At 34.2% G+C, this 233021-nt stretch overlaps 35 protein-coding genes, 1 long non-coding RNA gene, 5 other non-coding genes and 1 pseudogene across 57 annotated transcripts; 17 read left to right on the top strand and 25 right to left on the bottom strand.

Annotated features, from left to right (window-relative positions):
- Positions 1 to 1368: 1368 nt before the first annotated feature.
- On the bottom strand, positions 1369 to 2376 carry LOC18605291 (ethylene-responsive transcription factor ERF107). The gene has a single exon (XM_007038215.3). The coding sequence runs from the start codon at positions 2142 to 2144 to the stop codon at positions 1470 to 1472; it is 675 nt and encodes a 224-aa protein (XP_007038277.3). The 5' UTR covers positions 2145 to 2376; the 3' UTR covers positions 1369 to 1469.
- An 8810-nt stretch (positions 2377 to 11186) lies between these two features.
- On the bottom strand, positions 11187 to 12461 carry LOC18605289 (Integrase-type DNA-binding superfamily protein). Its single transcript, XM_018118377.2, has one exon. It carries the CDS (start codon positions 12265 to 12267, stop codon positions 11458 to 11460), a length of 810 nt encoding a protein of 269 aa, XP_017973866.1. The 5' UTR covers positions 12268 to 12461; the 3' UTR covers positions 11187 to 11457.
- Positions 12462 to 25463: 13002 nt separating this feature from the next.
- LOC18605287 (ethylene-responsive transcription factor 2-like) lies at positions 25464 to 26698 on the top strand. The gene has a single exon (XM_007038210.3). The coding sequence runs from the start codon at positions 25550 to 25552 to the stop codon at positions 26366 to 26368; it is 819 nt and encodes a 272-aa protein (XP_007038272.3). The 5' UTR covers positions 25464 to 25549; the 3' UTR covers positions 26369 to 26698.
- Positions 26699 to 33784: 7086 nt separating this feature from the next.
- On the top strand, positions 33785 to 34658 carry LOC18605286 (oleosin Cor a 13-like). Its single transcript, XM_007038209.3, has 2 exons — positions 33785 to 34147; positions 34262 to 34658. The coding sequence occupies exons 1-2, from the start codon at positions 33855 to 33857 to the stop codon at positions 34383 to 34385; spliced, it is 417 nt and encodes a 138-aa protein (XP_007038271.3). The 5' UTR covers positions 33785 to 33854; the 3' UTR covers positions 34386 to 34658.
- Positions 34659 to 39528: 4870 nt separating this feature from the next.
- Positions 39529 to 42690, top strand: LOC18605285 (receptor-like protein EIX2). The gene has a single exon (XM_018117222.2). It carries the CDS (start codon positions 39529 to 39531, stop codon positions 42586 to 42588), a length of 3060 nt encoding a protein of 1019 aa, XP_017972711.2. The 3' UTR covers positions 42589 to 42690.
- A 1418-nt stretch (positions 42691 to 44108) lies between these two features.
- On the top strand, positions 44109 to 47605 carry LOC18605284 (receptor-like protein EIX2). The gene has a single exon (XM_018116927.2). It carries the CDS (start codon positions 44141 to 44143, stop codon positions 47216 to 47218), a length of 3078 nt encoding a protein of 1025 aa, XP_017972416.2. The 5' UTR covers positions 44109 to 44140; the 3' UTR covers positions 47219 to 47605.
- A 2900-nt stretch (positions 47606 to 50505) lies between these two features.
- On the bottom strand, positions 50506 to 51315 carry PEI1 (Zinc finger C-x8-C-x5-C-x3-H type family protein). Its single transcript, XM_007038206.3, has one exon. The coding sequence runs from the start codon at positions 51253 to 51255 to the stop codon at positions 50512 to 50514; it is 744 nt and encodes a 247-aa protein (XP_007038268.1). The 5' UTR covers positions 51256 to 51315; the 3' UTR covers positions 50506 to 50511.
- Positions 51316 to 56831: 5516 nt separating this feature from the next.
- Positions 56832 to 67582, bottom strand: EMF2 (VEFS-Box of polycomb protein). 6 transcript variants are annotated; one of them, XM_088804781.1, is made up of 22 exons: positions 67417 to 67582; positions 66942 to 67067; positions 66445 to 66592; positions 66169 to 66224; positions 65421 to 65535; positions 65136 to 65295; positions 64866 to 65005; positions 63944 to 64006; positions 63715 to 63836; positions 62052 to 62116; positions 61616 to 61668; positions 61455 to 61508; positions 61312 to 61371; positions 60739 to 60785; positions 60527 to 60642; positions 59735 to 59951; positions 59122 to 59170; positions 58844 to 58918; positions 58625 to 58708; positions 58039 to 58118; positions 57406 to 57495; positions 56832 to 57117 (listed from the first exon to the last, which is right to left on the bottom strand). In XM_088804781.1, the coding sequence occupies exons 2-22, from the start codon at positions 66977 to 66979 to the stop codon at positions 56994 to 56996; spliced, it is 1956 nt and encodes a 651-aa protein (XP_088660907.1). In that variant the 5' UTR covers positions 66980 to 67067; positions 67417 to 67582; the 3' UTR covers positions 56832 to 56993. The 6 variants fall into 6 exon arrangements, with proteins under 6 accessions (XP_088660907.1, XP_088660908.1, XP_088660909.1 ...); XM_088804782.1 differs by having other exon boundaries at positions 63715 to 63821; XM_088804783.1 differs by having other exon boundaries at positions 63715 to 63815.
- A 1340-nt stretch (positions 67583 to 68922) lies between these two features.
- Positions 68923 to 70537, top strand: LOC18605280 (myb-like transcription factor family protein). 2 transcript variants are annotated; one of them, XM_007038199.3, is made up of 4 exons: positions 68923 to 69227; positions 69567 to 69784; positions 69876 to 70052; positions 70131 to 70537. In XM_007038199.3, exons 1-4 carry the CDS (start codon positions 68954 to 68956, stop codon positions 70431 to 70433), a joined length of 972 nt encoding a protein of 323 aa, XP_007038261.3. In that variant the 5' UTR covers positions 68923 to 68953; the 3' UTR covers positions 70434 to 70537. The 2 variants fall into 2 exon arrangements, with proteins under 2 accessions (XP_007038261.3, XP_007038262.3); XM_007038200.3 differs by having other exon boundaries at positions 70128 to 70537.
- Positions 70538 to 71307: 770 nt separating this feature from the next.
- On the bottom strand, positions 71308 to 74513 carry LOC18605279 (GTP-binding protein YPTM2-like). Of its 2 annotated transcripts, none has more exons than XM_007038197.3 (8): positions 74288 to 74513; positions 73339 to 73411; positions 73009 to 73056; positions 72878 to 72925; positions 72365 to 72436; positions 72084 to 72239; positions 71896 to 71999; positions 71308 to 71642 (listed from the first exon to the last, which is right to left on the bottom strand). In XM_007038197.3, exons 1-8 carry the CDS (start codon positions 74299 to 74301, stop codon positions 71546 to 71548), a joined length of 612 nt encoding a protein of 203 aa, XP_007038259.1. In that variant the 5' UTR covers positions 74302 to 74513; the 3' UTR covers positions 71308 to 71545. The 2 variants fall into 2 exon arrangements, with proteins under 2 accessions (XP_007038259.1, XP_088660465.1); XM_088804339.1 differs by having other exon boundaries at positions 71896 to 71989; positions 74288 to 74510.
- Positions 74514 to 76130: 1617 nt separating this feature from the next.
- LOC18605278 (uncharacterized) lies at positions 76131 to 77093 on the bottom strand. The gene is made up of 2 exons (XM_007038196.3): positions 76853 to 77093; positions 76131 to 76327 (listed from the first exon to the last, which is right to left on the bottom strand). The coding sequence occupies exons 1-2, from the start codon at positions 77091 to 77093 to the stop codon at positions 76131 to 76133; spliced, it is 438 nt and encodes a 145-aa protein (XP_007038258.2).
- A 1728-nt stretch (positions 77094 to 78821) lies between these two features.
- On the bottom strand, positions 78822 to 80618 carry KUOX1 (KAR-UP oxidoreductase 1). The gene is given in 5 exon segments (XM_088804617.1): positions 78822 to 78937; positions 79219 to 79535; positions 79537 to 79827; positions 80160 to 80289; positions 80292 to 80618. Coding segments are annotated over 4 exon segments (876 nt in total). The 5' UTR covers positions 80476 to 80618; the 3' UTR covers positions 78822 to 78937; positions 79219 to 79264.
- A 342-nt stretch (positions 80619 to 80960) lies between these two features.
- On the top strand, positions 80961 to 81851 carry LOC108661177 (uncharacterized). Its single transcript, XM_018117099.1, has 2 exons — positions 80961 to 81128; positions 81219 to 81851. The coding sequence occupies exons 1-2, from the start codon at positions 80961 to 80963 to the stop codon at positions 81849 to 81851; spliced, it is 801 nt and encodes a 266-aa protein (XP_017972588.1).
- A 6659-nt stretch (positions 81852 to 88510) lies between these two features.
- Positions 88511 to 89385, top strand: LOC18605275 (Cupredoxin superfamily protein). Its single transcript, XM_018116633.2, has 2 exons — positions 88511 to 88701; positions 88826 to 89385. Exons 1-2 carry the CDS (start codon positions 88542 to 88544, stop codon positions 89215 to 89217), a joined length of 552 nt encoding a protein of 183 aa, XP_017972122.2. The 5' UTR covers positions 88511 to 88541; the 3' UTR covers positions 89218 to 89385.
- A 152-nt stretch (positions 89386 to 89537) lies between these two features.
- LOC18605271 (uncharacterized) lies at positions 89538 to 96806 on the bottom strand. 3 transcript variants are annotated; one of them, XM_088804656.1, is made up of 7 exons: positions 94802 to 96806; positions 93831 to 93902; positions 93672 to 93743; positions 92968 to 93039; positions 91066 to 92895; positions 90034 to 90948; positions 89538 to 89935 (listed from the first exon to the last, which is right to left on the bottom strand). In XM_088804656.1, the coding sequence occupies exons 1-7, from the start codon at positions 95625 to 95627 to the stop codon at positions 89589 to 89591; spliced, it is 4134 nt and encodes a 1377-aa protein (XP_088660782.1). In that variant the 5' UTR covers positions 95628 to 96806; the 3' UTR covers positions 89538 to 89588. The 3 variants fall into 3 exon arrangements, with proteins under 3 accessions (XP_088660782.1, XP_017972119.2, XP_017972121.2); XM_018116630.2 differs by having other exon boundaries at positions 91066 to 93039; XM_018116632.2 differs by having other exon boundaries at positions 89681 to 89856; positions 91066 to 93039.
- Positions 96807 to 96864: 58 nt separating this feature from the next.
- Positions 96865 to 100413, top strand: LOC18605270 (putative disease resistance protein At1g50180). Its single transcript, XM_018116708.2, has one exon. It carries the CDS (start codon positions 97484 to 97486, stop codon positions 100154 to 100156), a length of 2673 nt encoding a protein of 890 aa, XP_017972197.2. The 5' UTR covers positions 96865 to 97483; the 3' UTR covers positions 100157 to 100413.
- Positions 100414 to 111096: 10683 nt separating this feature from the next.
- On the bottom strand, positions 111097 to 115851 carry LOC18605268 (uncharacterized). The gene is given in 6 exon segments (XM_018116945.2): positions 111097 to 111669; positions 111817 to 112247; positions 112249 to 112720; positions 112832 to 114577; positions 115013 to 115375; positions 115481 to 115851. Coding segments are annotated over 6 exon segments (3615 nt in total). The 5' UTR covers positions 115752 to 115851; the 3' UTR covers positions 111097 to 111337.
- A 6482-nt stretch (positions 115852 to 122333) lies between these two features.
- Positions 122334 to 126140, top strand: LOC18605267 (putative disease resistance RPP13-like protein 3). Of its 6 annotated transcripts, none has more exons than XM_007038184.3 (3): positions 122334 to 125081; positions 125312 to 125366; positions 125769 to 126140. In XM_007038184.3, the coding sequence occupies exons 1-3, from the start codon at positions 122442 to 122444 to the stop codon at positions 125804 to 125806; spliced, it is 2733 nt and encodes a 910-aa protein (XP_007038246.1). In that variant the 5' UTR covers positions 122334 to 122441; the 3' UTR covers positions 125807 to 126140. The 6 variants fall into 6 exon arrangements, with proteins under 6 accessions (XP_007038246.1, XP_017973978.1, XP_017973980.1 ...); XM_018118489.2 differs by having other exon boundaries at positions 125754 to 126140; XM_018118491.2 differs by having other exon boundaries at positions 125293 to 125366.
- Positions 126141 to 126729: 589 nt separating this feature from the next.
- LOC18605266 (peptide methionine sulfoxide reductase A1-like) lies at positions 126730 to 128995 on the top strand. Its single transcript, XM_007038183.3, has 2 exons — positions 126730 to 127320; positions 128474 to 128995. Exons 1-2 carry the CDS (start codon positions 126808 to 126810, stop codon positions 128723 to 128725), a joined length of 765 nt encoding a protein of 254 aa, XP_007038245.1. The 5' UTR covers positions 126730 to 126807; the 3' UTR covers positions 128726 to 128995.
- A 26-nt stretch (positions 128996 to 129021) lies between these two features.
- On the top strand, positions 129022 to 129432 carry LOC148763782 (uncharacterized). Its single transcript, XR_016025254.1, has 2 exons — positions 129022 to 129161; positions 129254 to 129432. It is a non-coding gene; the product is annotated as an uncharacterized LOC148763782 (long non-coding RNA).
- A 582-nt stretch (positions 129433 to 130014) lies between these two features.
- On the bottom strand, positions 130015 to 131992 carry LOC18605265 (nucleoside diphosphate kinase 1-like). The gene is made up of 4 exons (XM_007038182.3): positions 131853 to 131992; positions 130784 to 130832; positions 130444 to 130675; positions 130015 to 130340 (listed from the first exon to the last, which is right to left on the bottom strand). Exons 1-4 carry the CDS (start codon positions 131901 to 131903, stop codon positions 130226 to 130228), a joined length of 447 nt encoding a protein of 148 aa, XP_007038244.1. The 5' UTR covers positions 131904 to 131992; the 3' UTR covers positions 130015 to 130225.
- A 5153-nt stretch (positions 131993 to 137145) lies between these two features.
- LOC18605264 (histone-lysine N-methyltransferase, H3 lysine-9 specific SUVH5-like) lies at positions 137146 to 140000 on the top strand. Its single transcript, XM_088804303.1, has 2 exons — positions 137146 to 137260; positions 137907 to 140000. The coding sequence occupies exon 2, from the start codon at positions 138226 to 138228 to the stop codon at positions 139456 to 139458; it is 1233 nt and encodes a 410-aa protein (XP_088660429.1). The 5' UTR covers positions 137146 to 137260; positions 137907 to 138225; the 3' UTR covers positions 139459 to 140000.
- A 5008-nt stretch (positions 140001 to 145008) lies between these two features.
- Positions 145009 to 147158, top strand: LOC18605263 (cyclin-U4-1). The gene is made up of 2 exons (XM_007038180.3): positions 145009 to 145516; positions 146542 to 147158. Exons 1-2 carry the CDS (start codon positions 145167 to 145169, stop codon positions 146813 to 146815), a joined length of 624 nt encoding a protein of 207 aa, XP_007038242.3. The 5' UTR covers positions 145009 to 145166; the 3' UTR covers positions 146816 to 147158.
- Positions 147159 to 149470: 2312 nt separating this feature from the next.
- On the top strand, positions 149471 to 150499 carry LOC18605262 (acetylglutamate kinase, chloroplastic pseudogene; annotated as a pseudogene).
- A 302-nt stretch (positions 150500 to 150801) lies between these two features.
- LOC18605261 (histone-lysine N-methyltransferase, H3 lysine-9 specific SUVH5-like) lies at positions 150802 to 154057 on the top strand. Its single transcript, XM_018116885.2, has 2 exons — positions 150802 to 150940; positions 151382 to 154057. The coding sequence occupies exon 2, from the start codon at positions 151390 to 151392 to the stop codon at positions 153811 to 153813; it is 2424 nt and encodes an 807-aa protein (XP_017972374.2). The 5' UTR covers positions 150802 to 150940; positions 151382 to 151389; the 3' UTR covers positions 153814 to 154057.
- Positions 154058 to 157274: 3217 nt separating this feature from the next.
- LOC18605260 (uncharacterized) lies at positions 157275 to 158013 on the bottom strand. Its single transcript, XM_007038177.3, has one exon. It carries the CDS (start codon positions 157967 to 157969, stop codon positions 157484 to 157486), a length of 486 nt encoding a protein of 161 aa, XP_007038239.2. The 5' UTR covers positions 157970 to 158013; the 3' UTR covers positions 157275 to 157483.
- A 3110-nt stretch (positions 158014 to 161123) lies between these two features.
- Positions 161124 to 161196, bottom strand: TRNAE-CUC (transfer RNA glutamic acid (anticodon CUC)). The gene has a single exon. It is a non-coding gene; the product is annotated as a tRNA-Glu (tRNA).
- A 490-nt stretch (positions 161197 to 161686) lies between these two features.
- Positions 161687 to 161786, bottom strand: LOC148763781 (small nucleolar RNA snoR31/Z110/Z27). Its single transcript, XR_016025616.1, has one exon. It is a non-coding gene; the product is annotated as a small nucleolar RNA snoR31/Z110/Z27 (small nucleolar RNA).
- Positions 161787 to 161857: 71 nt separating this feature from the next.
- LOC148763780 (small nucleolar RNA snoR31) lies at positions 161858 to 161953 on the bottom strand. Its single transcript, XR_016025636.1, has one exon. It is a non-coding gene; the product is annotated as a small nucleolar RNA snoR31 (small nucleolar RNA).
- A 73-nt stretch (positions 161954 to 162026) lies between these two features.
- On the bottom strand, positions 162027 to 162128 carry LOC148763779 (small nucleolar RNA R30/Z108). The gene has a single exon (XR_016025622.1). It is a non-coding gene; the product is annotated as a small nucleolar RNA R30/Z108 (small nucleolar RNA).
- A 77-nt stretch (positions 162129 to 162205) lies between these two features.
- On the bottom strand, positions 162206 to 162309 carry LOC148763778 (small nucleolar RNA Z107/R87). Its single transcript, XR_016025637.1, has one exon. It is a non-coding gene; the product is annotated as a small nucleolar RNA Z107/R87 (small nucleolar RNA).
- A 917-nt stretch (positions 162310 to 163226) lies between these two features.
- LOC18605259 (orange protein) lies at positions 163227 to 165787 on the top strand. The gene is made up of 8 exons (XM_007038173.3): positions 163227 to 163678; positions 163885 to 163999; positions 164089 to 164205; positions 164297 to 164383; positions 164684 to 164760; positions 165024 to 165151; positions 165232 to 165368; positions 165581 to 165787. The coding sequence occupies exons 1-8, from the start codon at positions 163491 to 163493 to the stop codon at positions 165656 to 165658; spliced, it is 927 nt and encodes a 308-aa protein (XP_007038235.3). The 5' UTR covers positions 163227 to 163490; the 3' UTR covers positions 165659 to 165787.
- Positions 165788 to 166122: 335 nt separating this feature from the next.
- Positions 166123 to 178039, bottom strand: SRS2 (P-loop containing nucleoside triphosphate hydrolases superfamily protein). Its single transcript, XM_088804660.1, has 29 exons — positions 177719 to 178039; positions 176625 to 177267; positions 176461 to 176502; positions 176028 to 176191; positions 175355 to 175559; positions 174787 to 174843; positions 174597 to 174702; positions 174374 to 174507; positions 174161 to 174235; positions 173918 to 174043; positions 173684 to 173815; positions 173506 to 173589; positions 173297 to 173410; positions 173070 to 173170; positions 172208 to 172274; positions 171817 to 171867; positions 171256 to 171333; positions 170580 to 170786; positions 170418 to 170456; positions 170183 to 170254; positions 170002 to 170088; positions 169870 to 169926; positions 168491 to 168696; positions 168321 to 168414; positions 167886 to 167936; positions 167442 to 167504; positions 167191 to 167250; positions 166979 to 167041; positions 166123 to 166587 (listed from the first exon to the last, which is right to left on the bottom strand). Exons 1-29 carry the CDS (start codon positions 177877 to 177879, stop codon positions 166498 to 166500), a joined length of 3429 nt encoding a protein of 1142 aa, XP_088660786.1. The 5' UTR covers positions 177880 to 178039; the 3' UTR covers positions 166123 to 166497.
- Positions 178040 to 179300: 1261 nt separating this feature from the next.
- On the top strand, positions 179301 to 181894 carry LOC18605257 (U6 snRNA phosphodiesterase-like protein). 2 transcript variants are annotated; one of them, XM_018116868.2, is made up of 6 exons: positions 179301 to 179705; positions 179804 to 179896; positions 179997 to 180246; positions 180405 to 180501; positions 181356 to 181421; positions 181511 to 181894. In XM_018116868.2, exons 1-6 carry the CDS (start codon positions 179540 to 179542, stop codon positions 181709 to 181711), a joined length of 873 nt encoding a protein of 290 aa, XP_017972357.2. In that variant the 5' UTR covers positions 179301 to 179539; the 3' UTR covers positions 181712 to 181894. The 2 variants fall into 2 exon arrangements, with proteins under 2 accessions (XP_017972357.2, XP_088660378.1); XM_088804252.1 differs by having other exon boundaries at positions 179562 to 179715.
- A 797-nt stretch (positions 181895 to 182691) lies between these two features.
- On the bottom strand, positions 182692 to 184679 carry LOC18605256 (ankyrin repeat-containing protein BDA1-like). Its single transcript, XM_018117098.2, has 2 exons — positions 184049 to 184679; positions 182692 to 183618 (listed from the first exon to the last, which is right to left on the bottom strand). The coding sequence occupies exons 1-2, from the start codon at positions 184619 to 184621 to the stop codon at positions 182830 to 182832; spliced, it is 1362 nt and encodes a 453-aa protein (XP_017972587.2). The 5' UTR covers positions 184622 to 184679; the 3' UTR covers positions 182692 to 182829.
- Positions 184680 to 185693: 1014 nt separating this feature from the next.
- LOC18605255 (ankyrin repeat-containing protein BDA1-like) lies at positions 185694 to 187627 on the bottom strand. The gene is made up of 2 exons (XM_007038167.3): positions 186822 to 187627; positions 185694 to 186628 (listed from the first exon to the last, which is right to left on the bottom strand). The coding sequence occupies exons 1-2, from the start codon at positions 187395 to 187397 to the stop codon at positions 185858 to 185860; spliced, it is 1347 nt and encodes a 448-aa protein (XP_007038229.2). The 5' UTR covers positions 187398 to 187627; the 3' UTR covers positions 185694 to 185857.
- Positions 187628 to 188155: 528 nt separating this feature from the next.
- Positions 188156 to 192785, bottom strand: LOC18605254 (Mitochondrial import inner membrane translocase subunit Tim17/Tim22/Tim23 family protein). Its single transcript, XM_007038164.3, has 9 exons — positions 192578 to 192785; positions 191932 to 192295; positions 191374 to 191513; positions 191112 to 191211; positions 190914 to 191012; positions 190089 to 190436; positions 189447 to 189539; positions 189151 to 189357; positions 188156 to 188732 (listed from the first exon to the last, which is right to left on the bottom strand). The coding sequence occupies exons 2-9, from the start codon at positions 192244 to 192246 to the stop codon at positions 188469 to 188471; spliced, it is 1566 nt and encodes a 521-aa protein (XP_007038226.3). The 5' UTR covers positions 192247 to 192295; positions 192578 to 192785; the 3' UTR covers positions 188156 to 188468.
- Positions 192786 to 198157: 5372 nt separating this feature from the next.
- On the bottom strand, positions 198158 to 202081 carry LOC18605252 (glutamate dehydrogenase 2). Its single transcript, XM_007038162.3, has 9 exons — positions 201673 to 202081; positions 201448 to 201561; positions 200538 to 200759; positions 200330 to 200404; positions 200105 to 200221; positions 199755 to 200005; positions 198990 to 199065; positions 198835 to 198921; positions 198158 to 198569 (listed from the first exon to the last, which is right to left on the bottom strand). The coding sequence occupies exons 1-9, from the start codon at positions 201778 to 201780 to the stop codon at positions 198384 to 198386; spliced, it is 1236 nt and encodes a 411-aa protein (XP_007038224.3). The 5' UTR covers positions 201781 to 202081; the 3' UTR covers positions 198158 to 198383.
- A 9236-nt stretch (positions 202082 to 211317) lies between these two features.
- MED31 (SOH1 family protein) lies at positions 211318 to 213746 on the bottom strand. Of its 2 annotated transcripts, none has more exons than XM_018118026.2 (6): positions 213338 to 213746; positions 213135 to 213232; positions 212744 to 212840; positions 212493 to 212571; positions 211746 to 212038; positions 211318 to 211610 (listed from the first exon to the last, which is right to left on the bottom strand). In XM_018118026.2, the coding sequence occupies exons 1-6, from the start codon at positions 213382 to 213384 to the stop codon at positions 211598 to 211600; spliced, it is 627 nt and encodes a 208-aa protein (XP_017973515.1). In that variant the 5' UTR covers positions 213385 to 213746; the 3' UTR covers positions 211318 to 211597. The 2 variants fall into 2 exon arrangements, with proteins under 2 accessions (XP_017973515.1, XP_007038222.2); XM_007038160.3 differs by having other exon boundaries at positions 211449 to 211610; positions 211742 to 212038.
- Positions 213747 to 214242: 496 nt separating this feature from the next.
- Positions 214243 to 217082, bottom strand: PABN1 (polyadenylate-binding protein 1). Its single transcript, XM_007038158.3, has 6 exons — positions 216723 to 217082; positions 216526 to 216628; positions 216191 to 216261; positions 215445 to 215636; positions 215237 to 215361; positions 214243 to 214678 (listed from the first exon to the last, which is right to left on the bottom strand). The coding sequence occupies exons 1-6, from the start codon at positions 216876 to 216878 to the stop codon at positions 214633 to 214635; spliced, it is 693 nt and encodes a 230-aa protein (XP_007038220.2). The 5' UTR covers positions 216879 to 217082; the 3' UTR covers positions 214243 to 214632.
- A 7548-nt stretch (positions 217083 to 224630) lies between these two features.
- Positions 224631 to 225400, bottom strand: LOC18605249 (uncharacterized). Its single transcript, XM_007038157.3, has 2 exons — positions 225036 to 225400; positions 224631 to 224825 (listed from the first exon to the last, which is right to left on the bottom strand). Exons 1-2 carry the CDS (start codon positions 225352 to 225354, stop codon positions 224809 to 224811), a joined length of 336 nt encoding a protein of 111 aa, XP_007038219.3. The 5' UTR covers positions 225355 to 225400; the 3' UTR covers positions 224631 to 224808.
- Positions 225401 to 227054: 1654 nt separating this feature from the next.
- Positions 227055 to 227829, bottom strand: LOC18605248 (uncharacterized). Its single transcript, XM_007038156.3, has 2 exons — positions 227435 to 227829; positions 227055 to 227271 (listed from the first exon to the last, which is right to left on the bottom strand). The coding sequence occupies exons 1-2, from the start codon at positions 227751 to 227753 to the stop codon at positions 227255 to 227257; spliced, it is 336 nt and encodes a 111-aa protein (XP_007038218.3). The 5' UTR covers positions 227754 to 227829; the 3' UTR covers positions 227055 to 227254.
- Between the last annotated feature and the right edge of the window lie 5192 nt (positions 227830 to 233021).

Below are 233021 nucleotides of genomic sequence, written 5' to 3'. Positions count from 1 at the left end.
TTTATGACATCATCTGAATAATAGCTGGATGACGATGATGATGTGTGACAGACAGTAATATCCGTGGTGTCTTTGGCATAAGGTCATTTGCAACTTGCCTGCCCGTGTCTATCATTTACAACTGGTTAATGCGCTGTTGTCTGTAGCTTGGATTGGGAATTGAGGCGTACGGAATATGGGGACAAAACTCTGGCGACTAGATTCATTAGGGGTCCCCCTTTTGCTTGCAACTTGGTGGCTGGGTTCTATCGCTTTCTGATTCGAATCGCAAGGCTGGCTGTATATACCCCACAAAATTATAGAATGCACCAACATGAAGAAGATGGGGGCCAAGCTCTCTCTCCACATCAACGCTGGCTTTTCATTTCAGCTAAATGCTTTGGCTTGACTTGGTTTTGTCTTCACCCTCGTTTGTCAAAACGAGCTTTGGGGTTGAGGTAAGTTTTGCATTGTGATTGAAAAGATATAGCAATTAGGCAATCTATTTTATATATTTTACCATTTTTTCTGCAGTTAAGTCAACTTTTTTTTTTATATATATATATATAAAACTTAGGTGAAAACGGTCATAATCTTCTGTTTGGACACTAGTACAGGGAACCTACTATCACGGGATGGTCTAGCTTCTAACTTCAACGCATGATCACAGCCACTAGATCAAACTTGAACTGCTATAAACTCTTTGAAAACTTGTTTTTGCTTTCTAAACTTTGTAAAGAGTATTGGCCTTTTACCACTAGTATCTTTGGAGTATTATTATATTAGAATACTGTTAATTTCGTTTTCAAACATATGAACATCCATGTGTGAAATTAGACATGTTCATGCAGATATTTGATAGGGTAAAAATTTGAAACTTTGGTTCAGGTCAAAACCATTTATGAGCTTGATTAAGTCTTTGTAAAAGCAAACTTCAGCCCATAAAATATCTAGAATTTTAGAAATGAATTTGCATTGAAGTTCCTGCATATCATGACATCATTTTGTAGGACTAGCATTTGTTCATTTCATTATCACGGCATTGGACAATATTCCCATCCTCCCTAAAGCAAAAACACATTAAGCACAGCAGATAAGTGATCAAGAACAGCATTGTGCCACATTCCTCTCCACAAAATTTTAACTGTTTTTTTTTTTTAGATTTGAGAGAAAGAGATTCATAGAAAAATTATGCATCAATAATAAATTAAATGTTCGAGTGATTTGATTATTTTATTCTTACATTAACATTTTCATCCTAAAAACATTATAAATTGTTCTTTTTTTTTTTCTAACAATAAAGAGAGAATACAACTCTAATTTAAGATTTTTCACTCTTGGTAATCGCTCCTAATCAAACTCAAAATGAACTTTCAAAGGAACCAAATATGATACAACTTTTTGTCATAGTGCATTTATATACGATGTGATTTGGACATTAATCATAGGCCTTACATTACAACTTATCCTTATTCGCATTAGTCGGGTCATTATCCAACTTGTCTTCTAGTTAACGGTGAAAGTTGGTTCAGATAATGAGGCTCACCCTCTTCTTCCTTCACCTCCCAAGCCAGCTCAATACTTTCCGGTGACATGACGTCACATTCCGGCAGCTTAATTCCGTTCACTCTTCTCCTTTTCCTGCCCGTACTGGCCGGTGGGCCAGCCTCTCCGGCTTCCAGTGGAAAGTTCAATATTGCTTTGTGACCCCTCATTTTAAATGCTGCACAATCATAAGCCTTGGCAGCATCCACGTCACTTTCAAAAGTACCTAACCAGACCCGACTCCCCTTCCTGCTCGGATCTCGGATCTCCGCAGCAAACTTGCCCCATGGCCTTCTCCGGACCCCTCTGTAATGCCTCCTTTCTTCACACAGTGACAGCTTAGGTTCCGGATTATACACTGAAATAATTGATCTTGGAGACTCCAAATCCACGACTTCAGGTTTTACGTCACAGCTGAAGATATCAGGGATTTGGTTATTTGGGTCGGATATGGGAGAGTCATGTTCTAGTTCTGGAATTGGGTTTTCTGGTTTGATAATGGGTTGTAGTTGAGAGAGACCAAAATCAAGGCTAGTAATAAAAGCATCAGCGGAGGCAAAGTCTCCCAGAAGGTGCTGGCGAATGAACTCAAGTGTTGTTGATTCTTCAATGGTGGCCATCTTTTTAGAGTGCAAGGGATTTATGAAAGCAGATGAAGTTGGAATTGGGAGTGAGAATATTTATACAGGGAAGAAAACGTTCAAGTTTTCCCCACATTGACAAGGGCCCCGGAAATTGACACCCTTTGCTTTCTAGTGTGGGACTCGCCTGAAATTTATTGTTGGTTTTGGGTTTTGTCCACAGTGCTGGGAGAGAGAGCATGATTTTGCACACGGTTTTCACCCAAAGTTTCTGTGCTGGAAATGGATGATCTTATCCTTTGACATTAATAAGGCAAAACTGGGGACCCTTCAAAGGGAAGTTCCAAGTTGGTACTGGGCACTTATGAAAAAGATTGTCTATGTTTTATCTTATGTCCTGGGACCTTCCAACTTGTGCAAATGCATCCATAGGTAGCAGCTGTGGAGTAAAGGGGGGGTGCATAAAGGTGTGGACATGCAAGATATTTGGAGACAGAACTGTTTGCAACTGGATAACTTGAAGGGCTCCACAGGCAACTAACTTCTATAAAGGTTCTTGTCATTTTATTTGGGAGCTTCATAATGAATTTAGGTTTAAAATGACCAGATGCAAAGCTATGTGAAGCTGTTATCCGCTTCGGGCCAAGGGAAAGTTGCTCTGCTACTTGAAAGGACCCTGCCCCAATCACCGTACAACGTTCATGCATCTTCTTGCGAGGTTAAGATTTGATCTTGGACATTGATGTAATTGGTATTTGTTGGCATGTTTATCCATAGTAATCTATTATTCCATTACTAGACAAGACAAGTATGAGCTTCACTGTTCAAATTAAGACCATTAATGAAGTATAAAAAAACCAACTGCACTTCATACGCTAAATGGCTACAAGAAAACTGTGATATGTTGTTATTAGGCTAGGTGGTTTTTATCTATTCATTCCAGAATCAATAGATCCATTCATCCCTTGTTTCTCATGGTGTTGTTCACTTGAGCAAGAATAACAATACTAAATTGGTATTTCTACGATCTTACCGACTCTCTTAACTTTATTAAAGGGATTAGGTGTTCATATCTGGTAAAAATATCTTTCATTAATCCACTTGATCCCAACTTGAAATATAATGATTTTAAATTATTATTATTATTATTATTTTCATTTGATTCCAGTTTCCGGATGACATACAATAAGCAGTGGATATCCAAAGGTAAGATTCATTGTAATTCTGTCATTAAACTCTTCCAATTTACCTAGTTTTTATTTACGTGGCTCCATCTGCCTTGTACTTTTATGCAAAAATTGGCCTCATTTTATCATATGATTGGTGTACTTTTTGTCCACTTGTAACTCTTCAGGAATTTTTTTTATTGAAAGATTCCGGAAGAAGCCCAAAATTAGGATTGAGATTATCTCTAATTTATCCTGCAAATGATTTTTACTAGCACAGCTTGATGTTCTACTTTAAATGACACCCTTCTTTTAGAGACTTATAAGAGTAATTTCAAAGCTAATTTTGAAAGTGTAATTGGATATGGACATGTGCCTTTGACATATAGATACCATCTTAAAATGTTGTGGACTTGAACCCCTGCCCAGACTGAAGCTCTTTGTATTAAGTGAGAGAGCAAGCCACTTATATGCCATCAGGTTTTGGATTTTCAAGTTTCCCGTGCACGTGATTGACCTTAATCGAATATATTGAAGCCCCTAAAAGAAGTAGCATTTGTTACTAGCATTGTGTTTTCATATTTTTTATAATGTCTGCAATTAATATATATTATAATATTTCTTTTAAATATATATTATATCATTTGTTTTAAAATAAATCAATTCAATTTAAGATTGTAATAGAATCATATTACAATAAATGAATGTAATTTGATTACATTGAAAAATGAATACAATCTTGTATTTCAACTTATTTTGTAATGTTATTAATATTGATTTGACATTTTTTCTCTTTTTTAATTAAAAATATATAAAAAATCTCTTTTATTATAATTTATCTATCTTGATTTGACATTTTTAAATATTATCAAATAATAAAAGATGTATTGTATGGTGGATCAATATAATAATTCTTTTATGAATTTAAATATATTAGTAATATATATAACCAAGTATAACATTTATAATTCATACAAGAAAATAGACAAATCTATCAATAAAATTCCAAAACTTAATTTCTATCACTTTAAAAATTAAAAAATTAGAAACAATTTTAAAATTTAGAAAAACAAAATCTATAAAATTTCAAAAACATAGAAATATTTTTTTTATTTTTAGAATTTCTAAAAATTTTTAAAAAGCCATAAATAATTTTTAATTGTTTAAAAATTCTAGAACAATAAAAAATAGAAATAATTTTTTTAAAAAAATTATAAAAGATTAGAAAATCCAAAAAATAAAAATTATATTTAGAATTTTTGACAAAATAGAAGATTTTCTTTTTTATACTCATAATTTTTAAAATTATAAAAATTATTTCCTCTCTATAATTTTTAATAAACTTTTAAAAATAAAAATTCTTTCTTTCTAGCACTCAGTTTTTTTTCAAAAACTCTCTTTTTGGTTTTTTATTTTCATGTTTGTTTTCAAAAAATAATTATTTCTATTTTTAATTTTTTAGAAATTTTTTAAAATAACAATAACAATATATTTTAAAATTTTTAAAATTGTGAACAAATATTAATTTTAACAAGGATTTGCCATGCTTGGTTATTTGTTGAATTTTTTTTTTTGAGGAGAATAAAAATCTATATTCGAATCATCTATGAAAAGCAGATCCTTAACATGTCATACATCAAAATTTCCCTAACTCCAATAGTGGAGAATGAAAAATTGAAAAGACTTCCTCTAACTTAAAGCCCCTGTTAGCCATGAAATATGCTAACCTATTACCTTATCTATAAATAGGGCAAATCTTAACTTCCCAATGACGAGTAAGTAAACTATGTATTGCATTAATCAAATTGGAGTTAGGGCAAGGATGAGAACTATACGAAGTTATGGCCCCGAGTCACAAACTGAACTTTACGAAAGCCTAACTCCCATGCCAAATTTAGTCCCCTCTAAACTCCCCATAGCTCAGCTCGATATGTTGTATAGACACCTAAACGAGCTGCATAACCACCATGCCATTGATTGTATATGTGAGACCTTTATCTTTATAGACTCGTAATTGAAAGTAGACGCGACATCACAAACTAGGGTAATTTCGTCATTTCCTTAGTGAACCCCTAGAAGTATGCTTCCAAACATTATTAAGGTCTAAGTAAGCCTAAGACATAAATGAATGATGAAAATAAGGATAAAATAACAAAGGAAATAGAAATAATGATGATTTCCAAGGTAAGGGCAAAATGGTCATTTTTCATCTCGAGTCAAAATTTTTAAGTTTTCGTGAACCCGAGTATCTCTAGACTATTATGGACTTGTCCCAGTATCAAAAAAGTAAAAAGATTGCACAAAGGATTGGAGGAAGCAAAGCCAACTTGTTAAAGGCATTTTCATAATTTAAGTGGAGTTTGGATAAGCTTTAGCTATAAGTATCATTTTCCAGCAGCTTCTTCTTCTTCTTCCTTCCATCTCACATTTCTTTCATCCTCCATGGAAGCTTGTTTTGAAACCTCCATAACTTTTCTCAAGTTAACTCCAATTTCCATGCTTTTGTGCACTTTTTCATAGAACTTTTTGTGTTCTTTCACTCTCTCAATTTAAAACCCTTAAAAGTCTTACTTCCATACTTTCTCTTACTAGCTCGGTGTTTTAGAGAGACAAAGAGGGAGCTTCTATAATAGCTTGAAATTTTTTTTTTAAAGGAATTCAATTACAAAGTTATCAAGGTGAGTAGTGAATTAGAGTGATTTGTAAGTTGTTGAAAATGGCTAGTGGATAGATTTGTGAATGTTTTGTAGTTGAGGTTATTTATTCATCTTTAGTGTGATTAGAATAGTGAAAGTAAATAGCCGCTTAATGCCAATTGGAAGCTAGTTAGAAATAACTAGTAGAACATGATTTAGGAGATAGCTTTTAGAATTATGGGTATGTGAATTGAGTTGATTTATGATCCTATTGTGTGTGATAGGTTCCAACGAGACCCCATATCTCCATTCGGAGCATTAGTGGAAGTTGGAGTCGATCTAAGATTCAACAAATACCGGTGAGTGAATTTGCATTAAAATGTTTTGGGGTAAATGTGTAAATGTTTGAGTGAATTACTTAAAAGGTTTTAATTGTGTTTTTATTTAAAATGTATACTGGAACAAGCTTTTAATGAAATGTTTTGCATTATGAAATGTGACTGTGATGAGTCCACGTACTCCTTTATTTCGTTGGTATACATATATATGTGTTGTGCCTTGATAGATAGATAATGTCGTGTAATAAATATGATTGTGCGTGTGTGGTGTGGGAGAGCACATGCCGATAATGATGTGGGCTGGAGTGCGTGTGATGATATTGAAATGCGCGAGTAGGGAGTGCACATGATGATGATATTGAAATGTGCGAGTAGGGAGTGCACATGATAATGATATTGCCTTGTGCGTGTAGGGAGTGCATATGAGTTGAGTGTGGCGGAATGGTATGCATGATGATGTATGTATATACATATATATATATATATATATATATATATATATATATGTTATAGAAAGTTTATGAAACTAATTGTGATTGTGTTGTATGTTGGCATTGTTAATTGCTCTCAAATTGCTTTTCATTTCAATAAGAAAATGGCTTTTGATATAACAAGACCCTTTTTAACTAAATTGCTCTGTTTCTCGCTGCAGCGAGAAACTCTCGGGTTGGGGGGGGTTACACTGGCTTGGTTCTCACTGCAGCGAGAAACTCTCGGGTGGTTCAAAAATTCTGGTATAGTGCTTTCATTTTGACAAGGATCTTGACCATCTTCCGGTCAGAACTGGGAAAAGTGGTAAACATCAAAGTTGTAGCCCAACCTCTTAGCTTTCTAATGACCTAAAAATCATGTCAATTGGACTTCTTTAGTAGAAGATATTCTTGAAAAATCGAAACATGAGCAAACTAAGACTGTTTTTTCATTGTAACGGGAAAACCCTCGGTTTACTTGTCTTGCTTGGTCATTGCTGAAATTTTCATTCTATTCAACTTCACGGTTTATCATGGATCTTGTAACATTAAAGGATTAAACATTCAAAATTTGAAATGAGGGGTTTTAACCAAAAATTTGACTAAATTGCATGGTTTTATAGTAAGTGCATCATGTTTTCTAAAACATTCCTTATCGTTGCTTGTTCACTTCTTATGTTCTCTCACTGAGTTTATACTCACTCTTTTAAATTGCATGTTTTTAGATCTGTAGATAGTTGGAACCGAGACTAAGGCATCCACTTGCATTCACTCTTGGTAGGTATCATGGCATTTGATAGTAGTACCCTCACCAAAGTCACTCCGCTGATCGTCAAAAGTCTTTTATATGAATACATGTACATTAAATGTAAATTGCTAGGATTCATTTTGCCAACGATGCATGTATAGTTTGGAATGATGGTGTCATTATGAGATGGCTATGAATAACCTTATTTTAAGATTATACAAATGTAAACTTTTAGTATCCATGTTGTATTATGAAAATACGTCTAGTTGCAAGTTACAAATGGTGGTCTAGTAATGGTGATGAAAAATTGATGGGATAGTGAACGGGAATTACGTAAAGAGGCTTGTTTGGGCTTAGTGGGCTACATCCATTGGGCCCATGCATCGGTCATGACTTGAAAATTGGGTCGTGACAGTATAAGTCCTTTAATACACCACCAATGGTAACTTGACCAATAGAACGTTTGTATGCACCATCAAAATTTAGTGTAATCTAACATTCTGAAGGGAAAAACAATCCAATAAGCACTTCTTCCCATCTAAAGAGAGTTGAACCAGTACCACCCTAGGATATTAATGATGAATGCTGTATATTCACAAAGAAGCTATTTATCAAGTTCATGCATCCCTTTATAGATAAAACTTTATCTTTAAAAACAAAAGCATTCTTCCATTTCCATAAAAACCAACAGACAACTCCAAAAAAAAAAAAATTGTCCCAAGGAATATTATTAATTCGCAACTTCCTGCTACTCTATTGAAAATTATCCAATCACTTTAAGGCAATACTTTAAGCCAAATTGATTTTGCCACATGGGCAATCACGCAAAACATGCAATATAGATTCTTCTTCAACTTGACATTGAGGGCAAGTCATCACATTCACCATATGTCTTCGAGCTCTTTCCTTGTTAGTCAATGGACATTCTTCTAAACATTGAAAGAGGAATGTTCTTATTCTCTGAGGGTCGTACTACTGCCATGCTAGTTTCCATACCCCACTATTTAACCCCCCATCAAACGGTAAAACTCCTCTTAATGCCTCATTGGCAGATGCTACTGTGAATTTTACAAAAAGTGAAATAGCCCAATACGGTTCATTTGGCCTTGTCAAAGAAATAGGTGGAAAAGAGTTCAATAATAAATCCAATTCCACTATAGGCAATAACCTTGTTAATAAACTCAAATCCCTCTTTCTATTCGACAGTTCAAATTCCCTTACACAATTATTGTCCATCAAGTCTATTCCTATCAAATTGGCCATCTCCTTCAAGAGACGTTCTCTGAGCCAAACATCATGCCAGAACTTTACCACGCATCTGTCACCAACTAACCAATGTATGTGGGTTTAAAAGTCTCCCAAAGTCTACTAACAAATGACCAAAAAGAAAAAGCCCCAACTCGACTTACACAATTCGAAATGAAACTCAAGTACATGTTATGCTTAGCTCTCAACACTTTCACCCATAAAGCCTTTAATTTGGTGACCAAATACCAACACATTTTAAGTATGAATGCATCATTCATTGTTTGCGGACACCTAATGCCTAAAATTCTTTCATTCTTAAGCTTGCATACATCTTTCCAACTCATTAAATGCACCTTCATATTATTAGAATCCTCTTTTCGTAAAAATCTCCAACATAAGGCTTCAATTCTCTTACATGTTTCCATAAGAATGGACACTGTCTGCATTGTATAATAAGGGATGGTGGACAAAATAGTTTAACAAGCATGAGTCTTCCTGCAAAGGACAAAGTTGAAGCTTTTTAAGAACTCAAGCAACTTTGGACTTTCTCTTCCACATAACAAAAAGAACTACCCCCTGTATCCATGCAATAAGGGAACTCTCAGATATTTTCCAAGATCTGTTGAATAAGAAAATCCCGAGATTTCCACTAATTCATTGACAAGGTTGCCAGATACATTATTCAAACAACAAAATGAAGAGTTTGCAATACTTACCCTATCACTAGAACAAACACAAAAGTCATCCAAGATTCTTTTAATCACCTCTGTTTGAGCACTAAAAGCCTCCGCAAATAGAATTAAGTCATCTGTAAAAAAAAGATGTGTGAAATGAGGTCCACATCTACCTAATTTAATAGGCTTCCATTTCCCATTCTCCACTACTATACGAATACTACGTGCTAGTCTTTCCATAAATAACATCGAAAATATAAGGTGACAATAGGTCACCCTGTCGCACACTTTTAGATGGAGAAAAGCTATCTAAAAAAGTCCCATTCTATAGAATTTGAGAATTACAGCAATTCCAACTACGTATAATTTTGCCAATCAAAGGTTCAAGAATATGTGCTTTTATCAAGGTATCATGTATAAACTCCCAATGAAAATGGTCATAAGCCTTCTCGAGATCAATCTTTACCACCATCGAACCTAAGTTCCCTTGCTTCTTTCAGAATGAATGAACCACCTCATGCACAATAATTATATTATTAGTAAAGTGTCTTCCAAGGATGAAGCTAGATTGTGTTTCTGCCACCAAGTGACTCATGTAGGGTTTTAACCGATTTGCAATTACTTGCATCGGAATTTTAAAGACCAACAGGAGTAAGCTAATCGGCCAAAAATGAGAGAAAGTTTTGGGAGCATTATTCTTTGGTATCAAAGTAATTACTGATTTGCATAACTCGACACCAATATCTACCCCTTCAAAGACTTTGCGTACATAATTAACAATAGACTTTCCAACTATGTTCCACTGAGATTGAAAGAACAAAGTAAGAAAACCGTCTATCCCTAAAGCCTTGAGGGAAGCCTCATGAACCTCTTTATCCTCTATTAACTTAATTAAACTATCCATTGCCATCTAATCAAGGGTAAGAAAAGAATCTCAGATGGGAAATCTCAGGCGTACATTCTATTCTGAACAATATATTTCTCTAAAAAAGCTTATGATTAGTGATTTTAAAACCTCTTGATCATCACACCACCCACCATCATTAGATCGAAGACGAAGAATTTATTTAAGAGTTGATATCATAAAAAAAATTTACAATAAAAAAACATACAAGTATATTAAATGTGTATTTTAATACATAAGGGTAATTCTGAAAATTAATATTATATTTTTAGTAAAGTACTTGTAAACCAAATACTATAGTATCATCTTTCTAGTGTTTAAATCAACACTTTTCTTATTATACCAAACACTACAATATTATTTTCCTTACAATCAAATTCCCTACAATATGATAACATAGTAAGATACCAATTGCAACCTAAAGAACTTCATTAACTTGTTGATAAGCACTTAATTACATTTCATGATCAATTCTTCTGGTTTTTTGTTTTACAAATGCCCAACTAACTTGATCATCTAGGCCACTTCTTGATTAAGTATGAACAAAATTCATTTTGCTGAAAATGGGATGAAACAGCGTAAAACTCTAAGTGCTAAAAAAGAATTAAATGTAGCAAATGAAATTGAGTTTAAACTCTTTGGTGGAAAAGTAAAAGAAAAAAACAAATACTAATCTTTCAATTTGAAAAGGGAAGCCTATACAATAATTCCAATGACCAGGCCACCACATGGTTCTGTTTTCCGCAGCTTAATAATTATTTAATTTGTGAATTTTTAAATTTCAGGTATCAAATAGATAATTTCATTATACTAGATAATCACATGTGTAGGTAATTCATTATTAATTTTACATATTTATATTTACGTATTTTGTAATAAAGAAAACGTATATTGATATAACTCCAAACACACAATGATGGGAAATTTCATTAAACAAATAAAAGAACAAATACAATTAATTCAATAATAAAAGCTTAAGCATTCTTTTTTTAATGCTCTAATCTACTTTATGCACACTAATAATTGATCCGCGCCCCTTGAATAATTTCTCTTTGTTGACAGTTGAGTGTCCTTTTGCGGTGTCTTTCTTGGACATTTCAACTGCCCACGTCGGCAAACTATTCCTCCTTCGGTAACCGGCGGCTGAAACCGGTCAAAGCCTTATCCCTTACATAACCTCAAGCCTCGAATACCCAAAATGTGGAGATAACGGAGATAACGGAGGAATACTGAATATTCCCTTCATATCTTCACTATCCCAAAACCCAGTCCAATTTGACGGCGTTAAACATACCCCCGGCGTTACAGTTTCCGTCACCGTTACGGTCTCCTTCGCCACCGGCATCACCACCTTTTCCTCCGTCACCTCCTCCCTTTTCACCCCTTTACTCGCCACGCTTTCTTCTTCCTCGTCCTCTTTCTCTCTTCTCCTTTTCCTTGAAGATGAGTCCTCTATTAATTCAGGCTCTGCGGAATTTGATTGACCCGCTTCAAGAGGGAAGTTCAATATGGCTTTGCTTCCACGTAGCTTAAACGCAGCTCTATCATAAGCTTTTGCAGCTTCTATGGCGGTGTCAAAGGTTCCAAGCCAAACCCTTGCGCCTTTTCTGTTAGGGTCTCTAATTTCAGCTGCGAACTTGCCCCAAGGTCGTCTCCTGACACCCCTGTAGTGCCTTTTCTCGTTAGAGTCAGATTCAACCGGAGCTGGGTTTGAGCTTATGTTAACTTTTGCTGGTGGAATTTCCACGTTTATAGAAGGACGACGCTGGCTTAGAGTGGATTGTTTTAATTGCTTTGGGCTATTGTTCTGTGGCGCCTTGGGTACTTTCGTATCAACGAATTGTGGAATTTGATTGGTGGCGGAGACCCTGGAAGTACAGTTATCGAGATTGGAAAGAAAGTTTTCCATGGAGGCAAAGTCAGTCAGGAGGTGTTGCCTGATGAGTTTCAAGGCTGATGTCTCTTCAGGAGATGCCATTTGGGAGAGGCGGTTTATGTATTCTAGAGAGAAATGGAAGTGACAATTGGAAACTTGGGAATAGAGGTTGGAGACTAGAGAAGACTGATTTGAGTAGAAAGGAGGGAGTGTGGCCGTTGGTATATAAAGCGAAGAAGAAATAGTTGATCAGAAAAAGAAGAGGGGATTTCACACGAGCTTCCAGGATAGACACTGGAAGCATCCTCTCTCCAAAGTTGATCTCTTTCGTCAGCCCTGGTGGAATTTTATTTTCGTTGGAGGGTCCCATAATTTTTACGGACTCTGCTTCCAGGCTGCTTCTACCCCTAATTAAAGAAGGAATAAAGATTTAACACGTAAGATTCTGTGGGTTATGATTGCAAATCTAAACACCCCTGTTCTTGTCTTTAGCTTGAGAGATTAGTTTAACTGGACAACGGCAGAGGCTGTGATGACTGTTAGCACGTGTCGTGGACTGCAAGATTTAGAGTTTTTCAACTTTTGGGCTTTATGCCTACCTTTAGCTTACTGATAAGAAATATTATAAGTTCAAGTCAGATGTACCCTTTGACTGTGATCATTCAAAACTATTACCGTTTTCAATGTATGTCGACTTTGAATTACCACGTTTTTCAAATGCAATTATTTAATAAACCAGTCAACAATCAAACTAAGAGTTGAGGACTCCAAGAGGAGATTTCAGCTTAGCCAGTTTGTTTGTTCTACTATTATAATAATTGCTCCTCTTTCCTCAGTTTGTTTTGTGTCCTGCCGTAGGGTGTTTCTAGTATTACTAGGGTTTTTCATCTTAAATTTGAGATATATCTATATATAGTAATTGACATAAATGTTAAAAAATAATATAAAAGAAAAAAGAAAAAAATTTGGTACGTGCTGTAACACACTGTTTTTTAAAAGTTGTTGCTTACTATGAGAATTTACAAACAATGTTATTGTCTGCCAAGATAGAACAAGTTTATTGCAGAATTTTTTGAATGAATGAAGTTTGGTTTGAAAGTATATTTCTTTTATAAACACTGAAAGGTTGTATCTAATTTGTTTCAACATATGTGTCTTGTTAATTTTTAAAAGATGTGTTTGTTGAAATATTGAATAACTAATAAACATATTCCAACAAATGTGTTTGAAAACACTTCTCTTTATTTAAGAGTTATGTCTTAATCAAAATAGTCACTTAATTTGAATAATCACATCTGAATAAGACTACTTATATTACAAACTATCTAACAATCTCTCACTAGTTTGTAATATTAATAATACTATGTATAGTAGAAAGTATCTTGAAGATTTGAACTCTCTATTAGTGTAAAAATTTTAAAGTTAATACGAAGTTATTGGTATTATAGGGATTGAACCACAACTCCTTATGTCATAACTAAAAATATCACACACATAATATTATTTAATTGCTTCAAGATTCTACCAATCACTTATATGGCCCTATGCTAATCTTGGTTTGGGGGGTCTTCGTGGCTATGGCGAGCTTGTGGAATGGTGCTGTCTTAATGTTTGGAGGGATGGAGTTAGATTCAGGAGGGGATGTTTTATTTGGTGGAAGAATGTTATGTGCCTTAGGTTCTTTCTCTTTGCTGTTTATGTTGTTTGAATTTGGTTTTGCTTTTGGTTGTGGGTATTTGTTTTGTGGGGCTAGATTAGTTGTATCTTAAGTAGCTTTTTCTTTTGTAATTCACGCCTATGTTTGTCTTGAGGCAGTTCATTGGTTTTTTCTTTTCTGAACCTTCATGGCCGAACAACTACTTATCTTTTTTCTTAAAGGTTTGTCTTGAAACTTTCAATGCAGATGACTTGAATTTCATAGAATTTTTTCCAAAATTATTAAAATTCTGAGTCACAAGATTCATATTCAAATCAGAGGGCTAAATAGTGTGTTACGAGCACGTGTTTCATATTCTATTTGCATCTGAGTTATGAATTATTCTACTAATAGAGACTCTGTAAAATGTAGAGCCTTTTTTTGTAATTATTTCAAGATTGAGGCAGTTCTACTTGTAGTGCATATAAAACCTTAACCTCAAGATCTTTTAGTTTTGAAATTAAAACTTGTAATTCATGTACTTAATCTATGATAGGCAAATTGTCACTTATCTTAAACTCGAAATATTGTAAGCACAAAAAATTGTCAGTACTCGTTCTTGTAGGTAGTCTTCAAAACTGTCCAAATTTTCTTTGGAATCTTTAAATTGGAGTGGAGATCATATAGACGATCTGTCAAAGTATTTAAGATATGTCCACGGCATATCAATTCATCTTCTTCATGTTTTATTCTCTTTGCTTTTTGTGCACCAGTGTCTTCATTGGTCGGTTCTGGAAGTGAAGGAAGACTTGGATCCAAAACATAATAAACCTTCAAGGCTGTAAGTAGAAACACCATCTTATCCGTCAAACGGATGAAATTGGTTCTATCAAATTGATTAAGTTTGATGAATTCTTGATTCATGAATTGAAATCTTGAATTTGGATTAGACTCCATTAGAAACAACTCTTAAAAATTGTTAGAAAATAGTACAAAAGAAAAGGAAAAAGGCTTGAGGCATGTTGTAACACACTGTCTTATACAGCACTGTTGCCTACTATGGGAATTTGTAGATAAGGACTCTTCAGGATACAACAAGTCTATTACAGAATGCTTTGAATGAATGAAGTCTAGTTTGAAAGTACATTACTTTTATAGATAGATGTGTTGGTTGAAATATTAAATAACTAATAAACATATTTCAACAGATGTGTTTGAAAACACTTCTCTTTATTTAAGAGTCATGTCTTAATCTAAATAATCACATCTAAATAAGACTTTTTATATTACAAATTATCTAAAAAATAAAAGATAAAGTGCTAAAAGATGAATTAATCTGGAAATATGAGGTCAATGGTGTGTATACTGTCAAATCGTTTTGTAAACAAATCATGGCTCCCAAATATAAAATTGAGAAGATATGGAAGTATGTCTGGACAGAACTAGCGCCTTTTAAAGTGGAAGCTTTTATCTGGTTATTGATGCATAGTAAGATTGCTGTCAAAGATGAGCTGAAAAAAAAAAGTATGTTACAAAATAACCTACTACTTTGTGTTCTGTGTAATCTCTATAGAGAAACTTGTTGTCACTTGTTTATTGAATGCAAAGAAACGTGGAAAGTTTAGGCTGGTTGGTGGAAGCTGTGCTGTTGTGAATGAGTTGTTTCCATTGACATCAGAACCTTCTTTGAAGTGTGGAATAATTGTAGTTGGGCATATATTGATGTTATAATTTAAAAAAATGGAGTTTTTTGCTATTGTTTGGTCTATTTGGAAATGCAGAAATGAAGTTATCTTCAGTGGCAAGGAATGGAATGTTGATCAATGTCTTGACTTAGTTAAAGTGAGAGTTGCTTCTTGGTCTAATGCCGAATGGCCAACTGATCACTTTTCAATTATGGACACTAATAGGGAACCGTTAGCTCGGTGTCAACCTAGGAAGAATAGGAAGAACATTAAAAACACGTTGTGGACTGCCCCTGATGAGAGAACACTGAAGTTTAATATTGACGGAGCAGCTCAAGAATGCCCCAGACTTGTTGGTATAGGTGGCTTGTTGCCAAACTATAAAGGGGAGGTCAAAATTATTTTTTGCAAACACATTGGCGAAGCCGACTCCAACCTTGCCAAATATAGAACTATCATGGAAGCTTTTGCCATCTTTGCTGTTTCTAAATGGAAAGAGGATTATAGCCTGTTAATTGAAAGTGACTCATGTAATGCGATTAAATGGATAAAAGCCCCTGCTTCAGCACCTTGGAGACTCAAGAAGTGGACTTTACAGATTGAGAGATTTAAAGAGATTATTGGCAACTGGAGTATTAAGCATACTAAGAGAGATGTCAATCAAAGAGCAAACAGGCTTGCAAAGGATGGGGTGCATCTTTCACATGATATCCTTCGTGTTTTTGAGTAAGGAACTGCTTTCCCTTTTACTTCAGGTGCCTATTTTCACCCCTTGGATGTTGGTTCTGCTAGCTTTTACGACTTCTTCCTAGAGTGCTGATTTTTCTGAATGGTTGTGTATTACTGGCTCTTGTCCCTGCAACAAGTGGACTACGGCCCCTTTATGCCCATTGTGTACCTTTAGGCTAGTGGATAATTAGAGGTGCTTTGGACTAGTGGCTCTCACAAGGCTGGAAGAGTGGAGCTCTGTGTTGACAACCAATGACCAAAAGAGATTATTAAAGTGTAAAAGGGAGTTTCTATACTTTTGCTTTTACCTTTGTGTAACGATCCAAGTCCAACTACAAGCCCAGCAGCTTTTTTGGGCTTAAACCACGTGGCCCTCAAAAGCTTAAACTCAAGTTGCTAGTAGTGGTGGACTTGGATTGTTATATAAGTCTTAACAATCATATTCACATCAGATGTGGGATGTTGGGTATTACAATCCCACCTACTCAAATCCTTGATATCCTCATCAAGGCCACACATTATATCCACGGGACCAAGATCTCACCAAAGCAATGTGAAAGTTCACATCGGACTAGTGCAGGCTCTGATACCATTTGTAACGTCCAAGTCCAACCACTGGCCCAGCAGCTTTTTTTAGAGCTAAACCACGTGGTCCTCAAAAGCTTAAGCTCAAGTTGCTAGTGGTGGTGGGCTTGGATTGTTATATAGGTCTTAACAATCATATTCACATCAAATGTGAGATGTTGGGTATTACACTTTGCAGATTTTGTTTATGAACAGCTTGATTGTTTAGATGTTTTGTTATGAGATATGTCTGTTTATTTGAGGTTGTGTTAACCTCCTCTTGTTTGATGGGGGATGTTTATGCTACCTTTGTGGGGATGGCAAGGGTGGTGTTGATGCTACAGATTAGTTTTTTGTTCCTTTGCAGCTTTTCCTGTTGGATTGGAGGTTGGGCTTCCTCTATGATGGTTTGTAGCTACGTTTTTTTTATTGAATGAACTATCAGCTTTTCAAAAAAAAAAATTAGTAGATTGGTGAATAAATGGCAACCACTTGTTTTGGACTTTTCCAACCTTATCAAGTTAGCCAATCGGTTTGTCTGCAAACCAAAACCAAGTTGCTAGTAATTCTTTTTCTTGTTTTGGTTAAACCCTAATCTCAACTCATAAATTATGATACAGTGACACTTGATATATAGAATTAAGTTCTACTTTTAAACAAAGTTGAAGAGTCAAAACTCGCTTCTTTTTTTTGTTCACGACAATGTAGTCTTTGTCTGCATGCAAGAAATATTGCTCAAAGCCACTTGTCTACATGCCGACAAGAAGTGGAATGCGACTGCCCGCTCTTTAGCCAAATATTACTCAAGTTTGTTAAGGGGATATACATTGAAAAAAAAAATTAATATATTAAAAAAAATTAATATATATTGTTATTTTTTTTATAATTAGGAAAAGAGAATTCGAACTTTACTCTATAAACAGAGAAATCATACACCAACTAATGAATTAAATATTCAGGTGTAAATTAATTATTATAATATAGTGCTATTTTGTGGGTTAAGTTTGAACAAAATAGAAAAGGACTTGCGGCTTAGATTTGTCAGTAGTTTAAGTTTTCCTTGCCTTGCAGAGATGTTATACAGATGATACATATATTGCGGCTTAAGTTTAAGTTTTCTTTTGAAAGATAAAAGAGCTACCTGATTCTCTTTTTTTTTTTTTTTTTTCTCATTCAACTCAAACCGGAGGTCTCCTTGTTTATCTAAAACTTCTAATATTGTCTTTGACTCTGATGACTGAATTCAAAATCCATGTGGTTTGAATTGTTGACTACATGTAGATCCAATTTGGCGATTTTCAAACACAATCTTGATCTACAGGAGAAACGAAGCTGCTAAGCATGCAGCTTGCAAAATGCAAACGCCCACTTGCGCAAAGGTCACTGTATCAACTTGCTTAAAAATCCTGACTGCAGTGGGCGCCATTTTCTGCCCAGCAAATGAATGTGTGTGGCTGTATAGCTGTTTTCGGTTTGGACCGCTGCATATCCCTTTTATATAATTCTGGATAATGACTTTATTATTACTTTATATTAATTTAAAGATGATTGATTACTTAAATAAAAGAAAAGGAAAGATACAAAGATTGATTGGCTTGACAGCGACGGAACCGGTCGACATTATTTGCAAAGATTAATTTCTCTTCAACTTGATATACCTATCCCAGTTGTATCCTGACAGAGTATTCTTCTATAGAAAAAATAAATTCGATTGCTTAACGATATGCAATAGATGATACAGCTGATACATCAAGCTCAAGGTAATATGTGGTCTGGTTCAAATTCTTAACATACATGAATTTCGTCGTAATCTCAAGAATCAGGACTTGTACATGGTGACCTCCAATACTATGGAAATTGGGCAAGACCACATGGGATAGCCTCAGGACCCAACAAACATGAACGTCGACCCCAAGTGTTCGGTTTCTTAAGGACAAGAAACTGCTACTTTATCCCATGTTGAAATGAATTATTGCATAAAAAGGGGTGTTTATAGACGTGGGACGTCCTTTCAATTAAAGTTGTACAAAATGATTGAAAAAGGTTTTTGAGAAAAATTTTGGAGGAAGTTGAAAATATGATATACATTAATTATGTTAGATGGTATTAATTAAATAACGGTTTGTGTTTTACCAATAGTGCTTTTGATGTAAGTTTATAGGTTTTGAGAGATGTTGTCAATAGTTTTTGGACCCGTACTGTATTTTGTAATTGTACAGTTCTTTATGTCCAGACTAAGTACTATGTTATAGAAAATCTTCTGATAATAATCAACAGACTTGTAGTGGCATACCGATGGTTGAGCTTAATAAAATCGTTTTTTAAAAAAAATATTCATTTAATTTTAATTTTACTTTATTTTAAATTAGTGGTTTTTTTATAATTGTGTTATTGAAACATTAAATTGTACTTCCTCTGAGAGAAAGTCGACAATTCTCATATCTTCTAAATAAATAGATTCTTTGCATGTGGGCTTTTATTTTTGTAGAAAATTTAATTTGTATAAATTACTTGAGATTTTAATGTCTAGCAATTAGTGTTGGATGCTTAGGTTTCGCTAATGTAATGTGCAATCAATCCAATATTGTGCTTCATTGTAGCTTGAATGTTTTTTACTATCTGCCACACTAAAAGGTAAACTAAACTTAAAAAGAAAAGGTATATTATACATATATTTACTATTAAATTAAATATTTAAACGTATAAAGATGCTAATTGCATGTTCATTTGTTTCCTTTTTATTTTCATTATTTTGTCTTTTTTAAATATTTCTAACCGTAAGGAGGATTAAAGTCAGAGGCGAAGGGAGGGGGCTAGTAGGGGCCCGCCTACTATATATTTTGTTGTTTTATTTTAAATATTTTTAATTTTTTTAAATTTTTTAAAAAAAATTATAATTTTATTCTCTCAAATATTAAATTTTTTATTTTTTACCTCTCAAAATCGAATTTGAAATCTTGATTCCATGCTGATTAAATTATTTCCAAGAATGATGGTCATATCTTGAATTGCAATGTCGATAGTCAATAGGAAAGTAAAGAACTCCAAATGAGGCATTAATTTTCTGTAAAGACTAATAAATGTACTAAATTTCGTACCATCTACCTCGCTGTCTTAATCATCCCCTGGATAATAATTATAGTCTCGTCATCTACAAGAAGTCAGCTTTGTGACATAAATATAGTTGTTCACGGCAGCAATGCCAATCTTTTATATAAATGTAAAATACATTCAAGTCCTCAAAAATTTGGTATAATTGAGCTAAGGTTCATTAACTTTTAAAGTTGACAAACACCAAATGATGTTCACGAATGTTTGAAATTTACTAAATTGCCCATGATCCCAAACATCAAAACCCTTCTTTGTAGTCAAATTACACAGTTGGCCTCTAATCTTTGTCGCCTGTCTTCATCTTCCGTAATCCAAAAAACCAAGCAAAGTCCATTTGGGTTGGGCCTATTTCTTATTTCCAGATTCCTTGATCATTGTAAGGATTATACCTGATTGCTAAGTCGCAGAAACAATATCTTGGAAAGTAGACAAAAGTTATTTCCAATTTTTCCCATTGCATCTCCTCCTAATTATTAGATTGTTTAGATTCTATCTAAATCATTATTTTTTTTTATAAAAAGTATAATGAGTATAATGTGAAACGTACGTGACTTCATTAATAGAAAAAAGAAACAATTTTTTAATGGTAAAACTTATAAAAGCTATCAAATTGTTTATTTTAAAACGGAAGGTTCACTTTCAAATCTCATAGATCTAAATCGAATTATGACAAAACTTTAAGAACTTGACTGTATTTTACTCTTTATATAAATGTATACTATAAGTAATTAATCATATTAATGTTAGTGTGTCTTTAAATTATTATATATTTTAGATTTTGTTTTCAAGAGGACACTTGAATGATTAGAATTAAAACCTCCATTTGAAAAGTCTTGAATACCAATCTTGAAAAGAATGGAGTATAATTCATTGAAAAAACAAGGATGATCACCCATCCTGTGATCTAATACCATATCCCACATGCACAAAAAAAATATTTTTAAAATACTCTTTCTTTTTTTAACCAAAAAATATTGAGGTAAAAAGAATGGACAACAGTTGGGAAATTTTTCTATTGTTAAAATTCAAAATGTCTTCCATTGCTTTAAATTTTAAGCTTTTTTAATTTGAGTTGTTTTCGTTACATTGTTCGTATATTTTATTATTGCTGCTAAAGTTGAAAATCTGGCATCAAAGTGATCATTTATAAATCACAACTATATCTATGACCTTTCCTCACTTTTTTAATCATCAAATGTACATTTATATATATATAGTATTTGAAAAGAGCACAAGTCATGGATTGAACAGTCATGCTACCTGTCCTTTTTAAATTAAAAAATAGTGTCGTTTTCTTTATTAAATGCATCAACTTTAATTTAGTTGTCCTGTAGTGGGCTTGACTTGAGAAAATATTTGCGGAGGCAACATTCAACCCATGAGGGTCGTGGAAGGTACGTATGGCAAAGGCATGGCCGCGACCGCACGCCACCTAACCAATTCAAAAAACAGAGCAAGAGAAAAAACTTATCGGCGAGTCAATCCTAGACCAAACTGCTCTGTTTCAACGGTTGAATATTGACGACGACGACATTTCTATCCAGGATTTACTTTCATTTCATGCCTTAAGTCTTCCCATTGTGTCTCTCTGAACCTCATCTATTACATTTTTTGAATCTCTCTCTTCCCCTTCCTTAATATCTTTTTCAACATAATAAATAGGCAGGCTTAGGCAAATGAATGGAGAAATGGAGAAGAGGGAAAGGGAAAAGCTTTTGCCCTTTTTCTTTAGATTAATTAAGAAAACCAAAATATAAGGAAGGATATACTACATAGTAACTGATTGGTTCAGCAAAGGGTTAATTATATGAAAATGAAGAAAAATGTGGTTATTTAATTATCAGAATATTCAATTAAGGATATATTCTCCCTTCCATATCCTTCAATTGAGAAAGATTAAAAAGAAACCATAAGTTAAACTTGGACTTATTTGATGGTTTTGGAATATATATTTATATAGTAAAATATCTTCGTATCTGTAAGTTTTAGTTAAAATTTTAAGTAAATTTATTAATTTTTAAAATAAACACTTCACAGTAAACACATAATATAAAAAAATTAAAATATTATCTTTTTATTAATTTAAAAAATTATTATTATATAATTTTTTTGAAAAAAATGAAAGAGCACCAATCAGTGCTCCCTTCTCTTTGGAGCACTAGATTTGGTGCTTCTCTCTGTTAGGAAGCACCGATGGATGCTTTCTTACTTTTAAAAAAAAATTATTAAAAATTATATAATACTAATTTTTTAAATTAATAAAAAATAAAATTATCTTTTCATTATTATTAGGTTAGCAAATTAATGAAAATATTAACGGTTGACCTATATGTCTAATAAAAAATATTTTTTTAATATAAAGTATTTATTTCAAAAACTAATAAATTTATTTAAAATTTTAATTAAAACTTAAAGAATAAAATATTTTACCATATATATATATATATATTATATAAATACACTTCTACATTCTTTTAAAAAGATTTGAGGACCGATTGAGGCCCAATTGTTTCTCCTTTGCCATATCAAAGTCTTATTAATTACTTAAATATTTGATCCAAATCTGAACTCTATCTTCCTACTGTTGCAATTTTAACATTCCACTTTTAATACTATAATCTTAAAAGTCAGTTTAAAGATAATTAATTGATAATTTGTTTACATTTTTACAATTAAATTTTGTTATGTAATTTTTTATTAATGATGTGACATGCTAAATTAATTTTTTTTAAAAATATTTAACACATATTAATACAAAAAGCCTTTATTTTGAATAAGAATATTTAAATTAAATATGATATTTTTTAAAACTGATATGTGTCACGTAACTAAAGAATTAATGTATCTCAACATGTCATCGAAGATAAAAGATACAATCTTAATACTATTATTAATTGTTTTAAATTATTTTTTTAATAGAAAAATAAAAAACTTGAATATAGCTATTCAAAAAAAATATAAGAATTAAATTCATTAAAAATAGGTAAAAAAAATTTATACTGCGTGAGTTGAAATAATAGAAAAATCTAATTCAAAATTCAACCAAATATTTTCAACTAGCTCGACCATAGCTTTCAACTTCCCTCCAACCCACAACAATAATAAGCCAACCCCATTTTTCCACAAGGCTTGAGAAGGATGATATTGGAGGAAGAAATTCATCCCATCAGCACAAGTTTTATTTCATACTCAGCTGGGATTCGGCTTCCACAGGCATGGTTTGGTGACGAAGAATTGGAAATTCTACAGCAATTTCCCTCCCAGTGGAATTAATGATTGTGGAAATTGAAGGTAATACTGCCACAATGACGTGCTTCATTTTCCAAAACGAAAATTCCTACAAAAGTAAACGTCTTAACCTGAATTTCCATTTCTACTATTACGAAGTCATGATAGGAGAAGATGCCACTTCACCCCAAACTTCTTACTGATCGAATCTAAACGAATGATATATTGAAGGACGTTACCAAAAAACAAAAGGATGATATCTGCTAATACCATTAATGAAGTTATATTAGTTGTGATTGCCTAAACTTGACTATATCAAGTCTCACATTCTCCATATGTTATGGATGTTTAAACGTTTGTTGATGGGTACTACTATTTGCAATCACATATATTTGACTGTCTTGTAAGGTTCATGATAATTTGGATGGAGGTGGAGAGGAAAATTGTGACTAACTAATGTCTTAATTAGCAATTGAAAAGAATCTTTGGAGACGTGTAAGAATGAAAATTTTCTATTAATACTATAAAAGGCATGGAAATTGCTTTATATTACAAAAACAAGTTGGCAACAACGCAGCGAACCCTTTTGTTCAGAATGGCACGCCCGTCTTAGGAGCTCAAAGCCATGGTCGATAAATTCCAATTGAGTTTTGATGTAGAAAAACAACAGAGAAAATTAAAAGGCAAAGGGGAAAAGGGTCCCCATATTGAACAGTAAGTCCGTATGTGTGGATTTAATCAGATGAACCGACCTTAATTAGTCGGCATATATGAACTGATTAATGGAAGCAAAGAGTCAAAGGACAATGGGGCAGGGCTGATGAATCTCGAAGCCGTCCTTATTGCAATTGCCTCCTCAGCCCTCGACCCTATCCTAAAAGCAGACGTACATTCCCTTTGACAAGTTGCGTTTTAACGTACAAGGAAAAGCATGAAAAAGACTTTGCATATGATGCAAAGGCCTACCTGTCACAATTCTCTGCATTAGTCTGCACTTTATGATTTTTTATTGTTTTTTTGCTTCCATGTTTCATACATATCTTTTCCTGCTTTTTCACCTAGGCTGATAAACTTGTACTCCACCCATAAAGGAACTCATTAGTCTTGAAAGCTTTGTTGGATTCAGGAAAAAATTCAAGGCCATATGCATGCCTTTGCAGGGGAGCAGAATTGTTCCAATCAGGATTAATCTTTGTGTTTGGAAAAGGCTTGCAATTTTTTTTTTTCGTATACCGAGCATAGGGACAGCAGCTTCTAGCCAAACTTTGTCTTTTACAACCAAACTTACTAAGGCATAGACTATTAAAACAAAGGGGGAAAATCACTTGTGTACAAGTTAAGTACAAATGAACAATTACACAATAGGCCTTAATGAGTAGCAGAATTACACTTCTTTCTTTTTGGAACATATGGCCAGCATATTTTATGGCCAAAGTCCCTCCTGTTCAATTGGCAGATGATTACTGCAAAATGAGACAAAAGCTTTATATATGTTATATATAAAAGAAAATACTCGCTATTTTGGCTTCCTTATGGTGGAGTTCCTAACTCGCAACATGATTGTATATGTTTACAAGGGCTACATCACTTGCGAGCAGCGGATACCTTATTCTATTGGACAATTCTTTTTAAAAAGACAAGTGGTATTTGGCTCAACGCATTTTGTCCTCTCCAAATTTGTGTTTCAAATTAAAATGTCTTAAATTTTATTTTTTAATGCAAAAAAAAAGTACAGAAAAATCAAACAATTCATTGATTAATCTGCGATCTTTAAATATATATTTATTATTGAGTTAAATACGAAGATGTAAATCTATATGACGCACTTGATTGATTTTATTAAATTAGAAATGAAATAATATCTCTATGAACCAACAAAGCTTATCCACATTGCTTCCTAGGCCTCTAGGCTCCAATTGTGCGCTTTGATTAATGCTACTATTATTCCCTTAGTGGGCCAACTCATACCAACATCACCCGCAGGTAACCTAGAACTTGTCCTGTCCTTAATGCGTCCTGATGCACGTAAGCTGATGTAAGAGTAGGACATCATTCTCTGCCCCTTAATGAAATGTCCTCAAGCCCTCATCCATGTCCCCTTCACGTGTCACACAAACTCATGGTAATGCCCTTTCCCTCTCCTTCCAATTTGGCCACTTGCGTTTTGAAAATTTCATGGAAACTCCCCAAAAAATAAAAAGACCCAATTAATCTGACTCATTAAATAATTCCCAAAATTTTAATTATAATTAATCTCTTGTACCCACTTGCCGATGCACTTTACCTTTTTTTCTACCTTCTATAAATAGCCTCTATGTCTTACTAAATTGTGTCCATTAATAATATCTATCTATCTTTCTTTCTTTCTTTCTTTCTTTTGGTTTCATTGCTTTAACATCGATCAAAGCTAAACCATTAAAAGTTGCTAAGAATGAACGAGGTTACTATGTGTGAGCTTAGCTTTCCTCATCAGTACCCTCGAAGTTCGAGCTTTAGTTGCCTTAACTCTTGCTTGACGGAACACTGGGGTGATTTACCGTTGAAAGTTGATGACTCCGAGGACATGATCATCTACAACTCCCTTCATGAAGCTCTTAACTTTGGTTGGTCTCCAACGTCGGATTCCACGGTAGCAGCTTCCGTCAAAGCCGAGCCTGGAGATGAGCCTGAGATGATGACAGGACCCGTTATGGAAGTGAGCCCAATGGGGTTGACTCAACCGGCAGCTGCAACTGCAACTCAAATGTTATTTGGAAGTGCCTTCATGGGAATAAGCAGCCAAAATAGAAGCTCTTTTTTGATGGGAAAACAAGAAAAGTGCTTTCGAAATGGGAATCAAAAAGTAGTCAAGGGGAGACATTACAGGGGAGTTAGGCAAAGGCCGTGGGGGAAGTTCGCGGCGGAGATTCGAGATCCGGCTAAGAATGGGGCAAGAGTTTGGCTAGGTACTTACGAGACAGCTGAGGAAGCTGCTCTGGCTTACGATCGAGCGGCTTATAGAATGCGTGGTTCAAGGGCTTTGCTTAATTTCCCACATAGGATTGGCAACAATGAGCCTGAGCCTGTCAGAGTCACGGCTAAGCGTCGAGAGCATGACCCGGCTTTGTACAATAGTTCCTCTCCTAAGAGAAAGAAAAGCTTGGCGGCTAACGAAGCCGAGTTGGAAAGAGCCAGCCGGGGGTTGACTGTGTTTCAATTGGGACATCAAATGGGGCTAATGCCAGTTGGCGAACAGTTATTGGTGAATTAAGTCTTTCTTTTTTGTCTGCTTTGTTTGTTTTACGATGAAGGGTGTGAATGGAAAGAAAACTACTTGGAAAAGTAAACTGAGCTTAAGCGTACCTTTACCCTTCTTCTTCTTCTTCTTCTTCTTCTTCTGTTTTTTTTGGTTGCTTTTAGTGTGAGAGGATAAACAAACCTTTGGAGAGTAGGATTTTTGGGCGGCTTGAACCCAAGGCGACACTCATCCCCCAATGTGGGGTTACTCGACCCCGGACCACTTGGGCTTAGAGCCTGTGGTCAAGTGTAATCTTTATGAGAAAAAGGAATGGATATTTTGAAAGGGTTACATTCTTTGGTAGATGAAGTGGAGCATTACCATAATTTACCAATTAATGGCAATGAGGAGTAAACTATTTGAGCCACTTCAAACTAGCTTTCTCCTTTATCAACATGTGTAAGTTACCGAAACCAAAAGGTAATAGTTAAATACTACATGAATCACAAATGAATCTTATGAACAATTATAACAATAAATTATGTTTTTTATTTTTATTGTTTGTTTAGGATCGAGCCGGATATACTTTTATAAAAAGTATTATTTTTTTTATCTAGAATTGAGTTGGATATAAAAAGTAAGATTCAATTTGAATTTTAAAAAAATTCTCTCAATAATTGATACATGATTTTTGGTCTTAAGAGTATAATTCAAATTCTTATTTTCTAAAAAAAATTCTCTTTTGGTGTAGATTGCTATTAAGTTTAAAAAATAAAAAAAAAACTCATCATCATTATGTAATTCAATTTGTTATAAAATGATTTAGTGGCATAATGACCCATCATGTTACTAGACAAACGCGACATCATAGGCCGATATTAAACTGATAATTCGTTGTGGTTTGGGGAGGGTGCAATGAAGGAACTTACTCTAAGGTTCTAATATAGGCATGTTAATTGGTGGTTGAAATAATGAAATGCACTGCTAATGAACAAATTCTCCTAAGATGCCATTGGATCTGACTGTGTTGTCATCACTTAATAAGCAGGGTTTAAGTTCAATTTTGAAATTGGGGTAGGGAAAGGGATGGAAAAAAAATTCTCTGTAGGCAATGATGAATTAATTTTTTGATAATATGGTCAAGTTTCAAGGTTTATTACAATTTGAATTATTTCCAAACGAGTCAAATTAACTTAAAGTATGTTTAGTTCACATAAAGAAATAAGATGGGAATAGAATAGTAATTCTATAAGAATAGAATAAAAGATGAATTTAATGAGATAAGGTGAGAGGTAGTTGATAGTGAGAGGAAGAAATTGTAATAATTGAATAAATTGTATTTTATATAATAAGATAATTCTTAAAGTTAATAAAGAATATTTTTACCCGTTAATGTTTTTACTTTATTCTTGTCTCATGGAATAGCCAATACCAAGGACCTTGGTATTAGCTATTCCCTCATCTTCCTAAATGGCCATTCTAAGGAATATTCATTTTTTTCAATCAAATAAAGTGTTAAAAAAAGATTAAGAATAGAAAAGAATGACTATTTGAATCTTTTCAACCAAACATGTTGTTATACTAACGCCTATCCACCAGCAGATAGGTAGCAATTTAAAAAAAAAAAAGAAAAAAAAAACATGTTGTTATACTTTTTAAAATTTTATTTTCGAAATACTCTTTATAAGAATAAAACTCCACTGACAAGAAAGTGAATTTCTTTCCATACCAATTAAACTAATTTGTGTGGATACATAAAGAATCATAGTTTTTTTTTTCAACGATGAATTTAATTATTATTTTTTGTTTGGAACTTAGAGTATTGAGAAATTAGTCAAGGGGCGAAATAATTTTTTGCCTTAATAATGCATCGATATTCTACCTCAGCCAGTTCAGAAAGGACAGACAAAATTATCTGGGGAAAAACGTATCTATAATCAAGATAAGGACAATCGTTAAGGGAGCTTGCACTAGAATCATTGAAACAATTGAAAAGGTTCGTAAAGTAATTTATGAAGAGAAAGACCTTGGTGAAAATGTCAAGAACACATACAGAGTTTAGACTTTATCAAAATTCTATCGAAAATGAAGTAGAATTTCTACTTGTTCTAAAATGGACAAAAACAACTGTTGAGATTACATGAAGATCTCGTATTTGCAGGCATGCTTTCTTTACTTTTAGACTTGATACTTTGAGATACGGTGAAATACACAAGACTTAATTGTTCTCAATGAAGCCTGAGTGCCTAACTAACTCCTTCGAACGGAAGAGATGTTACGTCTTTTTCATCCTGACTTAAGACAATGCTATGTTTTTCTTACAATAAGAAGGAAGCATTTTGTGCTGTGTTGGGATGTCAAAACTTTATTTCAAAAAGTAATGTTTCCTAACAGAAGTCATTTCGAGTTTTGTTTTTGTCTTTGAAGAGACTTTTGGTATGTGTGGACCATTTTAAAATTTAAGGTGATTTGCACTCCATAATTAACTTACTGTGTTTGCTAAAAACTTGATAACTTTACATTAATTGATCATAAATCATCAAGAGTGATTAAATCACTGCTCTAAAAGATGATCTAAGTTCTAATAAAAAAGATAAAAGACTTTTTTCGCCCAAATGGAACAATATGTAAAATCAATTACGAACGATTTTACTTTTTTAACATGTAAATTGAAAAAATTGCTTCCTTCCAAAAATTAAAAAAAAAAATTATACATAATAAGTTTTTCCTCTTTCAAAAAATTTTGTAACCAACTTAAAGGATATTACATAATTCTCTCCACGTTTTTTTTGGTTATGTATGTAATTATTGTTTTGGTAGCAAATTCATTATTATTTCGATAAATTAAATTTATTTTTCTATATAAAGATTTTTCATTTAATTTATAAGGTTAAGAGTTGGTTTATCAAAAATAAATATATTTTTTATTAGTTTGATTAACTATAACTTATTTAAAAAATAAATGTTAATATTTGACATATTCTTATGTCAGTAAATAATAAAATTATTCATTTATAAACTTTTAAAACTATTTTGGTACTTATACATATTAATGTTTAATTTTTATATGATATCAAACATCTTAATTTTTTAAATTCAATGATTAAGGATTACCCAGTAAAATTATACCAAGTATGATAATTTTAAAGAAGATGATCATCTTGAAAAGAATACCACTGTTACCCAAACAAAAAGGTCATTGTTACTGATTCAATGTACATTGTACCGGTAGAAAGTTGCCCAAAACACCTCCCCCACTTGTGGAAAATGGGGTTGTAATGGGAGAGCAAGACTTTGCAAAAGCCAGGATTAAATTGCGGTCAGCCGTGACATTAGGCAAAGGAATCAAAATCGGAAAAAACAAAGAGAAACATAATTCAGTTTCGAAAAATCAATTAGCAGTCACTTGTCACTTAAAGGTTCCTGTCTCTGGATATTCAACAAAATAAGTTTCACATTTTCTAAACATTGGACAATAACTCCGATTAAAATTATCCAAGCATTTTTAATTATGTACTTTTTCCTTTTCTCTTTTTCCTAGTCTACCCAACACGGTAAAGATGGACAAGCATAAAAACATTTAAAACATTTTCCTCTTTTTTTCAGATATAAAACCAAAAATATTTTGACCTGAATAGTGATGCCAAGCAAACTTTGGAATCTTTCCTCTCATAATTTCTTTGCCTGGTACGACAAGACAACTAATCAAAGGACTAGGTAAGACCGAGCAACCGGCCTAGCTGTACCCCCCATCATTGATTAGCCGAGAAAGGAGAGGCCTTAAATCTGTAAGGATGCTTGAACAACACATTTAAAACAACTTAAGACTTGCAAAAATTATTGACTTGCTAAACAATCCGAGAGCTTCTTAGGCAATATGATTCAATGAACACTCTCATCATCTTTTTGACAGAAACAAAAATGTAGAAAAAGCTCAAAAGGGAAGAAGACCCATCAGTTCTTATTTCCGCCGCCTAACGTCAAGGCTAATCTAGTGGGATTATGATTTCTTATGTCTGGGCATATTAATTGATAGTACTGCTAATATATCCCCCCCCCCCCCGCCCCCCCCTTGAGAAAACTTTCTATCCTAATTATTTCGTTCTGCTAGTAATTTAGGTGACACATTGAGCTATCATTGATCGTCCAATCAAATAATCCCAGCAATAATTTGTCTCTGCTCGGTTTAGAGTTTGCGAGCACAGCAATATTTTTACTCTTTGCCTAACCGAGGGGGCAGGACAAGACCGCATCAAACCTAATTGCGCCAGCCCAGAAGGGTTATTTTACAATGGTTCTTGACCTAACGATTTTGTAAAATTTTCCTTGACATTTCTTTTATGAGTTGAAATTATTTAACACTAAGCAATATTCTTCCATCTTGTAAAGCACTTTTTCTAAAGGTTTCATAAAGTACTTGAAATAAAGTTTTGAATCCCTTTCGTTTGCTATCCATCAATTACATCAGTGATTATGTTTTATCAATCATGTTTATATTCTATTTTATTAATTTATAGAATGGGGAAAAAAGGGCATAATGAAATTACATACACAAAATTGAATTAATGGTTTAACTCAAGAGAAAATATGGAGGCAAAGAAATATGCGTTTAGAACCCATTTTTGTTGCTACTTTTTCACAGTGATTTTCCTAATTTCTAGAACCCTTGAAAGGGACTTATAACTCGACTGTGAGGCATGGAGTTGCTCCATCCTTAACATAAAATCAGATACAAGCATAATTTTGATTTGCATAGAGGCAAGTGAAACATACGCATCAATCTATAAAGATGAAAAGTCTCGAACTAGTAAGTAAATATGAAAGGAATAAACGACATAAATTATGGTTTCACACAGCTCAAACAAACAACTTTAAATTCTCGAGGAATTGTCCTCTTTCACATTTGAGAATTGAACCCATCACCCCAAAAAAAGTGATTGACTTGGAAAGCTTCCGTTAAGATTTAAAATGCCAAATATAGAAAAGTTGAAGGCAATTTTCCATGAAGACTCCCCAATCCATCTGCCACATACCGATGTTGAAAGTCTCCTGTTTATTATACATCAACAAATGTTATTTAATTTATTTGTTGGTATATAATTTTTTTGTTTAAAAAATAAAATTCAAATTTTTTTCTTTCTATTTCAAAAACAAATGCTATATAATACTAATAGTACAGGACTATTGTTTTTATCTTTTACTAAGAAATTGCTAATAGATATACCTGAGTTCCAAGAAGCTAGTCTTAATTTAAGGATTGCAGTCGAACCTGAAAGCTTTGTTGTAAGGTACGAAGGTCCGTAGTTGACTGTAAGCCAAAAGTCAGCCACGTGGGCATTCAAAAATTTCACAAGACAACCAATTGTTCCTACTTTCATTAAAAGGGTTTCTATCTGAAAAGAAAAAAAATGTGATGAAAAAAAAATATTACCGTCAGGTTAAGCAATTATTGAGGTAATTCTACACTGCAAAAGTAAAGGAAAATGGCCTTAATTGTAGTTCACGTGCTTCTCATGCATCATCCAGGCAGCTTCATGCCTGAAAGTTTGAAGGACGCCAGGGGGAGGTGATCATAATTTGTTCTTAGCAGATGGAAGATGACATCAGCATCAGGGAAGGCTTGTTTCCATCTAGCTAAGCGTAGGAACCTGTCCAGTCTCCCCAAGACTTTGCTCAGACCCTGAAGAGAGCTGGTTCAATTTGTATTTTGGTCCCACAAATCCAACATCAATTAATTCACAATCTTATTCAAAACAATTAAGTAAACCTAAAATTAAAAAAAAATCAAACTGAGAAAATTGAAAGGTCTTCTTCTTTATAGATTAAGTGTATCAAATTTGAATAAATTTAAATACTTCAATTAAATAGATATTTTTATCTAAAATTATGACAAAATTTTTGCTGTTCAATAAGTGGTGATCAAATTTTGTGTGTGTGGGACAATACTTTTTATTATTTTCTTACATATTATTAATCTTTTCTTTCTCATTAAACTGTATCAATTTATCGATTTTGATTTTCAAATTTTATTTTTATTTGATTATCTATAAGGAAGAAATTTTATTTAAGAATTTTAACTAAATTTAATCATCACATTAATTTATCAAGAATACTCCTTTTTTTTCTTGGTATATCCGCTGCTTTCTTTTTACTTGCGAAGGTCAAAACTCCAAAGTAAAAGTAGTATTAGTATTTCGAATATAGCAAAAAAAAAAAAAAAATTATATATATATATATATATATATAAGTTTAGAAATTTGACTTTAATATATAAAACAAAAGCTACAGTAGTTTATATATATATAACTATGGCTGTACCTTTTTTTTTGTGTATGTATATAACTATTAACTTTGAATTAGTGATTACTTTCTAGTCGCGTTGGAATTATAGGAAATTTATAAGGTAAAAGGAAACTAACAATACAGCAACTATATAAATAAGAACAAATATTAAGTTTAACTAATAGACAGCTTAATTTAATAAACAGTTGATTAAGCCGGGCTCAATTGCACTTTTGGGAAAATTTAAACGGCTTAACATAACTGCACTGAATTGGGTCAGGCCCGAGCCATGCTGGATTCGAAGCCCAATTCCGACTTAGACTACTCAGCTTTAAACCACCAAACCTGGTTTCAGGTTATGGCAAGAAAATTAGAAAAGGAAGTGGTAGGAGCTTAGTGAGATAATAACTTTTATCAAATGTTGAAGTTTCTCTATTAACTTTATCTGTAACTCAATGAATTATTGTCCTTCATCAACTTCAATATTCAGTCACTTTCATGAAAGGTATTGGTCTATACTTCCTTGATATGCAGGGTTGCAGAGTTAATGTACTTAATCAACAATTCAATGTTGAATCAATTTATCCGTGAATGAGCTGTCCTGTGTGTAACATGTTAAATGCAAGAATTATAGGAATATCGACCAGTTGGAGTAGCATGTGATTGAAGCTTTAAAATATGTAAAACTAGTAATCAGTTCTGCAATTGTTACACTTAAAATCAACTACCTAGCTAGAGCGTATGAGGTGGTTAAGATGATTAAGTCAATGCATAAGAATTAAGAGTGGAAGTTGGATTTGAAACAAATTGCTAGCTAGTATTATTGACGGAAGGAGCATCTGTCTTCTACAAAATAGTTTTAAAAATTTGTAAATAGGAAGAGTTAAACATACAGAGAAGCAACAACCAGTTCACTAAGCATGGAGAGGAAATACCCGCAGGCACACGATGACACTGATCATCCTCGAATTCTCATAATAAACTTTCGTCTCTGCACTCTTTTCGACAAACCTCAAATCCGACAACAATCTACGTGTCCAAAAACCAAGCCAGTTTCTTAGCATGCAGCCCCTGCATGTAAGCTGCCTAAACACGTGCCTTTCCCTCTTCTAACACGTGCCCCGTCTTTTCCCTCCATATAACCAGCTCACAGCTGCATCACAAATCCACCCATCAGTTAATTAAGCATACAAATTCTTAATTCTTCGATTTCTTGACGTTTGAACTTTTTGCAACCATGGCTGAGCACCTCCAGCTGCAGCAGCAATACCATCACCCGTACTCTCAACCAAGGTCCCACCAGATGGTGAAGGCGGCTACTGCTGCCACTGCTGGAGGATCCCTTCTAATCCTCTCCGGTTTGATCCTTGCTGGTACGGTTATTGCACTCACCATTGCTACTCCACTCTTTGTCATATTCAGTCCGGTTCTTGTCCCCGCTCTCATTGCCGCAGCTCTCCTGGTGACAGGTTTCATGGCTTCTGGCGGTTTCGGTGTCGCAGCTATTACTGTGCTGTCATGGATTTATAGGTACATTTACAAATGAGAACAAGTTATTTATTTTTCGTCCTATAATCATTTATCAGAAGGAAATGTGACATTTTGTTTTTCAAGTATATATATCTGTGTGGTATAATTATATAGGTATGTTACCGGGGGGCACCCACCAGGAGCGGATCAGTTGGACCAGGCGCGTATGACGCTGGCTAGAAAGGCTCGGGAGATGAACGAAGGGCCTGAGCAGCTCACCAGTGCAGCGGCGTCTTAGTTTGTGCTGCTTAATTAGCAATTGATCTTTACCTAGCTAGGATCAAATGGCTATCATACAAGTCCTTCTCTTAAGTCTTAAGTCATTAGAATGTTCCTGTTATTTCTATGACAATGTTCTGAATTTGGAAGGCACCACAAAAGGTCTGAACTTGGATCTGGGTCTGTTGAAGACTGAAGTAATTTACTGTCATAAGCAGTTGTTACTTGTTATTGCTGCTATCCGGTGATGTGGTTTTAATTTTAATATTTTTCTGAGTGGTTCGGGCTTTAATTTAGATTGGTAAAGATTCTTATCTATATATTAGTTATGGCATACTGGCATCAAGTTTACTTGCATGTCATAACTCAAAATGGGTTTTCTGGCAGTGGTAGGCAGGCTGATAGCTACAAAAGCCGAATGCCAACGGGCTCCACTATTTGTGACAAAGGCTGCAGGGTCCATTCCGAATGGACCGGCGGCTACGTGGCTTGTGCATCTCGCAGTATATCATGTACCGCGACACCTGTCCTGTAATTTTAACTCTTTTTTGACCTTTCTTTATACTTCTTTGAAGATACGAGGGAATAGACCATCAGTTTTGGAATTTGGCCCTTAAAATTTTTCAGGAATTTCTATGCTCTGATTAAAAATAAAAATATTGATTTTGAAAAGGACACATTTGTTCTGATAAATAAAAACTTGCCCATGTTCACATTTTATAATGTGAGGTAATTTCAATTCTGATTAGCTATAAATGGAATTTCCTTTTGCATTTTTACACATATTTATAAAAGGAATTTACTCTTTTAGTTTTTTTTTGGCTTAGAAAGCAATAATACTAAGTGAAAAAATATCTATTGTTTTATTAACTTCAAAAAAGTTGACTTCATCTCTGATTTTGTAAGATACATACAAGTATTTTTGATTTGTTAATAAAATTATTTAATGAAAAATTAATAGTCGTGATCGGTTATTTTCGCTCTTCATATAATTATTTTTTATTTATTAATATATCTTTTTAATAGAAAATTAATTGTCGTTAATCTTTAAATAATATAAAACAAAAGATTTACATGTACGTAGTGAAGCCTTAAATCCAGAGTGACACTAGAATTAGAAGATGTCAAAAGTGTATAAAACATCATTTTTAAGTGAAAAAAATTGGGATATAATTCTATTACCAGGGTACCATATGCTCAGGAATATCGCTGTAAATTTCAATGCAGGGTCTCAGCTCTAAGGCCGTTGAGGCTAGGAATAGTGCCCAAATTGAACCGGAACGTAACAATTGCAAGATAATATTTGAATTTCGTGGTTGATGGTTGTAGACGTTTAATTTTAATTAATTATTATTGCTTTAAGTGTTGTCTTACAGAATAAATATGTACAAAATTAATATAAACATGGAATAACTATGTCTTTCAAGGAATTGAAGGTAATCCAGAATGAGTTGCAAATGGAATAATTATGTCATACAAGGAAATGAAGGTAATTCAGAATAACTTGCAAAGATCACCAGTTATTTTCATATTTGGATGTTTTAGAGTGTTTGATTTGCTGGTTCATATATGAAGCTAGTTAAGAGAATTTTCTTTTAACTTTTTTGCTTGTCACGTGGTACATTGTTAAATCCATTAATCCACCATCCAAAACTAATTACGCGTATTATCCTATTATATGCTTTTCTTCCAACATGTTTTCCTTTTACCAATTGCTCTTAAAAAAGCGCTACCACTTAGTATAAATGTAGAGTTTGGTAATTTAAGAGAGGTAAAAAATTCAACAAAAAATTACTCTCAAAACTCTCTCAAAGGTGTTTCAAATATTTTCTCTACTCAACTCTTCCATTCATCGTGTCACTTTCTCTACCTATTTCTTGATTTTTTATTCTCACCGTTTGCTATAAAAGCACTTACGCTTTAAAAATTACTTCGATCTTTTTTTTTGTCGTGCATTTCGTTTTATTTATTGCAACACATCTTTCTCTTCCTACCAGAACAATCCTCTACAATGGCAATTAAAGAAAAATTTGTTAGAATCAAAGGGAAAGAATAAGGAAAGTAATCTCATCTACCATAAATTTTGATATGCGGATTGTGTTTTCAATGCTAATTCAAGTAACATGAGAAAAATGTTCCAAGGCTTTCCAAAAGAAGATCACGCGTTTAAGGCAATTTGCAAGCGTTTGGTAGCCTTAAAATGCTATAAATACCAGCAGATGGCAGACCCATTTTTCATCTTTTTCTTGCTTGTGCGAAACAACATAAAGGGCTCGTGTTCATGGCATTTCATCAACAAGCCTTTTCTCTTATTGTTGATTTGTTGATGATATGCCATTAACAACGATCTCTTTGTATAGTTGTTTTACGCCACAAAAAGAAAAAACTCTATTTTAATTTTTTTGTCGAATGATCATTGCAGTTTCAGCATTTTGATATATATCTTATATTTCTAGTAAATGGATTGTGTTCATGGTGATTTATAAATTAAAAAGATTGTTATGATCTTTTTATTTTGTGGATTGTCATGAACATGATCCCTTTTCAGGTTATTCATGTTAGTACAAGTTTAATACATGGATGTGATTAAAGCGACGGTGTTGAGCAGTGATTCATTAAGGGTTTTAAATTTCTAGTAAATGGATTGTGTTCATGACAACTCATAAATTAAGGAGATTGTTATGATCTCTTTATTTTGTGAATTGCCATGAACAACAATCTTTTTGCAAGTTATTCATGTTAGTACAAGTTTAATACTTGGATGTGATCAAAGCAATGGTGTTGAGGAGTGATTCATCAATGGTTTTAGATTTTCAGTTAATGGATTGTGTTCATGGTGATTCATAAATTAAGGAGATTGTTATGATCTTTTTATTTTGTGAATTGTCGTGAATAACAATCTCTGTGCAAGTTATTCATATCAATACGAGTTTAATACTTAGATGTGATGAAAGTGATGATGTTGAGGAGTGATTCATCAATGGTTTAAATTTCAGAAAATGGATTGTATTCATGGAGATTTATAAACTAAGAAAACTGTTATGATCTCTTTTTTTCCATTTTTTTGCAAATTACCATGAATAGCAATTCATTTACAGATTATTTATGTCAATACAAGTTTAATACTTAAATATAATAAAAACGATGGTGTTGAGGAGTGATTTATCAATGATTTTATATAGTATATATGTCGATGAATCACCCTCAACAAGTATCCTTTTCTGGATATTCTTGGAAACTGATGCAAATGACCAAGGCTTCAGGGTTACCAACTTGTTAGTTTTAGATTGTTGCCCCCGTTCTCTATCCTCGTCTCTTTAGCAGTTGTAGTCTTGTAGACATTTTCACTTGACACCTTGTATATGGAATGGAATTCCATAGTTTAGTCCAATAATATTACTTGCAGAGTATTATTGGACTAAAAATTGCTGAATTGCTTTGAAACGCAGGCAAGAGTTTTTGGTAAAGTGTCAATCGCTTGTGTTGTGCCACACTAAAAACGAGATTAGTTTTTAAACTCTTAAATAAGCACAAGAAAGAAGGCATAAATCATTTTATTTACTTTGAATACGTAATTTGAGTCTGGTCTGTGATTTTCTAAGACGGAAAATACTTGGGAAGCATCATCATTTCATGGAATTTGGAATTCCTTCCATTGACTCAACTTCGCTGAAGTCAAAAATTTTCTCATTATCCAAATATTCTTGCAAGAGTGAAGAACCTGCTAAAAATATATAATTCGCCGTTTCGTTCGGGTAGGGGTGGAGTGTCCCATACCCATAGTGACGGGGTCGTGGTCTTTTCAAAAATTTTAAAATTTTTTATATTATATATATTTAATGATAATTTAAAATAATTTTTTATTAAATAATTAATATAAATAAATAATAATAATATAACTCCACAAATTTCTTTTAATTTTACCCTATTTCTTAAATTTTTCTCTAACTCTTTTAAGATTCTCCACACATCTTTCCTTTTTTTCTTTTTCTCTTTTTTTTTCTTTTTTGTCTTTCATTGTGAAATTACAAAGAAGTAAAATTTTTTTATTTTCTTTTTTCTATTCATATTATTATTATTTATATTTGTTTATTTTTTCAATTTTATTCTATTGACTCATATGTTTTAAGTTTCTTTAAATTTTTTTTTCCAAATTTGTACAAACCATCAAGCATATTCTTCTACTTGCCATGTTCTTTTTTTTTCTCTTTATGTGAATTTTATTTTTAATGATTTTAGTTTTTAAAATAAAAAAAATAATTATGTAATTTTCAAATATGAGTTGTATTGGTTGTTGCTTAAAATTTCACCAATATATCATTTATTTTATTAATTCTTATTATATAAGAAGAAATTATCTTGAATATATTTTTTATGTACTTTACGTTTTATATTTAATTTAAAAAAATTATCTTTAATTATTTAGTATTTAAACAATCCTGATTATATAAAAAAAATTATTAATCTTGTATATGATATTTAACTATTTATATTTTATACACTATTTCTCTTCGTCTTTGGCTCCCAACAACAATTAGCAAACTCCGTCCCTTGAGTAAGACTTTTACGTGGCATTTTATAGCTCATGTTTCGACTTTCGACATAACAAGTCTTATAAAAACATTGATTATAAATTGAACTGAGAGCGACAAATCTTTCTTTGTTTCCATCATAATATTGAATATTATGCCATGAAAATCAAAACCATCAATAAATTAAATTTTGGACCTCAATTGGTTTTGAATTGTGAACTTTTTTTAAAAAAGTTTTTGGTCGGAGGTCTGCAACATTTGATATTTTAAGTTTCAAATGTGGACACCTTAACTTGTTTTACTGAGGCCGATATGCCTAAATTAATAATGTTCGAGGAAACACTTGATTATAGTCTTATCAAGCATTGACCAAAAAATAATTCTAGGAAGAGAAATTTAGGCTGAGTAGAAAAAAATTGACAAACCACATCTTCCAATGACGCACTTTTGATTGAAGAGATGAAAAATGTTGAAAGGAAAATCAGAGTTGCTGTCGTGACGTAAACTGTAGTTTGGATTATACAATTTGGACCCAGCATCAGTTGTTATATAACAGCACCTATCACTGCCATGTTCCATGGTTCATCAACAACTGATCCTCTCAGTTTATACATTCTGAGCCCTTGTTGCATGATCATGGTTGGTTCCTTGAGAGTTGTCGCATCCGTTTTCTTCGTTCTGCTCATCCTTGCATCTACTGTTCAAAACTTTTGCGCTGCAAACACGAATGTGACCTGCCACGAGATCGAGAGACAAGCTCTTCTGGAATTCAAGCAAGACCTTTCAGATCCTTCAGGTCGACTTGCATCTTGGGGCAATAATTTGAACTGTTGCGATTGGACTGGAGTTGTATGTGATAACTCAAATGGCCATGTGCTTGAGCTTCGCCTGAGAAATCCTTTAGATCCTTATAAAGGATTTTACATTCCAAGTGAGGCCTATGCAAAGGTATGGTTTGGTGGCAAGGTTAATCCTTCTTTGCTGGATTTAAAGCATTTGAGGTACTTGGACCTCAGTGGCAGTAATTTTGGAGGAATAATTCCCAAGTTCCTCAGTTCCATGCAGTCACTAAGATATCTCAATCTCTCTGCTGCTGGATTTGGGGGACTGATTCCACCTCAACTTGGAAATCTCACCAATCTCCGCTTTCTTGATCTCCATGATTTGTCATCTCTTCTCTATGTTGAAAATCTTCAATGGCTTTCCAATCTTGTGAAGCTGCAACACCTCGATCTGAGCCGTGTAGATCTCAGCAGAGCCTCAGATTGGTTTCAGGTGACAAATGCACTCCCTTCTTTGGTAGAACTTCACTTATCAGGTTGTCAACTTGATCATCTTCCTCCACAAACTAATTTTAATTTCTCATCTCTCTTCATACTTGATCTTTCTTCCAATTCATTTAGCAACCCTTTGATTCCTTCTTGGATTTTTAGGCTTAAGTCTCTGGTATCCCTTGATCTCAGTCATAATAATTTTGAAGGCCCACTGCCCGATGGTCTCCGAAACTTCAGCTCTCTTAGATATCTCAATCTATATTGGAACAAATTCAATTCTTCAATACCCACTTGGTTGTATGGTTTCAGGAGTCTCGAATTCCTAAACCTTGGCTCCAATAATTTGCATGGTCCCATCTCTAATGACTTTGGAAACTTGACCTCTGTCGCTACACTTTACCTGTCAGACAATGAACTTGAAGGAGTCGTACCACGATCCATGGGAAGTCTTTGCAGTTTGAAGAAGATCGATCTCTCAGGTCTCAAATTGAGTCATGACTTATCAGAAGTCTTAGAAGCTTTATCATCAGGATGCCTTTCAGATAGACTAGAGTCTCTATATTTAGATAGATGTGAACTTTCTGGCCATTTGACTGATCAACTACTAGAATTCAAAATTTTGGCAGACCTGTCTCTGTCCAGGAATTCAATTTCTGGTCCAATACCAGTATCACTAGGATTTCTTGCATCATTAAGGACATTGGACCTGTCTCGAAATCGAGTGAATGGAACTTTTCCTGAATCAATAGGACAGCTTTGGAAAATGGAAAAATTATGGTTGAGTCGCAATCTGTTAGAGGGTGCGGTTACTGAAATTCACTTCGCTAATCTCACCAGATTGCGCTTATTTCACGCGTCTGGAAACCCTTTAGTTTTGAAGGTAAGTCCTCAATGGGTTCCCCCTTTCCATCTTGGGCTTATGGGTTTCTCGTCATGGTATTTAGGTCCAAAATTTCCTTCCTGGCTTAGATACCAAAAGGACTTTGTTTATTTGGACATCTCTGTTACAGGAATTATAGACACCATTCCCAACTGGTTTTGGAATTTGTCTACCATGTTTTTTTCTTTGAATCTCTCTCACAACCAAATCTATGGGAAAGTTCCTGAATTCATTGCCTCTTCTCCTCTTCTTGGTGTTCCTGTATATATTGATCTTAATTCTAATTACTTTGATGGTCCATTACCCTGTTTGTCCTCCAAGGTAAATACACTTGATCTTTCGAACAATTCATTTTCAGGACCTGTTTCTCCCTTGTTGTGTTGCAAAATGGACGAACCAAAGTGGTTGGAAATTCTTCACATGGCGGACAACCATCTATCAGGAAAAATTCCTGATTGCTGGATGAATTGGCCAAACTTGGTTTCGATAGATTTAAAAAACAATAATCTATCTGGTAATATTCCAAGCTCCATAGGGTCATTGAGCCTTCTTCAGTCATTGCACCTTGGCAAGAATAACCTTTCCGGAGTTTTGCCCTCATCCCTGCAAAATTGCACTAAGTTGTTGGCTATTGACCTTGGTGAAAATAATTTTGTGGGAAATATTCCTGCTTGGATGGGTGAGCGGCTCTCCGATATCATTATTGTCAGCCTCCGTTCAAATAGTTTTGAAGGTCAGATTCCTGATAAATTGTGTGCTCTGAGTTACTTGGCAATCCTGGACCTCGCACACAACAATCTCTCAGGAAGCATACCGAAATGTTTCAAGAACTTCAGCGCCATGGCTGCAACACAGAATTCAAGTGACCCTATTTCTTATGCTTTTGGTCACTTTGGCACCTCCTTGGAGACCATGCTATTGATGATCAAAGGGATATTGCTTGAATATGGCAGCATTCTCCAACTGGTAACAAGCATAGACCTTTCAGACAACAACTTATCTGGTGAGATCCCAGCAGAAATAGCAAATCTTTTGGGCTTGCGGTTCATGAACTTGTCCAACAACCATTTGACAGGAATGATTCCCAAGGATATAGGCAATATGAGGTTACTAGAATCTATTGACTTATCATGGAACCAAATTAGCGGTGAAATCCCTCCAGGCATGTCAGCTTTAACATTCTTGAGTTACTTGAACTTGTCACACAACAACCTGACTGGAAAAATCCCATCAAGCACTCAACTCCAGAGCTTCAACATTTCCAGCTATGAGGGAAATAATCTCTGCGGGCCTCCACTGTTGGATATTTGCAGCCCAGATGCCACAACACCTGCTAACAAAACTAGAGGGAGAAAAGCTGATGGATTTGAAGTGGAATGGTTTTGGTTTTATGTAAGTATGCCTCTCGGTTTTGTTGTGGGCTTCTGGATTGTCATGGGTCCTTTGCTGTTCAATAAGTCATGGCGATTTGCTTATTTTCGCATACTGGACAGAATGGAGCACAAAATCAGGGCAGTTGCTACTAATGGTCGCTAGATTCATACATTCACTAGATATTTGTCGAGCATCTTGGCTTATTTTATAGTAAACAGTACTAAAATATCGTTACATGTAATAAATGTTCAGATAGAAGGTAGTAAATGCATTTTCCCTTTTTTTTTTGTTTTTGTTTTTGTACAAGCATTATTTAAGCTTGTACCTAGGACTTCCACTCGCATTTCTCATCAACCCAAGTGAGGACGAATTATATAAGAAATTAATAACCGATTTCCACGTACACTTATAAACTTTTGATTAAAAATAATGGAATTATTAGACAAAAAAAAAATGGAGGGAATAGGATAAGGATTCATTAGAGGGTGTCTCGTTGACTGGCTCTCAAAAAAACAAGCACTGATCACCAAATCTCTTAGTGACGGACAAATTGGACCACAATGACAAAGACCAAAAAGAAGTCTTTCCATGATATATTTATATATATATATATATATATATATATATGATAAAGAATAGAATAGTATTTAGACTATAGTGAACAGCGTCGGTCTACGGCATTTAGTCAACTTTAGGCCTCACCTTTATTAAATATATAATAATCGAATCTTCTATATGTGCCAGATTATAAAACGAAGATATTCTTCACAAATATATTATTTTTATATATATTTTTCCAAGTCATATGTATTAGCATTTCCAGGCTTAGGTTTGGCTTATTCTATGTTTATTTAAACATTAATTAGTGACCTTGCAGCTAGGGAAAATTTTGATTAAGGGACTAGGTAAACACCAATTGAAATATGTATATATATTTGCATATTTGGAAAAGACATTTTAATTGGAAATTTTTACAGTTTTATGTTTAAATTTTTGGATAATTTAAATGTACTTAATTTACCTGACTATCTCTTTCCATCGAGGTATCTCAAGTTTTTGCCTATCAATACTGCAGGAAAACTCTGATTGAACGCTAGAGACGCCAGGAAAATTGGAGCTATGACTGTGACTTGTTCCCCCTCTATAATTAAGAACATTTTCATACAAAGTAATGATGATAAAAAAGAAGTCTTTCAAAAAAAATTATGGTAACAATGGAGAAAATATGTGATGGTGCATCCATTAAAGACAAAAGTCAAAAAGAAAATTACATTCTATTAAATGTCTCTCGTCAATGTGGAAAATTGGACACAAGAGTTGACCGAGGAAAATTTCAAAGAAAAAATAGTAATATATACTATTTTTTTTCTTTCTGGATGCAAAACTATACTTTTTTTAACAGAGGCTTTTACCATTAAAGAAATGAAAGGCAGTATTGTCAATCACTGAAATAGTTACTTCTACTAAAAGTAACACAAAGAAAATCAGCTGTGGAATGTTAGCGAATGCATTTTCCACTTTTCACAAGAGTATTGACCAAGTAAGATTTTATATATAGGCATAACAATAAAAATAAAGTAGAAGATGAAAGTGTCCTATCACTCTTCCTTACTGAACCCTTCATGCGGGCCGGATCCAGCACCTGGTACTACATAAATAGCTTTAAGAAGCCAAATCCACCAACTCCACTTTCTTCGTTTTGTACGAGTGTTGCATGATCATGGACAGTTCTAAGAAAGTTGGAACTATTGGTTTATCAGAGTTGCTCAGTCTCGTTGTTCTCGTTATTTCTTGCTTTTGCGATGCAATCTCGGAAGCTGCTTGCCTTGAAAGTGAGAGACAAGCTCTTCTGAGGTTCACACAAGACCTGACGGATAATTCATCCCGGCTTGCCTCTTGGAGCAATGGGGGGGATTGTTGTGACTGGACGGGAGTGGTATGTGACAACTTAACTGGTCACGTCCTTGAGCTTCATCTCGGAAATATCCATGATCCTAATGATGATGTTCTCGTTCCAGGCAAGGCTTTCGAGCGTTCAAGATTGAGTGGTAAGATAAATACCTCTTTGCTCGACTTGAAGCATTTGCAGTACTTGGACCTGAGTGGCAACAATTTTGGAGGACAAATTCCTGGATTCCTTGGCTCCTTGCAGAATCTAAGATATCTCAACCTCTCTACAGCTGGATTTGAGGGACTGATCCCTCCTCAACTTGGAAACCTCACAAAGCTGCAGTATCTTGATCTCCATGATCTTTTATCTGTATTTCTGTATGCAGAGAATCTTCAATGGCTTACCAGTCTTGCGCAGCTGCAACACCTTGATTTGAGTGGCATAAGTCTCAGCAAAGCCTCTGACTGGTTACAGGTGACAAATGCGCTCCCTTCCTTGATTGTCTTACGCCTATCACATTGCCAACTTGATCCTGTTCCTCCACTGAAAAATGTTAATTTTTCATCTCTGGGCACTCTTGATCTTTCCTACAATGAATTTAGCAACTCCTTCATTTATAGCTGGATTTTTGAACTTAATTCCTTGGTTTCACTTGATCTCAGTCTTAATAGTTTTCAAGGTCATTTCCCAGATGGTCTAAGAAACATGAGCTCTCTTAGATATCTCAGCTTAGCAAGTAACCAGTTCAATTCATCAATACCCAATTGGATGTACGGTTTCAACCATCTTCAGGACCTCGATCTTGGATCCAATAACTTGCAAGGCAGAATCTCAGAGGATGTTGGAAACTTGACTTCGGCCATAAGCCTCGATTTTGGATACAGTAATCTTGAAGGAGCAGCGTTAAGATCCTTGGGAAGCCTTTGCAGCTTGAGAAGTCTCGTTCTGTCTGGTATCAAATTGAGTCAAGACGTATCAGAAGTCTTACAATCTCTGTCAGGATGCCTCTCCGATGGACTTGAGTCCTTGTTTCTGGCTAAATGTGAACTTTCCGGTCATCTTACCAATCAACTTGGTCGATTCAAAAATCTACATGACCTTTACATGGCAAGAAATTCTATTTCTGGTCCGATGCCAGACTCATTAAGATTACTTACATCCTTGAGAGCAGTGGATCTATCTGAAAATCAATTGAACGGGACTTTTCCTGAATGGCTTGGACAGCTTAGAGAATTGGAAGTTTTATGGATTGGTCAAAATTCGTTACACGGTGTCGTTTCTGAGGTTCACTTTTCGAATGTCACCAGATTGAGGTTACTTCAGGCTTCCGGAAATCGATTGAGTTTGAAAGCAAGTCCTGGTTGGATTCCCCCTTTCCAACTTGGGGTTATAGCTTTGTCATCGTGGAATTTAGGGCCAAGCTTTCCCCGCTGGCTTCGCTTCCAAAAGGATTTTGTGTTTCTGGACATATCTGTTGCAGGGATTGTTGATACTCTTCCCGACTGGTTTTGGAATTTGTCTTCTCAGTTCTTTTATATGAATCTTTCTCACAATCAAATCCAAGGGAGAGTTCCAGGGATACTCAGCACAATTCCTCCTCTTGGTTATCCTTCATCTATTGATCTGAATTCTAATTTCTTTGAGGGTTCCTTACCCTGTTTGCCCTCGAATGTAGGCACCCTAGATCTTTCAAACAATTCTTTTTCAGGGCCCATTTCTCCCTTCTTGTGTTGCAACATGGAGGAACCAAAGAACTTGGGAAATCTTCGTTTGGCGGACAATCATTTATCAGGACCAATTCCAGACTGTTGGATGAATTCGCCAAACTTGATTTCCATAGACTTTAAAAACAATAATCTAAGTGGTAGCCTCCCAAGGTCCATGGGTTCTTTAAGCCTTCTTCAGTCTTTGCACCTACGCAAGAACAACATTTCTGGAGTTTTGCCACTGTCGCTGCAAAATTGTTCGTCGTTGTTGGCTCTTGACCTCAGTGAAAATAAATTTGAGGGGAGCATACCCAGTTGGATTGGCGAAAAGCTGTCAAAGATCATGATTGTTGGCCTTCGTGCAAATAATTTTCAAGGTGACATTCCTCATACGCTCTGTGCTCTTAGTTATCTTACAATTTTAGACCTGGCACATAACAATCTATCTGGAAACATACCAAAATGTTTCACTAATTTCAGTGCCATGGCCAGTAAACGGAACTCAAGTGACCCCATTTCTTATGCTTTTGGTCATTTTAAAAACTCCATAGAGACAACTTTAGTGGTGATCAAGGGAATATTGCTTGAATATAGTAGCACCCTTCGACTTGTCACAAGCATGGACCTTTCAGACAACAATTTATCTGGTGAAATTCCTGTGGAAATTACTGGTCTTTTGGGTTTGAGGTCTCTTAACCTGTCTACAAATCTTTTGACCGGACGGATTCCCGAGACAATTGGCAAAATGGGGACATTGGAATCCGTTGACTTTTCTTTCAACCAACTGTCGGGTGCAATTCCTTCAAGCATATCAAATTTGACTTTCCTGAGTTATTTGAACGTGGCTTACAACAAATTGACTGGTAAAATCCCATTGAGCACTCAACTCCAAAGTTTTGATGCATCAAATTTTGCTGGAAACGATCTTTGTGGACCTCCACTCACAGATAACTGCAGCATAAATGCTGTTATACCTGGTGCTGAAAACAGAGAGAAAACAGGAGATGGGTTTGAAGTGGATTGGTTTTGGTTCTCTGCCAGTATGGCACTGGGATTTATTATTGCATTTTGGAGTGTTGCCGGTCCTTTGCTGTTTAAGAGATCATGGAGATCCGCCTACTTCCGCATGCTGGATAACATGGGTGAGAAGATTCAGGGTGTTTTCGCCAATAATTGCTTGACTCAGAGAAGCTAATGATCATTATGTCCCTGTATATGGTACTATTTGTTGCAATGTTTTCTCCTCTTTGGATGCGTCACTTCTTCTTGCTAAAAAAAAAACGTACGAACTATTGGTTCAGGGATGTTACTTCAAATGTGAAAGTAACAGACCTGAATCTTGTTTTGTTTCCTAGCCTAAAAGGTGAACTATTGGTTCCCTCTGTTTTGAATATATACTGAATTTTCAAAAAAAAAAAAAAAGAACAACGTTTATGTTTTTTTTTTTAATTGAACAACGTTTGTGTTAATCATCTGTTTCTTCTTTTCCCCTTTTTATAAACGTGTAGCCAATGGGAGGGGAGGGGATGTGGACTATATATATGGTTTGTTCAACTTTCATAAAAAGAATATAGTTTGTTCATACTTCTTTTGCATTCACTAACAAAAATATCACTAACTAATTAAATTTGGATGATAAGAACAAATACTAGTGAAGTGCTACATATGATTATTGGGGATTAATTAGTTATAATATGATTTTAATTATTTGTTGATCGTTGAGAAATCAGCATATGATTACTCGATTAATTAAATCCTGAAGAGAGAAAACATTAGAAATCATTTTTTTATTAAATTTGCTATATATATATATATAGCAAAAAGTTGCATAAAATTTGAAAACTTTGCCTACATTTCAACTTCACACTAAATGGTCCGTCCCACATATTAATCAAGTCTTGGATTGAACAAGCACAAATTCCCATTGCCCTATTTGCTGAAATCTGCTGAAAGGATTCCGCAAAGTTGGACTTGATGAATGTCAGCATGTGATTAAAATGTGAAAGGAACTTGTTTTCTTCCTTAAATGGTTGAGATTGGTCGCTCAAATCACAATATGAAGTAAAACTAAAATGACTTCCATCTTGACATCTAATGATCACATATATATTTTCAATTGACTCTATTCCCAGGGAAAGCAACAGGTGAGTGGCAGACAATTGTAGTGCATGCCCTCACTCCAGGGATGTAACCCTGAATCTTTTCCCTGGATTTCTTCTCTTTACAGAACATGGAGTGAGACAGAAACTTACAAATTATATAACTGGAAAAGAAATGGTCTTAATAGAAAACTTCACAGAGGCGGAATCAGCATGCATTGGCGTTTGCCGTTGTACCTCTAATTATTTCCTATGTTCAGAACTAATTAATTACCCAAATCCATTTTAAATGAAAAAAAAAGAAAATAAATGACATTAATATAGAAAACATTAATATCGCAAAGAGTTTTCGTTTTTCACAAGATTGATGAAGAAAGAGTACCCAAAGTCCTTCTTTTTTTTAAAAAAAAAAAATGGTATTTTATTAATCCAGTCATTGAACCTGTCATTTCGAGTCTAAAGTTTTTCGTTGACTGAAGACTCTTAGTGGCATCTGGTTTGCCTTGACTGGTTGACAACTGCACAGTAACATCCAGCAAGCTACCCACTTAAAAAAAGGCAGCAGCATTAACTCTTTGAGAATTTCGGAACCTAAAAAAAAGTCGTCCTAGTTTTAACTTACAACAATAAAATTTCTGTGTGGCTCGCCAGAACACGAAGTTGAGCCAATATATCTGTCCCAAGTCCTGGTTGTTGGAGGAAGATAAATGGCCAGATTTGGTAAACAATTAACCTGACTTGAAACATTACAGTGCAAGCCCCATGGAACCTTTAAGCCCTTGTGTGGTCAAATGTTCCCCATACACATTAAATACGTGACAGCAATTGCCTTTTTGGACATGAAATCTTTAAAGCCTTGTTAATTAATTTGGTCAATACTATAATATTTGGCCCTATAACATAACAGCATTTGGATAGTATTACAAACTCCCAGTTGTTGTGTAGCAAAATTTCTTCTAGATACACTCCGACTGATCAACCCATTGATACTATACAGACTACTTAAAATCACATCAAACTAGTATAATGAAATATACTATATTTAGATACTTCAATTTTATAAGAAATTAAATTTGGTATGGTCAGTGCATGAAATTAAGGTCATTCTGTGTGTATATATATATATATATTAATACCTAAATCAATCCACCTATATATGCAATCATCTCAATCTTTATTCAAAGAATAATTCGTAAAATATTTGTTATAGTTAAATTTTCTCTTGCTGAATATTTATATTAATTAAATTATGTAATCCACAAATATATTGCATTTGGTAACTTGAATTTGAAAGAAAAAGATTTTAATTTCAAATTTATTATAAATTGTGTGATAAAACACATGTAAAAATATGATTTTCATGATTATTTTAAAGTTATAAATTTGTTGAATCCCTACTTAGTGGTAAATTCAAAATACCTACAGAAATTAATGAATTTGAAATCCATCTTTTTATCCCCTTTGAAATACATAAATATATTAAATCTTAACTAATTTTCATATAATGTGTACATTTCATTCTCACAATTTATATACCAAATCCCAAAAATCCAAATCCGCTCTCTTATATACGTGTTCTCAAACATAAAAATAAATTCACAATCATCTTTAGAAAACAATTTTTAGCGTTGTGATTAAATTTCATTGTTATCATTAAACCTACATTTTTCATTCACCTTCAACACTAAACTTTCAAAAGTAAAATCTCAAGTAATTATTATTGGAGGGTCCCCTTAAGGGAAAATTTTAATTATGAGATTTCATTGGATTTAGTTTCCTTTTTAAGAGGAAATTATTAAGACTCAATTTTAAAAGCTTTGGACTAAACATTGGCTTATTTTACTTATATTGTTGCTTCTTTGTAACTAAATTATTCAAATATCAAAGATCATAATGTAATCTTCATATTGAATAGTCTCTTTTTGTTGTTTTATTGTACTTTTTTGTATTTTTGTGTTTTATTTTTGTATCATTATTGCTTAATTCTTATTTGTGTTGATATTAAATTGAATGTTAGATATATATTTGCTAGATTGCGAGATAAATTGAATGTTGGCAGGTATTATTTTAAATAATTAGGTTGCATATAGTTTTAGTACTAATAATTAACTTCAATCAATGGATAATGAGTCATTTAGGCCAGGAGCACACATGATACATGAACATATATAACAACGGTATTAATTAATTACTTAACTCTTTGATTCAAGAGTACAAAAGGAAAAGCAAAATAGAAAAAGGAAAATCATTCAAACTTAAAGGAACTCAAGACAAACACACACATTGAACAATCTTTACGTACATAAAACGGCAGTGCATTAATTAGTTAAATAAAACTCTATTCACTCCCAAAAGCATCTTCGATCTTTTTCAGCTTTCTCCCTCGCATTTATTTCACCAACTCTGAAATCCAGTCAAGATGTGGCAAATCCGAATCCGACACCTCAAACCCACCACCATTCCTCATCGCCCTTTCCTCTTCTTCCCTGATCTTGAATGCCCTCAACCTCCTCAAGAAATCCGAAAACCCTTCGAAGCTGCAGCAATCCCTGTTCACCGTTGATGCGAAAGGCACTGAAAAATCATGTGCCTGTATTGAGGTGGAGCCCTCTCCTCCACCTGATCCAATCCCCATCAGCAGCTCATCTCCACCGTTCATCCTTCCCTTGTATGCAAAAGGGCACTTGCATTTGCTCTCGGCCCTGAGCTGGTCAGGTGTATGGGCAAAGAAACAAACCTTGCGTTGGCAAAACGTCCCGGCATTGCATGCACGCGTACGATACCTGGCAGGGTGTAGCCAGTACTCGAACACCCCGTGAGCGAACTCGCAGGCGTCGCCTTTCTGGCATCTTCCGTTGCGGAAGGCAGGGCAGGCAATGGCGGTGTAGGGCACCTTGCGAGGGTCTCGGCGCTGAGCCTTCTCGCCACGGTGGGCGTAGGGGCACTCGGTCCAGTCGTGGCTACGCATTCTCGTGCAGCGCTTGATCTTGTAAGCGTACATGCGGAATTCATCAGAGCCGTAGATTGCCTCATCGATGGCATTGTTATATTGAGCCCGCTGAGTAAGATTAAGCCCTGAGATGAGTTGCTGCTCTGCGAAATTGATGAAATTGGGATTGACACCTTTCAACATTGTTTGAGATTAATGTGAAATTGCTTTTAATGGGAAAATGAACGGATAATCCAAACCAAATGCAGCTACAAAAAAGCAATACGATTTTTGGATGAAATTATGCCTGAAGATATTTTGTATAACCAAAGGGGTAGGTGCAGTTAAGAATGCAAACCCAAATGAGATATTCGTATACAGAGATGAAAATTCAAGACAAAAATTTTAGAAGACGGAGCAATGTCTCAGCTCGAATCTTTTCATAATATTTGTAAGTATGTAACAGTAACGTAATTATAATTACAGGAGAAATGATTTGAGGAAAGAAAATATCAAGAGAAAATAAACGAAGGGAAAACCCATTACTGCTTTTAAAGAAACCTAAGAGACCAAAACTTGTAGGTGAAGAAGCACTTGGGAAAGGCTTGCATTTATAGAGGTGTATGAGTATGAAGGAAGAGTTAAAAACTAGCCCCATGAGTTACTTTAGAGCTTCACAATCTGACCTTTCACCTAACGGTAACGGCCGTCTTCTTGGCTGCTGCTTAATTCGCCTCTGGGGAGGACATTGGTCGCTCCTGTCAGCCAAATGTTTTGCTCGTAGCAGCAGCGAAGAATTATGTGCCTATCTGTGGTTGGCCATTCTAACAAGTGTAGTGTTGCTCCCATGTTATTCTTTCAATTTCCTCTATCCATTATTACGGACCTAGCTATTATTTCTTTACATATCTAATCTAATTGAACTCTTTAGGATCCATGTTTCATTTATTATATTATATTAACAGAGGTTTATTCAGTTTTTCATCTTTTCTTTTACCATTTCTCTGCCTTCTTTATAAATATATATATATATATATATATATATATATATATATATATATTTCTTTTATCATAAGATAGAGAAACAGAAATCAAGATGTAAAAAGAAAGAGCAGAGGCCAAACAAATATGAAAGGAAAAATTAGAAAGAAGGTGCAGACTGTTATCTTCTTTGCCTATAGGCTGCTGAGCTAAGATAGGCTAGTGTCAAATTGGTTTTAGATCCCTACTACCTATAGTTAAAGACCTTTAGTTAAGAGTTTGATTTATGTACCAAAATGATAAGAATTTGTTTTCCCTTAAATGGTTCAAGTTAATTAGCTTATACTATAAACGTTTGGGTCACTAAATTCATGAGTATGTATGTACTAATAAAAGGAAAAAAAATGAAACGGATTAATCTTCACAAACATATATATGAAACCATTGAAAGAAGAAGATTGCATTGCAATAGCAAGTATTTCTTCCAAAATTTTTAGTTGGCTAAGCACTCAGAACTCAGAAGCCAGAAGGATGTTAAGAATCCAAAGTCCGTCAAGTAGGATATGAAATGACAGTGTAAAAAAATTGACCCAATTTTAAACGTGATTAAAAACAGCAAACTATACATGGACAGGGCACACGTGTTGGTGATAAGTTTGTGCACTTATGTAAGGACAAAAGCAAAGTGAGATTCTGCAGTTGAGGAGGACATACACATGGCTGCTCAGGGATTATATTATGTTGGCAACCGCTTCTTTCATGGTTTGGTGACTACGTGACAAAATAAAGAAACTAACTTTTATTTCACAGGGGGAAAAATATTGATACTTGTAAAACAGAACAAATGGGAAGGAAAAGAAAAACAAAAGCTTTTTGCATCAATAATGTTCAAGCTGATGCAGCCATTGAAGAACAGTGAGTTTTCTTTGGAAGATTAATTACAAGGTATAAGTAAGTTTTCTGAAAATGGACATTACATTATACTACTTAAGGAGAAGAAGAGGCCTGAAAAGATGAGGAAAACAAGAGCAAAATGGTGTATCCAGAGAAAATGTCAGTTTATTGGATGAATTAATGCCCTTTTTCCATTTCTAAATAGATTGTTATTGTTTCTATTTACTTGCTACCAAACAAAAAAAAGGAAGGAAAAAAATAAGAATGTCAACAAGTAGGGTACTCGTTAATTTCGAGATACCCGAACTCTAACCCTATTAAAAATCAAATACTCTAATCTTATTAACTACTCGAATAATTTAAAAATTACTACCCTAATCCTAACCCTAATACATTCTCACTACCTTATAATTACCCTAACCTGTTTAAATACCCAATTAAATTAAAAATTATTAAAATCTTCTTCATGGATACCCAATTATCCAATTAACTTTTCTAATCTCATAACTTCCCTTTAGATTTATATGTTTTAAGTTTATATAAACAAAGCTATATATACTGTAATTGATAATTTTATGAGTTATAATTTTTGCAATGTTAATACAAAATAAAAAGAAATATATTTATATTTAAAGTACATATATATATATATATACACACACATATATAAAAAATATTTTAATATATAAAATAGTAATTATATTCCTTATAAATGAACACAATATATAAACTATATATATTAAAAGACATTACAAGTTAATTAATAATAATAGCTTCATGATTTGATTTAATTAATTATAAGAATTTGTTCTTAATTTCATGAAATTAAAAAAAAACATTTAGGTTCCAAAACTATTATAATCTCAAAAACTTTCTTTAAGTATATATATTATAAGATTATATAAATAATGGTATATATATTATAATTAATAATTTTATAAGTCACAATTTTTGTAATGTTAACACAAAATAGAAAGTAAATATATTTATATTAAAAGTACATATATATAATAGTAATTATATTCCTTTATAATATGATATAATATTTAAATTATTTAAACATAATTAACAATCTAATAATTTTTTAATTTAAATATATTATTGTCATTATATTAATAATTAGTGTAACTATACTTTTCATATATTTGTTAGTTTTTAACAAAAAAAATTACTTGTAAAGTTGGTAAAAATTATAAATTTTTAATTTAATTATTAAAATAATACTAAAATATTTATAAATAGTAATCGGGTTTTGATAATGCGTACCCAATGGGTGGTACCCGAACCCTATCCTAACCCGTTTATGGAGTACCCTAACTTGGTGTAACCGAGTAAGGTACCCCGTTGACATCTCTAGAAAAACATGTGCATTGATTGTTCAAGTACTCCAATGTGAACATTGTTGCTTGGTTATAATTAAAAGTACTTACTCTAAGATTAATTGATTTTGTAAAGAAGGGACTGGGAATATTAATAATTAGCTAATTATATGAAGGTGGGTCAATAATAAGAGAAGGAAAAAGTACTATACGCTTATGTGAAGCATATCTTTATGCATAGCAACTTTTGGAAATGTTAAAATTTCAAACAAGCATTTATTATATATATTATTTCTTATGACTATATAATAAGTTTTAATAGTAAAACATTTATATACAAATCAATTTCATTTTAAAGCAATGTAAGAACCAAATCACGAAAATTATATACATACCATTTATGTTAATTAACATTATTTTTGCAACTCCATGAGTATTAGATGTTTTCCTCTCCTAAGTATGCATCTTGATAAACATTTTATTGTATTCTCAGTTAGCTTTCAATTTTGCATGATGAATGCGATTATTCATATGTTAAAATCATCTTGAAATTAAGAGTTTGCAACTATTCCACATTTCAACTAATTGTACTAAAAAAACATTTCAAGTAGTAAAAACGAGGAAGAAGAAGATGCATTTGGGCAAAACCTAAACATACCTAAATTCAATGACGGACTCAAGATTTTGTATGAATGGTTAAAAGGTAAGTATACAAAGTTATGGATCAGATCAATAATTCAATTTATAATAAAAATTAATCACTTTTGAATAAAATTAAATTATAAAGTAAAACTAAGAGATGACGGCCGCCACCTCTACCGCCACCTTCAATCCACCCTTGCCTAAATTTGAAAACATTTTTTAAGTAAACGAATCCACCATACCTTTGATATTGATATGCAAAGTTATCACTTTGCTTCCATGAATGTTCTTGCCAACAAGCATCTCGTTGTACTTGACATTGCAAAACTGTAAACATCGACATTGACGGTTATTACTTTTGCCGTCAATTGCTTGCTCATCGGAATAAACTAATTCGTCGAAGTGCACCTTGAATAGCTTAGTTTCCGACATAAGTTTTGTGCGACAATAATAAAGCATTCGAAGGGCCTTTGAAGTAAGAACCGATTCCATTGAATCATAATTCATTTGATGCTAAGATGAATATGATTGTCGATTAAAAACTATTCAAAACGAAATCTTGATAATATAAAATCAATAGTCGGCGAAATAGTTTAGAGTATTTTTAAATAAGACTTTTTTGCTACGTGGCAATTGATATACGTAAATCGACGTAAAAAATTTATATATAGATATATTTATTTTTATTTTTGATTTTTTTTCTTGTAAAAAATGTAACATTTTCTATTTGAATTAATGTCCTTGATACTGATGTTATTTTTAATATCTTCAAATCCTTGTCAAAAAAAGGACCTTCAAATCAAAATCTTACCATATCAATTTGCTACCCTAAATTATCCCCTCTACTTGAATTAATAGTTTTTCTACCTTTCTTTGTTGACTCCTTTTCATCATTACATATTTAGACCCTTTTCCCCGTACTTAATTGAACCACGTACTCAATTCCCTTTAAAAGAAAGTTAAATTTGCGTAAATGTAGCTTTCTGACCTTGTCCTAATTAATATTCTTAGGAATTTACAAGTAATAATCTCTTATCCAATAAATTGATGTATATACTATTTAGGTACAAAACATACTTGTCAAAAGTAACTATAGTCACGAATTCAAGGAAGAAAAGGGATTACACGTAGTAAATCCAAACTAGTTATTGAGTAAGGTTTAATTAATCGCAGGTAAAATTTCTTCCCACTTGTGAGAGCATAAAATTTCTTGTTTTCGCGAAACGAATCAAATAGAAAAATTAAACTCTAAAAGCAATAAACCCTAAAAACAAAGAAAGAAAGAAAAAGTGGATGTAATAGTGAATAACATGCAGGCAAACACGTGATGGGGTTGATAAGGGAGGGAGCTTATACCATGACAAAAGCCTTTTGTAGGCTACTGAAACTGATGTTCTGTAGGCTTTGTCGGTGAAAAAGTAAAGACACAATTACCTTATTTTCCGCGAGCGTTACATGATGCTTTCGGTAACAAAATGACAAAGGAATCGAAACTAATGTCTCCTCAACGCTGAGTGCTGACCTTATCTTCATTTAGCTTTTGCTCGCCATCAATGTAGCCCTCCCTCTTTTTCTTTTTCATCTTGTTTTTCTCTTTATTTTAACTATACTTTGACAGAAAATAGAATAAAATAAAATAATCTAATTTCACTACAGAAGAATATTTTTTATAGATGCAAGCGATCATTCATATTTCCATTGAAGCTCATACAAATTACTATCATGATAACCAGCAGTCTAAAATTTTTAATATTTTATTGCCTAATAGTATGTGTGCCACTTTGAATAGAAAAGTACTGGTAATGAGGGTTTTGGATCAATGTTAAGCATTATGACAGTTGCTATTGCTCTAGAGTGTCTCAATAACACTAACAACTGTTAAGATACTATTTATAATAATATTCTTGAAAAACTACAAAGGAAAAAGAAATTTCTATGGAGCAGTTGAAAAAAACAAAGAAATATATGGAATTATACCAGTCTATTGTACACAACTACAGCGAAACAGTTGGCTGAAATGGGCATGTAAGACTTAGGGTGTGACCGGTGAGCAACATTTTTGCATCATCATTGTTTACCAAAAAAATAAGCATAAATTACATATCTTTAGCCTTTTATAGGATCCGAACCCTGCTTTTGGTATTGTTCAAGAATAATATTACAATTATTCATGGTTCGCGCATCAAGCAGGCCGTGATTCCACAGCTTGATCATGAATAATCTCCAACACCTGCCAATACAGCAGATGGTAAATTATGACTAACATGAAATCATACATGCAACGTACACAATGAAAGGGGACAGCAAAACTCCAATCACATGCAGAAGACATGATTATTATGAACATGATGATATAATACATCAACCAATCAGAAACACTCAGAAGAGAAGTTAGCATCTGCATACAAAACGAAAGAGGATGAAGCGACCAGTGGTGGAGTATAGAAAAGCAGAGGCGCAAGGCCTGCGCATGTTCATAGCAATAATTTTAATCATAAACAGAAAAGGGGCAATCTACCAGATGAGAGCTGGGGCTTTGACAAGGTCACGCCCATGTAATTTTGAAAATGCTTCACATGCCCATGAAATGTGACCGTCTGCCAACACCCTGCCATGATGAAATCAAATTATTAAAAATGAAACAGCAAATTGATAACCACAACACTAATTTTCTTTTGGAAGACACCACAATACTAATTCAAAACTAATCAACCAAATACGAGAAACAAATAAAGAACTAATAAATCACTCAGTGCAACTCTGTGTGAAATAAGTAACCGCCAAAGAAACACAACAACAAAACTAATTCTGGGTATCATATAGGCCGGACTGAAATGTGTTAAAAGAAACTTTTTTGTATAATAGTTAGAGAGAGAGAGAAAGAAAGAAAGAAAACCATGTATCTCACAGATTCAGATCAAATGCAATTGTTACACAAAAACATCTTAGAGGAAGGTCCAAGCAAGGAGGATATGGCTTATATTAGAATGGCAAATCCTATGTCCCTACATCCATGATCCCCCCTCCCCTTTCGCCACAGAACTTATAATGGGATCGATTACATGATTTTGGCAACCGGTTTCAAGTGAGAAAGGTAAAAGAAAGAGAGAAACAAAGCAAAAACCATAAGAAAAATGAAAGACAAGATTACCTTTGCTTCCTCACAAAAGAGTTCCACAAATGCATTATTTGCTTCTCATCTTTGGTTACATCTACGAAATCATCAAGCATCTGCAACATGCTAGAGTATATTAATGCAAACTTGTAAATGCATTAAGCTGAGATGCAAATGATTCAAGGGCCCTAACTACCCAAACCAGGCATTGCAGACATTCATAGCACCATTCATTTTTGTAATCATTTATAAACAATAGTAATTATTGATTTGCACGTCATCATTATTTATATATTCACTGATTTCATTTCCCAGCTTGTCCACATTGCAGGTAATCCTCCTATGTCCCTAAATCATTTTCATGAGAATAAATTCTAAACAAATCTTTTCATAAATTACACTTTAACAATTTCTTTGGGGACAATCCACTAATATCAAAGTAGTTACTATGCTTCTGATTGCTCTATATTAGTCTAAAGACTATGCCTCTCAACCAGTGTTTGTGATACCTGCATCACCCTTCGATTCTTAGCTAGCCACTGACCAAAATCCAAAATGGTTATGTCCTTCCAAACAAACATTATGAAAGAATAAACAAATAAACAAAGAAACATAAACATACCCTTCGATCTTCAAAATCTGCAACATCATCATCAACCTCATCCTCGCTGTCTCTGTCAGACATTACTTGATCTATTGCCATTGGCTTCAAGCAGAGATGTACACAGTTTCAGAAATTTTTATGCATAAAATGCAAGTGACATTAGTCACGAATTTCATGATTGACTCAGTTTCTTAATATCTCTTGACAAAAACTAATGCAAAGGCATATTAAGTATACCACGCAACATATCTCAAAGGGAAAACCAGAACCACAGTCCCCACTCCATTTCATATGCCCTCCACAGACAGCTAGCTAGGCCACAAATCAAAAATTAGATCCACACTCTTAATAGTGTTAATGTGTGTGTGAGATAAGTGTAAGCAACAGCAGGCAATCTTTTTCTCTTTCCTCTCTTTTTGTCTCTCTCCTCGTTCTTTTACAATGTACAAATTATAGATATCCCTGCATTTTCCCACAATCAAATAAGAAACACAAATTACAAAGTAGTCAGTCACCTGTGCTCTATGTGAGTGGAAAAACTGTCGCTTCTGAAGGAGTGTACGGCTGAAAAGACAAAGAAAGGACAACATCAAACCCATTTTCATTGTTAAAAAATGAACCCTTTATTCTAGGGTGAAAAAGTTAGGGTTGAGAAGCAAGCAAATGACATAAACAACTGACAAGTCCAAATGATCACATCAATTTATAAGAACAAAGTTCCATCTTCGAACTAGTTAATTGCAGCTGTTCTTGTCAGTTCTATTTCTAAACTGGGAGGGAGACGGTGGTTATCAGGTTTACAACATATAATCCTGAATCAGGAATGGCAGTGGCTGCTTGACACATAGGGAAGTGGAGAGAGTAGCTCCCCACCCCTACAGCTTTGAGACCAACATTCTCTAGCAAAATAATCATCCAACAGTAGCTTTTACCATTTGCACCAGTTAATACCTATGCAGCAAGGCATTAAAAAACAAATAAAAAAGGACAAAGCAATGCTTTCAAATTCACAGAACAAGCTCCACCAGCAATGCTCATATGAAATAAGTTATGCATTTTTACCATGGTACAGCTTTGGAATGAATTAAGAGCATGCTGAATGAACAGAGAAAGCAAACCAAGACATACTTTCTTGGATCAGAACGTTCCATTGATAATTTTCTTGTCTTTGCAAATTGCAACAAGGCAGGGGGCCCAAGATTGTTTCCAGACACTGATTGAACACGTTCAGAATCAGAATAAGATTGTCCTGCAGCACCTGAAACCCCTGCAACATTGAAACTGGATGGAACATGTTGCACACACTCCACCTCACCAATTCTAGCATTTTGTAAAATGTTTCCACCTGAGACAAGAACCCTTCTGTCAGTATTTAAACGAGATGAATTGACAAAGATAATTCCTCCAGCTGATCTGTTCAATCTATAGAGTTCCTATTAGGCTTATGCACATAGTTATGACAGGTAAGTCAACAACAATATGCTCATAACAAGTTTTTGATCATATGATTCATTGGTAGTTGTTGGGCATCTATTGCATTTCCATCAACTTGAGTCAAGCACCATTGCATTCCATCCTACATGCATTTGATTCTTGGCCCCAGAGCATGTACTAAAAAATCTTGCTTTAAGCTTGGAATATTTGGAAACATAATTGGAGTTACCAGAAATCAGTATCTCAACTTCAAACACCAATGCTCAACCTATTTAGAGGGATTACTAGGAAGAGACTTATTTTTAGCCAAAGCAGGGGGCTTGTTCTGTTTCTTTTTTAAGTCCATAATCTTTGTTTCAGTTTCCCTCATCTGTGAGTACCTAGACAGCTTTCCATTTCTTAAAGAATATATTAAATTTGGTTAAACAAAATAATTATCTTATTAAAAAAATAATTAGTATGCAATCATAAATATAGATGGCATACCATGAACCTTGTCAAGAAGCTCACAGTCTCCAGCTGGCAGATTTGGTTCTAAGAAAACGGGATTCACATGCCTTGCAACTAGGCTCTTTGGTCGTCTACGCCTTAATTGCTTTGAGCTGTACAAACACATGAGCTACCAACTTCATTTCATGGGAATAACCTGAGGGCAAAGAAACACACTAGTACATAAAATGGCAAATTAAACAACTTACCAAAAGAAGAAAGTTTGTTGTTTAGGATCAACACCATCTGCAACAATCTGAATAAAATACATACACATGGAAATTAGAAGAGCAAAACAAAGGGCAATTCATATGGAAACTAGAGATATTGCACGGTTCCAATTTTCTTGTCTATCTGAAGATGGAAGCTAGCATCTTTATTCACCATATAGCTATCTGAAAAACAAAAGGGGGGGGGGGGGGGGGGGGGGTGGGGTTGTGGGACTAAATCTAAATGGATACTCAACCTTTGCAAGATTTAGAAACACAAACTCCTAATGACAACAGAGGGACATTGATGCAAGGGAACATGTAAATAGCATTCATACGAGAAGCAGAATACAAGAGAAAGGTAAGTAAAATAAAACTCAAATTTTGAAGTATTAAGTATCCTTTAACCCTATATATTTGTAAGAAACTGTATCAATATAAAAAAGGGTCTGACCCATTAACATTGGTTCAAATCAGTTCACTTAACAGCTGGTTTTAATTCAGTTATGAAAAGAAAAATAAAACTAGTTAACAAATAGAGTACTGCAAGGCTTGGTAAGAAAATGTTCTGACCTCAGATCTCCAAATGTCAGTTTTGACTGACACATTGACAGCTTGATACTCTTCAGTTACCTACAACATACCCATGTATTAAAATTTTGGTATGCCAGCATCAATTATCAAAATACCACCACAGATTCCTGAAGTTTACCAACCCAAAATTCAAAGTGAAAGAGATCATGGGATGCTGGCAAGTGATGCCTCAGACCCTATATAAAAAGTTAAGCATCAACCATTAAAGTCTAAGTACTATGAATTAAAATCATTTGAATCAAAATGATATGGAATAATAAAAAAATGGAAGAAAAGGAACAACCTTAAAGCTTGCACATTTTACCAAGCAGAAAGGGCATGAGAAGTCTTCAGTTACTGCAAATAAATGGAATTTACGACGTTATATCAATAAGATGAGATTATATAATATTCCAAAACCAAATGCTAACGATTAAATAGTTGACAAAAGTGTCTACCACACCAGAACCAAAAAGATTGAAGAAAAATAATCCTTTGCTTGAGGGTCCAAGCAGTCTAATAAATACCAATAGCATTACAGACCAAAAATAGTATCTTTAATTTCAGACTGCAATTTCTGAGTCACAACCTCTACCACTCTTCAAATAGTTACAAGTAAAGCACAAAAACATGTATATGATTCAAACCCCAACCAAAACACCTCCCCACCCCCCCCGGCCCCACCCCCCCAAAAAAAAATGAAAATAAACATAGGAGATGTATGAACTAAGAAACAATACCTTCAGTCCTCTGTAACTTGTTGTTGTAATATCTGTAATTAAAGATGACATTCCCCGCTCTCAACCTAGAACCAAAATAGCAAATTTTTTTTGTCTTACAAAGAGAATTAAGAGGAAATCACATCATGCAAACTCACAATCCTTTTTTCTTCCAACTGTATATTTTCTTTTGGAGGAGGGGGACTAGGTTTGAAAGACAAAAGATTATATAGTCTATAAGCCCTTCAACACAAATAAGTTTAAATGGTCAGTAAATCAAATTAAACATCAAAGTCAGCTCATTCAAGGAATTTCAGAGCAGGACATTTTCCCTTATGCTATATTCTTTGCTCTTGTCCCATATATTAGAATCCCAAGGCTTTTCAATTATCTCAGAGCTTGAATCTCATAAGTTTCCAAGAGAAGAAATACATAAAGCAAAGACTTGAACAGATTCTACAATAAAGATTAAGCAAATCACACTCTTCCAATACAAGCTTTGTCATGAATCCCACATCAGAGAAAATAAATGATCCTAGTCCCAAAACGAAGAGAAGCTCGTAAAGGGAACATAAGGGAGGATGTCATGGTCCTAAAGAGGAGTCATGAATCTCACATCGGCAGTGTACTAGAGTGATACTAGGCATTTAAAGGTTCACACCACCTTCAACCTATGAGACATCTTTTGTGAGACAAAATCGTAAAGCCAATAGGCCAAAGCAAACAATACATCACAAGAGTTGGTGTGGACCGTGACAGTTGGTATCAGAGCAAACTCTGGGGTACTAGTGATGTGTCACTGAGGACAGTGGGCACTTGCTGAAGTGGGGGAGGATGTTACTGTCCTAACGTGGAACCATGTGAATTCCACATTGAAGAGATATGCATCTAGCGAGTAACACCATAAATCCCACATCGAAGAGAAGCACCTAAAGGGGAACCAAGAGGGGATGTCGTGGTCCTAGAAGAGACTATGAATCTCACATTGGCTATGTACTAGGGTAACACTAGGCATTTAATGGTTTACACCACCTTCAACCTGTGAAGCACCTTTTATAAGACAACCGTGAAGTTAGTGGGTTAAAGCAGACAAGGCTTCACAAGACTTGGTGTGGACCATGACACATTGACAGGCAACACACGTGATGCAACTTGTACATAAATAGTATATCTGTAAATGGCATTGCCCTACATCCGAATCCCAGAATCGTAAACCTAATGTTTAACAAAAGAATTCATGCTGCCTGAAATAAAGCAAATGACTTTGCTGTACAATCTATGGCTATTAGAATTTTAATGATAAATTTAGGCAGTCTCAGCAGAAATAATTGCCATACCATCATCACAAACAAACAATCCCTCATGTTAGACTTAGGTTCAGACTATCTAGTTCCTTCCGGTCACCACATGCTTGTAAAATAACTTTCATTGGAATACCAAAAATTAGTACAAGAAAAAATAAATCTAAATATTATAATTTAGCTGAATTAAGAGAGTACATGAGACTGAAAGATAGAGAGTTCTGACAAACTAGTTAAAGAAAGGACAAGATTATTTGCATACATAGAGGACAATAGGCAAAATTGGGTAACATGAATAATTTTTCAGAACATAGAAAAGGTCATAAGTTTGATTAGAACAACCAAACTACATTTAATAATAATTATTTACTATTGAGGATTACCGAATAATATGAGACAGTGATGAAGAAGAAATGCCACTGCATGTGTATGAGTTATAGGGAGATTTTTCCTTTGCCCCAGCCTCCTCAGCAGAAATGATGACCTGCAGCTGCAGTGATTGGTTCTTTTGGAGCACAAATAGTAAAAATAAATACAATAAGTAAACTATATCGAGAAAATCGGAAATGTCTAATCTAAATGAAACGAGAAAATATGAAAGCAGGGACATACCATGGATAAAGAATTGCTGGAATTTTGGATTAAGATGCATTTGTCCTCATTCAAACAATTCAACTGCAGCAAGAACAAAAAGAATAACAGTGATTCAGACATTTATACAAGTTTGAATCATCACTGCTTGAACATTCATTGCCATTTTCTACACTGATTATATTGAGGAATCTAAGGCAAGTTGAACACATGGCTAGAGTGTCATTTGACTAGCAGCCAGCAACAATAGAAGCAGCAAGCCAGCTCATGACAAAGTGCCCTGGCCAGTTTAGTTCTTTATTTAATCAAATATGAAAGAAACACGTAAGCACAGGGGAACCTGATTGAATTAGCAAATGCTTTAGCAACACAATCAACAACCCAAAAACATAGAGCCCATGCTACTTATATATACCAATTGTGTCAACCACTATACTACACTATAATCCTTTGATACCATTGTACAAATATTTCTCTGTTTCTACTAGCTTCTCAAACTGCAGTCAAACTTTTCTTTGAAGCACTCGTACATGTACATGGTGGAAGTTCACAATATCCCTTCAACTCAAGCTGAGCTTAGGATGTATTCTCAAGCTCAGAATGAGAGATGGCATAGTTGAACAATATCACGGGCATATTCACAATGAAAGCACCAAAGAAAAAAAACAAAGGCCCAAGATTCAACTCCAGAATCATTCCTTAAAAATGTTTTTATGTTTGAAAAGATAATCAAACAAAATTGTCCCAGAAGCAGAATTTAAGCAATGTCCTAGGAGTGGTACATTAATGACTCAGCCATACACACAAAAACAACCAAGCAAAGACTTTTACCGAGTCTTAGACAACACTTTGGCAATAATATTGACTGAAATAGTAGCTAAGCAATAAGTAGCACAGCACTCCAGAATAAAACAATTATAACCAATAAGCTTTGATGCCAAACCTTCAATGAGCAAGAATGCATCTCAACGGGCAATGTCATCTCAGCTCTTTGTCCCAAACTCAAGTTAGGGGATTTCTCCAATGACATATATAGTGATTCCAACGGTATCCTACCCCATAGGCAGCATCCTCCACCATTTGCTGATGTGAATTAAAGAAAAAGAAAACCAAAGTGACATTCAAGAAATTTTTTACAATTCACTCTAAAATTAAGCAGTTATAAGGATCTAATGAATGCACCTGCATATAAAGGACCTATGGAAATACATACCAAAGCTGACAAGCAAAATGGCAAGTGAGCCAGATTTGGCCTCTATAGCTAGCTTATTAATCTCAGGGAGAATAAAATTAGCTTGAGCTTGATTACTGCCCTCAATGCCAGTGAAGCTAGTCAAGATACATGCCCGACGGAAACGATAAACTGCAGAATACTTCATTGTGGGATTGAAAAAGTAAATATATCATAAATGAATTACAAAAAGAGTACAACAACACACACAAAAAAGATACACAGACTAAAGAATTTAGCCTGAATGTACACAATGACACACCATACCTCTGCAACCGCAACATCAGAAACTAGTCTCGCCAACAGGATGTATAGAGGAAAAAGACTTTGAGTCAGTACACCTCCATTCACAATCCCTGACACGGACACTGTCATTTGTATTCTACATATCAATCAAAGCAAATGCAGTTAATAACTCAAATTTAACTGCATATAAAAATATTTGATCAAAGAAAACAAGACAACACATCAACAAGCAAATACTAAGAAATAACCATCATGCAAAATTCAATTAAAAAGGTCATCAACAAAAACACAAAAAAAATGTAGTTAATACCTCAAAGTTACCTATATATATATATATATATATATATCTCAAATTTAACCAAAGTAAATAAGCCAATGCACCACCAGCAAGCAACATTAAGTAACAAATGATCATCAAAATTTTACTTAATAAATTCATTCAAAATCACACAAAAAATAGAATATAATTCTATAGTAATAAAAAAAAAAAAAACTTATTGTCACTCCCGAACTGCTACTAATTCTAACAATTTCTGTTTTATGAATACGTATTGTCAAACATAAGAAAACATATAACAGATTTGCCTATCTTAAATGCCACCAAATATTCTCTCCAAAATCACCAAAAGGCACCAATGAAGGTCCATATGCCTTTCAAGTTTTCCCATTGATACACTATAATAGGAAACAAACGGACATGCTACAGCAAGCACTCGCAACCATAACCTTCAGAAATATATCATTTACAATTAGCAAATCAAACTATTACCTCATTTTGTGTTTTGCCTGAATTTTGTAACGCAGACATCTTTGAAGAAATGATGGCTGCATAAAAAAACAAAAACAAGAATCCACTGAAAAATGGTCACATATAAATAGGCAGAATAAATTCTGCAAATATAAATGTTAAAAATAAAGGAAAATCTCTTCCAATGAAAAGAAGGGTGGTTCAAAGCAGCAGGCCAAATTTGAACTGCCTGCAATGCCACAGTCAATCTACATAAAAACATAAAATGGCTGATGCAACAAGAAGCAGAAGTATTACATTTCTCACAGCACGTCTTTGAAGAATGTTATAGAGTTCTACAGGCTTGCAATAAATAGATAGACTCTCTTCAGCAGCAAGTTCCTCTTCTGCAGATAAATGCAGGCGGGAATCTTCTCGGCACATCTGATCTGTGCTTCTTGAATAGCTAGAAAAAAGAAATGCAAATTAGAACCCCTACTTGTGAACTTAACCAAATAGGCATAGTCCAAACCATACTTCATTATAATATGAAAACAAACTAAAATTCGATAACAGACCAACAATCATCAAGCATTAGTCTCGGAACAAGAAATTATAACAATGCCCTTGAAATGAACATCGTTTGCATTATCATATATCCACGAAAAATTTACCATGACATGATTAGAACCAGGGCCAAAATGCGTAAGCTGATAATTACGTGAAACTTGAATACCAAACATAAGTACTACTACAACATATTGGCATGATAAATAGGAAAACATTAAAGATATGTTTAATCGGAGAGAACATACGAGGCGGTTTCACGAGCCACTAAAGGAATGCCCGGCATTCTTATTAGCTAATGCTTAAGTATAGTATCATAGCTTTCTCTCAACTTTTTTCCACCACAAAGTATCTTAAAATTAACCACCTCAAACCTGCAAAGCAGAAACCAACCTCGTAAAACTCTAATTAATTTTAAAATGAATTTTATATCAAGAAATGCATATATTAACAAAAAACAAAACCACTCAAAAATTTCATAGAATATAAACCAGTTTAAATTATTTCTGTTACAGATTAAAGCTCGAATGATTTTTCTCCTTTAGACATTCCTCAATCTCTCCAAAACAAAAATTAAGAAATAGAAAATATGAGGAGAAGTGGTGAAGAGTACATGACAAGAGAGTTAAGGCTTGAAAAAGATAAACAAAAAAAAAAGCATACAATAGAGCAAATAAAAACAATCGAAAATGAAAAGGAATTAAGAGAAGAAGATGAACTAACCTTTGAGAAAGTAAGAACCCTAATTGGGAGCTTGAAAATAGGAAGAGAACCTTTTAATTTTCGAATCGGAATTGAGCATTCAACCCTTTTCAAAGGAGAAATCGAGAAAAAGGGAGAGAAGCGTCGAGTGTGTGAGTTTTTGTGCGTTTTGATAATGGCTTACTCGCGCACCACTCTCGAAGCTCTTTTTTATTTTTTAACTTTTTATTTTATCTACATAGCGGTTTCGGTTCTCTGTGGTTAGGTGTAGCCTTTTACGTTGTTGCTACTGAAATTTCACCTGCAGCTTGCCAAGTGTGCATACACAATAATCCTTTTTACTTTTTAGATTTTTTTACCTATCTAAAAAAATTTATATTGTATTTTAATTAAATAATAATTAATATTTTTTAAATTAAAAAAATATTTTTTGATGTTTTTTATTCAAAATAATTTTTTAATATTATTATATAATATGATTTAAAAAAACTCAAATTAACATATCATGTCATCAATTAAAAAATTATACCATCAAAGTTTAATTATAAAAATTTAATATCGTTATTAATTATTTTAAATTGATATTTAATTATAATAACAAAAATTAAAATTTACTAAATTAAGGTAAAAGAACTAACACGATAAAATTAAGATATATAGTAAAATAAATCAGACTTCAAACTTTGACTTAAAACCAAATAACAAATGCTAATAAACAAATATATAGCTAGAAATCTAATTCAATCTATTCCTCACTTACACACCTAAAACAGAATCGGATTGATAAAATAATAAAACAACGGAATTTTAGTAAAAGATTTTATTTTATTACATGGATTTAATCTTATTTTTGGCACAGCTTATTTAAAGAAGTAAGTATTAGGTAAAAATTTTATTTACATTAAACAATAAGCTCTGTATTGTAAATTATGGGGTTAATTAAATATTAGAATATCCTTTTTTATTATAATAAATTTATCAGATGCCCCCAAAGTGATACAATTATTGTAATATACTGCTGCAGTTGTATAGGAGAATTAGCAGTGTCCAAGTGATATAAGTAAATCCAGATTGTTAAAGAAAGCTAGGTTGAGCTGTCAACATACTGTAATGGAAGATTATCTGTTAATTAATTTTACTCTAAATAAACAGAAAAAGTCGGATTTTTTTTACTAGGGAAGAACAATACATGATTACTGTTAATTATAGCATGAAGGGACGCGTACCGGAGTTTCGGCAAAGGGTTGATTTGATAACATAAAACAATTTTCACGATAAGCTAATTTTAATCCAAAAGGCCTAAAAATCGAGGTTGCCACAGTATTAGCTAATTAAATCTCAACCGTATCTTTGACTGTTTTTACATAGAAATAAAATTAAAAAAAAAAATCTTGCCATGTTCAGGAATTGACAAAAATAAAGCGGCTATAAATGCCTGTAGGAGAGCTTGGTTTATCAGAGAGATAAACAAGGGTTTGAATTCAATATATATATGTGTGTGTGTTATAAACCAAATAAAGTGCCTGCCCCTAAGAGAGGAATTGAAGGTGTAGAGCGAATGGTGAAAGAAACAGGGAGAAAGTGTTCTCATTGTGGACATAATGGCCATAATTCCAGAACTTGTCACGGGAAGGGTTGTGTCAAGCTTTTCGGTGTGAATATATCTGCCGTGGAAAAGCAAGAAAGTTTCATGAAAAAGAGTTTTAGCATGGAGAGTCTGCGGTCTCATCATGCAGAATATAATAACAATGCTCCTTCTGTCGACGACGGGTACTTGTCTGATGGGCAGATTCACTCTAGGAAAAGCAACGCTGCCCGTGAAAGAAAAAGAGGTATTCCTATTTGTTTTTCATTTTGTTCTTCTTGTTCTCAGCCTTTTCTTTTTGGGGGGGCATTCATCGGCTTTTCTGGTGGTGTAATCCGAGTTTCTTGATCATCACGTATTTGAATTTGTTAGCATTAATTGGTTATCAAGAAGCGGCTGGCATTGATTAACCATTGAATTTATGTGGATCCTCGTTATTATTTTTAGATCGGAACAGATTGAATGAAGCCTATATAAACAAAGTATTGACATGAACAAGCTAATCTGGGATAGCATTATTGAGTTATTTTTACCATGTTTCTGATATATTGTAAATTATTGTAACATCTGTTTTGCTCTTGCTCAGGGAAGCCTTGGACGGAAGAGGAGCATAGAATCTTCTTGGCAGGTTTGAGGAAGTTGGGGAAGGGTGATTGGAGAGGGATTTCAAAGAAATTTGTAACCACTAGGACCCCAACGCAAGTTGCTAGCCACGCGCAGAAGTATTTCCTGAGGCAGGCTGGGAATGATAAGAAGAAACGCAGGGCAAGCTTATTTGATATGGCTTTTCAAGAACTCGAATCCGTAATATCTCTTAATCCCTCTCTCACTTATCAACAACAATTTATAGTTAATGTTTTCATGTACATGACTAGAGAGTTCGTGGTTTTAACAGAATGCAAGTCCTCCGGGTTCCCCCGCAGAACAAACTACTAGAGATTCTTCTGACCAGGTTAAAGCACCATCTCCGATTGCGAACCGATTTCCACATCTTTGCTTGGATGATCGTCCAGTCACGTCCCTGACTGCATCTAATAGTTTTCCAACTTATTATCACAGGATTCAACCCCTGGTAAGGAGCTATTAGCAATTCATAATTTCCCCTTGGAAATGCCATAACCTCATATAGAAAACTTCATCAATTTAGCAGGCAGGAGGAGCTCCCAATGGACAAGTCTTTCCAGAAGCTAAAATGATGCCTTCACTGCCATTTCTCCATGCAATGAATTATGCAGGGCTGCATTATGGTTACATGGCTAAAGCTCTAGGGTGCGCACCTGCTGCTCACCCCTCTGGTATACCTTCGCCATGGTCAGTTCAGCACAGCATGTTTCGAGCAGGCCCTGGTGCTTCACCAGCAGAAAAAGATCTTTTGGAGCTTAAGATTGGGCCTCCTCAATCATCAAAAAATACAAGTATGCTATCTCAGGCATCATCGATTAGTGTGATTTGAAATAAAAAAGTTGTCTAGTAATGTTGATTTATTCATTTTTGGTGCCAAGCTGAGTAGAATTAGAACGAAAGGGAGTTAATTATTTAATCAATAATCTTTTTAAAGATACAGTTCCAGTGCCACTTATAAAACCAGAAGTTTGATCATCGGTGATTAAAAAGTCCAAGCATTCAATAACTAAGATCTCTTCTTTATTGAAAAAGCCTACGCCTAAACAGCCCATATGCAAAGCACAGCAAGACTGAGATTCGAGCAGACTATCATCTTAACTTCATTTAGCACTAAACTATAAAATAAAATTGAAAAGACTGTCATCTTAGCTTGTTCTAGAATGGGAAATTCGGAAAATTACAGGAGCTTACGTCTAAATATCTTACATGCATGTACTCGTAGACAACCTTGGAGTTCTAGTTCGCAAGAAGCTAACCAGCTTCCTTAAATTTCACAAGCAGAAAATGTTGATTGACAAATGCTAACTATTAAGTAAATAAGTTGCATTTGGAACACTTGATTGCACGATCCATATCAATTCAATAGTTCATGTTGTCATTAGGGTGTCCTTTTTCATCACCAACAGTTCATCAACCTATCCCACACTCTCCTCTTTGTTTGATATACTCTAGGAAGGTAAGGTAGGCCAGCAAAATAATCACCCAAAGAACAGGTGAATGACCTTCGGCAATTGGCATCCATCAGAAGTTGCTATGATTTAAGTTTTATGTGTTTTCTTTCATGCTGAAAAACCATTAACTTGAATGCAGGAACATAAAAATCTTAGCAAGCATCCATCCGAACAATGGTTCAAATCCATACAGGAATATGTGATTGCAATTGAAGAAAGCTTTTCTATGGCTTCCATGTAAAAACTCAAAAGTTGGGGAAATATGGTAAACAAATAATAAAATTAACATTACTACTATCAAGCAACCCAATTTGTACAGGCCATTAACAATAAACTGTAAAAGAATATAATTTCAGAACAGCTTACAAACAACTGAAAAGGCAAATAAATATACCATTCTACATTGTAGCACAGATTTCCTCTCTTGAGAGCAGAATTTAGAAAGCTATTTTCACATGCATCCATGCTGCTGGGCAATATGTAAAATCAACTAAGAAGAGCAGCAACCACTCTTCTGGTTAACAGGTTGTCCTCGTATCTGCACCATTTGTGGCCTTGCATTATTGGATGCTGGCTGACTTGCCATCCTGTAGTGGAAAAAGGAAAAAGATAAATGGGGATGGCAATCAGAAGCAGTATATGTTTCTGCAGATGTGATGAAAGTAGTGCTAATTGAATCTGTTTCTTTAGCAGTCCCTTTTAACAAGTCCAATAATGAAATACTACTTAATGCCATATTCCTGAATGCTAATCACACTTTGCAAGAACATTAGGATATCTATAGCATTTAATATTAAATTTTTTTATAATGAAACACAATGTTACAGGCAAAGGAAGTACCTGTTCTTAATATCAGCTGCCATTGCCATAAAAGCCTGCTCAACATTAGTAGCAGTTTTTGCACTAGTCTCCATAAATGGAATGCCAAGTTCATCTGCAAATGCCTATTAACAGAACATTATCAATGTGACTGTTTTACTATTCAATAGTTCATAAAAACAATCAGCAGATAGAAGAACCACTTTTACCTTGGCTGTTTCATACGAAACAACTTTGCTAGCAGTAAGGTCACACTTATTTCCAACCAGAAGCTTGTTCACATTCTCACTTGCATAACGATCAATTTCGTTCAACCATTGTTTAACATTGTTGAAGCTCTCTTGGTCGGTTACATCATAAACTATCTGCCAGATGTGGAACAAATGTTACAAAACTTGTCCATAACATGCAAAAATCATACCAAAAAGAGGACAATGATGAAGAAATAAGGGAATGCACACACATGGAAAGAGAGAGAGAGAGAGCTTACTATAATGCCATGTGCTCCACGGTAGTAGCTGCTAGTGATTGTCCTGAACCGTTCTTGTCCTGCAGTATCCCACTGCATGTTTCAGAGGAAAAGAAAGCAGAGGTTGATGTACTTCAGTAGCGGAGATTAGCACAGGAAAACAAAAGATACCACCCCAAAAAACCAAAATGAATGAAAGATGTTATGGTAAAGAACAAAATGAATACGCATTAAGACCAAGCCAAATCTATCCATGATATTAAAAGAATAAAGCCATAATCACAATGACAAATTCTGCATAAAAGCTTACAGGCAAAAACAAACACATGTCAAAAAAAAAATGCCAACCACATAAAAATATTCAACAAATAAGATAAATAAAAAGTATACATCACAACTGATAAAAAAAATAATAAATCCAGGAAAGGAATCAAACTAGAACCAGGCCTGAGACTCAAAAGCAAAGAAATGCCATCTACAAGTTTAATTCAATGAACTGAAAGAAAAGCAAATAACTAAGGGAAAGATTCTCACAATTTGAAGTTTTATAGTTTTCCCATCTTGCTCCACAGTGCGAATTTTCTGTAGAACAGAACAAAAATACAAGACATAAAATTCAAATAAGAATAAACACCTGTTTTAACCTACAGGTCGGAAATTCTCACAAAGTCCACGCCAATTGTGCTTATGTAACTGTCCAGATACGAATCATCCTGCATTTGAGTCAAAAAAGATGTAGTCAGATGGCAGAGACAATTTCAGAGTCGAGCTTCAAAAACTCTACTCTAGCATTTAAGTTTCCGTAATTAACACTAAATTCTTCTGCATCCTTCAAAACTTGTAAAATAGATGAAGTGGAGATAGTAGAATTTATGCTAAATTCATATAAGCAATTTGATTAGGGACTACCATTGCCAATTTTCAAACAATGGTTAAGCATCATAAATTAGAAGGAAAACAGAGCAACAAAAGTAATTGTTACAGAGGAGGCTTACAGCAAATCTCAGAAGAAGACATGATTTGCCAACTCCAGAGTCTCCAATTAGCAAAAGCTTGAACAAATAGTCACTGCTCAAAAATTAAAACCTTTAACATGTCAGCGAAACATCTCAAAATAATATCTATAAGAAAACCTAAAAAATCTTTGTTTGTCTAACAAAATTAATCAATCTGTTCTACAGTAAAAATCCGAACATAGTTACACTAACTTTCCCTCCAACATTCAAAGATCACATTAGGCACAAACTAAGCCTTAACCGCATTTCTACATTGTATGACAAAAAGCAGAAGCATGTTACCATGACGCATAGGATTATAACACAATGAAATCTAGTTTAGATTCTAACACAATAAAATCTAGTTTAGATTATCCGTCTGAAATAAGGTTATCATTTCATAGTAACAAGACAAAAACATATAAAAAGCAAACATAGAAAAATCCGAAACCTGAGCTCAACATTTCTTCGCCTCAAATTCTTGATCAGAATTCAACACCCACAATTCAGCTTAATATTTTTTTAAATAAAATAGATTATATTACGATGAAGCAATAGTATTTTTATCACAAAGACAAAGCTGTAGAATTTGCCGAAAGTCACAGACACCCACTTCCTTTAATAGCATAAATGTTACAGATCTAAACAAATGACTAAACCATAATTCAGCTTCGCTACCCAAAAGGACATCAGAAATAGAAATTAAACTGAAATTAACCAATAAAACCCATAATTAAATAGCTAAAAAAAAGAGAACTGATCCATATAGAAAGAAGCTTTTGTAACAGAACCCATCATGGCAAACAACAAAAGCATCACGGATCTTGAGCAAATAGCAAAAAGTAATTGGAGGGAAACAACCATAATCGAAAACAAATACAAACGAAAGAAAGAAAAAAAGAAAAAAAAAAAGGGGGGGGGGGGGGAAGGGGGTGATCGGGGAGCTCACTATTCAGGAGTCATCACTGTTGGTTCGACCAAGCAGCGGGCCGGTCCGTTGGTGGAGAGATGGTACCGGGTTCTGACAGAAAGGCAGATAAAGTTTAGAGCCCTGTTTCTGTTGTTGTTGTAGAGTGAAGGAGAGAGAAAGAGACAAAAGGAAGAGGACGACAAAAAGGAAAGATAGAATTTTTATTTAGTTTGGAACTAAAGACAAGACAGAGAAAAAGAATGTTAACGACACCACCGAAAAGTTTGCATTTTATAGTGGCATCCTGAAACTCCCAAGTCAAATCCCGACCCTAACTCCTTTTTGTTTTCCTTTTATACAATTTCTCCTCTAAATACTTCCAATATTCTTTTCTTCCTTTTATAGAAAAGAATTATTTTTTTCTGTTTTTAATACCTTAATCTATTTATTTATTTGTTAATACTAGGTTTGATTTCTACCGTTATATGTAGAGATGTCAATGAGTACTGATTATCAGATATCATGCATTATCCAATGAGTAATGGTTATCAGATATCAAGCATTATCCAATCTCTTAGATTAAAATAATTTATAATCGAATTTAAATAATCATCTTAAAATATTCCTTATTTGACCACGGTTATAAGTAATGATTTTTAATAATAAATTTTAATTTTATACATATTATTTTAATTTATAAATTTTTATTATTTATTAAAATTTATTAATTGTTCTAATTATGATTTTAAATTTAAATATTTATAAATTAGTTTTAATTATTAATTTACATGTATTTAATGAGTATTGTCTAGGATATCCGATTACAATTTTGAATAATAATTAAAAAACCTAATCAAATATTTATAAAATTTGAGAATCCTATCAAATAATAAGATTCGAATTCGGATACCTCACAAATAACGAATATCCTACCCTATGACATCGCTAATCATATGTTAATTTTTAAGTAGCAATCTTGTTGTTATTGTTATTAAGTTATTTTGAAGAGGCTTTTAATTATAAATAAAAAATGTGGCATAAACAAAAATAATTCAAAATATGACATTTTCTTATAGTATTTTTAAGCTTAAATTTAACCAAAACGATTAGTTAATGGGTAATAAGTTTGATATAATCCATAATTTAACTTGTTCCCAAATCTTAGCCTAGGCAATAAAAATAATTAAAGTTTTTCTTTTGTAATTTATATGTTTATTTTCCTTTAGTATTTTTAATAAGATGGTTGGGTAACCAATTATTTTAAAGAGTTTAAACTATTAGAACATCATCCATCTTTTATATTTAAATTAAAATTTTAAAAATATAATTTTTATCTTTTTTTATATTTTTTTTCAAATATGAATGTGAATGTAAAGAAATTAAGACGGATGAAACTTTCAATCATAAAGAATAGTACTTGAAATTTAAAGTGTTTTTCGTTTTCAAATATGAATGTGAGTAAAAAAAAAATTAAGATTGACAAAACTTTATTTTAGTGATAAAGAATAGAGTTTGAAATTTTTAAATTTCGAATTCGACTCTCACAATATGTAATAGTGAGAGCTAGAATTAAGCTTAAGTGGACATGATACATACAACAACTATGAATTTCTTATCTCACTAAACTATAAGAAAGTAGAACTTGCACTTTCATAGGGATCATAGATAAAAATGGGAACTGAAAATATTAAATTCTGGAATAGGTAATCCTGAAACCATGTATTTCAATTACCATGAACATGAATTTTCTCTAGGGATGAAGGCGAGTTGGATAATTTTCCTTTCTCTCCCATGTTCCTCAAGGAAAGTAGGCGTAGGGGAGTTGATGCTGCCTTTGTCTTCATATCATTGATCTTTTGAGGACAACAAGGAAGGGAAATCATCATTTGAGATTGTAATTCTGCAGCTTCCTTGAAGCTTTTTTATCTTTAGGTTGTTTTGATGTGTCGGCGTCCACCGAATCCCCAACTGGCAAAAACCCTGCCTGAGTACCATCACTATCATGATCAATGTCCCCATCGATAGTCAATCCTTCGATTCTTGCTGCTACTGAATCCGCTTTCGTTACCACTTCCACATCTGCATTTCAGGACTCCCCGAAAAGAAAAAAAAAGAAAAGGGTTTAACAATCATCTAACAAATCTCTTCAATGGCTAACTGTTATGTATATATTCGTATCTCTTATCAATTCTGAGATGTTAAGAATTTTCGGAACTTTGTAGATATGCAAAACAGAAATGCTGTCCCCTGTTACACCAAGATAACAATTCTGGGAAACTTTTCGTACAAGATGAAGGCTCCACTAAGGAAATCGGCTGTGTTGATGATTTGTTTTTGATAAAAGGATAGTCGAAAACAACCAAATTATGGCATTTTTTAGTGAATCATTCTGTACTATTTGTCTTAGTCACATAATTCAACAGGGAGCAATGGAATGGGCAAACAGAATACAACGAACAGGAAAGATTCATCCAGCAATCCAACACTCCTGGAAAGGTCATGAATATATATATATATATATATATATATATATATATATATGTATGTATATATATATATGTATGCAAAGAATCAAAGGATGTTGGTGCGAAATACCAACTTTACCTGCATTGGAAAAGAACCAAAGAATGAGGGCACAAACAAGGAGCACCAAAGGAATTATATGGACGGCATTCTCAGCAAACCTAGCCCGTGACTTTTCTTTCTTCGCCATCTCTATGATGGGGTCATACATTGGCACCTCATTATTGCCTTCCACCGATGATGACATTCGCAGCCCTGTCCCCGCCTTGGGCGACGAGTAATAGTCATCTGAAACTCGGCTCCAGCTTGCTGATCTATACATCTTTTTCTGCTTCGTACCAAAAAGCATGAAATTTAAGAATGGGTTAGAGAAAAAAAAAAGGAAAAAGAAAAGAAACAAGAATGTCTATGTCACTTTAAGAGTGTTTATTTAATTTTCCGAAAAAAGTTGGCCCTTTTTTTCCTATGGAAAATCAGATTAATTCTTAGATTGGGTGAAATTGGCAAGTGTTATTAATTCTAGAGAGGATCTCCCTCTCTGTCCTGAATGTGAACTTTGTCATTATGATCGGATTTAAGACCGAGTATTTTGGCTTCTGCCTCGTTTAGACTTTGTCAGATTCTTTACTCTTTTCACTTTAATTTCTCTTAATCTTTTGCAATATACATATAAATTTTATATTTAATGCTTATTTCTCAACTGTAATATACTGCATTTGTTTAATTGAATGAACATCAGCTAAAATCAATGTCAAATTTTTACTAAATAATCCTCTCAATCATAAAATATAATTCAAAATTAAAATTATTTATAAAAATATTAAATTTGATTCATTTATTAATATATAATTTCGTTGTTTCAAAAACACAAATTCAAATCTTCCTTTCTTAAAAAAACTATTGAAACTTATCTAATTCTTCATCTTAAATTTCAGTTTCTCTTCGCTTGCTAAGTCAGTGCTCCATCCAATATTGATTGAGAAGACCCTAGTATTGAAAGATTGCATAAGTAATGAGACATACGCATATGTGTTGGCTTGTATTGCAGTAATTTTGGTCATCACCAATTTGTTTGATGACAGCATCAACTGTTATGTTCATTAGTAGCAGCTTGTCTCAACCTAGAGTAATCAATAACAGGCACAGTGGCCGTTTTAATTGGAGTGTAACGTTTTTTTCATATAGGAAAATTTGGAGCCACTTAGGTCATATCATCAAAATAAAGATAAAAAACAATGATATTGGCATGGTTGGCTTATTTTCCTTAAGTCATATTAAAACATACTTATGGGTTTGCTGAATTTAAAATAATTGTTTAATACATTCTTTCCTATTTATTCTATTTCCGAGAATTCATTGGGAACAATAGTTAATGATTTTCTACAAAACACTTTATGAAATTCATTTGTATTACATTTGGAAATTTCAAATAAGTTTTTTCAATTCTATTTCCATTATTAGTGTTTCAATTTTCATCAGAATTAATAGAACTTGAATGAATTTCATGAAATTACTGGCTATGTGAAAATTCAACGAGTGATTTTTCAAATATGAAAATCTATTTGATATTATACTGTATTAAAATCTCTTCTTTGGGGGACATTCTTTCTGTCAAGATTGATTCACATGTTCATAGTGAAAACTTTTGAAATTGCTTGCTTTTTTTTTAAAAAAAAAAGAGGGAAAAAGAAAAAGCAAAGAAAATTTTGACGGCATGTAGGGAACGTCGGGTCGTGTGCACAATGCATAATGGAAGCGCTGAAATTTGTAGCTATTGAACTATGCTCTTGGAAATGGATCCAGGTAGTAGTGTTACTAAATCCTATATGTTTCTGATGGCCACTTTCATCGATACAACTGTCAAATCAACATTAGTTGAACTTCGACTGTCCAAAGTTTGTGTTTTGCTCGGATTGTACTGTAATTCCTACTAATTTAGTACTAGATAAATCATAAATATATAGTACTGTTCATCATCATTACAGTATCCAAGCAAATTGATTATCCCACTTGTTTTATATTAAGTAGTCGTAAGCAGAAACAAAGTGGAGGTGAAGTATGCAGATAAGACTGATTATTCAGCGCAGATGTTTGCGAAAGAAGAAAGAGTCGAATCCGCCCAACTTCTAGAATTTCTTTGAGTTTCCTCCACAGCTCCTATTTCATCTGATGGAGAAACAGGGGATCAGAAAACAAGGAGGAACAAAAGGAAAGAGAGTACTAGGGAAAAGAAAGAAGTGGGCGTAAAGCAAGGAAGCCTGATTAGCACATCCAAATGTAAGTGCGTGGAAATTAATAGTTTTGAAACTCTCAACTAAAGTTAAAATAGGAAAGCGCATCTGCTACTTTTGTTCTCTTCTCTGGATATTAATATTATCAGAATTCAGATACTAAAATTTTCCAATGTCCATGAGAACCACATAACTTAAACCTGAGGCCATACTAACCTTTTCGTTAAGAACATGCTACTTTTTAGATTCAGAAGCAAACCCCTTAGTTTTCAAGCTTAAGTGTGCCAATGAAGCTCTTCCCATCTCCAATATCAGTTGTTGCAATGAAATCTAGGAAATCCCTGAAGCTACTTTCTTTGTATCCCTTAGGACGCTTCTCATCCACAAGCTCTTTGGCAGTTCCCATTTTGTCATCCATGCCCAAACTATGCAGGCTAGCAGTGGAGATTCTAGTCCTTTCACAGTTCAGGATAGCCCTGTGCATAACACTCTTGTATAAGCAGTTGCTCAGCACTTCAAAATGGTCACCTACAAGGATGAAGCACTGGGACAATCTTCCACTTGCCATCCTCAGTGTCCAAGATTTCAAGGCCTGATGAGTTCTGGAGGACAATGGTTAAGAAAGTGTAATCCGAATGTGGTGGCAATCCTAGTGCCATTTCTGGTTCAGGGCACGGTGGGTAACAATTTACCGCCATGACCTGCACGCCATCCTCCATTTTTTTGCCTAGCTGGTTTGGAACTATACCAAGGCTCTCTCTGATTGTTCCCATTATTTCCAAGGCCAGTTTCCTAACTTCTGCATAATATTTGCCCATCTTTGCTCTGAAACATGACCATTCAAGCAAACATGTGTCAGAGGGATATCTTGTCTCTCAGAAAGAAAAAAGAAAGTAGCTGAAAAATGTTCTGAGCATGCTGATAATATAAAACAACTGCAAAATATATAGACACGAAAGTGGCTATTTCCGCTGTGGACTCTACCTCAATCCTTTCTCTTATTTGTTTTCTGTGCTCCCCAAACCAAATATCAGGAGGAGGGCATTTTTTGCCCCCAGAATATAGTGATAATTTCCAACATGACAGTTAGGATTTTCAAAATGGACTTACATTTCAATAATTTATTGGACTTTAAAAACTACTAAAGGGCACCTGACTTTCTAGTGGCTATAAAAGGGTTTTCTTTAGTTTCTAAAGGGGATGCTTGAAGGAAGCCCCCACGGAGACAAGCATCACCAAGCTCTTTGATGGCGGCTGAGCGTTCACTGTCATTCTGTCTCAACCGATATCAATGGTCGGCACTTGAGCTTTCTCAGGAACCAAGTCCAAGCTCGAACGATTTGAAGGTGAAACTACATAGCATTTCGGAACGTATGGCAAACCCTTCTCTTGTGCAAAGTTACCAATTGTAAATGAGCTCGAATTTTCGTCAGCAGACATTCTTGTTGAGATAAAAACTAGCTTGAATGTCATTTTGTCTAACTATGTACAGGACAAGTGTCCACTTTGTTTTGTTGTGCTGGTTTGGTAATTCACAGTGCATGTTGCTGCACATTTGTCCTAGGACGTGTAAGCACTGCATGTTTGCTCTAATGATGTGTCAAACACTTGGATATTTTTTGTACAAGTGTTAGTTAAACAGCTCTTGTATATATTAATGCATTTCTCGTCAGTTAATGCAAGGGATCGATATTAACCAAGTTCTGCTCTCTGTTTTGTCTATTTGTTTTTACTTTCTTCTTTGCATGCCTGCTGCCTCTTTTCTGCATTAACAAGAACATGGTATCAGAGCTGTGAATTGATCCTTTGAGTCAGTTTAAACACTTACAAATTACCTTAAAAGTCTCATCTACAATAACCAAACTTCTTTATCAAACATGTCAACTTCAACTTCAACCATTACACAGCAGTCACCTCTTTTTTTTTATGGTTCCAATTATGCAGTTTGGGCCATAAAAATGAAGGCATTTCTAAGAGGTGTTAACCTCTGGAATGCTATTGAGTTTGAAACTGAATTGCCAGTGCTGAAGGAGAATGCTTCACAGGCTCAGGTGAAGCAATATGAAGAAGATATTGCAAAGAGATATAGAGCCTTGTCATTCATACATTCAGCAGTGTCTGAATCGGTTTTCAACAGGATTATGGGACGTGAGACTGCAAACGAGGCTTAAAGTAAACTTGAGAAGGAGTTTTTGGGGTCTGCAAGGAGCAAACAGGTGCGTTTGCAAAATCTCAGAAGGAAATATGAGCTTCTGAGAATGAAAGAGAATCAGCCAGTAGGTGAGTTTGTTGAAGATCTGATGAAACTTGTAAATCAGAGCAAACTCATGGGAGACTCCCTCATTGATTTGAAAGTGGTAGAAAAGATTATGTTGAGCCTACCAGAAAGGTTTGAGCCTACAATCACCTATCTAGAGCAAGTTAAGGATATTATAGAGCTCTCAATATCAGACTTGGTTAGCGCTTTGGAAGCTGATGAACAAAGGAAGGCAGCAAGAAGAGATGAAAGAGTTGATCATGCATTGGCAGCTCGTGCAAAAGATAAGGCTCCTGTTGATCCTTCATTTAAAAAGAATTCAAATGAAAATAGAGAGAAAGATAAAGCTGGTACAGCTGCTGGAAGATCCCAAAACAAAAAGGGCAAGTTTCCAGTCTGCCCCTATTGCAAGAAGAGGAACCATTCTGAAGCTTACTGCTGGTTCAGACCTGGAGTCAAATGCAATGCTTGTAAGCAGCTAGGGCATGTAGAAAAAGTCTGCAAGAACAAAGTTGAGGCTGCAGACAAAAAACCACAGGTTACAAAGCAAGTCGAGAAAGCTGAAGCTGCAGGTGTTGTTCATGACTATTGAAAACTCTAACTCAGCAGACAACAACCACTGGCTTCTCGACAGTGCATGCTCCAATCATATGACCTCAAAGGCTGAGTTATTCTCTGAGCTTGATACTGATCACTGCTCTTCAGTTAAGATTGAAAATGGCCTTATACTGGATGCAGTAGGGAAAGGAATAGTTGCAATTCAAACTACTTCAAGCACCAGGTATGTTTTGAATGTGCTTCTAGTTCCTGAAATAAATCAAAATTTATTAAGTGTTGGTCAGTTAGTTGATGAAGATTACATGTTGGTATTCAAAAACAATGCATGCACAGTTTATGAACCCTTTGGTGTCTATATAATGTCTGTTCCTATGGTGAGAAATTGCTTCCCTGTTAAATGGGGAAATTTGTGCTTGTCTACAACAGAATCTTTTTCAGAACAAACTTACTTGTGGCACAAAAGGCTAGGCCATTGCAATTATAAGTCCTTGTTGCAAGTAAGTGCCTTTGGTTTGTTGTTGAATCTTCCTAAACTGCATGGAGATGGTCCTATATGCAGCTCCTGTCAATATGGTAAGCTGACTAGAAGGTCTTTTCCTAAAGCAAGTTTGAATAGGGCAAAGCACAGATTGGAGTTAGTTCATTCAGATGTTGCTAGACCTATGAGTGAGCCCTCTTTAAATGGAAGCAAATATTTTGTTATCTTTATTGATGATATGTCCATAATGACTTGGATTTACTTCATACAGCATAAGTCAGAAGTGTTCTCAATATTTCAAAAATTCAAAGCAAAAGTTGAGAATGAATCTGGCTGCAGAATTAAGAAACTAAGGACAGACAATGGAGGTGAGTACACTTCTTCAGAATTCACAAGCTATCTGGAGAATGAGGGCATTCATCACCAACTGACAGCTCCATATTGTCCTGAGCAGAATGGTGTTAGTGAGAGGAAGAACAGAACAATTATTGAGATGTCCAGGTGTCTCCTGTTTGAGAATAAGCTTCCTAAAAGCTTCTGGGCTAAAGCAGCTAACACTGCAGTTTACCTGCGAAATATTCTGATCACTCAAGCTGTTAATAATGAAACTCCTTATGAAGCTTGGTACAACACCAGACCATCTGTGGATCACTTGAGGATCTTTGGATCCATTTGTTATCTCCATGTTCCTGAAGAACTAAGAGACAAGCTGCAACCCAAGGCAAAGTTGGGAGTTTTTATAGGGTACAGTCAGCAGTCAAAAGCTTACAGGATTTATCAAATTGAATCTGGCAAAGTCTTTGGTAGCAGACATGTAACATTTAATGAAGGTGCATACTGGAACTGGGAAAATAATCAAGTGCAGCATACTAAATTTCTAGATGAAGATGTTAATCTTCAACCTGCCAGCAGTGATGAGATACTTGATGTAGAACAGATTGTAGATGAACCTCCTGTGAGAGGTACTTGACCATTATAAGAGATTTATGAAAGCTGCAATGTAGTTGTATTTGAACCTGCTACACCTGAAGAAGCTGTTTTGTCACTAGAATGGAAAGAAGCTATGAAGAAAGAGATGAAGATGATAAATCTCAACAAGACATGGAGCTTGGTAGATAGACCTAAGCATCATCATGTTCTTGGAGTGAAATGGGTGTTTAGAATGAAGCTGAACTCAGATGGCTCTCTGAATAAGCATAAAGCATGGCTTGTTGTTAAAGGCTTTGCTCAATTGCTTAGAGTAGACTATCATAAAACATTTGCACCAGTTGCAAGAATGGATACCATTCGACTGCTGCTAGCATTGTCAGCTAAGTTTAAATGGAAAATATTCCATTTGGATATCAAATCTGCTTTCTTAAATGGTGATTTGCAGGAAGAAATTTTCATTGAGCAGCCTTATGGTTTTGAAAGTGAGCCTAACCGAGACAAAGTGTATAAACTTCATAAGGCACTCTATGGCTTGAAGTAGGCACCACGTGCCTGGTACTGCAAATTTGATGACTATTTGAAGGGTCAAGGTTTTCAAAAGAGCAGTAATGAAGCTACTTTATATATACAGAAAGCTGATGATCAAAATCCTTTGATTATTTCATTGTATGTTGATGACATGTTAGTTACAAGAGGAGATGATCAAAGAATTTCAAAACTCAAGCTTGAAATGCAAAGCAGATTTAGAATGACAAATCTTGGACAGATGAGTTATTTTCTGGGGTTACAAATCCTTCAAGGCAATTCTGGAATTTTCATATGCCAATCAAATTACATTGGTGAGGTTCTGGACAAGTTTAAAATGACAGATTGCAAGACAGTAGCCACTCCACTTATTCCTCATGAGAAGCTGTCAGTTGATAAAGGATCTGCACTCGAAAATCCTTCAGCCTTTAGAAGCTTGATAGGATCATTGCTTTATATTTGTGCATCAAGACCTGACTTGATGTTTGCTGCAAGTTATTTGTCTAGGTTCATGCAGGTTCCAACAACTGAGCATTTTTCAGCAGCAAAAAGAGTGCTTAGATATTTAAAAGGCACTGCAAATATTGGTCTTCAATTCACTTATGCAGATGAAAGTTCAGTTGAGTTTGTTGGATTCTCGGATAGTGACTGGGCAGGCTGTGTGGATGATTGTAAAAGCACTTCTGGATATGTATTTACATTAGGAAATGGTGTTTTTTGTTGGAATTCAAAGAAGCAAGAAACCACTGCTCAATCATCTGCAGAAGCAAAGTACATAGCAGCAGCTACAGTTGCAAATCAAGCCATTTGGGTGAAGAAGATCTTAACTGATCTTGGATTTCTTCATGTGCCTCCAACCAAGCTGTATGTGGACAACAAATCTGCCATTGCCATGGTGAAAAATCCTGTTTTTCATAGCAGAACAAAACATATCAAGATCAAATACCATGCCTTGAGAGAAGCTGAAAAGGATGAAGATATATCTGTTCAGCATTGTAGCTCCAGTGATCAGCTTGCAGATATTCGAACCAAACCTCTTCACTTGTCCAGGTTTGAAGAGCTAAGAAGCAAATTAAATATTCAGCAAGCTAGGAGGAGTGTTGAGATAAAAACTAGCTTGAATGTCATTTTGTCTAACTATGTACAGGACAAGTGTCCACTTTGTTTTGTTGTGCTGGTTTGGTAATTCACAGTGCATGCTGCTGCACATTTGTCCTAGGACGTTTAAGCACTGCATGTTTGCTCTAATGCTGTGTCAAACACTTGGATATTTTTTGTACAAGTGTTAGTTAAATAGCTCTTGTATATATTTATGCATTTCTCGTCAGTTAATGCAAGGGATCGATATTAACCAAGTTCTGCTCTCTGTTTTGTCTATTTGCTTTTACTTTCTTCTTTGCATGCCTGCTGCCTCTTTTCTGCATTAACAAGAACAATTCTGGCGGTCAAAGAAAAACTCCCTGAAAAACAAAAGACAAGAAAATGAAGAAAGATTAAGTTTGTATATATGCTACAGAATCTTGCAAATCTTTTATATAGGAGAAATGGAAGGTCACATGTGAGGGCATACACTTACTGTGGAAGTATAATGCTTTGAATGCAGACCATGACAAGCGAATGTAAGCAGAAGATTCAAGGACTACATCCCTAAAGATAACTTTATGAGGAAGTGTGTAAAATATTTCGGTAAGCTCTCTGGATTTGAACAGTGGACAGGGAGCAAGTTGTTGCAGGGGGCACATTCTTGATGTTTACCAACCTCGGGATTCCATATCTATGTATCTGTTCTCAACGTTTATCCCGGTTAATGAAGCTAGAAAATACATCAGCACTTTACTGCACAAACGACGCTAGCTTGCATATACAGACTTTTGGCGGCTTTCGCTTGAATATTGCGCGTAAGGCCGCGTATGTTGCAATGAATCGGTTCTATTTTTTACTCCTTCAAGCAGAGCTCAGTGATGCTTCTCATTTTGCAGCAGGGAGTCAGGGCCATTAACATTGTAATTGAGCCAATGGGTTCCGGCCAGTGACTTTAGACAGGACTAGGACCCCTTGCTTGGAGAGTTATTACAAGGACCCATATCAAAATTCTGGCTTTGCAATTCTAGATGTTTATTAATACTATGACCCATTTTCTAAAGAAACACCATTTAAATTCAATTATTGTTATCTTTTATGTTCAAGGTAGATGAGATTCAAATGAAACTCGCATATATATATAAGGATATACTCACTTGAATAAGATTGAGTTTGGATATCATTGCACTAAAGCCTCAATTCGTCCCAACAGGAGATTATGGTCACATAACAAACCACCCCTTTCAATGTGTGTACACTGGACACACTCAAAAGGTCATAGGATCACATACTTATATCTGGAAACTTCTACTATAGTTATTAAGTACATTCACAACATATTTGGTTCACCGAAAGAAACAGAATGAGAATAGAATAGTCATTTTAAAAGAATAGAATAGAGAAAGAATACTTATTATATAGATTAGTTCATGAAAATGGAATATGATAGAAATTTATAATATTATTTATTATATTGTTTGGTTGGAATGAATAATTTTAAAAATAATTAAAGAATAATATGTAAATGATAAAAATACTCTTTATTAAAATTTAAAGATTTTTTAATTAAAAAACAAAAATACTATGATGAGAAAAAATATTCTTTATTAAAATTAAAGAATTTATTTTGTTAAAAGATAAAAATATTCTAAGTAATAAAATCAAAATACCTTTTACTATAATTAAATAATATTTTCACCAAAATACAAACATAATTTTATTATAATTTAATAATATTTTGTATTAAAAGATAATTAAACCTTTTATTATAATTAGATAATATTTAATATTAAAAGATAAAATATATTCTTCATTAAATTTAAATAATACTAAATAATATTCTTTATTACATTTATTATATTCAAATAATAATGTTGAATAATATTCTTTATCATATTTATTATAGTTAAATAATATTAATACATTAAATAATATTTAAATATTTTCATTTCCTTCTTTTTAAAAATGAAGTAAAATATTTTGTATCTTCTATCCTTTAGAGAGAGAAGGAGTGAGGAAGAGAGAAAAAAATAAGTTTAGTATTATTTTATTACGTAAATTTTTAAATGTAAAATGGTATATTTGTTTAATCAATTTTCTTTCTTATTCTCAATTATTTGGAATAACCATTACCAAGAGGGCTTTAGTAATAGTTTTTCAAGTCTCTCTTGGAATGGTTATTACAAAAAATAACTATTCCATTGAACTAAATATAATTTTATTTTAAGAATAAAAATAAAGAAGAAATAATTATTTCATTCCTTCTAACTAAGCACGTTCTTAATTTTAATGTTACACATAAGAAAAAAAAATTTAGCCTTTGTACCTAAAGTTTGAACTTTTGTGTTTTTTTTTTATGTCCAGCTGAGGTCATTATCAAAATTGATGGGATAAATCATTGTTTTGGTTTTTATAAAGTTTTAATTTTTTTTTCTATAATGTTTCATTTAATTATTACCAAGAGTTTCTACGTATAATTTTTAATTGTGTCACCAGGCTGAGCCCATTAAGGACCCAAGCTTTGCATGTTGGATTCAAGCCCGACTTCCCTTATCAAAGCCGCTACACCATCTCACAGTCTCATGATTTCTCCAATCAGGCCACCTATTGCACCAAGGCTGGAAGTCCAAGATTCCCTCACGTTTCCAAACTATTCCAGCTAAAGGGCGACAGCTGCTGTCCAGGCTCGGGCCAGGAAGAGAAGGGCATATATTTAAAGGAGCTTTCGATCTCGTTTCTTTTACGTGAAGAAATCTCCTTTTAAAGCCATTGGAGAAAACGGCATCTATATCAAGGTTAATTAGTTTTTGACTTGTCAAAAGCTTAGAGCTGACCAAAGCTAAGTAAAAAATATGCCCTCCTCTATCCAATCCTCATGGTCGTGGAGGGGGCAAAAGGAAAAAAACAGGATCGTTTATGCTACATGGAAAAAGACTTTGATGATGGGCTTTAGCCCACAATGTTGGTGAGGAGTGGGTGAGGGTGAAGTTTACTGGTGAGGCAGATAAACCTCTCCCAGCTCCAAAGCCCTTCCCATTGACTTGAGCAAAGACCATGTCCAGTCTTACAAGAAAGATAAGGCAATTGCTTGTATGACCTTAAAATTCTTTTGAGCAACCAAATCAGGAGTAAGATTCCATGCTCCCAACAAAACCAACAGATGGCAACAGAGAAATGTTATTGTTAACCAATGAAGCGAAAGGAATCAGCCAGAGTCATAAAATCCTGAGCTACAAGCCATTTTGAGGTGCAGGGAACAATTTAAACGTGCTTAAATCGAGTAACAGTTTTTTTTTATTTGTGGAAGACTACTCTTAAGCTTAAGCAATTCAATTACTTGAGAGCTAGTGGTCTAATTAGACTAACAGCAGAGCAGCCATACCAGGCATCAGATTTAATAGAATTCAAGAGAAAAAATGTTCAGTTGATGGAAATTCACCCTTTATGACCTCCATTTTAATGTAACCCAACAAATTAACGCCTTTGTTTCCAATTACAACAAAAACCAATAGAAAGAACCAAAAGTGTAGGGTTATTTTAGATATCTTACCCCTTCACTCAATGCCATAAATAATAATAACAAATACTACAGTTCAACAAACAAATGTCATTTGCATTTCTGAAGTTAGGTCATCTAATTATAAGCAAACCTCAGGTATATATATATATATATACTTCATCCCCTCAAATATATCAGTTAATCTCTCATTCATGGCCAAGCTAATTCTGCTCTATTTTCTTGCTATTTTCTGCTTTGCATTAACAAGTGACGCTGCGACATACGTAATTGGGGACACTTCGGGCTGGGACATAAGCACTGATCTTGATTCATGGGCTAGTGACAAGAGTTTCAAAGTTGGTGATGTTCTATGTAAGTGTCCTCTTGCCAAATTGAGATTTACAATTTTTGTTTTCCTTCTCTGCCTCCACATAAAGATTTGAGATTTGCTGGTTGAGTTCAGTGACAAATCGCCTTTTGTTTTTGTTTCTTGTAGCTTTCCAATACTCATCATATCACAGTGTATGCGAGGTTAGGAAAGGAAGTTTTGAACGTTGCAACACAACAGATACTCTGAAAACATTTTCAAATGGGAACACAACAGTAACGTTGTCAAAAGCTGGTGCTAGATATTTCGTTTGTGGTAACCAGTTGCATTGTCTAGGAGGGATGAAGCTTCAAGTAAATGTAGAGGATGATCAAGCATCTACGACTGCTGGTGCTCCTGAAGCACAGCCTGGAGCTACTTTTCGGCAGCCTTCTTCCAAGAGCAACAACCCTTCAACAGTTATTCCCACGTCAAGTGGCTTTGTCGTTGGTGGAATTGGATCCCTTGTAATAGCCTTGCTACATTTGATGGCTACAATGCTAATTCTGGCGCAGATTTGAGAATAATCTTCATAGCTAAGAATGATTACTCTATATGATGTCAAGGTTGTTTTGCGTTGTATACTTAGGAGTTTAATATTTTTTTTCCTTTAATTTCAGGCAAATTCATTTTATGTGGATTTTCAATATTGTGATTTTCTATAAACATCGTATTTCCACTTGCACTGATGAATAAAGTTGCTAAAGTCCTCAAGAGGATGCAACATAACAAGGTGATCATTATCCACGGCTAAGATCTAATGACTTAAATGTTGCTATGCTTGAATGATAACTATTTGCTGGCATGCCTGAACTCATAATTCTATTCAAAATTTAAAATATAATGAAGCAAAATCATTCAAGAAAATCAGGTTTCACAATGCAACTAATCCCTAGCTTCTTAGAAATTGTTTTTTGATCCTAATGAGCTTGGTTTCAACATTTGTCATAGTCATTCTCTCATCAGACGACTCTGCAGTACAACAAGAAGCCACTTCCATGATTGATAATATGCATCTCGTCTTATCAGAAGCTGAGTGTTCATTATCAGACCGCAGCAAAGTGGCATCTACAATTCTGTCTAGTGCATGAGGTAATGAAGAGCATATCCAACCCCTAAGGTTCATTTCTCCATTAAACATTTCATCTGTTGGCTTCTTTCTGGTGAATGTTTCCATCAGTAGAATGCCAAAGCTATAAACATCAGTTTTTTCGGAAACAGTTCCAGTTGATTCATACTCTATAGATAAAACAGTAATAATGAATTAGGTATAATATATCCAGCATAATACATGATTTTAAGATTATGTTGTACTTGAACATGATGAGAAACATTACCTGGAGCCATATAGCCAACAGTCGCCATGGTCCTGGTTTTTGTTGCAGCAATCCTTTCGCCTAAGCGTTTGGCAATGCTAAAATCACTAACATGTGCAACCATATCATCATCTAGCAGGACGGTGCTAGGTTTTAAATTGCAGTGAATGACACGCATTAAATGGAGATAGCACAATGCTGATGCCACATCTATCATTGTATTAAGCATTGTCAATACATTCTTAAAATAGATGTTATAACTGTGATGAAGCCACCGTTCCAGAGATCCATTGGGCATGTATTGTAGCACCAAGGCTTTAAAATCAGCGTCATTGCACATCATCCAGATTTGGACAACATTCCGATGGCGAATAAAGGAGAGCACTTCAGATTCAACTGCAAAACTCTCCCGCCCACTTTTTAGTCGATTGAAAACCTTAGTTGCTACAATCACTCCATTTGGCAGTATTCCTCTGTGCATGACACTAGATTCCATAACCTGAACTATTGTAAGTGAATCAAACCCATTTGTTGCTAATCGAAGTTCTTGGCGTGAAATACTTTTATATATTTCCCTTTGGTCTAACCATTCAGTGTCCCTTAAAAATTTTTGTTTGATCATCTCAAGCTCTAATTCAACTTCTGTCATAGTCTTCCTCTTAACAGACAACTCTGCAGTGCACAGCCAAGCCACTTTCATGATTGATAGTATACATCTTGTTTTAGCAGGTAAGGCTTCCTGATCAGTCTCAAGCAAAGTTAGATCTGTTATTCTATCTACCGCATCAGGTAATGACTCATATATCCAGCGCCTCAAGTTCATTTCTCCATCAAACATTTCATCTGTGGGCTTCTTTCTGGTAAATGTTTCCATCAGTAGAATACCGAAGCTATACACATCTGTTTTTTCAGATATAATTCCACTTGATCCATATTCTACATGTAAGATAGCAAAGCATTTTAAAGGATAGCCTTTCAAATTAGATTCGACAGAGAAATTACTTGCATACATGAAATATATAATGCAAATAGAAATCAAAGTAGAAACATTACCTGGTGCCATATACCCAACAGTGGCCATGGTTTCAGTTTGTACTACATTCACTCTACCCAAGAGTTTGGCAATGCTGAAATCACTCACATGAGCAACCATACCTTCATCTAGCAGGACATTGCTAGGTTTCAAATCACAGTGAACGACATGTTTTCCATGTAAGTAACTCAAAGCTGATGCAACTTCGATCATTATGTCAAGTCTTTGCAAGAGATTCAGAAAATAATTATGAGTGTGAAGCCACTTGTCCAAGGTCCCGTTAGGCATGTATTCTAGCACCAAGGCTTTGAAATCATCATCACAGAAACTGTTCATGAGTTTGACAATATTTGGATGACAATTAATGGACAGTAACTTAGATTCAACCTGAAAACTCCTTAACGCTCTTTCCAGATGCACATTGAAAATCTTTATTGCGACATTCTTCTCCTCTTTCATTGTTCCCTTGTAAACAGAACCAAAACCCCCAGTGCCAAGTAGGTTACTTTCACTAAATCCATCCGTTGCTAGCGCAATTTCTAGGTATGAAATTGTTCGTTTTTTTGTTGAAAAAGGACTTATCAGCCTTTTCTGGAAGTGTTTCACCGACGCACGGATCAGTAGCAGCATATATATTGACGCAATCATTGGCACAAAAATCTTGACTAGAAGATAAATAGTTCTTCTCCACATTCCTTTGGAGGTACCAGTTTTGCATTGAGGAACTTGCAGTCGTGCTGCACCACAAAGTGCTTTGTTCATCGCGTATGATTGGGCTGTGAAATTAGCAAAGGGTCCTCCACTGGGAATTTCTCCCTGGAGTTCATTAGAAGACACACTAAAATATTTAAGATAAAAGAGCTTTGCCAAGGACTTAGGAATTACTCCAGAAAGGTTGTTACGAGAAAGATCCAAGAACTCCAAGCTTATAGAACCACCAAAGGATTCTGGAATAGAGCCTTGTAAGTTATTTTCTGCTAAAGAAAGATACACGAGATTTTTGAGCTCTCCAATGCTGTTAGGAATGTAACCTGATAACTGATTCTTTGCCAAATCAATTTCAGTCACAACCTTCAAATTCTTTATTTCTAATGGAAGAGACCCCTGTAGACAATTTGATGACATGTTTATGGCCAAAATATCCTTAAGGCTCCACAAGCTTGACGGTATCATCGAAGTTAATCTGTTAGAGCCTAGGCTGATATTTCTTAAAGCTGTGAGATTACCTAAGCATTCTGGTACTAATCCAGAAAGTTCATTACCACCTAAGAACAACTCCATCAAGCTGCTCAAGTTACAAACATCATGCAAAATGGTTCCTTGTAATCTATTGCTTTGAAGGTGCAAACCTTGCAGCTTTTGTAGTCTTCCAATTGAATTTGGAATAATACCAGTCAATACATTTTCTCCCAGTTTTAAAGCTATCAAGCTGCTTAAATTGCCAACTTCAGCAGGAATGCTGCCCTTAAGTTTGCAATCAGTAACCAAAAAGTATTCAAGAAAAACGGAGAGATTGCCAATAGACCTGGGGAGGATGGTACCTAGAGGATTGCCTGATAGCACCATCCTTCTCAAATGCCTGTTACCAGTCAATGAAGAAATAAAATTTGATTCTGGACTGGATGCTTCACTTGTTAATTGATTATGGGCTAATTCAAGTTTCTGGAGATTTCTCATATTGCCAATTGTATTAGGAATGAAGCCAGTAAAGGAGTTATCAGCCAAGTTCAAGAAAGTGAGCTTCGATGCATTTGAGATGGAACTAGGAATTGTTCCCTGAAGTTCATTTCCCTGAAGGTGAAGCTCAACAAGATTTGGAAGGAAGAAGCCTTTAAGTGGTGGAAGATTTCCTGAAAGGTAGTTTTCATACAGCAAGACAACTTGTAATGTTGAGATATTGAAGACAGAGGATGGAATAAAACCTCTTAAGACGTTATCATTAACTCTCAACACCTCTAGGCCGGAAAGATTTCCTATCTCTGGTGGTAGTGCACCTGCCACAAAGGGAACCCTTACTTTAACATTTGAATTCTGCAGTTTCTACTCATATTTTTTTAACATTGTTGTATTAACAAGTATGAAGAAGAAGAAATGTAACTATCCGATCAAGCTGTTGCCAGATCAAGCCTACCTAAAAAGACAATCTGAAGGAAATAAATTAATGTGACCTAATAATATTGCCCAACATAGAGAAACCTCATTAAAAGAGGCAATGATTCATTCTGGCCCCATAAAAGATGTCAGCATTTGTTGATCTCATAGGATGAACGTGACATACTAAGTTGTCCTGCTTGATTCCAACCTGTATTTCTATCTCCTAAAGGTATGAGGTATTGAGCCTCGCAAGTTAAATTTAGCATTGATGACCACCTAGTAATGCAGGGGATTTCTTTGTTATGCAATAATATTCAGTCATGACACTTGAGAGTAAGCAAATTACCAAATCCCCCTCTCACCTTGCCCATATTTTATCCCCATGGTCCGCTTTATGCCAGACCTTTGTAATCAACCAGCACAAATACAGATCCAGCGGTAAATTCAAACCTTTTTCAAGATGAAGCCTGTTTTGGAAGGTGGGACCTAAGCACACAGGCTAGTAATGCTGAACTAGAAAAGTATGATATACCTGTCAAGTTGTTTACACTGAAGTTTATTTCCTTGAGTGATGTACAGTTCCCAATACTGCTTGGTATGTGACCTGGATAAATCCAAGCAGTTCAATCAAACACTAACAAGTATGATGACATATCTAGGCAAATATTAAAAACTGAAAATAAAGTTGCACCTGCAAGGTGGTTATTTGAGATGCTCAGATTCTTTACAATGGTTAGGTGGCCAATTTCCCAAGGAATTGTACCTACAAATCATTATCACCAAGATAAATCACCTTATGAACCCTTTGCTTAGTGACCTATAAGCCATTAGAAAAAAAAAATTACAACAAAATGTACTATATATAATCCATTTACTCATTCCATTCAATGTAAACTGCACGTCAATCCTCACATATATGCAAGTGAAACCTTCTTCAATTAGGCCTAGATTGCAGATGCTATGTCAAAATGAAGGTTATTAACATGAAAAATCAGAGAGATCATATTCATGTACAATTGTTATCATTTTGCTGTTGTAATTTTCCAATCCAAATCAAAATGTTGAAAGCCTATATCTTTTTTGCGCCCTACTCAATCTACCCTTCAAATATTGGTCTATATATTCGAAAAATGTAAGATGATTATCATGGTAACCAAAATCAATCATCTAGCAACCAAATATATAATAAGAATTTAAATTAAAGCTCTTGAGTAGTTTTCATGTGATGGCATAGTTAGAGCTTGCTACATTCAAAGGCCCACCTCAATGGGTTTTAGTGAGGACCACAGTTTCAAATTTAATTCTACCTACTCATGGAAATATCTAGCTAAGAGTCCTAGTAGAAGAATTACTGATGTTCAATCCTTACCGGCATACCAGACACGTGTAAGAAATTAAGATGGTGAATGAAACAAATTCTACTTCCCAAGTATCAAATTCTTGATACCAATCGACGAATAAATGGAAATAAAATAGTAAAAAATGAAGTAGCCATCTAGCTTTTACCCTTCATACTGAATTTAAGTCTAAGCATTTTGCAAATGTTCTTGATATGGTTTCTCTCATTCTCTAACAAAGTTATATAGACATGCATTAATTGGAAAGCTGAGACTGATAAAAATCCCTCTACAAAGTTGGGAGTTATAGTAAAATGGTGTATACCTTCCAAGTTGTTATGGCTAAGATGCAACTCCTTGAGCATGGTTAAGTTCCCAAGTTCCATTGGTATGGCTCCAGTGAAATTGTTAGAACACAAAAATAGTACTTCTAGCTGTCTACATTTGAATAAACTTCTGGAGATCTGTCCATAGAGTTGGTTCCCAGACAAATAGAGTTCCTGTAACTCTGGAAGGACCATATCTACTGAAAGTCTACCAGATAGTCTATTAAAGCTGAGATCAATTATTTGCAGGGAAGACACATTAAAAAGGTTGGAGGAAATGGAACCTGAGAGCTGATTGTAACTCAGGTCGATGTTCTTCAATGTAGTTGTGTTGCTTAAAGATGATGGAACTGTACCCAGAAAATGGTTACCTTTTAGTACCAAGTTTTCAAGTTCAGGTAGGGACCAGAACCATGGTGGTATCTCTCCAGTTAAGAAGTTGATTCCAAAGTCCACAGTTTTCAAACTACGCAAGTGAGCCACCTCGTCCGGTAAAGAACCATAAAAGCTGTTGTTTTTTATTGATAGCAAAGCGAGGGAAGATAAGTTTCCAATGTATGGAGGGATGGTGCCACTTAGACCCATGGAAGAAAGATTCAATGCTATGACCCTCTGGGGATGGCCACCGCAAGTAATACCAATCCAATTGCAGACAGAAGTAGCTGCAGTCCAATTGTTTGCCAAGATATTTAGAGTTTCGGGATTAATATGGGCTTTCAAGGCCAGAAGCGCAGACTGATCAGTAGTTAATGAGTGAAGACGGGCTACGCACAAAATGAAGAAGTGAACCAACAACACCAAACTATGAAAGCAAGAAATCTCCATGACTCTGGCACTATGAAGATTGAGAAATGGACGCTTACGGGAATGGAAGAGGAGTTTTGAGATAAAACTGAAAAATAACGGCCCTAAAAATAGCAGGATCTTTAGAATTAGAAAGGAAAATGGACGGTTCACTATAACTAGGCTGGCCCTCACGGCTTTACCCTTCTAGTGGAGGGTTAAGGTGTAGATTCTACTCCTTTTCTTCTTGTTGGACCTTGTCTCTAACCGATACCAAAAACAGCAAAGACGTCTATCCATGAAAACTGGGGCTCATTCCTTGTCCTATGGAATTGTGAAAATGTAGAAAGTGTTAATCTTTTGAAACGAAGTAAAAAGGAAAAAAAAACATTTCTACGTCTCCATCAAGGACTCAGCTTTTGTGTGACGATAGTAAAACATGACCACACAGAATTCCCAGCAGACCTCAAAACTCATCAGACGATACTTAGGAAGATGAAAGAAAGAAGTTAGAGATCTGGGGAGTTAGAGATGAAAGGTTGGCTGGTGAGAATGAGAAAGAAAGGCGCAAAGAAAATAGAAATTGTGAAACAAATCACTGTTTCTAATCCTTCAATCAACCACAGACTTCATACGACATTTCAATACCTTTAGGCTAGTAAGAGATATAATAATATATTGAGCAAAAGAGTAAAGTAGAAAAAGAAAAAGCCAGCAAAGGTCTGCTTTGGGCATTAATATTTAATGTTCATTTCAATTCACATCTTGAAACAGAGAAGAAATCCACTTGATACGCAAAGGCACCCTTTTCTTCTTGGAGATTAGCACGAAGATGTCGATCATTGTCTCTTTTGTTTTTTCTATTGTTCCAGGATCCATTATTGGAGGTAAAGCCAGTCGTCAACCAAAGTGATTACATTCTTTTACTGTAAGTAGAGCTGATTTTCCAGATGCTAATACTAATCAAACCGTTTTCTCTTTTTCCACATGTAAAACAAAGCAAACCTACTTTTGAAGAGAGCGCTTTAATTCCAGCTCACAGCTTGCTAAAGCATCAGCAGATTGATTGGCCTCCAAATAATAAAAAGTTGCACTACCTCGAAATTATTAATTAAAACTTACATCAGAACTTTAATCCAAAAAGAAACTTAGATCTAAGTTTACAAGCGGCCAAGCTAAAAAGACAAGTTCATAATAGCTCTGGAGGGAGATTACAGCAACATTCACAAGCTGCAGCAACTAAGGTTGGATTACGAAACCTTCCTCATATTTAGACTGAAAGGAGAGCTACAAAGCCTGGACTGGAACACCTTCCACTGCCACTCCAAAAGATGAGATCTAAACTTCTTTGATAAGCTAACAGACGAAGTTATTATGATTTGTTTTCTTTTTCTTCTCTATTAAGCGAGATCTGCAAGAAATCAACCTTCATAGATAGTGTACTAGATCTGAGAGTATACAAGCGGATCTAGTGGGATAGAGTCAGGGGAAAGTGCGGGTTTGAGGTAAAAGACGGTGGATAATCTCTACTGCTGAAAGAAAGTGAAGGAGAGATGCTATAAGAGGAAACTTTGGCAAAGTAATCTTAAACGAGTCATATTCCTTTCGTTTATTTGGTTTCACATGTACAAGGAATCAACTTCTTTCCACTTTCTCATTGAACTTTGAGGAAACTTTGGAGAAGGACTAAGGATACAACTGACTGATTCCTTCTGCGCGTGGACCCGAATAAAAGGAGATGACGACGTCGATGCATTTCCGTTGATGCTGACTCCCTGCATCTTCAATAAATACCGGAGCTTTTTCTCGGTTTTAAACCAAGTGAAAACTGAATTGAATCGTATAGTTCCTCTTCACCAGACATACATTTACACCAAGAAGAGATTAAAGCGTTTAGCATGGCTGAAGCTGCTGTTTCCTTTGTGGTAGAAAGGCTAGCTGACATACTCGAAGAAATTGATTTTCAAACAAACGTTCGAAATGAAGTTGAGCGTTTAAAAGATGAATTGATGCGGATGCGATGTTTCTTGAGGGATGCAGATGCAAAGCAAGATGATGATGCGAGAGTGAGCAACTGGGTGTCCGATATCAGATATGTTGCTTATGATGCTGAGGATCTCATTGACACGTTTATCCTCAGAATCGATTCCCTCAAGAAAAAGAACTCCATCAAAAGGTTTGCTTCCCTTTTCAAAGATTGGAAACATCGCTCCAAGATTGCAAAAGAGCTCGTGGCCATCCAGGGAAGAATCCTTGATATATCTCAGAGTCGTGAGACGTATGGTATCAAAAACATTGGAGAGGGGATTAGCACTGCAAGGGAGAAGCTCCGCAAGCAGAGAAGATCATCTCCTCGCGGTGAAGAAAAGGATATTGTTGGCCTGGACGATGATATAGCTAAGCTGGTGACACAACTTGTCCAAACTGAGGACCATTGGCATGCGATTTCAATAGTCGGAATGGGAGGCATTGGCAAGACCACTCTTGCCAAAAAGGTTTACAAACATGGTGATATCCAGGCTCGTTTTCCTACCCGAGCATGGGTCTATGTATCGCAGGAATTCAGTACTAGAGACATACTTCAGGCAATTATAAAGCAAGTGGCGACAACAGGACGAAATTTGGAAAAGTTGCGGGAAGAAGAATTGGAAGAAATTCTCTATGAACATCTTCGAAAAAAACGGTATTTGGTGGTCTTGGATGATGTTTGGAGCATAGAAGCATGGAATTCTCTATCTGAGGCCTTTCCAGACGGAAGTAATGGAAGCAGAGTGGTGCTTACAACTCGCAACAGGAGTATTGCCCTGAAAGCAGATGCTAGAAGTGTTCCATATGATTTGCATTTTCTGAGCGAAGAAAATGGTTGGTTGTTGTTCTGCAAGAAAGCTTTCATTCATAGCGCTGATTCACATCGTTCCCCACAGTTGGAGGAAATTGGGAAGGAGATCGTCGAAAAATGTGCTGGTTTACCACTAGCCATCATTGTGATGGGAGGATTGCTTTCAAGAAAAAGAAATTTGGGAGAATGGAAAAGGGTTCTTTCCAATATGAGCTCGTTCTTTGCTGAAGACCCAAATGGAGTATCTGCTATACTGGCTTTGAGTTATAACGATTTGCCATATTACCTCAAATCTTGTTTCCTCCATCTTGGACAGTTCCCAGAAGACCACCCGATTCCCACGCATAAATTGTTTCGGCTATGGATTGCAGAGAGTTTGATACCACAGCAAGGTGAAAGGATGGAGGACATAGCAGAGGATTACTTGAACGAGTTAATTGAGAGAAACATGGTTCAAGTAGCCAAATTGAGTATGAACGAGAGAGTTAAACAATGTCGTCTTCATGATCTACTACGAGACCTCTCCATCTCAAAGGCCAAAGCAGAGGGCTTTCATGAGATTCAAGGAAGTCAAAATATCCATCCTTCAGCTAGATCTCGACGTCATTCCATGTATTCTACCTTCAATTGGCGACAATACAAGCATCCAAATCCCCACCTCCGCTCACTCCTCTTCTTTAGAGTTGATCATCACCAAAGTCAGGTTAATTGTTATAGAGATGATCCTTATAAGATGAAAGGCAGCGATCTAGATTATATTTGCAAAAATTTCAAACTGCTCAGAGTCCTGGAGTTGGAGGGTTTACCATGTACTACCATTCCGAGCATAATTGGGTCTCTAATTCATTTAAAGTACTTGGGGCTAAAGGAGACCAACCTACAGGAACTTTCATCAGCCATAGGTTCTTTGCAGAACCTGCAGACTCTTGATGTAGCTGCAAATCTTCATCTCCAAACAATTCCCAATGTCATATGGAAGATAGCAAAATTACGGTATCTTTATATGTGCGGGCATAAATATGGGGGGCCTCTGCGAATCGACACACTAAAGCATCTCCAGGCTCTGTCAGAGATAAATGTCCAAAAATGGATGCAAAACAACCATGCAAATTTAATCAGCCTGCGAAAATTGGGAATCAGAGGAAACTTCAGCTTGAAAGCAACTGAAATATTTAACTCCATTGTGGCACTTGTACAACTTCAGTCCCTGTACCTGCGTACTGAAGATGCTGAATTTCCATCGCTCACTCAACTTTCTGCTCTTCAAAATCTCGTCAAGTTGCATATGAGAGGAACTATAAGACAGTTACCTAGCTCGCAGGAATTCCCACCAAATCTCTCCCAGTTGACATTAGAACATACTCATCTCAAGCAAGATTCGGTAGGGATACTTGAGAACTTGCCAAGATTATTGATTCTGAGACTGAAAGCACGCTCCTACGATGGAGCAAAAATGGCAATAGCCGTCAGTGGCTTTCCTCAACTTGAGTTCCTCGAGTTTCACTCCTTGGAATCCTTGGAAGAGTTAAATCTTGAAGAAGGTGCAGCGCTAAGGCTTAGGAGTTTCCGGATAATCAATTGCGGGAACTTGAAGATGCTCCCTGAAGGAATGAGATCCCTTACTGCTCTCCGGGAGTTGGACATTGAAGAGATGCCAAAATCATTCGTGGATAGGATTCGAGGTGAAGATTTTTATAAAGTGCAGCATGTTTCCTCTATCTTATTTGTTTAATAATTTGCCGTTTCAGCAGATATTCTGGCAAATGGCGATACTTTAAACATAAACTATTCATGGCTTCATTTGTTGAGGAACAGACACTCTCCTTGAATATTTTTAAACTAGCACTGTTTCATTTACTTTTGAATCTTTATCTTTAGGTTTTATTTTAGTCTGCGTTGATGCTAAGCAGAAAAGTCTCTATCTTATAGTTAATCAAGCAATCAGACCGCTCCTCCTAGTCAGATGTTGAAAGATTTAACACAGGTAAATGCTGCTCTTGCAAAACTTTCAAAAAAAAAAAAAATGCTGCTCTTGCAAACAAATTACAATGCATTTGTTTAATGAGGAAGAAAATGTCTGCATGTGGCTTATACATGGAACAAGAAAGATTAAAAGAAGAAAGAAAAAAAGCTAGTAGAAACAAAGAAAATATTCTTTTGACTCATAATTTTTAATCGCTCTTTCGAGTGGAATTTTGGTAACTAGGTTCATATAATGGGGATTTTGAAATTTAACTTGCTTCTTGCTTTTGTTGCTAGCTATAAATAAATAGTGCTAATTATATTGTTCTTTGCATATTTTTAAATTGAATTACTTCATTATATAAAGGTGACTTGCAGGAAAGAAAATACTATTACCTAATTATAAAGGATTACATAGTTTGCATACTGAACTCTTTCGGTAATCTCCAACAAAATCAATATCAATATCCAAGGCATGTTAGACATGCAGTTTCTACTTCGCATATCTACCTTATGGTATTTTTTCTGTTCTAATCTTTTTTAAATTCACACACAGACTATGAAACCTTAGGCAGTATCTCCATGCATGAATTAATGCTTTTATGACGAAATGGACGCACTCTACTCCAACAGTGTATCTAAAACAAAACTTGTTGGCTAGAGAAGCAGTATTCATTTTAGACCAAAAGGTCGGACAAAAGATCTATTGAACCTATAGAAAGATTGTTTTGTACTCTTTAGCAATTGTTGTTCTTATGAATCTATTGATATAAGGATTTTGCTATATATATAACAACACAATCTTGTTAAATGGGGACGGAGGAGATGCTACGAATAAAGCATTAATTTGGTAAATGCTACTCAAATCATTTAACTAATTGAATGGGAAGAGAGAGAAAGGAGGTACTAGTAGAGGAGAGAGAGTCCGGCACGACAGGGGAGGAAACAGAAGCTGGTTGGCAGCCAAAAGAGAGGCTAATGACAATTGGGAGGCTGATCGTCAAAAGCAAAGATAACAAAACAACAAAATGAGAAAAAAAATGGAGAGGGAAATCAACGATAAGAGAACAATTGACTAACCAGTCAAAAAAAAAAAAACCATTAATTGACAATCAGGGATGTAAAAGGCCTAATATCAAAACGATGTCATTTTGAATACAAAAAGCCCAAAAAAAATATATAATGGGGGGACTCTAATTGAATAACACTTGTCATTCAATTAGAGACTCAATCAAAAGAAATTGAACAATAATCAAATCATCTTGCTTTTATATATAGTATAGATATCATTATAATTATCTTACTTCATATTTAAAATTTTTAACTAATTTTAAAGTTATATATCTTAAGCAAATATTACAACAGGGGAGCTTAGGAAGGTCCAAAGTCATGAATGCATAGTTGGGCTTGCGTCCATTTGGATTTGGAGGGTCAAAATATCTAGAAAGTTCCTGTATTAGGATATTTTGTTCAATTTAGTTCATCTACTTAAAATCGTAATAATTTAATCTTTCGATTTAAAAATTACTTCAATTTAGTCCCTTTCCCTAGTGGCATCCAATTACGTGATAGTGCCACGTGGCACTGACATGATGACGTGTCATGCCACATGACACTAATATGATGAGGTGAGTCAATCTAATCTTAATTAATTATATGCTTAAATTGGTGTTAATATGATTAAGATAAGTTGTTACTGATTTTTTTGTGTTTTTGTAGGTGTTTGATGAAAGAAGAATTTTAGTGGAAGAAAGAAGAGCAATTTTAAGGTACAGACTTTCATTGCACATATTTCAGTAGTTTAGCCATAACTCTCTCTACAGAGCTTCAAATGAAGTGATTCTTAGACCATTGGAAAGCTAAGAGAAAAATATCCAACTTTCATGTTTATCACTTCGCTTAGTTCAGCTTGGAAGGTGGTCAAAAATCTTGTTGAATTTGACACACTGTAATAGTCCTAGAATAATTACGATTTCTAATTGGGCAAGACTGCGGCCCACATAGTCTAATAAGGACATCCTAGCTGAAATGGACTTCTTTCTTTACCCAACTTGGCCTAACTTTAAAACCCTATAAAAACAATCTTTCGAAAGACTTTCGAAAAAAAAGAATGAAACACCAGATTAATAGTTGAAAGTCAAGCCACAAAGTTATTGAAGGTAAGAAGAATTTGAAGGATTCAAGAAGATTTGGACATCAAGAATACGATTCTTGAGTTTTTCTATCTTTTTGTTATTTTTTTATTTTTCTTAGTTCGATTTGAATATTTAAATTTTATTTGATGATGGTGTGTGATTTAATGAGGAACTAAATTGTTAGTATAAAATTACGATTGAACTCAATATGTAGTTTGAATTATTTATATTTCTTTTGCTTATATTTGATAGATTTAAGTTATTTATTTTATTCTATTCTTAATGTTTATGATTGACTAGCCACCAATTAGATTGAATTGGAAATCTAGGTTAAACTTTAACGAAGAAAATTTAGATAGACCTTGAATGGAATAGAATATGATCGAATGCACTTAATTGATTAGGTGATTTGATTTGCATATAGGGTAGACATACACCTATAAGCTATTCGTAGCCAAAATTAGAACACAAACTTAATTAATCTTTCTTCAATTTAATTTGCATAGACATATAGTAAATTAATTGGGAAAGGTTATGAGAAACTCGATAGAGACTTATAAATAATTTAAGAATCTAGGTTAGCAACTTAATCCATCAAACTGAATCAAGAAAGAGAGACAATCTTCAAATAAAGTATTAAGGGATATCATAATCTTAGGTCTGGTAATCACAAGAAGTAATTTTACTAATATATTAGTTTTAATTATTAGTTTATTAGTTTCAATCTTTATTATTAATTTTAATTGTTTAGATAAAATTAGAGTGTGTTAATTTTAATAGTTAATAGTAACGATTAATTCAATTCTCTGTGGGATTGACACTCTACTCATCTCTATATTATCTTTGTGATACGTATACTTGCATGTATAGAAAATTGAACAACAAAATCCCATCATCAAAATTCTCTTACCATTAACAAAATAAATGTGTCGTATTGTCACAGCTCAATTCCCGGACCATGATCGGCGCAAGGACCCAATAAGCGTAGCCCATCGGGCCCAAGCAAGCCTTTATATGAAAACTCGTTTATTAGACCACCTGTCCTTCTTTTCCTTCTAAGGTTCTTAATTCATTGTTTTCAAAAAAATTTCCTTTCAAAAATAAATCATGGCAATTGAACAATATCATTCACAAAATAATATTACCATTTGCCAACCTGTAGCGACATTATCATGCACACCACACATACAGTGTTTACAACAAATCTTATGAATTACATTGAAATAACCATATACACATTCAAAAGACCTTAACTATCAGCGGAGTGACTCTAGTGTGTATACTATCATAGAGTGTTCTGGTAAACCTATCGTAAAATGAACAGGAGGAAACGCCTCTACCTAAGATCTAACTATCTTCGAACCTAAAAACTAAAACATAAAGTTGAAAAGGATAAGTATAAACCCAGTGAGCGAACATAGGAAGGGAATAAGCAAACGATATGGAGAGCTTTTCGAAAACATGATGCACTTGTTTAAAAACAATGCAATTTTGTATATTATGAGCAAAACTCGATTCCGTGCTGCTTTTCAACTCATTTTAAAACATTTAGGAAGTTCAAGCAAGGCAAGCATAGCAGAGCGAATCTCCCTGTAGCGGAAAGGCATTCTCGCTGCAAGAAAAATCTGGGTAGGCATTTTACCCAACCACCCGAGAGTTCCTCGCTGTAGTGAGAATGCATTTTTGCTGCAGCAAAAATCTAGGCTAGTCAAGCCCCCAACACTCGATAGTTTCTTGTTGCAGCGAGAATGAATTTCGTTGCAACGAAAACCAAGGCTATCAAGTTAAAGAATTCTTGTCACAATGAAAATCCATTTCTGCTGCAATGAAAACTCAATTGGAAAGCATTTTTCAAATTTCAACATTCAATATTCAATACAATCACATTTTATTTCCTTAACCTTTATATGGTATGTGTATACATGTATACAACTCCCATCTCACCAGCTCATGTGCACTTCCACACCGCACATAGCTAGAATCATCCTGTGCACTTCCTCATCGCACAAGACAATATCATCATGTGCACTCTCATATCGCACATGGCATATATCATCAGTGTGTGCACTTACACAACACGCCACTATCACGCACATGGCATATATTATCAGTGTGTGTACTCACACAACACACCACTATCGTGCCCATGGCATATATCACCAATGTGTGCACTCACACAGTACACTACTATCACAGTCATGTGTACTCCCACACCGCACACGCATGGTTACAATTGTCAACCAATAGTGTCATTCAATGCATAACATACACATTAACATAATATGGAAACGCATGAGTTCATCACATTCATATTTTATAACATAAAAACGTTTCATCAAAAGCTTGTTCTCATGCATTTTTTTATAAAAGTTCAGTAAAATATTTCAAGTGATTCAACAAAAAATAAATGCATTTATCCCAAAACATTTTAATGCAAGTTCATTCACCTTAATGCCACCATACAAAACTAGTGCTCACCAAGTCTTAATCCAAGTAGTCTCGAAATACCGTTAAAACCTATATTTACCAATAAGCCATAACAACCCCCATTAAGTCATGATTTGAATTTAATAATTCTAATAAATATACACTATACAATCTACACTCTAACCCAACTTTTAACCTAAAATTTTAGTCTAATTCACAAACCCATTAACCTAATTGTTCAAGTTTGAAGTTTCTTTACATTGGTGCTTGAATGTATAAAGATCAACCAAACCTAGCAATTTTTAAGGAAAGGAAATTTGAAGAAACTTAGAAAATAAAGTCTAAAATTACAAACCCATAAATTTAAAAATTCAATGGTTGAAAATATATAACTTTTAGCCTTAAAAATGAAGATTTGAAGCCAAAATCTAAGTGTTGTTGAAAGTGGAGTAGAAATTGAAAATAAAAGAAAGAAAGAGAGATTTTTGTTTCTCTCTCCTAGGGTTTAGATGTGCTAAAAATTGGGGTTAGAAGCTGCAGGTTTGATGTCTAGGAAGTTAGGAGAAGGAAGGAGTAAGAAAAGAAAAGAAAATAAGGAAAAAAAATGAAAATCTTGATTTTGATGGTGGAGGAACAAAAATGGCGTTGGGAGAAGATGAAGAAGGAAGGTGATGCCTTGGACACAATGGCCGGCCATGGGATAAGGATGGAGAGTTAAAGCTTGCTTTGGAAGCTTTGACCAAGCTTTATGAGAAATTACTGTTTTGCCATCTTAGGTTTTCACCTTTTTTAATTGTATCCTCCCACAATTTTCTAATTCCAATTTCTTTCCAATTTTCTTCCTTAACACTTGTACCAATAAAATATCAAATTTATGATTCAACATGGTAACACTGTAATATTTAAATATTTACTTACCCGCGCTAGCTTTATTTAATAAAGACATGCGAGCCTCATTAATGTCATTTTTCTCCAAAATTTTCTTATTCTTCTTCTCCCCCACTTATATTGACCATATACTCCTTCATGGAAAATTTTGACATTGAATAAAATATTAATATTTTAATATTATTTTATTTCAAAATTTTTCACTAGCATTTTGGGGCTTCAAAACATCTTACTTTGCCTTGATTCACATCCAAATCACCTTTTATCTCGTAAATTTTTCTCTTATAAAAATATTATTATTTTATTATTACTTCTTCATGTGCGAAATTTTTTATCTTAAAATACTCTTTTCACCCGTCTCCATCATTTGGCACTTAAATCAGCATCCATTGAACTTTTGTCTCGTTGATAAGGTCATATTGACTTCTATACGAGGGTATTGAGTGTCACACGTATGTTACGCTAAAATAAAATTATGAATGATGTCACATGAGCGCATTTATGAATATAATTTTGTTCATTACAGTTTATATATATATATATATATATATATATATATATATAAAATAGTTTAACACAACTAAATACCTCATTTATTCTTACTATTTTAAAGAAACATTTTATTTAAATTGATAATTTTTAATTAATATTATGAGTTAATATTATTTTATTTTATTGAACTATTTTTTATTAATAAACAACAAATGGTTTATAGATGATCATTGTTTAAATTAATTAACAATCATGTCAATTTTATTTTTAGATGAAATATTATATGAATTTATTTCTTTATGAATTTAAGGTAATTGTTTAAATTATCGAAATTTCGAAATATAAAATTAAGATTTACCTAGACACTTTGGAGAAAAACCTAATTATATTTTGTTCTTGAGAAAGTCATCTCAAGAATAGTAACTCTTTGCCTTTCTGGGTAAATTTCGTAATCGGAATTAATCCAAAGCAATCATTCTATTTTATACTTATAATTTTATATTATATCATGTTTTTCATTTTTTATATATACCTATATAAATAAATTTGTATTCAATATTTCATTTTTATTATCTGCCTAATTTATTTTATTTATGAATAAGTATATTTTATTTTCTTATATTTCCTTTCATCTATATATATAAATCTATTTCTTTATAGCTAGATATTTTCCATTTCTCCCATTTAAATTTCTTTTCATTTTTGTATTTTTTTTTACTTTAACTAAATCTATCACCATAAATATATTTTCTATTTAGACATTTACTTTCATCCTATATATTTATTCTACTTATCTAAACCTATTTTTTATAACTAAACATTCTTCTACATTTATATTTTTTTAGTTAAACATATTTAAAACATTTTTATTATTTTTGTTATCATTACTATTTTTATATTTTTCTATTTGTTTTAATTTCCTTACCCTAAGATATCATTTGAAATTTTTTATAACATTTTCTTAAAATAATTTAAATTAAACCTACATCACCAAAAATACATCTACAACTAAATGAAATAGTCCAGATCCAAAACAAACCCAAACCAATAGTAGATCCATAAAAAATGAAGGACTTTACCTTAATGGGCTAGGAGTGGCCCAAGTTACTAGGCTTGTGGAAGAGGCCCACCTGTTGTAGCTCGCCAAGTCTCCAAAATGCATTGTTTGGTACGTGTGTATCAGCTTTCTCTTCTCTCTCAAAGTACGCGGTTTTGGGTCCCAAACCTTATGTATAAAAGCTCTTTTTCTATTCTCCTTCCCCATTTCTCTTCTTCACTTTCTCTCTTTACTTGGCGACCTCTCTTCCTTCTCTTTACCCCAAAATCTCTTTTTTCTCTGCCAAATGAAAACCTAACATTAAACCTTCCCCCTACTCTTTCTTCTTTTAACCAAAGATCAAAAAACCAAAACAAAGCCACAGAAACCCTAAACTCCCCAAGCTGCTTCCTTTTTTACTTCAATCGGAAAAATAAACAAGAAATGTCGCGAAAGTCCCAAAATCCCTAACCTTCCGAAAACCAGAAAACCCATCCCCAACTATTTCTCATGGCTCTATGATTTTTGGTTTTTTTTATTGTGGTTGTGGTATGATACTGGTAAGAATTTGGGGTTTTTCTTTTTGTTGTTTTTTTTTAGCAAAGATTTCTAGGGTTTTCGATTTGGGTTTCTAGGGCTTTTTGGCTGCTAAGGTTTTTGTATAAATTGCTCTAGGGATTTCTTTGAATTTTTTTTTAGGGTTTTTTTAGATTTGCTGTTTAGGGTTTCACTTTCAAAATCCACCTCATTTTCCTTATGAATTTCGAGTTTTTATAGAACTTAATTGTCTAAGTGTTTGGACAATCAAGAAGTGAAAGCATGATTTCATAGGTGAAAAGCTCCAAGCAAAAATGGGGTAGAGCTGCCTGGTAGGCTACCATAGTAATCTGTTAACCGAATTCTTTTTTATATTTGATTTTTTTATTTTTGTCAAAATATTTATTTTTTGGTTTGTGGGCCTTTAAGACTTTAAAAGTAAAAAAGGTCCAATTTAAAATCAAAACCAAATTGGTTTTAAGCTTAAAAAGCTTAAAATGGGTTAATTTTAATTGGACTTAGAACTAATTCGACCCAACAGTATAATAAAATTAAATATAGAACTGAATAAAAACTAAAATTATCTAGATTAAGTGAGGTATCTACAATAACTGTAGCATCTATCACCCAAGAAGCGGAATGGTTGAAAGACTTATTCCATGAAATTTTGTCGTGGTTTAAACCATTGGCACTAATCTTGATACATTGTGACAATAAAGCAACGATATCAAAGGCATATAATGAAGCATACAATGGAAAAAATTGATATATTGAATTTTGACATAGCATTGTATGATAAAGAATTAGTGATGGTATAGTCACTATAAGTTATATGAGGTATTGTGAAGATTTAGCAAATCCATTTACCAAAAGTCTGAAAAAAGATTTGGTAATAAAGACCTCAAGCGGAATGGGTATCAAGCCTATCAACTAAATCTCTAATGGTGGAAGCTCACTTTGACGCTTGTGGTCGACTTGCAAGTCTTGGGTAATGACCATTCTACCATATGGATGATTGCAAGCACTAATTTATATTTTTCATCCTGAGGTGTATAGTGCTTGGTTCCTGTAATATATAAACTAATGTTGAACAAAAGTTCTTAATAGATCCATAACATGTATATGTTGAAGTATTATAATTACAAGTACTTCCGATAAGGATTACTTTTTTAGTAAAAGTATTGCCACTTCTAGGAATTAAAGGCTTGACTTTGATAGCACTTGTAAATGGATGCAAAACACAAAACCATAAAAACGTGTTAGCAAAACTAGATATAAAGTGAGCGAAAAAGCTTATGTGTGTTTAGTGGCATAATTAGTCAAATGAAGAATCGATGGTTCAATACTTGGTCAATTTCTCAATTCAGATTAAAACCAATCACACTCATTAAGTGAAAGTTCAAATATGCATGATATATTCATTTATGCATATTTCCAAAGCTGTTGGTATTTGAAAATTTCGAAAATGATGGAAGATTATTGGTGCATTTCCAAAATAAAGGATTATCTCTTTATATGAAAAGTTATTTTAACTGAAAGGTTATGTTAAATAGTGTAACTATTGAATTGTATATGTGTCTTTTATGTGAATAGTTATGTTTCCTAATAAAGCGACATGTTGAAAAATACCTTTAATTCAAAGGTTATGAGACAACAAAAAAAATACTACAACTCAAAAGTTTAGATATGAAAAGTTATCTTTTCATATTGTAGCTCAAAGATTATGTCTTATAAAATGAATAGTTATTTTTTTATAAAGTGATTATTGAAACAATACATTTATCCATAGATTGTGTCTTGCAAAATGCAAAGATGTCTTTAATATAAAGAGTGCCTTGATGAAAGGGTTAAGTCTTTAAGAAGAGACACTTACAAGACTACATAAATGACTTACTGCCAATCATTTTGAAACACCAAAAACAAATAAAACAAGAGTTAAAAATCAAGAGCAATAGAAATGTTGTGTTCTAAAAATAAATAAAAACACTTGAGTTCCTATCATCTATCAAAGGTATCTAAACTTTTTATAATTTACTTACTGCAAAAAGTAGGTACTAAGATCGAACAACTTTGCAAACCCTCTTGTGTATTTAGTAGTTTACTCTTGTAAAGTGCAAAAACGAAATTAGACATTGGCTTCATTGTATCTTAAGATTATTTGCATAATTTCTCCTTTACATACTGAGTGATGAGACAAAATAAATCTTAAAAATAGTATCTATTAAAAAACTTATCTTAAAGTTAATTTTACCAGTTTCTTGAATTTCATTTAAACTCTGTTTACACTAATAGAGAAAAAGTTTGCTTTCCTTCTGTGAGCTAGCGAATGACATTCCCTTTATGACTTTACAATTGTCATGACATTCTTTAACTCATTGCAAATCAAACATCCAAACATCATAAAGACGTTACAATAAATTAAATTGCAGGGAAAGTAAGAAACTTTGGTTGAACCAAACGCTATTATGTTTCCTATGGCTTGCAATCCTCGATTCTATACCAATATGGGCATTTTTGCAACTGTGTCATGGTCATTGCGTGGATGTAAATCTCACATCATGGTAGAGTTACAAAGTCTCACATCGAAAAGAAACTCCCAACGATGAGTAAAGATAGATATCATGATCTTAGAGAAGGGAGTTATGAATCTCACATTAACTATGTACTAGAATGATGTTGAGAATAAAAGAGTTCACAGCACTTTTAACCTGTGAGGGTCCTTTTGTGGGATAAAACCGTAAGTTTAATAGACCAAAGCAGATAATAACTCACTAGAGTTGGTGTGAACCGTGACACACTGCGTGGGTCCCCTTCAATGATAAACAGTAATTATGTGGACAGTGCCAAGTAGAGACAGAAACATGCCCCCACATCCCTCTGAGCCGTAGATTCAGTTGGACAGTATGGACTAAGTTTTTTAAATGGTGGCAGATGACTTGGGTACCTCCTACCTCCATAGCCGAATTCCTTTTGTGCTGATTTGCAATGTTGTGATCTGACCTGAAAATCAGATTTCGTGGCCCTGGAGGATGCGACGTAGCAAGGTGATTGTTGTCCACTGCTGAGAGTGATTTGACTGACTTCAAGGTAATCTGATGATTATTGTCCATTGCCCTTGAATGGTAACTATTGCTTGCTGGCATGCCTAAACTTAGAATTCTATTCATAATTAAAATATGATAATATTTGCAATGCTTAATTTAATTCGAGACATACATTCGTTCTGAATTATTGAAGGAAAATCAAACTGGCAAAACATTTTTAACCATGCCGCTAAAACATTCTTTCCATACCCTGTTTCACACATGAAACACCTGCTACCCTGTCATTTAGAAAAGCAGGATCAAGAAATGAAAAGGCAAAAAGAAAAATCTCAGTGGTGGTATTTTTTTTGTTTTTTGAGGGGACAGTGGTGGGATATTAGAACCATTTCTTGTCAGTTATCACTTAAGAACCATTTTTTGATCCTCACAAGCTCCGATTCAATTTCTCTCATAGTCTTTCTCTCATCAGATAACTCTGCAGTGCAACAATAAGCCAATTCCAGGATCAAACGTAAACATCTTCTTGTAGCAGCTGCTAAGTGTTCTTCACCAGCGTGCACGAAATTGAGATCTACAACTGTGTCAACTACTTGTAATGAATGGCATATCCAGCTCCTTCTGTTCATTTCTTCCGTTGGCCTTGTTGCGGTAAATGTTTCCGTCAAAAGAATACCAAAGCTGTACACGTCGGTTTTCTCAGAAACAATTCCCATTGATTCATACTCTGCATAGAAGATGGTAATAATGCAGAATGCATTGAATATAAGACATCTAACAGGATGCGTGGTATTAAGGAATAGGCTTTCAAAGAAAAATGACATGCATACAGAGAATATGATAATTATGAACTACACCCTGGAACTACGATCACCTGGTGCCATATAGCCAGCGGTGGCCATGGTGGTGGTATTTGTTGCACCAATCCCTTTTTCTAAGCATTTGGCAACGCTGAAGCCACTTACACGAGCTACCATATCATTATCTAGCAGGACATTGCTTGGGTTTAAATTGCAGTGAATGACACGCATAGTATGAAGATAACACAAAGCTGATGCCACGTTTATCATTATATCAAGCCTTTTCAAAAAGTTCAAAATATTCGAGCCAGGGTAAATTCGATAAAGCCACTTTTGAAGAGACAAGTTGGGGATGTACTCCAGCACCAAGGCTTTGAAATCCACGTCGCTGCAGCATTTCAAAATTTTGACAACATTCCGATGACGAATAAAGGGCAGCACTTGAGATTGAACTTCAAAACTCTCAAACCCTCTTCTTTGTGTATTAAAAATCTTTATTGCTGCAATCCTCGTCTTTCAGTATTCCTTTGTACACGACACAGAATTCACCCAAGTCAAGCAGGTTCCTTTCACTAAATCCATCTGTTGCTAACTTAAGCTCTTGGTACGAAATCCTAGGATATTCTATCAATTCAGTGTCAATTAAAAAACGTGATTTGATCCTATGGAGCTCAAACTGAACTTCAGCCATGGTCTTCCTCTCAAGACTTGACTCTGCAGTACAAAACCAAGCAACTTTCATGATTGATCTCACACATTTTGTTTTAGCTGCTATGTCTTCCTGATCACTTTGCAGCAAACTGACATCAATAAATCTGTCTACTGCATGAGGTAATGACTCATATATCCAGAGCCTCAAGTTCATTTCTCCATCAAACATATCATCTGTGGGCTTCTTTCCGGTAAATGTTGCCATGAGTAGAATACCGAAGCTGTACACATCTGTTTTTTCAGATATAATTCCACTCGATCCATACTCTACAGTTAAGTACAATGCATTAATAAGAATAGGCTTTCAAAATAGACACCACCGAGGAATTACATATACATAAATCAAAATGCAAATACGAAGCAAAATACAAACATTACCTGGTGCCATGTACCCCAAAGTGGCCATGGTCCTTGTTTGCATTGTAGCATTTTCACCTAAGCGTTTGGCAATACTGAAATCACTTACACGAGCAATCATGTCTTCATCTAGCAGGATATTGCTAGGTTTTAAATCACAGTGAATTACGTGTATCGAGTGAAGGTAGCTCATGGCTGATGCAACTTCTATCATAATGTCGAGTCTTTGCAAGAGATTCAAAAAATAATTGTGAGTGTAAAGCCACTTGTCCAGGGTCCCATTGGGCATATATTCTAGCACCAAGGCTCTGAAATCATCATCACAGCAACTGTTCATGAGTTTGACAAGATTAGGATGACGAGCATTGGAAAGCAATTCAGATTCAACCTGAAAACTCCTCAATCCTCTTTCTGGATGCAAATTGAAAACCTTTATTGCAACATTCTTCTCCTCCTTCATTGCTCCCTTGTAAACAGAACCAAAACTCCCAGTGCCAATTATGTTACTTTCGCTAAATCCATCTGTTGCTAGCACAATTTCTTGGTATAGAATTGTTCTATTTGTTGTTAAAAGTGGATCCTTTCTCTTTTTCAAGCAGTGTTTTATTGCCCTGTACATCTGTGGCAGGATACACATTGATGCAATTATTGGCAACAGAATCTTTGCAAGAGTCAAAATAGGTCTCCGTGATCTTTTGGAAGTACCAGTCCTGCATGTTGGAACTTGCAATCGTGCTGCACCACAAAGTGCTTTGTTCATCACATATGAGCGGGCTGTGAAGTTATCAAAGGTTCCTCCACTAGGTATTTCTCCTTCGAGTTCATTAAAAGATACATTAAAATACATAAGGTGGAGCTGTACCAAGGACTTAGGAATTACTCCAGACAGTTTGTTATGAGAGAGATCCAAGAATTCCAAGCTTAGAGAACTAACAAGGGATTCTGGAATGAGACCTTGCAATCTATTTACTGCCAAAGAGAGATATTCTAGACTCTGGAGGTTCCAGCTGTCTGGAATGTAGCCTGAAAACTGATTCTTTGACAAATCAATTTCTATCACAACCTCCAAATTTTCAATATCAAACGGAAGAGACCCTTGCAAAGAATTTGATGACATGTTTATGGCCAGGATATCCCTAAGGCTCCACAAGCTGGAAGGTATTGTGGAAGTTAATCTATTAGAGCTTAAGCTGAGATTTCTTAGAGTTGTTAGATTACTTAAGCATTCTGGTATTAATCCAGAAAGCTCATTACCACTTAAAAACAATTCAAACAAGCTGCTCAACTTACAAAAATCATAGAGGATGGTTCCTTGCAATTTATTCCCTTGAAGGTGCAAACCTTGCAACTTTTGTAGTCTTCCAATCGTGTTTGGAATAACACCCGTCAGTTCATTGTTTCCCAGTCTTAAGGCAACCAAGCTGCTTAAGTTGCCAACTTCAGATGGAATTCTGCCATGAAGTTTGCAATCAGTTAACCAAAGGTATTCAAGAGAAGTGGAGAGATTTCCAATGGACATAGGGAGCATGGTATCTAGAGGATTGCCTGATAACACTATCCTTCTCAAATGCATGTTATTTGTCAATGAATTGATAAAGCTAGATTCTAGAGTGGAGGATTCAATGGTTAAGGCATTATGGGCCAAATTGAGTTTTTGGAGATTTTTCAAATTGACAATTGTGTTAGGAATAAGACCATCAAATGAGTTATCAGCCAGGTCCAAGAGAGTGAGTGATGTACAGTTCCCAATACTGCTTGGTATACGACCTGCATATGTCGAATAAGTTAAAACATTGAAAAAGTATGAAAAGATATCGAAGTAAATATTAAAAATGGAAACTAAAATGGCATATGCTGTAATCTCTTCTTGCGAGATCTCTTGTGATTAATAAATACTGCCTTTCAAAAAAAAAAAATGGCATATGCTCAGATTTTTCATATTGTTGTGATAGCCTATTTCCTAAGGGTTTGGATGTGCAAAGGGTTTCCCCTTTCTGACTTAATGAACTATTCATATAATTTTTCAAAAAAAAAATTGTTATTATCAAGATAAATCACCAGGTGGACAAGTATAACTAATTAAGACAAACCAAATCCTATATTCCAAGTGGCATATTCTTGATATTTTCTGTTCAATATAAGAGAAAACATCTTTAAAAGGTTGGGAGTTTTACTAAAATGGTCTGAGTGATAGTGTCATACCTTCCAAGATGTTATTGCTGAGATACAATTCCTTGAGCATGGTTAAATTCCCAAGCTTTGTTGGTATGGTTCCTGTGAAATTATTAGAAGGCAAATATAGTACTTCTAGCTGCCAGCAGTTGACTAAACTGCTTGGGATCTGTCCATAAAGTTGATTCCCAGATAGATATAGCTCCTTTAAGTCTGGAAGACGATTAAACATATCTACTGGAAGTCTTCCACCTAGCCTATTGAAGCTGAGATCAATTATTTGCAGTGAAGAAACATTAAAAATGCTAGAGGTAATGAAACCTGAGAGCTGATTTTTACTCAGATAGATCTTCTTCAGTGAATTTATGTTGCCTAAAGCTGATGGAACTTTACCTACAAATTAAATTGTTACGTTTTAGTATCAAGTACTCAAGTTTACGACCAGAACCATAAAAGCTGTTGTTTGTATTGTTAGCGGAGCAAAAGAAGATAGGTTACCAATTTGCGGAGGGAGGGTGCCATCTAGACCCATGGATGAAAGGTTCAAGGCCATGACCCTCTGGGGTTGGCCACCGCAAGTGACACCAATCCAGTTGCAAACTGAAGATTTCGTTGTCCAGCTTGCCAAGATATTTGGCGTTTCAGGATCGATGTAGGCTTTCAAGGCGAGAAGCGCAGACTCATCATCAGTCAATGAACAAACATGCGCTACAAACAACATGAAGATGTGGACTAAAAACACCAGACAGGGGGAGGAAGAAATCTCCATGACCGTGGCGCGGACGCTAGTTATGCAGTAACAAAATCCAAAGAGAAATACAAACAAATCACAAATGGCGACCGTGTTTCTTTATGGAAACGCCGACTCGATAGTACATATCTTCATCCAGTAGCAGGGTCAAGATTTCGTGTTAGGTGAAGAGTCAAAACAATATAAAGTAATTTAAAAAAATTTATTAAAAAATTATATGAATAAATTTTAAAAATCATTCAAAGAATCAATCTTAATAATTTATTTAAAAAAATTATCTAGTATAATCATAAATATTATAATAATAACAATAATCTCAATTTCTAAATAAACTTAATAACAAATAAAAATTAACAAACATAATAACAAAAATCTCAATGAAAAGCAATCCATTAAAAAATATTAAAGGTTATTAATAAATAATGCAATAAAAAGTAATTTTTTAAAATTAATAACACCAATTAAATATAATATCAATAAAAAATTCAATAAAAAAATAATTCTAAATAAAAAACTTAATTGTTCAGAGTAAATAAAAAAAAACACAAATAATTTGTAAGAAAGCAAACAAGCAATTCCTAAATAAATAAGTAATAACTAGCATTAGGTGATTCATCAAATTCTTAGTTTGTTGCTTTCAACAAACAATGACTAAGGCAATAAATCTTAAATCAAAATCATCAAATTAAAAATATTAAATAAAAAATTTTTAAATTGAAAATATTAAAAATAAAATAAGTAAATAAACCAAACTTACTAGTTATCATGACATAAAAATTGACTTACCAACTAGAAGTTTTCTGCACAGAGAATGTTAGCAAGCAAAAAAGTGAAAAAGAAAAAAAAAATTTGTTTCTATAGTATTTGGTAAAAAGATAAAGAAAACAAGAAGGGGAGGTTGTGAGGTTTTAGGTTGGGAATAATTCTATTGCAATAGGTTTTATTTTAATCTTATTAAAACTAATTGTTAACTAATTGTTGTGGGACATCTTACCAAATAAAAAATTATTGTAGGGACAAAATTATAAAATTCTAAAAAAATCAAATATGTTAAAAAAATTTTAAAATTTTTATAAGAGTGAAATTATTAAATTTTTAAAAAATAAAGATAAATTATAAAATTTTTGAAATCGTTGACAAGGCGAGGGCCCCACTAGCCCCCTCCCCTACGCTCTGTCTTCATTGCATATATATATATATATGAAGAAATCTCCATGACCGTGGCGCGGACGCTAGTTATGCAGTAACAAAATCCAAAGAGAAATACAAACAAATCACAAAAGGCGACCGTGTTTCTTTATGGAAACGCCGACTCGATAGTACATATCTTCATCCAGTAGCAGGGTCAAGATTTCGTGTTAGGTGAAGAGTCAAAACAATATAAAGTAATTTAAAAAAATTTATTAAAAAATTATATGAATAAATTTTAAAAATCATTCAAAGAATCAATCTTAATAATTTATTTTAAAAAATATCTAGTATAATCATAAATATTATAATAATAACAATAATCTCAATTTCTAAATAAACTTAATAACAAATAAAAATTAACAAACATAATAACAAAAATCTCAATGAAAAGCAATCCATTAAAAATATTAAAAGTTATTAATAAATAATTCAATAAAAAGTAATTTTTTAAAATTAATCACACAAATTAAATATAATATCAATAAACAATTCAATAAAAAAAGTAATTCTGAATAAAAAACTTAATTGTTCAGAAGAATCTAAATGAATAAAAAAAAACACAAATAATTTATAGGAAAGCAAACAAGTAATACCTAAATAAATAAGTAATAACTAACATTAGGTGATTAATCAAATTCTTATTTTGTCGCTTTCAACAAACAATGACTAAGACAATAAATCTTAAATCAAAATCATCAAATTAAAAATATTAAATAAAAAAATTTAAAATTTAAAATATTAAAAATAAAATAAGAAAATAAACCAAACTTACTAGTTATCATGACATAAAAATTGACTTACCAACTAGAAGTTTTCTGCACAGAGAATGTTAGTAAGCAAAAAAGTTAAAAAGAAAAAAAAAATTGTTTCTATAGTATTTGGTAAAAAGATAAAGAAAACAAGAAGGGGAGGTTGTGAGGTTTTGGGTTGGGAATAATTCTATTGCAATAGGTTTTATTTTAATCTTATTAAAATTAATTGTTAACTAATTGTTGTGGGACATCTTACCAAACAAAAAATTATTGTAAGGATAAAATTCTAAAATTCTAAAAAAATCAAATATGTTAAAAAAATTTAAAATTTTTATAAAAGTGAAATTATTAAATTTTTAAAAAATAAAGATAAATTATAAAATTTTTGAAATTGTTGGTAGGGCGAGGGCCCCCACTAGCCCCCTCCCCTACGCCTCTGTCTTCATTGCATATATATATATATAAAAGAAAATGTACAAATTTAAAAAATTATATGATATATTTTAATAAAATCTAAACATAATAATTAAAAAAATCATTAAATTATATAAGAAAAAATCAAATATAGCTCTTATGTTTATTCAATTAAATTTTTATATTTTTATTTTAAATCAAATATATCACTAATCGTTGATTAATTATTGTTGGTTAAAGTTATCTTACCAATTTAATGACATGTGTTGATGACCTAATATATTGACTTATCATTTAGAAGAAGAGCACTGCTAGAAATGATGAGGCTAAAGATGTTATTGATTGGGTTTTTTTTTTTTCTTTGAAAGCCAAATTTATTGACATAACAAGATGTAATGCCTAAAAAATCTTATTCTACTTAATTAAATTATGTTATAAAAAAATTAGTAATTACTAAGTTATAGTCTATATTAAATAAATATAACATAAGTCTAACTTTTGATAACTGCAGTTATGACTTTGGGCTTATTAATAAAAAGGGAATAGATTAAGGGTTTTTAAGTAAATAGAGTAGTTTTATTAGTGTTAGTTTTTATCACACGTTTAAGGTAAAGCAATTTATCACGTTTAAAGGAAAACTGTCGGAGGAAGTTAAAAAAAAATATAATTTTACAATATCACGTTTAGAATAGGAAAAGAAGTCAGAGAAGTTAACTTTGTTTGATGTCATCTTAAGAGAAAGGCAGTCGAAAGAAGAAAATCATTTAGGAGAAACTAACCCTAAAGAAGAAGGAGAAAGACAAAAAAATGAAAAATCTATTCAAGAAAGCAGTGGTTAAGGTATGATAGGCTTTAACTTATGAAAATTGTATTTTTGCATAGTTCGAAATAAAAGATCCTAAATTTTTTTTATGTTTCTTTAACTTACATTCAAATCCGGTACTATTCTAGTGACTTTCAGGTAACATGATGGGTACCAATGAAAAAATCTTGAAAATATCTTTCCAATAGTTTTTATAGCATCTTGTTTGGCTTTATGGTTAGAGAGATGTGAATTTTTAAAGTTAACTGGAAACCCATTTTCAACTGTTTTAATGACCCAACTTCAGGTAGAACTCTATATTCCTATAATGTTTTGAGTCTTTTCTTCGAGGGCTTTTGTTGTATGAAATGTGCGATTTAATTTGGTGTCAATGGCTCAGTTAGGAGCTTTTTGTATTAAGAGAACTGAAGGTTCAAATTTGGCTACTTGAATTTGAAAACTCATAAATCTAGGTAAATTTGTAATGATTTTTAAACTTTTGGCTTCTGTAACTTGGGAATTTTGCAATCTTTTTCATCAAGACTAATTTTAATGTTATAGTGTGATATGAATATTTCAATTTGGTTTTGATTTTATCACTGAAAACAATTTGGGATAAGAGTTATAAATGCGCGAAGTAAGCCAGATAGTCATGAAAATATAAAATTTAAGGATTTATAAAAATTCATTTTTAATTATTTCAAAATTATTCTTGGCCTATATTCAACCTAGTTTGATAGAAACTTCAGAAATTTGAGCTATTTGAATTTTAGTTTTTTTTATGAATAAATATTTATTTGAAAAATTATTTTGGAATTAACATATTTCGAAAAATTTGTTAACAATATTCAAGAGTCAAGGTTTAATTAGCATTGATGTATATCCATCAAACTTTATATTTGTTACTGATTTTGTATTTTAATCTCTGAGTTTCTAAGTTTAGAACATTTTATGTATTTATAAATTATTAAAAAAAATCAATTTTTATTTTTAATCAAAATTAGCTTTAGTTAGCGAAAAAAATACCACACCTTAAATGCTTTAGAATGATCAACAAAGAGTTATGGTTCGTTTTGATAAGTAGTAGTGTTGGTTTCTAATTCTGAGTATTTTAAATTAATAGGCTTCAAGAAGATTCTGATTCTTTATCCCTTAGTTTTGGTTTATCGAATCAAGTAAGTGATTAGTATCCTTTCGGTGTTTTCACACCCTAAAATTAGCCTCAATGTGATTTTTGTGCTTGTATATGATATTTTGTCCTATGATTTATTAAATCGGGGTGAGCATGCTAATATATGTAAGTAAATATGATCTCCCTACTGATTTTTGGAATACGATTTCGATTTTGTTCTGGAATATGATTTTTATCAATGTATGTATATATGACTATCTTTGTGAATATTTAGTTTGAAACAATTATGTTTTTTATATGCACGAGATATGTTTTGAGAAAATGAATACATTATTTTATGAAATATAGGTAATTTAAAAATATATGTTTATGTTTTATCTCATAATATGGTGTGCTCTGACCTTGACAATAGGAGTTAAATGTTGGCTATGTCAACATATATTTTGTGATTAGAAATTGATCTCTCAACCGCATCATCGGTTACAAAATAGTGGTATTTGTGATATCTGTTCAGTGTAGCCAATAATTGCTTCTAATATATTTCTAACCCATTCCACTAGGGTTAATTATGGTTTCGACTCTGACCCGTGCCACTGGGGTTAATTATGATTTTATTTTTGACGTGTGCCATAAGAGTTAAATGTGGTCGTAACATGTTACAAGAGACTAATAAAACCTGAAATTAGTATGAAATTATATTCTGTTCTGTTATCTGAAAATTTTGAAATTGTATTAATTATGTTATTTGAAACGAAATTATGTTTACTTTTTTAATTTAAAAATGAAATTTTGAAATATATAATTTGAATGAAATTACTCAAAATTCTGTTTTGATACTTATAGGTCTATTAATAATTTCAGCCTAAATGTTTTAAGCATGTTTAATTCGACTGAAGAGATGTTAGTTACTTGTTGAGCAGTTGTACTCATTCCATTAATTCTCATCATTTTACAGATTTCAACATCTTTGCATGTTTGGGAGTTAGACTTGCTTGGCTAGGGTTTTGGTTAGCAAGATTAATGTATGCCTTGGATAATTATAAACTTTGATGTGAGTATTCAGTTTCTAGTTTGTTAAGTAGATGTTAGCTAGACGAGAAATTTGTATGTTTTGGAGAATTGTAGTTTAATATTACATTTGGAGACTCGAGGTTTTATAAAATATAAATTTTGAAAAGATTGTAGAGGTATTATATTTGATTAAGTATGATATTGTTGCCTTACATACTTAAGGGATTCATCTCATAAATATGTGGCGTCTGTTATATTTCAAAACTTTGGATTTAAATGTGACACAAGCTGTACAACTTTGAAAAGAACCAAGATTGGATTCTTTTTAACGGTTTACTTAATTTTTTTATCTATCACATGTTTTAAAATTATTAATTCATATATTTAAATTAAAATAATAAAATAACCTAAATCTAATTGTAATTTACTGCTTTTCTAAGCAAAATTCATAAACAAACATTTAGGGTTTATCAAGCCTCACATCAACATTTAGTTTCAAATGCTTTTATAATATATTAATTAGATATATATTTTAATAAATTTCAAAATCAACCAAAGCTTGAAAAGTTTAGTTAGAGTCTATTTTACACTTTAACCCACTTTAATCTAAATATTATGAACTTATTCTCCTCTTTGTTTAATAATTCCTTTTTTTTTTCCTACCGCTGGGTACACTTGAATTTGCTGAAGCTTCCTTCATTCGTTGGGATGGAACATCTGTAGAGTGCGGTAGGCATGTTAAAGCTTTTATTGCTCTGACTATCATTAGTCTTTTACTCTTTGTAACTTTAGGTTTAATGCAACTGTTCAAGCTTTTATAATGTTTATATTTTTGTTGATCACATTTTAATATTTTATTCTCAATTTACTTGTTTTTATAACATAAGTATTGCTATTTTGCGGAAATGATGTTTCTCTTGTGCGAACAAATGTGGAAATATTGTTTTCCTTGCAAAGCAATTACCTGATGTCTAGTCAAGTTACAAGTTTAAATTGAAATCAATAATTCATATTTATAATTATGTAAGACATTAATTTATTGACTTACCTTAATTTTGTGGTTAATTCGTACCATTTCCACCGTAACTGACTGGAAGGTTTGGCAAAGCAACCACTTCCACCGTAACTGACTGGTAGGTTTGGCAAAGCGACGATACAGAAAGGAATCAATGGAAAAGTCAATACAATTTATTGGGCACTTGTGCGTGTGGACCCAAATAGAAGGAGATGACGGTAATGATGATGATTCCTCTTTGACTTCAAATCTTCAAGAAATATCATTGGGCCTTCTCAGTTTCAAGGAAATTACATACTTAATTGACTTGTATCTCTCTTCCAAAGAACAGAAGATGAATCCTTTCAGCTGACAAGTACATTTGATACCGCCATTCCAGGGAGCGTTAAGCATGGCTGAAGCTGCCGTTTCCTTTGTTGTAGAAAGGCTAGCCGGCATACTGGAAGAAATTGATTTTCAAACAGGTGTTCGACAGGAAGTAGAGCGTCTACAAGAGGAATTACTTCGGATGAGATGTTTCTTAAAGGATGCAGATGCAAAGCAAGATGATGATGAGAGAGTGAGCAACTGGGTGTCTGAAATCAGAAATGTTGCTTATGATGCTGAAGATCTCATCGACACTTTCGTCCTCAGAATTGATTCCCTCAAGAAAAAAAGCTCCATCAAAAGGTATGCTTCCATTTTCAAAGAATGGAAACATCGCTCTAAGGTTGCAAAAGAGCTTCTGTCCATCCAGAGAAGAATCCTTAATATATCTGCCAGTCGTGAAACCTATGGTATCAGAAACATTGGAGAGGGGATTAGCACTGCAAGGGAGAGGCTTCGGAAGCTGAGAAGATCATCTCCTCGCGGGGAAGAAAAGGATATCGTTGGCCTGGACGATGATATAGCTAAGCTGGTGACGCAACTTGTCCGAACCGAGGACCAATGGCATGCGATTTCAATAGCCGGAATGGGAGGCATTGGTAAGACAACTCTAGCAAAAAAAGTTTATAATCATGGTGATATCCAGGCTCGTTTTCCTTCTCGAGCATGGGTTTACGTATCCCAGGATTTCAGTACTAAAGACATACTTCAGGCAATTATAAAGCAAGTGGCATCAACGCGAAGAAAATTGGAAAAGTTGGAGGAAGAAGAATTGGAAGCAATTCTCTATGAACACCTAAGAAAGAAACGGTATTTGGTAGTCTTGGATGACGTATGGAGTATCGGAGCATGGATCTCTCTTGCAAAGGCCTTTCCAGACAGAAGTAATGGAAGCAGAGTCATGATTACAACTCGCAACAAGGGTATTGCTTTGAAAGCAGATGCTCAAAGTGTTCCCTATCATTTGCATTTTCTGAGCGAAGAAGATGGATGGATGTTGTTCTGCAAGAAAGCTTTCATTCATGGCGTTGATTCATATCGTTCCCCACAGTTGGAGGAAATAGGGAAAGAGATCGTGGCAAAATGTGCTGGTTTACCACTGGCCATCATTGTGGTGGGAGGATTGCTTTCAAGTAAAAGAAATTTGGGAGAATGGAAAAGGGTTCTTTCCAACATGAACTCGCTCTTTGCTCGAGACCCAGATGGAGTGTCATCTATTCTAGCTTTGAGTTATAACGATTTGCCTTATTACCTCAAATCTTGCTTCCTCTATCTAGGACAATTCCCAGAAGACCGTCTGATTCCCACACATAAAATGTTTAGGCTATGGATTGCGGAGGGTTTGATTCCGCTGCAAGAGGAAAGGATGGAGCACGTAGCAGAGGATTACTTGAATGAGCTAATTGAGAGAAACATGGTTCAAGCAGCCAAATGGAGTGTCAACCAGAGAGTTAAACAATGTCGTCTTCATGATCTACTACGAGACCTCTCCATCTCAAAGGCCAAAGCAGAGAGCTTTCACGAGATTCAAGGGAGTCAAAGTCTCCACCCTTCAGCTAGATCACGTCGTCATGCCATCTACTCTACATTTCATTGGCCCCAGTGCAAGTATATCAATCCCCACCTCCGGTCGCTTCTCTTCTTTAGAGTTGATCGTAACCAAAGCCAGGTTAATTATTATATAAATGATCCTTATAAAATGGAAGGCAGCGATCTAGATTATGTTAGCAGAAACTTCAAATTACTCAGAGTCCTGGAGTTGGAGGGTATACCATGTACTACCATTCCAAGCATAATTGGGGCATTAATTCATCTGAAATACTTGGGGCTGAAGGAGACCAACCTACAGGCGCTTTCACCAGCCATAGGTTCTTTGCGGAACCTACAGACTCTTGATGTAGCTGCAAATCTTCATCTCGAAACAATTCCCAACGTAATATGGAAGATAACAAAATTACGGTATCTTTATATGTGCGGACATAAATATGGGGGGCCTCTGCGAATCGACACATTACAGCATCTCCAGGCTCTATCAGAGATAAATGTCCAAAAATGGATGCAAAACAACCCTGCAAATTTAACGAGCCTGCAAAAATTGGGAATCAGAGGAAACTTCAGCTTGAGAGCAACTGAAATATTTAACTCTATTGTGGCACTTGTACAACTTCAGTCCCTGTACCTTCGTACTGAAGATGCTGAATTTCCATCGCTCACTCAACTTTCTGCTCTTCAAAATCTCGTCAAGTTGCATATGAGAGGAACTATAAGACAGTTACCTAGCTCGCAGGAATTCCCACCAAATCTCTCCCAGTTGACATTAGAACATGCTCATCTCAAGCAAGATTCGGTGGGGATACTTGAGAACTTGCCAAGATTGTTGATTCTGAGACTAAAAGCACGCTCCTACGATGGAGTGAAAATGGCAATATCCGTCAGTGGCTTTCCTCAACTTGAGTTCCTGGAGTTTCACTCCTTGGAATCCTTGGAAGAGTTAAATCTTGAAGAAGGTGCAGCGCTAAGGCTTAGGAGTTTCCGGATAATCAATTGCGGGAACTTGAAGATGCTCCCTGAAGGAATGAGATCCCTTGCTGCTCTCTGTGAGTTGGACATTGAAGAGATGCCAAAATCATTCGTGAATAGGATTCGAGGTGAAGATTTTTACAAGGTGCAGCATGTTTCCTCCATCTTATTTGTTTAACAATTTGCAGTTTCAGCAGATATTCTGCCAAATGGCGATACTTTAAACATAAACTATTCATGGCTTCATTTGTTGAGGAACAGATTCTCTCCTTCAATATTTTCAAACTGGCACTGTTTCATTTACTTTTGAATCTTTATTTTTTGTTTTTATTTAAGTCTGTGTTGATGCTAAGCAGAAAAGCCTCTGTCTTATAGTTAATCAAGCAATCAGACCGCTCCTCCTCGTCAGATGTTGAAAGATTTAACACAGGTAAATGCTGCTCTTGCAAACAAAGTACAATGCATTTGTTTAATGAGGAAGAAAATGTCTGCATGTGGCTCATACGTGGAACAAGAAAGATTAAAAGAAGAAAAAAAAACTAGTAGAAACAAATAAAACATTCTTTTGACTCAAATCCTTTGAGTGGAATTTTGGTAACTAGGTTCATATAATAGGGATTTTGATATTCTGCTTGCTTCTTGCTTTTGTTGCTAGCTATAAATAAATAGCGCTAATTATATTGTTCTTTGCATATTTTTTAAATTGAATTACTTCATTATTCATAAAATTATTAATACTTTTATTTTAAAATATCATTGGAATTATATTAGTTCATATGTAAAAATTTTAATTAATTTTAAAATTGTATATCTGAAGCAAATATTACAACAGGGGAGCTACGAAAGGTCCAAAGTGTCATGAATGCATAGTTGGGCTTGGGTCCATTTAGATTTGGATGAGATGAAAAGGCCCAAAACCACACTTAGATTGGAAGGTGTGGTGGCGACGGTCGACACGTTGCTCACGTCTGCTTTCAGACGGGAACTCCTGTTCTAGATTCCTCCAAAGGCAACAACTACCCCATATTCAATGCCAAAAAAGAATTTTTTTTTTTTTAAAAAGGGTTGAAATTAGACAAATATTCAAACCTTCCTCCTTTTGTGATTAGATGCTTTTATGTACAAATATAGACCTTGAAAGCACATTGCTTATAGGAGATAATAAGATTTGACCGGTGAATGCAAACCATTCACTGTAAATTAAGGTTCTTACGTCTTTAATTTTACTTGGAACCGGTCACCTCACATAAACTTGTAGCCACTTTCATTGAAATTATTTTACATGTTAATTTTTTTTTATTTAGAGAAAAAGCATATCTATAACTTAATATAAAAAGACTCACAAACAATGTCTTGTCTTGTGAGCACATCAAGAGTGTGTGTAGAATCATTAAAAAAAATTGAGATTTGAATTTGAACAAATCACATCAGTAATGATCTGTATGAATGATGGATCTTAATTGATAAGATTTATTAAATTAAATTTTAATTAGTTGTAAAAAAATTTTTTGGAAGAATATCAAAATCACTGCGGTCTTGCAAAAATTTTATTTTTTTATTTTTTTAATCAAAAGAATTATATTATGCATATTTGTTCTAAACTTTTTTTTCCTCAAAATTGCATAACTCAAGAATATCATTACACCCATTTTCCTTGAGACAAATTAATTTGGTTATTGAAATTGTACCAAAAAGCTGAAAGAATATCTTGAAAAACAAAATAAAAGTCTTAATAAAATGATTTATTCTTTTTTTATGAAAAAAAAAGACATGAAAAAGAAGGAAAATCCCAAAAATAGTAAAATTATCGTCACCGTTGTTGTTCTCCCATACCCCCAACCGCTACTCCGAGTCTCCGACTCATAATAACAATGCTTCGAAGTCTTACGCTTGCAACCTCTTCTTCTTCATCTCTCCTCATTTCTAAACCTTTCTTGTCTCTCTCTCCAAAGCTCCCTCTCTCTTTCTCTCCCCTTTCTATCCCTTTCCCTCAAACCAAACGATCCGTTTCTCTCCACAGGGCCCCCATGAACATCCTCAAAAACCTCGGCTTCGGAGCCAAGCCCGCCCCGTCAATGGAAAACTCGGCCATCGCTCAGGGTCCAGACGACGACGTCCCGGCTCCCGGTCAGCAGTTTGCTCAGTTCGGTGCGGGGTGCTTTTGGGGCGTTGAATTGGCGTTCCAGAGAGTTCCCGGGGTGACCAAAACGGAGGTTGGGTATAGCCAAGGGTTCATGCATAATCCGAGTTATGAAGACGTGTGTTCGGGAACCACGAACCATAATGAAGTTGTGAGGGTTCAGTACGACCCTAAGGAGTGTAGCTATGATGCTTTGCTTGATGCCTTCTGGGCTCGCCATGATCCTACTACCCTCAATCGCCAGGTGGGTTTTATGATGTGGGAAATATTGGATATTAGAGATGAAACATCTTTACACACACACACACCTTAAATTTGTGAATTTTGTCTTTTTCCATTTTGGGGTGTTTTATGTGGATGGATCGATGTGTAATCTTGGGGTTTTGGTGGTTGTTTTGAGGTGGATTTTGTGCTTGACTATTGCAATTTTTGAATTATCTTACTGTAGTGATAATTTTGAGGTAACGTTTGGGGGTTCTATGTCTACTTGGTCATTTTTTTAGGTATTTTTCACTTGTTTGATTGAATTGATTTGTAGATGATATAAGAGTCTTTTCTTTTGTTAATTAAAGCTGATATATTTGCGGTATCTTCTCCAGAGTTTGCATATCAAACTTGTGAACCTAAGGAAATGTCAGCAGTTCAGACCTTTCCTTGGATTGAAGTTTGTGTTTTACATTTTGACTGATTTCCTTATTTTAGTCATGCTTTTAGGGAGTTGGCACTTTTACTTGTTTGTGATTCAGTGTTATGCGATTTTGAGGAGTTGTCCTCGGTGCTTCAATCTTTCCTGTCGTGTATGTGCCTTTGTTTTGCTCATTCTTCACTTCAAAGGGGAATAAAAATAATAGAATAAGTCACCGTGCAAAAAGTTCATGTTTTTCATATAAATCAATTCATTTCCATAATTGATGGTTGGAATTTGATATGCTGCTTGCTAGGTGATTTGTGGTCATTACCTGGAAGTTAAAAGTATTTTCTTTCTCCTAAAGTTTGTGTTTTTCCGAGTTCTTGAAATTTGTCAGGCATAACTAGAAATAGCAGATGTTATGGAATTGCTCCCGTGCTGCACTTTATTTGATGATATATTGTCTATTTTGCCTGCAACGTTGGTGAAAGGGGGCTTGTTTCATTGCGACTCTCAAATATGATTACTGGTTTCATTGTCTCATATATTTTCCTGTAATTTCAACTCCTCTCCTCTGGGGGAAAATTGGTCTCTAAATTTCTTATTTACCACATACATAATGCTAAAGATATTGCTAATATATCATGACTAAAGCATGTCAGTATTCCCAGAGCAATAAATCTGATGCAGGATAATCTTTATACATTTTGGTAGAATTGTGTGTGCACCATAGTCTTGCCACTCTAATAGGTTATGAATGCTTTTGCAGGGGAATGATGTGGGAACGCAGTATAGATCTGGTATATACTATTACAACCCTGAGCAGGAGAAGGCAGCACGGGAGTCCATGGAAAAACAGATGAAACTCTTGAACAGAAATATTGTTACAGAAATTCTGCCTGCCACGAAGTTCTATAGAGCAGAGGAATATCACCAGCAGTACCTTGCAAAAGGAGGTCGTTTTGGTTTTAAACAATCTGCTGAGAAAGGGTGCAATGATCCAATCCGATGCTACGGCTAAGTTGCCACTATTCTATGTGCGGTTCTGAGCTTATGATTGTTTATAATTGTCTGCTTTTGTCTGTCACTGGCATCTTATAGGTTTAACAACCTTTTTTCTTTTTTGATGGAATGAGTCACGGATTTGTAATTATATACTGTCAGCAGGCCAGCATCTACATTTTGTATATCTACTGATAGGAGATCATGCTAAACGTCAATGTGGTAATTATGTTTTAATACTGAAATAAAGCCTCTGTCATGGACGAGGTTATCTTTCATCTATTTTAAACCCAATGTAGTCACCTAAAGCCTTGAGACAATAGGATGATTTACTTGATTTGCTTTAGCATTTCAATGAAAACAGGTCTTTGCTTTGATGGTCAACAATTCAGCCCTTAAGAAGGTTGCCACTTGAATCAGTCGGAAGCAGATTTGGAATTGAGCAAATTTAGATGGTATGGGAAGTTATTATTCTGAGTTTCTTTTTCGGCCCATTGTGTGACTATTTTGTGTTTTTAAATTTTTTTATTGCTCAATTCAAAAACAGGAAAACTGATGCTGAATCAGGAATGTTCTTAGGGAACTGTGTAGTCATTAGGCAGCGATGTGGAAGATTCTGTCACGCCTTTCTTGTTACCATCACAATTATGGGTCATTCTTTCATCATCCCAAAAATCTATTAAGCAGTTATATATAAGTGACTATATCACTTTCTGAGAATGATTATCAACATTATAGCACCTCTTGTTGCCAAGACTGGAAGCCACGAGTCAGCATCTTCCAGCAGACCAGGCTACACTGCATTTCAACATGTTTCAACTGAATGAGAGGGATGCTGGTGAGATGTAACTCTCCAGTCCCACTAAGGCCTACAGTTCTTTTCTTTCCCTGGAGAAAGATGTAATAAAATGGAACGTGGTTGCCATTTGCAGCCCTCACCTGTGTAGATATTAAAAATCGTTCAGTGTTGGTGCTAATCTTGATAAGTGAACCATGCTGAACACTAAAGAAGAAACCATCACAAGAGAGCAGAAGGTGGCCAGATATTTGGGATGGCGAGCATTAAATATTATAACAAACTTTTAGCTGTCAAACTCGACAAGATAAATGTCAGCACAAACAGATCTGACTGTAAACTAGCAAATTTGATGCATCCACAAATTTATCCGAGCAGTCCTCAGATATTCTGAATAAGGCTGTTTGGTTTGAACTCCAATTGTGTATTGCCTACAGATTGGATCAATGCAAACTTCATAAGGATGCCTTACTACGAGCAAGACAACCAAGCACTCAATAAAGGATAATGAATTAAAGAAAATGCCACTACAAAAGGCATAGCCAGAACTTTGGTAGTATAAAACTAAGTTTCATAAGAGTATGTGTTATGTTCCTTCACATTGGCATTATCATCAATAGGCGAGATAAGTGAGATCTACACCAGGAGGAATTCTAACAAAGCAAGCACTTATTGTTTATTTGATATAGCTGTCGGGCTATGCTATCCAACTATGGGACTCTTTCACTCGTATATCCATGACTGAATGCTACTCCCCCAGTTTTCAGCACCATCGGGGAACCACAATGCTATCTCTTTCCTAGCACTCTCAACTGAATCACTCCCATGAATGATGTTCCTGCAAAATGGAAAGATTATGAAAGGGTTTTCACACAAATGAGTACTCAGATGCAAAATGAAAAATGAATAACATAGGGATGCACCATGTGAAAACAATGTACCTCCCAATTTCAACTGCAAAATCCCCACGAATGGTTCCAGGGGCTGACTCCGATGGATTAGTGGCTCCAATAATCTTGCGTCCAGTGAGCACAACATTCTTTCCTTCCCATATCATTGCAACTACTGGACCAGAGATTATATACTCAACTAGGCCATCGAAAAAAGGCTTAGCAGACAAATCCGCATAATGCCTCTCAGCAAAAGTACGATCAACATTCACAAGTTTCATCCCTAACTCAAACAAAAATATGCAAATTGCATTAAAAGTGAAAGTTTCCCCATGGATACAGAAAGAAAGAAATGAACAACCTAAACCAAAAATTAGATTTCAATCATTACCCTTCAAGTAAAAGCCTTTTTTCTCAAACCTGCTAATGATCTCACCAACCTTAATGAAGAAATAAAATAATTAGATACAACAAGTTGAATACAAAGCCAACTTTGCAGTTGTTGCTGACAGTAATACCGTTCAGCTTCAATGAAAGGAATAATGCCAATAAACCTAACTTCATCGAAGAATGAAATTTGGCAAAGCAACAAATACAATAATTCCTAACACCAACCTAGTTTTCTTTTCCTAATGTAGATGGTCTTCATTTATTCTATACATGCATACAAAAGCATTAGTTTCCGGTTTAGTAGAAGCCTTTTTTTCCCACAGAAGAAACGGGTTCTTAATTAATTTGTGCTTAGCACATATTGATTTCTAATAATACTCATGACCTTGATATTGATTTTTAAACATTCATTGCAAATAGTGAAAGTGATTAGAAAAGGAAGAATAAACACTGAATCCAAGGAATACTTAAATAGCATTTCATTTAATAAACAAGCTCACAAGGTTTTCATGTTTGACACTTAAGAAAATTTTAATGGTTCCCAGTTCCACTATCGGTTTTTTCTAAGAAGGTCGAATGCAATGACCGATGAAGATTTACATTGGGACTCTGAAAAATTTCAGTTTCCATAATTAGCCTCTTCGGTTATCATATCAACAAGTCTTAGAACAACAGATTCAACCCCCACTCTGTAACAAGATTCCAAAATTTTCCACAATTATAGATAAGGTCCAAGAAACAAATTTTCAACTTATTATCGTCTTACGCATTCCAATATCATAAACCAGAAAAGGAAAACAATACAAAAAAAAAGTTTATATCTTATCTTATTCATCCGTCTTTTAAGTACTACGTATCAACTACAGTATCAGAGACTAACTCTAAAAGCAACTCAACGACAGTTTAGATAAGAATATTGGATTTAAGAGCATCAAGTAAAGGGAGTTAACTTCTATGCTTCAATTTCTTTTTCTTTTCTACTTCTTCTTTTATAGTAATATCTTATCAAGATGTCTCCGAAAAGCCATAAGAAACGAATCTAAACACAAAAGAAACAGAGAGGAACAAACCAGGCCTCTCTGAACGCCATCAGGTTTGATCATAATGAAAGTCTGCTCCATTTTTCAGTGACGGAGAGCGCAAGACTGCTTGGCTTGATTTTGCAGCAGCTGAAAAAAGTACACCAGCTTGGCAGCTTGTTTCTCACTCAGTCACGACCTTTTGGAAGTACGTATGTAGGACATGATTTACGGGCTTTGATATTGTTGTTGTTGAACCCTGATGAGGCCCATCAGTTGTCTATAGTGTGGAGTACACTCATCATTGGGCTTTGGCTCTACTGGGTACTTCAAGACTTGGTTTGATAGCTCTAGCTGTCACTTTGTGTCACTTCATTGTCCACAAGTATTGCGGTCTGATCATTGTTCCATCACGTAACTACTATAGATATTCTTGCGATTGTCAGTTTTTTATTTCTCTTTAATTATTTCAATACATATGCAAATTTCACCCAACTTTCCGTCGAGTTGCAGAATCGAGGTCGAGAAGTGTCCATTCTTCTTGCATGTGCAGCTATTGCTTTCCGCAGAGGGCAAGGGAGTTCCATGTTTCATGTTTGAGCTGCTTTTTGAAGTCGCATCCAGACTTGTACCAAATTTACCATGACTTGTTAGTAGTTCGTTATCAGTGGTTCAGATTGTTGTTCAATTGCTAAGTTGATAGTTTTCCTCATGACTATGAAGAAATTCTCCATTCAACTCCCGGATTGATTTGTGGAGGCCAAATGAATGCATGAGGAAAAGAGACTACATAGTTTTAAGCATGATAGATACTGATGGATTCATGGAACTTACCTTTCTTTTAAAATGAAAAGAAGTAGAAAATCAATGGTTGACAAATTCTTTCAAGTTTTAGTTATGATAATACAAGTCATTATTCATCAGCAATTTAGTATTAAAAAAGAACAAAATACACAATAAATCTTACATTAAAGTGGCATTTAATACTTTATTATGTTATGTGATTACAAGTAATTTGATTGCAAGTAATGTGATTGCAAGTAATGTGATTGCAAACAATATGATTGCAGGAAATATAATATTACTGTGTTTGGTATACAAGCAAAATAATAATTAAAATGCAGGAAAGATAACATTGCAGCGTTTGGTTTATATATACTTTGTTGAGAATGTAATGTTAATTTTCAGAATTACTTTGTTTATTAAAATACAAGTTTAATATACTTGTATTTTTTATTGTTAATTTTTATATAATATCATCTCTTAAATATATTTTTAATATCATATATTTTATTTTTTATTTTTTATTATAATTTTATATATTTTATTTTTATTTCTTTAATATAATTTTTTATACTATATATTTTATTTCAATTTCTTTTACCTATATTATATAAATTTTAATTTCTTATATTATATTATATTTTAATTTCTAATTCTTATATTGTATATTTTATTTTAATATATTTTATTTTAATTATAACATTACAAAATATTTTTAATAAAATAATAAAGTTGAAGAGTAAAAATATCTTTAACAACATTACAGAGTGTAATGTAATGTAATTACATATTGATTTTGAACTGGAATCACATTATATCTTTTGACTGTAATGGGATTATATTGTAATCTTTATTGCAGTGGTCTGTTACAAAACAAATAATGTAACGTAATTTAATTAAACATATTATAAGAAATGTGCTTTTATTTTCTTTATGCCAAACGTTATCTAATATTTAATAGAGGTGGGGAAACAAGAGGAAACTATTAAAATAAAAAGAAAAAAAAGGGTAAGAAAGAGAGAAGATTGAAGTGAACATGCACGACATAACACACTAACGTGTGTGGCATGAGGCCATGAACCAAGATGCTGTTGCCGTGTGACTGACTCCACGACCACCGGAGCCACTGTCGTGTCCTAATTCTACTGGATCAATATTGTCTTTTAAAAAATTCTTTTTTTTTTTATTTTGCTGGACGAGTGAATTAATTAAATTTTGTTCTACATGTTACTACATTAATTGATTAAGGTCTTAGTTTATTATACGTGAATCACGATACATAAATTGCAGCAGGACCACTACCGCTTGACCCCTTGTTTCTTCCTACTCAACAGTAGTTTGTTCGGAGATTATGCTTCAATCATGCTTGTTCATTTATTCTCTTTAAATCCTGCTATATAAAACATGATACATGGATTTTTCTTTCTTTCTTTTTTTTTTTTTGTTTTTCCCTTTTTTCTTTTGGAAGGATAACACGAATTAATTATCATGTGCAGTGTGACGGGGAAAGCTGTGTATATATGTACGCAGTGCTAATAAGGTTTTCTAGAAAAAGAATCATGATTTTTTCTTTCCTTCAGACAATTTCATTTCATTTAATTGTCGAGCAGAATATAGAGAATATATTAATAAAAAAAATTTTAGGGTAAATCTAAAATTATTTATATTTTTGTGATATTATAATTACAAGTAGAAATTTTAATTATAAACAAATAATGTTCGTACATTAATGGAAGAAAGTAATAAATAAATCAACTAACTAAACAAATAAAAAAAATTAACTAAAATCAAGTACAATGAGACTTGAACTTGAAATATAAAAGCCTCCTCCTTGCCAATGAAGCAAGACTTGTTTAATATAAGATTTTTCTTTTTGGCTGCTGGCAATAATCACCGTCTATGGGGATATTTTGGCCCCTTTATTACGGACAGATCTAAGATTATACTATTGGTAAACATTCATCAATATTCGAGTTTGTGTCAAACTTTTTAGCAATCTCTCTTTCAAGATAAATAACCAAACAGTCAACAAAAAAATCATTTTTAATTTTATTCTTAAACTTATTTTTTATGATATTCATAGTTGAAAATGACTTATCACTTGTTCCAGTTGAAGCTTGTTGTTTTTTTAAACTTTTATCACATAAATGTAATTTCATTTTAGTAGTTTTTATTATATATTTTATCTTATCAAGAGTCATGCCGTTATGGTCTTGGCTTTATGGATTTATAAGTCATATTTCTATACGCTGCTTAATTAGTGCTTATTAGTCATTGGTAGATCTGTTCTTGAAGTATTGGTCTATTCCCATAAATGATAAATATAAGTATGTGACATCGGTTTCATTTTGGTGAGCGGTTGGGAGAAAAACATGGAGGTCACTTGTTTTTGAAAACAATATATATATATATATAATTGGAAAATTTTCAAAAATGGAGGCCAAGTACCTCCATCTATGTCTCAATATGTATTCATCCTTACCTTTCATATATCATAAATCACCTCTGACTTAATTAATATTTACAGAAATATTATACTTTTGAAATAAAATCACAATATGAATATATTTAAATGAGTTATGAGGACTCAAATTTAAGCCAATTAAACAAAATTTTGTAATTCTCCTAAGAGCCAAAATAATCATTTGAATTAAATAATAGTAAGTTAAATAATCTCCACCATTGATTGAGGATAGAGTTTCATCCATTACAGTGCCATAAGATGAAATGCTGGAGATATCATATCTCCATTGGCTTAATTTTGGAGAGAAAAAATTTATATAATATCATTAAATGTAGAATCCACTTAGTACTATCTTAACTATAATGAATCCTAGCTACAGACCCTTTTTACATTTAACATCTGTCTTTGGTCTTTTGGAAATTTCATGAGAACAGTTTGGGTTTTGCAGGTAAACGTGTTTGATTTGGTAATTTTATGATGTTAGGAGTTATTTTAGGTATTTGCTTGAGATGAACAGCTTTATTCGAGTTTTTAAGTTTTAAAAGGAGGGCTTATTCAGGTTTTAGTCTAGATGGGAGGGTTATCTTCGATTGTGTCACCTAGTTTCTTAGTTCTCTTCTTTTCTGGTTAGTTCATTAGGTTGTGCCACTTAGGGTTTTTAGTTCTCTTTTCTTCTTCTGGTTATTTTAGTGCTAATGGTCAGTGGGCAAGTGAGGTTTCCCGTTCTTCTTCTCTCTCTGTCTCTTTGTTTTTCTCCTTCTTTCTTTTTTCTGTTTCTCTCTTTGTTCTTTTTTCCTTTCTCTCTCTCTCATTCTTCTCCAGTTGTGGTGGCTTATGGGTTTTCAGTTCTCCATCTGTTTGAATGCTTCCAAAATTGTCCATACCCTCAAATCATGGAATTTTTTTGAAAGACGCTTGAAATCATGGAATTGAAAGGATATCCTAAGTTTCTTTGTCAACTTCCTGCAATTTTTCAATAAACAAACAAGGCATTAATAGTATTAGTATTTGTTTATTCTTGAAATCCTCACTTTGTTCTCATAGCCCTTTATTTTTTTATTAAGAATTGAAGTCAAACTTGGAAAACCGCACCCTTATCACTTTGACAATGTGCGGGGAAAGCTTCACATTACTTACATTTTCCTGGTTTAGAAATTGGAAGTTAAAAAAAAAAAATTGATTTGATTTTTTGAATTTTGGTTTATGTTGGAATTTTAATTTTTTTAAAAAAATAATAATTAACATAGCAGTAATATTGATTGTTGTTTAAATGCTTTTATGAGTTGCTTTGAGGTTGTGACACTTCTTTAATGGAGTGATTGTCTGTATGGAATGGAATGAGTTGAACCATTTACTTAGTATATCTTGGTCTATGGTTTGTTAGAGTTTAGGCTTAGTTTTCTGAATTGCATGGTTGCTGAGATTGCATGTGTGTTTTGTTGGTTCTACATTTTTTTTCTGGGGTTAGGTATTTTGTTTATAGTTTGTTGGTTGTTTTTTCTGCTCATTTTGTGCTTTAATTTCTTCTTTTTTTTGGTGGATACAACTTTTTATATTTATTTATGTTTCTAAATTGTAAACTATTGGGGTTGGCATTGGTATACCTATTTCTATTTGAATTTTTAGATGATTTGTCAACAAGTTTATTATATGCTTTAACACAATATTGTATATTTACTGTTTTTTTTCATAAAATATTGTTAATATCACTGCCAATATTTACCTATATATTATTATTAAATATTATTTTATTACTCAATTCAAAGATAAAATATATTATCAAATTATCTAATTATTTAAATTAATTTTTAAACTATACATGTCAAACAATAACTTTCGCAGCATAGCACGGGTTAGTGACTAGTTTTACGTTATTACCATTAACTCAAGAAGATTACAAAGACAAAAAGTCGACCTAGCCATCCACGTTGTCAATTTTAGGGTAAGTGGAAAAGTGTTTTTCTCTGTCCGAAACTTCTAAAGAAATTCAGTTTGACTCTTCTGCTAGGTAATCTTTTAATTATTGCCTACTTCCAAAGAAATTGAATTTGTTCAGAACTCTCCTTCCGTTTCAATTTCACTCTCCAATTAGGAAACCTTTTAATTATTGCGTATAAAAAGTCGTGGAAACTCTAGGGTTCTCCATCTTTTTTTCTTTGGAATATATATATTGTTTTTGTCTTCTAGACCAGAAGCAGAAGCATCTTGCATGGTACGTTTTTTTTGTTATTCATCTTTTTTTGTTTACTTTTTAATTAATTTTTTTGAATGTTATTCTCTTCTGGTCTAAGAACACAGATTAGTTTTTGAGGTTTTTGCGACTCGATTGGTTGCTTTGACGGTCTGCCGTATGTTTGGTTTGTGATGTCCTGGAATCGTTTATTTTGTGATTCTGGTGCCTTTTGCCTGTTGAGTGTTGTTATATTCTGCCGGTTATGTTGTGGTTGATTGTGATAAGTTGATGTGTTGATGGTTTCGTGGTTGTCTCCAAGTGGTTGACAAATTCTTTTGTGCTGAAATTTTGGATGTCGGGTTTTGTTTGTACAGTAATTGTATAATTTTTTATTTTATTCCCCAGGTCGTTCAATCTTCTATTGTATTCTCTTGTTTTTATTGCCTTTTATGTGACAATCCTCGTTGCGTTGCTTTGAGTAAATTATGGAGTTTGCTTGTTTATGGCTTTGATAATCGTCACTTCTAAAGATAAAAAAGAACAACATTGTGGAAGTTTATTGAATTCAAATTAACAATGGTGCTAACTAGGTTCTTGCAATTTGTTTTCTTAAAATTTGTAGTTTTGTTTTCAGAATTGAGTTTCCTAAGACTTTGATAACTAATACATGCGCAATTAATTTCAGAATTTATCATGGTTGGTGTAATTTTAAGTCGAAGGCATTGTGGATTTCCATCAAAATTCAAGCGACCAGGAGTCTCTCCCGTTCGTAAGTATCCTTTGGAATTTACCACTGCTGGCTGCCCTGTTTTAAGAAAGTATCCTCCTCCAAAAATTCGGAAAGGGCTTCTTGTCATACGGAATTTCCTGTCAAGCCGAATGCTCTGGCTGCGTTGAGAAACCAAACGCCTTCTGATTCTGATCCTCCAAAACTTCAGAAAGGGCGTCTTGTCCTACGGAATTTTCCTGTCAAGCCGAATGCTCCTGCTGTGTTGAGAAACCAAATGCCTTTTGATTCCGAGGACCGTCATTCAGCTTATGGGATCCCTATGGCAGATTGCGAGCAATTGGATGCTTCTAATGCAACTAATGTTCATGCATGCAGGGATACTAAACAGTACGACTTCTCATTAGTTAGGAACTCCAAGCCATTGTATGTTCCTAATTCAACTAATGTTCGTGATATTCATGCGTGCATAGAACCTAAACAAGGTCATGTGTCAATGGTTGATAAAGATTGCAAACCAATGGATGTTTCCATTGCAACTAATGTTTTTGCATGCAGTGATGTTAAAGAATCCAGCCCATCAATGGTGGTTGCGGATGAGCAATACGGGGTGGATAACTATCAAGGAGTTTTAAAGGATGATGAGGGAGATGAAGTCCCATCTAGTGCTAAACAAGCGAGTTTATCAAAGGTTGTTTGGAATGAGCAATGTCTGAATGTTGACTTTAGTGATGAGGAGTGCGAGGAAGACTTAATGGAGGCATATAATTCCCAAGTAATTGTTAGCGAGGACTTGGCGGTCACTGACAACAAGGAGTTGAGAATTGCTTCGGAGAAGGTTAAGGAGGTTATACATCTTTTTAGAGAGATTTACCTTAAGCTCTCACAAGAAAGTGATGGAAAACAAAAACAAATTCTTCCTCTACTAGCAGCTTCGCATCTTCTAAAGCAGCAAAAGTGGATCAACATGCATAAGCGGTTAGGTCCTATACCAGGAGTTAAAGTAGGTGACTATTTTTCTTGGAGGGCTGAATTGAATATAATTGGCCTCCACCGTCAACATATGTGTGGCATAGATTATATGGAGTTGGATGGGAGAATACTAGCTACAAGCATTGTGGACTCTGGTCGATACGACAATGTTGTGGAGTCAAATGATGAACAAGAATTTCCAAATGTCCTAATTTATTCAGGGCAAGGAGAAAATCTGAAGTTTCGAAGTAGGAAACTTGTAAATGACCAAAAACTTGAAGGAGGAAACCTTGCATTGAAGAATAGTGCGGAAACAAAAACCCCGATAAGGGTTATTCGTAAGTTTTGCTTTAAAGGTGCTAGTAGTAAGATTGTTGACTGTAAGTATGTTTATGATGGGTTGTACTTTGTGGATGGTTATCGAGAAGAAAAAGCATCATCAGGTAAGCTTGTTTTTAAGTTTGTTCTAAAGAGATTTCCAGGGCAACCAAAACTTTGGGCAAAAATTGGTTCGGAAAGAACATGTTTGTATGAATGATATTTCTTAAGGTGCAGAGGGGATACCCATTCGTGCAATGAATGCGTTGGATGATGAGAAGCCCCCACTTTTTAACTATGTCACCAATGTAACATATCCCATATCCTACCATCCTTCCATGTCGAGTGGTGGTTGTGATTGGAGTGATGGATGCTTTGATTCTGAGGATTGCCCTTGCGTTGTAAAAAATGATAGAGAAATTCCATGCAATTATGAAGATTGCATTATGATGGAGAAGCCTTTTATCATCGATTGTGGACTTTCTTGTAAGTGCTTCACTTCTTGCATTAATAGAGTAAGTCAACGGGGAATTCGTTTTTCTTTAGAAGTTTTTAAGACTAAAACAAAAGGATGGGGTGTTAGATCATGATCTTTTATCCCATGTGGAAGTTTTATTTGTGAGTATATAGGTGAAATCCTTCCTGATAAGGAAGTTGAACAAAGGATAGGTAAGGATGAGTATTTGTTGATATAAGAAATAACTATGGTGCCTTATCACACTCATATGAGGTAAATGAATGTTTCACGATTGATGCTGCTCAGTTTAGGAATGTGGAACGATTTATTAATCATAGTTGCTCTCTTAATCTTTTTGCTCAAAATGTATTCTTTGATCACAATAGTAGCAGTTTGCCCCATAATATGTTGTTTGCTATGGAAGACATATCTCCTTTAAAGGAGTTAACCTATGATTATGATTATAGGATAGATGGAGTTTGTGATGTAAATGGTGATATCTAGATGAAGACTTGTTATTGTGGTTTTGAGGAATGCGCGGTATTAATGAAGATGTATTCTTATAAATTTATAAGCTGTTCGATTGAGTTTTAATGTTTAGTTTGGTTTTTTTTCAATTTATTTATTTTTTAAAAGCAAAAATCAGATTGAAGGTGGTGTGAACTTTTATATTTTCAGTATCACTCTAATACATAATCAATGTGGGATTCATAGCTTCCCTATTGAGGATCATGATACCTTTCCTTACTGTTCGTTGAGAGTTTCTCTTTAATATGAGACTTTGTGGCTCTATTGCTGGGAGCATGGGATTCACATTCATGCAAGAATCGTGACATCTTCTACTACTTTAATAAGGGTCCACTATCTTCAGTGGCATATTGTTAGTACTCAGAGTCTGTTCTAATATCAATTGCCATGGTCCATATCAATTTTTGTAAGGTATTATCCACTTTGACCCATTAGCCTCACTGTTGTTTCACAAAAAGCGCCTCATAAGTTAAAAGTGGTATGAACTCTTAGGTTCCTAGTATCATTCTAGTATATAACCGATGTAGTATTTATGATTCCCCTCTCTAGGACCATGATATGCTCCTTTACTCCTTTTTGAGAGTTTCTCTCCTCCCTTACTCCTTGTTAGGAGTTTCTCTTCAATGTGAAACTAAGTGACTTTACCTGCCTCTTAAAAAAAAAGTCAAGAAATATCTCTGCATTTAGATATTAATTAAAGGTTTTCTCTTTTTTTTATTAAAAAATAATTTTAATGTCAAATACATCGTTTTTTCTTTTTTTCTTAAAGAATTGAAGCATTATGGTCCAATTGTTATTGAAGCATTATGGTCCAATTGTTATTGAAGTATTATGATCCGATTACTTGTTAGATCAACAAAAGTCTAATATTATTATTAAAGAAAATTGAGAGAAATGACCTTTCTTGATAAAAATATTTTAAAAATAACTATTAAAATAAATTTAACTATTTTTAGTCATATTTAGTCAGAACTTGACGAAAATACCCTTTAAACTATATCAAGTAAATTAAACTATTCATCACAATTTTTTCCTATTTCTTTCCATTGTGTTTTGAATTTCTCTCTCACCATCCCAATCTCTCAAATTTTATCGATTTTTCTGTTTGGCATTCGTTTGCTATGCTTTCGATTTCTCTCTCTCGCTTTTTCATATTTATCTTTCTTACGCTTTTAAGACACCAAGTAATGACTTTGACGTGCTTTAGTGGGTGACTGTTTGAAAAATTCGATTTTTAGGTATTTTAGATAAAACTAAAACGATAGAAATAATCACAAATGTATGAAATAGTTTTTAATTGAATCAATTCAGGACCTAGATACCAATAAACTTAAAATTTTGAAATTTATAAATTTAGGTTTTTAAAGAATTTTTTTTTCATTTTTAGTCAAAAGTAGGTGTTTTAGATAAAAAAATATTTGTATTTTGATTTATGAAAACATGTTAAAAACACTTTAATCTGTGTCAAATTGTCAAAAAAAAATAAAAAAAAGAAAAAAGTTGAGACTATTTGAAGTTTTGATTCGTAAGTAATAACAACATTTTAAGTATTAAAGTATAACAAAATGTTTTTAAATATGTCGTGTAACAACAATATTTTTTCAACATGGCGTGTAACAACAATATTTTTTTTTTCAACATGGCGTGTAACAACCTTTTTTAACCATGACGTGTAATATGTTTTTGTACATGACGTGTAACAACAATATTTTTTTTCAACATGGCGTGTAACAACCTAACTATGACTTGTCACAGGTTTTTGTACATGACGTGTCACAGGTGTTTATACATGGGGTGTAACACGCTAACCATGGCTTATCACAGGTTTTTGTATATGGCGTGTAATATCATAGCGTGTAACTTTATTAAGGGTAATTTTGTTCAACTTGACTAAAAATAGTTAAAATTATAAAGAGAACTATTTTTAAAAATATCTTATATTTAAGGACTATTTTTTAAAATGGCCTTTATTATTACCATACAAAGTTTGAGAGCGATTCTGTTTCTATATGGATTTTTTTTATTTTAACATTTAAAATCGTATATAGATTCGAAGTAGATTTATTCTGCTTTTGTTTATTAGGAAATTAAAGATGTCATAAATGCTTTTTATAATAATTTTAATCAAGATTAGAACTTATATAATTTATTTTGTCAAACAACTTATCAATAGTTTTAACTTAATTTTAAAAATTATTATTTTTCATAAAAATTTCATAATAACTTTTAAACTAAACATGCAAAAAAGTTACGCGAAATAGACACTTAGTCAAATATATATTCAGTGGCATAGTATTGTTGCAAGCCTTGTGCAATGAATAGTGTTAAATTATAAATGATCTCATCATATATCATAATTTGTCTCTGACTTAATTAGTATTTGCATAAATATTATACTTTCAAAATAGAATCACAATTTGAATATATTTAGATGAGTTATTAAGATTCAAATTCAAGCTAATGAAACAGAATTTCGTAATTCTCGTAAAAACCAAAGTGATTGTTCGAATTAAATAATGACAAGTCGATCAATCTCCACCGTTGAATGAGAACAAAGTTTCATTCATTACAATGCCATTAGATGAAACTTTGAAGATCTCATATCTCTGTTGACTTAATTTTAGAGAGAAAAAAAATTATATAAAAACTTTAAATGTGGAATCAACTTATTATCACATGTTATAAGATTACAAATTTAACAGAAATTAATTACTTTTTAATTATAATTAATTTGATGGTGCCGGTAGGCAGGGAGAGTACGCCCGCAGCAAAACGGAGCATTGCCAGCAAAGTTGAGGAGCATGAATAATTTGACTTATCGCAGTGGAGTTGCGTGTTTATTATGTTAATAAAGCTTGTCTTATTTGATTTGCTTGCATTGTACTTTTTCCCTTTAGGTTTCTCACCCCCAGTTGATGATCAAATTTTGGTATACGTACATTGGGGTAGTCTACAAGGAAGAAAGAAAAATATGGTGCAATAATTAGTTTGGTGGTTAACCAATTTGATCCTAACAAAACCAAACTCTATATTCCAACTAAAATATATTTCATGATCCACCATAATCGAGCTTGAATTTCTCAATGAAAGAAGGTGAGCATTCCCTTTGATTCTGGGTTTTGCTATTATCTTTTCAGTTTACCAAGCAACTAGCTTAAATTTTTTGATGTGGGCAATGACATTTGTTTGTAAATATTAAATTATATAAGTATTTAAGGGAACGTGCCATTGATATGATGATCACATTCCTAATTTTCTAAAGGCTGAAAGATCTGTGTAAATATTGGAAATCGTCATGTATTTCTATGCATAGAGACAATTAATTTCTATATTAAGGAGGGGGAATTAATAAGGTAGAATTATATACTTAAAATGCTTTGCCAAAATAAGAAGAAAATATTAAGAAAATTTGGGAAAAAAAAAGGTGGAAAGCAACCATTAATGAAACAAAGGGACTGTACCAGACAGATACTTTTGGAGAAATAAAAAAAAAAAATAGGCTGGATTGTTTGAGAATTCAATGAGATTGCAATTCTTGCAAGGAAAAGCTGTCTTTCCTTAAAGTAATTAATTAGCAAATATAGCCAAAAAGTCTGCCACACGAGTGTGTGTAGTAATGGGATCACACAAAAGGAAGAAAGCTGGCAAGTCTGGATATTTTTATTGTGATGAGAAGTCTCCATTTCACTAAGAGAACAGATCAAAAATTTTAAAGAGAATTTTACTAGAAATCACAGCATGTCCTCATTTTCCTCTTCTTTAAATGGAAGTCAAATAATTACACCATAAACTGGAGTCGATCTTAGATCAGATCTGGAAGCGGTGCTATTAGGGACACATGTCCATTTTTTAAATGTTAGATCACCGCTTAGATAATTCCAGCTAAGATCTCCAGAGTATAAACCAGATTCATGCCAAAATTCATGTGAGTTTGTTCTTAGCTTTTGGCTCCTGCTTTAACCAGTTACGAGCCTAAATTCAGAATCATGTATAATGTTCGTTAGTTTTATGGAAACAGTGAAGTACTAAGAAAGGGATCACAAAAAGATGGTCAATGCATGCCCTACCAAAAGGCACCATCTCTTTTCTTTTACCTTTTTTTTAGTTGTTGGAAAGAAACATTGCAGCGGAAGGCACTTAAAATCATGCTACTATCATCGACATAAAAATTTACCTTCCCCAAAAGTTGCTTGATGAGAAAACTCAACATCTCATTGCCCATGGAGTACAGACTATCACATCTTTTCTTCTTTTAGAAGTCAAGTTATTGCCTCTAATTGCCCACCTGTACTTTGGTCGTGACTACTCATGAGGATTAGGAGTGCTAAATTCATTCATAAGAAAAGAAACCTCTCATTATGGGTTATAGCAAGCCCCAAAATACACTCCATGGGGAATGAAGGAATCCAGTTAAAAAGACAAAAATTATACAATTTCAATCCAATCCAGATGGAGAATGCTAACTTTTGGGAACAGTTTATTTATATACACACGTTTTATATTGCAGAAGAACACTATTCCCATTTTCTTAATGATGATATTACAGCTTTTAGCATTTTGATTCAAGAGTGGTTAGACAGATCAGTAGATGTTATAAGTCATATGACTTCATTTCGGGTTCGGACAATGATATTAGGAAAACAAAAAAGCTGAAAAAATCCCAGCTGGAAGGACATGCCAGACATTATTTGCGAAGGCAAAAGACATACATGTCAATTTGGTTCCAACTCATTAACGACTAAAGTTTTCCTACTAACATGTATGTTCTCCCCTATTTAAGCCCACGAGGGAATGAAACAGCAAGAAAAAAACACAAAACCTTTGAAATTATGTAACTCCTCTCCGCACAAGCAAAAGCAAACTACAAAAGCTGTGTCTTACAAGACACAGCTAGCTAACACAAAGAAAAACAAACTCAACAAAGAAACCAACCCACCAAACAAATGGCAGAAGCAGAGACCACCAACAACGTCGAGAGAGAAACTGTTCCTAAGGTCATAACTTTCCTCTCCTCTCTGCTGCAAAGAGTAGCTGAGTCTAATGATCATATCCGCCGGCTTCAGTCCCAGAATATCTCGGTTTTCCATGGCCTTACCAGGCCTACCATATCCATTAGAAGCTACCTTGAGAGGATCTTTAAGTACGCAAACTGCAGCCCGTCCTGTTTCGTGGTGGCCTATGTTTATCTTGATCGGTTTGTGCAGATGCAGCCGTCTTTGCCTATCAATTCTTTCAATGTGCATAGGCTGCTTATAACCAGTGTTTTGGTTTCTGCCAAGTTCATGGATGACATGTAAGTTCTTCTTTGCTTAAAACTTATGATTCTTGGATATTTGTATCTGGGGATTTCTGAGCTCCATTGAATTTTATCTGGGTTTCAAAGCTGCCATCTTCATGAACAAATGGTCTTTCTTTTTAACTCCTTGTTTGTTCATGAGTTGAATTTAGTGTCTTTCTCTTTCATAATTAGGCTTCGACATATATATATATAAAATCTCTTCAACCAATTGAGTTCTCTTAGGTTCTTGATTGAGAGTTCAATACTTTCTGGAATAAAACCTTTTCTATATGTCTATGATCTTCAATTTTCAACTTCAAAATTCATCTGAATCTCAATGTTTGCTGAAAAAGTCTAACTTTGATTCATCTGTACTGATATTTCCCCCACTTTCCTTCCTGGAAGATTTTAGAAAATAATCTCCTTACAACCGAAATCGACCAAGCACATTAAAGCGACACAGTTTTTAAAACCAAGTACAGCCATGTGAAAAACCATCGTCTCTGACCAGACAGCCCTACCTTAAATGTGCTGGTGTTGTCCCTGTCTATCAAGGCACGCCTGTAAATTCCCATAAAAATACAATATAATTGTAAGAATGGCAGAGGATGTCATTATTAGAGCTAATGGCCGCTCAATCAGGATCATGCATTCTGTTAAAAAAGCAAACTATCCACTTGGCTGGTGTTCAGTGTTTAATTATTGGCTCAAGCCCCTCCTGACTTCACAAGCAATCATAGCAGTTGTTTGACTGTCATTTTTTACAATTGCAGTAACTGTCTTTTTAACTTTACTCATAAGTAATAAGCTAACACTGGAAATTTCCCTTTTGTATGGGCAACTAGATCTAAAATTGACATAAGTTCTCGTCTTTTCTGTTCTTTCCTTTCTTTTTCTCCAAAGAAAATAAAACCAATACTAATCATTTTTAAGACTGGCCAACTATTGTACCTAAATGCTTTGACTTGATGAAACGCCTTTATATTTTTACCATTCCGATTAATCATTAACTATTTTTCATCTTTGATTGGGTTTTTCAGTTATTACAACAATGCCTACTATGCCAAAGTGGGAGGAATCAGCACAGTAGAGTTGAACCTTCTTGAATTGGACTTCTTATTTGGTTTGGGCTTCCAATTGAATGTGACACCTTCCGACTTCCATACCTACTGTTCTTTTCTCCAAAGAGAAATGTGGATGCAATCCCCTCTACAACATTTGGCAGAACCTTCTCTAAACATTGGGAGACCCCTAAAGATCCACTGCTGTTTCAACGAAGATGAATCCACCCATCAGCAACAATTAGCCGTTTAAGCATTGTTTTCTGGTGGATTATTAGGAACACTGGACCAGTGATTTTGTCTATTTAAACCCCAAAGGAAGATGTTGGCTCAACCTCTAATGGGCTTTGACATTGTGTAAAGCACATTGATTTCAGAACTGCAAGTCAAAAATCTCATTTGGCTTTCGTTCCTATGTGTCGATGAGCTGTAAGGACATGCCCAAGCTCATTGTTCTTGGGTTTATCATAGTTACTCATCCAACAATTTTCCTCCTTTCTTTTTTTTAACTTTAGTGCTACCTGTTTTTGTTTTTTCTTTGTACCCAACTTTGATAGTGGAATGGTATGCATGTACAGATGAGGGTTTTCTCTTTACAGTCTGGCTAACATGATCTTGCCATAGATTGTTTTATTGGGTCACTCAGTTTTACTCCCTGGTGCCAACCATGCAAAGAACAAACCATAAATTATTACTCTAAAAAGCATCATTATCGGTTGAAAGAAAGCAGATTAATGTCTTCTTTGGGTTCAATGTTGCATTGCAAAAATATCTACTTCGAAAATGTAAAATAGTAGACTTGTAATGTGGCCAGCGCATCAGCTGGATTCATGCTCTGTAGGGAACTGTAGGGGGTGATTCTTGTAATAAAGAGAAGAAGCGTTGTAAATAAGTAAAAAAATACATTAGAGACAGCGAAGAGGAAAATTAAAGTAGTTTTTAAAGTATTAAGTGTAGTGATAGGTAAAAGAGAACAAGAAGAGAATAAATGTTCTGAGTGAGAATAGAGAGACGCTTTGAGTGAGAGTCAGGTAGTTCTGAAAGTCCCCTACTTGAATTGTGAAGTCTTTATATATAGTACCAAAAGTGACAGTTATAAAAAAAAGCTTTAATACACGTAATGAATGATATTATTGAGGAGAGTTTTAACGTTAGGTAATCGTTATTAAGAGTTAATGTCGAGTAAAGATCAGAAACTCATTATGTGACTATTGAAGTAATTATATGTAATAAGACTTGTTCTCAAGTAGGAGCTAATAAAAAAGAGTTGTATGTAAACAGGTATAAGAGAAGAAGTTGTACGTGAATAGATACAAAAAAAAAAGCCGTATACGAACAAGTATAAGAAAATAAGGTAAAAGTAGAAAACACTTGTACTTCAGAAAAAGATTAAGAGATAAACCTCTTAACTACCTCCATATCTCAATCATCAAACCAACATATCTCAATCATCAAACCAAACTCTCTGAAGTATCTCAATAGTAACCCATGAACCCTACCATTTATTCCGAATTACTTTTACTGTCATTTGTGTTATTATTTTGCGTGAAATAGTTGTTTACTTGTATTAATTGTTTCATATGGAGTAATACTTTACTTATTTTAATTGTTTCATGTGAAACAGTAATTCACTTCTTTTTATTATTTTGCGTGATGTAATATTTTAATTGTAATTATTATTCTCATTATTTTTAATATAATATTACGTGATAAAATTTATTTTTTAAAAATAACTATTACTCAAAATCGATTATCTTTAGGAACAGGTTGAAAGTTAATCTTCAACGTTTGGTGTTGAAATCTGAATCATACTATTTCAGGGAATGCGGGAGCTTGTCGTGGTTAAGTAAAACATTGCACCCCACCCCACCCCCCCCGCCCCCCCCGAAACCCTGGGCCGAGGCTTCTAATCAATTCGGCAGACTGCTGTGTTTGGGTGGGCTGCAAAAGAGCAAGATCAGATAAATTCAACCTATAACCTTTTACTTTTGGGTCCAGGCCCTTCAGGTATAGGTCAGGCCGGATTTCTCACACATGTTTTTTTTTGGGCCAATTAACAAGCACTTTCGTTTACAGTTTTCCAAATGTGGATTTCTTTTTTGGATTAAGTTGTTAATTTGTTTTTAAGGGAAATTGAAACATATATAGTTAGTATTATAAATATATTTTTCAATAAATTAAACTCATAATATATAGTTAGTATTATAAATATATTTTACAATAAATTAAATTCTTAAATGACTCAAATCAAGAAATAATAAAAATAAATATTTAACTCAAACTAATTAACAAATTGAATTCAAATAGTTAACAAGCCAATTTTGAATAGCTTAGAAATAGTTAAACTTTCACTAAATACTCAATCACATTTATCAAATTACTCGAATTTTATGGTAAAACATGTAATTGACTTGAATTGATTGAAAATTTGTGAATGTGGTAATATTATTTGTTCATGTAATTTAAGCATAATATTCAAAAAAGTTCAAAAATTATTCAAGAAAATTTAAATAAATTTTTACTTTTTGTGTTAAATCAAGCTCTATAATTTTATTTTGAGTCAAATAAATTTTTATAATTAATATTAACTAATTATCATTAATCAATATATCCATATCATAATGTCATATTAATATATGACATCATTATCTATTATAATTGAAAATATATTTTAACTAAATCAATCATTTATCATAAGAGTTTATTTGATTTAATATAAATATATAAAAACTTATTTAACTAAAAATAAAATTATAAAGATATATTAAACATAATAAAAAATTAAAAAATTTTAAATTTTTTAAAATATTATGTCTATTAGTTATTTTACTAAAAATTTTGTTTTCTTACTATAAGAAATTATGTAGATTAACACCTGAGAGCTAAAGCAAAGTAGAGGAGAAAGAAAATGGCCGCAACAGCCACAAGCATATCCCTCCATTGTTGCCCTTCATAAGAATCCCTCTCATTCAGTTCCATAACGAAAACCCACAACTTGAAATTCACCAAAACCTCATTCAGCCCCCATTCTCATCGTCTTCGCGTTGCCATAAGAGCTTCTTCTTCTGCAGCCCTCAATGACCCTCCTCTTCCAACACTAAACAATCTCGATCATCAACTTCGGGTCCGGATCCTCTCTGAATCTCTCCACTACATCCAGATATTCACGGGCAAGACCATCGCGGTCAAATACAGCGCCGCCGCCATCGGCCTCCTCCCCATCCTCGTCCACAGCTGCGGTCCTTCTCAATCAGCTTAACATCCCGCCTCAGTTCCGTGAAGGCCTTCGTGTAACCGACGCCGGGACCATGGAAGTTTCCATTGTCCTCGTCTGCAAGGTTAACAAGGACCTCGTCTCTCGTATCAACTTCGCCGGAGCCACCGCTGTGGGCCTTTCCGGTAATGACGGCCGTCTTTTGACTGCCCTGCCCAGCCCAAACGCCGCCCAGTTAGGATTTGTCGGAGAAGTTGCTAGAGTCGACCCAACAGTCCTGCAACCGCTTGGGGACATCGGACACATCCTGGTGATTGCTTCAGTGGCGGCGGATGAGTTTGGGCAGCCTTCCAACATTGCGGACACGGTAGCTGGAGACGTGGCGCGGCGTTGGGGGAGGAGAAGCTGATTCTGTTGACTGACGTGGCGGGGATTTTGAGAAACCGAGAGGATCCTGGAAGCTTGGTGAAAGAGATTGATATAAAGGGAGTGAAGAAGATGACTGAGGAACGGAAGGTTGGTGGTGGGATGATTCCAAAGGTGAATTGTTGTATTCGATCGCTTGCTCAAGAGGTCACCACTGCTAGCATTGTCGATAGTCGTGTTGAGCACTCGTTACTTCATGAGGTTTATGACCGATGAAGGCGCTGGCACCATGATCGCTGGTTAACTTATAACTCTACTCCTTTTGTAACTCTTTCTATTTATTGCAGTGAAATTGCAATTCCGAGTTACTCATTGATTTTCCCATTCAAAAAAAAAAAAGTATAATTTAATGAATGAAAGAAAATATAATTTAATATTAATACCGTCAAACTCCTTCTGTTTTAACAAGGTATCATAGCCGTTGATCACTCATCATCGCTTATTTCCAAAGTTGTACAATTTATCAAGCGGCTAATATTCATTAGGAATGATTCGATTTTAGTACGTCAACAACACGTGATAATCAACGTAGCAAGACACGTTGTTAATGTTATAGTAAGTGCAAAAGTGTTTGTCTCCGCCTAAATCCGAGGCCTTCAGAAATTGAATTCTTTCAGAACTTTCCTTCCATATTAGCTTTATTGCCTATAAAAAGTCGTGGAAAATCTAGGGTTTTCCATCTTTTTTCTTTGGAATGTATTATTGTTTTCTAGAGCGGCAGCAGAAGCGTCTTGCGCGGTACGTTTTTTTACTTCGTCTTTTTTGTTTTCTTTTAAACAAATTTTATTGTATGCTATTCTCTTCTGGTCTAAGAACTCAGATTAGTTGGGGGAAAGTTAGTGTTTCCTTTGCAATATCAAGGTTCATAGTGATGATAGTTTTAAGGGGGCTTTCACTCTTCTATTGTATGCTCTTGTTTGTATTTACTATTATATCTTTGCCCTCTTATGTGACAATCCTCGTTGAGTTGCTTTGAGTTAATTCCGGAGTTTGATTGTTTATGGCTTTGTTGATTGTCACTTTTAAAGGTAAAAAGGAGTAAAATTGTGGAAGTTTATTGAATTCAAATTAACAATGGCAGTTTGGTTCTTGCAATTTGTTTTCTTAAAAATTGTGGTTTTGTTTTCGGAATTGAGTTTCCTAAGGCTTTGATAACTAATATATATGCAATTATATCAGAATTTATCATGTTTGATGTAATTTCAAGTCGAAGGCATAATGGATATTCGTCAAAATTTAAGCGACCAGGAGTCTCTGCCGTTCGTCACTATCCTAGAGACTGTGGATTGTTGTTGCCCGAACTGGACCCAAGAAAAGGACAAGAAGAGATTACTAAGGTCCATCCTTTGGAAATTGCTGCTGCTAGCCGCCCTGTTTTAAGAAAGTATCCTCCTCCAAAAATTCGGAAAGGGCATCTTGTCATACGGAATTTTCCTTTCAAGTCGAATGCTCCTGCTGCGTTGAGAAACCAAATGCCTTCTGATTCTGAGGACAGTCATTCATCTTTTGGGATCCCTATGGCAGATTGTGAGCAATCGGATGCTTCTAAAGCAACTGATGTTCATACATGCAGGGATGCTAAACAGTATGACTTCTCAGTTGTTAGGAACTCCAAGCCATGGTATGTTCCTAATTCAACAAATGTTCATGACGTTCATGTGTGCGTAGAACCTAAACAAAACAATGTGTCAATGGTTGATAAGGATTGCAAACCAATGGACGTTTCCTTTGCAACTAATGTTTTTGCATGTAGAGATGTTAAAGATTTCAGCCCATCAATGGTGGTTGGGGATGAGCAATATGAGGTGGATAGCTATCGAGTAGTTGTAAAGGACGAGGAGGAAGGAGACGAAGTCCCATCTATTCCCAAACAAGCGAGCTTATCGAAGGGTGTTGGGGATGAGCAATATGAGGTGGATAGCTATCGAGTAGTTGTAAAGGACGAGGAGGAAGGAGACGAAGTCCCATCTATTCCCAAACAAGCGAGCTTATCGAAGGGTGTTGGGGATGAGCAATGTTCGAATGTTCACTTTAGTGATGAAGAGTGTGAGAAAGCCTTATTGGAGGTGTATAGTTCTCAAGTAGTTATTAGCGAAGACTTGGTGGTCACTGATAACAAGGAGTTGGGAATTTCTTCGAACAAGGTTAAAGAGGTTTTACATCTTTTTCAAGAGGTTTACCTTAAGCTCTCACAAGAAAGTGGTAGGAAACGAAAAGAAAGTCTTCCTCTACTTGCAGCTTCACATCTTCTAAAGCAGCAAAAGTGGATCAATATGGGTAAACGATTAGGTCCTATACCAGGAATTGAAATAGGTGACTATTTTGATTGGAGGGCTGAATTGAATGTAATTGGCCTCCATCGCCAATATGTTTGTGGCATCGATTATATGGAGTTGGATGGGAGAATACTAGCTACAAGCATTGTGGACTCTGGTCGATATGACAATATTGTGGAGTCAAATGATGAACAGGAGTTTCCAGATGTCCTAATTTATTCAGGGCAAGGTGAAAATCCGAAGGTTCAAAGTAGGAAATTTGTATATGATCAAAAACTTAAAGGAGGGAACCTTGCATTGAAGAATAGTTCGGAAACAAAAACCCCGATAAGGGTTATTCGTAAGGTTTCCTTTAAAGGTGCTAGTAGTAAGATTGTTGAACGAAAGTTTGTTTATGATGGGTTGTACTTTGTGGATAGTTATCGGGAAGAAAGAGCATCATCGGGTAAGCTTGTTTTTAAGTTTGTACTAAAGAGATTTCCAGGGCAACCAAAACTTAAGTGGGCAAAATTGATATGGAAAGAACATGTTTGTATGAATGATATTTCTCACGGTAAAGAGAAGATACCCATTCGTGCAATGAATGCATTGGATGATGAAAAGCCCCCACTCTTTAATTATGTCACCAATGTAACGTATCCCGAATCCTACCATCCTTCCATGTCGAGTGGTGGTTGTGATTGTATTGATGGATGTTCAGATTCTGAGGATTGCCCTTGTGTCATAAAAAATGGTGGAGAAATTCCATACAATTATGAAGAGTGCATTATGATGGAGAAGCCTATTATCATCGAGTGTGGACCTTCTTGTAAGTGCTTTACTTCTTGCAGTAATAGAGTAAGTCAACGGGGAATTCGTTTTCCGTTAGAAGTTTTTAAGACTAAAACAAAAGGATGGGGTGTTAGATCACGATCTTTTATACCGTGTGGAAGTTTTATTTGTGAGTATATAGGTGAAATCCTTCCAGATAAGGAAGTTGAACAAAGGATAGGTAAGGATGAGTATTTGTTTGATATAGGACATAACTATGGTGTCTTATCACACTCATCTGAAGTAAATGAATGTTTCACAATTGATGCTGCTCAGTTTGGGAATGTGGGTCGATTTATCAATCATAGTTGCTCTCCCAATCTTTTTGCTCAAAATGTACTCTTTGATCACAATGATAGCAGTATCCCCCACATTATGTTATTTGCTATGGAAGACATACCTCCCTTGAAGGAGTTAACCTATGATTATAATTATAGGATAGGTGGAGTTTGTGATGTAAATGGTGATATCAAGATGAAGCCTTGTTTTTGTGGTTCAAAGGAATGTACCGGGCGGATGTATTAATGAAGATGTATTCTTATAAATTTATAAGTTGTTCATTTGAGTTTTAGCCAAATATATTTTCAGTTGCATAGTATTGTTGCAAGGCTTGTGCAATGAATAGTATTAATTTTTGTTTTGTTAAATGTGCTAGGACCTTTTGATCAGGTTGATGTTGATATCGTATCTTATAAAGTGTATCATATGATGCATGATATGTATCTAGATATGGTTAAATCACCATGTATGGTCGAATCATTATAAGTTTAATTGCAATCAAGTATTAAATTTTTATTTTTGAGTTGAAACATGAGTTTAGATTTTAATTACATTGTTATAATATGATAAGTAATACGTACGATACATAATACGTAATATACAATACGATATTAATCGAAAATGATATGTATTTATAGTTATATTAGATTTGATCAAATATAAAATTTAATTAAATATCGAAAGCATATTATATGATTCGTAATGCATAATTTACAATAGTATCACGTATGGTATGATACGGTTGATACATTTTTTATAAACTTAATTTTAATTAATTATTAAAATTTTTATTTTTTTTATTTTTTTAAGTTGAAACATGAAAAGTTATATTTTATGAGTTTCAATCTTTAGATTTTAAACAAAAATAATACTAAAAAAGTAAATTCTTTTTTAATTTTCAGCATGATAAATTCTTTTTAAATTTTAATTAATAAATTAATATGACAAATATTTTATTTAAAACTTTATATTATGAGTTTAAATTTAAAAAATAATTATCTTTTTAATTTACATTCTATAATCTTCAATTTTGTTAAAAAATATAATTTATTTTTAATTTTTTTAATTTTTACATATATAAATTTTATTTATAATTAATTTTAAAATTTTTACCGTATTTATGATATGATATTTAATGCTCAATATTAAAAAATAAGATTTTGATACACAATATATATCTCGATTCAACAACTATGATTTTAAACAAAAAATACTAAAAAAATCAAATTCTTTTTTTAACTTTAACATGTTAATTATTTTTTATTTTTAATTAATAAAATAATATAAAATAGATATTTTATTTAAAAATATATATTATTTAAGAATATGTTAATAGTTTAAATTAAAAAATAATTATCTCATTATACTTCAACTCTATTAATAAATATAATGTTTTTTAAAAATTTTATTTTTACATGTATAAATGTTATTTATAATTAATTTTAAAAATTTTAACGTATTCAAAAATAAAAATTTGATATACGATAAAAATTTTGATGTAATAATTATGGTGTTAATTATGCTAAAGGTTGATACGCTGATGTAGCAATGGTCAAATGACAATAAAGTTCCTAACTAATGTGAATTGAACAACATTGAAGATATGATTGTAAAGTGAAATTTTTTAGTTTTAAAATAGAAACATTGCATTTAATGCCACCAATTGACAAAAAAAAAAATTTGACATCTCATCTTTTGGTTATAGTTACACACGAGCTCATTTGTTTTCTAAATGAATATTTCGTTCTAAATGTATAAATGATATTAATGTTTAAACATGAAATGTCTAAAATGTTTTTATTTTTTTATTACTATTTTTCTTTTTTTCAGACTAATCGGTAATGTTTCCTCACCCAATCGATCATCCGTGGCTAAATCTATTCGTAGAATGTCAGATTTAGTCAAATCTCCCTAAACGAGCACTAGATCTGAGAAGTACTAGGAAGCACCATGATGGGTGCTCCTCAAAGGAGTGTCAATCTCTCGCTCCCTTGGGAGAGCACGATCTAGCTGACTCTGACACTCTTCGGCTAGGTATATCTAGCTGCAGGGTGACCGGTTGGTAAAAGGTTGGTAGAGTTTTTTTTTTTTTTGAAAAATTATAGTTTGGTAATTTTTAAATTTAATGAAGAGTAAAATTATTCTTTCAATATTATCATATAATCAAACTAATGAAAACATTAATAATTGATTAACGTCTAAACTTATGTGTCTAATGAAAAATATTCTTTTGAGACGGATTGTATATTTCGAAAACTAATAGATCTGCGTGAAATTTTAATTAAAACTCAAAGTGTTAAAATATTTTACTAGTTAAATACAAAACTGAGGCTAAACATTTAGGCACTTTTTTAATTAAGGCACAAACGTTTCAATTGTAACAATTAAGGACTAAACATTTTCGATTCTTTACAATTATGGGTTAAGTTGACAAGTTGATGAAACGTGTATTATACATGATAAAAAATCGCATTGAAAATTTAGTTGTTATATGTCATATTGAAAAATATAGTTGTTATATGTCATGTTGAAAAATGTAGTTATTACACGCCATGTTGAAGATTTAATTATTACACGTTATATTGAAAATTTAGTTATTACATACTATGTTGAAAAATTTAATTGTTACACATTATGTTGAAAATTTAATTGTTACACGCCATGTTACAAAATTTAATTATTACATACTATGTTGAAGATTTAATTGCCACATATTATATTGAAAATTTAGTTATTACATGTCAAGTTAAAAAATTTAATTCTTACACGTCATATTGAAAATTTAGTTATACATATCATATTAAAAAATGTAATTATTACATGTCATGTTGAAAAATTTGTAATAATTACATATTGTGTTAATGATTTAGTTGTTGCATGCTATGTTTAAAAATTTAATTGTTACACTCTATAATGAAAAAATTATTACACACTATGTCATAATTTAAACCTTTTTGATTTACAGAAAATATTTTCTAAGAAACCTACCATTCCTAATCTTACCCTTTTGTATCTCACCTTAGCCCTTATACTTAATATATTACAAATCAGTTCATTATTTATTATAAAAAGATTTAATCCCTTAATTTTATATAAGATTTTCGCCTGGTGAACGCAAAATCCTGGTTCAATCTTTGATGTGTAGTGAATCTATTAATTTATGTTTATGTTATCACGAAATAGACATTGATGTATTTTTTGAGATAAAGACTTACTCGAAATTAAATTTGGAAATAAAAATTAAAAGATTGAATGACTTTATTATATAGATAAAGTATTCAAAATTTCAAAAACATTGAACACGTCTCCATACTTTATTTAAACAGGCATATTTATTGAAAATTTTCATTGTTCAATAAAACATTGATCAAATTTCATGGATAGATGCTATTTTCAATTAAATTATTGCACTCACTTCACTGCCCAGTCCAGATGCTTTACTGTGTCTTGGCGCAAAACTCCTACAACTACAGGAATGAATGTTTTGTGAATTATAAGCAAAAGCAGGTCCTTTTGTTGCTTTAGCTAGTCCTCAATTTGTTTAAAGTGTATAGCCATTGAGAAGTAAAAGAGTGAAAAATGTAGAAGAAATAACAGTTCAATAGGTTATGTTTTGTTAATAATTATAAGCAGGTGAAGGATTGAAAACTGTTAGACATGGCCTTTTCTCCCTGCATAGTGGAGAACTCTTACAGTTGTAGCTCAGGTGGCTGAACATGAAATCCATTACCAAGACAACCAGGCAAATAGAAGAAACACTCACTATACCCAGTACATAAAGATCGTTTTAACGTAAAAAAAACTAACATCGTAATATTGTACGAAGCAGATTCAAACTATATATCGTACTTTCACACCATGTCTTTTATAACTACATACTAACCATACTGTCCTAGCAAGTACTCCGGCCTTCGTTTTAGCCATGGTGGTTCCTGTTACTTGACGGCCAGGTGTTGCTGTTGCCGCTTCCGCTTGAACCGCCGCTTCCTCCACCGTAGCCGCTGCCACCAGAATTGCCTTGTCCACTTCCAGCCCCATAGCCTCCACCATGAGCACCATCACCTCCAGACCCATAACCGTACCCGGAGCCTGATCCAGTCCCGGAACCAAACCCAAATCCATAACCCCTCCCGAATCCATTAGGTGACCGGCCCGAGCCGGAGCCATAACCCCATCCACCTCCAGGGCTTGAACCCCAGCCCCAACTATAGTCCCAGTTAGGCCCATGGCCTGAACCGCTATCGCCATTGATGTCCCCGCTTGGGGCATTGGGCTCCGTAGACATTTCGGAAGCGGTCAGCTTTTTCCTGTCACCACGAGCACCAGTTATATTAAAAGCGGACAACAAGAAGATAAGGTAGACAGTGAAATGGAGAAAGTTAAGCTGCATTTTCTTCTCCATGATATATTTGGAGTTGTAAGCTTTTTGCAGACCAAGTTGGGATTGTGTGTGAAATCTGGCTTGCGTCAAGATTTGGTGCATGCTAGTGGGTATTTATAATGGGGGTGATTGAGATATAAGGCCACTTGTGATGGCATTTACTTTTTATATAGGTGCACATGTCCAAGTGTTAAAAATTTACCCACATAGCAGCACTACCACGCCTGAATCGCACCACCGCCCTTTCAACTAAATTAAACATGATGGTATGTGTTCATGCCTTCATGCCTAACCAAACGAAGGAAATGGAAACAAAGTTTAAGCCACAAGTTTGTTCTTTGGATTATCAAAATTTAATAAATGGACCCTATCAACAAGTCATGATTATGTCTGTGTTTTGACCGATAAGCTTGAGTCCTAAACTTTCAACCCGCATTCAATCTTTCTGCTAACCATTAAGTTTAAAACATCTAATTGGTTTTTTTAACTACAAGAAGGTTTTAGTCTTTTCTTTGTTTACATTTTTTCTTATGCAAGACATCTACCAAGTTCCAAGAGAACATAAGCAGAGTGGATTTAGAAACTTCAAACCCATGCAGTCTCTGCTGCCTTTTAGTTACACCAAAGCGAAGATTAACATATATAGACGCTGTTAATTAATTGTAAGAAATTCATTATGCCATAATAATAATAATTGTTAAAATATTCTTGATACTCTCATTGCAAAGGCAAAAAGTAGATATTTCGGCCTTGAGAAGATATTTTAGGCTTTGGTTTCATGGATGTATATAGCAGGGATCGGATCGAGGCATGGCTGATGGAATGGGGAGGTGGTACACGCACATTTGAGTGGCAGAAGCTTTAACCGGCCATAGCCACCTTGGACACGTGGGGACGTAAGCGATGCATGCCAAGTAGCGTGGATCCGAGCTCTCTCTTTCTACCCATGATAATGGGTACTATAGTAGTTGTTAGTTGCTTCAGGAAAAGTACCCTTTATGCTTGTGGTGTGCTGTGGTGGAGGATAACAACTTTTGACTTCCACATTTTCGAATTTATGTAAGGGATCTAAAACTTTTGATCCCTTCACGAAAGTGACATGATCTTGACACGTGAGCATATCTTTTAATGCTCTTCCAGTTCCATTCTTCCTTGTTCCCTATGGAGTTCCGGGGGGTGTTTAGTGTTTAGCAACAGGGGATGGAGGGTGTTTTTGCATTTGCAATAGTGGGAAAGAAAAAATGAATCTGAGGGGCTTGTGCTTTTGGACCACATTACACTTCACATACGCCTTTGAGTACCCACCCAAAGAGTGTGCAACAACATCGTAGGATCATCATAGGCATGAAAAGATAAAAAGGGACTCTCTGGTTTACACTCTTGTGCTTCTTTCAACTCATGAAAGGTATAGTTCAATCAGAACAACTTTTGCCAGGTAAGATTTTTTAAATTTTGGCATAACTTGCCAGAGGAGAAGCACAAACATAACCGACTTAAGAACAAACGAATCAAACGTATTGATCTGGTAAGCATATAAACACAACAATGTAGTATTATGATCATAATCTTTTAGCTTAATGAATGAGCACATCCTAAAATTAAATATGATACTTAGTATCTCATAGATGATTATGTATTACACTATTAGATATTTGTTCACAAACGATTGCTTATATCGAGTTATCTTAAAAGGAAAGCAAGTTGGAGTGGAAAGGAAAGCTTGATTTCAGGGTTTTCAGCCTGCAGCTAGACATTGGCATGGCAAACCCTTCAAAGTGGAAAGGATTGGCGAGGGACCTAAACTTGATTTGGGACCTGTCTAGAATCTAGGCTACAAGCTGGAGCCACAAACAGAATTATTTTCCTTTTTCTGGGCCATCTGAATGAGAAAAACTCAGTTGAACCTTTAATCCAGGAGGACAGGGAGCAAGGCCCCAGGAGGTTCAACTTGTAAACTTGAGCTTCAACTGGCTGAACCCGTGTGGGCGCACAATGCTTGCTTTGATTGACTCATGCTGCGGTCGGACCACCTCACATGCAGTATCCCATTTCCCAATCCAAGTTGCCTCTCAAATTGGACCCAATTCCCACAAGTTCAACGCGATATATGAGTAGCCCTTTGGCCCAATTCTTGGTTCTATAGTTAAACAATTTTCTTTCAGGTCAATATTACTGTGTTCCCTTCCTCACATGGTGCGGTATCGACCCATCACTGAAACAATCAGATAGATGTATTTGATTCGATGCTGAAACACTTTTCATGAGATAGATATTTGGGAGTCTTTTAGTAGTATCTATTTGCTTTGGTAAAGGATAATTCTTTTCCATCTATATACGCACAAAATATGCCGAACTGCTTTGTACCTGAACACTTGATAACATCAAGGCTTAGGTAACTTGAACAGGCATGACTGTATGAATTTTAACTATTGATATCATTTCTTTACTTTGTTTGAGTAGCTAAATCAGTTCCTCTTTTTGCATTAAGTCAATTACAGAGGGAAGCCAGTTAGGCACACCAAACTCATCATTTGGGCGAAGATAACATCATCAACATGCAAGGTTGGTGGATCGGATTTCCGTGGAAAGCAGATTTGGATCGTTATCTGCAAAGAAAACTAGCACCTAGAATATTTCAAGTCTCTATTTCAATTTAGAGGATACGTAGTATAAGGTATTACAAAATAGAAATTATGTGTTAATATAGTGTAATATTATTTTTTTGTTACATATAAATAATTAGTTGATATTAATTTTTGAAAATTTCAATTTAAGTTGGTCTGACTTAAACTCAATCTTATTCTCTTATTTTTCTTTCTCATAATACACACATCCATGTAATGATAATTTTGTTTTATAAAAAAAAATCTCACAAGTTGAGAATAGTATAAATACTTCAATAATCAATCTCACTTTAATATTTTCTTGAGACTGTAACACACAATGAATGTACAAAGATTAATCTGTATAAAACACTTTGTAGAACTTGTTCATAGTGCAGCAAATTGAAATCATGAGTGTCAATCTGAAGTTAATTTGCAGACGAAACAGGCTTATTTGTGCACAAGAGTTGTGAATAAATGAAACAAAATTTGCCTATCCCATATTGATGAATCAGATAGCAAAGAAGAAATTCCAAAATTATTTGCCGTGAATCTAGCAGGTATTAAAAAAATTCCGTTGCCGGGACTTGAACCCGGGTCTTTCGGGTGAGAGCCCAATATCCTAACCAACTAGACTACAACGGATTATTGCTATGTTTTCCATTAAGACTCCAAAATCAATTTTTATTTTCAATTAAAGTTTACGAACCTACTCCCCGCCCCACGCTCAAGCCCAACCTAATTTTGTATTTGAATCTGAAAATATTGTCAATCCAAAGTGACAGCAAAATCCATATGGAATAAAAAAGAGGAACTCATGTCTTCATTAGGATTCCCATATTGAGTCCAACAATGAATTGAATTCAATTCAGGAATCAGGAGCTAATAGTCTACTAAGACTATATTGAACTGCTGTTCTATTGGCATACCAATGCTATGGCAACCGTCGATAACCCGAGCACCTTGTATTAGCAAGGGCAATCAAACCACAATAATATGACCCGTCAAACCCAAATGGTATTGAATGGTATTCCACCATTTTCCTCCAACTGCAATCAGATATGGTAAGCTCAACCCTTCCCTCCTTTCCATTCCAACAAAGGAGAATAATCAAAGGTGAAAATGATTCATGGTGGTCATCATCAGAAAGGAAATGTTCTTCTCATCCATAGCTTTTATCAAAGCTATGTAGGAAGGTGTCCTAAGATTGTTTTCCAAATTCATCACTTGATGCCTCCAAGGTGTCTTTATTGAAATCACAAAAAACACTAAACTAATATCAGTATTTCATCTCTAATATTCATAAGTAGATTCAGAAGCAATGATTTGAACATCACTCGATAATGAATATCTCAGATCAAGTGTTGGATTATATATTTATTTTTTGCTTCATCCTCATCCACTACCGAAACCAAACTTTGACCATTTTTTTTTCTTTCAAAATTGAGTAAAAAATGATAGTAAAAATTGAGAGATTGCTCAGTGGTGGCGATAAAGTTATAGGTTCGATTCTGCCAGCCGATTTCTTCAACGAAATGAATCAGAAGAGGGAGCTGTAAATCCTCATCGCAACCTCCAAGTTCTCACAAAACAATTTCACTTTTTTAAATACAAAAAAAAAAGATTGAAAATAGACAAGGGAAAAAAGAAGAAAGATCGCTCAGTTCAGCGGGGTGGTCGACACGCAAACTTCTCAAAGAAGAGAAGCCTGCAATCCGGTCTGTTGAGCTTGAATTTCACGTGGTCATCACAGCGATCTCCTCTGAGATGAGAGGTTATATGAAAGAGAAAAAAAAAAGTAAAAGAAACCTCCAACAGACATTGAAATTCAGTAACATACGACGATTAAGAAGCTGGAGATAGAAATCGAAGCGGAGAGAACAGGATGAGACGAACGCAGCTGCGTGGTGATACAGCTGCTGGTGGCTATGCATTTATAGGAGTAAAAATTCTAGGGTTTTTGAGGGAACCTAACCCTAAAAATGATCTGGTGACAATGAAGCCGTGTAAATCATTCGGGTCCTTGTTCCGGCCCGAATTCTCTTTTCTTATTTGGGCTTAATTGAAAACTAGGCCCAATATCCGTTGGCCTTTTAGAAAAAACATTGTGCCACTCATACTATAATTCATAGCTTATCAACTACCATGGGACAAGTAAATTCCGTGATTTCACCTGAATCTTATTAGTTTAATTTTTTTAATTACTTAAAAAAATTTTACTTAATCGTTTTAATATAAATTTAATGATAGATTTAACCTAAATATTACCTTATTATATTACTATTTTATAGTATTATTTCTAACATGAGACTGCATTTAGTTCGAAGATGTGTAATGACCACAACTTGCTCCTACTATTAGGTTCGTATATATATATATATATATATATATATATATATATATATATATATATTTCATTATTTACAAACATAATTATTACTATTAGCAAAAAATAAAATATTACTGCTACTAATATTATTAAAAATATTTACTATTATTTTAGAAGAATAAAATTATTAGCCAATGAAACTCGGCTACAAGGTTGTCAAAAAAATTAGCAAAAAATCAGAAAACTTTTGGATAATGTTTTATTTTTTATTATTATTCTTTTGTTTTGAATTTTGCACTGGATAGCATGAAGTTGCATTCAAAGGGAAAACAAAATTAAACCAGAAAAGGGGAAGGGAGGGAACATCATGGTTCCACGTCAGGCAGCATTAGCTGGTTAAAAGGATCCGTGCCATTCGCATTTGCATCAAAAATTAATGCTTCCCCTTGTCTTCACTCTCCCTCCCTCTGTTCCTGGACAACACCGCTCACGCTCTTCTCAACAGATGGACGTGATTGGTTAAATTAATGGCTGCGGCATCAAACAAAGCTACAGAGAAAGGAAGGAGATTTGATTAACAGAGAGAGAGGAAAGGTGGAAGGTTTTCGAGATGGTTTGTCTGAGTCGAGTCTTGGCGGTTTCCTATACAGTGAAGCCGTCGCGTCCTTACAATCGCTCTTGTTTTAGCTCTGAATTAGTTCACGCGACGCCCAAATTGAATACCCGATGGCGATCCATGGCGACTGAACCCGAGTCTTCCTCCTTCGCGCCTTCTATTGATTCCGAATCAACCGCCGGGTAAAGTCTTAGCTCTTTAATTGAGGTTTCCACGTAGATGAATTTTCGTTGAGAGTTTTAATTTCACTGCTTTGTTTGCTACTTTTGCCTATCTGATGACGAAAATAGAAGATTTTGGTCTTAAGTATATTTGGAATTTCATTTTCACGCTATGCCTTGTCATTGGTAAATATGTGCCTTTTTTTTTTCCTTTCAAAAATCTGCAGATTTTGCATCATTGAAGGGCCTGAAACAGTCCAGGATTTTGCCAAGATGGAACTGCAAGAAATTCAGGATAATATTCGAAGTCGGCGAAACAAAATCTTTCTCCACATGGAAGAGGTGATCCTTTGATACTTTTTTCTTTCTTTCCTGTCATGCTACCTTGTTTCATCAGATGACAACTCAAGCCTTCCCCTAATGTTTCGTAGGTTCGGAGGCTAAGGATACAACAGAGGATTAAAAGTGCTGAACTTGGTATATTGAAGGAAGAGACAGAAAATGAACTTCCTAATTTTCCATCATTCATTCCGTTCCTGCCTCCGCTGGTGAGATATTATTTCATTTATGGCTTTTTCCTCAACTTATTGTTTTACTTGTTATTAGTTGTATGGTAATTGATGTTCATGTTGCTTACAGACCTCAGACAATCTCAAGGTTTATTATGCCACTTGTTTTTCTCTTATTGCTGGGACTATCATTTTTGGTGGACTTCTAGCACCCACTGTAAGTCACTCATGCTCTCAACTCTATAGAATGAAAGGAATAATTTTTTTGAGAGTGTTAAGTATTTTAAACGAAATAATCAAATTATATAAGAGGAAACAGGCAAGGGGATGACAATGTTTGCTTCATTATTCTGAAGCAACAAGTCCCCTTTTAGTGAGAGAATCTTGTTTGGAATTTGCCGGTGGACTGGCTTGGTATTATTTACATGAAAATACACACAATAGAATTAGATATGGTTCTTGGAATCATAATGTCTTTTGCCTTACCCATCTCTTTCTTTTTCTTCCCATATCATAGCTGGAGCTTAAGCTAGGACTAGGGGGCACATCATATGCTGATTTTATCCGTAGCATGCATCTGCCAATGCAGTTGAGGTATGACTAATCCTCTTGGTTTGTAATGGATGTTCATTATTCGGCTCTTTTGAGACAGTTGCTGAGCGAGAATGACTGCAGCAATTGTTGCAAGCTAGCTTATTGAAACAATATAAGATCTTTCTTTAGAAATGTTGATGGCAAAATAATTGCATACACAAGTTTTCTTCCAAAGATGAGGCATCTGTTATTTGATATCAATTTGGTGTACCGTTGATGCACTTTTGTTGTATTAAACACTGTTTCATTGGTGCTAAATGCAGTCAGGTTGATCCTATAGTGGCATCATTCTCTGGAGGAGCAGTTGGGGTTATCTCAGCCTTGATGGTAGTTGAAATAAACAACGTAAAACAGCAGGAGCATAAAAGATGCAAGTATTGTCTTGGAACTGGTAAATTCCTGAATCTTTCCTGTTTTTCAGCCCTTCTGTTTTCCAAATACTCAATTTATCCGCCTTGATGGTTAGTGCAGGATATCTTGCTTGTGCTCGCTGCTCAAATACCGGATCACTTGTTCTTATTGAACCAGTCTCAACAGTCAATGGTGGAGACCGGCCTCTATCAGCCCCGAAAACAGAAAGATGTTCAAACTGTTCAGGATCTGGAAAGGTGTATCATCAAAAAATATGTAGTTTCAATGGTTTGTTGTGGACTTGTCCATATCAACCAGGAAATTTGAATGAAAGGAAGAATATTTTGCTTATGCAAATGCTGAACTCACCTTTGACAGTTTTCATTATTTACCTTTATTTGCCAGATGTAAAATTTGTTGACATCATCATATGTTCCGTCCTAATTTTTGGTTTTTTATGCTTTGGCAGGTCATGTGCCCCACATGCCTTTGCACTGGAATGGCAATGGCAAGCGAACATGACCCAAGAATTGACCCATTTGATTAGAGGTTCATTCTCACCCTCTATTTCTTGTATTAATATCTGGAGCTCCTGTAATCTGAGTGTGACAAATAACCAATCTTGTGTATACATACATCTCAAGCACACAATAATATCTGCTTTTGAAATGAAAAACTTCGATACTCCTTTGGCAATCTAATGTTACACCAGTGAGGTGTTTGTTCATTGCTTCCAATCATTATTGTCGACAATTGTCATATGGACTTCAGCTGGGTATTCATTTTTTTTTTTTTGAAAGTTAAATTGGGATTTCATTAGAATGCGAAGGGAAGAAATTGGTTTCCCTCAGCTCAAATACAAGAGACAACCTTATCAGCAAAAACACCAAATATTGGTTGGTATACTCACTTCCCGATCAGTATACCTTCCCAATATCTCCCCTTTAGGAATCATCCTGAATACAAAAAGGTAACTAAGAGAACCTGTGAATCCTACCTATTTACAAAAACTGAGCCCAACTGAGGAACTTTACATCCAAAAAACAAACCATTTTTCTCTGTGCAGAGCATCCCATTACTTAGAACAAAAACAAACGCATCATATTGTCCTACATTCAGCTGGGTATCATTAATGTGGAATGAATCCAACTTGGTCAATTACAATAGATCTTGTAATTTAATCTTTCAGCTATATAAAGCATTGGTTATGCCTAGCATTTGAACACTATCAAATTAAACCCAATTGATAAGGCCAATGCAAGTTTTCTATTCATACCAACATTTATAGTCCACATTAACAGCGCACCAGGTTAGTTAAAAATATACCACATGCAACTGGATCTGGGTATCACTGTTATGTGCAGGCTTCTTCAGAACAGACTATAGTCACAGCGATTTGTACTGCTCAATCAGACGAGAAGCATGAAGTCTTGAAGTGGGAATGACGGTGCAGCCCAAACTTTGCAGATAAGCAATCTACATTGAAAAGAGATGATAGTTTGTTTCGTAAGTTGACCGGTGACGGATTTGGTTCGACAAATTAATGTGAAACATAAGCGTCAAACTTGTGGAGATAATCAATCCCATGACTCATGACTATGAGAGGAAATGATGGAGTTCGGATGATATGATCATGCATTTTCATAGTTCAAGGCGTGAACTCAATCTTGTGCAGCGTTAAATGCTTTAGCTTTCAAGTTTCATATGCCTCATCATGTGGCTAGGCGAACTTGCAAGGTTCCACGAGACACGAGCTAATGATCATAAATATCTTGAATGGATAATGAAGTCACTGAGATGAGAAGTTATATGACTTATGAAGTAGCTAGATGGGAAGTACTAGTGAAATGAAAGATTTTTAACATACCTGTTTAGATGTTGCTGCTGATGAACCCATCGAATTCTCCATCCTTAGTTTCTGGAAATGCTCCTAGAAGATGAAAAAATAGCTCCATTTTCAGAAGTAAAAGAGAACGAAGGCATCAATAGTTTAATTATCTCTAAATGGTATGTTACTTTGTTTTGAGAAGAAGTAAGAAAAACTACAACAGAAACATAGAATCTGAAAAAAAGCCAAACCTGTTTCTCCCGCATTAAGTGAGCACGTTTATCAGCAGGGATTTGCTCCCACCTCACTACCTATAAAAGGACGTACTCATATTATCAACGTCTTATGGTTGTATCAAAAGAAATAAGCATTAAGAAATCTTCAATTAACTTGTACAGAATAAGAAAGCTAGCGAGAAAAGTCGGCCATCATAGATGTCAACTACATCCTTTTCATCTTTTTATACGAAATCCGACTGTTGAGAACAGCAATATATACTTACATATTCTGCGTAGTGAAATGCTTCCTCACAGCTCAAACATGGCCTTAATCCACGCAGAACTTCCTGATAAATAATGTAAATCATGTAACTGTTAGAATAATCTGTATCTTGCACAGACATATGAAATCAAAATTGGTTGAACCAAATCCTAATTGTTCCTCCTGGGAGCCTCCCTGCTAGAGGCCAAATCTGGCCAATGACATTTGTTTGCCCTTTCAGTTCAGGTAATTGGGGACATAATTAAGAGCAGGGACGATCCAGCGGGAAAGTTCCCATAAAGAGACTACATACTTTGCTCTTTTATTTTTGTTTTTGCTTTTTCGCTCAAAACCAGAAGAGAGTTTATTTGACATAACAGTAAAAGTACACAGATAAGATTAATGTGAACAGGCCATGGGCTAAATGAGCATTAACAGGCTATTGTTAATGGAGAACTGGCGTGACCTTGTGTTTATAATTTTTGACCCTCAGGCGCTCATCAATTACAAAGCGAACCTGCAGGTATAAGTCAAAGAAAAAAATAGTGGTTAAAAACCACACTTCAAATATTCACATCACATGCAGTTCATCGTGGCAGGAGTAAAGTAAAACAGAAAAGAGTCAGTTTGATATAGACTAAGATGCTATTTGTAGAAAGCTAAAACGGAGATTAGGTTAAAGGCTAAAGTCTGTCCATAACCTTTTCATAAAATACAAACATCTAAGCCTTCCCATTCCCCCCCTCTCCCAATCAAACAAATAAGCGGGAAAAGGAAAAAAAGGAGACAAAAGGTAATCTATATCTTAGTGATGAGACACGGATTGATGTTAAAGGAATATTGTTGAAACTTGGAAACAAGGGAGCCTCTTTACCCTTCCTCACATTTGAACAAAGGTTACCTTATCAAGCAACCTCCTAGGCTCTTGAAAGGCTTGCTTCCTGGCCCATTGATGGAATAAGTGGGAGATGATTGATCTCTCCTCCACACTGAATCTGCAAGAAAATGACAAGAGCTGAGGAAAGATGCATTTACATAAAGCACTTTATCCATTACTGTTTGAGGGAATACCTTGTCAAAAAAGTACTTCCACTGCATGCCTTAACTAACTCTGCAGACTCTTCTGAGGCTGCATTATTTTGAGCGTCAAGGAAATTTTCTGGCACCATGTTGGCTACAGAGGATTGCTTTTCACTTGGCAGTTCAGTGGTAAACTGTGCAATTTCTTTTGGAATGTCTTGATGTGTGGTTTTCAAAACATCCATGCTTGCTTCAGCCTACATCATATATCCATTTAAAATGTGGAATCAAAGTGAGCACCATCAACTCAAAAAACATTCTGGCATGGAAACTAACGAGAGTAAGCACAAAAACATCAGGTCAGAAGTGAAATGATTTGATCATTACTATGGGGAAAAAACATTTATGTTTTGTCAGTAATGGGTGAATAAAGCTTCAGACTTTCAGTGACAAATAATTCTGCACTTCTGAAAGTGCAAGTTCCAATGCCTACTTAATCCGTATTTAGCTATGTATCACTCAATGCTTTAAGAGGTTATACTGAGAAGTACATGCCATCCAAAGAAAAATGGAACTTACAAGAAAAGCTAATGTTTTTTTTTTTTTTTCGCTAAGCCATGAACTATTTCATTGATTCAATGATTCAATGGGGTTACATAAGTTTGTAGCCTTACATAGGAAAAACAGAGTTTGACCCATAAAAACCACCCACCCTATACAACCATTGCCTGAACCCTCTCTTACAAAATGAAAGCCCACCCTGTACAGTTCCAATCTATAACAGAAACATTTCACCAAAAACATATACTTAGCCAAAAAGAGTTCTTAAGTCATCAACAGGTCATTTCACTATGATAAAGTATATCTCAGCAAAAACCACACAAAGCATTCACCACGACTCAGACTTTGATCCGCCAGAAAATGACAGCAGCCTGTAAATCCACCCATCAACTATTTTACCAGCACCCATTGCATAAATGACATCCAAAACACCCATTCCAGAAATTTGTTATGCAGCAAATTATCTTACCAGTAAAGGGAATCAATACTTTCACACAAGAAAGAATGTGTTAGCAAACTCAAGTATTGCACAATCTAGATAATGGTTCACACAAACTCAGGTATTACAAATCTAGATAACGATTCTAACAGCACACAAATGAGAGATGTAGGTTAAAATATTTTGAGAGTTGAAATAAATAATTTAATGCATTTTCATATTCTTTTTTTTTTTTTTGAAATTCCATGAAGATGACAGACAATTTTAAATTTGTACAATAAATAATCACTTTGATACCTGATGTATATTATGCACTTCTGTGATGCAAATGAACTAATATGCCATATAGAAGGAGCAGCAACATCAGAGGGCTGAGCCAACAGATTATTGAGATAATAATCTATGTAACTTCTCAATTAGCTATAACTACCTGACTTTCTAGAAGATGATCTGGGATTTCTTTAAGAAACCGTGAAGGTTGAAGCATCTGCAGTTGCCACAATGTTACCTCCAAATTGACAAAAGTAAACACCATATTGCTAAAGCTTCAAATAGTTCAAACCTGCCAATTTGAATCCATTGTAACATACAGAACAAAAAGTTTTTGACGAGCACGGGTCATTGCCACATATAACAGGCGTCTTTCCTCCTAAATATATTTGATTGCAAATTAGTAAGCATCATGATTAAAACATTAACATAGTAGAATGAATTGTCAACTTTTAAGCCTGGGAAAAGCATACCTCTATCGATGTCCCATTTTCAGTTGCAGCACCATTGAATTCATGTATCAAAGGAATCTCTGTTTCATTTGCCTGTATTGCAGCATCATCTATTAGATATAAATAATGATAATTGAAAGGAATCAGTGAAGGTGATGTCATAAATTTTCACGTGATGTCATTTTGAATAGAATAATTGTAGCAGTTGTTTCCGTAAGGGTTCAACTAGCATTAACAAATTAAGATAGGAATATACCTTTACTATGAAGACCATGTCCCATTCCAAGCCTTTCGACTGCAAACACAATAGTAAGTTAAAGACAAAGTTCAGAAAAGTATATTCACCAACTCCAGAAGGACATTAATATGAGAATCCTCAAAACATATAAGAAGAATGTTTGCTGAGGAGATAGACAACCTGATGAATGGTAGTCAAGGTAACAGAATTTTCATTGTCATGCCTTCGAGAACGAAAATTTTCTCTCTCACGCTCAGTTATGTAGTCAATGAAAAAATTTAGTACACTGACACAGCCTTTTTCCTCTCCAGTCTCTCTGTTCTCTTCTCTGTCAGTAAATTGGGTAGACAGGAAATCAGAAACATCATCTAGTAGGTACTGAAGAACCTGCAAGGTGGACCAATGAAATATGTATTCTTTGAATTGATCATAGAACTTCATCAATGGATGTAAATTTAGCTTTTGAAAGAAGAAAGTTGGTGGAAATTATTAGAGATGAGTTACAAGCTGAACAGATGTGCAGCTTGGTGACTGCATAAATGACTTTAAGGTGAATAAGATTCTAAATACTGAACTCTGTACCAGCAGATGCAACAAAAACAATTAAAGTAAACCAGCACTATCTTCAGATTTTATCCAACCAGAGGGCCACAGTCACATATAGACAATTAACTCTACTGTCATGTAATCACCATATGAATAAGAAAAATAACAGTAAAAAACAGCCTGAACAAAAAAGAAAAACAAAATGTAAATAAGGGTTTGTCCTGGTCTAACAACAAATACAGATTAAATATCCTAACAAATAAAAACTTCAATATAAGTTGCAGCATCAGCGTGGAAACTCGTAACTTACAGATCTGACATCATTGTCCTCATTAAGCAATTTTCCTCCATCAACGTCTATAACTGCTCGTTGTTCAAGAAGATATTTCTGAAAGTTATGACCAAATCAGTAGATGATTGAAATGTCAGTATAACAGAACCATGAAATGGCAATGACACATTAAAGAGAAAGCCATCTCATTTTAGCATATATCACACTCTTCAGAGGTATAATTCTCTTTTACGAATTAAATAAAATCAACAATGGCACAGAGAGCCTGAAAAAAATGATAAGAGGAATTCGATTAAAGGTCAAAAGAGCAAGCTGATTAGCAATAGGTCATAAAGAGAAATTGTGAAAGCATTGAGAACCTTAAACTAATTTGATAGAGGATGAAAACTGGAAATTTTGAATGAGCAGAAGCTTGGATATGTCTGTTGTAATATAAGCGGAGGGAAAGAAAGCATTTATCAATATTCAGTTGATGACAATGTAATTTAATTTAGCAACAATATCTTTTAGAAAAATAGCGTAATAATCTTATGCCAATTTACTTGTAAAAGTTTAAAGACAGGAAGCAGATGAGCAAACCTGAGGTATCATGTTTGATACTGAAGTTATGACTGCTGAAATTGATTGTTCCTGCAAAATGACAATAACTAATATGAACTTCCCTGAAAAGTAAGTTTTGACTGGTATCTAACTTTGTCTTTGAAGAAGCATGTGAGTCTATTATCTGACTTAGAACAAAGCATAGCTAGTATCAAACTTTGTCTCTGAAGAAGCACTTGAGTCTAGCAGAGAAAAACATCAAACAGGTTGGAAACGAAAGGTGTCTTCCACAGGTCACAAATGACCACAAGATGCAGTTCATTTTGCCTTTATTTTCACCGCATACATAAAATTTGGTTTTTCTTCTAATAATGGGAATAAATATTGATGAAATATCCAAGTAATTGACACAATATAACTGATAACTTACCCTCTGAACAAGTTTTGATATCATTTCCAGTGTCAGTAGCACTTTACGACCTTGTGTAAGTTGACTTCTGTGATCAATTGTAGAAATCATGTTTAAGTATGTTCAGGAGAGATTAGACAGGCAGTCTATTGGACAAAAAAAGGCACAGAGATAAGCAACTTTCTACATGCTCAATCCACCAAAAGAAGTGGCTGTGTCATTTATTTAAACAACCGTGTTGAAGCAGTAAACTTTCAAAAATCTAACCCTATGTTTTGATAGCTACTCCGTACTAATTATGCAGGTTTAAAAAGGTCACCTAGCCACTTGCTCACTTTTATTTCAGAAGGTCACTAGCTCCAAACAATACTTACTATTCAACATTATGTTAGGTCAGGACCTGATCCCACATGAGTGAAAATAAGAGACTTTCAAGGAGCCCAATGTCAATAATTAGCAATAGCCCTTTTAACTAAGACAACTAATCAATATGTGGGTACTTTCTTTAGACTAATTAACTTCATCCAACTCAGGTATTTTCTTACGTATGCTTTCCCACTTCCATTTCAAGTGTCAAATTTTGCACCAGCATTCAGACTGGTATATACAGAAACCATAAAATAAAAAATGTACAATATGTGGGTCTCATTAACTACTATTAGGTCAGTCCTTCATCTTTTCCAAATGCAGTAAACTGCTGAGAAGAAAGGACAATAGCAGCAGGACTTTAATTTATAGAAAGTAAACTCAGCACTATTATAAGCAGCCTAACAGACTACAGCCAGCAATCATGATCAAGAAGTTAATTTTACAAGGGATTTCTAGTGTTTAATCAGACAAGAACAAAGAGGAAAAATTATTGTAGGAAGATAGATAAGAAAACCTCTTGAAGGTACCAGAAATCTTTGCACTAAAGATGTCACTGGCAGCTGATATGAAGCTGCATTTTCTACAAGCTGCAATTTTTTCTACATGTTCAATTACCTGCAAAAGGGAGCATGAGAAGGAATTTTTTCAAATATCAGAGGACCATGCTGAGCACATAAGTCTGAAGAAAGGAGTTTTTGAAAAACAAGAATATGCATATACACATTCAATTGCAACGTGTACCCTCTTTTTTTCCTCTTTTTCAAAAGGAAGCAAAGCCTTGAATCCTTTACGGTAGGCACCATCATCACAAGCAGGCAATGCTGTTTTAAGCATAGCAATAATTGCTCTAACTACCTGTCAAGAGATTAGTGTTTCATCAACATGTAAGTTGGGAACAAATTAACTACCATAGATGTTATAGAAGAGGAATTTCAAAGAATTCCTGCAACCTTTTTCCTGTAAAAAGCCACACCATGAAGATTAAATGGTATTTTCCTGTTACGGAAGGTAGTTTGAAAAACTTTTCCCGAGACCTGTAGAAAAAGTTGAAGCTAAGATTTTTCAGTAGATATTTACAAACTATAATCAAACTTTCATCATATTTAAACTATGGAGAGTAAGCTTGACCTGCCTCCGGTAAAGAATTGCAATTTTCCCAAAGGAGCAACTAGCAATTGTACCATTAGATGCAGTTTCCAAAATCTTGTCAACGACAAAGGCACACTGTGCATCCTCGTTGTAACATTCCTTGATGGTGATCTATGTTTTTTCAATCAAACCACAAAGAAGAAAGAAAGGTTATGAACTAAACATAAATTGGAAAACATTAAAGTTATGGAGAAAATGGCACAATTAACATACCTTAGATCCATAGGAATTTTCAGAAAGAAAATTCTTTGACAGGCATCTTTTTGTATTATTTTGTATAAGACATGATGCAGCCTCAACGATACAGCGGGTGGATCGATAGTTTCTGATAAGTCTTATCTGGATGATTAATGCATGCGAAATATGGGAATCAAAACCAATAATGATGTAAATTAACAAACTTCATTCTGTAATGAGATGTAGAATACATAGGTGTTGAAGAGCAGGTGGTCAGACCTCTTTGTAGTTTGGAAAATCTTTGCGAAATGAATCAAAACCAGAAATGTCAGCTCCATTGAAGCTGAAAATTGACTGAAGTAACATAGAAGCCATTGGCTTAGCATAGTTGGGAAAGGAACTTGGTAAAACTTAGAGCATCAATGGGGAAAGAAGGAAAAAAAAAAAGAGTCAACTTCCTAAAATGGAGGTATAGAAGATAAAGAGGTAAACCTGGTCATCATCACCAACAATTGTTATGTGGTTATGGGATGCAAGAATCCGCAGCAGACTGTATTGCATTGCACTGGTATCCTGAAATTCATCTACTATGATGGCTTTCCATGAATCTTGGCACTCCTTGAACACTTAAAATCGGAAAAAGCAAAAAGTTTTCAGCAAATGAATAAAAAAAGATAGTTGCACAAATTGACTACATGTATTCTATTGCATGAACCTTCAGGATACTGTGTGAGCAGCTTCACTGAACAACTGATTAAGTCATGATAATCTAAAGCATTGCAAGACCTTAATATGTCACTGTAACTTCCAAGAACTGCAGCCTGATTCAGATGTAGAGTTAAGAATCACACAAACATAAGCAAAACTAGGAAAAATAATTTATGAAACAGCATTTATCAGCTTACTCCTATTTCATCACCCATTTTACGGCACTCTTCTGGAGTCTTACCAGAAGCTTTTGCCTGAAATGATGAATAATAAGGTTTAAATTCCACAAAAAGAAAGAAACATTTTGCTAGCTCCACATGACGAAAAAAAGCTAAGAACAAATATAAAATATGGGCAAAGTTCATGGTTTTGGTGATTCTAAAAAGATGCATCATTGACACAGAATAAATTATTCCAGTGATGAACAAAAGGGCAGCAACCTTCTCTACAAAAGAAATTAAGCTAACTCCAGTCTACCAAACAAGGACAAATTGTATAGCAGTTGAAAACAGCAAGTCAACATGTCAAACTAGATGAGTCGTTAAAATGATGTCAAAATAGGCTTGCCCTAGTGGTTGGTACCTCCAATGAAAGGTGAACATCCAAGGTGCAAGTCCCTATTACCCTCTAGCCTCGACCAAGTGCACCAAGAAAATAAAATGACAGAAGACCAAAGCAAATAGTCAATGCAAGCAAACTCTTTGCATCAGAAATATTAGATAAATTTTAAAATATGAACATACAGATATTTTACAAATAACTAACCTGAGTCACAAACTTCTGCCATTTCTTTGATTTATCCTTAAAATATTCTGGATGTCTCGCACCATTTAAAATTTCAGTTGTGCTTGACCTGCAAGCATCATACTTTTGTCCACTCTTTTCATTTTCTAATAACCGCACTGCCTCAATGATTGCTCTTCTTTGTTGCCCATGTCCATAAATTAGAAACTCTGATGTACGCTCTAACCTATAACATAGACTCTCATATGTCAGATACAGATATGACCAAAAAATGTTAAAAAATTTTACAGAGGTACATTTAATTCAATTCTGCCTCAACCACGTATTTTATTTTCCATTCTAAACCATTGCCTCTGATGCCAGTAGTCCTCTGAAAGAGAAACAAAGCAGTGACAAGAGCTCTCTCTCACACACACACTTGTGCATGTTTCCAGGCCCTTGGTTTTCACTGACTTTTTAATAATTGAAGTGCATCATATTTGGACATCATTCAGAGGCTCAATGCTTATAAGTTTCGCACTTTCAGATACTATAAAACATTAAAAACGCCAACTGGAAATTCAATCAGGTTTTCAAAATGCATGAAAAAGGAAATTAAAAACATACTGAGGATTTATTTATCTTATGATAAAAGAGTATCCAAAAGCAAATGCACTCATTAAGTTTGGAAAACATTAAAGAAGCTTAGGCATACTTTTCTGCATGTGAACGACACAGCTGCAAAGAGAATGAATGGAAAGTGCTAATTGTAAGTTCTTTAGCCGTTGCCTTGCCAGCCACTGCACCAATACGATCTCTCATTTCAGAAGCTGCAGCTGTAGTGAAAGTCATTGCCAAGATGTTTGATGGACTAACACCCTGACAATGTTTTAGAGGATTGGAGATAAAAAAAAAATTAACTAGTCAAAAGAACAGAATAGTGGATAACCTGGTAGTGATAGACAGAAAATTAGGGCATCTTTGGAATCTTCTAAGATGTCAGATTTTTTATGTTATTAAAAGGAAGAAAAAAAGGGCAAGTCAGGGGATGTCTCCACCTACAACTGACAAAAGGAAATTAAAAGGAAAAAAATAAAGTGCAAATTGAAAGACAAAGCAAATGTTATCAAAGAAAAAACAATGAATACCTCATTAAGCAACATCAGAACACGCCCAACCATTGTGGAAGTCTAAAATAAAGAAGATAGTTCAGCTGTTACTATAAATGAACAAACAGAAATGAACTATTGTAAAGATAAGTTCAATGAGCGAATGTGTAAGTCTATTATGAGAATTTGAGAGAGGAAGAGACCTTTCCGCTTCCTGGACCAGCAGTAATCATTAAAGGAATTTTTATATCACTACAAGCTGCATCACGCTGTCTATCATTCAAAGATTGCAAGTATTTTGAATATTCGTCGGGCATGCCCCCACTCTGTACTGTCCCCAAAGTGCTTAGATCGTCCTCTTTTAACCCAAAATAATTCCTGGTATCTACTGCACTTTCTGCTCTTACATTCTCATTAGTAGTGAGAATCGAAGCAGCAATATGATCACTACAACTATAGTCATATTGCTGACCTCTCATGTCAATGTTGACATTTAGATCCTCCCTTTCTGCTTTTGCTGCAGACTGCTGCTCACATATAGCATCAATTTCTTCCAACATAGATTCATCAAAATCCTCATCTAGAAGGCTAGGTGTCAAGAAAGAATCACTTAAATTAGAGAAATCTGGTTTTTTTGTAGGGGTTATAAAAGGATCAGATAAGCAATCAGTGTCCATAGAACCAGCCATGGGTCTGACATTAGAAAACTCGCCATTTTGACTCTTTATGGACTTCGATCCAGCAGTAGAAAATGGTGATGGTGTGTTCATAGGTATCTCCATAAGAGGAACTCTCTTGACGCCAGTAATTAAAGCTGGCAATCCACTATCAATTCCATCCTTAGATCTGGAACAAAAACAAATAGAATAAACACAAGTTTCTGTTAACACATCTGCAGGACAAGTTCAAAGAATCAGAACAACTTTAAACATAACCTATAACATTGATGATTTTTCTAAGGATGGGGGGTGAAGCAAGAAAAAGAAGGCAAAAATGATGTGTTACATCACATCTTCGCTTGTCTAATGTGGAAGAATTGCTTTTAAATTAGACTAAGTTATTTGGAAAATAGCTAGTAAGATGTAAAAGTCTAAGCAATGATATTCTCGTAAACTTTCTCCACTATAAAAACAGAGCATCAAGATTTTCAAATTAGAACTGGAAAATGCCTCAGCTTTACAATCAACAAACAAACAGGAAAACTATCGAACATGTGACATAAAATCCCTATTTTCTTTCCACAGCTTTCTCGCGATTGAAAAAACAGGAAACCCTAACCTAACGGAAAATGGATTACCTGCAAGGAAAATGATCGGTGAAATATCCGTCATCGCGATTCCGTTTACGAACGAGGAAAGGCTTGGTGGCTCTGAAATTCTGAGAAATCCGAGGGTTTTGTAGCTGCGGAGTCTGGTTCGCGGGCGAGAGAGGCGTGAAACTAACATTTTCTTTGGGCATTTGCTTTTGATTATGGCTGAGTTGGTCGAGAGCTCAGAACATATTGATAGTTCGACGGGTAAACCTGGAAGGTGAAAAGAACTGTTGCGAGATGGGTGGAGGGATTGGTGTCGCGGGCAGTGGCGTCTTGATTCTTGAAGAACGTTTCTGGTTTTTCCCTCTTGAAATTGGAAAGTTCAAATTATGGGCCTTGAGCTTTTGAGCTTCGCCTCTTATGTTTGAATGGATGTAAAATATAACTTATTTGGGCTTCCAACGGTTCAACAAAGCCCACTTCACTGTTTGTTACTTGTCTTTACCAATTCATGTTTACATGTCATTTCCTGCAAAGATAATGAAATTATACAAATTCAGTATAACTAATTAATTGTATTAAATTTTTTACGATTAGCATAAAATGTTTATTATGCAAATTATACAACATGATAGGATTATCACTTTGAAATATGATTAATCTATTTGGTAACGTAGATTGACTCATTTTAGATATGATAATTTATTCAAGATAAAATATATTGATTAATCGTCAATATTTTCATTAATTTGATAATGTGATAATATTTTTAAAATAATTTTATTTTTTATTAATTTTAAAAATTATTATTATATAAATTATATTTTAAAAAAAATTATTTTTTTCTAAAAAAAAAAACTCTCAATCAACCACCCTAAAGCCAACGGTGCTCCTCAAGGGAGTCCAAGATCTGGGGTGCACAGTTAGATCTTGCGTTCTTTTAAAGAGATCTTGTTAAATCTAACTAATCGATGTAAAGAAATGCCATCGATCAGTTTAAGAGAAAAAAAAAATGATAAAAGAAGAAGAAAATTTTAAATATTTTACGTTTAGGTATTAATGTTATTTACATGTTTACGAATTTAAATAGTTTAAGAGTTTTTTTGTAATATTATATTTAAAATTTTTAATCAAATTAGACTTGAAATTGGTACTGTATTAGCTTGGTTCGCCTCAATTACACCCTTATTCATATTTAAAACTTAGAAAGAAATCACAATGAGAATTTACAAACTTGAAATTTAAAAAAAAAAATCCAAACTGAGTCAAATTCAAGATTTGCAATACTCCACCCAAGTAGTTTAAGAGACTATTACCTTTTTAACTTTTTTTTTAAATATTTTAAATATTATATATATGTAAATAAAATTTAATATTTATTTATATATTTTAAAATTTATATTTTAAGTTTTTATATCAAACTCAAGTGAAAGTTTAATTTTGAACATAAATTAATGATAATCAGTCTAACTCAAGTAACTGAATTATTTTTCAAGACAAGTTCGAGTCTTAAAAGATTTTTAATCGAGTTGAACTGGAGTTTTGTACCGTATCAATTCGGTTCGGTCTGACCCAACTTCATCTCTATTCTATTTCAAAACTTAATAAAAGAAATCACAATGAAAATCCTATGCACTAGGAGTATTTTTTTAAAAAAAATCCAAAACAACGCCTACGAAAGACTATAAAAAGAAGGATGCGTTTCGAGTTGTCCAGTTAAGACCTCTAACCGACGGCACTCCCGCAGTAAAGGAGCAATCTTGTAAGGAACCAAACCGTAGCGTGGAACCTCGAAAACAGAAGAGTTGTCGCGCAGCTTATCACCGTGCCACTGTGCAGCAAAAGTAGCGATCTCGAGCGCTCGAAATGGAAGCGCTAAGAGCAACATACGGAGAGGCCTCCTCCGACTCAGACTCTGAAGCCTCCTCTCCACCAACTCTTTCCACCAAATCGAAAACCCAAACAGAGCAGACACTATCTTCCCCTCTGCCTCCACCTCCTCTTTCTCTCCTTGACCCTCCTAATGCCCTTGGTAGTTCAAAGTACAATCAACTTCCAATTGTTTGCTGTTGCTAATTTTTAATTTTTTTTGTCCACCAACTATTTGTTTCTATTTCTTGACAATGCAAGGGTCTCTGGATTACCTGCAAACTGGTCAGCCCAGTAGAGTCAGAAGCTTCCCTCACGTCGAAGGCAACTATGCTTTGCACGTCTACATCCCAGGTGCCTTTGTTTCTTAAAACGAATTGTTACTTTTCTTCGTTAATGATGAATGCCTTGAGCTGCTAGACTTAAAGAGTGTTTTTGGGTTGTGTTATCTCAGTTTATATACCGTCTACATCGAAAAAAGAGATTGGTAAGTTCTTGAAGAGGGTTGCAACCTTTGTGCCCGGTCTTCATGTTGTCGACATTGATGTTCCATTGAATATTCTGTGTAAAGAGGAAGATAAACTTGAACAAGTTGCTTTGGGAAGGGAATTCCACATAAGTCTAGGAAGGACCGTTCCTATTAGAGTTCACCAGATTGACTCTATAGTAACAATACTTCGCCAGAAGCTTCAGTTTCAAAAGCGGTTAGATGTTGTTCTTTAGTTTATGCTAGTTCTATTCCTTTTTTTTTTCTTTTTTTGATAATATACTGTTTCAATTTATAAAATCTCTGTATGGGTTTTTCTTTCTCCTTTTCTGATTTCCAGGATATGGTTTTGAACTGTTCTTTAATTGCAAGTAGGTATTGGATTGATTTTAACAAATGGGAGGTTTTTGTCAATGATGATCACACACGCTCCTTTCTTTCACTTGAAGTTATTAGGGGAGGATTAGCTGAGGTAGGTGTGCTGAATTTCCTTTCTTTTTTCACTGCAATGATAATTGCATCACATATTGAGCATGCTTATGCTGTCTGATCATTCATTGTTTAGATGCGTGGACATCCCAAGAGAAAAAAAAAAAAAAAGAGATAAAGAAAGAGGACAAAAGCAAAAAAGCCATAGCATCATTGCCTATTTCATTTTGGATAGATATGCTTAGATTTTCAAGCAATGCATCTTATGTTGAAACACAAAAACTTTTTCTTTCCACTTTTTCTGGAGAGAAGTGGAAGTTTAAGTTAGATATTTGACTATAGATTCCTCTTATATTATCATTCGTAAATAAGTAATTACTTACAAGTATAAATACACGTTTTAGATTCCAGGAGATAACAGGTTATATAACTGTTTTAGTTATTTGTTGCCCTTTAAGATGTTATATACTACTATTAGTTTATTATTTACCTGTTGAGCAGGAGGACCAATGAGTCTGCACTTGGGAGCATGCTTGCATCTATTATTTTGTATTTGACTATGCTGTAAATTTGTTTTATACATTTTTATTTCTATGATTATAAAGTGAGAAGTAGTAGTTTTAAAATGGCATAAAAATTTAGAGATTGTTGCTTCAAATTGGAGAGAAAAACTCTACGGCATGTTTAGTTGTTCTGGTTGTCATACTAGTTGGGGATTTGTTCTGTTCTCACTTTCAGACAATTAAGAATTTAAGAGCTGCTTGAGTAGGATAGTTGTTGTATGTAGGCTAAAATTGGCATGCTCATCTCGCAGTTCTTTTTCCTTTTCTTCTCTATGTTTAACTGTTATTTTGTTGCCAAGGTTATGGTATTTACTTGGTTGCCATTAATTTTCAGATAACTAAGCAAATTGAGGGTGTTAATGAAGTTTACAAGCTTCACAATCTTCCTGAGTTTTATAAGGTTTGGTTGTTATGATTCATTGCCAAGTCTAATAAATACTAGTAAAATTTAGAGCAATGATCATGTATCATATATTTCGTTGATCACAGGATCCACGGCCTCATATATCCTTGGCTTGGGCACTGGGAGACCTTAGTGTTCCCCTTAAGCAAGTGGTCAAGGAAGAAACAAGGACATCCAGCTTTGGAGGTTCTTTACAGAATTGTATATGTACCAGTAAATTCGGCGGCATTGAGTGTAAAATTGGTAAGAAAACATATAAGATATGTAAATCTCCTGATGAACTATAAAATCTCTCCAACCTCTTGTGGTTAGCCTTTGTAGTTTATTTGAATTATGTTACCAGATTGAATTATTGTGAAAGTCCAGATAAAGAACCTGCTGTTAGGTCCTTATCGACCACCGTACACTTCTCTCTGCATGTTGCTAACATGTGTGTTCCTTGTGACCATACAACTTGCATCTTTCCGAAATGTCTTCCTTTGGGTTTGATCACATTGGTTATAGTACTTTATTGTTTTCTAGTGGAGAAAGCTTTGCCACCAATCTCGGTAACTTGGCCTCCTTTAACATTCTGAGCTCCTTGTTCTGTGTAATCATCTGTTGCGACTATAGTCCAACTTGGAGCTATAATGTGGCACGTAAAGGAACCATTTTGTTGTAACCGTACCACGTTGAGTAGATAAGCATAACAGAAAGCTGTCAAGTTTCTGCAAAAGCAATGAAAGATGTATACGTTGATCAGGATCTTCTGCAACAGAGTTATCGTCTTGTAAATTAATACCGTTGAGAAGTTTGGAAAGAACATAACTATATAGGCATGGATCAACACTTAAGCAGATAAAGATGATCTTCTAGAAATCTGTGTAATAGGAACAGACAAGGTCTGTATGATGTGTGGCCTTGCAGGATATCTTTGCGATGCAAGGATTCTGGAAAAGGTAATGGCGGCCATTTGCAGTAGTCTTGTTCGTTGCTTTTGTGTTGATTTTCAGCTTTTCCATTAGTTCTGCCAGAAGTAGGCCTGCTCATCTCGCTGCTGAAAGCTGTGTCATTCTTGCTTATTCTCTCTTGTTTGATTTAATACAATTTAAATACTTACAGTCTGTACACTAAAGCACAAATAGCAAAAATATGATGATGTTTAGATGCTATGACTAAAGAAGCACACTTCAGAGTAGGACAGTAGGTTAGGGATGCAAGTTGTCTGCTACTGATACAGAACATAAGGTGTTTATGGATTGGTAGGTGCACCATGAACTATTGATGACAATGGTGATATGAGAGAAATAATTGAAAGTAACACCACCAAAACTGACCATTTCGTCCTGAAGAGTGATAATAGCAAAAATCAAATAACTACATCCCAAGTTCCAAATTGGCATTTCATTTTGCTCCCGTCCACTTTTCAAGTCACTTTGTGGATAATGTCTACTACAAGATTTTTGAACAGCTTTAGTAGTTGTTTCACCAACCTAGTTAGAAGTGGTGTGATTGAAGAAAAGACTGTCGTAATTATGATGGTGAAGAGCTTTACGCTACTTGGTGCAATGCTGGCCATCGCGGTGTTGTATGTGAAAAACATTGCAATCATACAAATTTGAAGCTCAAATTGCAATGGAAATTTGCTTGTGAGGATGTTGATCATGAAAAGCGACATCGAAAAACCTATCGAGTTGAAAAGCACAAATAGTGCAAAAGCAATTCCGTTGCTGGTTCCCATGATGGAGGTCCCTGCAGAGTATGCACTAGTAATGCTGGTGCCATTGGTCTGATTTGGAGAACTATTATCTTGCCAAGTACCGCCTGGAGGGCTGAGTCCAACCTGGAACGTGGCAGTTGCCACCAAAACAGCTATCACTAATAAAGCACTGCGAGCTTCACTGGGAGGGTCTCTGCCCTTCTTAAACTTGAAATACTCCACCAAGTTATCTGTCTGCCATCGTGATCTCTGCGGTGCTCTGGGTTGGTTTATTACTTGATTATGAGATTCACAGGAAGAAGTTGGAGAGATCATAACATCTCTAGCTCTCACGGCTCCAGCATGTTGAAGAATGTCAGCTATTTCTCTGTCACCGGCTTCACTAGGAAAAATCTGTAGGACATCCAGGGCGGTAAGACCACTTTGGTTTACTGCATTTACTTCCAGCGAGCCTGAAGTAACTGTTGTTCCAGTGCCAAGTACTAATTCTATCACCTGAAACAATATTACCTATCATTCACTAACAGAAACATCATCTCATTGTCTGGTATTATACTTGTGCTAGATAGACAACATACTGACACAAAAATAGATTTTTGGTTAATTTTGGTATGCAAAAGGAAGGAATCAATGAGTCTAGGAGCATTGCCTAGAAATATTTCCCATTTTATGAACAGATGGATGTTAAAACAAGAAAAACAAAGGGGTTACAGCTTTGACAGGTGAGACAATCCAGAATCTTTCTTCCCAGCAGCGCCTTACAGTTTTACTAATGTATATACTAACTTCATCTAGAGTATTCAACTTTGTGTTTCTTATACAAGATAACATCATCTAAAGGATAAAACTGTGTGGCATTTGCAGAAAAAGTCATCACTAAATATAGGAATAGCAAATATTGAAGTAAATATGAGAAACTACTTGCCTGCCGTTGTTTTTTCCAGGTTGCTAGATGCAGAACTGTATTGCCTTGCTCATCCTTGAGATTTAAGACGTCTTCTTTCTTCATCTCTATAATCCAATCAACCATTACTTTGACTGCCTCAAACTGGCTATTCTTAGTGGCAAGGTGTAGAGCAGTCTCCCTTTGAACTGTCACACCTTCAATACACTCTGCACAACTCAAAAGCATTTCAGTGATTACGTCAATCCTCCCTATCATAGCAGCAAGATGGAGAGGAGTCTTTTTCTCTCTTCCCTCTAGGCAGCATAGTTTCCGGTCAACACTCAGCAGCTCTCTTACAACCTCAATATGCCCGTTGGCAGCAGCAATATGAAGAGGGCTAAAACCATCTTTATTTACTTCGTTGGCATACTCGGGCCTTAGTCCCAAAATCTCTCCAACAAAACCAACATGCCCTGCAGCTGAAGCAACATGTAAGGGATTTTCGCAAGAATAAATTGAGATGGTGTGCAGGATTAAAGGATTTTCCCTTAGTAACTTGTGCAAGTCCATGACGTTTCCAGTCCGAGCAGACTCAAACAACCTTATATCCATTTTGATAAGACAAAGCTTGTTTTTCTTGGAAAGGAAAACAGGTTTTATTGCCAGAAAGGAGGCATGTTTCTTTCTGCTTATGAATGATGAAGAGTCCTGGTGGAAGAAGGAATGTTAATACTTTCTTTAGTGATTATCATAACTTATTTTCGAAAGGTCTTCATGTGAACAAGCAACCAGAAGTTGACCTAGTTTATAATAATAACTTCATTATTGAAAAATTAAAGCTAGAATAATACTTTCTTGATTGTCAAGTGAACCAACTCTGGTATTCAAATGCCTTGTGAGATAGGCCAATGCTACTCTCTTTGTGATGCAAAGTTTTAATAGTTTCAAAGAACTAAGATGATCAAACAAAACAGGAACATGAATGAAGCTCATTAAGATTTCTGGCTAGCTGTAGGACACTGGTCTATGTTGTCAGAACCAGGAATGAACTACAACAGCTAAATTCTAATAAAAGAAAAGAAAAAAGATTATGCAAAAAAAAAGAACAAAATGGCAAACAGAATTGACTGATTTTATGTCCTGTACTTTTCAGGTTGCTTACCATTGTATTTTGTATATAACAAGAAATACTTAATAGAATGCTAAATTGGAAGCATGTGTAGTTAATATAATTTGATTGTATCTTACAGGGCAGTTTCAAATAAAAAGATAACAATATATTGTTGCAGTACCTAATAGGATACAACTGGGGCAAATTCATTGCTGAGAGATACAAAAACCAGAACTCAGGTAGGCTTTAGTAATATATTTTTATATAAAAGTTGCAAATGATTGACTAGAAGGGTGATACAACCTAAAATTGAATCAGTTTCTAAATACTATTCAAATTCTACTTGTATCTATTTGTCCAAGTAATAAATCTGATCATTCTTATGGTCAAACCTCTTACTTTAGTCGTTTATATATAAAAAAAGAAAACTGATCAGAATTGCTCTTTGACAAGGCAAGGAAGGCATACTAATACTAATAATATTTCTGAGTACAAACTGTAATAATAATAATAACTGCAAAACAGTTTCTAGACCTGCCAATATATTTGATAATAATAATAATAATAGCTTTTCTTTACAAGGCTTATATGATCAATCAGATAACGCTATGTAGCAATAGCATCAAGTTCTACTTCACTTTTTCTGATCACTGTTCTTTGCCTAGTGAGAAGCAAAGGAAAGTATCCAAGACCTTTTAGCCTTCATGAAATTACTGGCAATCCATTTACTTCAAAGTTCAAATGATCCTGTGGATTTTGTCGACTGTAAATTCTATAATCCACCCTATCAGTCTTTGTGTCCTCTTGCTCAAAAGTGGTGTAATTGAAGTTAAGATTACAGTGCTAATAATGACCACCAGCCTCACGTCGTCTGGTGAAATATTTATCATTGCAGTGTTGTATGAGAAAAACATGGCCAACATACACATTCCAAGCTCGAACTCCAAGGGGAATTTTCTGGTGAGGACTTTGATCATGTAAAGAGAGACCGAGAACCCTATTGAGTTGAAAATCGCAAAGACAGAAAATGAAACTCCACCAGAAGTGCCCAAAATAGACCAACCTGCAAGATGTTTCCCACTGATGGTGGCGCTATGACTATCATTTTGGTTTGGGAAATAATTATCTTGCCAGATCCCACCTGGAGGATTGAGTGCAACTTGGAAGGTTGCAGCTGCCACCAAAGTAGCTATAATTAAGAGTGTGCCGCGAGCTTCACTTGGTGAATCTCGGCCCTTCTTAAACTTGAAGTACTCCACCAACTCTTGTGGTTGTAAGTGATTAGTCTCTGAGAGGGTTCGAGAGTCCAAGGAGGCCCTTGGAGAGAGGTTTACATCCCTTGCCCTTAAAGCTCCAGCACCGCTAAGGATGTCCATGATTTCTCTATCGCCAGCTTCACTTGGGAACAACAACAGCATATCAAGGGCAGAAAGATTGCTTTGATTGGCAGCATTTACATCCAACAAGCCAGAAGTAAGCCTTTCGTTGTCAAGCAATAATTCTATGACCTGCAAGGAGGGTTAGTTTTTTAATTTCCGTCCAAGGTTGGCTAAATGAACAAGATTATCAAGGATACCAGTGCTGTTTCCAGGCATGTTTTGCCTCCCTAAAATACTAAAATTTTCAATTGTTACTTCTTTTTTCTTATTTGAACTTTGCATTAAGAATTAAAGATACCAGAAAAGATGAAATCGTGCTTACCTTTCGTTGTTTTCTCCAGGTTGCTAGGTGCAGAACCGTATTCCCCTGCTTATCTTTTACATTAAGCACATCTTCCTTCTTCAGCTCACTAATCCAATGCACTAAGACACTAACTGCTTCAACCTTGCTGCACTTAACAGCAAGGTGAAAAGCAGTCTCTCTTTGAAGAGTCACATCTTCAATACACTCAGCACAACCTGAAAGCATTTCATTTATTACATTTACCCTCCCTTTAATGGCTGCAAAATGAAAGGGAGTTTTCATGTCACGAGTTCCCTGGAGTCGGCAAAGAGAGGGATCAACTTTCATCAGCTCACTCACAATCTCCAGGTGCCCGCTGAAAGCAGCCATGTGCATGAGGCTAAAACCATCTTTGTTAACCTCTTTGGCGAAATCAGGTTTCAAATTGATAACCTTCTTAACAAAATCAAAGTGCCCAGCGGTGTAAGCTATGTGCAAGGGGTTTTCAGAAGAAAAAAGTGCAATTTGATCAAAGAGGAGGGCATTTTCTCGTAGCAATTGGTGCAAGCTGTCAATATTTCCAGTCTGAGCAGCATCAAACAATCTTATATCCATGCTGATCAGATAGAATTATGTAATATCTGATCGTTGGGAATACACAGTTATGCCTGCATATAAAGCGATTGCAGAAGTAACTTGTCCTGGAAGTAATCATTCTCTTTCTGCCACCTCCCCCAACCAAAGTAACAATTCCCGGAACGAATAATATATTATGCTCCCCAAGATCTGCCGAGAAGAAGAACTAAAATAATGGACAGATCTAGCCAGGATTTTTGCTGCTGCGGACTTGTTGACCAGTGCTAAACTAAGTTCTTAAGGCTAATGTCTACTTATTATTCTTATACGCACCAACAATCACTGATCAAACTCTGGTTAGACCAATCCAAAAATGTGTGAGTGTCACTGATTGGTTTCCAGGAATATCGAGTTAGTATCTGGAAGTTTCAGCCCAGTACTTCCAGTTTTACCCCGTTGACAAAGCATAGCAATGTTTTTGTCATCAAAGCGTAGTTGAATAGAAAAACTGTATTCAGAATACTATTGTGGGAAAGAAATTATTTATCTAGATGTTAGTTGGAACTGAATGTTTTTAATCCATTTGAAATTGCCAATTACCATTCAAACCAAGTTTTAAAAACTTAAAACACCATTGAATTGATTATCATAGACTTCACCATGATTCGAGGAACTCACCCCTCCACAAATAAGCCTTCTTGTAAATCAAGTATGCAAATTAAGAACAAAGAAAAAAAAGGCTTTCGTTGTTAAGCTAGATGAACAGTGGAATAGACAGCAACTGAGATTATTTACAGTGGGCAGAGGCAAATCCTTTGCACAATCTTTACATTTAGCATCACATATCATTTCCTCGCGTTCAAAGTCTCTTCAATAACAACGACTCCTGTGGTGGAGTACAGAGTACACATAAGGTTAGGAGAGAACCTACAGTGGGATTACAAATAAATCCCTCTATTTCAGTTATTTGCCTTAACAGGCACTGCATCATCACTAATCCCCTTGTACAATGTTCTACTACTATATTTTTAGCAAAAAAGTCTACATAAATTACAAAGAATGGATGGTTGACTGAATTTCAGAATGATATAATAGGCAACAAAAACATGCTTAGAGCCCTGGTATAGATTCAAGGTTGTATTGTTTAGGAGTTGAAGTTTCGACCTCTCGGTTGTCCTGTAGTTGTGGCTTATTCATGGCATCAAGAGTCTGCAAGTACGTGTATGAAGCTGTCCGATTAGATGAAGAGCCTGGATTGCTTATTCTGCTAGCCAGGAAGCGGCGGATTAGACCCCTAAGAAAGGGGGCCATGGTGTCTGGCTCATATTCTAGGTAGTACATGATTCCTCCCATGCATGCACAAAATAAGGCCACCTGTGACAGATTGGAAGCATTAATTCAGAAGCCAAATTTAGAAGAAAAATAACCAACTCAGTTAATTGCATAATGATGCAGTAGACAAAGGAAACCATCTTTCTGTCTCAATTATATGTGCAACACTTAGATAAATCATGGATTTACAGGAGCACATAGCATAGACAAACATAGTCTCAATAAGTCTCCATTAAAATTCATAGCTGGGAAGTACTTTCTAAGTAACAATAGCACATTGTAGCGTAGCCACCTAATTCATGCCAACAAAATTCATGACCTTTTGACATAAGGACCCAAACCAAGGCGACTAGCCCCAGAAATATTAAGAACAAAGCTGGTTATCTATCTCTAACCATGGACACAATTTTCACTTAGACCAACAAAGAAGCTCTCATGAGAAAGAAAATTAAAGCAATACCTCAGCATTTTTAATATCAGGAAGCAGGTGCCGGTTTACTAAAATATACCATAATGATTCTCCTGCTCGCGGAAGAACATATAGAGCAAGTTCACTGCGTCTGGTTTTTTTCTCCAGTAATACAGAAAGAGCTGCTATAGCACCAGCAACCCAATATACCAGCTTATGGTCTTTTGATGCAATCTTTCTATGCATGCATATAACCCCCTTGCATTGCACAAGAAAAATATTCAAGAACATATTCATACAGATTTTAACAACAGAAAAAGGTGAATGAGAACTGAGAAACCAGCTACCTGAAAAATTCCAACAAATGCAGACAAGAAAGTTGTTGATCGAACAGCACCTTTAACAGCAAGCCAAAAGGTACGAGCAGGGGTATCCATAAACTAGAAGTGCATCATGATGATGCAAAACAAACAAAAAAGAAAAAGGATCAATTCGAAATTGATACTAATTGTCATGCCATTGGCAGATAGCCAGAATATATAATTGCTGCTCAAATGGACCAAAAGAAACCCGCAAAACCAACTAAAAGAAATTTTGTCTCAATTACAAAAGGACATAACTGTCAATCGATTCTTTTTCCTCCAGGCATAAGTAGTTTTACTCAGCTACAGGAAGACAAACTTAATAATAAAAACCTATCATTCCCATTCCACTCTCCCAACATTATTAATGCAGCATTTACTAAACCGGGTTCACTATTTTATTTTACAAAAACATGTTTCAATTTTGGTAAAGCATATGCAAAAAAAGGCAAGCTCGTTTGGACCTTTTATAGAGCGCAAAATGCATTAAGACCATTATTCTTCTTGTCTGCTTATTTCTTATAACCAGAAGCATATGACAGGAAAGTTAGAATGCAAAACCAACGCCAATGTCTCTCCACACACACAGATGCCGAAAAGAAAACCAATATGTTACGCAATATGTACCTTTTGTAGGTGCAGAACAACAAATGGCACAAATGTCAAAGAGAAGTATAGCGGAAATGTTTTCCTAAATGTAGCCGAAGCTGCATTAGCATTGTGAGCTAGACAAGAATTTGTGTCTGGATGAATAACAGAACAAGGAATAATAGAAGGGAACTCTTCCAACTTCACATTATTGGACTTCCCTCGGCGATATAAGTAGGCGGATATAGATGCAACATCCACTGGACTACCTCTACAGTTCTCCCTTACAGCCTTGTATACAGGAGCTGCAACAGGACCAGTCTTCTGAATAAAATCCTGATATGATTTTGGCAAGCTCTCGGGACGCATTACAAAGGCATACATAACCTGTTATGAGCATTAGTAAAATGGATGAAGTAAAAACAAATGTTGATGATGAAAAAGACATCAATCTAACACTAGTAAGTGAACAGCAGATACGAAACCACAAGAAATTTTTGAATCATTTGTAGACCTCAGAAGCAAACTCCAATTTGTTAGAAAATAGCAACCTTCAACTAAATAATAAATTTTTAAATGGAAAAAGTGGAAACAAATAAGTGGAGGTAAAATTCAATATGCCACAGGAACAGAATATAATTAGTTACATTTCCAGAACATCGCAAATAAAAGAGTAATATCTTGTATTATTTATGCCTAAAATTTAGCCTAAGCTACTCTTTGACACCTTTTACTCACCAAACTATGCAATTTCTAGTGTTATGAAAGTTCCACTATCATCAGTTCATCTAAAGAGATAAAATAACAAGTTCAAAAGTATAAAGTAAACATCTAGTCACGAAATCAATATGAGCATAGTATTACCTGGGCACATGCTAAAGCAAAGAGCAAAGAGTCGCCATGCCTCCAATGGCTTCCCCATAAGTGAAACTTATTTTTTGACTTTGCAGAATTATAAGCACACTGAGAGTAAAACACAATATTAGACTGTGAATTGGAAAACTAGTTTCCACAATTTCAGATAGCTTTGCAAATTTACTAATTTAGAATGCATTCATGTACCTGGGCTACTCTAGCCAAAAGATACAGTGCAAGTGTACGCCTTCGGTTTGAATCATCTAAAGCCAAAACAGACAAACCCGCAATTGAACCTGCTAAAATTCTGTTCCATCACCACCTCAAACAATGTCAAAAATAAGGAGTAGGCTCTAGCATGCATAAAAAATTTTCAACTATTCAACTAATCATATAACATAAACCAAACAATGAGAAGCATCTATAGGGGAAAAAAAAAAAAAGCAAAGTCTTTATGTAGCAAACTTACGCGTTCACTGGTGTCTCTTTCTTTCTCAGCTTTCTTAGTAAACATCTAAGCGCATGGTATGATCCTGTGAAGCCACCAAAAAGTAAACCAACACGGCATGCTTCTTCTCTTACTATCAAATCTTTCTCAGAGACAAGTTGCTGAAAAACAAAATTCAAACATTAAACATCTGCTAATATCACATTTCTTCATATTCTTAAGTGATAATTCCTTGCAAAGCCAAATAATAAAACCCAAAATCCCAGAAAATTTGCCCAAAACCCATCTAATTTCATCTTACTTTATTAGCCTCAAATTTGATCCTTTCTTTCTTCTTCTCTTTTTTTTTTTTAAAGGAGTTCCTTTTTTTCAACTCATTAGGAAAATGACAGTAACAAAGTCCACACTTTTAAACAGTTCAGGTCACATAATCATACATCAAAACCATCTAATCAACTATTTTATAAAAAAATAAATTAGGAAAAAAATACAAATTCAGTTCCAAAAACATTTCACAATTTACAAAACAACCAATTCAAAGCAAAACATTTTATAAAACTGCCATAAAAAAACTCTAACCTTGAGATCAAGAAGCGAAGAATAAGACTGTCTTCTGGCTAGCTTAAAAGCGCGAAGAAGAATCCCGATGCCCACTCTAACACCATAAGAAAGGAGAAAGCTTTGGCAAAGATTACCAATGGCGTTGGCCACGCAGGAGTCGTCAGCGTGGTCGCATGGCGGGTGTTGGCCACTCGCCGCCGTCCTCTGACGTCTCTGGAGCTCCTCTATGGCCTCCCTCAATCGCTCCTCCGCCTCCAGCAGTCGCCGCTCCGCCTCCGCGCTGTCCGCCAACAGCCGCGCGGAGGAATTCGGGTTTTTGGGGAGAGCCGGCATTTTGGATTCGATGTCGCCGTTGTTTGACTGTTTCTATTGGCATCTGAAACTTGAAGGACAAAAAGAAAGGGAGAAGCGAGGAGGACAGGAGATACATATATTATATATTTATAGAAGGCACTGATACTGTGAAGTCATCAAAATTCAACATCTCATTAACGAAGTAAAAAAAAATTAAAAAATTTAATAATAAATATTAAAAAAACTATTAATTAATTAATTAAAAAATAAAATATTTTTCTCCCAATCACAGTCACGTTTTTTTGCCCTTTTCAGTTTCTTTTTCTTTTTCCTTTTTGAGTTTCTTTGTTAAGCTTTCCCTTACTCTTACCAAAAAATGATTTCAGAGACGGAGAGGCATGAACTAACTGGCAATTGCTCATACGATTAGTTTAATATCCTATTACTTATCCATCCGATCACTGCTCCCAAGATCGAGTTGCCTGAACTCGACGGCAAGACTTCGAAGGTGAAATTTGATTTGTTTTTTCTTTTCTGTTGATTGCTTGGTTTGGTATTTATTTTTTGTTGTTTTTTTCTTTTAGTAGATGTATAGAGGATGGAAGATGTGATTAACCGTGCAATTAAGCCACTTTGGGGCAAAAAATTAGTATGCCAAATTTTAAGTTTTATTGCGGGTGGACAAATGGGTAGATTGGGTGATTTGGTCCACCATAGTTAAGCATCAACTGGATTAATTATTTTTAAAATATTGATCAAAATCGATCAAATATAATAAAAGATCAAATCGATCAAATATAGAATTGATTTAGTTAGTCTAGTTTTGAACCAATTGATCAAAATTTTATCTATTTTTTTAACAAATTATAATATTAAAATTTATAAACTTTATCCATAATTATATATATGAAATTAATTATATAACTTATATGTTATAATGTTTTATATCAAAGTTTGTATAAATAATAATTAATTATAAACAATATGTTATAAAATCTAAGATAATAACTAATAAACTTATTAAGCATAATTATACAAATAAAGTTTATTATAAGTTATAGTAATGCTTATGTATAAATTAATATATATACTATATGACTTTATTATATATATAATTAATGACATAACTTATATGTTATAATGTTTTATATCAAAGTTTATATAAATAATAACTAATTATAAATAATATGTTATAAAATCTAAAATGATAACTAATAAAGTTATTAAATATAATCATATAAATAAAGTTTATTATAAATTATAGTAATGCTTAAGTATATGTATATATAATATATTTATACAATTATATATATATTCATATAATTTTATATTACGAAACATTACTAAAGTGTAATAATTATAATATATTAATATGTAAGATATTTATTATCATATATTATAATATTAACATATAACTTATATCATTTAAAATATATAACTTATAATTTCATATTAATATAAATTTATAAATAAATAAATATATATAACTAATATTAAAATACTATGATTATAATTTATATACTTACTTATAATACCTTAATATATTTTAAATAGATTATTAATTAAATTTACTATCAATTCTTCTTAATGTATAAAAAAAATTATATATATGATTATATATATAAATATATAAATATATAAAAAATTAGTTTAGCTTTTTAGGTGGATTGGTTCAAAAATTTTAAAATCGAGAACTGATTAAAAAACCAATTGGATCAAATATTTTAAAATCAATTGATCCAATAGACCAATTAGATAAAACTATTTTACTCAAATTATATTTAATTTGGGTAAGTAATTGGTTTGAATTAGTTTTGCTGACCACAAGGTTTCATTTTATTTATTAATGTTGGTGGTTTGAATTCGATTTGTTGAATTTTATGTTTTCATGGTTATGTCACTATCAAGGAAATTAGGGATTTAGATAGAAGAAGAAGTTAACTTGGTATTTATGTGCTTGTGTTTGCAATTACTGATCTAACGGTTGGGTTTGATGGGAAATAGCGGTTGTGTAAAATCTGACCTTTGATCAAATAGAGGAAGTTTACATGAAATTAACGTGAAAGTAATCATAATATTTGTTGGAAGAATTTCATTTTAAGCACACCAATCATCTTTGAGTTATTGCCTAATGTTCAATTTCATTTCAGTGCATTAAATATTAATTTTTTATAATAATATATGTGCAATAAATAAAGAGTTTTTTTTTCAGTTTAAAAGTTTATTATTTCTATTTTGTATTTTTTTGGTTTTCCTTCTATTATTTTTATTTTGTGTTGGTTTGGTTGCTTTGTGTTTTGGGAATTTTGTTGGCCAATTGGAACAAAATGTCATCTACTTTTGTAGCTTTGCTTTACCACATTTAGAAATAAATTATAAAATATCTAAACAAGTTTCATCCATCTCTTCATATTTTAACCTGAGTGAACAAAATTCCTCCTAAAAAGGTGTATCATATTTAATTTGTATTTATAAAATTGGTTGAATATCCTGTCCACTCGAGAAGGGAAAATCAACACATTTGGATGAGTTTTCTTGGATACACAAGTCTCGGTTTAAGGGTAAGTCTTTGCTGTCACGAAGACATTGCTTCCGTAATTTGTAAAACATTGCCTTGTCTCACTCATGGTAGCTGTGCTGAACCGTGGGACCATAAAACTGGGGTGAGCAATGAGTTCAGGACAACCTATGAGTTGTCCGAACCCAATGTGTTTGGACGGACTTTACTTTAGAGTCACCCTTTGATTTGATGAGCAGCTAATATATGATTGTTTTAATTATATATATAAGAATTTAAAAATTATAAAATTTAAGATAGATTTTAAACCATATTACATCAATTGATCTTAAAAATTATAAATCAATTGATGATTTAAAATTTTCAAAATGGACCTTACATGATCTTAGATCATACTCACTTTTGCATAAAACCAACTTTTATGTTTCCGTAACTGAATTTTTTCTATTTTAGACACTCTCTTCATAAATATAGTTGCATTTAAGGATGTTGCGTGGAACAATTGCGATACATCCAAGATATATTTGTTATTGCAAGTAGACTAGTAGAATAGATTAACTATATTAAAAAATAAAACGTTTTTGCCTTGTTTTTGTTTTTAACAAATTTAGTGCAATTTTTAATTATGCAATTCTTACATTATGAAATCTGAAAGATTCTAAAAGCGTTATATATTATGTATCAACAGGTCATTAAATAATGGCATTTAGAGGCAGGTTCCGCTTGAGCTCAAAGCTCTTTAATGGCTTCCTTTTTACCTTGCGTTTAACAGTTACGCATGCAATCCACGCTTATATCATTATATTCTCATCTCATCAACATTAACGTGGATGCTAAGGTTCTTAAAAGATCATTAATAACTCTTTAAATGGAGTAGTTGACTGTTAAAATCATGCTACTTCTATTAGAACCATATACTACTGCAATTGTAATTATATAGTTCTAAATGAACAAGTAATTACGTGAACTCAAATTTCAAGTATTTCCAATTTTCTCTGAAGAAGCAGAGCTTGCATTGGGATCTTTCCAGATGCTTGCCACTGTTTGTCATAGTAAGTGGCCTCATCAACATGTATACTGAGTTAGATATAGTACTTAGTTAGATAGATTAAAAAAGGTTAAAATATTAAAATTAAGGTAAAAAATTCACTTAGACACAATCTCCAAGTGTATTTTCGCGCGTAAGAGGAATAGTATAAAATTTTTTAATATTTGATTCAATCTTATGTACATGTGAGTCTATTTCGTTTTCTTTACTTATAACAAGTTCATAGTTGATTTTCATATATAAAACATTCACTTTTTTTATATCTTGACAATGTAAAATATTTAAATTTTATAAAATATATTATTTTTCAATAATATCTACGTAATTTTAGATAATTTACAAATTATCTTATTTTTTCAAAAAACTAAACGATATGAATGTAAAGAACCAATGGATTCCTGGAGAGCCCGACCTTCAACAATCACACCATCCCAATCCATCCTACCATTTCTCACAAACTTATTTAAATCCCATGTTCCATTCTTCCAGCGCTCGTCCCTGAACTTTGGAACAGAAGATTCTGCTCGAAAGTACTGTCTTTCAATTCATCATCAGGTTCGGTTGACTTATTAACTTGTGAAGCCGGTTCTACTTTTTCAGCTATACCAATGCCTTTCTGTCCTTCCATATCCCGGGTGACCGCATTGCTTTGTTCCTAGAGAATAAGCTGGTTTGGCTTGTGGATGTTGCTTCCTAGTGACATGATGTGAGGTGCAAGCTCTCTGCAAGGAGGCAGAAATGGCAACGGAAGCCATTGTTGTTCAATAGGAATACTCTTTTCTTTGGTTCTTTGCTCTTCTCTAAAGCTTTGTGGTTGTGGGGATAGGAACGAAGTAGACAATTAGCCCATACCTTTTAATAAACAAGATTATCTTTTCATTACTTTATGTGAGAGAGTAATGGGCAAGGTTTTTAATTATTTGTGCTTTCCTTCGTCTCTTTTTTGGCCTTTTGTAGTATATAATTAAAAAAAAGGATCATTTCACATTTGATTAGTTGTAATAGAATCAGACGTTGAATCACATTAATAACAAAATGACACATTTAATTTTTTTTATTACAGATATTAAATTAGATATTTTATTAAAAAATTATATGAGCCAAATATGATATTATCCCTTTAAAGAATTAGCAGAAACATTAAGATTGCTGCAATTGCTGCTTTTGGGGGCTTAATTGGATTCACCCAGGTGATGCCACTAGCTTCTTTGTTTCTTGGCAGAACAATAAACCATCCTATGGTTCTTCTAAAATATGACACATGCTCTTTTTCTTTACCTTATGGTCAATGTGGCTTTGTAGAAATGAAACCCATTTCTAAGGTAAACACCTCGATGTGAATCAGCTGCAAGACATTATCCTTGTTAGACTAGTCTATTGGTGCAAGGGCAAGAGGCCACTCAACCACATCCCAGCTTCTCACTTCCTTTTCAACCTAGTACAATCAGCATCAATATTAGGAAATGCAAAAGAAAAGTCACCTCTAAATGGAGGAGACCACCGCCAGGTTCTTTCAAACTGAATATTGATGGCTCTGCCCTTGGAAAACCAGGGCCTGCAGGTATTAGGGGTGCCATTAGAGACCATGAAGGTTTTATTAAAGGAGTTTTTTCTACTCCCATTGGCACCGAGGACTCCAACTACGCTGAGTTTCTTGCTATCAAAGAGGGCCTTTCTTTATTCTTTTCTTCACCTTGGGCCTCCAACACTCTCCATGTTGATTGTGATTCCAAAAATGCCATCACTTGGGCATCTCACCACAACTCTGTTCCGTGGCGCGTGAAGATTTTGTCCAACAGTATTGGAGCATTCAAAACAAGCTTCAAAGATCTTTCCTTCACTCACATTAACAGAGAGGCAAACACTTTGGCTGACGGGCTTGCAAAAGTTGGGACTATCAGGTTAAATCGTTTTCGACTTTGCTCTAGTACTTTGAGCTGTTTTGGAAAACAAGGGTGCTAAGTCTCTATGTTCACCTTGTTGGTTCACTTAGTTGAGTTCGTTAATTTTTGGGTATTTTGTTGAATTTTTTCCCTTTTTGTTGTTGTGGCTTCCTTTAAGTCAATCGTTCTGAACTGTCCTTGGCAGTTTTTCTTTGTATTGCCTAACTGGCTTTGCTTTTGAATGATCACTTGCCATTCAAAAAAAAAAAGGTTAGGATATACTACCATATTCTGTTCACTTGTAGATGTACAAGAATGTTTTTTTGTCAGAAATATATCATATTTTGTTGGAGAATTTACTCATTTGTGCCAAATAACAATTATAATGAGAATTGGATTGATTAAATTAATTTTCCGCATTGGGATCTTCAAAAACTTATAATGGCATGATAAAAAGCATTAACAAGTTACAATGAATTCAATCTCAAAGCTCTAAGAATATTGAACACAATAAAAGCATTATTCCATATATAAGCTGGTAAACTTGAAATTTAACAAATACCCCCGGTGAATATATTTGATGTTTGTCTAAAAGTTGATGAAGGATAAATGTGAGAACAATCAAAAGTTATAACTATGGTGGGGGGCAAGCTAAGAATGCTTCAAAGTTATTGCTTGAGCTTTCAATGGAGACTATAAAGAAAAGTAAGGAAAGAAAGGTAGCCATTTATGCTTCCCATCCTCTTAGGAGAGTTGAACGAGCAACACGGTTTACCCCAAGGGTAAAGGCACCCATCCGGAGATTGCAATTGTGGGTCCCGCACATGTTCTTGATGTTATGAAAAGCTTGAGTCATGTACCTCCTCAGTTCCTTGTTCACCTTCTCTTCATCCCACATGAAACCTTGAATGTTCTGCCATATCAGATGGAAAATTGTGAACTTAACTAGTTAAGAGGCATAAACTTGCTCTTGATGCCAGTGATTCAATTTTCAAATGATTGTATTTTGCTAGATGTGCCCATTGAATCAACCATTACAGATGAAACAATATTGTGATCTTTAACTTTCACTATGTTGTTGCTGCAAGTCTTCAGAAGTAAAAATTAGAAAAATAAGATGCATGGCAAACACCGTAAAAAAATCCTTTTACCCATTTTCTCAAACTAAAATCTATTACCTGAACCCACTCAAAGTAGCTAACAGTCACCCCTCCAGCATTTGCATATATGTCAGGTAGTATTATTACTCCTTTCTTCGATAGAATCTGCAGTATCAAAATCTCAGATCAGATTTCAAAATCCACCTCTAGGAGCAGGAAACAAGGGTCGATACCTCATCTGCTTCTGGATCAGTGGGATGGTTTGCTGCCTCTATTATGAACTTCGCCTTCACATCTGCAGCATTTTCCCTTTAAAGGAGAACATGATAAGTCAACATGTGAGACAATCCATATTTGAAACGATTGATTGAAATATAGGATGAAACCAATTAAGATACTGTAAAAAGAAAAGCTAATTTCCAAACAGATTGCAAAGCCACCACAAGTTTGTTCAACTGCTCAAATATACCACGATAATGATGGAACCTTCTCAACTAAGGATAAAACAATGTTAGGTCAGGCAGTTACATGCTCTAAATAAAGTTCAAATTTTACCAGCTAGGACAACATGTTCTGACACCATATCCAATATGGAACATATAAGTTGTCCTGCTGAGATGAGAGAAATTGGTCATGTGAAAATTATGAACTTATCTAACCCTAAATTACAACATCTTAGCTTTGGCTGACACACAAAATTAGTACAATTTCAACTTTGAGCATGTTTGGTGCCTGCCTTTATTAATCTATACAAGCACAAATTCTAAAGCTGGTTTTGACTTAGTGTTTCAACCTCTATCCCGACCACGATTAACAAGCCATATGCAGGCCGTTGAGCCATAACCACTCCAATAAATTTTTAAAGGAAATAGGAAAAGTTTTGCACCACAATAGTTTAGATGTAATAAAAATAAAATAGAAGAACTGGCAAAAGTAACATACAGCAGATCAAGTCTACAGAAACATTACAACCAAGATGCTTGGCAATGGATCCTAACCTGTTCAGTACTCCACCTAAAGCACATGGGATGAGAACATCACATTCATGTACAAGCAGTTCATTAGGATCCATGGAGTCTCCACCACTGAAGCCTTTTAAACTGCCAGTATCTTCTTTATGCTTCAGCAGTTCTGGTATATCAATTCCATTTGGATTCTTAACAGCACCAGTGATGTCACTCACCGCAATAACCTTACCACCCCTCTCATGTATAAGCTTTGCTGCCCAAGACCCCACATTACCAAAACCCTAGAAAACAATTAATAATATAAACATTAAGAAAAGAAGTTTTGAAGTTTCTCAAAGGAGAAGGCATCGTAACCGTGTAGTAATTCATGTTGAGTATACCTGGATAACAAAGGTCAAACCCTTAATCGACTTCCCATATTCAGCAAGTAAAGCTTCAGTTGCATATACAACACCACGCCCAGTTGCAGCCTCCCTGCCTAGTGATCCACCTAGATCCTAAAATTCCATTTATAAGTATATGTACGTTTTGTTATTCTTGCCACTTATTGATAATTGTCTCAAATATTACATCACAAGCTTGAAATGTCAGTCTTTAGCACTTACTATTGGCTTCCCTGTAACAACAGCAGGTGAGTGTCCATGAAACTTAGAGTATTCATCCAAAATCCATGCCATGGTCTGCACATTTATATTCTTAATATAGATATAAATTTAAGAAAGTAAAGTTATGAAATGAAAACAATTTTGTAATTTAGAAAAAAAAAGGAAAATATATGAAAGACAAAACATAACTCAGTGAGGACTATATAACCTGTGAATTAGTTCCCATGTCAGGGGCAGGAACATCAGTATGTATACCAATGAGATCATGGATCTTTTGAGTGAAGACACGAGTTAGACGTTCCAGTTCACTCTTACTTAAATCCCTAGGGGAGCATCCGATGCCACCCTTTGCGCCACCATATGGAATGTCTGCTACAGCAGTCTTCCAGGTCATTAGTTGAGCCAGGGCATTTACTTCATCAGGGTCAACCTTTAAACAAAATTAACAAACATCAATTGTCAAGTCGAAAGATTTTTCAGCACTTTCATGCCTTAAGATCAGCACAGAGATGCGTAACTGAAACAGCCTGTTGAAATTTAAAACAGGGGAAACAAATAAAAAGGGTACATTGGAACTCAGAAAACGAAACAGAGTTACAAGTAGGCATTTGCTCTAAATCCAGAAGACCAAGATCCAAAATCTTTCGCTGAATTCCGTTAACAATAGGAATTCAGAAGAGCAGGGCCTATTTGGTAAAGTATATTACTTAACTGATGTTCTCCTCAATTTTCGTAAGAAGAAAAGACTGCTTGATTATCATGCCAAGATTTAACTTTTCAATCAGTATCGTTATGGCATTCAAATCAGAGTCCATTGGACTGAAACGGTTACCTTTTGGAGGGTGCAGGAGAATCTATTAAAAAAGCTCTAACAGGAAAGTAAGATTATATTACTTTAATTCCACAGGACAATAAAAAAAAGCTCTAAACTCGATTCAGTAAACTATGAAATTCCAAAAAGGTTTGTCTTTTGTTTCTTCAAGAAGCATGCCAACAGCCTGATCAGTAAAGTAAACCGAATGACGATCTCTCGAGACTAAAGAAACAATCAATCATAAAAACAAAACAATAAAAGACAAAAATCCCAACAGAAAAAGGAAAAGCAAAACAGTGATCACCTCAGGATGATATCGGATTCCTCCTTTCATGGGACCACGGGCATTATCATGCTGCACTCTAAATCCAACGTAAGACGCCAAGGTTCCATCGTCCTTGGGAATCGTGCACTCGACCTGATCAAAAACACCAATCAAGACATAGCATTTAAAGATCAAAAGACAGAAAGGTAGCTTTCTATCAAACTCCCCAACAAAAACAAGAAAGAAGAGAATTTTCTGCAAAACCTTGATCTCTCTAAAAGGGATCAGAAGACTCTTTTCAAGCTTAGAGTCCAACCCAAGTAAACGAGACGCCAGGCGGAAATTGCGGTTAGTTGCAGCAAGAGCATTCATGGCTACCTATTAAAACCTCAACAAAAAACAAGAAATACCCAGACAAGAAAAACGAAAACTCGGAGACTTAAAACAGAGAATTGTAAGAGAACAAGTTGATAAGGTAATTGATTAGCAAAGGAGAAGGGAGAAAAAAAAATGAGTCTTTTTCAAAGAGAGAGGGGTATATATAGGGAAGGTCTAAGACAGAAAAAGAGAATGGATGCAATGGTGAAATGAGGCGAGAATTGAACGGAGGGTAATCAAAAGAATTTACGAGAGTAGCTCCAAAATATGGCAACTTCAATTAGGTAAGGAAATTTTCTATTCAAGCTCCTTCCTGGGAGCTAGAAAGGCTTCTACCCCACCTTACCTCCTTCTTTCCATATTTTTTGTCTTAAATTTACAATAATGCCCACGGATCAGAGCCATCCATCGTGCTTTGATATATTGAACTGATTGATGCTGAAGTTACCTTACGACGTACAGTCAGGTCACACGAAGTGGTCCCCCCGATTTGAAGGGTTCAATTTATGGTTAAACAAAACACACATAAAATTTGATTAAACGAAATACATTCTTCGATTAAAATCGAATTAACAGAATTCTTTTAAATAAGTAAATTCTTTTAAAGGGATAAAATATGCTTAATCTTTTACTTTCCTAATTCCTTAAGTAAATTCTTCTAAAGTTATAAAGTAAACTTAATCTCGTATTTTCCATATTCATCAAAAATTTAATTTCTTATTTTTTACTCTTTTAAGTAAATTTTTAAAATTATAAAGTCAACTTAATCTCGCACTTTTTATATTCATCGAATATTAACTTTGACTTATCTACCAATAAATATTATTAAATTAATAACGTAAACTATTATATTGATGACAATCATTATGAAAATCGATAACATAATCACTTTTAAGTTAACTTGACAAGTTATATAGTAATTTTTTTCGACAGTTGGATACATGATATCTCAAATCTGCTTATGTGCAAATTTATTGAATTGATGCTGCATGTTTTCAGTTGATCCAAAAAGGTAATGTAAATTGTCACGTTATTAATTTAAACTTCATGCCATCAATTTAACGATACTTATTGAAGGAAAGATAAGTTTTAATATTAATAAAAAAATATGAATTTAATTCATCAAATTTAAAAAAAAAATCTATAATTTGAAAAAGCATGTGATCCAATTTGTACTTTAACCCTCTTTTATTGCACTAAAAAATATGCTAACTAAATCCAAATAAACTATAAAAAATCTTAAATACAGCTTTTTTTTAATGAATTTATGGATTAAATGAATTTCATTAATTCAAAATTAAGTTGGTTTTTTTTTCCTTTTGACCACCCATGCAATATCAATTTTAAGAATTTTAAACATGAATTAACCATGACTTTTAAGGACCGGTCCAAGGAGTGACCCCATGGTCCGATGAGATCAAAATCGACCCTAGATCTTATACATTTCAAAAAATATTATATTCACATTCCAATATCATAAATATAAATTACAATCACCTAATGTACCGAATTCATGAATATATACTAAAAGAAAGTTCAAACATTTACATTACAATTAACATTAAAAATCACAAATTACAAACATCTAATAAGTTTATTCAATCGTAACGTGAAATTGAAAAAGTTTTTCAAATCTAAACATTATAGTGCACATTTTCATTGACTCACAATAAGGTAATTAAAACAAATTAACAATACAACTATACATACATACATATATATATATATATATTAAAACATGCATAGTTTGTAATCGATCTTATATTAGTCCAAGAATTAGTTCGTCGATCTAAAATGAGTGAGTGGGTAAGTACCTAAAACCGGGGAGCACCCTAAATGTTGGTCTCGATATTTTTGGGTCATGGACCACACTTCAATTCACATGAACTCCTTAAAATTGATCTAAGTCTATCGATCCACCCCTACTTCAAGCCTATATGCCAAAACACCTTTATTACCTTCTCTAGTTCACTTGGATGCATTTGATTAATTTTCACATCCCATTCTTGGGAGACATGACTAATGCAAGGGTCCATATGGATATAGTGAGTTAAATCCAAACAAGTCTAAAAAAGAATTATTTGTCATAACTCTTAATCAAAACATGAGAGACATATCTCATCATGTACATGTATATATATATTATAATTAACCAACGTATCACATGGATAATATTTAAGATTCAAAACAATCCGATTTGATTGTACTTAACCAATAATATAAATTTGTAGATATAACATAACCAAAATCTCAAGCCATGCATCGGTCAATACTAAAGACTATATCAAGTATAAACATTTGACAACAAAAAACTCGATCAGCGAGATTTACACAAGGTGAGAAATCTTAACCAGATGGGAGCTTCAACAACCACTTAATGAGAGGGATGGAAGGATGAGTATCCAACGATACCAATCAAATAGTCTACTGACTCTATACAAAATAGAATTTATGTGTAGCAAGATATAAAATTTCAATGAGCAACAAAAAAAAAAGATAGCAAACTAAATAGAGTAGTATTTGCAGATATCATTTAAAAAAAATATTCACATTCCTCAACCCAATACTCAATCACCCACATATTCTATACCTTCAGACACTATAAATCATATTATGCTTTAGAATTATTGACTCGATATTTTAAATCATAATAGTAAAATGTTTTAATATATTACATGATTTCATTGTAAAATATCAAGAACCTAGACAAATTCTACCCAAAAAATGAAAAAAAAAAAAGAAAATTTGGACAAATGATAGACTCCACCTTACTCCCAAGTCCCCTTTGTACTTTCAGTGGACTCGACAAAGGACAGCCAAATTCAAATTGTGTAACTGTGATAAAAATAATAGTAACAAATTAACAGTCAAATGAAAAGCAAGCCACCGCGGTTGAAAAAAAAGCACGTGAAAATTTCCTCTGCCTGAATCATGATCTAATGGCGTCCACGTTCGAGGGATGGATAATCATCTGAGCCGTGCACTTCGCATAATCTAGTACGCACCTGTGCACCACGATCCTTAATTTTAAGACTTTTAAATTTTGATCCTCCTCAGCGCTGACGTTGCATGATTGCAGTCACGACAAGGCAATACCGGATCAACTCTTGCCCAATAATCTAGCACCACGTTGCTGTATTTGTTTGAGCGGGACAATGGCTTTAGTTGTTTAGGCAGGTTGAAATGTTGAAATAAAGACTTTGACTCACGAAGGCGCGGCGTCTCGCCGCGTCTATCCTGATATGACGTGGATTTTTATTTTTCCTTTCCCGAAAAGGTGGAAAAATTTGCTTTACAGTTTTAACGCTTTCGTTCAGGATTTTGGCAAGAACATCTTTATATTATTTAATATACTAAAATCCTTTTATTTAATTAACGCATGAGCTGGCGGGCCTGCTAACTGCCACGTCAGGCCTTGCGTTCTTATCCTTATAAAATTATAAAAGTAACCCTCTGACAAATGGGGCCCATTGGACATTTGGTACATCTCCTAAATACAATTGAAGCCGTGTGTGTTCATCCTTCTCTCAAAAGTACTATTCTTTCTGTTTTTAACAATTTAGTGCTTGGATTTGATTTTTTTACGTCAATTTTCTAAAAATTTAAATCTGTTTTATTTATAAATTATTATTGATTAATTCTTTTAAAAAAATACATTTCAAATTATGAGAAAATTAGTTTTTAAATATATGTTCATTAAAATTTAATCAAATTTTTAACTAAAAAAAATTCTAACCAAAACAATATAATTATGAGATGAAAAGAGTATAAACTTATGTGGCAAACATATTTTCGTTGAATTTTAGCAATTACAAATGAATGGACATAGATGAACTCGAATCATAATATTTAATTATAATGAAATTTTAAGTGTAATAAATACTGATTTAGTGAAACATTGAAAATGATTTAGTGATATACTTGCTACTACGTAAGGGAAAAAAAAATCAAACCGGTCCATTTAGACAAGTGCCCCGTGACAAAATTGAACCAAGTAAAAGAAATGCTGGCATCCGGTTTAATTTTTAATTAGGATATAATTAAGGTACATTACATTAAAGTGTTAATTACGACATCATTTAATTATGATTAATTTTCCTGCTTGTTTTGAGGTATATTAAATTGTTTAATTTTAGTGGTATCAAAATCAAATATTATTAAATAAATATTGCATCGAGAAGATGAGAAAGTAGAGTTTTGAACAAAAAAAAAAATACAGAATACATAATAGTGAACCAAATGCTATTTTTGGAAGATTACTAATTGAAGTTAAAATTCATTGAAGCGTCATTGATTATATAATTTAAAACAATCAGTGGAAGTCAATGCATCCGCCAGATCCACCTGAAATTCAACACTTCCACTGCATAAACTTCATATAAAAGGTTTTAATGACTGTGCAAAAGTACGCTTTGCACGTTCTACATGATTCTCATTTACCGCATTAAAATTAAACTCTCCATTGTTCGCGATTCTCATTTGTTCCTTTTGATTTAAATGATATTCTTGAGGCTATGATACTAAAATAAGCTTACTTTTTTACTTTACTTAAATAAATCTCTATTTTGGTTGTGCTTAAAGAAATGTATATTTTATGATTTGTGTCCACTTAAATCTTTATATTGACAAAAATATATCATATTTATCACTTGACTTATTAGACTTATAATTACACACGTAAATATTTATGTGGCTTTTCTTACATAAAAACTTATAAAGCATAATATACAAATTTTTTTAAAATTTTTTTAAGAAAATTCAAATAAAATTTTATATTTTTATTATATTAAATCAAGTTTTTATAATTTTACTTTGAATAAAATAAATCTTTATACTTTTTATTTTGAGTCAAATAATGATTGAGTTTATCAAAATTTTATTTGTTATTTTATATCGTGTGTCATTGATGTGATATGTTAAAATATTATAATTAATTATGATGTGACATGTTGACATATCATAATTAATGATAACATGATGTGTTTATTTGACATGATAACATGATCATGTGCTATTTTTCACTTTTGCACCAATGTCATGTTAATGTCATATAGATATAAAATGACAAGTACCATTTTTATTAATGATAATTAGTCAATCATCAGTTATAAGCGTTTATTTGATCTAAAATAAAAGTACGAAGATTTGATTAAATGTAATAAAAGAATAATGACTTATTTGAATAGTTTTAAATAGTTTAAAGTTTTAACACATTGCCTCCAACAACCTATATGCTATTGCAGTAAAAATCAGAATATGCCACTAGAGTTAGAACATGGATATGAAAGAGGATTCTGTGATACACTGGACCATCCAGTATGACCTATGTGACGAAACCCCACCAAAATTAAACGTACGCAAAGGACCAGACGGGTGAAGTGTACTCAAGAAGTGAAGCAAAAGTGATTTTTGTGTTTTCATATTGGGGGCCTAAATTCCTTCGTTAGTTGTGTTATTGTTCACCGATCACCACCCAATGGGAACCGCCACTCATCAGGAGATGAACTCTGCTCCAATCGTCCTACAGAACAAAAGCAGAATATATTCTTTAAGAGATAACAGGTACCACTCTTATCCAAAGGACATGAAGCCACCCCGAAAATACCAAAAAGGAAAACCCTGACAACCCCAAATATAAGAATTATTCCAACGGAAAAGAAGGGCAGCTATAAGACAAAAAATTTGATCTTTGAGCAGACTCAAAGCAAAACTTGATCCCAATTTAAGCATGACACAAATGATTTTATGTTTTGGTGCAAATGATTTTATGGGTGGGACTTGATATATAAACATAAACTTTCTTTCACTTATTAGGTATGTATTTTAGATTGAAAATGTGAAACTGTGGTTTATATATTTACTTAAATTTTATTTTTAGAATTTAAGATCTTAGGAGCTGAGTTAAAAAAGTAAACTTGTGATTTATAGACTTACTCAAATTTTATTTTTAAAGTTTAAGGTTACACGATATTAGGCTTAAGTTTCACCCTTTGACAAGAAAGCCTAGAACTAGTCTTGTCCCAACTATAAATACAGTCATTGCTTTCAAGAAAATCTAACACAATTAAGGGTCCGTTTTGCATGAGGTTAGATTTAAATTTTGACTCGTGGTAGGAAGTACAAATGTACGACTTGGGCTTGACTCACTAAAGTGTAGAACCAGCCTTGTCCTAACCATAAACATAGTCATTTCTTTTAAGAAAATCTGATGAAGCTAAAGGTTCTTTTGTTTTGATGTAAAATATCTTCAGTTTTCAAGATTTATACTTGTTTGGAAAATAAAAAATTTATTCTAAATGTAAAACATTTTATAACTCAACTGAAAAATGTGTCTTTTAAGTTAAAAATATTAGTTCATGATTTATAAACTTACTTAAGTTCTTTTTTTTATAACATATTTGATTGGGAGAATGGCTAAACCATTCCCCTTTTATTCTCAAGGAATTTTGATTCCTCTGTTTGGTCGAAAAATAGTTCAAAGAATAGCCATTCCATAGGAATAACTATTCTTCAAAATCCTCCAAAACTAAGGAATAGCTAATATTACCCTCCTCCATGATATTAGCTATTCCATGATTGAGGAATGAACTCAAAAAATAATAAAGACAAAAATATTCTTTACAAGTTCAAAAAATTACAACTTTATTTGTATAAAATATTATTTTTCTCTCTCTCCTCCTTCTCTCCCTTGATTCCAACTTTTAATAAAATATTAATATTAAACTATAAATAAAATATTAATATTTAAATTATCAATTATTAATAAAATAAAATATAAATTATTCCTATTTAAAAACAAAATAAATTAAAAATAAATAAGCATAATATCATTTAAATTATATAAAATATTAATAATTAAACAATCAATTATTAATATTTTAAATAAATTACCAATTATTAATATTTAAAAAGTAAATAAAAAATTAATAATAATATTTAAATTAAATAAATATTAATGATTAAATTATAAATAAAATATTAATATTTAAATGATCTATTATTAATATTTTAAATAAATAATCAATTATTAATTTTTAAGAATAAAATAAAATAAAATAATTGATCATAATAATATTTTAATTAAGTAAAATATTAATATTTTAAAATATAAATAATTAAATTATAAATAAAATATTAATATTTAAATGATCTACTATTAATATTTTAAATAAATAATCAATTATTAATTTTTAAGAATAAAATAAAATAAAATAATTGATCTTAATAATATTTTAATTAAATAAAATATTAATATTTTTAAAATATAAATAATTAAATTATAAATAAAATATTAATATTTAAAATTATCAATTATTAATATTTTAAATAAATTATCAATTATTAATATTATAACAAATAAAATAAAACAAAATTAATCATAATAATATTTAAATAAAATAAAATATTAATATTTAAATTATTAATTATTAATGTTTTAATTAAATTCTATATTATTAATATTTAAAAAATCTAATAAAAATAAATAGTCATATAAATAATAAAGAGTGTTTTTGTTTTTTTATTTTCCATTCCTTTCTTATTCCAAAATTATTATTACCAACCAAACACTACAATAAGTCATAATAATTATTCTTATCCTATTCCTTTTGTCGTACCAAGCTAAGTGATAATTATTCTATTATATTCTTACCTCATTTTATTTTCACATAACAACTATTTTATTCAATTTATAAATAAAAAATTTAATTGCATTGAATGATTTCATTAAAAAAATATTTTTTAATTTTAGTAGTATTGTATAATTTAAATATTAATATTTTAAATTAAAATTTTAAAGTTAAATATTTTTAATTTTTTAATATTTTCAAATTAAATATTAATATTCATTAAATTTATACTCATAGATCTAATATAAAAGTGTTTTTGGAAAAATGTCTTATGCCCTTAAGGGTATAAGACATTTTACATGGTCAACTTTGTTGACCCAAAAAATGCTTTACATTTAAAATCAATTTTTTATCTTTCAAACAAGCACAAGGCTTGAAAACGTTTTTAAAAAAATATTTTACTTCAAAATAAATAGATCTTTAGATGTAAAATATTTTACAAGTCGACAAGAAAATACCTATTAACTACGTAAAATGTCTTACGCCCTTGATAGGCATAAGACATTTTTTGAAGAATAGAAAAACTGCTCTTATACTAAGCTTAGCATAATAAGTTTGATGAATATTAATATTTAACTTAAAATATTAATATTTAAATTATTCAAAACTATTAAAATTAAAAAATATTTTTAATGAAATCATTCAATGCAATTATTATTTTTATTTATAAATTGAATGAATCTTATTAATAATTATAACAAAATAATTTTCAACAATCCTCATTTAATGAATACACATTTATAAATATAAATTTTAAATATTTTATACAATTGATAAATATTGATATTTTTATAATATTATGATAAAAAAATTGACGAGATGAATTTTTTTAAAAAAATTAAAACTTACTTTCATTATAATAAATGATGAAATGCGTTGAAAAATATAATTATTAATTTTCTCTATTTTCATTTTCATTCTTAATTTTTCATTCGTGAAAAATAAATAACACCATTATTTTGTAATCAATTCTTATTTATTATCTTAACACCCAAATAACTCTACCAATTAATTATTAATTTTTTTCATTTTCATTTTCATTCTTAATTTTAAAGTGAAAATCAAACGAATCATTGTTTTGTACCCCTATGTATCATTTTAACACTCAAATAACTCCATCAATGATGGTCAAAAATATTTTTCACAAGATTATCCAAACAATAGAAACTATTTTCGATAATTTATCCAACCAACAAACAACATTAGTTGTTGTAAAATATTTTAAACAAAAAAATTTTTCCCCAACAAATTATTTTCTGATTACCAAACGAACCATAACTAACAAAGACCGCTCAAGACTTGCAACAACCTTAGTTGTTTCCCCTTTGAATCAAATATGAGCCCTGTTATAAGATTATGCAAAGACCACTCAAGACTTGCAACAACCTCAGTTGTTTCCACGTTGAATCAAATATAAGCGCTGTTATAAGATTATGCAATTTCTAAACACCCCTCAAGTTAGATTATTTGCTTGATCTACTGAATACGGTAAGAGAGAAGCTGTTTTCTTGTGAGAGGTGTTATAAGCCGACACTGCATCAGGGAAATTCCATTTCTTTTCTTTTTGATCTTTTAAAACATTTGGGGGTGTTTCTGGGGTTTCAGGTCTGGTTAGCTACTGCACACTAAACAGATATTGATGAAGCCACTTCAATTACAATAACTAATCAGCAAGGTCAAGCAGGGGAGTAGCACACTGTATGATTTAAAGATTTTATGCTTCTATCTATGATTTAGTCTGATTTCTGGAGAAACAAATGAAACTAATTTGCTAAAACAACGGCTTCTAGCCATAAACTGCTTTTTCTATGATCCTTATGTTTGCCTCTAAATTACACATATTGCATTCAGTAAATACAGTACCATTCAGAAAGAAAGAGAAATGCCCAAGTGACATGAGATATTTTGATGCAAAATTAATAGGCCTTGGTGCAAAAGTTCATACAAACTGCTTGATCCATACAGAGAGCTCAGTACATAGATCAAGAAGATGGAACACTATAAGCTGCTAAAACATAATTTAGATATTAATCAGCACAGCAGGGCTTTGACATTATGGCCGCAATGCTATTAAAAAGCAATATTGAAGAACATAGAATTCCTGGCTACTCAATTTCAATTCAAAAGATGTTACCTCATGAAATACACATCCCCACTACTTTCAATGTAGATGGTTGGTCAAGTTAAACTTCTTTCCTGTGATGATCAAAGTAATATTCATCAGAATCGTGGTCTTTACGGTCTTTCAGGAAAGGATGTATATATATATAATGAAGTTATTGAATGCTTAACTAATAAGTTGAAATTTTGTGGGGTAGAAAACTTACGTACTTCCTTTTTCTTCGATCAATTCCACTATTCCTCATATCATTTTTTGCAAGAACAGATCCAGGGGGAAGACCATATGGCATTGGAGAAAGTGCTGAAGAAGGAGCTGGAGAAGCAGTTGTCATAGCAATAGTGGTAGCAGGCACAGGTGGCATGGCCGCCTGTGGTGGAACAGCAGTAGGGGGCGGGGGTGCAGGTGCAGCAACTGGTTCAGGAGGAGGCTTAGGCAAAATGAACTTCAACCGATTGTTTCGATAGTTCTTCCAGAAGAAGAATTGCTGTCTATGTGCCAATTCCTATAAGTTTCAGGTAACAGAAAATGAAAAAGAGATACCAAAAGTAAATATAAAATAGTGTCTTATATTGATATCAATAAACAAATTACTTATTGCTTTTAGTGACCATAAAGATATTTTATTTGTCAATACGCAGAAAATCAAGTGCCATTATTGTGTTATGCTTTCTAATATCCTCTAAACATATGCTACATGGTTTGATGCTACAGGCAAACTGGAAATTGGCAAAGCATCTAAAAACAACTAACTATAGAACCTTAAGAGAAAAACCAAATGGCTTTCTGATTATCACTGTCACTATCAGGCAAATACAAAATTTGTAGCATGAGCTCATGGTCACAACTGGGGGATCCCAAGACCTTTGTTACAAAGGAGATTTAAAGAACGAAGAATTTCAAATGAGTGATAACATTAATCAGGACATCAGGGTCAGTAAGACACGTTAGAGCCAAACCTTGTTGACAGGATGTGCCATTCCATTGCGGAAACTCGCATTTTGAAGAAGTTCAAGGAAATATAGGCAATGAGGATACCTGCAATCATCCTTCTCCTTCAGTTCATATGTCACATATAACAAACCCCAAAGAAGGGAGCTATACATTATCTACGGAAGCTATTAATCATCATTTCCCCTTGTAGTAAAAAAGATGTTAGTTTTACGATATTCTAGCCTGAAGTATTAGGGCATGCTTTCAAGTTGCTTACATGATAAATTTTATGTACTCTGGCCGTTGCCAGTACTGAAGATATTTCAAGTACCCAATAAATGCTTCATCTTCAAAATATCGATTTTGAGCCAAATCTGCATCAGGAATTAAGGAGCGAGTATCAATGATGCGCACAGGGAGAACAACTCCGTTATGCAAATTCAACAAATTTTTGCAAAGTCAAAAAGAATGAAGCAGAAAGAGAAAGACAACAAATGAATTAGGTAAGAAAATTATGACACAATAAGAGCTAAATGTATCCAATGTGAGTGTTCGTGCATTAATCAGGTTGAGTTGAATTCTTCTCCTCTCAGGAATTTAACAGCATAAACAGCCAAAGCAATTCTTTATAAAAAAGTAGTAGTAAAACCCCAAGTCCTGAGGAATACAGTGAATGTAAGTAGGATTGGCCAGGCACTGCACGAATTCCAATTCGAGTAAGAATCGCTGCCGCCCATCATCCGGATCCTTATACACGTTTTTTGGCCTGAAAAAATATGTTTAAAAAAAGAGCTGGAATTATAATAAATTCAGAGAGCATTTTTGCTAAAAAAGAAGAGGACATGAATGCAAAAGACATAGAGAAGCTTACGAGGAAGGAGTATTGGAAGCATTGTCACTTTCTTTAGTAGAAGCCATTGAACCCTTCACTTCAATATCAAAATGATCAAAAGGGGTTGCAATTGATCATTTGATCACCACCTCGGTTAAATCCTCGGGAATCTTTAGATGGCTCCTAAAAAACCCTAACCCTAGAAATAGCAAAACGCAAACATCCTCCAAATTTCAGAGAGTCAAATAGAACTGGCTCCCAAAATGGGTTAAAAAGGCAAGGGGCAATTCATGCTTCGGATGAGATGGGGATACAGAAGAGAAGGAAATGTATGGGAGAAAAATTGGGTTCTTTAAAGAATTTGTAAGTGGAGCAATTCCTCGCTAGAAATCAGAAACGCATGTGAGGCTTAATTCGGAATTTGGGTCGCGAGGCCGGTGTTTGTCGTAGGTGAAGCAATTCACTTGTGTTGTTTATTCATTAAGTTGGGTTGCACAGCAGGTCACGGCAGCAACGGGACATGCCGAGATGGGCAAGCCTAGGCTACGACCGTCCAGTTTAAGCCCATTAGCCCAATACAAATTGACGAATCATCCATTAATTAACTTGAAAAATTCTAGCTTTATAGAGAATCAGCATAAATTTGAGCTTGAGTTCGACACCTTCACCATATTAGCAAACGATAGTTCCTAAGGCAGTTAATGAAGTATTTATGAAGTTTCAAAATGATAATTGTTTGAACATAGACTATCATGGGAAGTGGCATTAACTTTCTATAAAATTTTTCTCTGCCTAAGTCAGTGGGAACCAAAGAAATATACACTGCCATTGCCTATCTCAAGCAGCTGGCTAAACAGTTTGGTCATCACTTAAATCCCAAAGCTTATCCATAAAAAACTTGAGAACTCTCATCTTGCAGTTATTAAGTTGAAAACTAAAGCAACTAAAAACAACTGCAAAGCTGGCCTTCTATGCATTATGATCTATGAAAGTAGTCATTTTACCAAACATGAATACCCAACAATTTAAACTCATCCACACTAAGAAAATTAAATGATCAAATCTAAGACCAGGAATTTTCTAAATAATTTTTCACAACATTTCCATCTCTGCCTCATTTGTCCCCCATTGAAGCAAAGTAACGGCAAAGGTCAAATGAATGGATCCATTACACTCCTGCAAGCTCACAATTCGAGAAAAATCCGGCCGGCCCTTTGGCAAGCAAATTCCACTTCAAATTTCTGCCTCCATATTATAGAACAACAATATGACCACCATAAACTATAAGTTATGGTCTTCTCAAAATTGCAGCTTCTGACAAAGTGAGATCCATCTTAATATGGCCTGTATCTCATGGGCCGCCTGAACCTTGGAACCCTCCTGAAAAAGAGGTCAACTGAGTTACTAGGTTACTAAGCAGAAAATATCACATCCAATTTTTTCTTTTAAGAATGGGGGGAATATAAGCAAACATCAACTGATTACTAAATTCAAATGAAAGTTTCTAAAGTAATAGACATCATTCAATCAAACAATTTGTCAGAACTGCAATGTTGGTTTGGAACCATTATTGCATAAAAGCATAAATGGTATAGGCATAGAAAGTAACCCATTTTAAATGAAACCCTTATGATTATCAAAAAATGATATAGGCAAAGCAAATGCTAGACTGTGGAGACCATAATTAATAGGTATAATGTCAGACTATGAGCATCACGAGATCTTTTCCACTTCCGTGCATCTTATTCAGAAGCAACAGATACATTATAGCAAAACCAACATTGGCTAAACTAACATGAAGAGAAAACAAAAGATATCAATTATTGCCTCCCCCCCCCCCCCCCCCCCCCCCCCCCCCCCCCCCCCCCCCCCCCCCCCCCCCCCCCTTTTTTTTTTCTATCCAATAACCAAACAATGCAAATATATTTCCATGCTTACCCATAGCCATATGGAGGATAAAAAGCAGGACCAGGCATGAAAGGCCTTCGGGAGCGGAAATATGGGTTGGGTCGCCTTCCTCGATACTGTTTCATTCCAGGAATATTTGTTCGTTTTGCAGAGACCTTGAATAAACCAAATACACTTTTATTATCATGCAGTTTATATTCATGAAGTAGTAATCCATATATAAATCAAGTTATAAAACCTTCAACTGTCGACCATGCAATTCTGATTCATTTAATAGTAGAGCGTTTTGAACAGCATCAACTTCAACAAATTCAACATAGGCAAATCCTTTAGGCTGACCAAACTTGTCAGTCAAAATTGTCACTCTGTTTACTGTTCCACAGGATTGGAAATGCTGCTGAACTTCTTCTGGTGTACATGCGTAGTCTACCTGTTGTTACAAAGATATACAAAGAAAAAGGGAGTAAGCCCACAACTAGATCATTTGCTCATAAGCACTGTGCAAATCATTTAGTTATACTAAACCTAGATTGTTATTCAAATATTTTACACCTAAACAGTTTAGAAGTTACCTAAAAAGGCCAAACAAAATGAATCCGCATGGTACAAACTACATTAATTACTCTGAATAACTCCTTATGGATCATATTTGTCTGAATCACATTGAACTTGACATGTATACAAACTAAGACTTGATTGTCCATGCTCGTAATGACATGCACATACATGGAATTTTCAAGCCACATGATATATGCACAAACATAAAATACAAAATGGGTTGAAGTGATCAAATGCTAAAACTCTTCCCACATCCTTATTAGCTAACTTAAAAGCAGAATATACTCTTAGCTTTACTTATTAGAGAAATTTATCCATGAAAGTGTTAATTAGACAGCGGATAAAGTAAATGTTACGATTTACCCAAATAAACAAATGAACAAGGTTTAGGGAAAAAAAGGCATAGGAAAGGGTTGAAAACCTCACATTACCAACATAAATCGAGCGAGAATCCACTTCCTCCTTTTCAGCTTGGGTGGCAGAAGCACTTGATGAATCTTCATATGCATCCAGAAAAAAAAAGGTAAAAACAAATAAGTTTACTAGAAATAAATTCACACGCAATAATCCATAATTAAAAAAAATACTCAAATCAATATAAATTAGTTTAATTTCTTTTTAAAAAATTAACAAGATATTTTCGTTCTCAATTTAAGACAAGCAAATCCCAATCTAATTCAAGCTTGTTAAAGAATACAGCCAAAAACTCAGATCAAATACAAACACAGAAAACTAAAAATAGAAAAAAAAAAAAAAAAAACCTTGGACAGCGCCCATCTCCTTCTCGACTTTAGCCTGCATTTCACGTAAAGCCCCGGCCTCTTCCTCGATCTCCTTAAGTCTCTTTTTCATGTCCTCCAAGTCCTGAAATTGTCTCAAAAAGGTTGCTTTTCATCAGGTAAAAAGCTCAGTTAAAGCTAAGGAAAAAAAAAAGAAAAAGGCTAAAAAAAAGAGCAACCTTTGAGTTGGAATTGGGATCCTGTTCGAGGTCTTGCTCGTTGCCTTCGTAATCTTCAGCTCCACCAGACATGTCCACGTCAGCGTCCATCTCTCCTTCCTCGTCGGGGATCTCCCCTCCGTACACCTCGTGCTCTTGCTCCTCATGTTGCTCCATTCTTTCTTTTTTATTGTTGTGCTTTTTCAGGTGTTGAGAGTGGTATTTGTCAATTTGGGGAGATTCTGGATTTAAGTTTTTTAGGGTTTTGATTTGGGGAAGAGTAGGAGTGAACAGAAAATAATGGCGAGCATGAGATTGGGACTTGATGGGAGGTCGGCGTGTGCCTTTGATACGGAGATCGATGGATGGGATTGGCGGAAGAAGTAAATTTGTAGCTATTACTCATCCGTGGGGGTAGTTTTGGGTTTTTCTTTTTATCAACGGGAGTGTTGGCCCAATTTAAGATCCCGACTATAGTTTAGGTCAAGGCCCATAATTTATTTAGGGTTCATGGTCGACGGCCTCGGGAACAAAATTTTATTTTTTATTATATTAATATAATTATATTTAAAATATATTTTAAAAGTTTTTTTTTGAAGGTAAATATATTTTAAAAGTTAAATTTATTATGTTCTTAGAATATCCCAATCCAAATTTAAAATTTCATATATAAGCCCTAACTTGAATCCAAGTCAGGCAAGCAATTTTTATTGTTAACCTGTATTATTTAAATTGGATATATATTGTGTATTAAAATTTTATTTTTGAGTATTGAATATTGTATTGCAAAATATTATAAAAAATTTAAAAATTAAATATATTTATAAAGTAAAAAATAAAAAATTTTATTTTTATTAATAAAATTAAGAATTATATGGCATAAATTGCAAACATAATATTTTTTTAATTGAAATTTTGACAATGCATTTTAGTAATATATATTTTAAAATAGAATATATATATTTTGTGTTACTTTATTAATTAAAAGTTCAAAAACATTTTTCGTATTTACAGGAAGACACGAGAACTCAAGACAGAATACAAAACATTTGAAACATGGCCTGCCATTGGAAAAGGCCCCAAGGAATTTGTACCACAGAGATATCAGGATCATTTCTTTAACTCAAGCTTAACTGACTAGCTGTCACATAACTTGCCACGTTGCAAAATAACAATAAGAGGTCTCCCGTGGGTGATCATGTTTGGAACAAGCTGTTGGTACCTTTGGAAATGGAGAAATGCTTGGATATTTGAAGGTAAGTATGCAACAGTAGAGGGGAAATTAAATGCAATCCTAAGTTTTGCTTCAGTTATCGTCAAAAACTGTGGTAAGACTGGGAATGGTATCGAAATACTAGAAAGCAGGAAGGAGGAGATCTTGGTTGACTGGATAGCACCTCCACATGGTTGGCTTACCTTAAACTCAAGATGGTGCTTTTAAGAGATCACTAGACAAGGCAACAGCAGGGGGAGTACTTCGAGATTCTTGTGGCAACTGGTTTAGTGGATTTTCTGCAAGACTTGGAAGATACACAGCTTACTGAGCTGAGTTGTGGGGTACTTATTGTCGTGACGTGCGGGTCCGGGAACCCGTCCGCCAGACGCGGGGCGAAAATTAAAATCGTGTGGGTGTGGGAGTCGCCACCAATCTTTTTTATCTAGGTGTGATTGGTCACCTATTAACCCGGTTCTTAATCGACGAAGTCCTAAATTAATTTTAAGCCCGTCGAAAAAACGAGAACTGATCCACGTTTTTTAAAGATGGGTTCGGGAGTGCGGTTACGCACGGAGAAGGGTTAGCACCTCCGTGACGCCCGTTCTACGAACGGTACCATTTAATCTTAAGTTATCTTAATATAGCCTTTTCTTAGTTTAATCCCTCTTTTATTAATTAAATTTTTATTGAATTGTCAGACTGAGTTTTTCACTTGGTCTTACGTATGCATATGATGCAAGCGTAGAATGATGTCGTGACTTGTTTATTTTAAATGATGGAGTCGGTAATCTTTTATCGGAAAATTATTCGAAGACTATCCCAACGCTTTGGTGAAGTCTCGAAATCTTCCTCACCTAGAGATATCCCCGGAAGAACTCGTCTCTACAAGCTCATCGGGGAAATCCCATCATCGGGATTCCCGCGCCATTTGCAAAATATGAGTGGCATGCAATGACAGTATAAAATGATGGTATCTATATGCACGCGTTTATTGATTGTTTAAAAAATTTTGGTTATTTATTTATTTATTATATATTTATTTATATTTTATTTTTAGTTGTCTATTTAAATCCATATTTGTTGTTGACCAATTTTACTTGGTTACAAAGCTTGTCTAATAAATAATTAATTAATTTTTAAACGATTGGATTGTTTAGTAATATTTATTTAAATTAACAAAATTTTCTATATATATATTGTTTTCTAACAATGATTATTAGGCTTAATGGGTTTTGGAGTTTAGAGTTCGGATTTATCCCGACGCTTCAGTGAAAATCCGTCCCTGACTTCGTACCCGAAAATATCCACCGGAAAGAGGCAACTCTTTGCCCCTTTTTGGTGGTAATACTCAAATATTTATTCCAATTATATTATTTATTATATTTATTTATTTATTTTTCATTTTTATTATTATCATTATTATTTTTTATTATTATTATTTTTTATAGCCTCCAAATATATTTATAATATTAACATTTTTTATTATTTGTCATTGTTATTATTTACATTTATATTTTTAATTTTTAATTTCATGAATTTTTATTTTTTGTTGTTTTTTTTTCTTTATTTTTAATATTAAGTATAAATATTTCTTTCCTAAAAAAAAATGTATTTTTATTAAAATGGGCTAGACCCAACACCAAGAAGCCCAAACAAAACAAAACAGGAAAATGGGTTATACCTTGTTGGGCTGGAAGGATGGCCCAAGTGGTCTGGGCCGCGTGGAGGTCTGCCTGGCCCGCTTCCTTGGTCCGCTTGGCCCTCTCCTAAACGCACCGTTTTGGGGCTCTGGGGACTCCCTCAAACGAAGTCGCTTTGGGGTCGACCCTTTGGATTCTTCCCTCTGCCGAAACGACGCCGTTTTAGGCCTTGGACTCGTGTATATAAACCCCGCTTTCGTCTTTTCCTCTCATTTTCAGCCTTTCAGTTTCTCTCTCTAGCGTTTCCTCTCCCTTCTCTCTAAAACTCTCCTTTCTTCTCTCTTCGCCGCCGCCGGCGTCCCCCCCTTCTCCTCTCAGATTTCTCTCTCCTAGCCGGCGAATCGCTTCGCCTTCCGTTGCCGGCGTCAAGCTCTCTCCCTTCTTCTCTCCCCCGGCCGTTCCTTCCTTTTCTTTCTCTCTCTTTTCTCTTCTCAGATCTCAACCCTTTTTCCCCTTTTTCTTTGCTGTTGCTTTTTGTTCTTTGATTGTTTGTGTCTAACCTCGTTTTTTTGCTTTTTGCAGGGTTTTAAAGAGCCGGGTTGTCCAATTTTTTGGACAACCCGGTGAGGGGGGGGTTCTGGCACCCCAGGGGTTGGTGGCCAGAATCCCCATCCCGCGTAGTGGGTGGGGGATGGGACGGCGACGGGATGGCTGGGCGTACGCCCAACCATCCCGATTTTTTTTTTATATTTTTTTATTTAATTTTTTTATTTATTGTTATTTTATTTATTTATTTAATTTAATTTAAATTTTTTTATTTTATTTGAGTGTCTACAGTTGCCCCTCTTTGTACATTCTTGAGAATCAAGGATAGTGCAAAGACGTAGACACCACATTTGGCTTATCTCGAAGCCAGTTGGTTTAATCAAATTGATCTAGAATCGACTCATCTCAAAATAAGTTCGATTTCAAACAAAAATGAAATTTCTAGACTTGATCTGGGCTTGACCCATGTTAGAATAAATTTAATTAGAATTCTTAAACTTAATCTTAGCTCGTCCTATCTCACAACGAGTTCAATCTAAAAATTGAAATTTCCAGACTTAATCTAGGTTCGACCTATCTCGCAACAGGTTCGATCTAAAAATTAAAATTCCTAGACTTAATCTAGGCTCGACCTATCTCACAATAGGTTCGATTTAAAAATTGAAACTCCTAGACTTAATCTAAGCTTGACCTATCTCACAATGGGTTCGATTTGAAATTCCTAGACTTAATCTAGGCTCGACCTATCTCACAACAGGTTCGATTTAAACAAAATTAAAATTCCTAGACTTAATCTAGGCTCGAACTATCTCACAACAAGTTCAATCTAAAAATTGAAATTCCTAGACTTAATCTTAGTTCGACCTATCTCACAACAGGTTCGATTTAAACAAAATTAAAATTCCTAGACTTAATCTAGGCTCGAACTATCTCACAACAAGTTCAATCTAAAAATTGAAATTCCTAGACTTAATCTAGGTTCGACCTATCTCACAACAGGTTCGATTCAATTCTTTAATGCTAACTTAATTGGAATAACATGAAATGAAAAGACTCAAATCCTTCCATTGAAGTTTTACAATCTCAACCCTTTAGGTCGAGTGACTTTCTACCTTCGATGCTTGGGACATGAACTAATTTTGATTCTTGTCGAGTGCATGGCTAGGCATGTATGCATGTATGCATGATTGACATGATTGAATGCTTTTCATGTATACGATTCATTAAGGTTCCAAGACCTTCCTCTTGCTTCATCCGATTTTTCACTGCAACTTTCGATCTTCTTTGCCTATTTTCTTTCCTTCTGTAGAATTCAGGTAACTCCAGACTTTCCCTTAAGTACCCTCTCCTTTGACATTTGACTTTGCCTTAGGTTCAGGGCTCTGCCATTCCTTTTTCATCCTTAAGTCTTTTGCTGAACAGTGAGTGTAATTTCTTGCTTAATTAGTTTATTTCTTTTACCAATCATCATTCATTTCCATGACAATCATTATGTGAATCATGGAATGGTAAATAACGAAAGAGTTGAAATAAAGAGGTGAAGAAAAACTTCATATATGAGGAATCAAATAGTTCAAGGTAAACAGAATTTACAAGGCAGACATTAGATCTTTTAAATAATGAACACCCAGACCACTAAGAGAAAACAATCTGATATTCGATTTCAAGAATTGTCCTTGATTGATGCTTTGATCAAATCTGTAGGTTGCAGATTCCTTAGCTTCCCCTTCTTTGTGAAATTGCGGAGCTCCATCCATGGTGTATTTAGGCCGACATCCCCAAATTCCCTTCTATCTTCCTGTTTTTCGGCCTCAAGCCGCCCTTTTTCGGGTTTTCGACATGAGCCTCCTCCCTTAGGTACGAGCTGCCCTTTTCGGTTTTTCAGCACGAACCCCCTCCTTTAGGTACGAGCCGCCCTTTTCGGGTTTTCAGCACGAACCCCTTCCGGTTTTTTTTTTTTTTTTTTCTTAGGCATAGTACTTCTTCACCGCATCCGCATTTATTGGATTAGGCAGATCTCCCCCATCCATGTCAGCCAAAATCAAAGCTCCTCCTGAAAAAGCCTTCTTTACCACGTATGGCCCTTCCCAATTCGGCATCCATTTTCCCCGAAAATCAGTTTGATTAGGGAGTATTCTCTTGAGAACCAACTCTCCTTCTCGGAACTGCCTGGGATGAACTTTTTTCTCGTATGCTCGTATCATCCTTCGTTGGTACATCTGACCATGACAAAGAGCCGCCAGCCTTTTCTCCTCAATCAGATTCAACTGTTCGAAGCGGGAGCGGACCCACTCAGCATCTTCCAATTTTGTTTCCATCAACACCCTCAATGATGGGATTTCTACTTCAACAGGTAGGACTGCTTCTGCACCGTATACTAATGAGTACGGAGTTGCCCCGGTGGAGGTACGCACAGAAGTTCGATATGCATGTAGGGCAAACGGAAGTTTCTCATGCCAGTCTTTATAAACTTCAGTCATCTTTTCGACAATCTTCTTGATGTTTTTGTTGGCTGCCTCTACCGCTCCGTTCATCTTCGGACGGTAAGTTGTCGAGTTATGATGTTTGATCTTGAATTTAGCGCAAACATCCTTCACCATCGCACCATTCAAATTGCTTGCGTTATCCGTAATGATCCTTTCTGGAAGTCCACCAACTCCAGGGGTGCCAGAACCCCCTCCCCGGGTTGTCCAAAAAATTGGACAACCCAGCTCTTTAAAACCCTGCAAAAAAAAAAAGCAAAAGACAGCGGTTAGCCACAGAAAAGAGAGAGAAAAGAACACAAAGAAAAACAAAGAGAAAAGGGTGAGATCTGAGAGGAGAGAGAGGGGCCGACGGGAAGGGAAGGATTCGGCCAACGGAAGGCGAAGCGATTCGCCGGCTAAGAGAGAGAAATCCGAGAAGAGAGGGGAGGACGCCGGCGCCGGAAGAGAGAAGAGATTTTTAGAGAGAGGGGAGAGGGCGCCGCTGCTAGAGAGAGAAAGTGAGGAGTGAAACTGAAGAGAGAAAGAGAGAAAAGGGGATTAAATACCTAGGGTTCGTGGTCAAAACGGCGTCGTTTCAGAGAGGCAAGCAGAAGCTGGAAGGACCAGGCAAAACGGCGTCGTTTTGAGCGGCTTCGCAGGCATCAAAACGGTGCGTTTTGGACTTCTCCTTGCGGGCTTCCAGAAACAGGCCGGGTGCTGGATTTGGGCTCCCACGGGCTGCCGAGTTGGGCCAATCGCAGCCCAACAAGGTATAACCCTTTTTGTTTTGCTTGGGTCTAGCCCATTTTTAATTTAAATGCATTTATTTTATTTTTTTTTTCTTAGGGAATAAATATTTATATAATATGGGCACTTATATTTAAAATCTAAAAATAAAATAAATAATAATAATAGTAATTTATGATGCAAATATATATATATATATTATATTATATTAAGATAAAAAAATAAAAAAATATAAAATATGAAAATTAAAAGATAATAATAAAATAAAAAAATAAATAAATAATAATAATAAATAATATAATTGGAAGAAAATATTTGAGTATTACCGCCAAAAAGGGGGCAAAGAGTTGCCTCTTTCGGGCGGATGTTTTCCGGGTACGAAATTCGAGAAGGATTTTCACCGAAGCGTCGGGATAAATCTGAACTCTAAATTTCAAAACCCATTAAGTCAAATAGTCATTATTAGAAAATAATATATGTAGAAAGATTTTGTTAATTCAAATAAATATTACTAAAGTTAAATTAATCATTTAAAAGTTAATTAATTAATTATTTAGATAAGTTTTGTAAACAAGTAAAAATTGACCAACAACAAACATGGATTTAAATAACCAAAAAATAAAGTATATATAAAAATAATAAATAAATAATAATAAATAATAAATAATAAATAAATAACCAAAATTTTTTAAACAATCAATAAACGCGTGCATATAGATACCATCATTTTACACTGTCATTGCATGCCACTCATATTTTGCAAATGGCGCGGGAATCCCGATGATAGGATTTTCCCGAGGAGCTCGTAGAGACGAGTTCTTCCGGGGATATCTCTAGGTGAGGAGAATTTCGAGACTTCACCAAAGCGTTGGGATAGTCTTCGAATAATTTTCCAATAAAAGATTACCGACTCCATCATTTAAAATAAACAAGTCACGACATCATTCTACGCTTGCATCATATGCATACGTAAGACCAAGTGAAAAACTCAGTCTGACAATTCAATAAAAATTTAATTAATAAAAGAGGGATTAAACTAAGAAAAGGCTATATTAAGATAACTTAAGATTAAATGGTACCGTTCGTAGAACGGGCGTCACGGAGGTGCTAACCCTTCTCCGTGCGTAACCGCACTCCCGAACCCATCTTTAAAAAACGTGGACCAGTTCTCGTTCTTTCGACGGGCCTAAAATTAATTTAGGACTTCGTCGATTAAGAACCGGGTTAATAGGTGACCAATCACACCTAGATAAAAAAGATTGGTGGCGACTCCCACACCTTTGCGATTTTAATTTTCGCCCCGCGTCTGGCGGACGGGTTCCCGGACCCGCACGTCACGACAACAATCATATTATTTTCTTATAGTTTTTCAACATAACATATACAGATAGTAGGAGTGTAACAAATTTGATCACATCGATCCTGCTTAAATACATTTCAAACAGATTTAAATAAATAATTTCATCCTAGTAAGATAGCCTTCTATTCCTTTCTCAAGGAGTAGTGATACCTGCAACAAATTAATAAAATAAATAAATAAAACCAATCAATAAATAAATACAAGTACTTAAAAGATATCAAGTGAAAACATAAATGAATCGGGAAGCAGAGAAGATTAGAAGAATATTAAACATGATCCGTCACATTAATTCTTTGAATCTGAAAAGTGCACCAGAAAGAGATTAAGAGATAGCGAGAGAGAGAGAGAGAGTGCTATTACTTCCACACTTGAAGTTGTGAGGAACAGTCCTTCCGCAGCCTTCGATCTGCTTAATGGTGCGTTCCACTCCGATGAGGGCTGCCAGCTGAGGGGTAATAACAGGGCAAACACACTCCACATGGGTGACCCTAACGCGTTCGCAGCAACTGGGTGAGGGGCTGCGTCCGAAAATCACCGCCCTGCAAGCATTAACAAGAAGCCTTTGCTCCTCCTTGCACTGGCTAGGACTCATGTCTCCTCTACCCATGGGAACCTCCGAAACACACGCTACCACCACCACCACCACCAATATAACAGTACCAGCCCAGGAGCCTGCCATCAATCCTTTCCAACTCTTTCTTGCGGAGAAGCAGAGTCGCACCACTGCTTTTAATAGTGGAGAATGGAAACGTAAGCATTTTCATTTATGATTTTTCCCTTTCGCTATTGTTTGGTTGAGCTCAGTTTAACTACCATTGACTTCGAAGTTCCAAGTCGCATGGCATGAATAGATTAGGGCATTTTGCAATTAAAAGTTATCGAAGGAAAAATTAAATACTTGTAAGCTTTTCTTTTTAGTATATTTTGAAATGTCACAGTCATACAGTATTTGAAAAAAAAAAGAATTAAATAACTAATATTAAGGCAAGCCAAGCCAAGCCAAGCCAGGTTGCATAAGGTTAGCCAGTGGCCACATAGGCACATATATAAATCGAGTTATTCCAGTTAGGAGGGAAAAAGAGTGATACAAACAGATGAAACTGGCTAGGAATCAGCTCTGTCTGGAGAATAAAACCAGGAGCTGAAGGTTGAGAAAAATCTTCAGCAAACATTTTTGGCTTCCCTTAGGTAGAAATTGAGTAAATTTGGAGACATTAGCTTGGAAAATGGTCATGTTCACACACAAACTGCAACTAGTATCTACCCAGTGGCCACTGCTTTCAAGTGGGCAGAATTATTTGGCTGACCACGTGGGACCAACTCAGCTACAGAGTCGCAGTTGAAACTAGAAAGTGTTATGTGCTCTTAATTGAAGACTCTTTAAAAGAATTTATTTTGAAAATATGGATACAAAGTCCTCTAGGAACGGGGATTATATGAAAAGGAAATGCTTGGAGTTGAATCAGTTGATGGATTAACTTCAATTCATGAGTAAAATACTTTGATCTTTTTAAATTTTAATCATAATTTCACTTGTATTTATTAACATTAAAAATAAATAATCAATTTCAAAAAATATTTTTTGTTTGACACATAAATACAAACATTAATCAACTTTTAATGTTTCTATCAGTTTGACGACATAGTAATATTTTTAGAAAAAATTATTTTAAAAAATTATTATATAAATTATAATTTTTTATTTTTAAATTTTTTCTCTTCTATTCAAAATTTTTTTTTCTATTGGGCGGCCATCTCGTGGTTGGATCTAGCTAGAGAGCATCAACTCCAGATGATCGATGCTCCCTTGGGGTACCAATCTAGTGCTCCTCAAGGAAGCACTGTGGAATTTGGCGTTTCACAACCAGATCGAGTCGCGGGGTAATCGATTTGTGTAAGGAAGCAACGCTTGCTACCTTGATAAAAAAAATTAAAAAATGATATTTTATATATTTCACATTTAAATATTAACACTGTTTATATGTTTGAAATAAAATATTTATTTTAAAAATTAATAAATTTATATAAAATTATGATCAAAACTTAAGAAGACGAAGATATTTAGACTTAAATTCATTATTACTTGGAAGGACTGATCTTGCATTGCTCTGACTACTTTTTTTTTTTTGCCCTAAATCTGGCCGAATGGATTAATCTTATAGTTAAACGTTGTAACAGGAATGGATAGCAAACAGGACAAGCCTGTCAAAATTGAGAATGGGCCTGCTCCATTTGTTGTTTTGTTTGCGCATTGAAGGCCTGTTATTAGGCTTTTATTAATCTTTCATCCAGAGCTTACGAGTATTGCTTAGTGGAGAAGACAAAAAGAAACAAGGCCAAAGAATGAAAATTCACATGCATTTTTATTGGGTATATATGTAAAAAGAAAGAAAAACACAACTAGTTCTCAATTTTATTATCATTCAAAGAAGTAGGAAAATCATCATATAAACATCTCTCTCTTTCACATACATACATCTGCACAAGTACAGATTAAAGAGATAAAATGTTTTATTAAATACAACTATTAAACTATATATATATATATAGTCATCCTAAGATGATCCTTGTTTCCTTTCTCATGGAGTAGTGATACCTACAAAAAGAAAATATCAAGTTAAGATTGTTAGAACATATACAAACAAATTATAAATAGAAGAAACAATGAAAAAATATGACCGTTGAACATGACATTAGAAATGCGCTTATCAGTCTCCAAATCTGATTGATATACGGACGTAAAAATGCAAAACACTTACTTCCACACTTGAAGTTGTGAGGAACAGTCCTTCCGCAGCCTTCGATTTGCTTAATGGTGCGTTCCACTCCGATGAGTGCAGCCAACTTAGGGGTAACAACAGGGCACACACACTCGACGTGGGTGACCCTGACACGTTGGCAGCAGGCGGCTGAGGGGCTGCGGCCGAATATGACCGGCCGACATGCATTCACAAGGAGCCTCTGCTCCTCCTTGCACTGGCTAGGGCTCATGTCTCCCCTTGCCATAGGAACCTCAAAAACACCCCCAACTAGCACAACCACCAAAGTTAACACACCAGCCCATGAGCTTGCCATCATAATTAAGCGTTTTTCTTTCTCTCTTTATTTTTCTGGTCTTTTTTTTTTTCCCCTTTTCTTCATTGCTTTTGCTTCTCTAACCTCACTCCCCTTTTATAGAGGGACGAAATGTAGAATTTAATGATATAGACATATACGTATTCCAATTATATTATAGGGGTTTCGTGTGTATATCAATGTCATAGACTTCCAGGTCAAGATGGATGTAGACTTGAACATCTTATTAATTTAAAACCATTCAACAAGACGGGAATCTTACTTAATTACCTTGTCATGAGTTCACATGTAAAATTTTGACAAAATATTTTGACTTTATATAGTTATACTTTTGCCAAGAAAAGTTTATCAAACTTCACATAAAATGTGATTTTGCCAAGAAACTTCACGAACCTTTACATAGAGATTTTTACTTTAGTATATCTTTTTTGGGAATTATTAATTTATATAAAATATAGAGCTAGTATTAATTATTACATTAGAACTTCGTATTTCATCAAATTTCTTAAAAGCTATTACGTACATATTCCAATACTAGATCCACGAGGAAAGGAAGATTAGTAATTAATTTATATACAATTTTTATAATAACCAATGAAATCTATGTATCGGCTGGTACTTCTAGATCTGTGGGAAAACCTTTTTATGTAGAATTTACTTGTAAGAATTTAATTAATTAATCAGGCCAGAATCATTAGCAACTACAACCAAAAAAAGGCCAGGAAAGGGAAATGCGATGCTAATAAAAAAATATAGACAAACCTTCATAGAAAATGTGCTTGGAAAATTAGGCTTTTTCACACACAAGTTCAGTTAAGGCAGGTGCAAAGCATTTTCCTAGTGCTTTCCTGTTCTGGAACTCTTTGCCAGATCACATTGGATTCTTACAATACACCATGGGGGGCCACTTTCACATGTTGAAGTCAATAACAATTTGAAGACTTTCAGGAAAGCGTATAGACCCAAAGATGTTAATCTTCTCACTCTCAAGCCTTAAGAATGAAAAAAGACTTAGTAAAAGGGAATATTAAAAAACCTTTCAGACGTGAGTGAGGCTTTGGCGAATATGTAATGATACAATTGTCAAGGTAGAAACGTATATACACATGATAAAGTACAACTATGTAAATACAGTATAATACTCGACACAATGAATTCTATTATTTTTGTTTTACTTGTGTCAATACTCTTGGCAAAGCCAAGTAACGTGGAAAGCTATGTAGGCTTAGAGATTGTTTTGTTAACGTGTTAGGCTTGGTTTTAGGTCTTTTCGGTGAACAAGAGTTTAACCGTGTTGAGATTTTAGCTATATGAAATGTTTTACAGATTTATATTTGACTCTTGAAGGGAAGGTGTGAAATCTTTGACTATTGAGTTAGCTTCTCGTGTCGTATTTTCATGGATTTTTAATTCCGATATCAAGCCATGGGTTATGTGAAAGGTTTTCGTTTGTGTTAACAGATTGCAAAAGATGGTGGGTGATGTAAGATATAAGCAGATATATAAGGAGACAAATTACTTTGCAGATGTATTTATAAAAATTAGAGTTGATCGTTTCAATATGTTCAGTGCGTGTTGGTAATTGAGTTTATGTTGTAATGATGTCAACATGAGGATTGTCTATGGCTTCATGCATGATGATGAAAATTATCTTAGAAAATGCTTCAACTCATATATATATATATATATATATATATGATGAATTATATTTTTATTTTTTTCCCTTCAACATCTTGGACTGTGAAGCTTTGTAAACTACTTTTTATTAATCATTTGATGGAGAAAAACAAAAACATGAAAGATAAAATCCCAAGAAGCGTCTGTCCTCCTACAACACACCTAAAGAAACACATTTACATATTACCCAAAGCCACATAATTAACAGGTGACCATTGTGGAAAAACAGAATCCAGAAATGATCCTACCCTCATAATTAAGCCACCTCAAACAGATCATACAGCAATTAAAACAGGCATAAAAGCCATGAACACCTGCTAACAAACCAACAAGCAGCACAAATTAACTTCATAAAAAAATGTATATATCACCAGCGGCGGAGCCTCCTTATGTGATGGGGGCCATGGCCCCCCCAAAACTTTTAAAATTTTTTTCATAACTTATAAAAAATTTTAATTTTTTTATATATTCTATTACTTGCTTTTTAAAAATAATGTTTTATTTAATGATTAATATAAATAAAAAATAATAAAATAATTTCATTTATCTCACTCAACTTTAAATTTTTTTAATTCATATTATTATTATTATTATTTATTTATTATTTATTATTTTTATTTGTTCCTATGTTATAAGTTTATATAAATATTCTTTATCAAATTTCTACAAACCATTAACTATGTTCTTTTTATTTCTTTTTTGTTATGTAATATGTGGTAGCTACCTTCTACTTGCCATGTTCTTTTTTTTTATATTACATAAATTTTATTTTTTATGATTTTGATCTTTAAAAATTAATAAATTATTATATAATTTTCAAATATAAGTTGTAATATTACATTGTTATTTAAAATTTCATCAACGTAACATTTTTTTATTAATTTTGATTATGTAAGAGAAAATTAACTTGAGTATATTTTTTTTATATGCTTTACATTTTATATTTAGTTAAAATGAAATTCTCTTGAATATATAGTAGTTAAATAATTCTGATTATGGAAAAAAATTATTAATCTTATATATCGTTTTTAACTATTTATATTTTACAAATTATAGTTTTATATTTAGTTTCATATTTCTATTATCAATATTTTTATTATTGATTGAATTTAACATATTAATTTTTTTTAAATTTTTAACTCTTATTTAACTGTGTTTGGTCCCCTAATAAAATTTGGCTGGCTCCGTTCCTGTATATCACCCATAAAACCGCAGCACCGAGAGAGTGAACCAAGTGGCGACCACGCGTCAATGCCAAATTTCATATTGAATCTTTTAAAAATGCAGTTACATAGTTAGCCAATTCATCATTTTTTATCCGGCAACCATTGACTTGGTTGATAGACCTTGCAAAAGCTAAGCTAGTGTTAAACGCAATCAGAATTTGATACTGGTGTTTAGTTAGTTTGTAGTGGCATTAATTGTAATGGGTGTTTATTTGTAATGGTTGTCATAACGTGCGGGTCCGAAAACCCGTCCGCTAGACGCGGGCGAAAATCGAATATTTCAGAGTCGCCACCAATCTGTTTTATTTAGGTGTGATTGGTTACCTATTAACCTGATTCTAATCGACAAAATTCTAAATTAATTTTAGGTCCTGTCGATAGAACGAGAACTGATCCACGTTTTTCAGAGATAGGTTTGGGAGTACAGTTACGCACGAAAAAAGGTTAGCACCTCCGTAACGCCCGTTCTGCGAACGATACCATTTAATCTTAAGTTATCCTGTTGTAACCCACCTTGATTCTATTCATATGTTTCCTTAATCCTTCTTATTAATTAATTCTGTATTATGTTATTTGATTGAATCTTTTATTTGGTTTCACGGATGCACATGATGCAATCGTAAAATGATGTTATGATTTATTCAATTTTAAATGATGGAGTCGACAATCTTTTATTAAAAAATCATGCAAAAATCATCCCAACACTTTGATGAAGTCTCGAAATTTTTCTCACATAGAAATATACCCGAAAAAAACTCATCTCTACAAGTTCTTCGAGAAAATCCCATTATTGGAATCTCTGCCCTATTAATAAGATAAACATGGCATGTTATGATAGGATAAAATGATGATATTTACATGAATGCATTTATTAATTAAGTTGGTTCGTTATGCATGCAATAAAATGTTTAATAATCTAGGGTGATTTATTGCCTTATTCGTATATTTATTGTTGTTTATTATTATTATTTTTTAACAATGATTATTTGAGTGAATGGACATTGGAGTATAGAGTTCGAATTTATTCCGACGCTTTGATGAAAATCCGTCTCGAACTCCACACCTAAGAAATTCACCCGAAAAAAGTAACTATTTACCTTTCTTAGATGAAATCTCTCAAATAATCATTTCATTTTTCTTATAATTTTATAGTTGTGTCATGCATTATTATTTTTTTATATATTATAAGTACATAAATATATTTATAATATAAACATTTCTTTCTTTTTTTTTTCTTATTCTTCTCATTCACTTATTATTATTATTATTATCTTTTTTTTTTAACTAAACTAAATCTACTATTGATTTTCTTACTATTTATTTACTTATTTTACATATATACATATATATATATATATATGTTCTTCTAAATCCAATTTTTTTATGACTAACAAACTATTTAGACCATTTTTTTATTATTTTTACTATCAACATTCATCTTTATATTTCTTATTTACATTAACTTCCATATTTTTTAAAAAAATTATTTAAAAAATCTAAGACACTATACTAAGTCATTTAATTTAATTTTATATCATCTAATTACATATTCAACCCACCAAATTTGCTCTGCCGGTTGCACTGTGGGAGGCCCAAAAGGAAACATTTTTTTCCTTTGAAATGGCACCGTTTAGGTGCTCTCCCAAGCTATTTTTTTTTTTTGAACTTTTTTTATTCCTCTTTCTCTTCCAATCACTTTCTTTCTTTCTTTCTTCTCTTTCTTCCCCTTTTTCTTTTTTCTTTTTCTTCCCTCTTTCTTCTTCTCTCTTCCTCACCGGCGTCTTCTCTCACCGCCGGTGACTCTTCCTATCTCTTCCCATCTCTTTCTTCTTCTCTATTTCCCTTTCTTTTTCAGATCTTTCTTTCTCTCCTTCAAACTTTCAGCGTTCTCCTACTCCCTCTCAAAACCCAAAAAACTCATTTCTCATTTTTTGTTTTCTTTGAGTGTTTTGGTTTCTTTCTTTGGTTGTGATTTTTTTTATTGTGGTTAGGTAATCGGTTGGTAATTTTTTGGATCTGTGGTTTTGTTGGTTTAGAGAATGTGATTGTTTGGTTTTTTTGATCTGGTTTCTTTTGAAAGATTGGGTTTTTTTTTTGGGTTGTTTCTTGGCTTTTTTTTTTTTTTTTTGAAACGTTTTCTCTCTGATTTTTGCCTATGTTTTTTGGCTTTCAAAATCCCCTCTTCAGAGTTTGATTGTCCAAAAGCCTTAAAGTCAAAACAAATCCACCGAATTTGAGCTTGGGTGCCAGAGGGAGCATTCAATGCTCTGTTCATTGTTGACAATGCATGCTTCCAGCTTCTTTGTTTTTTTTTTTTTTAATTTTTTATTATTATTTATATATATAAAAAAAGGGTGTCTACAATGGT

Source organism: Theobroma cacao, chromosome 3, assembly GCF_053813885.1.
Source record: "Theobroma cacao isolate CCN51 chromosome 3, ASM5381388v1, whole genome shotgun sequence".
Classification (NCBI taxonomy): Eukaryota; Viridiplantae; Streptophyta; class Magnoliopsida; order Malvales; family Malvaceae; genus Theobroma; species Theobroma cacao.
This window is presented reverse-complemented; position numbering and strand designations above follow the sequence as displayed.

Bases quoted from the DNA above. Each gene is read 5' to 3' on its own strand.
- LOC18605256 (XM_018117098.2), bottom strand. From the start codon at position 184,621: ATGGATATAAGGTTGTTTGAGTCTGCTCGGACTGGAAACGTCATGGAC. The intron at 183,619-184,048 runs GCAAGTAGTTTC...ATATTGTTTCAG, and splicing joins CCTGGAAAAAACAACGGCAG to GTGATAGAATTAGTACTTGG.
- LOC18605278 (XM_007038196.3), bottom strand. From the start codon at position 77,093: ATGTATAGATCAGCAAGCTGGAGCCGAGTTTCAGATGACTATTACTCG. The intron at 76,328-76,852 runs GTAAAGTTGGTA...CCTGAAATGCAG, and splicing joins TTGGTTCTTTTCCAATGCAG to ATGTGGAAGTGGTAACGAAA.
- LOC18605279 (XM_007038197.3), bottom strand. The intron at 72,926-73,008 runs GTGAGAATTTCC...TCTGTTCTACAG, and splicing joins GCACAATTGGCGTGGACTTT to AAAATTCGCACTGTGGAGCA. The intron at 72,000-72,083 runs GTAAAAGTGGTT...TTCTGTTAATAG, and splicing joins TTTCGTATGAAACAGCCAAG to GCATTTGCAGATGAACTTGG.
- LOC18605285 (XM_018117222.2), top strand. From the start codon at position 39,529: ATGATCATGGTTGGTTCCTTGAGAGTTGTCGCATCCGTTTTCTTCGTT.
- LOC18605248 (XM_007038156.3), bottom strand. From the start codon at position 227,753: ATGATGGCAAGCTCATGGGCTGGTGTGTTAACTTTGGTGGTTGTGCTA.
- LOC18605260 (XM_007038177.3), bottom strand. From the start codon at position 157,969: ATGGAGAAGAAAATGCAGCTTAACTTTCTCCATTTCACTGTCTACCTT.
- LOC18605249 (XM_007038157.3), bottom strand. From the start codon at position 225,354: ATGGCAGGCTCCTGGGCTGGTACTGTTATATTGGTGGTGGTGGTGGTG.
- LOC18605270 (XM_018116708.2), top strand. From the start codon at position 97,484: ATGGCTGAAGCTGCTGTTTCCTTTGTGGTAGAAAGGCTAGCTGACATA.
- LOC18605257 (XM_018116868.2), top strand. From the start codon at position 179,540: ATGGAAGCGCTAAGAGCAACATACGGAGAGGCCTCCTCCGACTCAGAC. The intron at 179,706-179,803 runs GTAGTTCAAAGT...TGACAATGCAAG, and splicing joins TGACCCTCCTAATGCCCTTG to GGTCTCTGGATTACCTGCAA. The intron at 181,422-181,510 runs GTTTGGTTGTTA...CGTTGATCACAG, and splicing joins ATCTTCCTGAGTTTTATAAG to GATCCACGGCCTCATATATC.
- LOC18605291 (XM_007038215.3), bottom strand. From the start codon at position 2,144: ATGGCCACCATTGAAGAATCAACAACACTTGAGTTCATTCGCCAGCAC.
- PEI1 (XM_007038206.3), bottom strand. From the start codon at position 51,255: ATGTTGAAAGGTGTCAATCCCAATTTCATCAATTTCGCAGAGCAGCAA.
- PABN1 (XM_007038158.3), bottom strand. From the start codon at position 216,878: ATGGAGCAACATGAGGAGCAAGAGCACGAGGTGTACGGAGGGGAGATC. The intron at 215,362-215,444 runs GTTTTATAACTT...GGTTTATTCAAG, and splicing joins TGCATGGTCGACAGTTGAAG to GTCTCTGCAAAACGAACAAA. The intron at 214,679-215,236 runs GTAAGCATGGAA...CCTCTTTTTCAG, and splicing joins TATCCTCCATATGGCTATGG to GAGGGTTCCAAGGTTCAGGC.
- LOC18605261 (XM_018116885.2), top strand. From the start codon at position 151,390: ATGTTTGATGTAATTTCAAGTCGAAGGCATAATGGATATTCGTCAAAA.
- MED31 (XM_007038160.3), bottom strand. From the start codon at position 213,384: ATGGCTTCTACTAAAGAAAGTGACAATGCTTCCAATACTCCTTCCTC. The intron at 213,233-213,337 runs GTAAGCTTCTCT...ATATTTTTTCAG, and splicing joins GCTTCCAATACTCCTTCCTC to GCCAAAAAACGTGTATAAGG. The intron at 212,572-212,743 runs GTAAGCAACTTG...GGATGATTGCAG, and splicing joins GAGTACATAAAATTTATCAT to GTATCCTCATTGCCTATATT.
- LOC18605289 (XM_018118377.2), bottom strand. From the start codon at position 12,267: ATGGCATCTCCTGAAGAGACATCAGCCTTGAAACTCATCAGGCAACAC.
- LOC18605266 (XM_007038183.3), top strand. From the start codon at position 126,808: ATGCTTCGAAGTCTTACGCTTGCAACCTCTTCTTCTTCATCTCTCCTC. The intron at 127,321-128,473 runs GTGGGTTTTATG...ATGCTTTTGCAG, and splicing joins CTACTACCCTCAATCGCCAG to GGGAATGATGTGGGAACGCA.
- LOC18605267 (XM_088804905.1), top strand. From the start codon at position 122,442: ATGGCTGAAGCTGCCGTTTCCTTTGTTGTAGAAAGGCTAGCCGGCATA. The intron at 125,082-125,311 runs GTGCAGCATGTT...TCTGTCTTATAG, and splicing joins GAGGTGAAGATTTTTACAAG to TTAATCAAGCAATCAGACCG.
- LOC18605280 (XM_007038200.3), top strand. From the start codon at position 68,954: ATGGTGAAAGAAACAGGGAGAAAGTGTTCTCATTGTGGACATAATGGC. The intron at 69,228-69,566 runs GTATTCCTATTT...GCTCTTGCTCAG, and splicing joins TGCCCGTGAAAGAAAAAGAG to GGAAGCCTTGGACGGAAGAG. The intron at 69,785-69,875 runs GTAATATCTCTT...TGGTTTTAACAG, and splicing joins CTTTTCAAGAACTCGAATCC to AATGCAAGTCCTCCGGGTTC.
- LOC18605252 (XM_007038162.3), bottom strand. From the start codon at position 201,780: ATGAATGCTCTTGCTGCAACTAACCGCAATTTCCGCCTGGCGTCTCGT. The intron at 201,562-201,672 runs GTTTTGCAGAAA...GTTTTTGATCAG, and splicing joins TCCCTTTTAGAGAGATCAAG to GTCGAGTGCACGATTCCCAA. The intron at 200,760-201,447 runs GTGATCACTGTT...TTTTGTTTAAAG, and splicing joins GAATCCGATATCATCCTGAG to GTTGACCCTGATGAAGTAAA.
- SRS2 (XM_088804660.1), bottom strand. From the start codon at position 177,879: ATGCCCAAAGAAAATGTTAGTTTCACGCCTCTCTCGCCCGCGAACCAG. The intron at 173,411-173,505 runs GTTGCAGGAATT...ATCTCTTGACAG, and splicing joins TGGCTTTTTACAGGAAAAAG to GTAGTTAGAGCAATTATTGC. The intron at 170,089-170,182 runs GTATGCTTTTCC...AAATATATTTAG, and splicing joins AAAATGGGACATCGATAGAG to GAGGAAAGACGCCTGTTATA.
- LOC18605284 (XM_018116927.2), top strand. From the start codon at position 44,141: ATGATCATGGACAGTTCTAAGAAAGTTGGAACTATTGGTTTATCAGAG.
- EMF2 (XM_088804781.1), bottom strand. From the start codon at position 66,979: ATGCCGGGCATTCCTTTAGTGGCTCGTGAAACCGCCTC. The intron at 65,296-65,420 runs GTATGGTGTGTC...CCCACAATGAAG, and splicing joins CTGATGTTGCGGTTGCAGAG to TATTCTGCAGTTTATCGTTT. The intron at 58,919-59,121 runs GTGACTGACTAC...TTTGTGGCCTAG, and splicing joins TCCACTCACATAGAGCACAG to CTAGCTGTCTGTGGAGGGCA.
- LOC18605264 (XM_088804303.1), top strand. From the start codon at position 138,226: ATGCCTTTTGATTCCGAGGACCGTCATTCAGCTTATGGGATCCCTATG.
- LOC18605287 (XM_007038210.3), top strand. From the start codon at position 25,550: ATGAACGAGGTTACTATGTGTGAGCTTAGCTTTCCTCATCAGTACCCT.
- LOC108661177 (XM_018117099.1), top strand. From the start codon at position 80,961: ATGAAGGCATTTCTAAGAGGTGTTAACCTCTGGAATGCTATTGAGTTT. The intron at 81,129-81,218 runs GTTTTCAACAGG...AGGAGCAAACAG, and splicing joins ATTCAGCAGTGTCTGAATCG to GTGCGTTTGCAAAATCTCAG.
- LOC18605286 (XM_007038209.3), top strand. From the start codon at position 33,855: ATGGCTGAGCACCTCCAGCTGCAGCAGCAATACCATCACCCGTACTCT. The intron at 34,148-34,261 runs GTACATTTACAA...ATAATTATATAG, and splicing joins GTGCTGTCATGGATTTATAG to GTATGTTACCGGGGGGCACC.
- LOC18605255 (XM_007038167.3), bottom strand. From the start codon at position 187,397: ATGGATATAAGATTGTTTGATGCTGCTCAGACTGGAAATATTGACAGC. The intron at 186,629-186,821 runs GTAAGCACGATT...CCCTCCTTGCAG, and splicing joins CCTGGAGAAAACAACGAAAG to GTCATAGAATTATTGCTTGA.
- LOC18605275 (XM_018116633.2), top strand. From the start codon at position 88,542: ATGGCCAAGCTAATTCTGCTCTATTTTCTTGCTATTTTCTGCTTTGCA. The intron at 88,702-88,825 runs GTAAGTGTCCTC...TGTTTCTTGTAG, and splicing joins CAAAGTTGGTGATGTTCTAT to CTTTCCAATACTCATCATAT.
- LOC18605271 (XM_018116630.2), bottom strand. From the start codon at position 95,627: ATGGAGATTTCTTGCTTTCATAGTTTGGTGTTGTTGGTTCACTTCTTC. The intron at 93,040-93,671 runs GTATATCATACT...CCTTTGTGGCAG, and splicing joins CAGTGTAAACAACTTGACAG to GTGCACTACCACCAGAGATA. The intron at 89,936-90,033 runs GTAATGTTTCTC...TTTTATCTATAG, and splicing joins TGTTGGCTATATGGCTCCAG to AGTATGAATCAACTGGAACT.
- LOC18605254 (XM_007038164.3), bottom strand. From the start codon at position 192,246: ATGCCGGCTCTCCCCAAAAACCCGAATTCCTCCGCGCGGCTGTTGGCG. The intron at 191,212-191,373 runs GTAAGTTTGCTA...GTGATGGAACAG, and splicing joins AAAGAGACACCAGTGAACGC to AATTTTAGCAGGTTCAATTG. The intron at 189,540-190,088 runs GTACATATTGCG...ATGCACTTCTAG, and splicing joins TTGTTCTGCACCTACAAAAG to TTTATGGATACCCCTGCTCG.
- LOC18605263 (XM_007038180.3), top strand. From the start codon at position 145,167: ATGGCAGAAGCAGAGACCACCAACAACGTCGAGAGAGAAACTGTTCCT. The intron at 145,517-146,541 runs GTAAGTTCTTCT...TGGGTTTTTCAG, and splicing joins GCCAAGTTCATGGATGACAT to TTATTACAACAATGCCTACT.
- LOC18605265 (XM_007038182.3), bottom strand. From the start codon at position 131,903: ATGGAGCAGACTTTCATTATGATCAAACCTGATGGCGTTCAGAGAGGC. The intron at 130,676-130,783 runs GTAATGATTGAA...TGTTTGAGTTAG, and splicing joins AAAAGGCTTTTACTTGAAGG to GGATGAAACTTGTGAATGTT. The intron at 130,341-130,443 runs GTACATTGTTTT...TCCATTTTGCAG, and splicing joins TTTGCAGTTGAAATTGGGAG to GAACATCATTCATGGGAGTG.
- LOC18605259 (XM_007038173.3), top strand. From the start codon at position 163,491: ATGGTTTGTCTGAGTCGAGTCTTGGCGGTTTCCTATACAGTGAAGCCG. The intron at 164,000-164,088 runs GTGATCCTTTGA...AATGTTTCGTAG, and splicing joins TCTTTCTCCACATGGAAGAG to GTTCGGAGGCTAAGGATACA. The intron at 165,152-165,231 runs GTAAATTCCTGA...TGGTTAGTGCAG, and splicing joins CAAGTATTGTCTTGGAACTG to GATATCTTGCTTGTGCTCGC.